General features: G+C 36.6%; 3 protein-coding genes and 1 non-coding gene across 5 annotated transcripts; 3 read left to right on the forward strand and 1 right to left on the reverse strand.

Annotated features, from left to right (window-relative positions):
• Positions 1–14,136: 14,136 nt before the first annotated feature.
• On the reverse strand, positions 14,137–20,202 carry Bap60 (Brahma-associated protein 60). The gene is made up of 5 exons (XM_085205424.1): positions 19,822–20,202; positions 18,035–18,476; positions 16,476–16,558; positions 16,015–16,164; positions 14,137–15,531 (listed from the first exon to the last, which is right to left on the reverse strand). Exons 1-5 carry the CDS (start codon positions 19,966–19,968, stop codon positions 14,737–14,739), a joined length of 1,617 nt encoding a protein of 538 aa, XP_085061550.1. The 5' UTR covers positions 19,969–20,202; the 3' UTR covers positions 14,137–14,736.
• Positions 20,203–29,623: 9,421 nt separating this feature from the next.
• On the forward strand, positions 29,624–37,017 carry LOC146527414 (uncharacterized). The gene is made up of 2 exons (XM_085204891.1): positions 29,624–30,046; positions 32,975–37,017. Exons 1-2 carry the CDS (start codon positions 29,964–29,966, stop codon positions 33,207–33,209), a joined length of 318 nt encoding a protein of 105 aa, XP_085061017.1. The 5' UTR covers positions 29,624–29,963; the 3' UTR covers positions 33,210–37,017.
• Positions 37,018–95,633: 58,616 nt separating this feature from the next.
• AstC-R2 (Allatostatin C receptor 2) lies at positions 95,634–168,318 on the forward strand. 2 transcript variants are annotated; one of them, XM_085204886.1, is made up of 5 exons: positions 95,634–95,888; positions 124,379–124,445; positions 163,618–163,679; positions 165,680–165,734; positions 166,540–168,318. In XM_085204886.1, the coding sequence occupies exon 5, from the start codon at positions 166,604–166,606 to the stop codon at positions 167,852–167,854; it is 1,251 nt and encodes a 416-aa protein (XP_085061012.1). In that variant the 5' UTR covers positions 95,634–95,888; positions 124,379–124,445; positions 163,618–163,679; positions 165,680–165,734; positions 166,540–166,603; the 3' UTR covers positions 167,855–168,318. The 2 variants fall into 2 exon arrangements, with proteins under 2 accessions (XP_085061012.1, XP_085061013.1); XM_085204887.1 differs by lacking the exon at positions 124,379–124,445.
• Positions 168,319–186,011: 17,693 nt separating this feature from the next.
• On the forward strand, positions 186,012–186,082 carry TRNAG-GCC (transfer RNA glycine (anticodon GCC)). Its single transcript has one exon. It is a non-coding gene; the product is annotated as a tRNA-Gly (tRNA).
• The last annotated feature ends 27,431 nt before the right edge of the window (positions 186,083–213,513 follow it).

A 213,513-nucleotide genomic window follows, 5' to 3' on the forward strand; every position in this document is an offset into this window, starting at 1 on the left:
AAATCCCCCCTAAACTATTAGCCTTCGCAATTTCCAATGACATATAAAAATTGAAGATCTGGAAGATCTGATGAACAACCATAAAAGTTCAGTTAAACTATAAATTGTCGCTTTAATCAATCAAAAATACTTTTTTGCACAAAGATAATTAAACATGATTGGTATTACAGATGAATATGGCGCGAGGGCGGCCTTACTCTTATAGACAACCTTTTATTCACATAAAACTAATAATAGGAAACCATAGTTGGCGGGTAACGGTGCACAAACATGTTTGTAACAAGGGTTGTTAAACATTTTTCCAATCTATACAGATATATGAAATCGAAAGGCCACTCACTCATTCACTTATCACGAAATCAAACCTTTTACAGATAATTGGATCCAAATCGATTGAAACGGCTCTAAGTGAAACGCGAACAAGTGGCTCCAAATTATACTGAGGTCCATAGTGCATAGTGCATAGTGCATAGTGCAGAATAAAGATGAGAGAACACTACTCCATGTGAGGCCGATCTTGGGTTCTTTACGATGCGTGTTAGATTTTCACAATTTTGTAAACTGTACTGAAGTTTTTTGCTAAATAAATAAATAATAAAATATATATATTTATTAATTGTTATATATTTTTTTGCTGATGCTATTTGATGCTGTAACGTTAACTGATGACAAGAGTTATTGCAATTACACTTATTTGTATGTGTTGTTAGCAAGTTCAGTTAAGAGTAGAATACTTCTACTAGCATTTATGAATTAAAACAATATTGTTATTGTAAAATATTTATTAATAAGTCTAAAATAGTTCTTATTTTAGACTTTTGCAATGATCTAATAATATTTATTGTTATTGCAAGACTTTATTGTTAACCACATTGATGAATATTTGCATTACAATATAATATAGCTCGTAAGTAACAACCAATTAGAAAATATACCAATTAGAAATAATAAGTGAAAGTAGTAGACTTTAAAATTAATATTTTTAAATTTTTTATTTATAATACACGAAACGGTAGCCGCCATATGACGTCATAGAATGGTGTAAACGAAGTGTCAATTGATTTACGCCAACTTTGCATAACTTTGCATTTAAAAAATACTTAATAATTTATAAAAATGTTAAATTTATATATCTAGTAATAGTATATTAGTTAAGCCCTTAAAGTCCTCTTTGATTTTCCCGCCATAGCGTACGTCCGCTGCAGCTGCTGGGAGGCGTGCGGGGAGGCGGTCGGGGTGGTGGAGGCGGCGGAGAGCGCGGGCGCGGGAGGGGGTGCACGCCACACGCCCGTGTACACGGCGGTAGCAGCGCTCGCGCCGCACAGCGGACCCACCCAGTACACCTGCAATAAGTAACAGAGACGTCACCGGGTGAGGAGCTCCACCTGTCCTACTTACTATTTTAATAAATATATTTTACCGCAATAAGTACTTCTGATGCATTAGGTTTGGTCACAACAAGCGAGTAGCTAGTTCCAGCTTACACAATTTATACCTATGTTTATATTTTTTTACTATATACAGATGAAAGCGTTAGCGCTCCTTATACGGGAACAGCCTATAGGGTAAAATATTTCAAACCCATACCTAAAAAAATAATCACGATTCAACAGTTTAGACGTAGGATTATTACGTGTGATGCAGTTACGAATAGATACCAACCAACCCACTACTACAAAAATACTGCATTTAAAGTGGTGATGACAATAACACTGTATATTGTTAACTTGCTGTATTTCCCGATGATAATAATAATCTGTAGTATGCTATAGCCTATAGCTGGCACGCTAGCTGCTACGGCGACACTGATCTGTGGTAGGCCGCCATGTTGTTAAGAAATGTGTAAAACCGTACAATACAATACAATATGTTAGTTTCTTCAGATAAGGAGAAGTAGAAGGTTTAAACAACACGGAATAGAGAAGAAGTGTATGAGAGTATTCCTGCGAAGGCGGATAGGGGGTCCCTATCTTGAGCTTATCTCGAAATTCAGAAATATGATCATATTTATGTACCAAATATGAACGTAATGAAAAGGTTTTGAAGTAAACAGACAGGTAAATATTTAAAAAATTATAGATTCATGTTCAATTAGCTAATTTTAAACTTGATGGTTAAAAGTAGTAAAGAAGAATTTTATGAAATAAATATAAAAACAACAGTTAGCCAACTCGGCTCGCTTTCTCTGTGGACGTAATACTCGTATAGTTAGAGTATAATATTACCCAGAGAGCTTCAAAGTCGCCGCTGAGCAGGGCGGGCGCGAAGCTGCGCATCGGGTTCATGCTGGCGCCCGTCAGCTCCCCCTGCAACCGGACGGACAGAAGACATTACTCACACTTAAATTAAACTTTAACAGAAATAGTTGGTTATTATAGTTACTGTTATACACTTCATAAATCATAATTTAAATCTTTTCGTATTGTATTAGAAAATTTTTAATTATTTCATATCTGTATAATTCCCTATTCTAAGGGAATTACAGGGTAAAAAGTATATGTTGCTCCAAAACCTCACAGTGTATTGCGCAGTGAAAGTCTTATAAAAATCGGTTTATCTTTTCCAGAGATTCCGGACAAAAAAAATCGGAGATGCACGAGTCGTGCTCTCCCACCGCCAGCCATACCTTTTTTTAAGCAAATGTAGAAATACGTTTTTTTTTTCAGAAAATCATGGGACCGTAGATGTTTTTAAATACAAGCTTAGCTTAGTCAGAGCCCTTTCATCTGATGCCTCACTTCACTTAAACTAGCAGCTTTAATACCAAATTCACCTTTTAAGAATATATATTTTAGGATTTGTGGAAATATATATTCAGATTGTTTCCTGAACTAGTACTACCTGTAGATGCTTATGCCAAATTATATAGTTCTAGATCAACCGGAAGTACACTATTGTTTTCACTTCCCTTATAGTGTCGAAATACGCGTTTCTTGCGCCGTGTATTATTTTTAAGTAAATGTAGAAAAACAAATATTTTCAGAAAATCATCGGGCCGTAGATCCAATGGAATGGAATTTCAACTCTATCTTCAAGCATTCTTGAGATAAGTGCTCTTGACAGACAGACAGACCTCTGGGATCCATTTAGATAGCAATATCCTTCAGATACACTGACGAAGCAAACAGTTAATGGCCTTTTACAGATCTAAAAACGCCAAATGCAGAGCTCTCCTTTTTTTCTCTGTATGTTTCCTTCCAAGTTTGAAAGGCAAAATTAGCGTTCATAGTATCTAAGGTATCCATCTTGGCTGAAATCTATATTGAGATTCAGAGATAGTACACTCTCCGCGGAGGTTGAGGTCAACCATGCGCTCGAAGAGCTTTATAATATGACTCGAGCTTAATGCCCCTACAACTATCACAATTTTGAATACTGCTCCTTCCCTTGTAAAATTTTGTCGCGTCTGGTGCGGCATCTTTCCAGTGCTCATGGTAGGGCATTTTTTACCCAATAAGCATGACTATAATAAGAGAACCCAACAATTACCAGGCTTGGAAATCACGATCGAAATATCGTTAGGTCCCAGCGCTTTTCCGTTCTTCAAAAAAAAAATTCAAAATATTCTTTATTCAAATAAACTTATAATAAGCACTTTTGAATCGTCGAATGAACATATGAACAAAAAGCTACCACCGGTTCGGAAGGCAGTTCTGCTGAGAAGAGCCGGCAAGAAACTCAACAGTTGCTCTTTTCAAAATCAATGGTACAATCACAATCTGTTACATTAGTTGGCAGCTATCCTGCATTACATTCAATAGACATTAATTCCATACATGTTTGTCCTCTAAGTATTCTTGAACAGTGTAATAAGCTTTACTCGTCAGAATTTTTTTTACTGATATTTTAAATTTTGGAAGTGGCAAATCTAGAATACACTGCGGAATTTTATTATATACACGTATGCTCAGACCCATAAAAGATTTATTAACTTTTTGGAGGCGAAAACATAGAGTAACAATCTTATCTTTATTTCTCGTTCCTATCGTATGATTGTCACTATGTTTACTATGACAATGTATATTTTGTCGGACAAAGAGAATATTATAGTATATAAATTGGGAAGCAACTGTAAGAATACCTGCATCTTTGAAAACATCTCGCAGACAATCTCGCGCTCTTAGTTTATAAATATATCTCACGGCTCTTTTTTGGAGAATAAATATTGAATTTATGTCCGAAGCACTGCCCCATAGCAGCATTCCATAAGATAAAATACTATGGAAATAGCTATAGTAGACTAGTCGGGCAGTGTCAACGTCCGTCATTTGTCTTACTTTTTTAATTGCGAACGCGGCAGAGCTGAGTTTATCCGCAAGTGCTTCTAGATGAGCGTTCCACTGGAGTTTGGAATCTATAGTTACACCTAAGAAAATAGCTGATTCCGACAAATTGAGAGTTTCTCCTTTAATTAGTAGACTAAAATTATGTTTTTTAACATTTTGTAAAGCAAACTCAATACATTTAGTTTTTTTAGCATTTAACATTAGATTATTAACATCAAACCAACGGAGAATATGCGATAATGCGCTATTCACATCGTCATAGTTTATTTTATTTCTGTCAACCTTAAATATTAAAGAGGTATCATCCGCGAAAAGTACAATATCACATAGGTTCTTCACATAAAAAGGTAGATCGTTAATATAAAGAAGAAATAAAAGAGGACCAGATGGAGGAGGGATGGATCCTTGTGGAACGCCCATCTTTAGAGGAGATCCAGATGATTTTACATTATTTATACTAACCTTCTGGATTCTTTGGTTTATATATGAGGCAATAAGCTCAAGGGCAGTATCCTGTATACCATAATGTTTTAGTTTCAACAACAGAGTTACATGGTCTACGCAATCAAAGGCTTTGGATAAGTCACAAAACACTCCAATTGCATTTTGTGACCTCTCCCATGCGTCATAAATGTGCTTTAGGAGTGCGGCACCCACATCCGTAGTGGACTTGCCTTTAGTGAAACCATATTGCTCACTATGGAAACAATTGTTAATATTTAAGAAAACTGTGAGCTGGTTGAACATTATTTTTTCAAATACTTTACTTAAGGATGGCAAAACAGAAATCGGTCTGTAATTTCCAGGCTCAGATCTATCTCCACTTTTGTAAAGCGGCACTATTTTGCTATATTTCATTAAATCAGGAAAAGTACCGGATTCTACACAATTGTTAAAAATTAAAGCAAGGTAAGGAGCAATATTAGGTATAATTGAATTAAAAACTTTAACAGACATGCCCCATAAGTCACCAGTTTTCTTTAAATTAAGGCTTTTAAAAGTTTTGACAATTTCATCTGGTGACACATTTTTAAACACAAAATTTTGTCTACAACTATTTACATGGGTTTTTAGTATTGATTCTGCTTCCGAAGGAGATGATGGCAGTGAACGTGTTACTTCAGTTGATATATCAGAAAAAAATTTTTGAAAAGTATTTGCCACTTCTAAATCTGAATTTAAGATTATATTATTAACTTTTAATTTAATAGGTTCACTGACAGCTCTAGATCTTCCAGTTACAGTAGTAATAGCATCCCATGTAGCTTTAATTTTATTATTAGAGTTCAAAATTTTTGCTCTTATATGCATAGACTTAGCCTGGACACATACCTTTTTAAATATTTTTGAATAATTTCTAACTTTTAACAAGAACTCCGGATCTTGTCTCCATTGCCTCATATTATATAATTCATATAGTTTGTTTCTGCTTCGGTATATACCAACAGTTGCCCAGTCGCTAAAAGTTAACTTCGAGTTTTTATATATTTGTTTAACTTTAAATGTCATGTAACTTCATGTGTCGAAGTCAATAACGAGTTTTGTCAAGGGTATTGGTGCAATAAGTCCGCAGTTGGGCGATGCGTCGTGACTCGTGAGGAAGACATATGTCCGGTGCTGAGTGTTGAGCAGCTCTTGGAAATAGCTTCTTCATCTCTCCTTCACAAAGGCATGACTACAGAGCAGCTTGTCCTGGTAATCTCTGACTAGCTACAGCTCTTTTATTGGCACGTTTCCCTACTATGTACTGCGGTCTATCTTCAGGACAGTGGCTTTGCTGAAATTCCTTAAATGTAGTCTTCATGCCGACTAAGCTCGATCCCAAACATCCTGAGCAGTCTTAAGGCTAGTGAAAACATTTAGACTTTTCACCTATGCCAAGGAAGGTATTCGGTCTACATCGGTCCATTCAGCAACCACCATTTTACCTGAGACCTACATTTATCGGCGACTTTCTTCTTCAGAATGACGTTAAAGTCTATAACAAGAAGATGATGTTGGGCCGTCAGGCTTTCAGACTCAGAAATACACATGACGGTACTATTCTTTCGATATAAACACAACAATTAGGAACGGCGGTTGAAAAGCCAATGCATAATGAAAGTATGTTTTATCCATATCTGTTGAAGTACTTTTAGTTTAAGCTAGATAAGTTTTATTTAAGCAACAGTAGTAATTCAATGAATTGCTATTTCTCTCATACAGGTGTTTTATATTGACATGTGTGTCATATGTGTACCGACGGCAACTGTTATATTAATTCAAATGTAATATACCTATAGTCGTAGGCACGCTGTAGTCGAGGGACTGCTGTTTGTTTGTTTGTATAATAAAAATAGAAATGGCTTGAGCTTTGTCTTCCTAAGATCATTTGTTACCTGTATTATTAAACTGTTCTATCATGCTTAGAAATTTTATTATTTAGTAAATAATAAATTACTATTTCACTGAAAATACCCATATAACGTTACTCTACAAATAAGAAGAGGCTTACTAATTACTAATTTTGTCAAATGTCGAAAATATCAAATAACCGGGATCCCAGATTTTTTCTTAAAATCCCGTTTTTGCTTGAATGGTCCGATATTGCGACCCCTAGTGTACAGACAGACATACAGACCGACATTTTTTTATATCGAGATGACCGACATTATATTTATTAAATATATATTTTTTTTTTAGATTCATGCTTTAAAGGCCAGTCGTGGTGCAGGGACAGAAGGTGTGACTGTCAAACCGACTGGTTGTGGGTTCGATCCCCACTCGAGGAGATGAAATATTTATTTAAATTTATATATTTCCATTTCTTCCCTCTGGTGGAGGCAAAGCGTGACACCAGAAACGTCACCTGTTGGGTGGCAGAACTCAAAACTTTAGTTCGGCCACTCAACACGCAATGCCCCCAGAATGCGGCCGAAAATGGGAACGGAGTGTCTACATTACACTAGTTTCCCTCTGCCTACTGGAGCTGATGTTATAATAGTTAAACACATTTTATTATTTTTTATTATAGTACCTACCTATTGGTTTATATTTGTAACATATTTTAAATTTTCATTAGGTACCTAAGTAGGTATATATTATATTTGTCGGAGACTAAGATGATTGGGACCGGAGCTTGTTCCGATCCCACTTCTGATTAATTAGACGTGGGTATTCGGGCGTGGTAATTATAAGAAATGTTATCTTACTCTTGACGTGAAGCTTGGAGCAGTGCCGTGGACTTGTGACCACAATTGTAGGCTTAAGGGTCCCTTTACAGTACTAACACTCGCCTTTCACTGCTCCAGCCCAGTATAATTGCAAATAGGTCTTAACCACATTTGTAATTGAAGTAGTCGAGGTTGGCCAGCGGTGGAGCACGAGTAGTGCACCGAGCCGTGGTAGAGCCTCGACTGAGCGTACGTCCGTGCGGTTGGTTTTATGTGACTGTCATCGATCGGTGTCACGTCAGAGTGACAGGCAACGCCATCTGGTTTTGACAACTGGCAACTTAAATAATTCGCTTCCCTGATATATTATTTGAACGAACGAATGACTGAATGAATCATTCAATTGGTCATTTCATGAAATGCTACTATTTTATAATATGCTTGAAGATTTCATGAAATTGGCAATTTTACGATATGGCCGCGACATACTAGTATACCTATCTAGATGTTCTTGAATAATATAACAAAAAACGAGATTATCATGACGATAACACACAGTATACTTACAGCGACAAGAGACAATGCGACGACAGTGAACCCGATGCGCAGCGGCCACGAGTCCCTCAGGTGGTGGTTGCGCACGTCCCACGCCGACAGGTTGGCGAGCACCAGGCAGCCGGCCAGCAGCGCCTCCACGGCCAGCGCCTGGCACTGCGACAGCGAGGCGGCCGGCCGCGTCACGCAGCGCGCCGCCGCGCCCTGTGCCAGTAGCGCCAGCAGCGCCGCGCCCGCCAGCCCGCCGCCCAGCTGCGCCGCACACAGCGCGCCCGCCCGCACCGCGCCCACGCGCCCCGCTAGCGCCGCCGCCAGCGTCACCGCCGGGTTCATGTGCGCGCCCGACACGTGGTCGAAGCACTGCACCAGCGTCGCCACCACCAGCCCGCCCGCCAGCGCGCGCGCCCCGCCGTCGCGCTCGCCGCCCGCGCCCGTCACGCATCCCGGAAGGCACGTCAGAGCCACCAGCAGCGCCGACGCTGCGGCCTCGGCGGCGGCCACGCGCCACAGCGGGCCCAGCGCGGGCGGTGCGGGGAGCGCGCGCGGCGGCGCCGGACGCCGCTTGTCGCCGCCGAGGGGCCGCACCTCGACGTCGCCTGCGGGCGGCGCTCCACACGTGTCATACGTGTTATCACAATGTCTACATATGCCGTGCGTTTTCCGTCTCCCAAAAAGGCATGGATAATTGTTTTCGTAAACAAGCGAGCTACCGCACGGTTGTTTTATTTTTAAATATTAAAAGAGCGTAAAAGATAAAAACTGATTTCCGTACTTAAAAGTAGTTGCTGAGACTTAAAGATATTACATGAGATTTGAAGACTGTTTACTCTAACGAGAGTGATAACACACTTAGGACATGGATGTATTAAGTGTATTGCATAGAATATGCAATATTTGCTAATGAATAGTGAATATGTAGTATATATAATGACACCATCATGGTGTACTTGGATGGTGTTTAATAATACACGCAGATTGTATATTGGAACCGAATTTGGAAAAATATACAGATAAACGAACAGGTGCGAGTCGGACTCGCCCGCCGAAGGTTCCGTACCACTTTCAGGATTACAGGTCACCCACAAGAAACTTATAAAAGTTGAAAAATTTAAATTTGCGACCGTATGCTATATATTTTATATAAAACTAGCGGCCCGCTCGCGGTTTCACCCGCGTGAACTATGTTATTACTAATTTCTGTCTCCATGACTACGTCCTAGTGACGTCTATGCAAAATTTGAGACTCCTAGCATTTGTAGTAACGAAGTTTCATACAAACTTTCGACCCCAAAAACGACCCCTTAGAAATCGAATTTTGCAAATTCCCGTCTTAGTGAGCACCTACGTCCTATAAGTGACTCCTATGCAAAATTTGAGATTCCTAGCACTTGTAGTTTCTGAGATTTCGTGATGAGTGAGTGACCTTTCGATTTTATATATATAGATGAACTACAGATATAAGTTTATAACGATTTTTTAATGTAGATATATTTAGCTAAAATAAATCAGCTTCGCGCTGTATTCCACACACAACAGGGAGACACTCCGTTCTCCACTTTCCGCTGAATTATGAAGGCATTGCCTGTTGAGCGGTGGAACTCACCGCCACGCTTTGCCTCGACGCCAGAGGGTAGAAATGAAAATATACATTTTAATATATATTTCATTTCTTCTAGTGGGGATCAAGTTAACAACCAGTCGATTTTGCAACCACACTTTGTGATCCTGCGCCACGACTGGCATCTATATATTTACCTATTGTTACTTTTTGCATTTTTTTCTTTAATTGTAATGTAAGTTCCCAAATCTTGCTAAATTTCATAACTGAGGTAACATAACTCAGCTAACATAAGGTAAATAAATCCCGTGGACCTCCATGGGATTTATTTACCTTATGTTTTAATTATGCGGCGAATTTCATATAAAATGTACCAAAATACGATGCTGAAATGCTTTATCTTTTGGACAACACAATATCGTCATTTCAGTAATTTTTAGGCACTTGAATAACACTTACATATTACAATACATTCATGGTTTAATCAAAAACATTGGACTTGAAAATATAATATTTGAATAAATAACTAATTTGGACAGACAATTAAAATAGGGCTCACAATTTAAGGTAATTTATTTCTTGGTTTAATCGATTCATATTCAATGGATAAATCTCCATAGAAATTTGTGTAAGCACCTACACACACTGCTAACGATTCTGAAATATGTTCCACTAACGATGTCTTAGCTAACTAATATATAATTAAACTATACTAGTTTGGTAGGTACACTCGCGGGAATATTTGATTTGATAGATTTCAGTGCAGTTTCCATATGTTCATCTTGCTAGACCCTTTTATTAGACTCTATGTACTTAATGCAGATTTGCTCTTACAATAAATAAAAAACAAATGAAACTTACGTTCCGTAATAACTGAGTGTGGTTCTTCTGAGAACACCATGACGTCGACGCGGAGCGCTGGAGCCACAAGATTGAATGGATTAATACTTTTTCTTGATTTGTCTTCTTTCACCGACAACGTGGCTTAATAATGCTTTTCGACTCTCATTTTTAGAATTGTTTTTGGTCACATTCAATGGTATCTGTTTAAAGCCTGTTAACAGGAGAGTGGGTGCGAGCGATGTGTTCGGCCGGTAGCGAAGGTGTCGCTATATATATAAGGTGTAATCACTATCGTGTAAATTACAACTTGATTATATTTGTTCAGGCACGGGCGCACGGGGCGCGCGGGGCGGCGCGGCGAGGCGAGGGCGCTTATCTAGCTCCGTGCAGAACGTAAGGTCTAATATTTGTCGAGTCTATTGTCTACTTCAACGCGCGACGGCACTCACTTGTTTGCTAATTTTCAAAGCAACTCTTATATGGTTCGCTCTGTCCGAACAAAACAATGAATCATGCCGATGTGTTTAAAACATCCGTGATGATGCATATAAAATCATTTTTAGCGTTCTGTACCTCAAAAAACCCTTATAGGATCACTTTGTTCCGTCGATCAAGACGCGTGGGGATATCAAGCTGAAATTAATATCAAGTGTGTAGGCTTGGGTGTTGGAAGGGGAGGGGCCGGGTGAGCCGTGCCCATCCCACAGTGGTCGGGTGCCCACCCCAGAATTTACAATAGAATTTTTATTGATAAAAAATTAAGATTGACGAAAAATCTCCGATAGAATACTTTCCTTTCATTCACGTTGGTCGTGGCAAGCGAAATATACATACATACATAACTTCACGCTTTATCCCTACCGGGAAAAGAACGGAGCGCCAAACTCTACGGTCTATGCATACCTCTTTCGCCTCGTCCACTGTCATCAACCTCTTCTTATAGGCCCTCCGGGGGGTCCTCATGCTTTTTACGTGACCTTCCTCCAGTATCTTTGATACTGTGTTTTCGATGGTCAACCATCATAAATCTACGATGTAATCTAACATACGATGGCATTCCTTTATTATTATATCGTTATTTAAGATTAACTAAGAGTTAAACCGTAATGTTATATTATAACCTATAGTAGTTCCATCGTCAAAACAAACTCTTCCGCTTTATTTTACCTATGTACCAGTATTAGTATAGATACCACGCCTTGGGATGAAATGCTCGTTCCAGTCTGTTTCAAAGGTTTCATTATCACAAATAAAAAAATATGTATTTGTAATATAATTGATTTAAAAAAAAGTCCAGCTCAGTTTCTTACGGTTTTTCTCAGGTCTGAGGCATTAACTTAGTGAACTGCTGGTAAATGATTCGACGTTCAAAAAATGAAGCATGCAACTTATTACTTTTTGAATAAAATTATTGGACTTTGAAAAAAAGCTGGTTTATAATGAGTAATTCATAAGTGTTAACTATAGACACTGTGTGATACGGTACATATAGTTAGCAAGTATTAGCTATTCAAATACGGACGATTAAAACAAGTCGTTTTCGATATAAGTAATAAGTAGATAGGTACCTGCAACGTCGCCCGACGACAGTACGAGGCTCGACAGCTGGTATTTAGTATACTGAGAATAATGTCAGTTAGGTATCTAAAGTAACTTCTCTTCATGAAGATTAAAGAGAGGCGACAGATCTTCAACTTCGTTTGTTTTTAGACAAATTTCCCATATCTGTTAGGCGCATTGTATCCGCTCGTAACTACATAAGAGTATAGATCGCGGTTTTGTTTATTAAACCTGAGAGAAAGGAGCGTCAAACGCTATTGATCACCTCGTCCACTATCATCAACCTTTTCATATGTCCTCCGGGGATCCTCATGCTTTTTACGTGACATATTTGTCGGGATTGGATGGGATTCGGTCAGCTAAACGGATTCCGAATATCCTACACAGAACTCATCTCCACAGCATTCATCTTTCTTTCATTTTTATTCTCGGTTTCGGGGCCAAACATGCAGCTGTTTCAGTGTGTTGATGTCATCAGCACCTAAGCAACCGTCAACTCCGTTACTGGTAGCAATAGCTACGCCTTTCCACATCCATTTAGTATCTTTCGTTTCTACTTAACATCCTTACCACTTCATTAACTTCCTGGTCAGCAAATCTTCATAAGTGAAGTCAAATAAAAAACTTCTTATAGGAGTCTTCATATGAACGCTTATACATATCATTTGAAGAGCTTAGAACTCACAAATGGAATTCAAGTTTTCAACATCTGTCTTCTATATTTTCCCGACAGTTTCTATAAACATTGCAGTTTATGAGTTCTATAGACATTACAAATTATCTTTCGCGGCTTCGCTCGCTTCTTTTTTATTTGTTATTATTTTTAAGTAGGTATATTTAAGAAAACATGGTTTTTTTTAAATTAATTCTTGCTTACACTACAAACTTATGGGCCGTTCCTTTTGTCACCTTATACATTTTTTTTTTCTTTAGATATTACTTAGAAGTAGACTGAGTAGTTCTATATATTATATACAATATCTCCTTAAGAGAGTCCAGTTATTAATTTCAATTGCCACTTTCTAACTTACTATAATCTAAATCAGGGGTTCCGAACCTTTTCTTGCTCAAGGACCACTGACTTTCATATCAATATTGCTAGCAGGGACCACTCTGTAGGTATAATCAATATAAATTGTGATAACGAAACAAATTTTAATTTAGGGCCGTCGTGACGAAATGGCACATGCGTGTTTTTTTTTTAATGGAAAAAGAACAAGGCAAACAAGCGTTCGGGTCATCTGGTCGCCGCCTCCGATCCCGAGCAACACCAGAGGAGCTACAGGTGCGTTGCCGGCCTTTGAGGTGGAGATAGACGCGCTTTTTGAAGGTACCCATATCGCACCGACCTGGAAACACTGCCGCGGGTAGGCCATTCAGTTCACAGTTCGGTGGCGCGTGGAAGGAAATTTCTACGAAACCGTACAGTAGTGGAGTGCCACGTATCCAGGTGGTGTGGATGATATTTAAGTTTGTGACGTACTGTGCGGTTAGAAAATTCGGCGGCAAGTAACAGGTCAAACGGTTATTTTGTAATCATAGACAAACATCTATTCAATTTTATTTAAAATAGACGGTTAAATATCGCCTTGTCATTTTCAAAAACAATTTCAAAATATCTTGTTGTGACTTATTTATAGATTTATATTGCGTGTACAAACAAACAGACAAAAATTTTTGAAATTATATATTCATGTTCTATTATATTTATAACCACCTTCAGGGGTAACTTTACTTTTTGGTAAATATGTTCAATATACAGACACAATTTTTTTACTGTGTTATTGTAGTATAGATAATAATTTTCCTTATATTTTCATTTTTTTATTTTTTATGCATTGATTGACGCGCAAAAGTTTTTATTTCCACTTTCCGGCGAATTCTGCATTGCGTGTTGAGTAGCGGAACTCAACATCGTGTATTACCTTGTTACCAGAGCCGACCGTACGGATCACCTGATAGTAAGTGATCACCGCTACAGAGGAGCTACAGGTGCGTTGCGGCCGCCGACGTGGAGATAGACGCGCTGTTTGACACAGTTGCGTGGCGCATGAAAGGAAGTCCGTACGAAACCCCACAGTAGTGGATTGCCATGTTTCCAGATGGTGTAGGTGAAATTAATTTTCAAATTTAAGTTATTTTTAAGGTTGTGGGTATATCACTTATTTAAATAAAACAATGATTTAAAAGTAATATAGAATTATATTGATACAAATACAGTACACGTTTGCATGACATTCCTTGACAGACTGTCAAGGACTGCGCTCGCTATTGCTCACTAACGTATCGTTTGACGGACAGGCTCACCACTTATCAGGTGAATCCGGGAGTCTCCTAAATCTGAAGATTAAAAATAAAATCTCCCTGAAACTGGTAGGATTTCAAAATATCTAATCGAAGTTATTCCTGTCAAAGAACAGTGAAATGACGGTCACGCTGGGGTCTGGTCGAATAAGCGAAAAACCAGACCTAATTTTGAACTGGAACAAAAAGTGTTTTTCTAGACCAGATATTTTATAATCTGTATGAAACGAAAACAAGTTGAAAATAAAATGAAACGTTAAGTTTATGAATATGTTTTGTGAAGTGTTAACCAGGGGTCTTTTACTTATCACTAAGAGTCAGTTTCTTAAGAAATACACTTGCGTAACAACTAGGGATCTTGCTGAGCTTCAGTAGCTTCCTGATAGGGGAGTATCCAGCCGTCTACAGGCGGCGGCGAGCAGGTAGCGCTACAAGCCTCACCCGCCCGCGCAGTTCCCCTCGGTGTGCCCCTGTCCCCCTAGAGGCGGTGTAAGTGCGGCGCGTGGGGTGCGTGCGGCTGCAGCGCTAGGTCGAGGTCGCGTCGTCTGGCGGCAAGGCGCGCGTGTAGATAGCGCGACACACCCTCGCCCGCCCATGCCTGCGAGTAGAACTGAGCGCGCCGCTCCTCCTCGGGGTTGCCACTGCCACCCCCGCCCGCGCCTGCACCACCCGCACCGCTCGCACCCATCGTCTTCAGGTCGCGCGACTGGCTCACGAGCCACTTCTGCACGAACTGCTGCGGGTCCTTGCTGAAGCTCAGGAAGAACTCGCGGTTGGTCTTGAGCTGGTTGATGGTGTCCACGGTCTCGTGTATTTTGGCGTCGAGCCCCTGGATCTCCTGCTGGTTTGCGGTGCTGAGCAGGAAGCTGTTCATCTGCGCCTTGAGCGTGTCGTCCACTTCCACGTCGATATCGTAGCAGGCGGTCTGCTTAGCGTCGTGCGGCGGCTCCACACTGATGAGATGGTTGATGACGATGGGGTCGGGCGCGTGCAGCAGCGCGCCCAGCCGGGCCGGCACTTCGGCCAGTTTCATGCGCGCGGTGCCGAATATCTGCTCCAGGTACTTGTCGCAGGCCACCAGCTCGCGCTCGTGCGCATCCTGCAGACGATGCGTCTTCACGTACTGCCAAAGCGCGTTGACGATGACGGGGCGCGCCTGCGTGTGCACACCCAGCAGGCGCGCCAGGCGCGCATCCAGCTTGAACTGCAGTGGCTGGTAGTCCAGCAGCAGGAGGATGGTGCAGCGCACGTTCTTGTAGCCGGGCCGCTTCACCTGCACGCCACCCATGTTACAAACATTGTGTGTTGAGTGGGGGACAACAATGCCACACTTTGTTTTCTTACCAGAATGAATAAATGAAAACAATTCATTTCCCCCAAGAGAAAATAAAACCCACAACCATCGCATTTATAGTTAATTGTATGCCATTACTTCACAACATCCTCTTATAGTTGCTTTTGAATTTACTTATATATAATATATTACATAATTATAATTCTATATTACTACTAATCTGCATTATTTTCCTTTTCTAATAATAATATCATTTAAAAACAATATCTATACCTATATTGAAAAGTAAAGTTTTAGGTAATTCAATTAATTATGTTATTTTGTGCCGTTTCTGAGATCAGTGTAAACAAATGCAAAACACACAGATAAAATTTTTAAGTTATGGTTTTGGGTTCTATTTCATCAATATTATTATATTAATAAATACCCCCAATAACATATATACATGCTCTGCTGTCCTACCTGGAAGCCGTCTGTCTCCTGCGTGGTGTGCGTGCGGTGCCACTCTACCAGGTGGTTGTCGGGCCCGTACAGCTCCTTGTCTAGCTCTATTACCAGGGACTTGAAGAACGACGAGAATTTGCGCTTCACCTGTGCCGGGCCTGCGCCCACCTTGTTATCATAAATGCAAGTGTTTCAACGTGTGTTCATTGTTATTTAGTACAAATCTGAATAAATTACTCAAAGTACAAGTATTGCTTACCTTTGCTAACTAAACTTTTAATTTTGTATTTCTTATGTGTTTTTATGTGCAATAAAGAATATATAATAAGTATTTTATTAATAGTAAAGAATAAAGTAAAATAAACGCAAATTATTTTGTGTCCGTTATTGTATTATATCGATACCAAATATAATTAAATACCTTTGTTTATTAAAGTACTACAGTATTATGGGATGATAAAATATAAATGCACATTTACCTTGTTCGGATCACTTTTGGCGTCGTCCAGCAGACGCCCCTCGACGCGCAGCTCCCATGAGGCCACAGCGTTCTCCCCCTGTCCTGGAATAACCAAATAACAAACAACAATTAACTAATTAAGAAGTACAAGTAGAACTAAAAAGAAACCAGGAAGACAGGCACGAAGAAGTACGCCCCTTACCAACAGTTCGGGCTGAATTGACTGAGGGTTAGAATGTGGTTGGCCTTAAACTGAATGCTTTTGTAGTACATCTAGTTACATATATGTAAGCTTTGTATACTGCATGTTGTGTTCGTGGACTAATGTACGAGTATGTGTGCGCTGCCTAACATGTATGATGTGGCACTTAAAGAACGACAATGGCAGCGCCTGCTTGTCAAGTAATTTAATTCTTATTTCTCATTGTCTGAACCTACAAAATATTGGAAGTAAAAAGTCGATTTTTCTATTTTAGTAGATAACAATTAATGATATGTAAATATTTGATCTTATTCTTAGTTAATTCACAGTGTTTTTTTTAAATCACTAATCTTTGCTATTTTAGATAAATACAATTGTGTGTTATTTACTCCAATATATTACACATATTTAACTATTTCTGCAACGCACACGGCTAAAGTAATACGAAGGCGTTCCTATTTATTGTTATTTAATTATTTAAGGCTAACTTACATATAAACCGTAATGTTATATAGCCTATAGCACTCCTGAATAATGCAGATTTCAAACAAAACAAACAAAAAGTAAATCCAACCAGTAGTTCCAGAGATTTTACCATTATAAGACGTAAACAAGCAAACAAACAAACTCTTCGGCTTTATTATATCAGTATAGATTTTGATCTGTTGGTGTGACTCAATCAGTAACGGTAAATTCTTCAAATAACTGCTCTGGAACATATTAGCAGGCGTGTTCTGGTGTTTTGTCAATATAAAACACCATATACTTGATTTATTTATGGGATAAGAAAAGGCAAACGGGCGTACAGGTCACCTGACGGTAAGCGATCGACCTGGAAACACTGCCATAGGTAGGTCATTCCTCAGTTGTGTGGCACGAGGAAGGAAGCTCCGGTTCTAATGCCAGCAAGCAAGAAAAGTATGAAATTGGCCTCGTGTTTCTGGTGCAACTACGTGAATATAACATTTTGTTGAAAGTACCAACACCACTAAGTCGCCTGTACATAACGCCTGACAAGTATCTAGTTTTGGCAAGGCCGAAATCGAATCTTCGTTAGGTCACTAAAAAATAGCAATCCAGACATCTAATGTTTAGAATACTAGAGATGATTATATCTTCGTTTGTTCTACTTAAGTAAAAAAAACTAAAAAATATTTTTTACAATAAAAATCGACTTCAAAAATAAACTAAGTAAAAAATAAATTTACGTAAAATAAAGTAAAAGGTACTTTCATTTTGTTAAACAAAAATAATTAAAGAATGTTTTTATAATTTTGAAGTTGGTGTAGCTAATGCTACGACAACCTTACTACAATATCAAATTACGAAGCTTGTTTGTTTTGCTTAGTGGTGTGGTAAGTAGTTAAAATAATAACCTGGGTAAAAAGTGTTGGAGATGAATATCCTTAGCTTGCGTTTCTGCTTCATGGGTCGCTTGAGGGCCTCCTGTATATCTAGACGCTTGCGCATGATGGTGGCGTCCAACTTGCGCTCAAAGGCCAGCAGGTCCATGTAGGCCTGCGACTCCGGCACCAGGTCACGCACCTTCTGGGGCAGGATCTTGTCTGCGAGGCGCTTCTTGCGCTTGCTACCTCCGCCATACGCCTCATTGGCGTATTGCGGCCCCTTGTGCTGTGGCGGTAGAGGAGCGCGCGTGTCTGCGGGTCGCTTGGGGGCGCCGGCGGCGGGTGGAGGTCGCGGCCCCGGAGCGCCCGGAGCGCCCGCCGCGCCCCCGCCCACGTAAGGCGCTGGACCCGGCCGGGGACCACCGGGCGGGCCGCCCACACCGGCTGGGGGCGGCGTGAACCCACTGCGAGGCTGAAAATAGAACAAAAAAATATATTTTTATCTTTTCTAGTCAAAAATTTATTCTGACTATGTGTTATTCTAGTGAACAAACTATATTACTGTAAAGTATCAAGTAAATCCGTTCAGTAGTTTTTATACGCCAGCGGAACTCCATTCATCTTAACAAACAGATTTATAATGTTACTAGTGGGCCAGGAGCAATAGCGAAAATGTGATAGAATTTAACGATGCATGTGATGATGATGAAAATGAATTTTAAATACAGTGACATTTTCTTAGAGACACAATGCACAGTTATCACTTACAGTGTTATAAAAGTTTCATTGTCCTAAAACAGAAGAATCTTTTAATTATTTTCAAGTGTTAAGTATACTGTAATGTTTAATATTATATATTTTTCTCTACATAAATAACTTTTAATTGATAATTGTTGCAGTGAGTTACCTCAGTTTTGATTACACTAAGTCAGGGACGTTAAGAGTGATAGTGCTTTATTATAAATATTAGAATAATTCTTTCAGACATAAAGGCCTTAAAAAGTATCAACATAGATGGAAAAGTTCTTGCTAGCATACTTCTTTTTTGTTTTTTTTAATAGTTTTTATTTGTTGAATAATTTTTATTCACTTTGCAATAAAGGAGATATCCATACCAAAAATATAAGCACTATTGTTCTTTCTATGTACCATCTCCCTAGGAACAATTATTAACAAGTACAGATAGTTATTTTTCTTTGATGTTTTTCTACCTCATTGTGACTATTATTTATATATTCATACATCTTATGAAGTAAGTGGTTCTGTTCAAGAGGTCAAGTAAAGTAGGATTTACTCAAAACTACTACTCGTCATGTTCACAAAAGCATGTTTTCTCATTAGGTGGGCATCAATCAAAACATTTTATTTATTATAGCCAATTCAATTATGTTCTTAATTCTTATTGAAATTTGCACTTGGTTATTACAATCCTTCTTAACTACAATTTGTTAATAAACCATAAGCATACCAACATAATTATGTACTTGATAATGTTGCATATACTTAATGTGTGACTGACTGACACAACAGTTGTGGGTTTAATTTTTACTCTATCTAGAAATATTTCACAGCTAGACTAGATCTTTCATAAAGTTTCAAAATATTATCTCTCTATTGTCATACTAACTTTTATTTGATTAGAGTAAGGTTAATGATATTATAATTATTAAATACAGGGGGATATCTGAGATATCTAAACTGAAAGCATGTTTGTAATCTAATATCAACACACAACAATTACAGACTCCACACACAAAACTGTACGTCATAAATTATATGATCCTAAATATGTATGTATATCTATCTATAAAGCATACCGGAAAGTTAGGTCCAGCATAGGGCCGTGGAGGCATCGGTGAACCTGGCGCTTGTGCTGGCCCTGGATAGCGTTGCTGTTGAGGTATTCCGGCAGTGGGAGGCGCGGGGCTCGGCCCCGGCCCTCCGGTGGGAAAGCGTTGGGCCATACTCACAATACTGCACTTTCTTGGATCATTTACCTTATAATATTATCGTTAAACTTCAATGGAAAATCAAAGTGTATTTATTTTGGATATGTTGTATATATTCATTCAAAATTAATAAAATTGTTACTCTAAATCTCAATGAGAAAGTAGCACTTATTCTAGTTTTAACGTCTACTCTACGATATGAACGCAGTCGACGGGGACGCCATCATAATTCATATATTGTTAAAGCGATTTTGACATTTGAACGAGTTAGAAATGCAGATAAAATAAACTTACTAGCACAGACTATAATTACTATATCTTAGATTGATCATTAGCTGTTACAGTACTGTAAAAAAATATGCATTGTTAGTGTAACGTAACAAATATTTTTCTAGTCCTTAAAAGGTCACTCACTCATTCGCTCATCTTGAAATTTCAAAAACTACAAGTGGTAGGATTCTGAAAATTTGTATGGACGTTATTAATCGAACGTCGGTACTACTACTTTCAATGAAATAAGTAATGGCTTGCCGCACACACGTAATTTTATTGTCAATATTCCGTCGTTACATCTATTTATAAATAGTAAAGAAGAAGATTTCATTCAAATTCAAATTCAAAATATTCTTTATTCAAATAAACTATAAAAGCACTTTTGAATCGTCGAATGTACATGTCAATAAAAAGCTACCACCGGTTCGTAAGGCAGTTTTGCTGAGAAGAGCCGGCAAGAAACTCAACAGTTGCTCTTTTCAAAGTCAATGGTATATTTTACTATTACATTAGCTGGCAGCTATCCTGCCTGACATTCAATAGACATTAATTCCATACATGTTTATCCTCTAAATATTCTTGAACAGTGTAATAAACTTTACGTGTTAGAATTTTTTTTACAGATATTTTAAATTTTGGTAGTAACAAACTAAGAATACACTGCGGAATTTTATTATATACACGTATACTCAGCCCCATAAAAGATTTATTAACTTTTTACATAAAAGATTTATTATCTATTGTCACATGAAGATGAGGATATGAAATGTTTTTATTAGGTACTTATCTCTTTTCTTTTAGAGGCCAATCATGGCACGCCAAACCGAGGGTGGGTGCAGTGTGCCCCATTGGGCATACATTTATCAGTGCCCAATTTATCTCCCATGGACACTTTGTATTTAGTCAGTATTGACGACGACAATGAATATGTAAGATTTGTCTGAAAAAAATTACATTTTAGGCTGCATTAAACTATAAACGTATATAAGCGTGATCGTCTTTCTTTTTCTTTCTGTTTTACTCCTAAGGGACAGCTATCCAAATACTTCTTCCTACTCCGCTACAGGGGAAAGCGTGAAACTGAATATTATTTATGGTAAAATATTTACTTTAATACACTGTGATATGTGCGATGCAGGAATAGTACAAACTCGCTGGTTAGTGTCTATTCTAGATCTTTCTTTACCATCGTCATTATAATATTCCATAGGTATGTACCTACCTACAATAAAATTAAAGCTTAGGTATATAAAACATTGAGATTGGTTTACCTACATAGGGTGGAGGGGGGCTAGGTACATGTCATTGTTTGTTCCGGGAATGACTTAATTGATTTTTAAATTCATTTAGATATGTTTAATAGGTCATTAGATTTGTTTATTTGAGCTGTTATTAAGAAAATAATATTAATAGGCATATTCATACACAATTAATACCATTTTTATAACTGACTAGCGGCCCCCCGCGGCTTCGCCCGCTTGAACCACATGATTATTCATTTAATAAACAGAATTGACAGTCAAATGTGTTGATATCAATGTATAATTTAATTTACTCGTTCAGACACAGCCTTAAATGTAAAATTATTGATTTGGGTAAGGACTTATAATATTATTTGTAAAATAACTATAATGATTGCATATTACAAAAATCGAATCGAATAATCCAATATCAAAATCGAATTAAAAAAAAATAATCGTATAAATGAATCGACCATCGAATCGAAAATATTTAATTGAGAACCCCTCCTTGTTTTGAAAGTCGGTTAAAAATACAGATTTATTATAAATATAGGGATAGATATAGATTGCTATATGTATATTTACAGGCAAACTCATGCCTTGAGTTCATTCAAATTACTATAACTTTTTTTAATGAACTGATTTTGATGAAACATGAACTTTAGATGTTAGGTTGAGTTAAAACAAAGAAATTGGTGAAAGTTTTACGTAAATCGGTTCAGTATTTTCAGAGATTAGCTTGACCATACCTACATGCAGGCAAACAGACAGATAGACAAGAAATTTGAAAACAATATTTTTGCTTTCTATTATTCTTTTTAAGTGCCCCTCTATCCATTTCAGTCAAAAATACTAAATGTACAGACAAAATATTTTTACTATTTTGTTATACAGAGTGGAAAAGGCAGCGCTTCTTTTACTGAAACTGCATATAGGGTAAAATATTTCAAACCCAGAGTTAAAAAAAATAATCAAGGTACCTCAACAGTTTTGACGTAGGATTTTTTTTTCTATCTGTATATCGTGTGACGCACACATAAGTGTACGACATTGCCGATTTGACAGGTAAATGTGTGCGTGCTTATGTTGTACTTTACAAATGGCGTTTTATTTTAAAACGATAATTTTATTGTTTATTTCGTTTGAAAAAATAACTTTTTCATTTTTGGGAATTATTTTTTTTCTGAATTATATTAGGCTTTTAAAGAGTAGTTAAAACTGTGGGTTCATTTAAAGTGGTGCTGACAATTCCACCCTGTATATAGAGATAGAGTCTAGTGTTGGCGTTTGGCGTACCTATCTAGAGATAATTATATTATAATACTTAATTTCGAAACTGACGTGAGAATATATACCCACCTACCTACTTGGAAGAGTATTATATGTATAGATATATTTTCTTCGGAGTCTAGACTTGAGAACAGATGGAACCATCTAAAAAATACCATTTAATTATTGGATTTTGATTATACATTACCTACCTACATTAGAATACATTTTCTATGAAAAACTTCCAATTGTATGAAAAATATAGAGAATCAATAATGGACACTCCAAGAACCTTTGCAAAGGTCTTAAATTTTCATTTAAGTTACATAATAAGTTCGTTTTGAATAAATTTAATTAATTAGGTGATTAGCTATATCTTATACGTAACACGTAGGTCACAATGTACTTCCAATTGATCTCAGAAGATTCGTGTTATTAATAAATAATTAGAGAAAAAGTCAAACTTACAATAATATTTATTATTTTTATATTAAGGTCGTGAGCATATTTAGTGATAACTACCTATATAGGTACATATTTATAGTTATAATAATAATTTTTAACAAGGAAACCCGACTTCCACCGGATCCCATAATCGAAACTTCAATTTAAAAATACCGGACAAGCGCTAGTCAGGCTCGCCCACCGAGGGTCCCGTACAAAAATTGGAGGTCTCGAGCTTTTTCTGAATTTCAGGCTTAGCTTAGCCAGAGCTGATGCAAGGTCATCTGATATTTCAGTTGAACTAGTGGCTTTAATACCAAATTAAATATTTTTTTAAGATTTAACTACAAATGTATAGTTTTCAAATTGTTTTCTGAACAAGTACCTACTAAGTACTTGTAGATGCTAGCTGCTAAATTTTATAATTCTAGGTTAACCAGAAGTACCCTATTAATTTTGATTTCTTTTATAGTGTCTTTTGTTTCTTAAGGCTCTTCATTTTTAGGATTTAACCACGAATATATAGTTTTCAGATTTTATCCTAAACTAAGTTGTAGGTACTATCCGTAGATGCTAGTCGCCAAATTTCATAATTGTAGGTCTACCGAAAGCACCCTATGAATTTTGATTCGCTTCACTGTGTCGAAATACGCATTTTTTGTGATAAAAACGACCATTTTTTTTTTCTAAGTAATATGTTTTTAACAGGAAATCATGGGGTCGTAGATCTGTTATGTTTGTATATTGTTTGAATTTCAACCCGATATCTCCAAGCGTTCCTGAGATAAAGGGTCTTGACCGACAGACAGATGGACAGTTCTGAGGTAATAAACTGTAAACCGGACTGGCTACAACCGGATCCCACAAACCAAACCCCAAACTATCTTCAAACTACCCCTGTCCTTTCCAATAAAAAAATAATAATTGAAATCGGTATGCGTGATAAATAGTTATTTGTCGGCGATTCTCTCAATGATTAACATTGTCAAAAATGGATCAAATTTAAATTTAAATGGGACCATACGAGAAGCACCGGCGTTCAAGTGGTAAAAGAACCATCAATATAGATTCACCCAGTCAAAAGTTCTGAGGTAACAAGCATAAAAATTCTAGGATAGGCACGGACAGACATAAAATCTCCTCCTTTTACAGATGTCGGTTAAAAATAAAAACGTTTCATATGTTTTATATACCGAAGTGGTAAGTCATAATGTAATCGTAATGACAACGGTCTCCCGGTCGTGCGACTGATACAGCAATACTACAGAGCTATCTATGACCGCCTCAATCATTTAGGAATGGAAAAGAAAACAAAAGGTGCAAGTTTCTAAGTCATTTTGAATTTATGTGATTATGGTATCTAGTGCTAGTATCGACTCGACTCACGACCAATGGTCGGTAATCAGGGGTCGTGCTCATGGTCACTGAGTGGGCTAGGTCATATTAGTGTCCTTTCGAAGTCTTCACCGAGGAGAGGACACTGGACAGCGGCACCGGGGCGCGGGCGAGGGCGCCGGGGGCGTGGGGCGTGCGCGGCCGGCCCCGCCCACACCGCGCGCCGCCGCCGCTGCCGCCCGCCGCCCGCCGCCGGCCCGCAGTCCGCGCCGCGCGCCGCCGCCGCGAGCACGCTTATCCGACAGTTCTACCGCACGCGCACCCGACAGCATACACTACTCGGAGTGGCGGTTCGCATCTTACCGGGCAGCATTAGAGTCTTACCGTTATTTTCTAATACTGTCAGGTAAAGATGTCGTCCGCGCTCCACGCTCTGCTCGACGGTCGACGAGCCACGCTGGAGTCTGAACCTTGGCCTCAGGAACCGGTCCCACGGTCACGTCGAATGCAGAAGAGAGTGAAGTTTCTTGGCGTGCGAGCCCGGGGGGTCTCGCCGCCCGTGCTGGGAGGCCACGTCACGTGGTCGAGCCGCTTTCCACTTTCGTAACGAGAGTTCGACCACTTTCCTTCTCCGTCGTCAGGGTGTCCACCTACTTCGCTACAGGTTGTATCTATTCATTTCACTACCATAAGAGTTAAGACAACATTAAAAGATATTTTTTACATAAATCCACACACGCACGTATTCATCGCATAACTAATTATACAATCTCGTTTATTTCGTTAAGTAATTAAATGAAAGCCCAACTTGTTATGCAACGCCTAAATGTATTTTTCTTAGTTTTCGAGTGCTGCGCTTGCAAGCACGTGGGGCGTCGCGTCACCACGACGCTCGTTCCACAACGCCGTTCATATTCATGATGAGCGTGGTTTGAGCTGTTTCTTGTGAATTAAAAACATTCGCATCCCAATAAAGTAATTCTGTATGTAAGTATCTGTTGCAGTCCCCACAGAGCGTCTTACCTCGCGCACGTTAGTGTACCTACATTCATGTTCGCGGCGCTGCTCACTTGGACGGAGAGGTGGTGCATTATTCATTGGTGGGTGGAAAGTTTTGGCTTTCCGAATATAAAGATGTGGGTCAAGGCCCGAAACGTCACCGCCGCGCTCCACTTCACATTCACATGCTCATTTAGATGCAACCTCCTTTTAAAGTTTCTTAATTACATGTATATCAAAACTTCCGTCTGCCACGAGCCCACGGCCCGCACCCAACGTACCTACTGGAAACTAAGATTTGATGCCATACTATCAATGACTCGCCTCGCAAAATGCAATTATATATTACAGTTCAATCGTTAATAAACTAAAATAAAATAATATTATTTACTTATTTTCTGCACCTATTATATTATTATTTTATTTTAGTAATAAATAAAATAATAATATAATAGGTGCAGAAGTGATGGATAAAAATAAGAATAAACGAGGAGATAATACAGAAATGGGAGACGCGATATCGGTCGGTGCCAAAGGTCAGGAGATATCACATTGTTTTTGGTCCGAAGAGGTCAGCTGATATGTCGCCGGTTATCGGAGCACTGAGCGGAGCCGACACGCGCCCGCGACGTGCGCGCTCGTCACCGCCGAGGTAGACCTGCACTCGGACCAGTTAAACCTCGAAGCTGGAGAAAGCTGCAGAAAACTAATCGTTCAGGTGGATTGGTGGCGGAGTGCGCGGCGGCGTGGATGCAGGACCGGTTCTTGATTGCCTGTGGGTGCGCATGTTGTGCATCTATTTCGGGAGTCGTTGACCGCCGGTTTGGCACTGGCCGCTGTCGCTGCGGTCGGAGCCGGTTTCATCGTGCGTGTTGGAGTTCCGCGCCGCGCTGACGCAACCGGGACGCACCCCGGGCAGGTCTCCAACCCTGGCTCTGGGCGTCACGAACATGATATCCCACGTGGCGGCGCGTCGCTCCGAGCATTGTTGTGGGCTATTTTTACCGAACGCTAAAATGAGCCGCAGATCGATCGCTCGACGCGGTCGGTCGAGACGAGCGCGAGTAGGCGACCCTGTGTCGCCACGAACTACTCCTCAATATAGCTCAAAGATTACATTTGTAAATGAGAATATAATAAATTCAATTATTATTATCAATGTAGGCGAAGTGCACAATCAGATACGCGAGTGGTACGAGACGACCCTAATGACGGGTCAAGGAGGAGTGATAACATATTTAGGTACATAATACGATCTAATAATGTTTGTCCTCTTCACGAGTCCAAGTTAAAACTTCCACACGCCCGCGCCGGGTGGTAGCGGTTAGCGGCGTTATCTGCGGCGCGGGGGCGCGGGACGCCGGTTGGGGGGGGGGGGTCTTATCGGCCGACCCGTCAGCTCTGGCGGCAAAAACAAGTCAATCCATGGAGTGGAGCCCGTGACCTGGTCTCGACAGCACCAACAGGTTTCATCGACGACCAACTTTCTACCGCCACCCGCCATTCACCTGCTACTCAAATTTGTGCTTAATTTGCGTAAATTACTTATTAAGATTCTCTTCTAACGGGATTTGTCCATACGTCATGAACGTCACAAGAACTTTTTAAAATTCTTATATCATAGCATCCACAAAGAGAAATAATTATAAAATGTATATTTTTTAATTAAATAATCCAATCAAATCTATTAATGATCAGTAAGTGTGTACTGTAGGGCGCTCAGACCTCTCGACACCTCTCCGTACTTGTTGCACGCGACGACGTAATGTTCTACGAATATATAATCGATATAAAAGTATAGCTAAGGCACATTCTGATATCAAAACTGTATAAATAATCTAACTCACAAGCAGAAGTACTATCAGTTAAATATCCTGTTGATCAAATTTTGAGGCACTCACGAAAAAATATCAGAAAAGTGATAAATAAAAAAATGTAGGAAGGTCGACTTATGTTTATTTAGATAAGCAGGTAATCGAGGTCGATACAGAAATCATTTAGTAGTGCGATAAGGATCGATAAGTGTCGTCGACTCCACCACGGGCGAGCTGGTCTGCGCTGAACGACGTGCCTGTGATGGTGACGGTCCGTTCTTCAATCTTTATTGATATAAGGCATCACATTATTGCTATAATGCAATAAGGTAACGATAGAGAGCAATACAAATCGTCAAATCATTGGTTATATGACCCAATACCACACACACGCGATAATCACCGCCGCCACGCCGCCACGCCACCACGCCACCACGCCACCACGCCACCACGCCACCACTACAAAACTACACCACTACACCACTACCAACACTGTTATTTGGACTTTGTATGGTTCGCTTAAGTCAATCACAGTGTGTATACTGTTATTTTTTATTTTTTTAGATTACAGTATATGGAATTCTTCTTAATGATTATGCAAGACTACATTCGACCTTTCCTTTGAGAAACCAACCTCACTATCTATATGTTCGGTAGTTGTAATTCTCTCGTATTATAAAGATAAATAATTTATAATTAATGATTTTTTTGTCTTATTAGATGTATTAATTGATAGTCATCATAATTAAAGTAATCAATTAGTGTTAATGGTCCGAGAGGGACGAGGGTGCACCCTGGGTCCCAGGGTCTATGTTCGTGTTAGGTAGTTGAGGAATACTCGTCCGCGTGCGTATAACGTATAACGTGTTTGAGGTGAGTGGCTAGTGGCTGGTGGCACACATTTACAGTTATCTCCGCGCGCTTCATAATCCTATGCTAATGCGGACTGTTTTATTTAAATTTCTATCATAAAATATAACTCCTACATTACATTCAGTTCGTTAACCTTAAAATTAGGAATAAAATACGGTAGTGTTTTAATTGACAGAATAGTAGCCCGCCGTGCCCGCCATGCCCCCTCCCACGGCGCGTTACGACTCAATACGCATCGCTAGTGTGTTATTTCCTTTTTTCTGCGTACTTTTGTTTCCACATTTTCCTTTAATCACGCGATTAAATGCTAATTGATAGTTGCGTTTTTATTTAAAAAAGTGGCTCTCTGCTCGCCGCGTCGTTCCGTCTGCCGCCTACATTACTATCCTACTGCCGCCTCTGCCTAACTTCATATAACACAAAAACAAATGTTTATAGATATCTTAATGCTAACATTTTTTTATAGTCTAAAAGCCTATAGGCCAACCGTATAGAATAATGGCGGTATATATAAATAAATCTTTCGAAAGGTGTTGCTCTTTCTAGTGTGGTAGTGGATCCAGTTAATTATCTGAAACTCAACGTGTAACGTAAGGTTGATTCTTCCAAAAGACTTCAACGGGCGGCGCGACTGGCGTGACTGGCGTGACTACGCGAGACCACTGTTTCAAGATTGACATCAAATAAGGGTATAAGGGAGGAGTATAAAGACAACACTGCACTCTGCAGCGCGGAGTCGCGGACTGCAGCGACCTGTTCGAGCGCGCCGCAGCCCAATAATAACTTTAATATGAATACATTTTGTAAGAGGTACCTACCTACCTACCTACTTGTATAGTAGGTAGGCAATGCAATTATACAAGGATTGTTTGGTATACATTTACAGTTATAAATGAATATCGGAACATAAGAGATGGCAGTGGGCACTGTGCAGGTGACGCCGTCGGTCGGTCGTCGGACCGGTCTCGTAGGTCGATATTCACGTGCAAAGCGAAGCAAGTATTTCGATAAGACATTCATAGAAGTAAAAACGCGCTTAGTAGAAGTTATTTAATTAATAATTATGCGACCTTCGCTACCCACCCTGACCCGGTCCCCGGTCCCCCGTCCCCGGTCCCCGGTCCCCGACTGGGTGCTAGTTAATTAACAATACTTGGAATTGGTTAATTCATTAAGTACGTGCGTGTATATATGTGTATGTGTGTGTGTGTATGTGCGGTAGTGTGTGGGGGAGCGAGGGGGAGGGGAGGGAGGCCGATGGCACTCATTCGGATGCCTTTTATGAAAATTAATAAGTTGAATGCGATGTAATCGCATGTTTACGAGCAGTGAGCGGCGCGTCCGCGGCGTGCGGGTCGGGGCGGCGGCGGGGGGACGAGCAGGGGCCGCTCGGGGGAGAGGGGGGACGGGGACGGGTGTGGCGCTACTGAAAACTATTATTAGATACATTTGCAATTTAATTAGCGCCGTCGCTATAATGCCGTGTTGGCTACATCGCGTGCTGACTCGGCGCGCGCCGACACGTCCACAGGCGTAGCCGACGCACGTGGACGCGGAGCACGCTGTAGGACGCAGTATGAAATGATAATAACAAATCAGTATTGAAAAGTAACTAGGATGATTACTGTCCTAAAATCTTTTGCAGAAGTTATTACCTACATACGAGTATGTAGCGTCGACTTCTTTCGATCGTGTTTAAACAAGCTTCGCGAGTTGTATTTAAACAAATGTAACAAGTTGACACAGTCTTGAAGTGACATCGATGACAAGTGACACGTCAGTGGTAGCGAGGGCGGGACCGCGGGACACAGCGCGCCGTGTCACGTTGCCGCCGACAGCTGGCAGGTTTGAGGCACTTCGATCATCTTCATATAAAATCATATCTATACTAATATAATAAAGCTGAAGAGTTTGTTTGTTTGTTTGTTTGTTTGTTTGTTTGTTTGTTTGTTTGAACGCTAAGATCTCTGGATCTACTGGTCCGATTTTCATTGTTTTTGTTTTGTATGAAAGCTGCATTCTTCAGAAGTGCTATAGGCTATATAACATTACATTACACATATATAGTAATATATTTTAAAGTACATTTTAATTTGACATGCAATTTATTCTGCCATGTTAATAACAACCGTCGTTGCTACGCGACCGCTACCGCGACGTTTTGATATTCATCCTTATGAACATAAATATAATAGTCCCTTTTAGCATTTTATCTAGATTGAAATTATAGTTTACTGTATAACATTCTAATAAATAATTAAGGAGATGTCACTGATTCCAAATGACTTAGCCACCTAGCGGGCGGCATAGTATGACCGACGCGAACGGGCAGATGACGTTGACGGTTTTATCAATTTTCATACATTTTCGAACTTTATTTGTTGTTTATAATTAATTTAAAATACACTTTGATTCTCTTCTTATTTTATTTGATATTGCCCGCTAAAATTATCCTACTTAATAGAGAGAAATGTTTAGTTATTTCGTAGAGTCGATATCTATGTACGCACGCACGGAAAACTTTAGGTACTTTTTCTAATATTAAGAATACCTATCCTTTAGTTACTTTTAATCCTTTTGTTAGTTCATTTCAATAACTCAGATAATTTTTTCTAATAATGTGTATCTACTTATTATTCTTTTTGATTATTTGAGCTTATATTTTCTTACTAATTCTATTGAGAATTGAAAATAATTTCATGAATATATTTAATAAATATTCTTATAGTTGAAGCAGGTGTAGCCGCGTCCGGGTCCACTAGTAAAATATAAATGTGACGTCGTGAATTAGTTATTGCTTAAGAAAGATTATAAGTAACTCGCAGTTCACGATATAAGCGGGTATCTGACGACGTGTATACGCGTGACGGCGCGCGACCGCGTGCTGCTCGAGACCACGCGCAGCGTGACACCGCTACCTGAACTACTCTGTCTAATACACTATTGTCAGAGTCGTTTCCCAGTTTGGCTCAAGCAGGAATGTCGAGGGCAACAGTCAGAGCGCTGGCAACGTGCGTGGGAACCTACCAATAAAAATATTGCGATACTAAATGAATATTAATTTACTGGTATTTTTCAATATCCACAAATCGTACGTATTGGTTGATGTGTTACCTACCTAAACCGCCACCTACTCTAAATTTCAATATTCCCCAAATGAATTCACAGATAGAACATTTAAATATCTAGAGTGTGTTTACTCAGAAGAGAGAGTGAGATCAGAAGAATAATCCGCCACGTGGACGTGTCACGTAGAGAACAGGTCGCTCCAGGCCACGTCGTCCTCAATATAACACTAATGATTGTTTCTGCGCCGCAACCCCCGCCCCCAAGTGTTCAAACATTTGCTAACATTTCACTTGTGCCAACAAACAGGTTGCCACAATTGTACAATTTGGCTTTGTCTTTGTATGCCATTGGATGGTATTTGTCGTAGTTAAGCTGATGACCTCACTGGCAACACAACGGTCGTAGGCTCGATTCTCACTCAGGGGAATTAATTATTCTATATTTAAATTTCCTCACTCTGGTAATAAAACAAAGCGTGAATACCGTCATTCAACACGCAATGCCTCGAGAATTCGGTGGAGAGTGGGGAACTGAGCGTCTTAAAACTAAAACTAGGTTTGATTTGCCTACCCTAAACTAAAGTTGAAAAATTGTCCATAAGCTTTAAATTTAAACTCTAAAAGTTAATTTATATGTTAGTTTTAGGTCTGTATCATAAATGGAAAACAAAGTGTACATATATATGTAAGTGTTCATAAACAAATAAACAAATCAGCATCTCACAGCTCTTGCCAACTATTTATTACACAAACTGTCTGTTATCCGAGTCGGTGTGGATTGCGGAGGTCACGTCGAGTCGGGAACCGAACGCGCTCTCACCAAATATTATATTTATTTAATGAAACTATCAATGACATTAGGGGTCGAGGGTGACAACTGTTGATTCAGCGACGCCGCCCCCCCTGCCCCCCGTCCGCCGGGCCCGGTAACGATGCTCGTGTTGACAGCCAACAGACGGGGGTGGGGACGCCAAACGTACTATGTTGAAACTAATTAATGTACAATTTATTGCGTGACTTTTATCGGCTGTCATTATGTCTTGTAGATACAAAGTATCTGTTTCATTTGGTGTCACAATAAGTCTTCCGGGTTCAATATTGTAATTGTATAAATGAGGACAATGCAGCTTAAGAGACTGGTCATCCTGCCAGCGCATCCTCGAAGCTCATCAGTAGGGCCCACGTCACCACGTCACCACGTCACCACGTCTCGACAAGTTCCCTGTAAGTTGTTGGTTACGTGTGTTCTAGATAAGTGCGCTTCTAAATGATGCTCATTGCTGATGCTACTCGCGAGCGGCCCCGGGACTACTTACTTTGTTTATAGCAGAAGATAAACCGCCATAGCAGCTGTTGAAACTTTATCTTACTTATATATTAAATATATTTAGGCGGAAAAAGTAATGTAAGTGGATTATTTTTAATGCAATGGAAAAAATAGACTATCCACTGCCAATGCGAATGCCTGTTTTTTATTTCCCTCTCAAGTTAAAGTTACGTAAAATTTGTTACTCTTACTCTCAGAAAAACTGATGTAAATCCAACGAATGCATGAACCAAGATACAGTATAATTACGCTTTGATGAAGTTAATAGTTTACATCCTTATAATTCAATACTTACATCCTTATAATACAAACCCTCAGCCTGATTTAATAACATTACAAAACCTATAAATATAAAGATAATACATTTGTTTTAAACAGGTATCATTTATACAGTGGAATTACCAAAGACGTCAACCAAAGAAAATGTGGTCGAACATGGGTGTACGGTCGTAGTTCCTTACATAGCTGCAGGCTGCAGGGTGTGTCGGCCGGCCCAAGGTCTTGTGCGCAAAGGTCGCGCGACCAGCTGCCGGCGCTACTCGCCGCCTCGCTATGTCTATTGGTTTGTTCAAGTCTTTTCAAATTGCACTTGCTAGAATTACAAAGAAAATAAAATGTAATCGTTCATTCATGGCTCCCACAGGCCGTTTGATGTAATAATTACAGTTTTAACAAATAAATTTTAACTAAAAGAATGTCAAGGAGGATACTATTGAGGAGTTGTGATATGATCAATGTTTTTGATAAAAGCAATACGAATTAGTAGCCGGTCGGCGATAGGTATCGGCGAGCAGGAGGCAGGCGGGGCACAGCGCCGCGGGCTCGTATAGCTATCAATAAGCTATCAATGATAAGTAATCGTTCTGTTATCGAGCGATAACAGTTTTTGGATGAGTGCCACTATGTTGGACGTTGACACTGCTGCACACTGTTTAACGAAGACGTTCATATGTGGACGCTTATTACTTGATTCTTACTGACGATTATAATTTAATTTTACTTTCTTAGTAAGTGTATCAAATTGTACCTTGTAAATGTATTGTAAACTAGCGGCCCGCCTGCGGCTTCGCCCGCTTGAACTATATATACTGTGATATGAAGTAGTATGTTACCAGATACTTCATATCGTGAAGATAACGATTTGGATGATAATGAGGTATAATTGAAATCAAATAATATTTCGACGATATCTGAGGCAGCAGCCATTTACCCTCAATTGATAAATGTAACGTAGGGCAGGAGAAGGGTTTCGTCGCTCTTCAAAGTTGAACTTTTTGACAGGAAAGGTTCTCCTCGTTTGGTCAGTAGTGTACTAGTTCTATTATTTAGCGAAGAGACTACTCGCTTAGTAGGACTTGTGTAACATGTAATAATCTAATAAATGTAAGTACATAAAATGTTATATTATACGGAGCTCTTTTAGTTAAATTACAAAATATATGTGATGATCCTACATTACGCTTGCCGAGGCGTGGTCTCCACTCTAGAACGCGCTTACCCCAACGGTCATCGGTTCTGCGTAGGACGTCCTCCAGCTAGATGGGGTGACGATATTCGCAAAGTGGCGGGCAGCGGCTGGATGCGAAGTGCTGAAGATCGAGCTCAGTGGCGTGCCATTGGAGAGGCCTATGTCCAACAGTGGACGAGGACAGGCTGATAATGATGATGATGATGATTGATGATCGCTTACACCAACTAAGAAATAAAATCATTGAGTAGGATCCGAACTGGATTATTGAAAATATAAGGATTAGATTAGGATTATAATATGTTCGCGTATTGGTTAATATTATATTAACAAGAAGTACATTCGATAAAGAAAGATAAACCCACCGAATAACCCAATTATTATTCATACTGTATTTAATATTTAGATACGCACGATAATTGCGCGCGCCCTCTGTCCGTCGTGGTGCAGCAGCACAAGGGTGAGACTGTAACGCGACGGTTGTGAGTTCGATCCCCACTCACGGAAGTGAAATATTTATTTACGTTTATATTTCCATTTCTTCGCTCTCTAGAATTCGGCAGAAAGTGTGGAACGGAGTGTCTGCTCCTCTCTTGTGTGTGAGGGGCACAGCGTGAAGCTGAAAAAGAGAGAAGTACTTGAATTACATAATGTGTAAGTAAATTAACTATCAATATGATTACTGAAGCAACACATGCAGTATATAGAGGCCGAGTAGCGCGGAGGACGGAGAGCGGAGAGCCGAGCGGCCCACGTCGACGTCCACTTACAATGTATAAAAACTTGTCGGACTTCGGAGCTACAACTGCGCTGTGAGGAGTGGTCCGCTGATACACCTAGCATTACCCAGGCACACGTTAGGTACGTGTGGCACCAGGCACCTACTGGTGTACCTACAGCGCGCGCGGTCCCGTTAGCGGTCCTCGCTCAGAACCTGCTCCGCAGTCCGCCGGCGCGACGCCGCAGCGCTGTCAATTTTGAAATTACCAATAATTTATTTTGTTATTCTCGAAATCCAGTTCGTGAAATTACCACCTTTCTCTTTTTTATACGTTATTTAAAATGTGCAGAAATTTGTACAGCCTTTTTAAATTAATAGTTTAATTTAAAATTAGCTTCATGTCTTTGTTAATTTACTTCGCTTAGAGTAATAGAATATGGAATTTATAAAGGTGTTGTTTGAAAATAACCTATACCTATGTATGATACGAGTGCCTACACATATAACGGCGACAGGTGCACGCGACTGTCTGCACCGACAAAGGAGGCGCGCGAGGCCGCGAGGCCGCTACCGTGCAGTGTCCCTAATGCAACTTTATGAGTCATGCGACCTTTACACTTGAGAACACGAGCGCAGGCGTACGCTAGGGAGCAGCACGCCTGCACGTTACCTGCACGTCGCGGCGCGTCTCGTACTTGGGCCGCGCTGCGCTGGGCGACCTGCAACACTCACTGCTTACTGCTGTCTGCTTCCCACAGTGCTGTATTCGAGATACATTAGGAAGAGACTTATACCGGCACACCTCACGACGAAGTAACGGCGAGGCGTTGCGCGTACGTCACTCACACTAGTTGGTCTCAGTGATTAAATTGACAGTTCAAAGAAGTTCGTAAAAACGAAGACAAGTTTTCTGTTGCAAATATAATCATTGTCATATTAGCCGCTACTGCGGGTGTACACTGTCACTGTGCGCTCGCATTCTGCGCCGTCATCGCTGTGTAAGGACTTATTTAACCCCGACATAACAACGCGGCGTGAACTGTACGTACCTACTAGAATATGCGAGTACAAACTCACTTAATGAATCAGGTACAAGTTCAGCTACAACTGTTAATATCTCAGATTTAGAGGACCACTCCCCCCACTCCCCCCCACTCCCCCGGCCACGTGCTATTGAAAAGTGACAGCTTCTACTTGGGGCTGTATTGACTATTGAGTTTATCTTAAATATCATAACAACATAGTATATCTACTTATAGTTAGTACTATATCGCTTTGATATGTATATATGATGTGTAACGTGTACCTACTACACGTACTGTGTGTAGTCGGACTTTATTAAATGTTGTATTTAGATTTCTTTAATTACTATATTTATTATTTAGTAACCGCATTATTGTAAATGACGACACAAGGAACTGTAAGGTCGGCATGTCACCGTGTCACCGTGTCACCGTGTCAAAGAATGCGCAGGCATATTTTAAGTGTATGAATGTTAATATAATAGTAAAACTTACGAAACAAATAATAATAATGTTATTGAATGTCGTTCTTATCATTATAATTGATAATCGCATTTATTCGTAATGCTCATTTATATTTATACATATTCGTAATCACAGCAGGGTAGGCCGAGAGAACCTAATGTTAAGACACTCCGTTCCCCACTTTCTGGAGGTACTGCGTGTTGAGTAGCGGAACTCAACGCCGCTCTTTGCCTCGACACCAGAGCGAGGAAATGAAAATATAAATGTCAATAAATATTTTATTTCCTCGAGTGGGGATCCTCTTGTGCCGCTTCAACTGCCAATTACATTGTAATAATTGTTTTTATTACTTGCTTTACCTATCAAATAGATTGTAAACGGAACTCGAACGCCGTTAATTTGTCTTTAAAAATATCCATTTCTTTGTTTTTGTTTGTGTAACGTGTGTTTAAGTGCGTATTTGATTGTTTTATATAAGTAATTAATAAAAGTTCTCTTCCTAACGAAAGGTTCATCAGTAAATATGGATGAACTTTGAATGTCCATTTTATGAGCTGTCCTCAATGTAAAAAAAGTTGAAAATATTTCGAGGTAGGTAAATATTTGCATGTTTGATAGAACTAATTGTCACAAGCCACTGGGAGCTCCCAACACCGTAACAACAGTTATTCGAGTATTAATATACGTAAATGTTATAATGCTACATTAGGCATACATTCATCAATAAATGAATTTTAAAAATGTATGTTTTTGTTTTTATTTAACAACATGTCCTGTCCCTCGCTGTCGCTGTTGTGGGCTGTACCCGCTATGTACCCGCAGCGTACATAGAACAGTACCAGTAGTATCAAAACACTCCGTTTTCCACTTTCCGCTCACTTTGGTGACATTGCATGTTGCAATGAGTTGCAGAACTCAACGCCGCGCATTGTCTATCAGATCTAGGAAATGAAAACAATTGTAATGAGAAATTTATACAATCATATCATCATTAGGACTATGGACTTGGAGAGGATTTATTTATAGTTTTATTATTTTCAAACTATTATCAGATTCGAATTCTAATATTTACTTATATTTAAAATACATCAGTGATTAAAAATTTTAAACTAAATATTTCTTTTGTAATTTAGTGTCTTTAAAATTAATCTATTAGTTTTCTTATGTAGCTAAGTACCTGTGTGTAAACTAAAGACACGGACCACGGTAGCGGGTAGCGGGTAGCGGGCAGCGGGTAGAGCCAATGTGTTCATATACCCACTAATGTATATGTAGTACCTACCAAGTAGTCTAGCCTAGTCCTTAAACCTTACTTGTCAGTTTTTTAAATTAAACGTATATATGTACATACATAGTTAAACATTACATAACACCTAAACAGAAAATAATAACAATAACTTATGAAGAACACGGCACGAGGAAAACAGTCGGTACATCCTGCAGGACTCTCCGCCGCGCCCCGACGCCCCGGGGGGTGCCGGGGGGTGCCGGGGGGTGACCTTGTACGTCCGTCCGTTACACGAACTAGCCAATTATAGCCATTACTATTCACGCCGTCAACCTCTAAGCGGCTGCTTGAATTAGTAATAAGCATGTACATATTGTGTGTTGGGAAAAGTATTTAATTGTTGCAACTTGTATATGTTATATGCTCGCCGTAATGGCGCTAATGGCGTACAGCGTCAATTGTTTTTACTTTCAATTTTAATTTTTTCTTAAATAGTTTTGTATTGAGTTGAAAAGCAAGAATGGAAAGTCAACAATATTATATAAGTACTTGCAGTATATTTGTATTGATATTTGTACCCCAAATACCAATCCCACAACAATTCAAATAGAGATTTGGGGGAACACATCTCTCCCAAATGTGATGTACTTACTCGATATAGTCTTAGAAATGTTTACCTACTGCTATTCTACTTATATAAGTTTGTGGTGATCTTTTTCTATCATATCCATCCATCCATCAGCCTTTTAAAGTCCACTGCTGGACATAGGCCTCCCCCAATGCTCGCCACTCTGTCCGGTCCTCCGCCCTTTAAATCCAGCGGGTTCCCGCTATCTTCTTGAGGTCGCCAGTCCACCTGGTCCTAGTCTTGGTCCTGGTCTATCATATACCTATCAATAAATTTGCATTTTTTAGTAATTTCTTTATATTGTAAGAGCTGCTTATTGCTTCTTGCCAAATTTCATAATTGTTGGTCGACGGGAACTCCTTCCTACTCGGGTTTTTTTAATTTTTAAATGACATAATGCATAAAGCTTTAGAGCGATCACTCCCACTCCCATGTCACGTCGTCGTTCACTTATTTTCATAGACCTAAGTTTGTATCGGTAGGTTGTGTAAGTAGGGCAGCAGGCATTATAAATAATTACTGATTTTTTTATTTATTTTTGTTATATATTTATATAAATATTTATTATATACATACATATATATCTATTATAAATTTCATTTTGTTATTTGTGGTATTAAACAAAATTCTTATTAAATATATGATACCTTATAACAAACTTAAGTGATATGTACAATTTACAAGGACTATTTTATCTATGTAAATCCTATCCTATATCTTATAAAACAAAGTCGCTTTTCGTGTCTGTCTGTTGTTTCTAACTCTTCTTCTTCTAAACCACCCAACGGATTTTGATGCGGTCTTCACCATTAAGTCGAGTGTTTTTCGTAGAAGGTTTATATATAGTTTATTATTTGTACATTCTTATGTAAATTAACATAAATACGATAAATGTGTATAAAGTCCTACCCGTTGAGACACTTTCGCGCATGCGCTGCTTTAATGGTAAGAACTACATGAAAAAAATGTACTGGAGTATTGTTCCTCTTAATAAGATCTACAAAAAAGTCCGCGAGAGCATATTCGTATCTTTTAAGAATAACGTGTAGTGATCATTTTCTGTCTAAAAATAATAATTTCAATATATTTTTTATTGTGAGGGATATTTTTCTATAATGGTATTATTCCTTATCCTTTAAAATACTTTATTAATTTTCTACGTTAAACGAAGATAAAATTTGCTTTTTACAATATTTCGAAATTGCGAATAGTTTTACAGAAAAACGCATTTAATTGTTGACACATCCCGCCGTTGACACATCAGCTGTATGTTACTCAAGTTTCACTTATCATTTACTCTCAGCATATAAATAAGTATATCAGTTACGTTGGCCATTTAATGTAGACCAAAACTGTCTTTTACTGTTTTTCATTTTAATAAGTACTTTAGAAGTTGTTACAATATCAAAATAAAAAAGTATAAAAAAATTTTTAAGTTAAACGGTTTTATATTGCAGATAAATGTACTAAAAGCTAAAAAATAATTTCATAGAGATTATGATTACTAAAATTTAATCGTGGGGCACGTCCAATATCTACAATTGAAAGACATAGCGTGAGACTTCACCCACCTAGTGGTAAGTAGCAAGTGTCCCCACGATTTTATTTTAGTAATCATAATTTCTATGAAATTATTTTTTAGCTTTTAGTACATTTATCTGCAATATAAAACCGTTTAACTTAAATTTTTTTTTATACTTTTTTATTTTTAAGTTTTTAGTTTTTATTTCTCATGCTATTCAATTCGTTGAAATGAGGCTCGATGTCTCATTATTGCAAGGTTAATGGAGAATGTTACGAACGACCCCCCCAGAGGTCCAATAGAGGGACAAGGCTATGTACAACAAGATGTGCCTGAATCTTGAGGGGAAAACGCTAACGACATATCATTTTTATCCACCTAGTGCCATACAGTTCTCGGCGCGCTTTTACCTTTTACCTTGGGTGGTACCCCTAGCGACGTATCATTTTTAGGCACCCTATAGCCACACAGTCCTCGACAGGATACCAGATCTTGACTTAGGTGGGAGATTCATATTGTAATTGTGTATAGTATACTGTATTATACTTACCAAGCCCTTTATTTTGATACCCATATTGATGGGATTGAAAACTACATTATCCGCCATTTTGTAGCAGTGGCCATCTTTGATTTTGATTTTGTATAGTGCACTGAATTCTACTTGACAAGCCCTTTCATTTGATACCCATATTGATGGGATCGAAAAAACTAACTTGTCCGCCATCGTGTAGCGGCGGCCATCTTGGATTTTGATTTTATATAGTCCACTGAATTCTGCTTGACAAGCCCTTTCATTTGATACCCGTATTGATAGGATTGAAAAAAACTAACTTGTCCGCCATCTTATAGTGGCGGCCATCTTGGATTTTGATTTTGTATAGTCCACTGAATTCTACTTGACAAGCTCTTTCATTTGATATCCATATTGATGGGATTGAAAAAAACTAAGTTGTCCGCCATCTTGTAGCGGCGGCCATCTTGGATTCACAATAATATTGAATATGGATAATTGTATTGTCACCAGAATCAAAGGCGTATACCAAATTTCAGATCAATCGGTTAACGGGAAGAGGGTTAAATTTCAATTACTAAATTTGACCCAAACAAACAAACGGGGTGAGCTAAATAAAACCGTTTAAAAATCCTTGCTGCGAAACGGCTCGCCACTCGCCATGCGTCCGCCGTGCCCGCTTGCCTTACACGCATCGGTGGTTCAGTGGTAGAATGCTCGCCTGCCACGCGGGCGGCCCGGGTTCGATTCCCGGCCCATGCATTCTATTTAATTTTCCTCACAGGCAGCCACGTCGTGCTTGCTTTTCATCAGGGACAGAATACCCCCTTCAGTATTAACCACAAGCTCGAGAAAAAAAACCCGGCTGCCTCTATAGCAACGAAGATTTAGAAGCGTTTGCGTATATTGGATAATTGGAGTTGAATGTATTATTTAAGCGCGATATATTTGGTTTCACATTTTTTGTAGTAGTTAGTAGTAGGTAGGTTTTTGTTTATAATTTCTTCCGTTTAAAAATAGTCATTTAACTATCTAAAAATAGTAATTTAAATATATTTTAATAAGTACTTGAAAAGATTAGTAGCACAGATTTAAAATTACGGTACCTACTAAAAAATCCTTGCTGTGGAAAATCCCTATTGAAACTACAAAAATGCGGGTTGCATTAGGGTTTAATTAATTTTCACATTATCTTAAGTGCTTTGCAAACATACATTACATGAATAATCCAGTAGTTAAAGCGGGCGAAGCCGCAAGAGGGTCGCTAGTATATAAAAAAACATTAAAGGTCAATAAAATAATTATGATGCCGTCGTGGCGCAGCGGCACAAGGGTGTAACTGTAACGCGACGGTTGTGGGTTCGATCCCCACTCGAGGAAGTCAAATATTTATTTACGTTTATATTTCCATTTTTTCGCTCTGGTGTCGAGGCAAAGCGCGTTGAGTTTTGCCACTCAACATGCAATGCCTCCAGAATTCGGCAGAAAGTGGGGAACGGGAATGTCTTAACTCTAGGTTCCCTTTGCCTACCCCACTGTGTGCGGGATACAGCGTGTGCCTGTATATAAGAAGTCTCAATAAGTATTTATAAGCGGAGCATTGGCAGTTGGCAGTCAGCACATCTAAGGTAAAGCATTAGTTATCAGTATCGTCATTCGTCACGTATCACAACATAGCTTTGATTTTAAAGGAGGATGCGATTTTGACCTCGTCGACGAATATAAACAACGCCGGCCGCCAGCGACAGCGTCAGCGGGCGCCGGGCGCGGATGAGGCGACCCGGTCAGTGGGATCACATACATTATAATATTTAAAAAATATACCTACTGACACCCATTTACTGTGTTTTAGTTTTTTATTTATTTAAAATTAAAACAAACTTTTACATATTAAAATTATCTTATTATGCTATACATATCTTTAAGATAATAATACACAAATATGAAATACAATCCATTTGTTATTTAAATAATATTTGTTTAATTTCTTTCCTTAATGGGATATCGTAGGTTAATTATAATTAATTAGAAAGGCAAACCGCCGCGTTGAATTCTGCAAATCAACACGCAATGCCTCGCGAATTCGACAGAAAGTGGGAAACAGGAGTATCCGAATGGCAACGGAGCATCTTAACGCTAGGTTCCCTTTGCCTACCCTGCCATGTGCGTGATACACGTTGTATATACGAGTATACTCCCGCTTACATAACGTGCACGCAGGTATCAGCTGTCCACATAACTTGCAACAAATAGAATGTAAGAATGTACAGTACAGTACAGTATAGCCGCTATGTGTTGTGTATGTGTATAGTATGTGTTCCAACATATTATAAATACTTGTCGTGAGTCACCCGAGCAGTGCCGCGTGTGGCGGGCACCGGTGCTGGAGACACTTGTTGCAGGTAGCGCTAGCAGAGTACAAGTGACGTGCAAAACAGATAATTAATAAATATATGTATTATGTATATTAGAGTTTTCCTCGTGTTATTTGTTGATACCCTGTAGTGTTGTAGGTACCAACATGATGTAATATTAATAACCTAACAGGATAACTAATGTCTGAGCAATAAGTAATAGTTGATTGAGCCGCAGTCATCGCCATTTTGTCAAGGTGTTGCAGTTTAAATAAAATTATGTTCTTATGTTTCTTTTCTTTTCCAGCTTCAAGCTGTATGCCGCACGTATCAGAGTAAGCAGAAGGAACCTGGAAACCTAGTCTTAAGACACTTTGTTCCTATTAAAACACTTCCGGTCCCCACTTTCCGCCGAACTATGGAGGCATTGCGTGTTGATGTACAGGAACTCAAGGCCACGCTCTTCCGTACCAGTGCGGGGAAATGAAAATAAATAATTTTCTAAATGAGGATCGAATCCACATAAATCTAATTTACCCCCTTAGCTTAACAGGATCGGCTCATATAATCTAGTGTTCAAACACTTCTTAATCCTCTCAATTCAATTCCGAAAATTTGGAATGTAATCCAATATTCCATTAAATTTTAAAGGAATCCTTTAATAACTTTTCCTAGTGCTAGTGTCTTAACATTAAGACACAACTTTTTTCCATTTTCCATGGAATTTCCTAGACATTGCGTAGTTATTAGACATCAGAACTTAACGTTCCGCTCGGGCTCTTGTACCTAATTATTATCGGTAGCCTTTAAAAAGCAACAAGAATAAATGATAAAAGTTTCAGTACAAAGCTGACAGCGGCTGAGTAAGACAGTGGCCAAACAAGTTTGCAGAGGCCGTAGCGATTGGAGGCTGGCTGATACCAATATTATAAAGTTGAAGCTTGTGTAGTTGGTCGCGCTAACCTCATCAACTACTTACTGGCTCGAATTGTAAATACTTTTTGTGCTGGTCGCTAAGCTAAGTCGCAGGATCGATGTCTGCTCAGGTGCTCAGGATCAATCGTTGTAATCAATATTAATATTGTAAATGAAGAAATAGTTTGGTTTAACGCTCTAATCTCAGAATTTAGAATAGAAAAATATTTTATGATAAATTATAAACTTATCCAATTTATTTTTTGCTTATGAAAACTTAATTGGTTAAAGAAAAGACCCCTCCTTATAAATCTCCAGTCCGCTCGAGGGCCGCAAATCTAGGTTCGAGTCCCCCAGGGGGCGCCCTCACAGGCAGCCACTTAGTGCTTGCATTTTTTGAGGGACAGAGTACCCTCTTCCCTCTATGTATACTAACAGTAGGCTATACTGCTACTACCATCGCGTAATTAAAGCACGTAAAAATAGTAATAGAACACGGAACTATATATTGTTTGTTTTCACCGTCATCATCGGAACTATTGGACGGATGTCATTTAATTTTTTTTGTGTTGTATACAATTGTATAGTTGTGTTTCATATAACAGTCGTGGACATTATTTAGGCTATAATTAACGTTGGGACTGCCCCATGTCATGAAGAATGAGATATTCAGGTTAACTTTAAGAAATAATGTGAAAAGAAATGCTGCGTTAGCAAAAGAATGCTTTTGACACATAAAAAATAAGGAAATGGCACACTTGATCACTAATACCGATTTCCATTTGAAGAACGATTCTATTCCAGTTGTTTGTTTCTGTCACTTTGTCCCGTTTACCAATATAGCGCGGTATAAAGTTCCGCTACTAAACATATTACAACATAAGTATACTTGTAGCAAATAGAAGTGCTATAGAAATTGGCAAGACGTCTAGGGGGCTCCTGGTGTTAAACCCTCTACTACCATCACTGAGTCAGGGATCTGTGCGGTTCCGCATACCTGCAACAAAGCGGCACGGGCCGCGTCAGCTCGCTCGCTATAATTAGTCGACAGTGTCTCGCGTCCCCCGCGACCGCCGCGTCTGTTTGTAGACGCTCGTATGAGCATGAGTATATGAGTATATCTACGTAAATGAGCTTTGATTGGTGTTTCACACTACACACTAATAGTAACAAGAACAAATTGTTATAATTATTATAAAAACTGTTTCTGAATCAACTTTAGTCATCTCATAATTAATGTACAGTAAATACATAATATATATCAATTGTGCTGAGATATTTTCTTAAAATTATATAATTGCAATAGTAGGTATGTCAATGTAATGACTCGGTTAAAAATGCAACGATTCATTTACAGAAACATAAACTCTGACTGAAAAATAACGTTGAAAAAAGTTTAAGAATAAAAAACATTTAATATGCATGTAGAGACCAGTCGTTGCGCAAACGCGACGGGCCGGATCCCCACTCGAGGAAGTGCAATGTAACGAGGTGAAGCACGGTGTTGAATTCCGCCGATCAAAACACCACGCCTCGAGAAATCTGGAGAAAGTGGGGAACGGAGTGTCTTAACCTATGGCTACCCTGCTGTGTGCGGGATAGGTAGGGTAGGGTAGGTACAGGGACAGTTCGGACACATACTCGTACACACGAATCTGGAACAAAAGCACCTACCATGTGGAAATGAAAACTCTTTGTACTTATATATTTTTTTATTGTATCATTATTTTAAACATAATTAACTTTAAGTTGTAATTGTTAAATTTATAAGAAATTATCTCGTAATTGAATATATTATTTTTTAAAATCTAGTCTTTTTCTTTAAGTAATTTCATAAAAATACATTTTGGTGTAAAGCGGTAGACTCTTGTCAAGCGAGGTAGGCGCTCAGACGAGGGCAGGCACTTCCTGCTCCGTAAACACGAGGACAAGGACGAGATGACAAATAATGGTTTAAGTATTCTATAAATATATTCTAAGTATAATTATATAAATACTGGTACATGTCGGCAGTAGGTCGGCCGACCTCGCGCCGCGCCGCCCTGCTGTATTATTTACGTAATTGTATTGTTTCTTATTTCACAATTAATACACTATTTTTTACGTGTGTTTTTTATTGCATCGCGTGAATTCAAGAGCTAAAAGAGAAGAAGGTGCTTATCCGATGTCAAACATAACGCTTTATTCACAAAATGTTGTATGTTACAATAAGAAAAATAACTATATCTTAATATCCTAGTAATTAATCCGAGTAAATCCTTACTCCTTACGCATATGACGGTAGGCAGAGAAAAAAATAGTGTTAAGCCATTTTATTTCCCACTTTCTGTCTAGTTTTCGTAACATTGCGTGTTAAGTGGCTGGGCAATATTGGGATATTATATTGGGACTGTGTGAAGTAAAAAGAGCATAAATGCAATAAATTTTCTTCTATCAGCTTCACGCTCTAACTCGCACACAGCAGGTTAGGCATAGGGAACCTAGTATTAAGACACTCCGCTCCCCATTGTGTGTTGAGAGGCGGAACTCAACGCCGTGCTATACCCCTACACCACAGCTAAGAATGAAAATATAAAATATTTTTTATGTAAAAATTTCATATTCAAAATTTAATTTAAATAAAAAAATAACTGGTCAAGTCTATAAACTCACCCATCGAGGGTTCCGTTCCAATTTTAGGCTTGTAGGTCAAAAGGTAGTTGGTATGTACAATTTACAAAAGTTGACAAACTTAAATTTGCGGACGTAAGTATTGCACTCATTTTGCTTGCAATGAAATTTCTGGGCTTTTTCTTTATTTATATTGTAATAGGCGAATTTCCTACTTGTTCTGATGGCATTGGATTTAGAAGTTAGATTTTTTCTTTGCTCCACGGGACCGTAAACCTGAATATTTGATATTAACTTCAGCTTGATACCACCCTATCATGATACACTATCACTGGTCTTGATAGAAGGACAACAAAGAGATCCTTTTAGGGTTCCGTGTCCTTTTAAGATACTGAACTCTAAGAAACGAATAAAAACACTACACTGTAGCCAGTTAACCCAGTGTCACTTATAGTTGGTATTGAGAGAGGAGACCGCGCGACGGGATCTCCCGACGTTAATGAATGAGAATTATGTTCCCTACAAGTTGTTGCGATGTTTTTTATTGTTTACAAACAGAGATTAAAAAATTAAAAGGAAGTATGATAATGTATTCATACATTTCTTGGAAGCTTAACTTATCCTTGTTTCAATGGACGTGTACATATACAAATTGCCAGCGTTACCAACCGCATTTATCAAGGGGAGTGTTCTAAGGAACTGTTTGACCTGGTAGTCCTGGTACCTGCCGCCGAATGTTCAAATATCATGGCTCGTTGGCCTTTTACATAAAAAATACATTCTGTTAGTAAGCCTACCTTCAATTTATACATCTATTTAATAATAAAAATTATATTAAATACAATCTACATTCCTTTGATAACATTAGCGTTTAGTTACTTAATCACCGTGGTCATTGCGCGCATGTTGCATGAGGAAGTGCATACAGTAAAGGAAAACCTACCATACAACACGCAATGCAATGGAAACTACGAAATTATAATAAACCGTAAGTTTCTGTGGTCAAACTCAAGTCATTTTTAATACCAACAATTATGTGTAATTATGGAACTGTGGTATTCAAGCAACACCGCATGGAATATAAAAAGGAATCAAAGCTTCGTTCGTTCGTTTTCGTTTTTCCATAAAGTTAAATATAGCAATCGATGCCCACAGAACCGCGGTGCTGGTGTTGCGCTGGTCTCCGACAAGTGGAATTACAGTTATAGATGCGATTGCCTTAAGCGGACACCTAGTTGTTGAGGCCATTCCATACGTACGTGGCATTCCATGAAGATATTAAAGATCATTTAAACCTCTAAAAGTAAGTTTAATACATTTGTGGGTAAGTGGGATAAAGAAAGTAGTTATTTCCATGTTGGCCTTATTGCCGCGTTCCAGCTCACGAGAGTCTCTAAAGTGAATTATAATTAAGCATCAGTTGGTCACCTACTGTTATTATTATATGTCAATCTTTAAAAAACCGGACATGCGCGAGTCGGGATCGCTCACAGGGGCTTCGTACAAAAATTGGAGGTCTCGGGCTATTTCTGATATTCCAGCTTAGCTTAGCCAGAGGCCTAGGCCTTTCATCTAATACCTCACTTGAACTAACAGTTTTAATACTAAACTTTTAATGTTATTTTTTTAAGATTTGACCACAAATGTATAGTTTTTAGATTTGTTCCTAAACTTGTCTACCTGTAGATACTAGCTGTCAAATTTTATAATTTTAGGTCAATCGGAAGTACCCTATTAATTTTGATTCCCTATATAATTCGCTTTCCCAAAACCCGCGTTTTTGCCATTCGTGGCCATGTTTTTTAAGTATATGTTGAAAAAAATATTATTCAGAAAATCATGGGACCGTAGATCTGAGTATATTGTTTAAATTTCAACTCGATATCTCCAAACGTTCCAGAGGTAAAGACTCTGGATAGACAGACAGAAGGACGGACAACAAAGTCATCTTATAAGGTTTTTTCCTTAAAAGGTACCCTAAAAAACCTCAGTGTCAAAAAAATTGTATTAATTTTATATGTAACTAGTGGACCCGGACGCGGCTACGCCTACTTGAACTATAAGAATATTTTCGCGTCGGTCATACTCATACTATGCCGCTCGAAGGCTAGGTCATTTCGAATCAGTGGCATCTCCTTAATTATTTATTAGAATGTTATACAGTAAATTATAATTTCAATCTAGATAAAATTCTAAAAGTGACTATTATATCTATTTTCATAAGGATAAATATCAAATGTCGCGGTAACGGTCGCGTAGCGACGCGACGGTTGTTATTAACATGTAAGAATAAATTGCATGTCAAATTAGAAAGTACTTTAAAATATATTAGTTTATATGTGTAATGTAATGTTATATAGCCTATAGCACTTCTGAAGAATGCAGCTTTCATACAAAACAAAAACAAAGTAAATCGGACCAGTAGATCCAGAGATCTTAGCGTTCAAACAAACAAACAAACAAACAAAGAAATTCTTCCGCTTTATTATATTAGTATAGATGTATGTATTTTATATGTAAAAATATGTATGATTTTAGTTAGTTTGTTTCCTTTACGTTGAATTAAGCATTTATTGTTTTTCTTGACTTATCAATTACAGATTTTGCAGAATTTAGTTTTTCGTGGAACCCTTGTTTTAGGGATAGATGCCATCCTATGTGGATAGTTGCCCTATTGTAAAAATATTTAATAAAAATATACGTGTATATAATAAAATTCCGCAGTGTATTCTTAGTTTGCCACTTCCAAAATTTAAAATATCAGTAAAAAAAAATTCTGACAAGTAAAGCTTATTACACTGTTCAAGAATATTTAGAAAACAAATATGTATGGAATTAATGTCTATTGAATGTAATGCAGGATAGCTGCCGACTAATGTAATAGATTGTACCATTGATTTTGAAAAGAGCAACTGTTGAGTTTCTTGCCGGCTCTTCTCAGCAGAACTGCCTTCCGAACTGGTGGTAACTTTTTGTTTATATGTTCATTCGACAATTCAAAAGTGCTTATTATAATTGTCTATTTGAATAAAGAATATTTTCAATTGAATTGAAAAAAAAAACAAAAGGAAGGCCTTTATATAAACGTAAAATCCAACCAAACTTAATAGGGTCTATTGTCTCATAGTAACTTAGATGGAATTATTAAAATTTCATTTTGTCTTTTTTGTATCACATAAATCATATAGGGCTCCGTCGGCAATTTTACTAAAATAATATCCTGCATGATGTTTAATAGTTATTAATTCCATATACCTAGGTATCGTCAATACCGTCAATATTCTCGAACAGTTTAATATGCTTTACTTGTTAGTATAATTTTTACAGATATTTTAAGTTGTTGTAGTGCCAAACTTAGAACACATTGCGGAATTAACCGGAACCCATAGAGGATTTGGACATCTATCCCGGTTTTACCTATTGGTAGTTAGGGACTTAAGTCAGTGAGGCCACGGCCTAAGAAGTTACAGTTTCCTTTAAAACGTCGTTAAACTCACGAGAGTCCAGTTTGAAACACATTCTACAGAAAGATGTTTATCTTGAGTGAGAGAGATTAAGATATCAGCTGCAATAATGATTGATGTGGTGTGTTGCAACCATCGAGTATGAAAGGCGGTTGGTGCTCCCTTTTCTTATATATATCAATTAATTTATTTAAGCATCAGCAAGCACATATGCACTCGTATCGTATGAAATAAGTTTGTAATTATTATATGAAATATCTACAAATTTATAGTTTTCAGAGTGTGTTCTTCACACTCTGAAAACTATATATATATTGGTTCCTCACTTCGTGCTGAACAAAAGTCCACGAGAAGTACCCTATAGATTTTGATTACGAGGCGAATTTCATATAAAATGCATACAAAATTGATGTACAAATGTTCATATCTTTTGACTGCGTTGACTTAGAGGCTTGATATTTTTCTGTGCTTCAGACGGCAAACGGCCAACACAGTGATCATAACGAACCCTTATGGGTTCGGTATTTTGCCTTTTGAAATACCACCAGGGTAAAGCAGTATATATTAATCATGTGTTAACAGAAACAACATTTTATTCTAATTTAATTATAATCGAACAACATGATATGTACCTACTTAAGTATCTCTCCCTCCCGTCCTCCCACCCCTGTCCACCCTGTTTCCAACATTTAAACATCCTAAATTGGCGAAAAGCGAACTGAAGAATCATATACAAAGACCAGCTACAAAAGTAAAAGTAAACTTGTATTTACAAGTAATATATATATATATATATATATATATATATATATATATATATATATATAATATATATATATATATATAATATATATATATATATAATATAATATTATATATATATATATATATATATATATGACAATATTTTCTTTTTTATTTTATACAACTGTTTTACTGAATTGACTGAATCTTTACTTTTCAATTTCAATTTTTATATACGAAGAAATGTTCAGAAATGTAGAGTAATTTATCAACTTACTATGTAAATAAAATGACTTGACGTCCTTTACCGCATAGCAGGACAGACAGAGTGAGGGACCTTAGCAGAAACCCATTTAACATGCAAGAAGTAGTCATCGCCGAAATCGGTGTGGATAGATATATCCATACCTATATTATAAATTCGAAAGTAACTCTGTCTGTCTGTCTGTCTGTCTGTCTTTTACGCAATCAGGGCCAAACCGCTAATTTAATTGTGATAAAATACTCATATAGAGATACTTGAGGGTCCCGGGATGAACATAGAATACTTTTTTTTCTCATATTTGTAATATTTTCTATAGGGTAAAACCCGGATAGTTGCCTCGGACGGATACTTGCCTCAGTTTCAAATGCTCTATGTTAGACGTGTTGACAGTGTTTCTTTTTGATCATAATAAGAAGCGTCCCCCGCGTAGACCTCGGTGCCGCATCAGCTGTCGAAGTAGGTGCATGAGTTTTGTCCGTGTGAGTAAAAATCTTCCGCGATGATACTTTGACGAGCGTCAGAATTATATTGGCAAGTAATCTCCGTTAAATATAATTATAACTAATTGCGGTTTCAGTAAAATAATTATTTCTTTGATTGCATTAGAGTTTAAATTGCACTGTAATAAACGTTTTCTTGTTAAATATGTTTTATTTATTTTGTAAATAAAAAGGGCAAGTATCCGTATCAAAAAGGATAGTTGCCTTACTGTCTTTTGCGGATTGTTGCCCTGGGGCAACTATCCGTAACTACACTTTTTTTCTTAGTTATTTTTTTCATTTGGTTTTACCTTTTTTTCTTGGTGATATTTTTATTGGGCTTTACTATAGTTTATCTTAAATAAAATAAATTCTCAACAGCAAAATGCCTCGCAAGTATAAACGAAAGCCAGGTGTGGTGCCGCGCCACATCAGCTGGACAGAAGATAGCTTAGCACTTGCGTTCGAAGATCTAAATAAAAAACAAAAAAGTATCAACGAAATATCCCGGATTTATGGCATATCCTCTCTAACCTTAAGAAATTCAAAATAGCAATATCAATTAGCAAATTCAAAAAAATGAAATTCCAACAAAGAAGTTAAAGTTGATAATTATTGTGTAAAATGTTTTGAAAATTATAATTTAACTAAATCAAAATCAGATTGGATACAATGTGAGATGTGTCGAATGTGGTTGCATGAAACTTGTACAACATTCAAAAACCATTGCATTCATGCAATGGTTTTTGAATGTTGTACAAGTTGCCACATTTCAATGTGGCAAATTGAAAACCTTGGCTTCTGGTAATAATCAATACTAATGCCAAAGTTATTCCCATAATTATTTTTAATATTTAAGATAAATACTAATATTTAATTATTTTTTTAAATTAAAAAATTACATGTTCAAATTTAAAATTTTAAAACCTTAGTACTTTTAAGTGTTGTTTAGGTAATCATTATAAAGGATCTCAGTAAGTAATTAGAACTGAATACTTATTTAATAGATGCTATGCCAAAGTTAATTCTTATTTTTATTGTTGTTCTACCTTTAAAATAAATAGTAATATTTAATTATTATTTTGGATACTTAATTACCATTTTGGAGTCTATTTTGTCGTAATTTTATAATTATATTGACTTTGATTAATACTTAATGAAAGATTGTGTTCAATAACAAAAAATGATTACTTAAATTAATATAAGTTCGTTTTTATTTGAAAAAAAATAGACAGGCAAGTATCCCCCGAACCATTTTTAACGTTAGGCTAGTATCCGCCATAGTAGGCAACTATCCCCTTTTTTAGAGGCCACGTAAAACAGGCTGTACTCAAAATTAATAATATTTATATTTGAAAAAATTGGCTAAGTTAGAAGATTAATATACTATGTATAAGAACACACATTGAATAGGTAATGTAGTGGTATACATTTCTAACAAAAGAGCTTTTTCAAAAAGTGGGGCAACTATCCGGGTTTTACCCTATACCAATATAGTATAATCTAATAATAAATCTCCACTTATTATTATTATTTTTTAACTTATTTTAATTGTTTAGGCTTATATTTTCGCGGGCGTAGCCGCGTCCGGGCCCACTAGTATATATATATATATACTAGTGGAGATTTATTATTAGAAAAAATATCTGAGTAACCGAAATGAACAAACAAAAGAAGTAAAAGTAACTAAAGGAAATTCCTAATATTAAAAAAAATACCTAAATTTGCCGTGCGCGCGTACTAAACATTTTTCTATATTAAATTATTATTAATTTTTGCGAACAATATTAAATAAAATCCCAAATGATTAAAATTACGATATTTTAAGTGTATAACATCGGTAAAGACAACTCAACTGAGATAAATTAATTATAAGCAGCAAATAATTTATATATATATATATATATATATATATATATATATATATATATATATATATATATATATATGTGTATGTATGTATGGGTGTATATTATGTATGTATTATATATGTATCTATATGTATATATAGTCGATTTAATAGTAAATATAATGATATATTTATAACTTGTGTATGTATATATATATATTGTAGCATGTATTATGTATATTATGTGTTAGTTAATATATATATTTTTCTGATATTTGATTTTTTTTAATTCCTTATTATTATTTGTTGTTATTCCGTTGTTTGGCACTCCATAGGTCGATGGACCAGATTTCTTTCAGAAATAAGCCCGCCATTGTAAACGTAACTTTTTAACTGTTTTCTTACTATTTTCTTACATGCGCAATAAAGAATATATAATTTATATTGAAATGAAAGAACAATTTATCCTTATGACACGTCGTAAGCAACAGTGCTGCAGTTGACTCACAGTTGGCGTGTGTCGGCGCGTCCCGTCCGGTCCCAGGGGACGAGAGTCAACAGACGGGTACACCTACCGTGACCAGACCTCCCGTCTTCGCTTGTTGTCCCGAAACATCCCGCGTTCATTCGAGTTACGTTTCACTCGCGGTACGCCATCGTCAATAACACCTACAATCTGCTTTGCTGATATTGTTTCTCCGTTTCCAATGTCGCTCGTAATGGTACTAACGCACTACTCTAGTTAATAGGAAAAAGTATTTCGTACAAACAAGAATGGAACCATCCAAAGCCGTCACATTAAATATAGTTTTTATACAGTACATACTCCTGGTGGCTGTCCCCCTGGGCCCCCCGCGGCGCTGCGGTCTGCCGTCCGGCGTCCGGCGCGTTATCAGTTATCACTTATCACTCGCTGTCCCGACCAGCTCATTGTTCTTCGACACACAAATGATAGTCCAGGGTCTCCGGACATGGCTGGCTGAGCACATGTTGCTGGATCTGTAGAATAGGTACCACTGTTATTTATTTACAAGAAAAACTTACGAATATTTGTTTAAATATGCTAGGAATTTCAACTTAAAAAATTGTCACTTATTATTAATTATAAAAGATAAATGGTGACTGCCATGGTGTGCCAGACTAATCGGCGAATAGAACCTGATGAGCAACTTCCTTTCCGCACTTTCCACCGAATTCTGGAGGCATTGCATGTTAAGTGGCGGAACTCAACGCCGCGCTTTGCCTCGGAATCAGAGCGAAGCAATGAAAATATACACCTTTAATAAATATTTCCTATGTTGTGGTGGGGACCGAACCGCAATAATATAAGGAGGATTATCATTTAACACAAACAGATTTCGGTAGTTTTATGAACTGTGTAAGTGCGGTCGAATGAAGCCTCCGGACAGTAATGACGTCACGGAACACTTGTATAAATAAAACGCACTTACGCAGCTATCCATACATCGACATACAATCACATACATTACGATTCTCAATTCAAAAGGTTAATCTTTTAGACATTATTAAAGAGCGAAGTCACAAGACTTCAGCATAAATCATTTAATATCTAGTCTAGTAGTCTTTCGATACATTAGTTACAAGAAACATATTACCCCAAAGCGAGTTAATAAAAACATAAGCCACTTTATAGTCACCGAGGACGTACCGACATTAACCAAATTATAACAGTGTTAACGACTTTAATATGTTTATCGAGAGTTGGTCGACGACGGGTGACGGGTGACGGGTGACGGGCGACGGGCGATGGACGACGGGCGACGGTCGACGGGCGACGGGCGACAGGCGACGGAGTTATAAATAGATAGAGTTCATTAAATACATTAGATGAATATTGTGGTGATTCTCTTCAAGGGTAAGCAAATAACTTAACTCTATTAGGTATATGAATTATGTTTTTTTTTTTTTTTTTTATGGAAAAAGGACAAGGCAAACGAGCGTTCGGGTCACCTGATGATGATCACCGCCGCCCACGACCCCGTGCAGCACCAGAGGAGCTACAGGTGCGTTGCCGGCCTTTGAGGTGGAGATAGACGCGCTTTTTGAAGGTACCCATATCGTACCGACCTGGAAACGCTGCCGCGGGTAGGCTATTCCACAGTTCGGTGGCGCGTGGAAGGAAATTCCTACGAAACCGCACAGTAGTGGAGCGCCACGCATCCAGATGGTGTGGATGATATTTAAGTTTGTGACGTGCCGTGCGGTTAGAAAATTCGGCGGCAGGTAACAGGTCAAACAGTTCTTCAGAACACTCACCATGATAAATGCGATAGAGAACGCACAGCGAGGAGACGTCTCTACGCAGAGCCAAAGTGTCAAGCCTTTCACAGCTTACTGGGTCCTTAATGATTCGGACAGCTCTTCGTTGTATGCGATCAAATGGGTCAAGCTGATACTGGGGTGCACCAGCCCAGAGATGAGAACAGTACTCCATGTGTGGCCGAACCTGGGCCCTATATAGAGCCAATCGGTGTTTTGGCGTGAAGTACCGTCTCGCTCTATTGATGACCCCCAGTTTCTTCGAGGCCAACTTGGCCTTGCTTTCCAGATGATCGCGATACTGGCAGTCACTCGAAACATTAAGGCCCAATATGCTGATACTCGGCGCGGCTGAAAGGGGAGTGTTCTGAAAGACTGGCGATACGATAAATGGGGTTTTTTTTGTGGTTTTGTTTTGTTTTGTTTCTGTTAGAGAGTGATGAGACGTCGGTTGACCTTCGAGAAAAGAGTGAAAATGATACCGGAGGAAAGTTGCGTAAAAAGCATAACGGCTCGCAGGAGGGCATGTATGGACAGGCTGATGACTGTGGATGCGGCGATAGAGGTATGGGTTAATGCATCATGATAAAAACATAAACTAGGAAGATGTTGTTTATAGAGTTCCGTATCTTAAAAAGAAAAAACGGTACCCTTGAAGGATTACTTTGTCGTCCGCCTGTCCATATGTCAATACCATGCATCTCCATCTGTCCTTACATACATAGAATTTCCAATCATTCTAACATTTTTCATATTCATTAATGTAGAGCAGCATAAGTAAAATTGTAAGTGTAACTTTGGTTTTTTGCATTGTAAAATTTATAATAGTATCGAAGTTGTAGAGCTTAGTACAGAACTACTAATTAAGAAGTATTTCCAAAAGTACTGTAAAAATATGAAATATTTCATATTTTTATTTGTTCGCTCTGTTGTCGAGAGTAAGCATGGCGTTGAGTTCTGCCATGTAACACACAATGCCTCCAAAATTCGGTGGATAGGGGGGAGCGGAGTGTCTTGCCTTGCTTGTGAACAGGTTGCCGCTGCCTACCCTGCTAAACTAGCTACGTACTATAGCAACGTGTAATTTACTACGAAAATACAAAAGAGTATATATTGTCACTGTATGGTAGTGTGCGCAATACTTATTTTATTAATTTTATGTATCTTTTATGCATTGTTAAAAAAATATTAGCACTCCGTCTTTCTTCTCTGTACAAACTATAACTTTGTCAAATTTCTAATTTCTACTTCCTCCGTGGTTCAAAGGGCTACAAAGATGTTGCTTCTCGTATTTAATATATAGATTAAGTTATTCTCACCCATGACTTGAGCTTAAGTCAGAACTCGCTGTCATTGCGCTCTCTCAAGGCGAAGTGATCGAGTTTGGAGTCAATGATCCTTGTTTTGGGCTTCAATTTAGCAAACCGGTCCTCTCGTTAGGGAGAGCTCGATAGGACCAGGGCGACAACTGACGTAGTGTAGCGTTGGCCTCTGGTACCCGCTGATCAATGTCTCGAACTTGGAAGAACTGTGGAACAACACGTTTGCAAGATGCGCTAGAACGAAACACAACACAAAGTTAAAACACAAGTATTGGTACAGGCGTACATACTTGACGCTATTTTTATGTCTTTCATTTTATTTAGTAATGTTCTGTATAATAATTAATCAGCGTTTAAGAATAATAGGAATATTATACAATCTACAACTAGAATAGCCAAAAATCAGTAAATGGCCTGCGAGGAGGTACGGGAGTGGCCGGAGGGGTGCCTGGGAGGGGGCCCGGTGCCTGCTACTCCGCTAATTAACTGGTCGGGCGCGGCGCACTCCATTACCGACTGTTTATTGTGACAATTATTCGCCACTTCCCCTTCCTAGCAGCACGGCGGCCTGCCCCGGGGGGCCCAGGGGGGCCCGTCCAGGACTCGCTTTTCCGACTACTTTACCGACTGGTCTCCTTGGTGTATTATTAATTTTTATCATAGGAATAAAACAATTCATCTCTCTATACTTACTTAAATAATATACGACAATGAGATATCCTTAATTTTCACGTATCTCCCATCTCTTATCTTTTTGTAAGGATTCCTTTTCTGCTTTGTATTCCTTTTAGAATAATATTAAATTAACATCACTCTATTTCCCGCACATAGGGTATGCAGAGCGAATCTAGTGTTAAGACACTCTGTTCTCTCTACTTTCCGCCGAATTCGGGAGCTTTGCCTCGACACCAGAGCTAAGAAATCGAAATATCAATTTTAATAAATATTTCTTTTCGTAGAGTCGATTCCCACAATCGAACCCACAACCAGTCGCGATTGCAATCACACTTTGTGCCACTGCGCCACGACTTGTCTCTAGAATAATATTAGTTACATATATGAAAATATTTTATTTTTGGCATGAATACTTCTCGGAGCACGTGTACGAACTGTTCGGGCAGAGGCCGACACGTGGGCCGCAGCGCGTGGCGTTGAACTCGGTGTTTGGAGAAGTCGTTATCACCGCTCCGACGGCAGTCAGAGCCTCCCGCCGCCGCTGCCGTCCGCTTGTATTCAATATGTAAGTAACAATTCATTTACAGTTGTTTTAAGAATATTATATATTTTTTTTCGCATTCTTTTCATTTAAGAGAGGATCACTTATTAAAAGTCGAACTTGAAACCAAGTTAGTGAACAACTTGAAGAAATCGAAATACCAATTATTTTATCCCCCGCTCATTGCAGGTGTTAGAATAGAGCCCTCGCCTCTGACCATTAAGCTATAGATACGGTCGAGTCAGAAGTGAGCGGTTCCAACAGCGCTTGGAGCGTCCACATTGCGTTATGAATGTAATATGATATTTAATATCCGCAACTCGCAGCCCGCAACCCGCGAGGTGGCGGCCGAGTCAGCAGTAACGTGAACCTATCGCAACGCGGTCGTCATTATACACAAATAGCTAACGGAGTGTTTTATGTTCTCATCGTATTTCATTTTCACTATTTTATATATTTAGCAGCAGAAAGCGGCGTCTGGAAGAAACCGGCCCAAACGAAATTCCACAAATAAAGTTATTTCTGTCGTAAAATTAAGAAAACCACCCAATTTTAGTTTTCGATTGCATCGCCATACTGAATAGCTTATTAGAATATGGTCGTATAAATGACGGTACTTTCACCTGTCGCATTCTATCACCTCGTTTGCATGCGGCCGCGCCGGCACCAGTACGCAACTACGCGTTACTTACTAACGTTGTTTACCTCGTAAGTGTTTTACGAGTATATGAACTGATGTTAGGTGCCGTGCCGCAGGGGCGCTGCTCTGGTCGTGGTTTCGATTCTCACTATAAAGAGTACATAATATTTAAATAAAACTCTTATTTTATTTAGTTGCTAGAATTTCTCGCGATGATGTCGCGTCGACGTTATCTTCTATTATTACAATAATAATGTTCAGTTATTTTGAACGTCTTCATGCTCGTGTTATGCGCGGTACGCAGCTAAAGATATATAATTATTTAAAATTCCAGTTTTAAGAATGTTGTTTTTCTTTGTAATATGTAATAGGCACACATAAGGTGGTGGGGCTGGTGGGTCCGCGGCGCTGGTGGACGGTTATTGTACCTACGAGCGACCACTTTTATAACGCTACACATAAAGTGGAAAAAAATCGTCTCATTTGCAAGTTAATGTCGTTCTCGTTCAAGCGGAAGTTGAATGTCTTAGCTTCGGTTGGTATCGCGCCGATAGTCACCCACTAATATACTAAATACATCATTTATTCATTTATTTTCAATCAATGAATTACATTTTTTTTCGAATTTACGAAGAAATTACATAGTGAATACATTAAGGAATATAGGGTATATTACAGAAAAAACCAGCTGTTTGCCAATTTAAAAAGTACTTTCCGTTGACCTTCAGTCATGAAATGATAACCTTCTGGTGATTTGTTAATTTAATTTCTTATATTGTTTGTCTTTAAGGCCGCATTTGCTGTAACTAGATGGCATACAAGTAAAGCTCCTCCAGTTCGTTTTTGAACTTATCGAAAGCTTTATTTAGTATCGTTAGTTGTCAAATAGTTAACAAAGGGTACAAAACGAGTTCGATAAGCAGTGTGTCGGTTCACACAGTTCCTTGCTCTAATTACGGCGGCGACACACGCGACCCATTTCGGACGCGACGTGGCACATGTGTGGGGGACCGCCCGACACTGTCCCTGCGCGTGTGTGCGTGAGTGATAAGAGGTCGCGCGATAACCCGGCCGAGGCCACAGAGCACTTGGAAACTTGTATTGAACACCGTGAGACTGTCGTCAAGTGCGTGTCATTTCTGCCGGTAACTACTGCCTTGACTCTCGTCGTCACTCGTCTGTTCGTGACATAACGTAAAGCTATAAAAAATCTTTAAATGAGAATCGAACCTACACACAACCATCTCGTTCTATTTAGACGCTGTACTACTGCGCCCCGTACTGTAACATGGCCGCTAACGAGAGTGCGCGAGCCGGCAGTGAGCACGTGGAGCGTCCGCGCCATTTACTATGATTGCTCGTTATCACCCAACAAAAGGAAACTATATATAGAGCATGTACTCGTGTGTATGACTGTGTGTACGTGTCCGTGACACCCAGCAGGAAAACAGTTAAGTTCATGAATGAAACACGTCGTTGTTGAGCTGGAGTCCCGCGACGTGCTCCTTGCCGGTGGTCGACGCCGCCTGTATTTGTAATCGTTGTGTCTCAATTATCTTATTATCCTATCCTATCCTATCCTATTCCTATCCTATATTTTGTAAAACAAAGTCGCTTTTCGTGTCTGTCTGTTGTTTCTAACTCTTCTTCTAAACCACGCAACGGATTTTGATGCGGTTTTCACCATTAGGTCGAGTATTTTTCGTAGAAGGTTTATATATAGGTTTATATATTATTTGTACATTCTTATGTAAGTTAACATAAATACGATAAATAAGTATAACCGTTATACCCGTTGAGACACTTTCGCGCATGCGCTGCTTTAATGGTAAGTACTACATGAAAAAAATGTACTGGAGTATTGTTCCTCTTAATAAGATCTACAAAAAAGTCCGCGACGGCATATTCATATCTTTTAAGAATAACATGTAGTGATCATTTTTCTGTTTAAAAATAATAATTTCAATATATTTTTTATTATGAGGGATTTTTTCCATAATGGTATTAATCCTTATCCTTTAAAATACTTTATTAATTTTCTACGTTAAACGAAGATAAAATTTGCGTTTTACACAATTTCGAAATTGCGAATAGTTTTGCATTAACCACAAGCTCAAAAAAAACCCGCCTGCCTTTATAGCAACGAAGATTTAGGTAGATACGTTTGCACGTATTGGATAATTGGAGTTGAATGTATTATTTCAGCGCGATATATTTGGTTTCATATTTTTTGTAGTAGTTATTAGTAGATGGGTTTTTGTTTATAATTTCTTCCGTTTAAAAATAGCCATTTAACTAACTAAAAATAGTCATTTAAATATATTTTAATAAGTACTTGAAAAGATTAGTAGCACAGATTTAAAATTACGGTACCTACTAAAAAATCCTTGCTGTGTAAAACAATTGAAAAATAATCCTTATTGAAACTACGAAAATGCGGGTTGCATTAGGGTTTAATTAATTTTCACATTATCTTAAGTGCTTTGCAAACATACATTATATGAATAATCCAGTAGTTAAAGCGGGCGACGCCGCAAGAGGGTCGCTAGTACTTCTATAAATGCAGAAGTTAAATAAAAAAAATAAAAGTACTTTGTACCTTCTGCCCAATTTTCGAGATATTGTGTATTCAATGGCGGAACTTAACATCACGCTTATCTACCAAAGCGGGCACTAAGACGTCCGCCAGGTGTATATTTGTACTCTTTCCTAGCGCAACTCATTATTATCAAGTGAGGGTTAGTATTTCCATTGGGGTGAACCAGAAAGGGCAGTTTAAGGTTTTTTACTGATAATAGGATTAATCATTACGTGGACACAGTCAAACTATCGTTAAGACACTCCACATTCATCACTTCCCGCCTAATGTTCGGGACACTGGAAACCTGAACCGAGCCGCTTCGTCTTGTTATCAGAGCGAGATAATACAAATTACTAAGCTTAGTTTCATCTTTACTCAAACCTGAAAATGACAAGTTTTATAATTTATAAAATATATTATTTAAGTTGTGTATACATGTGTGTATATTAAATCTATAGGTAATACACCATAATCCATACATATTATGAGCTACAGTTGTGAAATATGGCACAAGTTGCAACTGACATTAGATATACGGGGAACAATCTAAAGGACCGACTTCAAACCATGAACTAAAAAGTAAAAAGTTCATAATTTTGAAGTCGATGCAAACTAATGCTAGAACAACCTTACTACAATATCTAATTACATAGCCTGTTTGTTTTACTTGGTAAGGTAACCCATGGTGGGATAGTACGACTCGCACTTGACCGATTTTTTAACTTCTTTGATGTTGTTGAAGGCGATTTTTCACTATCATTACAGTAATGTAATTTATTAATTTTGGTACGGTCGCGGTCTTTACAAAGTTTCATCTGATTGTAAGTGGACGGTTGGTTGGGTTCAATTTTAACTCTAAAAATGTAATTATTTTTATTTTCTTGTAAGTTTTGCTATTCAACATGTATAATCTCCTCTCCCTCTGCCCATCCTGTGTATGCGGGATACAGCGTGAAGCTAATAAAAATATAGCAATGTGTATGCAGCAGGTACCTGTAAAAGTATCAAAATGGGCTCTCCGTCTCTGGGCATACTGATACATGAAGCGGGTACTGGTTAGTGCCGACTGGGAGCGCCTCGCCTAACTGTCACGCCTTGTGTAGACGATAGACTCATCGGTAATATACTTGTAATAATTATGTAGTTCAAGCAGGCGACGCCGCGAGCGGGCATTAGTATATTACTTGTTACTTTGGTGGTTGTGGGTTCGAAACTTCTCTTCAACGTATTCCCTCACTTGATTGCATGAGGTATGATACTTAAGTTAATTAGATTAGAAGTAGAAAGATAAAAACTAATAAAAGCGAGTTTTGTTAAGAGTTATATTTTTAAGTTAATTTCCTATGTAGGAGAAGAACAACTTTAACTAGGGTTATTGTTATACAGATAACAGCAACAACTGTGTTCTAATACAGCCAGCGAGGCGCGCAGGGAACCCAGTGGCGAGATTGCGTGTTGAATGGCGGAACCCATGAAATGAAAGAAAAATTTATGAAACATATTCCTCCGAGAGATAATTGAACCTTTCACTTTAATATCTAATAGACGTGATGAGCAATGATATGAAACACCAAGTGAGCAGGGATCGTTTAAATTATAATTATCTAGTTAGTTGCTTAGGGGTGGTTCGTTAACTATGACAAATGTGGGGCGCGGGCGGCCGGTGGTGGTGCGCGTGGTGCGCGTGGTGCTGTGTGGGACACGTGACCGTGATGTACGACGCTATTCGTCAAGGGGCGCAGAGCCGCGCCCGGACAGTCTATGTTCCTAATAATGAAAGTTTCGATATTTCCGCTCGTTATGTTTTTGTAGTGAAATGTTAATTTCTATAAGGCTATAGGCTAAAGTGTTTTTTAATATATCCCGCAACAAGTAGAATGGGCTCGTCTAGTTTTAAGACATTAATTTCCTTTCATCAATTCAGAAACATTTGTAATATTAAAGTTGTAAAAATTGAAATCTGTAGCGCGTTGAGTCCCTAATCTAGAAGTCTCGAATTTTATATTTGTAGCAGGTACCTATAGCCATCACATGGATGACAAATATATGGGGGTTACCAATTCGTTACTTAAGATTATCTTGGGAAGTAACAATTCAGATATTAAAAGTGGGAAATTGAATGCACTAAAAACTATAAATATAACTTGCGTTAAAAGAAAAGAATGAAACTCCAGCCCAACTACGGCTGAACCCTTGACCTTTAGAATGTGCTGCAAAGATAAGGAATTAATGTTATTTTGTTTCTAAGAGACGGTCACACGTAATGCTTATCTAAATATTTCAATAATACAATATACCACCTACTACTGCATTGTGTTGAAGTGTGTTGTGCTCCTGCGCCACTGCGCCTGTGGGTTCGATTCCCACTGGAGGAAATTAAATATTTAATATGTTCATTTCTTTGCTCTGGTGTCGAGGTAAAGCCCGTCGTTAACTACACTACTAGGTACACGGAGACGGCCCCGCAGCACCTGCGGGTGCGGCCAGTGTAGTTCTAGAACTAAGTAAATATGGCGGCCAATACTGTAGCCCCGACAAGCGACTCGTGCGGATGTTTGCCGAGGAAGTCTGCAGCAAGCAGCAGCAGCCAAGCAGTTACGTGACGAAGTAGTAACAAGTAAATACGAGTACTCAATAAGGAAACACCTTTAATTTTAAATACAATAGTCGATGCAAGAAATTGGAATTGTAGTAGTAAGGTCTTAACGAAAGGAAAAAAATCCTTTTGTTGTATGTATTTTTCAACAATATTGGAACGTTAAAATTTGAAAAAGAGTTATATTACGTAACGTATTATGAGCGTCATGTGAACATTACACCTGCTGCTGCTGAGCAGAGGCAGAGGAGGCCGCGCCTTGCTTACCATTCCTTGATTACAGTGAGACGCCACCGCCTCATAGAGTCACGGCTATACGTACATATGCCCAACTAACAGTATCTAATAATTAGAAAATTGGACAATGAGTTAAACAAACTTCTAAATGATGTCATTACATTAGGTTGACAATACATTCCGGTTAAACGGGGATTATTCCGATTGCATATTGCTTCGAATGTTTTAGTAATTTGATGAGAACATTTCTTACTGAATTTTAATATGAAAATATATTGTCTTAGTAAGGTGGAGAAGTAAAAAGTAAATTGGAAATTACATTTATTTATTCCCTGATGTGAACCCAGTAACTTAGGATCAAGAACAATCTTGCGTAGAGTCTCACACGGTGCCACTCCTCAACTACAGCCTCTGAGATCTCCTTTCCTTAAAATAATAATATACTATAATGTGAGACACCAATATCTTTATTGGGGGGGGGGGGGGGTCTGTTATGATTTGCTCTGGGCCTACAATATTCTTTTTTTAAATATTTATTTCAACTAAACACTACAGACATGTGGTACGATATAGTGGTGACGATAGTGTCTGTATTATAGAATTTAAGCGGTTTTACCGCCTCCGGGAACCCCATTTACCCACTGCATCCCACGTACCTCCCATGACGCTGATGTTGTGTCTTCTAGAGTATTTCTCACCAACAAAATTCAGACACAATTGTGATTCAGACAATATAAAAAAAAATATATTTATTTAAATTAATATTTTCATTTGTTCGCTCTGGTATCGAGACAAAGTGCGGCGTTGAGTTTCACCACTCATGCTTGCGGGGTACAGTGTGAAGCTGAAGAAGGAGAATACAAAGTGTTTGGCGGAAATCCTCCAGGAAAACGAAACTACAGGGAATGAACTGGTTTTTGGTCTTAAGATAATGTGCGCGATGTCTTAAAAATTGGGCGGAAAACGGGGAAATGTCTTAAGAGTAGGTTCCTTTATCCTACCTTGTTATATACGCGATACAGTGTGAAGCTAAAAATATGTAATGTTATATTTGCAGATGACTCTTGACGATATAATGTATCTGTTATTACAACTATTATCTATTTTATCACTATCCTTTAAGATTCTATAGACAGGGTAACCCTAGTTGACCTTCCTAAGCCGGTAGCTGGTGGCAACAGAGCGGGCGCGCCACAGGTCGCGCCCTGCAACACCCCTCACCGCGCCTCTTCGTACACACCCTTCACGCTTGTTACGTTACACTTTAAAGGAACATTTAATTCTAATATGATACATATTAAAAAAATGATGAACAATGACAATGATGAATGACAAAAGTAAATTCAATCATTAAAATGTTTCTATCTATCGGGTTTGTGTTGCTTATGCGAATGATCTAAGGACATTTGGCTTTTTGAGACAAAGACAACAGCTTAGAAGATCCGACAAACTACCTTGAAGTCGGGTAACCTGCTTGTACTTTGTACAAAGAGTTTATAAGCGGTGGTGGTGGTGGTGGTGGTGGTAATAATAATATGATAGCTATTATGAAGGTATGTTATTTATTAGGTTTGTTTTAAACATCGTAGAAATCTCAAAGAAAAAGAAACTAGACTCAGGAGGTCTCGAGCTTTTTCTGAAATCCAAGCTTAGCTTAGCGAGAGCCCTCTGATGTGACACTCACTTGAACTAGCGGCTTTAAGACCAAATATTGCCCCTCTTTTTAGGGTATTATTTTTTAGAAGTAGACCGCAAATGTATAGGTTTCAGATTGTTCCCTGACCTGTAGATACTGGTTGCTTAATCTAATCAAAGTTCTTAATAAGCACATTGACTTGTTGTTGCCGTGTAACACCAGTATCAAGTACATTTCAAACAATTAGCTGATCGCAACAATAGTATTTGCTAGTTTAATAGGTGTCACTGTCGCACTCAGAGACATCAATTATTCTAATATAAGTATTCTACTACTAAACAATTACACAAATTAAATATATTTTAGTTATTTTATACGTGTTTGTGTATAATACAAGTCGGAGGTCGCCGTCGCACAGGTCGCGGTCGTCGTCGAATGTAAATTGTAGAACAAACTTTGGTCCGTGATTTTTTAGTTTGATATCAACAGGTTTACGTCGTTAATAAGTTTTTTGTACGCAAATTAGGTAGTTATTATAATGAACGTACAGTCCGCCGCGACGACGAGCGCTCGCCCCGTGCCCGGCGCCCGGCGCTGACGGCCGACCTGTGCGCCCGCCTGTACGCATTACCATAAAGCGAAGGCCGGGACGAGCCTCTACAAGAATAATAAACGTTAATTCCGACTCCTCTATAACTATTTATATTAGTATAGACGAGGTAGAGGCGGCGCAGGGCGCAATGCTGGCGAGATGCGAGCTGCAGGTTATGCAGCAGGAGAGGGCGGAGAGCGGGACCCTCGCGGGAACTTTCCTTTGCAGCACGAGCACGTTATTGGGGCGACGTCGAACTGTAGCTGTGACAGTTTTATACGAATATTATAAAGCTGTAGAGTTTGTTTGGTTACGCTTATCTCAGGAACTACTGGTGTCAATTTTTTTTTAAATATGTTTGTGTTAATTTATTAAGTTCACTTCAGTTCAATTCGTTAATCAAGGTCACTTCTACGTGACCACGCGACGTGCAAGCCGACGGGACGGGAGTACTAGTTGCATAAAGATGATCTCAAGTTTTCTGATATTGTAAATGGATTTTGTTCTACAATACATTACATGGTAATAGGAAGTCCGCGGCGGCGGCGAGGGCGACCTCTACACTCGTCTACTAACAGGAATTGTAAATTCAAAACAGAGTTTACATATTTAAAATTTGGACAATAATAATTTTTCTATATTTTATTCATATATTCGCATCGTATAGTTATTTTTTGTTCGATTCCTCCGAAGCCCTGGCAACAGGCGCTCAGACACCTCGCCGGGGACTCGCGGTCCCGCGGTAGGACTGGTGCCGGTGTTATTTAGCATTGAACTTGAAGCAGAGTGTTAGTTTATTTGAAATTCAATCGGTGATTTCGGATTCAGTGAGGTGCGACCCGCGCTGACGTCCGCCCGGAGCCCCGCCGCCGCCGACACCTACCGCCGGACTCGCGACGGTTTTAAATAATAAAAACTATATTATAATTTATAATACTTCTCAATTTTACCTCGCTAAAGTGTTTAAGTCAATATTAAATAAAAAATATTGACATACATTAATAAGTAATCGAATTGTGAGTATAAGGCATTAGTATTGTTATTGTTGCTTTAAAGTTATAAAACTTAACCGATGCCGTCACGGCTCAGTGGGTTCGATCCTCAACGGGGAGAATGATTATTTTTAATTTAAACTGATTCACATTGAATCCCTGCTGTGTGCGGGATACAGCGTGAAGTCAGCTTCATTCAATCCTCAGTGTGGAAGACAAGACGCAACGTCTGTACGTACCGACTCCAAACTATCAATTCAAATTTGTGACCTCAGAACTTTTGACTGGGAGAACCAATTTTGATGATTCTCTTTTATTTGAAAATTGGTGTTTCCCATATGATCCCATTTCAGACAATAGTATCCATGAGAAAGTCATCGACGAATAACTCAATATCCCACCAACAGATTTCGATTATTCTTTCTTTATTGCAAGTGTATCCTCACTTTAAAGGCAGTTTGATGAGAGTTTGGTTAGGTTCTAATTATGGGATGGTGGAAGTCGGTTTTTTTTAACCCGTTGTTTTGAAACTCAGATAAAAATACATATAAAATAAATAACTACAACTAAAAATTAAATAATTTTGGTTTCAACGAAATTTCTCACTATAATATATACAACAGAATCTCTATAATGAATGAAATTATGCCAATAGCGACACACACACACACACACACAGGTAGAGCAGGTTGAAACAGGTCTTACAATTTAATTTAGATAAAACGATATCTTGCTGGAACCTGCAGCACTACATGTCTTAGACCCACTCTGGCCACCTCGCCAGTGGGTTCCCGCAGTATCCCGCCCATGCTAGGGTAGTCTCCACGCCTGGCTTTATCTCCGTACTAGAATTTCCGGTACCAAAACCTTAGTAACAAGGTTGAAGATCTGCGGATATTATTGTTTTCTATTAAAAAAAATAGGTTTCTTACGTTCTTCTATAACCTATTAATATGTTAATGACATATTGTAAAACCTGTTTCTTTCTGTTTATCATAAAAATTTAAAGTAATATTCAATTTTTTTCTTCCGTTGGTGTAGAGGTGGCGATAGTTGGCAGCACCTGCAGCACCGTTTTACGTAGAAACACAAAGTTGTTCGTCCGTTCTGGCCTTTTCGCGAGACCAGTTTCATATCTGAACAATAATATTTTTATACAGGACAGTCAGCAACAGACACCGGCCAGTGACTACCTGTGGTGGGATTACAAGACGCAACACGAGGTGTCATGTCACGAATAAAATGAAACAAACTAAGATAGCAAATTTCAACATTGTTTATTCAAGTGCAGGACACGGTCTCCCTACCTCTCTCCCTCCAGTTGGCACACTTTACCGCATTAGGCGATTGAGTTCTACAAAGGTGTGTTGATATGACACACATTTGTCAACTTCATTCGGCGTCCGGCGCGTTGCCACCTGCCCTGAGGACATGACCTGGGCGGGACAGACACTGTAGGCGACAGTTGTGGGCTCGACTCCGACTCGGGGGAATCAATTACAAGAGTGTCTTCTTACTTGCACTTTATCTCTTACTTATGTTTCTATGTTTTTATATAATTGGTAGGGCAGGCAGAGCAGACCTAGTGTTGGTAACACTCACTGAATGGAGCTCGATGATCAATCGCACTGTGTATTGACGAAACGCGTTGTGAAGGGTCTTGTTACCCCCTCGTATGAGTGTACTTTTTTTTCTTTATTATTTGTTTGTCCTATTGAATCATGTTTACAAATGTTGTTTGGTTTTATTTTTAAGTTCAAATTCCAAGGTTTTTTTAAGCAACACTTGATAATTTTACATTAGAATTATTTATATCTTACATTTTTACTGTTCTGGGTTCGATTCCCGAAGAAAAATTGACTTCATTTTCTCTGCTTTGTTAGCAAGACAAAGTTCGGTGTTGTGTTCCGCCACTTAAAAATTAGGCTAAAAATATGCCATATGTGGGTTACAAAGTGAAGCTGTACTAATCAGTATTCGTGGAATGCACACTGCGGTCAGAGCTCACCGCGGCTAATGTCACTACTTACGTATTTCTAACGACATGATACCATTCAATTAGTTAGTACCTACAGTGTAATTGGTTTATTATCAAAATAAAGTACCATTTACATGTGTTCAACCACTTGTTATTCCGGAACTATGAAATAATGAATGCAGACGATCAGAAAAACGTAATTATCATTTGTCGAGATGCGTTTCTAGTATGTGGTCAGCTATACCTCTACAGGTCAAAGTAGGTTCAATTACCATTCAGAATCACAACAGTACCTACCTACGAGTATGTGATGTATTTTTGCCAAAAGTGAGGTTAATGCTGTGAAGCCCTAGGTGGTAACTCTATCCAGGAGAACCTGAGGATCAACTACGTGGCTGCTTGAGAGAACCTCCTCTTCGTCGGCGGCAAGGGCGTCGCCTGCGCGAGTCGACCGGGCTGAAGTGAAATACTTGTGAAACAAGTATTTCTATCCATTTGAACCCCAATTTATGTGAAGGCCTATTTAGGCAAAGTCTGATTGTAAACGCGCTAGTATTGAGTTCGAGTTCGCTTGGAAGAATAAATTATTTTCCGCCACTCATCACGTGTTTCTGGTAGCTACTCGCATTCTGGTCCAACGTGTAGAACGGAGTGTCTTGACATTAGTTTACTTGGCTATCATAGAGGATATAGTGGAGAATATAGTTCATGTTAATTGGCCTACAACAGCACCGTTTTGGCTTTTTTTTATTTTGAAATGTCGTTAAATATTAATATTTATTTATTATTAATATTATATTTCTATATGCTGTCATTTTTAGTAATATTTTTTTATAATGTTATGAAACCTTAATACTTAATTCTGATGAATCTGATAAAGAATTCTTGAAGCAATGTAAGGGCAATGTTTTAAGAGAATGTTAAAATAAAATGTAGCTTACAGTGTGTGGCGTGAATCCTAACACCGTTGCAGCGCGACGTCGCGCGTCGGACGCACACGTTGCATTAGCTTGTACTTGAGAGTAAGCACTCCTTTATTTAATGTATTGACTTAATATTATAATATATACGCTTAGTTGAACACACCAACCTCAGAAACTAATGGTTCATATTGGCTATTTGATAGACTACGAGTATACGACATCACGTTAGTCGCTTAGACGTCACCCATTCCATCACAATCATAAAGATTACGTCGGTATTTGCAGTTTCCTAACAAACATTATTTCTAGAAACAAAGTAAAAACCCAAGTTAAAAAGATAAGTAACCAGCCTGCAGTAGGTGCTGTACTGTGACCTTTACTATATACGTACCTAATACAATTATGTATATGTATAACATAAAATCAGCACAAACAATACAATTAAATGTCGATATCTGTCCGTTGCGACAGTCGAGGACGCGCGATAACGCGGAGGAGCGGGGTGGGGGTCAGAGGACAGCTCTTATCGACTTCACTAGCTCCCTCCCTCCCTGATAAAAACTAACCTTTCTCAGTTTAGCTTTATGGCTCACTTCGCCGTGTTAAACAAGTTGGGACATAAAATTGAGAGTCGCGGTGTTATCAGTGCTGCTCAGTTATTTTCCGATCAGTGATTATGTATCGGTATATTTGAGTCGCCGGCGGGCGAGGGCGGTGAGGGCGGCGAGGGCGGAGAGGGCGGAGAGAGCGGAGAGGGCGGTGAGGGTGACTGATAAGGACGGAGCGTGTTGTAGAAGCTTCGATATGACAGCCTGACCCTCGTAAATGATAAGAGGGTTCATAGAGATCTACTTGGTATGCTCTGATTAATTGTTATATAATAAATTTATTTAATGTGTCTTAAAATTGTAACCTAATAAAAATTAATTCTGATTTTTAGTTATTTTTGACAAAAAAAAAAAATAAATTAAATTAGCAGGGTACGCAGAGGGAACCTAGTGTTAACACTTCGTTCCCCACTTTCTGTAGAATTTTGAAGGCATTGCGTGTTGAGTTTCAGAAGTCAACCCCGCGCTTTGCCTCGACACCAGAGCGAAGAAATGGAAATATAAACGTAAATAAATATTTCACTTCCTCGAGTGGGGATCGAACCCACAACCGTCGCGTTACAGTTACACCCTTGTGCCGCTGCGTCACGACGATCTCAATTTCAGACAAAATTAGCAAAATAAAACATATAATAAATACTTGATATTTTCTGCCAATTTTGACTTTTGTGACATACAAATATAAAAAGAAATAGCCCTTGTAATTGCGAATTATTTCAATCAAATATCACTAAACTGTTATTTCTTTTGAATTAATAATTGATAGTTAAATATGTTGTCCAAATCCTACTTTACGTTTGCCATTTTATATAAAAAAGAAAACATTGTATTATAATTGAGACGCCGACGGTGCATCCTGCTGTCTGAGAGAAAGCTGTCATTACACGGCGAGTTCCCAGGACTGACCTCCTCCTCGTGAACACGGCACATCGGCACAGGCATGAGCTCGCGATGCGCTCGGAATAGTGATAGCGACGTACAGATGTCGAACATTGATTACAACGAAATAGGGTATCTGATAATTGTAGAGAGTCGACATTCTCATCCACACATATTAACATTTTTATACTTGTTTTTTTTTATATACACTTTTTTCCTGGCTGTATAACAAGTATCCTTAGCGGAGTAGTCAAGGAGAATGGAGCACCTAATGCTACGGCCTCTTACGCCTCGCCTATAGTCATCAACTTTTCATAGTCGCTGTCCGTGTGACATCTGCCGTTATGTGCGGCGGTGTACCTCTTCGTTGCGGATTCGGTTAGGATTGCTCTACAAAATAATTATTAATTAAAAGGATAACAAAATATCCGACATAACCAAATAATTGTATAATAACATAACATTTTCATTTCAATTATAATATACCGTCACGTCAGTCACGCAACGACTGTGACTGTGAAGTGGAGGACGAGGTCCACCTAACGGAGTGTATTCTATAATTAAAGTATGTTTAATGGACGAAGAACAATTAGGCTATTTACTTATTTGTAGGAATAATCATTTAAATAGTTAATTACGAGTTCATATTTAATTTCCAATATATTACACCTACAATCAACAGTTGATAAGAAGAGAGATTTTTAGAAGGAGGACCACCGAGCAGTGTTATATCTTACACCAGGGGACCCGCTGAACCCGGAGTAACATGAGTCTCGTCAGTCGTCATGACTGTCGTCGACGTGCAATGACCGTCATTGCAATGCTGCGGCATTTAGACGCACGAATGTAGTTGTTGGCTTGGGGGGTGGGGGGGTGGATGGTGGTGATAGTGTTATCGACATGATTCGTTCATTGTTTATAAACAAAACTATGATCCATCGCCTTATCGTCTATCTCAATCGAACTATCAATTTGAAGTTTCACTGAAAAAGCATTTTGTGAATATCTGCAAACACAGCCACACCAGCACCAGCACACCAAGTGATGTAGGTACTCTATGATGACGTTGAGCTAAACCAAGGCGAATTGAGGCGAATTGTTTGCAGCAACTACTTACTGTATAAAACAGTCTTTATTATATTTTATATCAATTCGAAACCACAACCGTCAAGTTACAGTCACACGAAAATAATATTATGTTGCTTATATGCAATATCCTACTAGCTCTCACCCGCGGCCTCGCCCGCCTGGCTGCAGGGATGTCCGAGGTGACACCGCGACAATGCAGTGAGCTATCACTACCACTTCCATTGACAAACAGACTACAGTCTACACAGCGCAAAAAGATATTTCTATTAGAATATGTAGTTTTTCAGATAAGTGCACTCAACCAAACCAAATTTTAAGTTTTATAATATTAAGTGGGTAGAGGTAGAGGTCGAGCGAGGTAACGTCGTTATAAGAATGTGGTTTCGTTACAACTGTTCCGGTTCCGGTTGGATACTTATGAACTTCTTGGTAGTAAAATAAAAACGAACTTTCGTCTAAAATATTTGTAATTGTTTATAATTTTTAGTTAATATAAACGCGCGTCGCAGTTCGGCATACAGACTATCAGATTAAATCCAGTCCGGTGAACTTTTGTAAATGTTAGAAATGTTAGCAGCTTCGTAGCTATTCCCGCAGTTAGATATTTTTCGAACAAATTTTTATAATATAAATATTGCAAGACAATTAACAAGGCTCCGTTCGACGACGTTCGACTTTAGGTTTAATTGTTATTGTAGGTGCTAGTTTAGATAATACTATTAATACAACGCCATCTACCGAATAACTTGATAACGACAAAGAGAGCGCTGCGGTCACTGAGTTGTCGTGAGCTGTTGTACTGCATACTTATATATTTTACCGCTAGATGGCTCTAATTTTATTTAACCGACTTCTGTAAGAAAAGGAGGTTATCAATTCGACTGTATTTTTTTTTTATTTTTTTTTTTTTTTTTTTTTATGTTTGTTACCTCATAACTTTTAACTGGGTGGACCGATTTTGATAATTTTTTTTTTATTTGAAAGGTATAGCTTCCCGAATGGTCCCATTTTTTTTTGGTCCATGTCTGACAATGGTATCCATGAGAAAATCACATAAGTCTTAAATTTGCATTATGCATGTGCGCAACTAATAGCCGAATAACTCAATGTCGCGCCAACCGATTTTGATGATTCTTTTTTTATTTGAAAGGATACACTTCAAGGATAATTTGGTGAAAGTTTGGTTAGGTTTCGATTATGGAATCCGGAGAAAATTGAGAAAGTTTGTTTTTTTTGGTCAAAAATTAATTATACTGTAATAGTTACAAGCAAAAACTTTTTAAATTGATGTCAGAAGTGAGATTCCTGATCGTTGCATTTCTTTTCAACCAATCTCAAAAAAGAGGTTGTTTTCATTTTCAACCAACTTCAAAAAAGGGAGATTCCGAATTCACCCGAATACTTTTTATGTTTGTTCTTGTCAATATACCAAAATGTAACTTTGCACAAAAATAATGGCTAATTAAATGAAGTTTTACATAGAACAATCACAACCACTCGTTGACAACCACTACCACCACCATCACCACTCGTTCAAGAAGCATCATTTTAAGATCTACCCATCACTAAAAATCGTAAAATAAATTAATTTTTAACAAAAACAAAAACTGACTTCTAACAACGAACTAAAAAGTGAAAAATAATTATATAAAGATTTTATAATTTTGAAGTCGGTGCAAAGTAAAACAAACAGGCTTAGTAATTAGATATTGTAGTAAAGGTGTTGTAGCGTTAGTTTGACACCGACTTCAAAATTATAAAATCTTTATATAATTATTTTTCACTTTTTAGTTCGTTGTTAGAAGTCGGTTTTTGTTTTTGTTAAAAATTAATAAAATAACATTTAGTAAAATATGGTATAGCGCGCATTAGTGATTTTTGTCACCGTGACTGTTGCGTGACTGTCACCGTGTACATTACACTTAATGAAGGTGCGCGCATTTGGATACGTGACATTTGGGTGACTTTTTGTCCGCGGAGGCCGGCAACACGACGGTGACGCAACTGTCACCGCGTCCATAGATTTGTATGCCCGTGCGCGCATTAGCAACTAAATGTCACCTCCCCCTTGCGGTTTCCATACTAGTCGTCTTCCGCATAAACATGAAACAGCAGCGTGTTGCATTGCAGCACCGAATTTTTATTTCAAGAATGGCGTCAAGTTCATCAACAAGGCAAAACGTGTGTTTTCATGAAGATGAAATAGACAATGACAATACTGATTGACGAAATTGAGTTGAGGCTATTGCTCTAAGACAAATGAAAAGTTGAAAGTCAATATTTTCTACGTTTGCTTTTTTTTTCTATTTCTTAATATAAGTGCACAGACAACCATCTCTTCGAAATTCATTTTATCAAATGTAAAAAATTTCGTCACTGTCATCGCAAGTGCGCGCAGTCGCGAAAAGTATGGTGACATGTCAGTGACAAAAAATTTATTGTCACCGTGACAAAAGTCACCAGTGCGCGCTAAGGTATAGCGCGCACTAGTGATTTTTGTCACCGTGACTGTTGCGTGACTGTCACCGTGTACATTACACTTAATGAAGGTGCGCGCATTTGGATACGTGACAATTGGGTGACTTTTTGTCCGCGGAGGACGGCAACACGCCGGTGACGCAACTGTCACCGCGTCCATAGATTTGTATGCCCGTGCGCGCATTAGCAACTAAATGTCACCTCCCCCTTGCGGTTTCCATACTAGTCGTCTTCCGCATAAACATGAAACAGCAGCGTGTTGCATTGCAGCACCGAATTTTTATTTCAAGAATGGCGTCAAGTTCATCAACAAGGCAAAACGTGTGTTTTCATGAAGATGAAATAGACAATGACAATACTGATTGACGAAATTGAGTTGAGGCTATTGCTCTATGACAAATAAAAAGTTGAAAGCCAATATTTTCTACGTTTGCTTTTTTTTCTATTTCTTAATATAAGTGCACAGACAACCATCTCTTCGAAATTCATTTTATCAAATGTAAAAAATTTCGTCACTGTCATCGCAAGTGCGCGCAGTCGCGAAAAGTATGGTCACATGTCAGTGACAAAAAATTTATTGTCACCGTGACAAAAGTCACCAGTGCGCGCTAAGGGTAAGGGTAAATCTGTATTATTTTTTTAACTAATTAAATATACTTTGTATTTAACGTTTATTATCAACAGATCTCAGCACATTTAAATATTTTATTTAAAGCCATTATGTGAGATGGTCGTTGTGTAGAGGCACAGGCGCACAGCGTATGGACAAATACACAAATTTATTAATATAATTTTGGATTATATCAGCAAGTAATTGAGTTAAGTAACTGAAGTTAGCAATTTAAACAAACAGACCGAGGCTATTTGTGGGCCAAACTAATGGTCCGTACTTTTTGTTATTGTATATTTTTTCTCATTTATTTTGATTTTAAGATATTATATTTTAAAATAAGTATTTAAAAATCATACTCAGCTTTTTAAAATATAAATAAATATTAATGTAATAAATATTAATAGAAGGTATTTACTATAATTGCAAGGTCGCAGCGATACCAGTGTTACCAGATTTTATCTTGGGGACAAGCAGGATTTTTAAATGTTTTAACTATAAAAGCGGGAACCTTTCACCAAAAGCAGGTCATAAAAAGTAGTTTTTATTACTTATCAATTTATTGTATGATAGATAGCAACATAAGGTGTATTTGTATATTGTTTGTGCAAATTGTATGTTCAGTGGCGGAAATCAACGCCGCGCTTGCTCTTATTACCAGAGAGAGGAAACGAAGATAACTAATATATATACCAGTGGCGGACTAAGGGGGGGGCGGCGGGGGCGGTCCGCCCCGGGCCTCGGGTCCTGGGGGGCCTCCAAATCGTGCAAATTCCCTTGATGAAATCCTAAATAATCCCTTGAAAAAACGCATAGTATCTACTTAAGAGGAAGTTTGAGGTAGGAAGGGGCCTCCAATAAAGAAATAAGTACAAGGATTAGTGTAGCCTGTACCGGTAGTTTAAAAGATACTTTTATCTTTCTAATGTCCATTTAGGTTGCATGTAGTTCCAGTTCCCTAGTTTTTTACTTCAAGTTCCTAGGGCCTCCAGACCGACGTCATTTTATAAAAGTTTGAGTAGGTACTCACTAACCTGAAAGTGGGGCCCTTTCAGAAGTAGCGCAAAAGAAAGGTACATCTCTATCTGGGAGGATGATTGAGCCATCAGATCGGTTTGGGTGCTTATAAGGGGTCTTAAAATAGTCCATAAATAATATATGTAAAATTATAGCGTAATATTTCAAAGTGATTTTGGAAGTCAAATGCTCCATTTAAAAACGCCATCCGCCGCTAATATGGAACGCAACAAAGTGTCAAGTACGAACACCTCTTAAAACGCTAGTACCCAGACAGAACCGCTTGTCCGCTTTGCAACGTGGAATATTGGCTCTCTAACCGGACGATGCCGAGAACTCGCAGATGTACTTATAAGACTTCAGGTCCAGAGTGCTTTCCTCCAGGAAGCTTGCTGGAAGGGCAATAAGCCTCGCAATAACGGACAAGGTTACCGCCTTATATACACCGGGTCACCCTCAGGTAAAAACGGTGTGGCAGTAGTTCTTTCTGAAGAGCTTCACAACTGGCTTCTTGAAGCTGATGGTCGCTACAATAGCTTGACGTGTATAAGGGTGCTGATTGAAGGCGTAACTACAAACTAAATTAGTGCCTATGGGCCGGCTGTAGCGTGTCCAAAAAAGAGCCATTCTGAAAGCAGAATGAAGAGGTTCTACTTGCTATACCGTCTACCGAAATGGTTGTTTGTTGTTGGGGAAGACTTGAACGTTCACGTCAGTAAGGCTGCAGAGCCGTATGAACGTGTTTACGGGGGTTTTAGATACGAACTTCGTAATACAGAGGGAGAAAATATTCTGAGAACCTATATTGCGTCTGATCTGGCCATCGCGAATACGTTCTTCCAAAACAACCCTCAGCACCTTATTACGTATAAATTGGGTCCCACTCAACTCAAATTCAGTACTTATTGACCAGACGGTGTCATATGGGCAGATTAACTAACTGTAAAGTAATTCCAGGCGAAAGCCTGACGGCCAGACATCGTCTTCTTCTGGACTTTAACATCACCCCGAAGAAAAAAGTAGCCGAGGAACATAAGCCTCGGATCAAGTGGTGGTGGCCAAATGAACCGATGCAGACTGACTTCATAACAGAGGTGACGGCTGATATACAAGACCATACCTGTTATTTTATACAGTAGAGAATGCTGGCCAGCACTATCTACTACACTATCACGTTACGGAAATGAAGATGCTATAGATGGTGGATGTACGGCGTAACACGGTATGACCGTAATCGTAACACATTCATTCGAGGTAGTCTTGGAGTCCGTGTCGTAGCGGATAAACTCCAACAGCATCGCCTGAGACGGTTTGGCCACGTTACGCGGATGCAAGTGCCATGCCATCTCAGCCCCTGGAGTGAGACCTATCGAATGCCGAAGGAAGCGCTGGTTTGATGTTGTGATGCAGGACATGAGAGCCAATGGACTCATCACCGATGCACTTAAGACCGTGCAAAATGGAGTAGGTTGAGTAGGAAGGCAGACCCTGGAAATAGCCGGGATTAATGCCAAGTATACGTATTTTGTCCCAATATTAAACAATCTTTAGGACGTCTGGCAAGAGTAAAGCCTACGTACAGGGTTTGGTTATAATATTTTTTTTTTACATTTTTCTCAAAAACATATTTAAATACGGGCGTTTTTACTTTAACGTGTGAGCGTGTACCTTAAATTGGTGCTATCTTTGAAAGGGCCTCACTTTCAAGTTAGTAAGTACGCGTACACTCTTACCTACCTATTAGACTATTAATTTTCAAAATTTCAGCTTTACTAAAATGACGTAGGTCTACTAGGGTCTTGGAATCTCAGTCTATTTTATTTTATACGTGGAACTAATATTACTATAGCGTGTGAACTAGCTCATGATGATATATTATTATTTATATTGGAACTAAGCTTATGATGGAAGCTTCAGATGACGCTCTGGCTGTAGTACTAGATAATCTGGTAGAAATTTACAATTAATTTGAGAATGATCAGGTTTTACATCTAGAGCAGATGATCTGCCTCCATCTGTACCTCTGTATCAAATGGTAGTAATAGGGAATATCAGTTTTCGTACCATTCTTATTTCGATTTTGATAGAAATTCCTCTTTTCTTCCAAACGTTATTTAGACGGATCATAGCGTCTTTTATCGTCCCAATTCGTCTTTTTATCTCGTTATTTAGTATTTTATTTATCTATGTTTATGCAAATTAATTTAAAAGTTAATACAAAGATGTAAAACAAATAAACATACACACTAATTTGTATATGAAAAAAAAAATGAAATGTAAAGCTTCGGGGGGGAGGGGGTGTTCTGGTCTGGGGGGGCCTCATTCGGCTACACCGCCCCGGGCCTCCGACGGGGTTAGTCCGCCACTGATATATACTACTATAAACTAATTCTCCCGAGAGGGATCATATCATTTTTACTTTACATACATACCTATACGTATGTATGTGTGGATGAGAAGTATTCCAATACCGCGTTATAGAGTGGCTCCACTCTACACACACACACTCCACAACGTGTTACAGACAGCATATAGTGTTGCCAAACTTTATTATTTTCTAACTGAAACTCTAAGTACTACGTGAGAGATGTTTCTTTGAAAAGTATAATAAGTAACACATACCTAGGTTTATAGTTTTTTCTGGGAATTGTTCGTTAACATACAGTGTCGGTGACATTTGCACGACCCGCCATGTATGAAGAACAAATAATTTACAGTTAAAATATGTATACAAAGAAAAAATAATGAGAAATATCGTGCTTTTTATTTTCATTACGTTCATATCGGGGCAACGAAAATGAAAGTTAAGTGAAGTTAAGTGAATGTAAGTTAAGTTATGGTCTTATGGTAAAATGACATCCAGTTAAAAATAGACCCATAAACAATAAAATAAAATCAATATATATTTACAATCACAACATAGAGCACAGAGGGCGAGTCATGGCAAATTAAGATGTTACATTATAATAGATTTTTGTTGTATCTAATATATTTACATGGACGACTAAACATAAGCATTAACACACATTGAACGTTAAGTTCCCCGCACCGGGATCTGGGGACTCCTCCTCCTCCTGGGAGGTCCACGCCACATTCACACACTGAGTTTTTAAAATAAGTTGAATATTATGTCAATGTATGCAGTAAGACTAATTGCGGATTTTGTTTGCGTCTACCTGAATATGTCAAACAATGCAAACATGTCCTCGTCGCACTAAATGAGTTAGGTAGGTAATGTTCTTGTTTATAGTTTTGAAATAGATTTTTTTATATTTTACCATTATAATATTTATTTGTCATTAATTATTAAACGTATCAGAGTCACTCTCGGGAGTCCTTTTGAGGAGCCTTTCAAAGGTCAAGGTTCACCCTCTATCTTTCTCTTTACTTTTTTTTTCATCTGAAAAATCCTAAACAAGATAACAATACCGCAATTCAATAGTCAAGTGTACCACTTGTCAAGATAGCTCACTGTAAGTGGATGTAATATTTTTTGCTCATAGAAGTAACGAGCATCGCGGAACCCTCACAGCGAGATACAAGGGTTATAAATTGTCTGTTTAGGACCAGTACAAGATACTGGTTACATAGGGGTTCCGTATTTAAGCAACTTTCTTCTAGTATGTCTAGTTGTATAGACTTAGCCTATAGTTTGCTTGTTTGTTTGTTTGTTTGTTTGTTTGTTGCAGGTATAGTTTGAATTATAAAGAAAAATTATGCATTTGCCTAATGATTAGTTAAAGTAACCACACGTACTCGCACCTATATGGGCAAAGCTTTGTAAAAACTTAATAGAGTATGTCGAGTTATAACTTCTAAGTACATAAGAATATTGCGGGTGTGAGACAGCAGACGTGGCTGCGATTACACCGGGAAATAGAGAATCATAAACATTATGTAACATTTGGATTTTTTCCTTTAAATAAATCCGTCAATGGTGCAAGTTGATTGTTCTTAAAAGACTGTTAAGAGATGTCAAGTAGGTACCTACGTACGAATGTACTCGAGTCAATGACCTTACTTAATGCTACTACGACCATATTTGATAGTATGTTCAAATCCTCATACACGTGGTACAGAATCTCTGTTGGTATAATGTCGACACTATCTTGACTTATTTTTGGGATGAGCTAGAAATTTCATCGTCTGTTATATTTTATACACGTATTCATTGTACCTTGATACATCTCGCTATTAAATCAAATGAGGCATGTGAAACTATGTTCTGTACATTTTATACTTTTTTATTTTCATTAATTGTAATTGTAGAGAACAGGCGTGGCGCAAGGGCACAAGCGTACGACTGTACACGCGCGGTAGTGGGTTTGATTCTCACTCGAGAAAATGAAATATTTAATATTTTCATTTCTTCGCTCTAATAACGAAGCAAAGCGCGGCGTCGAGTTTCGCCACTCAACACGAAATGCCTTTAGAATTTGGTATCAACGAAGTGTCTTGACATTAGATTCCTTCTCCTACACACTATGTGTGCGGGGACAGCGTGAAATAAAAAAAAAAGTTGTGATTGTGAATGTTATTACAAAATTGTATGTTGTTCTACGTTTTGTTTTGTCTTAGTCGCAATATTTTTAATGATTATGTTTAAGTAACTTGAGAATTTTGCAAGGAAGGCAGAAACAACAGGGATAAGTAGTGACTTGAATCTCTGATTTCCAGTGATTCAGTGCTATAAGGAGGAAGTAAATACTACAGTATTTTTACAACAACGCAAGACATGGGCTTATACTTAGTTATGTTGCCTCATGGTGTGAGAACGGTACCGGTAAACGCCTAATCAGCGTCGTCAACCCCTCATGCCATGGGAAACAAACGTAGTGTTTTAGTTTTAATTATTATATATTTTATTCTTTAGTCGATTAGAGCATGCACTTCTGCTCGGTCGATTCAGTAGTTAAGTTAATTTTAAGTTAGTTATAAGAACATAAACCTCTGTTCTTATTTTAATTAAAGTAAATTTAAATTTAACTTTCTTAGTTATTTTTAAAAGCCCACTCGCGCTCCCGTAAACATGTCTACTTACACTTTCCACCGAATTTGTCGAGGTATTGCGTGTTGATGCCAAAGCAAATAAATTAGAATATTAATGAATAATAAAAATTTCTCGAGCCGCCACTCTTATATCCTCATCCAGTCCGTAAGAATGGTGTCCTCCCCCCCCCCTCTCCTCCTCCTTTCTCCAGTTCCCTCCTTTACCTATCCTACCCCCCTCTATTTTCCTCTCCCCTCGGTTTTTCCCCACAAAGGGGTTTTTGGAGGTCAGACGGCAGTCGTTCCAGGAAAACCACAAACAGCCACAATATGGAACGAACCAACAACAGACTAGGTACGGCTAGGGCGTCGCCGCAAAACGACGCGCAGGCACATCGCCCTACACCTGCGACAAGTGGGCAAGGGCTACCGTGTCAAGTACGGGCACGGTTAAAGACGCAAGTACCCAGACGAAACTCCGCTTTGCAACGTGGAATATTGGCTCTCTAACCGGACGATGCAGGGAACTCGCAGATGTACTCATGAGACGTCGGGTCCAGTGTGCTTTCCTCCAGGAAACTCGCTGGAAGGGCAATAAGTCCCGTAACATCGGACAGGGTTACCGGCTTATATACACTGGGTCACCTTCGGGTAGAAACGGTGTAGCGGTAGTGCTTTCTGAAGAGCTTCGGAATGGGCTCCTTGAAGTTGACCGTCGCTCCGACCGCTTGATGCGAGTGAGGGTACTGATTGAGGGCGTTATCACAAACTTAATCAGTGCCTATGCTCCCCAGGCGGGATGTAGCGCGGCCGAAAAGGAGACATTCTGGGAGCAGTATGAAGGGGTGCTACTTGCTGTGCCGTCTACCGAAGTGGTCTCAGTTGGGGGGGACTTGAACGGGCACGTCGGTAAGGCTGCTGAGCCGTATGAACGTGTTCACGGGGGTTTTGGGCACGGTCTTCGCAATGCAGAGGGAGAAAACATTCTGAGAACCTGTATTGCGTCTGATCTGGCCGTCGTGAATACGTTCTTCCAAAAGAATTCTCAGCACCTTATCACGTATAAGAGCGGGTCCCACTCAACTCAAATAGACTATTTATTGACCAGACGGTGTCATATGGGCAGGGTAACTAACTGTAAGGTCATTCCAGGCGAAAGCCTTACGGCCCAACATCGTCTTCTTGTCATGGACTTTAACGTCACTCCGAAGAAGAAAGTAGCCGAGAAACGTAGGCCTCGGATCAAGTGGTGGTTGCTGAATGGACCGATGCGGACCGACTTCCTGGCAGAGGTGAAAAGTCACGATATTTCGACTAACACCGAGACTGCTCAGGATGCTTGGGATCGGGCTCAGTCAGCAATCATTGCGGCGGGCAGGCGAGTTCTTGGCCTTTCTAGGGGAGGACGTGTCATCGACAAGGAGACATGGTGGTGGAATGACGAGGTGCAGGAGGTGACTCGTGAAAAGAAGGCTGCCTTTAAGAAGTGGCAGGAATCCAACTCTCCTGAAGACAGACTGGAGTACACAGTAGCTAAACGTGCCTGTAAAAGAGCTGTAGCCAGAGCCCGCAGTGAGAGTTTGTCACCATTGCATGATAAACTTGAAACTGTGGAGGGGCAGAAGCTTATTTACAAACTGGCACGTTCCCGGGATAATACACGGGTGTAACCGCCGTGAGCTATCGTCTGTCAGTGTGCTAACGGAATGACTTTTAAAATTTCTAAAACCCGGGGAGTATTACTTTCTTCATTTTTTATATTCCCATACATATCTTACTACACAAAACTCATTTTTATAGTGAGCTACGTCCCTTCTCACATTTTGGCACCGTTATTGTCTCACTTTGCTTGACAAGTTGGAAGCTTAGCTGTAGACATACATATTTGCCTCAGACAAATACACCAATACAAAAACTATACAGTACTCAATTATATATACACATTACTATAAGTTTATATAAATTTTAAATAATATTAAATTATAATTAACATGTAAATTGGCATCAAAATTTTACTGTATTAATTTATTATTTGCCTACCTACCAGTAATATAATAATTTCTAAAGTTGGCTAATAATTGCTCCCATTGTTAATATTTACTATTTTTATTTTTTCTAACTATTTTCTTTTTTTAAAAAAGTATTTTATTTATATCAATTTATTTATTTTCTTTTTACTTCTTATATATATAATAATAAATTTCCTCTTCTTTATTTCCTCATAGCCTATTGCTTTCCATTTTTCAGCATATTAATAATGGATAAGCAAATCATGACCCGCAAAGCCTCTCCAAAGAACCTAGAAGGCAAACTGAAGCAAGCCTTACAAGAACTTAAATCTTCCCAAGACCTCTGTAAACAGCTTCTTCAGGAACGTGAGGACAGTGAGGAGGAAATTGCCATTATTATAAAAAGAAATAAAGACTTGAAAAATGAACTCGCTGAATTGCATGCAAAAAATTTAGAAGTAGTGGCACAGCGATATAAACTACACAGTATCTTGGGTACATTTGACCAGTGCAGTAGTGAACATGAGAGGGCTCTGGACAGAATTACAGAGCTGGAAATTCAATTAGGGAAGGCCAATGACTCAATTCTTAAATTTAAAAGTCATGAGGCAAAAAAAGATTTTGAAAATACCTCATGTTTATATGATGAGCTGGTGGAATGTAACCCACAATTGAGTTCCTGCTTAAAACCAGTTTTGATTGATTTAACAAAGGATGATTCACATGTTGAGCAAAATATTAAGTTTTCATCAAAAAATAAATTAAAGAAATATATTAAATTAAATAAATTTATTAAAAAAACTAATAAACTTCTGAAATTAAAATTTCCAGCTAGGCAAATAAACATATTAAATAACAGTAAATTAAAATTAATAAATAAACTTAAATGTTATAATAATAGATTGATTCAAAGCAGGTTTATGTATGACCGAGACACCTTCCAGCTGCAAGATGAAATAAATAACCTAAATAGCTCCCTCAGAGCACTAAGTGAGAAATATGAATCCTCACAAAACCAAATTAAAGAACATATTTTAGCTGCAGGCGATTTGGTTGACCTTTGCAATTACAACATGGAAAGATTTGAATCACTAACAAATAAACATAGTTGTGGTTGTTCAGTTGTAGGTTCGACTGAATCAATTCCCTCGCAAAAGATAAACAATTCAGAGGTTGTGAGTGACTCGGCCATGCATAATTTACTCAATAAAAATAAGAAAAATAATTTACATATTGTCAATTCCTCCCACTCCTCATCAAATAATATTATTGTTGTATCTGATAAATTAGGTCAAGGCTTTGGGTCCCTACTTAGTCATCACTTTTCAAATGTATTTAATGCATGTTCGCCTGGAGCCAGTTACCAGTTTAATATTAAGAAAATTATGACTATGAATGTAAATGAGCATAGTACTATTGTACTATTACATGGAAATAGTTTGTCAGTGAGGAAACAAGATGTTATAAAGAGTATAGAAAACTTGCTTGACTTACATAGTAAAACTAAATGTAAATTTATTATATGCTCTTTTCCATATTCTTCTTCCCTCACAGAAAAACAAAATAAATATATATACAACCTGAACTTGACATTATATAATACGACAGAACGTCATAGCGACGCATTATTTTATTTAGATTTAAATAAATTTATTTTTAATAACTGTAAGTTGACATAAGATACATTGTATCTACCTCTATATTTTAAGAAACAAATTGCTACTTTAGTAGCATATAATATACAAAACCCCGTTGTACATGGTATAACGAAGGAAATTAAATGTACTAATAATAATTCTATAAAGTATAATGATGTAAGTTCCAATTTAAACTAGACAATAAGACAACACCTAGGTCATTTAAATTTAACATTGTACATCAGAATATGCAAGGCCTAGGAGGCAAAGAACTGGAACTAGAATTATTTCTAAAAAAAATTAATATACATATAATGTGTATAACTGAGCACTGGATCTCGAGATGTAACAATACAGTAAATATAGAAAACTATACATTGTCAAGTTCGTTCGTTAGAGAGAAGGCCATCCGCGGCGGTTCGCTTATATTAGTGAGAAATGATATACGTTGTAAATCGCGACCAGATATAGTAGCTCTCTCCGACGAACGCTCCATTGAATTGTCCTGCGTTGAATTTAATAGACATATTATAGTATGCGTGTATCGACCCCCCTCAGGTAGTTTTGAAGTATTTGAAGAAAAAATGGAGGATGTTTTGAATAATTTGAGTTCGAATAGTAAATCTTTAATCGTTTGCGGAGACTTTAATATAGATATACTACAGGTGACATCATTAAGCCTTCGTCTTTTGAACTTATTTAAATCTTTTAATTTGTTTAATATTTTCTCTGAACCAACTCGTATAACGAATACGTCCGCTACTTGTATAGATAATGTTTTTTGTCATTGTGAGACTGTAGAAAAACAAATTATTACTAATCTTAGCTCGGATCATTGTGGTCAAATGTTTTCGGTAATAGATAAAACAGTCGCAGAACGTAAACAAATATCAATTAGACCAATTATTGAAAATAAAATTAATCTTTTTAATAATAAAGTGAGTGAAAAAATTGCAAACTTAGAAATAACCGGATTAAATCCGAATCAGCTATATTGTAAAGTTTTTAATTTACTCACTACAGAGTTTGATAACATTTTTAAAGTTAAACAGATATATAAAAACTCGAAGTTAACTTTTAGCGACTGGGCAACTGTTGGTATATACCGAAGCAGAAATAAACTATATGAATTATATAATATGAGGCAATGGAAACAAGATCCGGCGTTCTTGTTAAAAGTTAGAAATTATTCAAAAATATTTAAAAAGGTATGTGTCCAGGCTAAGTCTATGCATATAAGAGCAAAAATTTTGAACTCTAATAATAAAATTAAAGCTACATGGGATGCTATCACTACTGTAACTGGGAGATTTAGAGCTGTCAGTGAACCTATTAAATTAAAAGTTAATAATATAATCTGAAATTCAGATTTAGAAGTGGCAAATACTTTTCAAAAATTTTTTTCTGATATATCTACTGAAGTAACACGTTCACTGCCATCATCTCCTTCGGAAGCAGAATTAATACTAAAAACCAATGTAAATAGTTGTAGACAAAATTTTGTGTTTAAGAATGTGTCACCAGATTAAATTGTCAAAACTTTTAAAAGCCTTAATTTAAAGAAAACTGGTGACTTATGGGGCATGTCTGTTAAAGTTTTTAATTCAATTATACCTAATATTGCTCCTTATCTTGCTTTAATTTTTAACAATTGTGTAGAATCCGGTACTTTTCCTGATTTAATGAAATATAGCAAAATAGTGCCGCTTTACAAAAGTGGAGATAGATCTGAGCCTGGAAATTACAGACTGATTTCTGTTTTGCCATCCTTAAGTAAAATATTTGAAAAAATAATGTTCAACCAGCTCACAATTTTCTTAAATATTAACAATTGTTTCCATAGTGAGCAATATGGTTTCACCAAAGGTAGGTCCACTACGGATGCGGGTGCCGCACTCCTAAAGCACATTTATGACGCATGGGAGAGGTCACAAAATGCAATTGGAGTGTTTTGTGACTTATCCAAAGCCTTTGATTGCGTAGACCATGTAACTCTGTTGTTAAAACTAAAACATTATGGTATACAGGATACTGCCCTTGACCTTATTGCCTCATATCTAAACCAAAGAATCCAGACGGTTAGTATAAATAATGTAAAATCATCTGGATCTCCTCTAAAGATGGGCGTTCCACAAGGATCTATACTTGGTCCTCTTTTATTTCTTCTTTATATTAACGATCTGCCTTTTTATGTGAAGAACCTATGTGATATTGTACTTTTCGCGGATGATACCTCTTTAATATTTAAGGTTGACAGAAATATAATAAACTATGACGAAGTGAATAGTGCATTATCGCATATTCTTCGTTGGTTTGATGTTAATAATCTAATGTTAAATGCTAAAAAAACGAAATGCATCGAGTTTGCCTTACCAAATGTTAAAAAACATCATTTTAATGTAATAATTAAAGGAGAACCTCTTAATGTGTCGGAATCAGCTATTTTCTTAGGTGTTACTATAGATTCCAAAGTCCAGTGGAACGCTCATCTGGAAGCACTTGCAGATAAACTCAGCTCTGCCGCGTTCGCAATTAAGAAAGTAAGACAAATGACGGACGTTGAAACTGCCCGACTAGTCTACTTTAGCTATTTCCATAGTATTTTATCTTATGGAATGCTGTTATGGGGCAGTGCTTCAGATATCAATTCAATATTTATTCTCCAAAAAAGAGCCGTAAAATATATTTATAATCTAAGAGCTCGAGATTCTCTGCGAGATGTTTACAAAGATGCAGGTATTATTACAGTTGCTTCCCAATTTCTATACTATAATATTCTCTTTGTCCGACAAAATATACATTATCATAGAAAAAATAGCGACAGTCATACGATAGAAACGAGAAATAAAGATGAGCTTGTTACACCAAGTTTTCGCCTCCAAAAAGTTAATAAATCCTTTATGGGTCTGAGTATACGTGTATATAATAAAATTCCGCAGTGTATTCTTAGTTTGCCACTTCCAAAATTTAAAATATCTGTAAAAAAAATTCTAACAAGTAAAGCTTATTACACTGTTCAAGAATATTTAGAGGATAAGCATGTATGGAATTAATGTCTATTGAATGTCAGGCAGGACAGCTGCCAGCTAATGTAATAGTAAAATACGAGTATACCATTGACTTTAAAAAGAGCAACTGTTGAGTTTCTTGCCGGCTCTTCTCAGCAGAACTGCCTTCCGAACCGGTGGTAGCTTTTTGTTGACATGTACATTCGACGATTCAAAAGTGCTTATAAAGTTTATTTGAATAAAGAATATTTTGAATTTGAATTTGAATAAAGTGACGCAAGATATTGCAAAATGCACGCTGCTCTGTAGTCATGCCTCTGTGAAGGAGAGGTGGAGAAGCTACTTCCAGGAGTTGCTGAATACTCAGCACCCATGCAGTCTTCATCACGACCCACTGCCTAACCTCGGACTTATTGCCCCAATAACCCTTGACGAAACACGTAATTGCCTTCGACGCATGAAGAACGGAAAAGCGGTGGGACCTGACGACATTCCGATCGAAGCGTGGAAATCGTTGGGCTCTCTTGGTGTGCTCATGCTTACTGACCTTTTTAACCATATCTTGAACACTGGTAAGATGCCGCATCAGTGGCGGCTTAGCTTCATTACCCCTATTTACAAAGGAAAGGGCAGTGTTCAAGATTGTGGTAGTTATAGGGGCATTAAGCTTATGAGTCATACCATGAAGCTCTTCGAGCGCATGATCGACCTCAGGCTCCGCCGAGAGTGTACTATCTCTGAGTCTCAATATGGATTTCAGCCAGGATCGGGCACCATGGACGCCACTTTCGCCCTCAGAACTTTGATGGAGGCATACAGGGAAAAATGGAGAGCTCTGCATCTGGCCTTTTTAGATCTGCAGAAGGCCTTTGACTGTGTGCCTCGTCAGTGTATCTGGTGGGCATTGCGATCCAAAGGGATCTCTGAGGCCTATATTGAGATTATCAGGGGCATGTACCACGATCCCGCTTCTATGGTTAGGACTGCTGTTGGCGACACTAGACCCTTCCCGATTACAGTGGGGGTTCACCAGGGCTCGGCTCTTAGTCCGTTCTTATTCAATGTAGTGCTCGATACTGTCTCGGCTCACATCCAGGACCAGCCTCCATGGCTGATGATGTATGCCGACGACATAGCACTCGTTGCAGAGAACCGATTGACGCTGGAGCGTAAAGTGAACCTCTGGAAGGGTACTCTTGAGAACGGCGGTCTTAAACTAAATGTGTCGAAGACAGACAGAGTACAGGGCCTGCGGGAGCCGGGACTCGAGCACCATCCTTATAGGTCCTGAGCCAGCCGTTAAGTCGGAGAAGTTCAGGTACCTTGGATCCGTTATGCACGAGTCTGGAGGCATCGATCACGATGTCCAAGGGCGGATAAGCGCTGCCTGGGCCAAATGGCGGGAGGTCACTGGTGTGATCTGCGACCGCAGAATACCGCCCAAGCTCAAGGGGCTGATATACAAGAGCATCGTCCGACCAGTTCTTTTATACGGCAGCGAATGTTGGCCGGCACTATCTCGGCACACTCAGGAGCTTCACGTCACGGAAATGAAGATGCTGAGGTGGATGTGCGGCGTAACGCGGTTTGACCGCATACGCAACACATTCATTCGAGGTAGTCTTAGGGTCCGTGACGTAGCGGATAAGCTCCAAGTGCGTCGCCTGAGATGGTTTGGCCACGTTACGCGCCGGCCTAAGAACTATGTCGGATGCAAGTGCCTTGCTATATCAGTTCCTGGAGTGAGACCTCCTGGACGCCCAAGGAAGCGCTGGCTGGATGTCGTGATGCAGGACATGAGAGCCAATGGTCTAACCACCGAGGACGCAAAAAACCGTGCAAAGTGGAGTGGGTTGAGTAGGAGGGCAGACCCTGGCAATAGCCGGGATTAATGCCAGGAGGAAGGAAGGAAGGATTAATGAATAATAAAAAATTCCATCAAGTGGAGGCTGATATATATATTATATATAATAAAATAAATAAATAAATAATTTTCGTAGACAATTTTCAATCCGTTCTCGGCTGTCAGCTCGCCACGGCTCTCGCTCAACCCTTATCTTGGCAGGTGGCGTTTCAGCTAAACTACGATATTTCATCCAAAGCCATGTTGGCCATTTTCTTATTTAGTTGGTTTAAGCGATATCTGATGTAATGACTTTGAAGACAAAACATCCTCAATCGTATGCGTTTCGAAAAAATACACAAAAAAGACATCTTGTACCTCTTCGACCAATAGATAGTCAAAACCATACGATGACGTACAAACTGGTTCAACACGAAAGTGCTTTGTTCCCTGCGTGGCCACACAACACTATGAGTGTGTATGATGCAGAAGGGTTGTCCTGTGAGGACACAGTATCTATGATATTGGAGGGAGGGCGGTGGACAAGGCGATTTAGGTATAGAGAAAAAAATGTTGGTTGCCTCGGTTTTGACCACGCGGACGAAGTCGAGGCAACCACTAGTATAATACAAAATACAATCTTAATTTAATCCATCAACATTCATCTCTAATGCGCTATCTTAAGCCTCATCTTGCACATTGACAGCTTCAAATGTACTGCGGTCGGAGAGCCCGGCCGCGCTGCCTCACCCCGGACCCACAGTCCACTCTAAATGAATAATTATAAGATTCATTGATATTTATTGCTTTGTTTGCCTTTATATAAAGGAATATTGTTACTAAATACAATTTAATATATGAACTAACATAATTATGAGGCCGTCGTGACGCAGCGGTACAACGTCTGCCACTAAACGCGACTGTTGTGGGTTCGATTCCCACCTGGGGAAATGGATTCTCATTTCTCTGTTTTAATAATACAACCCCGCCTCAAGATTCCGCGTGTCCTTTAGTTCAACACAACAGTTACGAATTAGCATTTTAGCGAATTACTAGGATGCAATATTGCTGCAACATTAGTAGATTGACTTTAGCGACCATGTTCTCCATTTTGCGTTAAAAGACGCCTTTGTCTCCAGCATCCAGAGCTCCAAGCGCATTTCCTTTACTTATTCAGGCGCTATTATTACATACTAATGCTGTAATACACAATTACATCACAACTTCAATAGCAACGGACAGTTGTTTTGACCAAAGTTTATGAGTGTATGCAAGTGTGTCACCGGCCACCAGTCACCACTCAACAGAGGTCACGGACAGACGGACGGACGGACGGACGACGGCGCGTCCAGTGAATATATACGAGAGTGTTAACTCGCATTGAATTTCAATTGCAATATCTACATATTATAGTTGTATGTAGGTACATGTGTCTCTACATAAGTGCAGGCCTGCAGAGAGCTGAGCGCGCTGCAACATGAAGCGTCTTCAGATCGCGTGTTCAGTGGCAGAACTCGCGTTGTGTCTTGTTGCCAGAGCGAGGAAATGAAAATACGTCATTCCCCTGAATAAGAATCAAACCTGTCAGCAATCAGCATTGGGTACTTAATAGTGACATACATACCTGTACCTGTTGGGATATGGTTTACTTTGTGCCAATATAGTTATTGTTTTTATTTTGATATATTTATAGTAGCTATGTGCAAGATAACATATTTACGGGAGCGCGAGTGGGCTTTTTAAAATAACTAAGAAAGTTATATTTAAATTTACTTTAATTAAAATAAGAACAAAGATGTATATTATTATAACTAACTTAAAATTAACTTAACTAGTGAATCGACCGAGCAGAAGTGCATGCTCTAATCGACTAAAGAATAAAATATAGAATAATTAATACTAAAACACTACGTTTGTTTCCCATGGCATGAGGGGATTCGCGTTACATACGCCGAACGCTGATTAGGCGCCTACCGGTACCGTTCTCACGCCATGAGGCAACATAACTAGGTATACGTTAGTTGTGATTCCAAGTGTTGTAATGATATCTAAAATAAAAAGAAAAATAAATAAACAAGTGACTGTTTATTAGCTGTCATTGAAAAGAGACGTTGTTTTATTATACCAAGTAGCATGCGAAAAATGCAGAAAATTATATAAACACTAGTGGACCCGGACGCGGCTACGCCTGCTTCAACTATAAGAATATTTATTAAATATATTCATGAAATTATTTTCAATTCTCAATAGAATTAGTAAGAAAATATAAGCTCAAATAATCAAAAAGAATAATAAGTAGATACACATTATTAGAAAAAAATATCTGAGTTATTGAAATGAACTAACAAAAGGATTAAAAGTAACTAAAGGATAGGTATTCTTAATATTAGAAAAAGTACCTAAAGTTTTCCGTACGTGCGTACATAGATATCAACTCTACGAAATAACTAAACATTTCTCTCTATTAAGTAGGATAATTTTAGCGGGCAATATCAAATAAAATAAGAAGAGAATCAAAGTGTATTTTAAATTAATTATAAACAACAAATAAAGTTCGAAAATGTATGAAAATTTATAAAACCGTCAACGTCATCTGCCCGTTCGCGTCGGTCATACTGTGCCGCCCGCTAGGTGGCTAGGTCATTTGGAATCAGTGACATCTCCTTAATTACTTATTAGTATGTTATACAGTAAACTATAATTTCAATCTAGATAAAATGCTAAAAGTGACTATTATATTTATTTTCATAAGGATATAAGGATGAATATCAAAACGTCGCGGTAGCGGTCGCGTAGCAACGACGGTTGTTATTAATATGGCAGAATAAATTGCATGTCAAATTAGAATGTACTTTAAAATATATTAGTATATATGTGTAATGTAATGTTATATAGCCTATAGCACTTCTGAAGAATGCAGCTTTCATACAAAACAAAAACAATGAAAATCGGACCAGTAGATCCAGAGATCTTAGCGTTCAAACAAACAAACAAACAAACAAACAAACAAACTCTTCCGCTTTATTATATTAGTATAGATAAATATTCATGTTTGTGTTCTCATTACGTTATAAATCTTGAAAGAGAATCAAAAATTACTAACTTTTTATTACTTTTAAACGCAGTTACTCAGCTAGCTTAAAGATAAAAAATAAAATAAATGAACTAAAAAAAAGACAAAGTAAAGTTTCATAATCACTGAGTTATGCTAATTTACTACGACTTTTTCGTCTTAACGAGGATACCTACAGTCTATTAAATGCTAGATCATACGACACGAGACCGCCGCAACAAACGGCGTTCTGAGACATTAAGTACACAAAAAATTGTCTTTACAATGTCTATTAGCTGTTTAGCAACAGTGGTATTTACATGAAGGCGTTATGAGCGGTAATGGCGTGTCGCTGAAAGACACTTGAGATTCTATGAGTAACTTAGATAGTACCTACTTACTTACCTTTTAAGAGAAATTTGAAAATTCAATTTAGATAAATGATTAACAACAAATGCTGAACACAAACTTGGAATCGATTTATTTCAAATAAGTTCAGCTCTCACTGTGTCCATATATCAGGGTAGGAAGAAGGATTGTGCTTAGATTTCTTTCCCCACGTACCGTCAAATTTTTGAGAAATTGCTTGGTGGAACTCAACGCCACGCCAGAGCTAGAAAATAAAAATAAGTAATTACGGAGAGTGGGCATCAAACCCACGACCGGCGCTTTCATTCAGACCGCCTCTAGTCTATAACATAATTATTTGTCACAATTAACCACTAATAACCACTTAACGTATATATTTCTAAGATACACAACAAGGTAATAATGTAAATAACATTTTTTTATAGAATAAAAACTCATAAAAATATTATCAAGAGTTGTATTAGCCGTGCGTCGGTCGAAGTGTTGACGACATTACGCCTTTATGACTTTGTGTAGCGGATTCATTTTAATAAATTTGCTTCACTCGTAAGTATCTCCTAACTTCTTATTGCGGTTTAGTGTCATCTAACTGCTAGAGGGCGTTATCATCATTTTCAAAATTACATAATGATTCTGATTCTACTTACAATGGTTGTGGGTTCGACCCCGATTAAGGTATGTAGGATCGTTTTGCTTGATGGGCAAGCGAGCTGATCCAAAAAGGCACGGGTTTGAATACCACTTATTTTGATCTTTTAAGTGTGTTATTATAACACCTAAAAATATGTTTCAAGTGTGTTCGCAGTTAGTAATATCTATAACTAAACAATTTGAACGGACCAATCTCAGGATCGATAAAAATATTAAAAACTTTTTTCGGAGCAATGCTACAGGCTATATAACATCACGTTAAACATTTCAACGTATGAAGCGAAACGAACCCACACTACCTGAGCTGCGGTCAGTCGCCTCGGGTAGCAACAACGTGGCATGTGTCATACACAACCGTTGGTTACCTCCATTTGAACACGCGGGCGAAGCTGAAGGTAAAACCTAGTATTGTTATAATATATATTTTAATAAACATTGTTATTGTTTAAGAGTAACTGAAAGTGACATTTCACAATATTCATAAAAACATATACAAATAAAATATAATGAAAAGAATGAAGTTGAATGTAAAATGTCGGGCGCGTGTTGTGAATACAAAAATAAACAGAATTAGCATAGATTGAAGAAAGAAACGAGACTTGCATTGTGCGATCGGCGCTCACGTACCTTTTACATGTTATTATGTTTTATCTGGAACTCCTTTCAAATAGCTTTATTTCATATGATAATAGTGAATTGTTATGGATTATTCTTTTAGTTTAACGAGGTATTCTGCAGACAGCCGGCTGAGAGCAGGATAATCAGAGGAAACATGGTGTTAATAGACTTCGTTCTTCAACCACCGCCCAATGTTGGAGACATTGCGTTGTCTTATTGCTCTCGACGAGTCGAGAGTGAATGGAACCCATAACCATCGCGTTTACTGTAAGACGCTGTGCCGCTGCACCACGACGGTCTCATATTGTTTAATATTTCATATAACTATTGTATATTTAACTTTAATAGAAATATTGTTCCAAATGAAACATGTATTTAGAAGATTATTTTTATAGCAGTCGTGTAGTGAAGGTACAGCACACGGTTATCGAGAATTCATTGAAATAATCTTTTTCTTTATAAATGCTGTTGTTTTCTTTTCTACAATAACTAAGCAATTTTCTATTAAATATCTACTATTTTATTATAAAATCAAATTAAATCCAAAAAAGTATGAATTACGATTTATTAACTGTATAAACAGTATAGCCCCCCAAATACACTTAAATAATATTAAATATGTAAATATTCGTATAGATCAAGCGGATGAAGTCGCGCGCCGGACTTGTAGTGTTTAATAATATAATGGATCAGTTTTTGACTAGTATTCAAAGTTCTTAAATTACTAAAATGGTTATTAAAAATATGGGTCGGTGGCAGAAACTTGAAAATTAAGGACTTACTACTGATTACTGATGATGAATACTGATTACTACTGATAGAGGCAGACCTACCGAATATACTCGTCTCTCGTCGTGTCTGAGGAGTATGGCAACTAACACCGAGTGCTACGGGACGCTACGACACGTCGCTGCGAGACCTCTACGAACTTTGCGTCTACATTCCACAATCAGTTCGCGCGTCGCGCTTGCACAGTGTAGACGCGTGGTTCGTTGTACCTCCAGTGTAGAAACTTTATTCGATTTGGACTTCTGTAGCCAATATAATAGATAAGATAATGATTTTTTAAATCGTGTTTAAATCCTAGATTTTAAATATTTAGATAATGATTATTATAAACTAAAAGTTTAAAATGTTTAGTGATAGTGATTTGTCTTAACTTTTGTATCTTGTACTATTGGAAAGCTGGATAATACTGTAAGTAATTTTTCTTTTTACATTGGTTTCTTTAAAAGGAGGTTTAGTAAAGGAAAAATATTTATGTTTATATTGTTAGTCCATTTAAATATCACTCGCTACTAAGTTTTTGCTTGACTTGCCATATTACTTGTTCAAATAGTGCAAAAATAATATATTTGTATATACCAATATAAAAAAAATCACCAATATAAAAAATAATTTGAAGGCCAATCATGACCCAGAGGCACAAGCGTGTGACTGTAAACGCGACAGGTAGTGGGTTTGATTCCTACACGAGGAAATGAAATATTTGAGATTTTTATTTTTTGGTGTTGAGGCGAAGCGCGGCGCTGAGATCCGTCACTCAACACGCAATGCCTTCAGAATTTGACGAAAAAGAAGAAGCGGAGTATCTAAACATTACCCTGCTACATGCAGGATACAACGAGAAACTGAAATCATCTGTAATGTTTAGCGTGAACTTTGATCGCAAGTGCAGTAGGCTGCTCTCTCTCTATCCATCACAAAAAGTGAGTTTAAATTCCAATCAGTCGTTTTGGAGATTATCGCATTCAACCGAACAAAATCTTCTTTGTAAGATTAATATATAAAATAAATATTTGTTTACACAACTAAGAGGTAAGGCTAGTTCCGAAAAAAAAGTTTTAAGACTTAAATATAATTTCTAATTCTACTTGATCTGTTTCATATTTCAATAGTAAACACGTGATCTCGCATTCTTACCAATATTTGAAGAAACCGATAGTACAATGATAATGTTATCTTAAAAAATCAATATTAATCTGTATGAGCTTGTCTGTAATTAACGATTATTCTGGAGTATAGTAATATTCCATAATATTTTTTGATGTTCATGAATTAATCAAAAATTTAATTATCTGCATAAGAGACCATGGCACTGGGTCACAAAGTGTGACTGTAAAAGCGACTAGTTGGTTTCGATCTTCACTCGAGGAAAATGAAATATTTATTTAAATTTATATTCTCTTATATTCTCTTCGCTTCGGTGTCGAGGCAAAGCGCAGCGTTCTGCCATTCAACACGGAACGCCTCCAAATATGGCGGAAAAATGGGAACGAAGTATCTTAACACTAGGTTCCTTCTGCCTACCCTGCTATGCCTAAAGTGGCAATAAGAGAGCAGATGGTCATTCTACAAAAATCTACCTAAACATAGTAATATTTACTCAATACAGAATTATTTGTTTTAAGTAGGAATTAAACCTACGACCTCCTACTAACGAGATTCACTAATGTACATAACTTACAGAGCAGGCGCGTCAAATCGATTTAGTCGACATAAACGTGAATTGTAAACGTATGTATCGGCCCCGAGCTTAATTTACCGCACTTATTACTTCCTCGACCCTAAATTTTCATACTAAGCGATTGAGCAAAATTACTATCATTTACCAGCAAATTAGGGATACAAAGTTGCCAGCGTAGTGAGAACGATTGTCTAATTGAACACGCGATAGCACTGGGTTCGAATCCCGTTTTATATAATTTTCATAATATTTTAAATATTTTATTCCCTTATATTTAATATCTCTTTCACTTGGTCTTTGAAAACGACAAAAACGAAAACTGGAGTGACTTTCTTTGGGTACCCTTTATTTATTTAATTATTTTTAAAAGTAGGTACATATACATTTTAAGCGGAGGCCATCCGGGCGCAGCGGCACAGCATGTGGCTGTAAACTCATTCGTCATGGTTTCGACTCACACTCAAGGGAATGAATTATTTTAATTTCCTGATTCTTTTAAGAAAAAGAAAAAATACAATGTTTCGCCACTCAACAGCCAATGTCTCAAAAATGAGGGCGGTGCGCGGAGAACGGAGTGTCTTAACTATGCTCCCTCTGTCTACCCTGTACGTACGAGTATAGGTACTGTACGCAGGATACAGCATGAACATAAAACACAATATCGCTTAAAACCTGCTTTTATACTTTTTTTTTAATATATAGTACAAAAATGATAAATGGCAAAGAAAAACCTTGAAGATAACAAAAAAAAACAAAATTGTATACAGCTTATTATTATAGAGCACTTCGTCTCCTCTTATGTGTATAATATAAATAAAATTTGTTTACTTGAATCTCGAATGAGACATCAAATACTCTAGAGTCGTAAACACGACAAAATAACACTCAATTCTATTCAATTCATAATATTTTTATTCCAAATAAAAAGTTACATGCTTCATTTTTTGATCGTCAAATAATTTACCACCAGATCACTAAAGTTAGTGCCTCAGACCTGAGAAGAACCCGCGCAAGAAACTCAACGGGATTTTATATATTTTAAACCTAAATGACTATTTTACTGATATAAGTATAAAGTAAAGACAAAATAATAGTTTCACGCTGTATCCCGCACAACGCACGCACCGCCCAATTTTGATTGATTGATTGCCCAATGAGATTAGCGGTGAGATAATGAGAACTCATTACCTCAAGTGGGAATCGAATCCACAACCGTCGTATTTGCGTTAAATACTTATTGGCTTTTTCAAATGATTAAAGATTATAATATAAATAATTTCATAAATAAATCTCCACACCATCACAAAACATTAATCCGTTAAAAGTAATTGTATGTATTAAGTGCCATCTTTTTTAACACCAAGGTCAAGAACCAACGGGTGCTGTTCTCTTCTATAGTCTACGAATAATAGTCCGTTGAAAACCATTTCATTAGTGAGTAGTCAGTAGAGGGGCGCGCGCACGTCATGTACGCGTACACAAATACTAAGTGATTTATTACGGCTTTTACATATTAAAATATTGCTTCTAACACCATTATTCTTATACGATTTTTGTTTTGTGTTACAATTTGTTGGTAGCACGAGGCGTTACGTCAACTTGTATGGGGACGTGAGCATGTAGGCATGTGGGCATGGGACGTGCGAGGCCAGATTGCGCTATCTTGGAATAACCGCGAATAAACAATTGGTTTAGTAGCAAGGCAGGCACGAAGTCGCGGGCTACGACTAGTTCTAGTTAGTCTGAAAGAAAGTTTTGATTTGTACACGTGTTGTTATTTAAAATAACAAAGAGAAAACCGTTTCTTGGTATTAAAGGAAAAAAGAAAATAATTTGAAATCTCTGAGGCTTTTTTTGCCTACTTTTTGTCCGTTAAAATATTATATATCCTATCTATATATATATTAAAGGACTTGTCCTCACTGACTGAGGTAAGACGCACGCACAGCCGTAACCACTGATGGTAGAAACGATAAATTTGGACAAAAGTTTACTTTCGTAAACTGGACATCCACTAAGAAGGAATTTTGAATAATTTTAACCCCAAAGGGGTGAAATAGGGGTTTAAAGTTTGTATGGAAAAAAAATTAAATCGGCACTGACTTTAATAAAATTTTAAATTTTGATTTTTAATAGTATTTAATTGAACACGTCTTCCACCGTTTTCTAGAATTCTCCCCCTAAGGGTGCAAATAAGGGGTTAAAAGTTTGTATAGGTTTTTTTTAAATCGTCACCAATTTATATAAAATTTGAAATCCAGACTCTTAAACGTATATAATTAAACACATGTTTCATGGTTTTCAAGAATTTACCCCCTAAGGGTGCCAATAAGGGGTTGAAAGTTTGTATGGAAAAATATTTAAATCGCCACCGATTTTTATAAAATTTGAAATTTAGACTTAAAAATATTTTATTGAACACATGTTTCATGGGTTATTAGAATTAAACCCTTAAATAGGCAAGCGAAGCTGCGCGCGTCCGCTAGTATCTTATAAAACAAAGTCGCTTTTCGTGTCTGTCTGAACTTTCTAACTCTTCTTCTTCTTCTAACCACCCAACGGATTTTTATGCGGTTTTCACCATTAGGTCGAGTATTTTTCAGGGAGGGTTTATATATAGTTTATTATTTGTACATTCTTATGTAAATTAACATAAATACGATAAATGTGTCTAAAGTCCTACCCGTTGAGACACTTTCGCGCATGCGCTGCTTTAGTGGTAAGTACTACATGAAAAAAATGTACTGGAGTATTGTTCCTCTTGATAAGATCTACAAAAAAGTCCGCGAGAGCATATTTTTATCTTTTAAGGTTATTTTTAAACAGAAATATGATCACTACACGTTTGTAGTGATCATATTTCTGTTTAAAAATAGTAATTTCAATATATTTTTTATTGTGAGGGATATTTTTCCATAATGGTATTAATCCTTATCCTTTAAAACACTTTATTAATTTTCTACGTTAAACGAAGATAAAATTTGCTTTTTACACAATTTCGAAATTGCGAATAGTTTTAGAGAAAAACGCATTTAATTGTTGACACATCACGCCGTTGACTCATCAGCTGTGCCGACTCAAGTTTTACTTATCCCTTACTCTCAGCATATAAATAAGTATATTAGTTACGTTGGCGATTTAATGTAGATGAACTGTCTTTTACTGTTTTTTCATTTTAATAAGTACTTTAGAAGTTGTTAAAATACTAAAACATCCTTGCTGCGAAACGCGCCTCGCGACGCTTATTTATACAAGCGCGTCATGAGCAGTCATCGGTGGTTCAGTGGTAGAATGCTCGCCTGCCACGCGGGCGGCCCGAGTTCGATTCCCGGCCGATGCATTCTATTTAATTTTCCTCACAGGCAGCCACGTAGTGCCTACCCAACCGGTGTCGCTGTTTTAACAGCATTAACCACAAGCTCGAAAAAAAACCCGCCTGTCTCTATAGCAACGAAGATTTAGATGCGTTTGCACGTATTGGATAATTGGAGTTGAATGTATTATTTCAGCGCGATATATTTGGTTTCACATTTTTTATAGTAGTTATTAGTAGGTAGGTTTTTGTTTATAATTTCTTCCGTTTAAAAATAGTCATTTAACTATCTAAAAATAGTCATTTAAATATATTTTAATAAGTACTTAAAGAGATTAGTAGCACAGATTTAAAATTACAGTACTAAAAAATCCTTGCGGATTAACGGTTCGCCGCCCACCACGTGTCCGTCGTGCCTCGCAACATTTTGCTTATAATAGTGGATCCGCCGCACCCGCCTGGCTTCTTTCCCCCGGGCATCGAAGGAAGGCCTGCTCATTATGCTGCTGAGGGATACCGATCTATAATCCTTCTTAGTACAGTCGCCAAGCTGTTCGAGAAGTTACTCCTCTCACTTCTTCAGTGACACCCACACCCACAAAGCGAGCAGTTTGGCGAACGGGTATACCATTCTGGGTAAACTACGCAACAGTGATCAACCGAGAGAGAGTGTGAGTGTGCAATAGCAGTCTTCCTTGACGTAGCACGCGTATTCAACCGCGTCTGGCACCCGGGCTTACTTCATAAAGTGCTCAGAGCGAGCACCCCCCAGCACGTCGCGCATGTCTTTGCCGCTCTGCTTTGAAAGTGACAGGACATTTTGCGTGAGAGTTGAGTGCTAGCAGCGACCCGATCGCTGCCGTTGTCCCAGTCAGAATTTTGTCACCTGCTCTCTACGCACTATACATTGATGACATCACAATGCCCTAGCGAGTATTACTCAACGAGAAATCCTGTAGGTCGCACGGAACCTCACCCTCCGGCGAGTGACGCAGGCACCATACTGCATGAACACCACGCGCCACTTACCGCAACCTAAAAATAGAAATCCTAGAGGTACACATTGGTCGCCTCGTGTCCAACGTATTCCATTGCGCCGGTGTATCGGCTCACCTGCACCTAAGGAGCAGCACTCCGCATACCCGACCGCCCGAGGTCAGACGTCTTCATCCGAGGGACTTTCTATCCTCCTCCAAATCCGACGCATGAGCAGTCATCTTGGTCGTTTAATCTAGGCCTTCCTCAAGAAACCGAGTGTTCAATTCCAATTCCTTTCATGTGTCTGCTCTAAAGCAGGTTTTCGCCTGGGACCACGGTCGGACCAACGCAACGCTCTGATGTCGTTCTGAGCTACTACGGAGATGGCCGAGAGAATGCTTCAATTCTGCGCCTGGCAAAGTAAATTTAGAAGTGATTACACGTATTTTGGAGTTATCCAATAATTATAATGTATTTCCACGCGACATAGTTGGTTACATCTTTCGTTTAAGTATTTTTGGGTAAGAGAATAGTAGGTAGTCTGTTGTTTATAATTTCTTTCGTTTAAGTTTTCTGTTTTTTGTGTTATTTATTTGTGTTTATTTTAAAACAATGGGAAAATCCTTATTGGAATTACGAAAATGCGGGTTGCATTAGGGTTTAATTAATTTTCACGTTATCTTAAGTGCTTTGCAAACATACATTATATGAATAATTCAGTAGTTAAGGCGGGCGAAGCCGCGAGTGGTTCGCTAGTAAATTTATAAATAACAATAGTTGATTCTTTCAAGTGAGAATCGAACTCACAGAAGTCGCTTTTACAGACAATTGAGACATTTCGTTTCCAGTCAACGAATGTCACTATCACTATTATATAAGAAACTAGTGCACGCGCGCAGCTTCGCCTGATTATTTGCACTCTTAGGAGTGAATTGTAATAAATCATGAAACACGTGTTTAATGAAATATTTTTAAGAGTCAAGTCATTTCAAATTTTATAAAAATCTGTGGCGATCTACATTTATGACACTTCATTCAATTCCTTGCGCGTTGAGTGGTGCAACTCAATGCGCCGCTTACACTACCTAAGCGGAGAAACGAAAATAATGTCATACGTAAACCATATTCATATTACATATTTATTTGAAATAATATACGAGAGACTCTCAAAGTAAAAGAAAAAATATGACTACTTAATTCGTCAATATCACTTTATTCTAATACAGTGTGATGAGCCAAATTGTTCTGTCAGTTCAGGAAACAGTTACCGACGTCTGGAAGTTCAGTTTGTTGTTCCTTTTCACATTGTACCTGCCTGGGATTATTTTTGTTTTAAAGGCAATATATCAGAAAGTATTTTCAAACCTGTTATTGTAACATATGTACATTTACATATTTGAGTATGATGAATAGTGTGTTGTTTAGAATACCAACACCTTACTTTATTAGCACCCGCATAGGCGGGTGTAGGCAGGGTGTCTACAGTCATTGTGCCGCTGCGCCCCGACGCGACGGTGTCATAACTCACCACCTGTGTCAATAAATTATGGTCATTCCTTAGCCTGATGTATAAAGTTTTAAATATAAATAATTCTTTTCCATCGAATCTTAATAAAATTGTAGAATAAGAGGAGAACTGAGTGTCTTAACGCTAGGTTTCCTTCTGCTTACCCTGCTGTGTGCGGGATACAGCGCGAAGCTGTAATTTTGTAAAATTCTCTCTTAGCGCTCCCACATCCTTTAACTTACCTTCACGCCTATTTTCAATTTTCTATGTCCAGTACTCTCGTCTGTGCGTTGTTTGTGCGGGAGGCGCGAGGCGGTGCGGGGCGGCGCGGGGCGGTGCGGGGCGGCGCCGGCGGTCCGTCTGTCACTAATTGTTCGTTTGAAACTCACTCGAAGGCTTCGTGCTTCGTGGAATATTTTCATGGAGCAGTCGTATTTTTCATAGATAGTTAAACACTATGTATATATGTTTTATAGGTTCTCGGTGGTTTCCGCAAGCAGGTTATGTTAAGAGACTCCGTTCTCCCACTTTCCGAAAAATTTTAGAGATATTATATGTTCAGTTTTGTTTTATTACGGAGCAAGTCATGAGGTATGGAGAGCTCACGAAGCAGGCTATACGGTAGGACAGAGATGACGTCGCACAGCAGGAGAGTGCACGTCTATCAGAGATACAGTTATCGAATAATTCAATATTAGCTTGTATGCCAATAGCTCGACAGTGGCCGAGTATCGAAGGGTATATAATATATTGTTTAGATGAAGTGGAAGGTCAACAGTCACCATTGACGTGAGGGGGTGATTCTCGTTGTGTTGTTTTAGGAGTTGTTTGTTACAAGCGTGTTCTATAATGTATGAGCAAAAAGGGGAAGGTTTAGTTTTGTGACCATATTTGTACGACTTTTTTTATCCCCTTTTTTTAAAACCTGTTCTAACGTCGTGTTATCACTAAGACTGACAGCAGTTATTTATTATTTACAATTTTTTTAACTGAACGATATATATATTTGGGTGGGTTTTATACTGTATTGTGCATGGTTAGACCGGCAGTTAGTGCACGTTGACTTTATTAATTTAATGCAAAAAATTTAAAAACTTACAATATCAAAATAATTATATATACAGTAGTTTTATGATAATCATAACAAGTTTGTAAAGCTGCCAACTATACAAACATATCGTTATTTATTACTGTATTTTTAATAAAAAATACAAACATGGATTATTTTTTTAGATAAGTGTAATATTTTTATAATTTTTAAAGTGTTATACCACACTTAGGAAAGAGAAACAGCGCGCGCGCCTCTTGGAAATCATCCAAGAGGCGCGGATTCCCGCTACCTAAAAAAATTATACGTTTTCTAAATACTTAGTAAGCGCCATATTGTTTAATATTTTCTTATCTATCTTTGACGCCGGAGCTGCTTATCATCTGTCTGTAAACAAGATGGTAGTGCATTTGATTTTCACTCACGCAGTTTATTAGTTTAAATATCCTCGCTCTGGTGATTTGTCACTAGGTCGTCGTTCGTCACTATGGAATACAACTGCGTTCCTCCTCCGTACTGCCAATCTATAATTAATGCCTTGAAAGTTCGGCAGAATGTGGAGAATCAAGTTTTTAAGTACTATGTTCTCTCTGCCCGCCCTGGTATATGCGGAGTAGTGTGCACCTGCAAAACAATATTACAAAAATATCTAATAGACGGCTTTTTAATAAAAAAAGTCTACCATTTAAGTCACTATTCGAGTAGATATTGAAAAGACATCTTTTACCCTTTTCACCCTCGAGAACATCTTACATGATTTATGGATCAACCGCTTCTCACGCTGCTGTTCATGTTGTTGTACTTGACTGTCGCGTCTGTGCGTGCCACTACGTACGAGTATAGCGGAGGGCGTATTTGTTTTGGAAAATCTAATTTTCTTATATCATTTATTATCATAACATTACACATTCTGGGTCTCTTTTTAAAATGATAAAGTCATGAATATTGTGTTATTGACAAGAGAACCAGTTTTTATTGTGAAGCCAATTTTCTATTTGTAAAAACATTATTTGTGTAGCTTCACCTGGGGAGACCGGCCTCTACCGGCCTCTATCTGCTGTACCAGCTGAAATGGAGTGTCTTATTATTATATTCCCTCTAGAACCTAGTGGCGGTAGTCAATGCCAGGCTTTGTACCGTTACCAGAAAGTTTTATATCAATAAGTATGTAAGTAAGTAACTTACTATTACAAGTAAAATTACAACGTAAAACTGTCATTTCATTCCGCCAAGAAGGAATCAAACCACAGACGTCGCGTTTCCATTCAGACGCAGACAGCCTCAATCTTAATTTATAAAGCTATATTAAAGAAACTTGTTACTTAGTTGTACGGCTTCATAAATCTGTAACCAAATCTCAACGTTAATATTGTCTTTTATATTTTGCTTCGTCGGCGTCGCTCCGTTCCGTTCCGTTCCGTTCTCTTCGTTAAATTTTCAGTTTCGGAGCATAATAGTCGTGAACGGAATAATAGTTGGTAACTTCATATTAAATGTAGGTAGGAGTATGATGGGGTATTATTATTAACACAAATGTTATAAAATGTCCTCTGAACTCTAAATTATATGACTTTAAAGTCGAGTGGCTTACTGGTAACCCTTGAAGAGTTTCACTTTTTAAGTCCAGGCTTAGGTGAAAAGAAAGAAACCGTTTATAGCAGCATATAAAATCTAGTGCTAAGACACTCGTTCCCCGCGCACCGCCGTTGATTGCTTGGGGACTTCAACGCCGCGCTTTGTCGTATAGTAAATAATTCTTTCTCCGGGTTGCTTCCCGAAAGTTTCGGAAAAAAACGGAAGGACGTTTCCAGCAAAAGATATGCTTTAAATTACGACCGACCGACGCACTTGCATTTATAATTCTAGTTATTATATAATTGAAGTGGGACTGCATTAAGGCAATTACGTTGTTCAATAAAAGCGAGTGGAATTGAAGTTAATGAAACAAAAAGCATTGTTATAACAACTCCGCGTCAGCGACGTGACTCGATTAGGGGGGATTAGGGGGGGTGTTCATCGTCAATTATACAACAATTAGTATCGCGTTTGATTTATTCCAGAATATACGGCTCGTGGTGCAGCGGCGGCCTCTGACTGTAACTTAATGAATTATTTTCATTTCCTCGAGGCGTAGTGTTGTGTTCCGCCACTCATCGTGTAATGTCTCAAATACTTCAAATTAGGTGATGTGTGGGGAATACAAAAATAATATTACATATTTAAAACGTTTACTTTTAAAAATAAAATAAAAGATATTAAATTCCCGCTTGGACAATTGTTTGTAACGATCCAAGTTTTTTCATTGTATGTTATCCGTACTCATTGTACGAACGCGACTTCTGTAAAGGAGGAGAAGGAGGAGGTTATCTATTCGAATGTACTTTGACTCAGGAGTGTGGTGCTTCCTGTGTGCTCCCATTTTAATTAGTTGGTCTATTTCTAACAATGTTCCCCAGGGAAAATCATATTAGTCTTAAATTTGCTTTAAGTATGTGTGTGACAAATGGACGACTAATTCAATATCCCGCCAACCAACTTCGATAATTCTTTTTTTTATCGGAAAGGGTACTTCACATCGAGGGTAGTTTGGTGAAATTTTGGTTAGGTTAACATTCGTTTCTGAAATTCATGAACTCGTTTTTTCTTCTTAAATATATAATAAACTACTATTATTATACAACATAAATTCCTAAAATAATATATTCTATTTTCGTATGAAATGAATAATTTCATATTCAAATCTGCACTATCTTTTTGACACTTGTGACACTCAGTTTTGGTTCTAAAAGTATAATAGTTTAAATGTGTTTTCGTGAAAGTTGGGTAACTGAGGTTCAACATTTAATTACTCTATCTACTTTATTATTCTACTAACAATTGTGTATGACACTTGACATATACTAAGCGCCCGAGGTGACATGAGTATATAGAGAGAGTTGACGATGCCACTATACAGAAGTGGGATGGTTGCAGCGTTAAGTTCCGCCACTCAACACGCAATGCCTCCAGAATTCGGCAGAAAGTAGGAAACTGAGTGTCTGTCGTGTGCGGGATACAGCGTGAAGCTGATTTATTTATAAAAAATATACTACCACCACTCTAGTGTGGGGAAAATAGTAAGGATAATAAACGTTTTAAAGGAACTACAAAGTTCGGAAATTCATATGTTCCCGCTCCCCGCTCCCCGCTCTGGCAAATGAATGAAGCGAAACACGACGCTAAGTTAAGCCTGAGCCGTGCTGAATTTGAGAAAAAAATATATTAAAAATATTTAATTCATTTTAGTTTAAACATTACTTTAAATACACTTTAAACACTACACTAAATAAAGTAAACATGAAATGAATCTAAAATGCAATAAGCAATAACAGTAAACAGCAGTTTCTCAATCTTCACATTCGTCTGCATTCATGAGGTGCGTTACGGAGGCGTTACGGAGGTGTATCATTTGCACGTACGTATTCATGCTATTTGAAACTATGGTTATATTTCAGAATGTCTCAACTCAGTTTAAGTTTGATTGACTCAGCCATGTCAATATTGTAATATTAAATTTTGTATTTACGTTGCGAGCGGACGGTCTGTGTGTCTCCCTTTAGTACCCCTTACGATATAGGGTAGACTTGTTTAAACAACTATGCATATATAATATTGTACTTTTCAATATTTACTCGCTGAGTTTAATTCACATATATACCTTACTAATAAGAAAAAAAATACACAAATCTGTGCCTTACAATACCAGGAAAACAAACATATTACAAATACATATGTACTATATATATATATATATATATATAGGCAGAGGAAGGCCTCGGTTGGTCTTCTAGGAAATAGGACCTGAAGGACCCCCGAAGGACACGTTTGAAGAGGTTAATGACAGTGGACAGAGCGAAAGAGACATGTACAGAGTGTAGCGTTTGACGCTCCTTTCTCTTTGGTTACGCGTGTACTGTATCGCGTCTCTCAAATATATGTTTGTTTGTAGTATAATCTGAAACCCCAAACAAAGTCAAGTTAATTTCAACGTTCGTGAACAGCTAATGCATTTCACAAAAACCTCCTTCCATCAGTCATATAAAAGTAACGTAAAGGCAAATAACTCAGGAAAGCTCTGAAGCAATTATAACGACATACGAATGTACGAGCTTCCCTTTGAGCTTTTAGGTTTAAAACCTCGAGTTATAACATAACATGAGGAAAGACATCTGCGCTAATGTAAGAGAGTCACGAGTGTATGTACACTATATACATGTAGCATAAATGTTGGCAATGACGGACTTCATCTTGTTAGTATTGTTTTTAAATTTAAACAAAACAATTTTTTGTATTTTATGTCCTCAGTGAGAAAATCATTATATTTGAATTATTTTCATACCCTCGCCTTAGTAGTCAAACTTAAACATTAGACGCTCATTTTTGAACTAACCTAAAAATGAACTGCTTAAAAATGTGTTAATCTTATTCCATGTATGTATGTAGGTGCAAGCAACATATATAAGAATGCAAGCAGCCGAACTACCGCTATCAACGTCTGACAGCGCAGCGGCCTTGTCAGCATACTTAGTAGTCGCGACGCGAGTTCAAATCTGCCCTTGAGCGTATCTAATTTACTTAATATTCATATTATTTTTTAGTTATATAATTTAATTCGGAAATCAGCGGAATCGGACTTCAACGCCGCGCTGTGCCTCGATACTAGAGCACTACCTAAGAGCCCACAACAAGCCGCGCTATCTTATCACGCCATTACACGATTATCCCTCATTACACACTTGTGTACCACTCCACAGAGTTGTACAACTAAAAATAACAATTTTTATAAAAAGATTAATAAGTTACTTCACGTTTTTCCCTTATATAGTAGGGTAGGCAGAGGGAACCCGGGGAATCTAGTGTAAAGGCACTCCGTTTGCTATTAATATTAATTTACATTTTGTTTTAAAAAATAAGCTTTTAGTTGCACATAGAACTAGTACGACAAGTACAGTTCTGTCAAACCACATGCAATGTTTTGAAAAATAAGGCGGAAAGAAGTGAAAAACGAGTGTCATAACATAAGGACCACAATGATACCAATGGACCCATATAAGAAATGCAGATAGAGTTTATTAGAGAGATAAAGTTTATTAGCCTCGAATAGCATATTACAAAGACACTATTTTTGTCACTGTGAAAAACATCTTTCGTAGTTATAATTAATAACTTAGGAAAATTGTAAGTGTTGCTCATATTTCATACTAACGAGAAGACGATTTGTAAACATCTTCATTAATAACGTGCAGAAGAACATCCCTGAAGTGCTGATTCCAGCTTTTGGAGGAGACATTTGTTATCTTACTATTTATTATTGAGACTTCGTGGTGCTTCGGCCGCTCCGTCGTGTGAGGCACAGAGGCAGTGTCTCCTTACTCGAGTGTCCATGCTCTCCGTCGGACTGTCGATATATAGTTTTTTATATGTGTATGCAAATAGGCATATATGAATGTCATAAATATTTATCTCATATAATTAAACACAGTTTTACTTGCGTGTTTGCTTGTGTGGTCTCGAAAAAAACTGCCTTCCGCATACGATTCTTCTACGACAGCTAAGCGATAACCTCTTAAGATGTTGGTCGAGGCTTTTCGCTATTAGACCGTTAACCGAAACCACTATCGGCACAATGATAGTCGCATTGGCATCCCACATGGCGGTCATCTCATGGGCTACGTTCAAATATTTAGATAATTTTTCTTTTTCGGCCTCCATGAGATTGTCATCATGTTGGATCCCTGCGCGGCGCGCCACAAGTAAATATTATTAACATTTTTATTTATATAGCAATAATCCGAACTTGGCGCATCTGGCATCTGGCAGTAGCAGCTTGGCGAGCTGTACGCCTTTCAAGCAATTTCAGCTTCAGTCCTCAAATACTGGGATATCGAAAATATTGAAAGTTTATTGAAACTTTTATATAATTTTAAAATTACTTTTCTATGGAGTTTATTAAGAAATAGAGTTTCTTGCTAGAATGGCAGTGCTATAGCTGCTTGAAAAATCCGGTTTCATTTTTAACTTTATTTTCTTGGTCATTGGTTGATCATTATCATTAACATAATGATTAATTTATCAAATTCTTAACATTCTTAATACTAAATGCCATAACGTTTTGTCTATATCTTAGTTAATTAATATTCTTTTTTTTAGTTTCACGCTATATCTCGCATATAATAAGGTAGTCGACATTACAAGCAGACGGGAACCCAAAAATTTTGTGTTTAGACACGCCTTTCTCTCTAAGACCGTTCCTCACTTTAATATCCTCCTCGCCTCTAGAGTGGCGGAACTGAACGATGCGTACCACCCGAAGCGACCAGAGCGAGAAAATGATAAATATAAATATTTCCCCGAATTCTGATCACGATATCTCCTTTGAAGGTACGGATCACTAAAAATCTATTCATTTTATACAAACAGAACTCTACACCATTACCTATGTAAGAGAACCGATAGGAAGTGCAAAGTTGGCTACAATTCAAGCATTTACATTCTGACTTAAGAAGATTCAAAACAGATTTTCCGATCACCAGAGTTAAGACGGTCGGAGCTGAATTTGTACTGTATTTGTTTCCACGAACGAGGAAATACTTATGCACTTTGAATGTATAAACAAACACGTGTATAAAGGACGCCAGCCGAGGCCACAGGGGCACAGAGTGCGACTGACTGCATATGCGGCTGGTTGTGGACTCGATCTCCACTCGACGAATGGAAATATTCATTTCTTCGCTCTGATCAACACGCAATGCTTCCAGTATTCAGCAGGAAGTGGGGAACGGAGTGTTTTGACACTGGATTTCTAATGCGTACCCTGCTGTGTGCGGGATACAGCGTGAAGCTGATTTTATATGTACCCGGAGTAAGTATAGACTTTCGTTACGAAGAAACTATTGGACTTAAGAAGAAGAATTTTGGCATGGTTAGGATATTTCAATTTCGCTACGTTCATACGACACGAGTAATAAATAACACTGTTTAAGTACAAATACTGTATATTTTAATTTATATTCATTACAATTTATAGTGTTACATCAATTCATAACTTATAACACTTCATCGTCCATCTTCTAGAAATGCAATGCTAACAAAACTCGTTCTAAATTCAAATGTCTCTCTCATCCTGCTATTCATATTAACACGTGAACGTGAAGAAAAATATCATTTTTTTGAAACATTACGCATAGTAATTAATATATCTTAAGACATCAGGATACAGCCAGAGGGAACCTCGTTGTGTGTGACGCACCACCTACTTCCTAGACGCAATGTCGCGCTTTGTCTTGTGACCGGAGCGAGGAAATAAAAATAATTTATTTAACTGAGCGGGAATCGAAGCCACAACCATCACGTTGGCAGTCAGAGTCCGCCGCTGCGCCAGGAAGGCCTCTAATATTCATTGTTTAATATTACCATATTGTAGAGTTCCGAAACTGCATCAATTTGTACTATAATTAATTCTAACTGTTGAAACTTAATGAATAAATTACGTCTCAACTGTTTCTGACACCCGGAGTAAGTAACTACTATTGAATAGACTGTCGGAGCGGAGCGTTCATCGACGATAATGCAATAAAGTTAACTTCTTGGATTATTTGTAAGAAGATTGACCAAAAAAAGAATGCATCCACATTCAATATACATACATACATAGCTTCACGCTTTATCCCTACCAGGGTAGCCAGAGAGAACGGAGCGCCAAACGCTACGGTCTCTACATACTTCTCTTGACTCCGCATATCCTATTAAGAGATCGCATCTCCACGGCATTCATCTTTCTTACATTCTTCTTCTGTAATACCCACATTTCGCCGCGGTATAACAACGTCGGTACCAACACTGCATTGTGTACGGCCAAACGCGCAGCTGTGCTGACGTTTCGCCGTCTCATCAATGCAGCTAAGGCTCCGTTAACTCTGTTACCGGCAGCAACACGCCTTTCCACATCCATCTCGTATCTTCCATCTCTACTGAATATACTTCCCAAGTATACCACCTCAACCACTTGACATTGCATTCCGTCTTTTCTTCGTTTCTTTCGAGTACCAGAACCTTTGTCTTACTCGCCTCCAGGCTTAGAGTATTATTTTCACACCTTTCTTTCAGAGTGGTGACTAATGCCTGCAACTCGCAATCTGATGATGCAATGAGCACTGCATCATCTGCATAAAGTAGGCAATTCACATTCAAGTCACCTACTTTCACTCCCATATCACTTTGTTTCACATTCAAAATGTAAAAATAATATAATTGTTTCTATTTTTCTAGCTTCACGCTGTATCTTGCATATTGCAGGGTAAACAGAGGAAAGATAAAGAGGAGAATGTTAAGACACTCCCCGCGCACCTTGTAACCCCACGCCAGACGCAGTGCCGGTACTTCTTAATGTCCATGAAGATATCAGTCATTACGTATTTCGGCAATTTTATACTTAAGGCAGCTCTACATTTTAATAGATAAAGCGCGGCGCTGAGTTCCGCCACGAGTCTAACACTCAAAGTCTTTAAAATTGGGTAGAAAGTGGAGAACGGAATGACTTAACACTAGGTTCTCTCTGCCTACAATCAATCTAACAATCAAAGATACATTAATTTAAACTATACAGATGTACTAGCGACCCGCTCGCGGCTTCGCCCGCCTTTACTGAATTATTCATAATGAATGTATGTTTGCAAAGCATTTAAGATAATGTGAAAATTAATTAAACCCTAATGCAACCCGCATTTTCGTAATTCCAATAAGGATTTTTCAATTGTTTTAAAATAAACACAAATAACAGAAAACTTAAACGAAAGAAATTATAAACAACAGACTACCTACTATTCTCTTACCCAAAAATACTTAAACGAAAGATGTAACCAACTATGTCGCGTGGAAATACATTATAATTATTGGATAACTCCAAAATACGTGCAATCACTTCTAAATTTACTTTGCCAGGCGCAGAATTGAAGCATTCTCTCGGCCATCTCCGTAGTAGCTCAGAACGTCATCAGAGCGTTGGTCCGACCGTGGTCCCAGGCGAAAACTTGCTTTAGAGCAGACACATGGAAGGGGAGGGGATTGGAATTGAACACTCGGTTTCTTGAGGAAGGCCTAGATTAAATGACCGAGATAACTGCTCATGAGTCGGATTTGGAGGAGGATAGAAAGTCCCTCGGAAGAAGAAGTCTGACCTCGGCGGCCGGGTATGCGGAGTGCTGCTCCTTAGGTGCAGGTGACCGGTTACACCGGCGCAACGGAATACGTTGGACGCGAGGCGACCAATGTGTACCTCTAGGGTTTCTATTTTTAGGTTGCGGTGAGTGGCGCATGGTGTTCACATAGTATGGTGCCTGCCTGCGTCACTCGCCGGAGGGTGAGGTTCCGTACAACCTACAGGATTCCTCGTTGAGTAATACTCGCTAGGGCATTGTGATGTCATCAATGTATAGTGCGTAGAGAGCAGGTGACAAAATTCTGATTGGACAACGGCAACGATCGGGTCGCTGCTAGCACTCTCAACTCTCACGCAAAATGTCCTGTCACTTACAAAGCAGAGCGGCAAAGACTTGCGCGACGTGCTGGGGGGTGCCCGCTCTGAGCACTTTATGGAGTAAGCCCGGGTGCCAGACTCGGTTGAATACGCGTGCTACGTCAAGGAAGACTGCTATTGCACACTCACACTCTCTCTCGGTTGATCACTGTTGCGTAGTTTACCCAGAATGGTATACCCGTTCGCCAAACTGCTCGCTTTGTGGGTGTGGGTGTCACTGAAGAAGTGAGAGGAGTAACTTCTCGAACAGCTTGGCGACCGTACTAAGAATGATTATAGATCGGTATCCCTTAGCAGCATAATGAGCAGGCCTTCCTTCCATGCCCGGGGGAAAGAAGCCAGGCGGGTGCGGCGGATCCACTATTATAAGCAAAATGTTGCGGGGCACGACGGACGCGTGGTGGGCGGCGAACCGTTAATCAGCAAGTATTTTTTAGTACTTTAATTTTAAATCTGTGCTACTAATCTTTTCAAGTACTTATTAAAATATATTTAAATAACTATTTTTAAACGGAAGAAATTATAAACAAAAACCTACCTACTAATAACTAATACAAAAAAATATGAAACCAATATCGCGCTGAAATAATACATTTAACTGAAATTATCCAATATGTGAAACGCATCTAAATCTTCTTTGCTATAGAGGCAGGCGGGTTTTTTTTCGAGCTTGTGGTTAATGCTGTTAAAACAGCGACACCGGTTGGGTAGACACTAGGTGGCTGCCTGTGAGGAAAATTAAATAGAATGCATCGGCCGGGAATCGAACCCGGGCCGCCCGCGTGGCAGGCGAGCATGCTACCACTGAACCACCGATGACTGCTCATGACGCGCTTGTATAAATAAGCAAAACGTCGCGAGGCGCGTTTCGCAGCAAGGATGTTTTAGTATTTTAATAACTTCTAAAGTACTTATTAAAATGAAAAAACAGTAAAAGACAGTTCATCTACATTAAATGGCCAACGTAACTAACATACTTATTTATATGCTGAGAGTAAGGGATAAGTGAAACTTGAGTAACGTACAGCTGATGTGTCAACGGCGGGATGTGTCAACAATTAAATGCGTTTTTCTCTAAAATTATTCGCAATTTCGAAATAGTGTAAAAAGCAAATTTTATCTTCGTTTAACGTAGAAAATTAATAAAGTATTTTAAAGGATTAGGATTAATACAATTATGGAAAAATATCCCTCACAATAAAAAATATATTGAAATTACTATTTTTAGACAGAAATATGATCACTACACGTTATCCTTAAAAGATAAAAATATGCTCTCGCGGACTTTTTTGTAGATCTTATTAAGAGGAACAATACTTCTGTACATTTTTTTCATGTAGTACTTACCATTAAAACAGCGCATGCGCGAAAGTGTCTCAACGGGTAGGACTTTAGACACATTTATCGTATTTATGTTAATTTACATACGAATGTACAATAGTAAACTATATATAAACCTTCTCTGAAAAATACTCGACCTAATGGTGAAAACCGCATAAAAATCCATTGGGTGGTTTAGAAGAAGAGTTAGAAAGTTCAGACAGACACGAAAAGCGACTTTGTTTTATAAGATATAGGATAACAATATGTTATTATAGAATTATGGAATAATACATCAAATAGTGGAAATTAATATTGTTATCAACTATAGGTATATTTGTCCCCCCTCCCCCCGCCGCCGGCACACACGTGCGTTAGCGAAATCAAATGTTGACTCGCTTTATGGTTTAACTACATACGAGTAATACCATCGATATGAGCGTCTGTTGTGGTTATACGAGTATTATACTGATGAAATAGTAGACAGGGTGTAGGTTCGATTCCCACTTGAGGAAATTAAATATTTAATATTTTTATTTCTTCGCTCATATCCTCCAGAATTCGACGGTGAGTGAGAAGCGAAGTATCTTAACATGAGGCTCCCTCTGCCTTCTCTGCTATATGCGGCATACAGCGTGACGAAAAAAGGAAAGGAAATGTAGACGTAATAATGTCTCAATCAATTACCCACACTTGCAAAAAAACGGAAAAAATATACACAAAAACGTTAAATAATATCTAATCTCTTCTCTATATATAATGAAACAGTAAAAATATTTTGTCTGTACATTTAGTATTTTTGACTGAAATGGATAGAGGGCCACTTAAGAAGAATAATAGAAAGAAAAAATATATTTTTTTAATTTCTTCTCTGTCTGTCTGTATGTATGGGCCGCTAGTCTATTATATAATTCCTAAGTGGAATCTTCTGTTTACGTTTATGCACTTTAATATAAAATTACCAAAGCCACAAACAAACACGTTGAGCTTCAAAGGAAATCAAATTAATTACTTTTGTTCTCGACCACCAGCTCTAGCAATTACTATAACTCGGTACTTATCGGGTATCACTATACTATAGTGGTGTTGTCGAGTATTGTCGCAGCGGTGCGTCGTTGCTTGCGCGCTCGCTAAGTAAATTAGCTAAAGGCTCTTTGGAGTTTATTCAATTATCTCATGGAACAATAGTTACACTTTTTGTGATATATGTTAGAAATTGGAGTTAATGTATCTATAATCATTTTAGAGCAGCTTGGCAACACATGCGATTGTTGTAGGTTCGATTCTCAGTTGGAGGAATGATTTGGTGTATTTAATTGTTTTAATTTGTAGTTCTCCGTTCCAGGGACATGACGTGTGGTGTTGAACTGCCGTTGAGTACCTATCTTGTTAGAGAGTAGAGAGGGTCAGGAACACCTGAAGCTCACTAAAGTGGGTGTAAGCTTAAATCTTGGTCGTCTCCGCCTCGTCTAATAATGCTCGTTTTTTAGTAATCGCCTACACTCTTCAAGGATTCTACGCTGCGTAGTGGCTGTGCGTGGTCTGCCAGTCACTCGGTAACGAAACGTATTAAGTTATAAATAGATTTACACGCTTTCCTCTTATCATACTTTATCGACATGACATTTACCGTGAACACCATGTTTTTGACAGATATCAAGTGCACTAGAAGGTGATTGTACTCCCAGCTACAAACATATCGTGACTTCAAAACCAACTTTAAATATGCTAATGGAGTTTAGTCTACAGTTATTATTGGCAGTCACCCACTTGTCGGTTTAATTGAGACAACACAGTCAATATTGTAAATTCAATTTTGTCAATATAACGAATAAACCAAGACGTGGCACTCGCTTCAATATATACATTTTTATTTGACAACGAGCTCAACTAATTGACATTGCGGAACCACCTATGAACCATACTTCATGACCTACTTTAGAATACAGAATCATGAAAACCATCCGTAATTGGAGGAGTAATCACGTAACAAACATACAAGAGACAGCTTCTGAGGGCATCATTGGACAACATATCTTTCTGAACGACGAAATTTTAAAATTCTTTTTAAAGCAACAAAGAGGATTAAATAAAATATGTATATACCTATTTGAGTATTCTGTGAGATGAGAGCTTAGATAAAACGAAATCTGAAGATAAACTTCCTTATAGAAATTAATTATTCATATTAAGACGATCATTTTTAGGGAGTTACAGCAGATATCTTAGAAGCTTCCCTGTTCACAACCTATTGGCGCTCGTATGTTCTAATCTTATATCTTAAAAAAAATACTTTGTAGCTATAATTAGATAGAGCGGGCGGTGGTAAAGTAACAAAATATGAGATCCAAATAACAAACATTTGGATATTAGAGAATGAATTATAGGTTAATATTATAAATAAAGATATATACTTTTAATTATATTTTAGTTTCACCCTTTTCCTTGCATAGTAGGGAACCCAGTTTATTTCCAATTTTCGAGATATTACGTATCTGCTGTTATGAATGGCGGAGTTTGACGTCACGCTTTGTCAACAAGCAGGGAATTAAAACATAATCAATCCCCATGATGAGAATAGAACCCACAACCATCGTCGGCCTCAATTAAAATTATTCCCTATATATATATAAAGTACACGTATATTTGTACTCAACTAATTCTATCCAATATAAAAACATATCAATATAATATAATATATGTAAAAAGTTGAAATAAGATGAAATATTTTCCTGGATATCATCAATTTGTTTGAAGTGGAACACTTAGGTCCTGGACAAGTTTCCGAATCCCATTCCAACTGTCAAACGTATAATTATGACAGCATTAGACGTATATAAGAGTGGTTTGGAGAATAACATTTAAAGTAAATTCTTTATGAAGTGCAATTTGTCTTGAACTTTTTAAAATAGTGAAATGAAATTTATTTATGAAGTTACGAAGAGAACGCAATCTTTCTCTTTATTTATGGCTGTTTTTGTTTTGAACTCTACAATTGTCACAGGTCGTAGGCTTAGGGTTTTTTTATATGTGCAAACTTGTTTTTTTTATAACCTGTTACTTATTACTCGCAACTTTGTTAACATGAAATTAAAGATAAAAAAAACACTTTCTTGTTCCCGTAGGAACTTCTCATAGTAGTCCCGTACATTTACTAACATACCTTACCAATAGCTTGTACCTGCTTCGTCCATCACTCACTCACTATTGTAAAACTGATAACTCTACAGACATCTCTGTATCCTGTATTCTCTATAACATGATTATTATTATTTTAATTTCTAATATTTTAAATGATGTCAATCCAACCTTTTCATTTGCTCGAATGGGATTCAAACCCATGACCCTTTTAATAACTGCAAAACAGTATATTAATAGTAATTTGTCGTTTTCATTTGTAATATTCCTCGTGCCTATTCGTTCGAGATAATTGCTGAATAAATTCGTATCGAAAGACTTTTATCGCCTCTCGCAGCTCCTCTGCTGCCATTGAGAATATCGATAATATATTGAACAAATTACCGCATTCGTATATAATTAATTTTAATGTCCTTCTCTTATTGCTTATTCTTTATATTTATATATTTACTTACATTGTGTTAATATACGTTGACAATATTTTGCTTGTTTAACAATATTAAAAAGGAATGGTTTACACTTTGCGATGCTTATCTTAGACCAATCGTGGCACAGGTGCACAAGGAAGGTATGACTGCTAAAAACTGGTTGTGAGCTTGAGAGCGTTGAGTCCCGCCATTCACCACGCAATGCCTCCAGAATTCGCCAGAAAGTTAGAAGAAAGGAAACGGAGTGTCTTATCACAAGGTTTCCTCTGCCTACTCTGCTTTGTGCGGGATACAGTGTGAACCTCATTTTATTTTTATGTTTATCTTTATACTAGCGACTGAAGCGCGGCTTCACCCGCTTATTAGACTTACTGTCATACAGTAGAAAAATTATACAAAATCTTTACATAAATTGTAGCCTCTATATTGATCTGATATATGACCTATATTAGTGTAAAGTTTTTGGAACGAAGTTCCTTACGGCAGGCTTGGAAGGGATAGGGATTTCGCTGCGTGACCGAACTGAAAAAAATGTGCTAGTAAAACCGTAAGGAAAATGCGTGGAATAAAACCGTTAAATGAGACGTGCGCAGGCGCGACAGTCGCATACACAGACGAGTAGTGTATAATACCTTTCTCTTTCTCCCTCTTTCTTTTCGTTCTCTCATCCCTAATTGAGCACGACTTTTTTTGCAATTTGTGTCGATTCTACATTAGCCGTAGGAACTTCGTTCCTACCTGGTGACCCACGACACCTTTTTAATTTTTTTTTTATAAAGTTCCATCAAAACCAGTTCAAAAGTTTTTGCGTGAAAGTCGAATTTGCATCTATCTTCACAAACTTTCATATTTATATGCTAGTAGGATTTTTCTCAAATAAAGCGTTCATTGTACGTTATTGTTGTCCAGTTTCAAGCAATGCCTTAGAAGAAAATATAGATATTGAGTCGTAAATGGCTGAAATAAAATTCCGACTTAAAAAACTACCCCATTTGTTGCTGTTACACAGCCTCTACTATATTCAGTGAAAGTCCTATTAAAAAAAGTTTATTTGTAGGCTAATCTAGCCTTTACAAATAGATACGCAGACTAACAGGCAACGACATAAACATATGTATGTTAAAAATACAATAATTTTGAAATCACAGATCGACATTTCAATTTTATACGTAATCTATTGTACATGCAAATCACATGAAACACTAAAGCAAGCTTAACTCTCAAACTAAATTCCACAAATGTGCACGACGCGACGCCTCTGGAATCCATTCAATTATAACCAGGATACTCTCTGAAGTGCAGGTAAAACCCTATTAAATTCGCACGGCAAATTACGCGGCTTGTGTGGCGTCCTCGCTCAGGTCTACAGCATTAGTGTGGAAGTGCCGTCAGCTAACAAGTAATTAGAAAGTATCTAGTAATTAGAAATACGTCGTAGGCGTGTGATGTTTGTGTGTATTCTCACTTTTTAACTGACTTCTGTAAGAAAAGGAGGTTATCAATTCGACTGTATTTTTGTTTTTTTTTTTTATTTATTTTTTATGTTTGTTACCTCATAACTTTTAACTGGGTGAACCGATTTTGATATTTTTTTTTTTATTTGAAAGGTATAGCTTCCCGAATGGTCCCATTTTTTTTTGGTCCATGTCTGACAATGGTATCCATGAGAAAATCACATAAGTCTTAAATTTGCATTAGGCATGTGCGCGACTAATAGCCGAATAACTCAATGTCGCGCCAACCGATTTTGATGATTTTTTTTTTATTTAAAAGGATACACTTCAAGGATAATTTGGTGAAAGTTTGGTTAGGTTTCGATTATGGAATCCGGAGAAAATTGAGAAAGTTTGTTTTTTTTGGTAAAAAATTGATTATACTGTAATAGTTACAAGCAAAAACTTTTTAAATTGATGTCAGAAGTGAGATTCCTGATCGTTGCATTTCTTTTCAACCAACCTCAAAAAAGAGGTTGTTCTCATTTTCAACCAACTTCAAAAAAGGGAGATTCCCAATTCGCCCGAATACTTTTTATGTGTGTTCTTGTCAATATACCAAAATGTAAGTTTGCACAAAAATAATACCTAATTAAATGAAGTTTTACATGGGACAACCACAACTACTCGTTGACAACCACTACCACCACTATCACCACTCGTTTAAGAAGCATCATTTTAAGATCTACCCATCACTTAAAATCGTAAAATAAATAAATTTTTAACAAAAACAAAAACCGACTTCTAACAATGAACTAAAAAGTGAAAAATAATTTTACAAAGATTTTATAATTTTGAAGTCGGTGTCAATCTAATGCTACAACACCTTTACTACAATATCTATTTACTAAGCCTGTTTGTTTTACTTGACACCGACTTCAAAATTATAAAATCTTTGTAAAATTATTTTTCACTTTTTAGTTCATTGTTAGAAGTCGGTTTTTGTTTTTGTTAAAAATTAATTTATTCATTTAACGAGTTCTCTCGACGAATCGTTTTTTTTAAACATATGAGTTGGTATGCGGCACGAGTTTTGCCGTCGCCACAAAACGTCTCTTTTCTCAATAAATTTATTGTTTTTGTAAAGTGAAAATTGATCGGCCTATCAGTAAAGTTGACTTAACATCGACGTATTGCTATCAGAACGAACCTAGTGATAAAACACTGGGACGGAGTATCCTAATACCTACTTGGTTGCCTCTGCCTATTAGACTGGGATCCGGCCGTTGAATCCTGCATATACGAGTTTTCTTAATTAAACCTATATTAATGAATAATACATGATTAGTAGAACAGATTACACCTGGGTTGCCTGGAAGAATCCTGCCGCAATCACCTTTAATTACATTTTTTCGTAACTAGTTTTTGGAGAAAATTGCACCCATACGTTTTTTATATGAATCGCACATCATTTGAAAGATAATCGCATAAGGAATTGGAAAATTAAGGGTTGCCAGCTCTCAGTCTGCCGCAAGTCTAGGGTTGCCTGGTTTAAAGATGTCACTAAATGTTAATAATTTGCACTCATGTGTTTTTTTTAATGAATTATATATCAAATTAAAGCTTATTTTTTCCTGAACACTATAAAACAGGGTTGCCTGGAAAATTCCTGCCGCAAACAGGGGTTGCCAGCGTTTGAAATATTTTATTCCGGTTCCGTTTGACTATGAGAATAGACGATGAAATGGGCGGTCTGCCTTATGTTTTAAAGTAAAATATTATATGATAGAAGGTCAATCTTAAAATCAATGTTTATTCTAATTGTTCACCTGTTAAATGATGATTTTAATCATATTAAGTACACGCAGAAAACTATTTATAGATCATAGGGCAGAAGAAATCATCCTTATTTTTCAAGTAAAATAATGAATCTATAATATTGAGTCTTTGCAAAATCTATTTTCTAAATACTAATATTTATTTATTAATTTAAATAACCCTTTTAAAACAACTAAATTATCTAATTAAATAAATGTTTACAAATATCGATCTTCTATAAACTATTAATATACATACATATACATCATGTTCCCTTAATATAATGAAGGGTGACCATTATTGCGGATATTTTTTTAATTAATTATATTGAAAAATACATTTCAATGAACTCTCTCTCTCTCTATCTTCGTCCTCTACTTGTTTGATTTGATTTGATTTGATTTTTTCTCACGCAATTTTTAATAATTTGCATAGGAAAGAAATATATATAATAGAATTATAATAAACAAAACTAAGTTAGCAAAATAAAAACGAAGAAAATCCGACAGTAATGCCGACTAATAAACGCTATTTACGGTTTATGACCAAGAGTCGGCAAATATCAATTAGTTGGCTATTTTTTACTATAGATAAACATTTAGCGGCGCGATACAAAGCAAACCAAATGCAATAAAATTATTTTCGAAGATGTATTGTTTCTAAATGCAATAAAAGTGCAGATGGCCAAATGAGTTGTTTTTGAGCATATTACTTAGTTACTTACCTTTCGTTTTGGAGTTAAGATGTTTTTACTTGACAAAAATGAAGATGTGAAAATGTGATAGAATTTAACAAGGAATCTCTCCAAAAGTGTAAAATTATGTTATTGTTTCGCCAAAAAATGAATTTTAAATACAGTGACATTTTTTTAAATAGTGACACAATGCACGGTTATCATTTACAGTGTTACAAAAAGTTCATTGTTTAAAAACAAAAATATAAAGAAGTATTTTTTAATTATTTTCTAATGCAAAACGTAAGTATACTTTAATGTTTAATACTATATAGTTTAATAAAATGTGACAATTGTGGCCGTGGGAATTGCCTCAGTTTTGATTACACTAAGTTAGGGACGTGAGTGAGTGATTACGCTTTATTATAATTATAAGAACAATTCTTTCAGACCTAAATGCCTTAAAAACTATCAGCATAGACGGACAAGTTCTTGCTAGCGACATTTTTTTATCTATATTTTTTAATAGTTTTTATTAGTTGAATAGTTTTCATTTACTTTACAAAAACGTAAATATTCGTACCAAAAAGATGGGCGCCATAGTTCTTTCTACGGATACGGACGGCGTTGTCAAATCAAACAAGCAGAGGGCGAAGAGAGAGAGAGAGATTGTTTATTGAAATGTAATTTTCCACATTTTCTTAATTAATAAAAAAATATCCGCAATAATTGTCACCTCTCATTATATTAAGGAAACATGTTGTAATTAATACCTTATAGTAGATCGATATTTGTAAACATTTACTTAATTAGATAATTTAGTTGTTTTAAAAGGGTTATTTAAATTAATAAATAAATATTAGTATTTAGAAAATAGATTTTGCAAAGACTCAATATTATAGATTCATTATTTTACTTGAAAAATAAGGATGATTTCTTCTGCCCTATGATCTATAAATAGTTTTCTGCGTGTACTTAATATGATTAAAATCATCATTTAACAGGTGAACAATTAGAATAAACATTGATTTTAAGATTGACCTTCTATCATATAATATTTTACTTTAAAACATAAGGCAGACCGCCCATTTCATCGTCTATTCTCATAGTCAAACGGAACCGGAATAAAATATTTCAAACGCTGGCAACCCCTGTTTGCGGCAGGAATTTTCCAGGCAACCCTGTTTTATAGTGTTCAGGAAAAAATAAGCTTTAATTTGATATATAATTCATTAAAAAAACACATGAGTGCAAATTATTAACATTTAGTGACATCTTTAAACCAGGCAACCCTAGACTTGCGGCAGACTGAGAGCTGGCAACCCTTAATTTTCCAATTCCTTATGCGATAATCTTTCAAATGATGTGCGATTCATATAAAAAACGTATGGGTGCAATTTTTTCCAAAAACGAGTTACGAAAAAATGTAATTAAAGGTGATTGCGGCAGGATTCTTCCAGGCAACCCAGGTGTAATCTGTTCTACTAATCATGTATTATTCATTAATATAGGTTTAATTAAGAAAACTCGTATATGCAGGATTCAACGGCCGGATCTCAGGGTATATTGTGCTATACGCGAGATTGCCTCACAGAAAGGAGATAAAAAAAATGTAAAGTACGTAGCATAATGCATATGCCATTTCTAACAAAACATATTGATCTTAGTGACCTCTGTTGAGTTCCGTACGCTGTACTCGGTAGGAATCCATTGCTAGTAACTTGGAAAATTATATTACAATTTTCACTTAGTGTCTGTTCACATTTCAATATATAAAGTTAGAGGGTACTTAATATAGTTGAGGTGTGACAGGCGCGTGACTACACACGAAGGTCGTGGGTTTGATTCTAACTCAGGGGAATGATTATGTTTCAATGACGTCCGTTTCTCCGCACTGCTATATAGAGCGCGTCGTCGTGTGTCGCTCGAAGTACAACATACTGTATATCACATTATATATATTTGTAACCAGTGTTTTTTTGTATTTCAGTATACGTTGGATGGACTGGTTCCAAATTTTAAGGAATTTCGAACTACAAGACCCGAAAGATATCTAGGTAAGAATATTTGTATAATTTTTCCACTTATGAAACCTAGTGTTACATTCCCACTTTTTGCCTAATTTTCGAGACATTGCATGTTGAATTAACGCCGCAGTATTATAAGCACAAAATTAGACAGAGGTTCCAGAATCCAGGTTATAAGGTTTCATTGAAAACAAACTTAGACTTATTTTAAAAATATCAATATTTGTTCGATAAAGCAAGACCATATCCTACATACGAATACGAGAATAGCTTCTTCGGCTTTATTGTATTGGTAATGATATCAAAATATTGTAAACGTTGTAGTCAATATGCACTTTAAATAATAAAATGTTTCTTACATTATAAAACTGTGGAGTTTGTTTAGTTGATCACGCTAATCTCAGGAACTACTGTTTCGGATTAAATAAAAAATATATAAGATAGGACGATTTCCTGATATTAAATACACAGACAGATATAATATAATACGGGGTCAATACGAACCAATTACACCGAGCAGAAACACGAGTCGATGAGTGTGAATGGTCACGTGGCCTGACAACACTGACAGGTGTTGCCATGACGACGAGGTCAAAATATTATATTAAATATCTTTAGGAATATCTTATTAAAGCGAAAATTATGTAATTAATTTTTATTGTTGCTAGTGATGTTCTTTTTGTAATTAAGTTTTTGTCACCATATTAAAATATAAAGCGAGTCTTGACAATGGGGCGCAAGTAGTGAACGCAGTGTCTTAACACTAGGTTCTCTCTAATATCAAAGTACTAGCGGGCGCGCGCAGCTTTGCTTGCTTATTTAGGGGTGAATTCTAACAAACCATGAAACATGTGTTCAATGAAATATTTTTAAGAGTCTAAAATTAAATATAAGAATAGTTAATAAACGCTGCACTTTGTCTTGTTACGAGAGCGAAGAAAAGAAAATATTTAATTTCGCCGAGTGGGAATTAACTGTTGTCTGTAACCTTAACACCTAACATTCTCTTTACTGTATTTTTATTTAAATGGATTATTATAATTTTATTCCACATAAATGATGCTTAACTCCATACAGACAATACAGTTTGTTTAAATCCTGACTATTTATCAATACTATTATTATAATGATATATATTTTAATTGCAATAAACATGTACATTACGTGTAATTTTCCATTCGCAAACGCAATTTCCTGAAGCCCGCTGAGCCCGCTGAGCCCGCCGATGTATTCTCGTTATGTTATAGTTAAACGGAACTTTGTTTTGCGATCGCTTAATCGTATTGTATGAAATTAACTTTGTATTTTAAACATTTGTTTATTATATTTGATGGCATCGTGGTGTAGGTCGTAAGTTTATTGAACGCGATGGACGTGGGTTTGACTATTGATCTTACCGTAGTATGTCAGACCTATATATAATGCATATCTCAAATATATGATATCTATCGCTCACACTATAACCTCATATTGGTTATCTCCACGCGTTAAGCATTTCATAGAAGTAGGAGCAATACCTCGGAGGCAAAACAAACATAAACTCTACAACTTGCTAATGATCGCAAATGTAATATCAACGCTTTGGAGGGAAAAGAGTTAACACACATATTACAAATTTCAAGACAATGAACAACTAGCGACCTAAATGCGGTTTCACCCGCTTATGCTTATTATTTTATTAAAACCAAATTATACATGAAAATGCATATTAAATTGTAGCCTACATGTGCCATTGTAACTGATGTATTACTTATATAACTATAAAGTTCTATTAAAATTTGTTCAGCTGTATTTAGTGTGAAAGTGAAACAAATATCCAGATAAACGTGGAACGTTGAAATAAAACATTTTTTTTCATGTTCTTTGTATCCCGTACCCAGCACAGAGGGAATTTAGCGTTGTGATATTCCGTTCACCACTTTTCGCTTAATTTTCGAGACATTTACGTTGACTACCGGAATACAGCTCTGCAGTTTGTCTTATTTCTAGAGCGAAGATTTAGAAAATAATTAATTCCGAGTGAAAATGAAACCCTAAGTGCTTAAAGTCAGACGCTATGTCGTTGCGCCACGAGAGCCTCCTACAGTATATAATTTGAACTCTTTTTCAATGACTTATAGTTTAGAATTTATACATTATAATAATGCGGGTTGGCCCTCTTTACCATCAAAGCGACTACGTACAGTACTATCGACTCTATGATAATCAAAGATCTATGTTGACTTATATTTAATTATCTTACTATTAAATATTTATAAATCTATATGTGAGTATGAAGATAGGAAAAATATTAAAATGTTTTAAATATATCATTATCTTATTCCAAAATTGAACCTACAACAATTGCCTCAGCAAACAGGGTGTTCGAATAAAGTAATCAACAATGCAAATGTAGTTTGCTATTCAGATCTGAAGCGGAAGCGCGTGATGTTTGCCAATCATAAATATTAAATGAGCCTTTACGGTTTTAGCGATGTTTTCAGCAATACTCAGTCAGATTATTTTTTCTTCAGCTTCCCGCTGTATCCCATATACGAGTATAGTAGTTGGCAGAGATGAGCTAATAACGAGACACTTCGGTCTCCGCTTTCCTTCCAATTTGGAGACAATGCGTGTTCAGTGGCGGAAGTCAACGTCGCGTTTTGTTTTTCTATTTATATATTTAAACTAGCGACCCTCTTGCGGCTTCGCCCGCTTTAACTTCTGGATTATTCATATAATGTATGCTTGCAAAGCACTTAAGATAATGTGAAAATTAATTAAAATTAAACCCTAATGCAACCCGCATTTTCGTAGTTTCAATAAGGATTTTCCAATTGTTTTACACAGCAAGGATTTGTTAGTAGGTACCGTAATTTTAAATCTGTGCTACTAATCTTTTCAAGTACTTATTAAAATATATTTAAATGACAATTTTTAGATAGTTAAATGACATTAAATAATACTTTCAACTCGAATTATCCAATATGTGCAAACGCATCTACATCTTCGTTGCTATAAAGGCAGGCGGGTTTTTTTTTCGAGCTTGTGGTTAATGCTGAAGAGGGTATTCTGTCCCTGGTGAAAAGCACGCACTACGTGGCTGCCTGTGACGAAAATGAAATAGAATGCATCGGCCGGGAATTGAACCCGGGCTGCCCGCGTGGCAGGCGAGCATTCTACCACTGAACCACCGATGCGTGTAAGGCAGGCGGGCGCGGCGGACTCGCTTGTATAAGCATAATGTCGCGAGGCGCGTTTCGCAGTAAGGATTTTTTGATATTGTAACAACTTCTAAATGAAAATTCTTCTCTTATTAAAGTGAAAAACAGAAAAGACAGTTTTGATCTACATTAAATGGCCAACGTAACTAATATACTTATTTATATACTGAGAGTAAGGGATAAGTGAAACTTGAGTAACGTACAGCTGATGTGTCAACGGCGGGATGTGTCAACAATTAAATGCATTTTTCTCTAAAACTATTCGCAATTTCGAAATAGTTCAAAAAGCAAATTTTATCTTCGTTTAACGTAGAAATTTAATAAAGTATTTTAAAGGATAAGGATTAATACCATTATGGAAAAATATCCCTCACAATAAAAAATATATTGAAATTACTATTTTTAGACAGAAATATGATCACTACACGTTATTCTTAAAAGATACGAATATGCCATCGCGGACTTTTTTGTAGATCTTATTAAGAGGAACAATACTCCAGTACATTTTTTTCATATAGTATTTACCATTAAAGCAGCGCATGCGCCAAAGTGTCTCAGCGGGTAGGACTTTATACACATTTATCGTATTTATGTATATACTAATTTACATAAGAATGTACAAATAATAAACTATATATAAACCTTCCCTGAGAAATACTCGACCTAATGGTGAAAACCACATCCAAATCCGTTGGGTGGTTTAGAAGAAGAAGAGTTAGAAAGTTCAGACAGACACAAAAGGCGACTTTGTTTTATAAGATATAGGATATTTGTTCTTTTCAACTTTACGCTGTATCCCGCAGTAGGCAAAGGGAATCTTGTGTCAAGACACTCCTCACTATCCGCCGAAGTCTGAAGGCATTGCGAAAAAAAAATTGTCACTATAGCGTCAAAGGTTGAAGTTCATTTTTTTTAATTCATAGGTTTTTACACATAGATAAAAAATGGAGAATTAAGTCTTACTATACTTTTTTTTAAGTGTCTACGTCTGGATGAGACAATGCATGGCGAGTGGCGAAACTTTGTCAGCCAAAGGGGGGAAATGATATTTTATTCCCCTTCGTAAGGATAGAACCCACAACCATAGCGATTACAGTCAGGTGCCACACCGGCCTCAAAAACTAAACTACAATATTTTACATTAAGTCAACAATACAAATAACATAGGTTCACAGCTCAAGTGCGTGCCAGTTTAATCGCTTTAAAACAATTAAAAAGAAAATATTATTAATATTTTCAATTTTCCGTGAAATTCTATATTTTATTATTAACTAATTCTGTGAATGCTAATTGTTATTTTTCACGCTAAAGTTTATTTGGAAATGGAGCAATATAATTCTGGCTCTAAAATCAAAATGAGATTGAGGCCGTCGTGGCGCAGTAGATCTGACTGCAAAAATTACAGATGTGGGTTTGGGTTTCATCCGTAGAATATTTTCATCTTTTCACTCTGATAATAAGGCAAAGCGCGGCGTTAAGTTTCGCCACTCAACACGCATTGTCCCGAAAATTGGACAGAATGTGATGCGGTGACAAGCGTGGCAAACGTCGAAAAGGCACCAAATATATGAATGTGTGCACCCGGCAGAGCGCTCCGTAAGCTGCGACGATCATTAGAGAACTCGAAGTGTCACATAAAGTAGCGGGAGCGTCGAGCTTCTGTAGCATAAGTATAAAGTTTTAAGAGATACATAAATAACGTGCGCTATAGGTGCTGTAGGTGCTGTAGGTGGAGGGGCGAAACTTATTTTCCGGATCTATGTAGTTTGTGATGAAACTTTGTATCAAATAATCTATATAATACTTATTTAGAACAGATGTAGCAGGTTGTGAACCCGCCTTGTCTGCGTTCTCATGAAACTAAGTTGAAATTAAAACATAACGAAATATAATATATGTACATAGATACATTATTGATACATTTACGCACGTTTGAACGTTTGTAGCAACATAAGTAAGTTGTTATAAAAAATAGACATCAAAATATTTTTATATATTTTTTGTGTAATATTTAAAAAAATGTTCAAATGAGCATTTCGCTGTAAAGCGTGAAACGTGACGGTGTAAGCGGTTTGCGATCACTTTTTAATTACAAGCCCAATGTTGTATATGTAAAAATAAAATACAACAGGTTCCATGACCACTCGGATATGGAATGTACTTTTTTAATTCAGGCTCTGTTGAAAAAAGTGTGATAAAGAAAGCGACTGATCCGATCAAAGAGTTTTCAATTAAAACACATATTAGGTAAACAAATTGAAAGAAAAATAAAAAAGCCAGCATCATTTAAAACGTAGACAGAGCAAACAGCGCACGTAAACAGAGCCGTGTCGTGTCACTGGCGGCGGTGGTGGTGGTGGTGACGTCACCGGTGTCAACATTTGATCTAACTAATCAATGCAATCTTGTCACAATATTTACAGCTGGCCTTTGCGTGTACTCTGTGCACACATTGTTAGCTTCTACAAACAATGGAGTCATGGAAAAATGTTACTTTTGTATATAATTATCATATCAATACTAATATTACTATTATAAAACTGAACTGTTTGTTTGGTTGAACGCTCAAATCTCATTATGCACTGCTTCAAATTTAAAACATCTTTTTTGTCGAAGAGTCCATTCACCGAGGCAGGCTGCAGCCTACAGGCTATATTGTATTATAGCGTTAATCGTTCCGATGTAACCGACAGTAACTCAGTAACTCAGGCATACGCAACATTTAGTTAATTTCAATCCAACACGGGGTGAAGATGTGTAATGTCACATATGCGTATTATCATTCGTTTGCATAAATATAACTGAAGCCATAGTGACGTCACACAGAAAAATGACACAATGAATGATATGATGGATGGATGATGTTTTTTTCAGCTTTATGATTTATCCCTCATATAACAGAATTTATAGACACCACCTCACGCTTTTTTCAAATAACGTCGTGGACAGACACACAATGCTACTATTTAAATTACTTATAGTTTAGTTATTTGTTATAGTTTGTCTACTTTGTTCGCTACGTTATCAAGGCCTATAGAATATTTCCCGAAGATGTACTTATTGAAAAAGGCAACAAATAAGAGCTTGCAGTACAAAATAAAGAAGAAAATACTAAAATTGGAAATTTATATTATAGATAAAAACTGTTTAGTTCATTTCATACAAAATGAGTACATATTCATTTCAGACAAACTTCAAACTTTAGTTTGTCAACTTTTAATTTACAGCATTACATTTTTATTAATTGTATTTCCCTACATATATGTACGTGTTCCCATCTGAACAATGGACGTGTATCCGCTAATGACGTACACGGTTGTTGCCTTCATGTATTTGTTGACGAAATAAAAAATACATTTTATAAGGGAGGAATTCTGTTTTTTTTTAATTTCAAATATAAGAAATCGTCTTAAGGAAGTATTTTTTTATATTTTTTTAGGTTCCGTACCTCAAAAGGTAAAAACGGAACCCTTGTATCACTCTGATATCCGCCTATCAATTATTTATCTGTAGATCGCGTGGAGGTATAAAATGAATGTCTATGGTTTAGCACTGCACTGCACTTTATAATTTAGGAAGACATTCTGATTTGTACTCTCCGGCTATTTCAGAGACATTACCTACAGTGGTGGAGATTAACGCCGTGTATTGTCTAACTACACGGGGTAAGCAATAATATTTTTAAATATAATAATAATTTCTCAAAATAAGGATCAGCCGTTCATTTCTCAATCAGCGCCAGGAAAATGTATAAAATAAAATATTCAATAATAATTTTATTTCAATACGCCAGAGGCTTAAATCTATATTTGGTTGTAGAAATTAAGACCGACGTAAATTCTTTTCACAAATTTGCTTTTCACTTTTCCAATTTTTAATGTTCGATATCTCAAAAGGATTGGATTTCCTTCCACTCGAGGAGGGTCTAAGTTTTGTTCACTTGCTCGGTCTGGTAATAAAATAAAACGTGGCGTTGAGCGCTGCCATTTAACACGCAATGTCTCAAAAATGGGCAGTGCACGGGGAACGAAATATCTTAAAACTACCTACGTTACCTCTGCTTACTTAACTATATGCGAATACAGAAATTAGTAAAACGCTACAAATATTCAGAAACGAGTTGCATCATTTACTTTCATCAATATCTTCTATTTCTGAACGCCAGCTGTCAGTAAAGCTTCGTCCACAAAACGAAATAAGCTGGTGCGACAATCGTTTGACTTTTTAGTAGAAATATTTAAAAATTCTCCACTCTTCGCCTAATGTAGTGGCCGTGATGGCGCAGGCGCGGCACTGTGTGTGAACGTGACGTTTATTCGTTCAATTCCCACTCGAGGAAATAAATTATTTAATACTTTAATTTTCAGTAACCAGACAAATCGAACGACGACAGATGAAATTGGGGAACGGAGTGCCCGTTACGTGCGAAACACAACAGGAAGCATCAGCTTTCATCATTTTATTTTCATTCATTTTATTTAAAAAAAATCTTAACGATGTTTTTAGTCGGTGTGAGTGTGGTCGTCTAAGCTGTTGATTTACGACGTCTGAGCGACGAGTCAGGCCGCTCTCCATCATTTTGACGGATGGTCCGCGTTACTGTCTTATTTATATTAACACCGCTTATTGTGAAAACGCTTTTAAAACAAACATCGATTAGCTTTGAGCCTTATCTTGTTTTCCTACACTCATTATGTAGGTAATAAATTAATATTCCGCTTAGTGTTAGTACACTCTGTTTCCCACTCTCCGAAGATGTTTTAAGATATTGCTTGTCGAGTGGTAGAACCCAACGTCCTTTATAAAGAGCGAGAAAATGAAAAAAAAATATTCTCCCGTGAATGGGAATCGAACTATAAAAGTTACGTTATAGACGTTGACGGCTTCTGTTGTAAAAATATTTATTGTAAAATAATTAAAGGACACGTATAATACAAATGTTAGTTTTTTTGGTGTACACATGTGAAAATATTACGTTGTCTAATAGATGATATGAAACGACGTGTCTTGTTGTACCAAATCATTAAATTAAAAAAAAATAGCTTAAGCTCGTAGAGCGAGGAAATAAAAATTCTTTGGAGCGGGAAGCGAGTCCACTACCGTCACGTTTACAGTGAGACGACCTCAATGTTTTATTTACATACAGACAGTTTTAAGAATTCAGCCAACTCGCAGGCAGTAAGTGGGGGGCTGTAGGGGCTGTAGGGGCTGTAGGGGCTGTCACTATATTTATTCTCTTTAAACTCTGTAGAAACACGATAGGCTTTATGAATATGTAAAAAAATATTAATTTACCCGAGCAAGGAGTTTACTTTTAAAGGAAATATTAAAATCTGGATTAATTTTGTCTTTTATGAAAGCTGAAAGAACGCTAATTAAAATTTATATTCGTCTATGAAACTATAATTTTCGGAAAATATAGTGCATTTTTTTACTTTATTAAAATGATATTGTAACTGACGGGCGCAGTGGTTACGTATCTGACCAATTAATGGGTTCATTTCTAGTTTCAGATTTTTCAGAAATGGATTAAATATTATTCGAATATATAATGTCGACTTCTCACATGATATGTAAACGTTAAATAAAAAAAATATGTTTTCAAAAAAACATTATGAATACCGTTTTGCAACGAAACTCATCACGACCGATACGTGCAGCCGAAACTACGCGGCGTTGATCGCTGAAATTTGGCTTGTAAGTTTTTTGAGATGTTTGGGGGGGGGGAGGGGTACTAAGAGAAGATATCACAAATATTCCCACGCAAGTTAAGTTGCAGGCCACGACTAGCCTTTTATATATATTTTGTACACCTGCTATATGAAAAGAGATTAATATCGTAATTCCGGAAACAACGCGATGATTATCTGTAGTACATTTTCATTTTTAAATATAATCTTTTATAGATTGTGGGAGCTGTTTTCCCTAATATTTGATAATTAATCAATATTGTAAGTGCGTTGGATCTGTCCCTAAACACGCTGTATCGAACATTGGGCGGAAAGTGGCGAGCGAAGACTCTTAGCACTAGGTGGAAAAAACGCAAGGAGCTTATTGACAACAATATGTCCATATTTCAGTGAAGTTTTTAAATTCAAATTCAATTCAAAATATTCTTTATTCAAATAAACTTATAATAAGCACTTTTGAATCGTCGAATGAACATATGAACAAAAAGCTACCACCAGTTCGGAAGGCAGTTCTGCTGAGAAGAGCCGGCAAGAAACTCAACAGTTGCTCTTTTCAAAATCAATGGTACAATCTATTACATTAGTCGGCAGCTATCCTGGATTACATTCAATAGACATTAATTCCATACATGTACATGTTTTACAATAATTTATGACATTTTCAATTATACATCGCATTTGAGATGGCTCTAAATGCTGCGTGCTTAAATATAATTAGTTTCAATAGACAAAACAACGTCTTAATTTTTTTGTTAAAATTGTTATTTTGGCTAAACGCAACGGACTAAATCACGTAAAAAATAAAATTCCGTTTTTTTCTGATCCCGTAGGGATTTTGGTAAAATCTCTTTTAGTGCTGCTCTGAACTCCTCAAGAAATTACTGCTAATTTCGCTAGTCAACACACAACGCCTCTAGATTTCGGCGAAAAAGTGTCAAAAGTCAAATTGTCTTAATGAGAACGGAGTATTAACACAAAACTCAAAGATTGCCTCTGCCCACCGTGCTACGTGCGGGATGCAGCGTGCAACATTAGCTCATTTAAAAAAATACAGTTATTGAAATTGGAAACTCTCTTTACTTGTCTAAAATCGGTGGCCCTTGTTTTATATTCAGTTATATAGAATCTATACACATACATTCTACATCGTAGTTACGTCCTTACTACCGTATAAACTAAAGCTGAAAGCCCGCAACAAGCCGCGGACGGAGTTACACGAGGTATTGAATATCCAACTTGAAGACGTCGGTGAACACTAAACCTATTATCGAGTTATATCGAGCTGTAATATCATATTTTACATAGAAACTTGAACTTTTCAAAGGAAGCTGGTGCTTTTTTCTTGTAAATATACAAAATACGAGTATATAGTTTTTTTCATTGCTTCACTGTGTATCCCGCATGTAGCAGGTTAGGCAGATGGGACCTAGTTTTACACTCCGCTCCCGACTTTCCACCAAAATTTTTTGGAGTGGCAGAACGCAACGCCGCGCTTTGCCTTAGACCGAAGAAATGACAATATTAATAAATAAATATTTATCCCCCGGGTGGGAATCGAACCCATAAACGTCGCGTTCACAGTCACATGACGTCCTCAATCTTCTTTTCATATAAATATTAAGTTATAACACAATAATTAAAATGTTTTCACGAACTTTGGCAACAACAACTCAAGGGCACCGCTTATCACCAGATAACGCCGCCCACTCGACGTTTCTAATTAAAAATATATCTTATCACCTAAACTTACCCACGTGGATGATTGTCACAACTACCGTCAGTGGTTTTTGCAGGATGCCTGTGGAATGGACCACTTTGTGTATTGAAATGAAGATGCACTTTAAAGATTATATTTTCCATAAATAGCGGCTGTGCCCTCATGGATATAACATTTGGCACATTATAAGAGGCCATGGTGATTCCAAACCCGGGTGATCCACTGTGGATTATATCGTCACACGAGTATAGTGTTACTTATAGCTTATCTCAATAAATGGACTGTTCGATATAAAAATAATTTTAGAATTAACTTAATGATTCGATTAAGTTCCTGAGATTAGCGCGTTCAACCAAACGAAATCTTCAGTTTTATAATATTAGTATAGACTAGCGGACCCGGCGAACTTCGTACCGCCTAACAGTCATTCTTTATTTATTGTTTTTTAATACTTATTCTGCTATTCGGGACACCGGGGCGAGTATATAATAATAATAATACTTTATTGCACTTAAAAACTAAGAAACAATACAGTAACAATATTTACAAAAAAACAATAAAAAAGTGCAATGTCGGGCCTTATCACTAAAAGCGCTTTCCTACATGCAACCATTTAAAAGAACTTATAATAAATATGATTTTATTAAATATAAATAAGATATTAACATTTAAACATACATACACTGATAAAAATGACATGCTGGAGGATTCTAGCATTCACTGCTATGAAGATGATAGTACGGTGGACGCTGTTTACTCCGGCCGCGCAAGTCTTTCTCGGGAAAACGTTGAACAGTGCCGAAATAAACTTGTGTCTTCTGTTGAGGCATCTCTCGAGAATGTCTCCTCATGGGGTAAAAGAATTTGGTTCAATTTAACCCCCTGAAGACACAGGTTTGCGCGTTAACCACAAAAAAAACCCATTTATCGTATCGCCAGTCTTTCACAACACTCCCCCTACAGCCGCGCCGAGTATCAGCATATTGGGCCTTAATGTTTCGAGTGACTGCCAGTATCGCTATCATCTGGAAAGCAAGGCCAATTTGGCCTCGAAGAAACTGGGGGTCATCAATAGAGCGAGACGGTACTTCACGCCAAAACACCGATTGGCCCTATATAAGGCCCAGGTTCGGCCTCATATGGAGTACTGTTCTCATCTCTGGGCTGGTGCAACCCAGTATCAGCTTGACCCATTTGATCGCATACAACATAGAGTCGTTCGAATCATTAAGAACCCAATGAGCTGTGAAAGGTTTGACACTTTGAGTCTGCGTAGAGACGTCTCCTCGCTGTGCGTTCTCTATCGCATTTATCATGGTGAGTGTTCTGAGGAACTGTTCGACCTGTTACCTGCCACCGAATTTTCCAACCGCACAGTACGTCACAAACTTAAATACCGTCCACACCACCTGGATACGTGGCATTCCACTACTGTGCAGTTTTGTAGAAATTTCCTTCCACGCGCCACCAAACTGTGGAATGGCCTACCCGCGGCAGTGTTTCCAGGTCGGTACGATATGGGTACCTTCAAAAAGCGCGTCTATCTCCACCTCAAAGGCCGGCAACGCACCTGTAGTGCTGGTACTCTGGTGCTGCACGGGGTCGGGGGCGGTGGTGATCATCATCAAGTGACCCGAACGCTCGTTTGCCTTGTCCTTTTTCCATTAAAAAAAACACAACATACATACAAATACATATATACATACATGCATACTATATATGTTTTGATAGAGTAAATTGATTGCAATTAAACAAACTAAACTAAAAGAAGTAAATACTACCCTAAATTACGCACTATTTTTATGTGTAAACTTATGTAGGTACATTAGTTTTGTACTTTTTACACAATAATTGATTGTGTAAATAGAAAAACGGATAATAATTTTAAAATTAGATTACATAGATTTAACTATTACTATTCTTTTCCGATGTAATTATTTTTTTAAAAAATAATAATTAATAACGCAACAATATGTTTAAAATTCTGTTTCTATTTTCTCAAATATAAATTTCTTGATATATTTAAATACATGTTATGATAGAGTGTGGTGTTATCATTCATTTTTAATTTTCATTAATTTTTTATCAATAGTGATTCCAATCGAGAGGTTTCAAGCTTCATTCTTTCGCCAAGAATTGCAGCGCGATTCAGAATCTATTGAGTCATCTATTAATGTTAAACTGATAAAACGTACCGTTTTTATGTTAAATTTCTCTTAACATAAAATAACATTAAACATAAACGAAGTTTTGCTTTTTTTGATGTATTAAAATTAATAATATTCATTCCGACGTAAATGTTTAGCAAATAATAACGCAACAATATGTTTTACCCGTTATCAACATTCATCATAGTACGTCTATGTAGTCAATAGATATCGTTACGTATGTTTCTCCTTTCTCAAACATAAACTTGAAAACTTTGAGTACATAATGTTTTAATAGTGTACCTTTTACAGACTATTTAATTTTCTTTATATTTTATTCAGTAGTTAAGCTTAATATATATATATATATATATATATATATATATATATATATATATATATATATATATATATATTATATATATATATATATTATATATATATATATATATATATATATATATATATATATATATATATATATATATATATATATATATATATATATATATATATATATATATATATATATATATATATATATATATATATATATATATATATATATATTATCAGCAGCCATGTAATTAAAACATTGCCAAATTCTTTTCTTCCAGAGCGTTTTCTCAGTATAAATAATCAAAAACGATATTTTGCTAAAGTTTTAAAATAATAATATTTCTCTCGAAGTAATTAATGCTTAACAAATAATAACATGTTGAGATATGTTTTATTCGTTATCAAGATTCGTTAGTACTTACTATTTGTTGTCAATAGATCTCCAATATTAACTTCTTGAAAACATTAAATACTTATATCTTTTAATAGAGTGAAGCAATTACAATGAAATAAAAACTAAAACCTACTCTGATTTATTTGTAATTTTTGTATATAAAAGTTGCTTAAATGTGTTGTGTACTTTTTACGTGATACGTGATCATATAAACAGACAAACAGACAAACAGACAAACAGACAAACAGATAAACAGACAAACAGACAAACAGACAAAAATTCCAAAAATGCTGCACCCTAGCAATTTTTTTTTTAAATATTTTCAATGTACAGAAATGACTTTTCTACAGATTTATTATAAGTATAGATATGAAACACACGAGAGCGGTTGCTACAATAGTATTGTATTTGGTATCAGCGTTTGATAACAAAGTGAATCTCTGCCACACGTGGTTTGTGCACGTGTTGCAGATTAGGACCTTATTACATACTAGTTCTGAGGCCGCCCGCGTCGCCTCGTGATTGAAACTGCGGCTGTAAACGTAATGGCTGTGTGTTCGAATCCTATTGCAGATAATAAAATATTTTCATTTCCTCACTTTAGTAAGAAGACAATACGCGGTGTTTAGTTCCACCACTTAACATTGTATCTAAAATTGGGCGGAATATGGAAACTATATAGCTATATGGACTGATATAGCAAATGAATTGCATCCGACATAGTTCTTAGGCCAGCGCGTAACGTGGCCAAACCACCTCAGGCGACGCTCTTGGAGCTAATCCGCTACGTCACGGACTCCAAGACTATCACGTTACGCCACCTCAGCATCTTCATATCGGTGACGTGAACCTGAGTATGCCGAGATAGTGCTGACCAGCATTCGCTGCTGCAGGTATAACAGAACCAGTCGGATGATGCTCTTGTATATTAGCCCCTTAGTTTGGGCGGTATCCTGCGATCGCGGACCACACCAATGACCTCTCGCCATTTGGCATTCAATTTCAAATTGATAGAAAACAATAATAAAATCCGAAATTCAAACTCACAACTATCTTATATAATGTCTGCAGTTTTAAACAACTACAATGAAGTTGTCACTTACTCGTGGGACATACAAACATGTTACTCTCACATGTGGAAAACAATTTGGGTTTAAACGAATGTCATGAGAGCGTTAACGCTGTAATGGTCCGCCCACTTCCTCACTCCACTTATACACGCTGTTGTTTCGCTAATAATGACATTTGGCCGTTTTTTTCCTTTATGAACGCACTAATATTTGAAATCTTAATACTTTTGTCAGCTTATTATATTTTTTTAACTATATATCAGAGGGAACCTAGTGTTAAGATACATCTTTCCTCATTTTCCGTTCAATTTTGGAAACATTGCGATTTGAGTGGTGTAACTCAACGCCGCGATGGTGCTTGACTTCTAATATATAACACATTCTGTATAATATATCTGAAATTGGAACATGGCCTATGTTGTGTGTGTGTTCCAGAAATTCGTCCAAGCACTTTAGCCAATTAAGTTATTATTTATGAGCTTCTTTCCCCGCGATATCGACATTCCTTCCTATACACATATTATACTGAAAGTCAGTGTATATGTTTGAATGAATTTCATTTAAATTCTTATTATTTTTAAAGGTTTTATTTAGTAAGTAATATTTGTGTTTCATTTCGTTCAAACCTTCTAAGCTTTCCCTTATAAGTTATTATAAAAAAATGCTTTTTAAATCATTTCTGTAACTGTGACGTGTATTTTCAATCATAAATAGCACAAACATGTAACTTTAATATATCTATATAAGAATATGAATCTTTTTTAAGATCCACAGGGCCCCGCAGCCCAAGCAGTGGGCTGACTGTGTAAGAATATTATTTGAATTAAACTTTGACTTTAAATATAAATGCTGTCCTTAAAGATTTTGTGGTCATTGTAGAAAAAATATATATTAACTGAGAGCTATTTATTCGAAATAGATGTTAACTTTTATAAACTTTTTAAAAAATAATTAATTTTGTTCACTCCATTCTGAATCTTTTCGCAAAGTTCCCTTTCAAAGTAAAAGTTAGAGTCGAGACAGTTCATTTCGTAGAAAAGTTTTTGAAAAATTTTCACTTTTCCATTGTTACACGTTGAAATATTTTTACACTTTTAATTAATGTCGTTATTTATTACTTTAGAAAGATTAAAATTTAAGCGAGTGAGGTGTTATGACGGTGAAGCTTATTTTACGTCATCGTTTACTGGAAATATGGAATATGTAACATTATAACACACAATGCTTATGAATAAAATATTTATAAATAATAATAATTCATTTCCTCGAGTGGGGATCGAATCCACAACCGTCGATCACCTTTACACCGTCGCATGGGCATGCGCCACGACGACAACAAAAATATAATGTGATTTCTATATAAAATATATTTACTTATTTTAATATATATAAATACTAACAGTGTCTGTACTCTATAGTATCTAATGACCATTTGCGTGATGTTCAATGTCTATCAACCTCACGGAACAGCTGTATCGCCAAATGGGTATTTGATACGATTATCTATACGTGATTAATTGTTGTTATACGTCAGGCTAGCTGCATATTGTCATAAGTCAAAGGTAACAGGTTCAATTCCCGTCTATTATTACTTCTTTTTACAAAATCATGACATTCTTTAGAATATGTAAGTAATAAGAATAATTTTCTATTGCTAGACTAGAGATGATATCTTTTAGATAGTATAAGCTACCCTTGTCTTTTAATATGGCTAAGAAGAATCGCTAACGTCGCTACCGTCGTTTCCGTCTGCCTATCACTCTATATAGAGTTTGTCAGCTATATAGATAGACTAGCGGACGCGCGCAGCTTCGCTTACGTATTTAGGGGTGAATTCTAATTAACCATGAAACACGTGTTCAATGAAATATTTTTAAGTCTAAATTTCAAATTTTATAAAAATCGGTGGCGATTTAAAGATTTTTCCATATAAACTATCAACCCCTTATTTGCACCCCTAGGGGGTGAATTCTAGAAAGCCATGAAACACATGTTCAATTAAATATTTTTAAGAGTCTAAATTTCAAATTTTATAATAATCGGTGGCGTTTTAAATATTTTTCCATACAAACTTTCAACCCCTTATTTGCACCCTTAGAGGGAGAATTCTAGAAATCAATGAAACACGTGTTCAATTAAATACTTTTAAAAATCTAAATTTCAAATTTTATGAAAATCGGTGCCGATTTAATTTTTTTCACATACAAACTTTCAAACCCTATTTCACCCCTTTAGGGTTAAAATTTTTCAAAATCCCTTCTTAGTGGATGTCCAGATTACGAAAGTAAACATCTGTCCAAATTTCACGTTTCTACGATCAGCGGTTATGGCTGTGCGTGCGTCTTACCTCAGTCAGTGAGGACAAGTCCTTTTATATATATAGAAGATAGGCAGACGTAACCTAAAATACTCCGTTCTCTAATTCCCGCTTCAATTTCAAACTGTGCGTTGACTGATGGAACTCTACGTCACATTTTACATAATCGCAAAGTAGTTTGAATCGACGACAATCGCATTTAGCCAGCCACTGTCCCACTGTACCACGACGACCTTATTTATTGATAAATATTGTTGCGATATAATTTAATTTCCCTATTTACGTATCCCACATTCAATTTCCCTATATCTATTTCCCCATTTAATAGCAGTGCCAAGTCCATATAAGTGTCAACGCTCAAATGGTCCTACGGGACATAAATCAAATAAATACGCAATAACGTGATACTCGCACCATATCTCGAACTAGCTGTTCCGGTCCACATCGTATTTAAGTGGCAGAATATTTATTGGTTGTTACTTATTCTTTATACGTTCTTTTTTTATTTCTCAGACGCGTTTTTTTTGTGGGTAAGGGGAATTTAATATTGAGAACGACGGTTGCGGGTGCAATTCCCAAGGGGGGATGTGCATATCCACATAGATAAATATGTAGGATAGATAAATCTACATAATTATGTATAAATGAAGAAGCACGCTGTTATATACACCAATAATATAAAACTGATTGTTGGTAGTGGTGGTGGTGTAATGACCTGAGCTCAAGAACTCGAGAAGTTGGATTGAAACAATATTTTGTATCGATAGTCAATTTACTCTATAACATCGCGTTAATCATCTCTATATAACCCACTGGACCATGATCGATTCGAGACATTGTGTGTTGAGTGGCAGAACTAAACGTCGCGCTTTGTCCCACTACCGGAGCGAGGAAATGGAAATAATTCATTGCCCTGAGTAGGGTAATTTCTTTAGTGCTAAGTACAAATAACTTTTTCATAACACTCCGTTAATACATAGTGCGGCGTTGAGTTCCGTCACTCAACAAGGCGGATGTCGAAGATCTACTATTTACCCCTTTCCCTGATATCAAATATAAATGAATCGTACAAGCTCAAAACAGGCCATGTTACACTGACAGGCTATTGCCTTTTTAGTGTTTCACGAAAATGAGATCAGTTTTTATAGCATCTTTATAGCACTATATACCTTTAATTGTGAACAGTGGCCTTAATGTATTGGATTTTGTTTAATGAATACGTCTTGTGTTATATGTTGTATTATTCTTTTGTTTGTTTTTTTTCTATTTTAGGTTCCCGCTTATTTTGTTCGGAACTTGAGGCATTGCATAATGAGTGGCAGAGCTTAATGCCTCGTTTTGCCTTGTTACTAACGTGACTAAATGAAAACATTAAATATTATATTCCACCGAGTGGGAATCGAACTCACAGCCGTCGCAGTTTCAGTCGCACGCATTTGCCCCTGCGCTACAATGGCGTATAAAATAATATGAATGTATTTTATTCAAAATGTTACCTACAAATTGTGGTAAATTCGGCTTATCTCTAAACGCCTACTCTTTCCGCGCGTGACGGACGTGTCTCATAATAATAATTATTATTAAGTAATCTAATTTGTTATTTTTATTATTATCCTTTGAGGCACAGCGCCTGTAAATGTGATGGCTGTGGATTCGGTCTCTACCTGGGGGAATGAATTACTGTCGTTCCATCGTGGGGAACGAAGTGTTTTAACACTACTTAAGGGGGTTAAGTGTTTTAGCACAAATGCCAGTCAAAAGTTTTGAGATAATAAATATAAAAAAAGTACACACATAGTCGAATTGATAACCTCCCCTTTAACAGAATTCGGTTAAAAACAGTATAAAAGTTAATAGTTTAAAAATTAAAAACAACTTTTTTTATTGCAATATGAAATTGCAAGAAGACGTTATATCTAAAACTACTTTAGTTCAATCTCCTATAACAGTCCCGATACCATCACCTTAAGTTTCAAATGAATGAAATATTTTTATATTTTATGTGCAAAGTTGGCGTCCCTTTGAAAACCTATTAAGTACGTGGCTAGTGGCTGGTGGCTGGCGGCTGGCGACTGTGCTCGGCGAGTTGATCCAACGAAATGAGATTCTCTTGATAAAAGTTTAGTGCCCGTAAAATTTGTTTGAAGTGACTTTTTAAGATGCTACGCTAGCAATTCCTCCTGGCTTTACTTGATAGATATGTAATAAGTAACCCAACTTCAGTGATAATTTATCGTTATACTCAAATAGATATACTTAATATATGGAGGGAACCTAATGACACAGAGACACTCCTTCCCCCACATTCCGCCTTAAACTCGAGACTTCTTGTTACTAGAGCCAGGAATGACGACTAGGAATCGACCCCAAAATCGTCGCACTTATTATTTCATTTACTTTGATATTGATATCTTTTTGTACAATTGTTCGATAAAAGTTCGATATATATAAAAGAACATGTTCCCACTGACTGAGGTAAGACGTTCGTATTCTGGACCTACTAAGAAGGGATTTTGAAAAATTGAAACCCTAAAGGGATGAAAAATAGGGGTTAAAAGTTTGTATGGATTTTTTTTATTTTGGCACCGGTTTTTATAAAATTTTAAATTCAGATTCATAAAAATATTTAATAAATATTCCCATAGTTCAAGCGGGCGAAGCCACCCAGGTCGGCTAGTATACAACATTGATAAATATTGTACCTTTCTTACTTAAATAACAAAATAAAATAGTAATATTTCTATTTTGTACATGTTTCTTTGAGATAATAATGAAGGGTGGATTTTATTTACTAAATATAATTTCAATCATTTCATTTCTTGTTCATTTGACAACAATAATACTAATATAATAATATTTGTGAAATTGTAATAACTTCAATTTTCATAGTGTTATTTATAAATTTACTTTGACAGAGGAATGTTTAGTGTCTTATATTAATTACATATTTTTTTAGCTTCACGCTGTATCTCGCACGCAGCAGGGTAGGCAAAGGGTACCTGAGAATCTAGTGTTAAGACACTTTGTTACCCATTTTCCACCTCCGCCTTAATTCTGAAGGCATCGCGTGTTGCAACGTCGCAACGAGGTAAACCTCGTTACCAGAGCGAATCAATGAAAATATTAAATATTTAATTTCGTCGAGTTCACCCTTGAATCTTGAAACACACACAACCTGTCGCAAGAGTGAGCAACATTTAGACACTGCTCCACTTCGCCACCAAAGTGTTTACAATATTTCCTTCATCAGTTCACTAACTTACAATTTTGTTGACTGGAAATTATTCAGTATTTTATCTCGATGTCTTACTATTTGAGCGCGGCCTCTCTCAAGGTAGGGGCAAAATGCTCAATGTTATCAAACCAACAGATCCGACTGACATCTGCAGATGTACTTACAGAGATTCTCTTACGATTGTATTACAATACTTACATATTTATAAGTTTAGATAAAGAAAATTGTCTATTGATGAGTGAGCCTAGAGGTATTCTGATGTGCTGGCTGCAATAGTACAAGTTTCACGTGTTATTCTGGATTTCTTTTAGGATATGTTTAGTTCATCGAAATGTAGTGTTAGAGTCTTTGAATTGATTTGGTCTAGCGAGCTATACCTATTTACTAGGCAGGAAAGCCGCCGGTAAGAACTAATTTCTAGTATGAGCGAAAAAAACAAATTCTAAGCTATATACAATATACTTACACGAGTATACCATACATACCTATCACTGTAAATGTAATGGTTATTTCAGTTGTCAACGTTGTTTCAGGCAGAAACGACTTAGTTATAAGGAATAAATGATTGACTGTTAATGGTGGCTTAAAATACGTAACACCGGGACTCAAACCCGCGCTAAACATCGCACACCAGTAAGCGTTCTAGTTAATTAATCCAGGTTCTTATCGGTTCAAGTCCTATCACGTTACCATTTTTACAAGTTACATAAAATATTTATCATTCCTCTGTGTTTCAAATGTTTAAATATCGATAGTACAGCGTACAGCGTGGTGTAACGGTAGTTAGGAGCTTAAATTTTGCGATTTGGCAGAAATACACCGCGCGCGATTTGGATATTGGCCAATATTGCATAGTTGTTGTTAGAATAAGGCTTTAAATGTACCCATTTGTTGCGAGGAAACTCACACACTGTATGCGGAGAACATTCTATTTGTGAGAAAGCTTACAAATTAAAAGGATGCCTGTACATTTTTATTCTGAACCACCGCTTCACAATTTTTCCGTATGGAGATATAAAGGCGGTTAGTCTAGCACAACGAGAGAGTCGAGCCCGCCGTGGCACAGTGGAACGACTGTTATATTTTTTTCTTATTAAATTATTAAACACTTTTTAAGCCCACGAAAAAAAAAGAGCTTAAACTCAATATCTTTGCCTGAGTAGTTTGATTTTAATAATTGTTTAAAAAACATCGAACTTGTATCTATCGGCAAGCGTAGTACTTGTGCATATGTGTGGGCAAATAAGCTTTAGTATGATATTTCCAGCTCAGTAATTTCGCAGACACGAATAGCTCTCTTGAGACCAATTCACGTACGGAAAGTGTCGATACCTGAGGCTAAGGACGATATATTACTTAACTACAGTACAGTATTGGAGTACATTTATATTTCCCTCACGTATCCTCCTTTGTCGGCGTTGAGTTCCACCAGTCACGGCACAATCTCTTGAAAATTGGGCGGTGCGTGGAGAACGTAGTGTCCTAGCCCTAAGCTCCATTTTACCCTGTATGAAGGAAGAAGCGAGAGTACTACCGACAATAAGGCGCAAATATCTAAATGTTTCCATATATTAATTAGCATTATGACTTCAACTGTAGATACGTAAATCCGATTGTTCCATACGAGTGACTTTTTGTTTTCGCATAATTTTAAAATGGAACGTCAAGTATTTTCGGATTTAAAATCAGTTTAAAATATCCTTAAAAAAGCTTTCATTCGTGGAAAAATATATGTAAAGAAGTTCTTTTACTCTTCATTCAATTTTGCTCTGTAAAGAGAAACACCAACAGTTTTTGTTTCTACACAACAAAAGGTAGTGGAAAGTAGGAAACGGTAGTGTTTTAAAGGAAACGGAGTGTCTCAACACTAGGTTCTTAGGTTCCCCCTGTCTATCCTATTGCCATGTACGAGATGCAGCTTGAACCTAAAAGAAAAGTAATAGTACTTACTGATAGACAGATCTAGTGCGGGAATACCGCTAATACCCTTGTGTGTGTGGTGTAATCCTTTTTTATACGTGCTCGTGTTAAGTCCAGACAGTTTAGGGCTCTTCTTAGAAGAGGTTTCCATAATAGATTTTTCACATAATTCATTTCCTGTATGTAAAGAGATTTTTCATAATTGTGTCCCGTCAATCCACACCCAATGTCTCGAATCCGGGCGGAGCGTGTCTCTACTTATGCGGGATACAGCGTGAGGCTGAAAAGAAGAAAATACTAATATTAATATTTTAAATCATATCCAATAAGTACAGAACCCTGTACAATATCAACGATTGTAATAACAATTTATTTTCATTACTCTATGAGATTCACTTTGGGTTCATAAAGCAGTGTACGTAGACTAGACATATTTGTCTGCTTGTGAGCTTATTGCTTCGTACTTCCCCACTTTAGTTGCCAAACAAAAAATATATAAAATAAACTAGCCTATGTCTTGTTAGTTCAAAATATATTTATCTCAAGTTATTCTAATCAAGTACGACAGCCGCTTGGACCGAAAGTGAAAAATAGAGCTACGATAAAAAATAGAAAAATAGAAACAATAAATACTGTAAACGCAATAGATTGTGGATTCGATTCTCATTCGAGGAAATTAAAGATTTGATTTATTCTTCTCCATGATAACGAAGCAAAGCACGCCGTTAAATTCTACCACTCAACACGCATTGCCTCGAGGAAATGGAAAACGGAAGTTTCTTAATATTCGGTTCCCTCTGCCTATCTTGCTATATGCGGGAAACGGCGTGAAGCTAAAAAAATACTATAGATATTTAAATTTATTTTTCACAAAGATGATCCAACTGATTTAACTAATTGCTGCTACTTTAGTTGAAACAATTAAAGTGTTATGCCATTAGTACAGAGTATTACGGCGTTGTGAGAACAAAGCTATAAAATGGTTATAGGATCCAGGAGGTAGGAGGGAGTAGTGTACGTGCGTACAAACAACAATCGTAAAGTTTCTTCTCACAATAGTCTATATATAGTCTAGATCAGTGGCTCTCAACTGTTGGCGCGATGAACTAAGTGTATTGACAATGCACAGCCAGAACTGTGTAACGTAGAATACTGAAATTTGTCACTTGATCCTTGGTAGTTGGTAGTGTATCCCATTATTTCTTGCTTAATGTAGCCCATATTAAGAAAGAATTTCTCGAAATTCCGACAAGACCAGAAAAATACAGAAAATCACGCATTTTTAACCAGTTTTTACGTGCGGTTTCACTTGCATAGTATGGATATAATAACGAATAAATTATATAATATAAATATTTGTTAAATGCGAACTAGTAGTTAGCTTTATAATGTTAGCATAGATATTGATTTGTCTTTATCCGATTTCACATTGATGTTTTAAAACGATTTGTCTTTGTCTTTGTATACCGAAAAGGAAACGAAAAGTTTGAGAGCTTCTGGTCTGGATAGATCAGGCTAAGTGTTGACAAACAAACTAAAGTATACAAATAAAATAATTCAAACTAAATATAAACCACTCTCGGTACTACAATATAACGTTCCTGTGCAAGTTAGTGCTAAACAAAGACATTTGATAGCCTATTATTTAGATTTTATATACACCTTAAGATGCTTTGAACTAAAATAAAGAGTAATAGTTAATGTAAATAAATCAACATATCTTAATTAATATCAAGATCTACGAATTTCTATGGATACCAAACTAGACTTTATTCGTAATAGGTATGAGGCACATTACATTAAATTACAATTAATTGTGAGCCGTAAAGAGGTTAACTTAACAAAAGGTTTTAAAAGTTAAAAACTTAACACTCTTCTGGTTATAGATGTCAGGAATTTAAACGAATCACTTCCTCGAGCAATTCGAGATCTTCACTGCACACAGATAGTAAACCGTATTAAATACGGAGCCGAATACAAAATGTACAATTATTGTTCCCGTAGGAATTTTGGTAAAGATTTTTATAAAGTTAGTGCTCCCCTACACTTCTAAGAAACCTGTATACCAAATTTCAGCGTTGTACACCGCGTAGTACCAGCTGCACATTGTCTGTCCGTCCCTCAGCGACGGACCAGTTTTATATGCTATTAGATAAATTAAACTCATGACACAGTACATATACGAGTATAACATTTATTTTATTTATCAAAATAGATTTAAATATTTTATTCAAAACGCTTATATAGCTGACGTTATCGGCCATTGCATGCGCTCAACCACGTCGTGGCGTAGATTTATCACCGTGACGTGCTAGCATTTGACATTCGCAGGACAGAGGTTGTGGAAATTGTATAAATATTTTTATATTATTGCTCTTTTAGATCTAACTACGAAAATTAATAATGTGTGTAATGTGCCTCAAAGAGACCGTCAGCAACTTCTTATTGACAACCGCCGACAGACACGCCGCCCGCGCCGCCAACGCCAATGTTATGTGTTATTAGATCAATCTGAGCAAAACATGGAGAAAGTAGTGTCTCGATACCTAGTTCTTTCTGCCTTCTTACTCAATGTCCCATTGTATTTACTTGACAGCGAGGAAAATGTTTTTTTTTTAGCTTCACACTGTATCCCGAACATAGCGGGGACTAGCGGGGGTAGAGCATCTTGTTCCCCCCATTCGGTCGAATTCTGGAGGCATTGCGTGTTAAGTGGCAGTACTCAGCACATCGATGTGCCTCGACTGCCTCGTCACCAGGGTGAAGAAATAAAATATTAATTATATAATTTCCCCGAGTGCGAATCGAACTCACAACTGTCGGGTTTGTAGTCGTTGTAGCTTAGAAACATACGCGTACACGTACGTAGGTCATCTTTTGTTCTTTCTTATCACATTAGGTCTCAATCCGTGCGGTCAATAGCGGCCAGTGTTTAAAAACAATCGATCATTTTGACGTTCCATTACGCAAAATGAAGGGCTATGAATGTACGTTTATCTTTGTAACGACGTCAGCGGGGCCGTGCTATTTGTAATATTGTTTTTATTGCAGTTTCATTGTTTACTTTATTTTAAGAAAAAACGGAAGAAAAAAAGAGAAATTGCCCCAAGACGGCCTCAACAGACCGTGAACAGACATGACAACACTTTAAATGTTTACAGTGTCCCAGAGTGTGTACGTCTGGTCACTACACAGTCTGGTGCTACAAAGTAAACAGTGCTACATCAAACTACAACATTTTAAACAATTCATGCAATTTTATTACAAACATAGAGATAGTTACTGCTTTATGGACGAGGATCGACGTTTAGTGCGCTTTTATTAGAGACGCCTAATGTCTGACCGTCGCGGCTGACTGGAAACGCAACGGCTATGGGTTCTAATTTCGCTCTAGGGAATTAATTACTTCCATTTACTCGCTCTGGTAAAAAGACATAGTGCGGCGTTGAGTTCCTCCGAGCTAATATATAAATCGCAGTGAGAAACCTTAGAATTGGCTTGGCTTGAGATTTAGACCTAGATAATTCATTAATTTTTAGCAAGCTGTTCGGGTTCTTCATCAGATACTCCAGACCTTCAATTTTCGTATTTTAGTTTACATATAATGTGTTATTTAAATTAAATCAGCTTCACGCTGTATCCCGCACACAGCAGGCTAGGCAGAGGGAACCTAGTGTTTAGACATGTTATTTGAGTCTACGTATAATTATCAGTAACTGAAAATAACCGAAGTAACCGAGAATTTAAGTTTATTTATTAAATAAACTCTCCCTAAGAAGAAGCTGTTATGATAAAAATTTAAAAGCTCGCTGATATTTGCTTTAAGCGAAGCTGGAGGTGATTTTGTTCATGCAACTGGAGCATGAGGTCTCATTTAAAATTTAAATTTTTAGTTTCTTTTCCAAAGAAAATTTATACAAGATTTTACTAGAAATACGGAATATTTACTCCTAAATATAAACTAAAATACTAAAAACAATTTAATTAATTCATTACTTGGAAACAAATTATTTTACAAGAAAAAAATACAGTATTGAATCCTTTTTGTTACAGTAAAGAAACTTTTAAATTGAACATTTTACAGATATTTTTTGCTTTGTTCTGTTCAGAGATTCTACTAGCTACTATCAAGAATATTATTTTTTATGTATTTAAAGTGCTATTCTACATTTAGGAAAGGAAAATACAGATTTAGAAATCGTAATACCTCTTGGTACCGGCGCTACGTTTCAAATCCGCTACGTGTAAACTTTGACACATTTTCTAAATAAGTAAGAATATTGCTGTCACACACTGCGCCACGACGCGACAACATAATATTATACCTGTTGACCTCACATATAAATGGGGTACGGAGGATCTTAGCACTGGGTTCCTCCCGCTGGCCCTCCTATGTGACATACAACTGTTCACTCATTTGCTTGAGACGAGTGTTGCGTGTTGTTGTAGTAGTTTAAGCCGCAACAACAAATAGAGGCATCCCGTCGGACGATGTACGGCAACTCCCGGTATTATTAGAACATAAAATATTCATGAGGGAAATGTTTATATTTGCGGATCGCGGCGGCTTGCGAAACATCAACACTGTAATAACTAACGATTATATTAAAAAACCTCCTATGGCCCAAATATTAAATGAAAACGAATTGGGGAGATTCATTTCTGTTTGATTTTTAACTGATCTTTGATGTGAGTGCAAGAAAGCCAGTGCAGGAAGGGGGAAGTGGAGAATAAAGTTTTTCAATTATAGGTCTCCTATGCCAACCCTATTATATGAAGAACTAAAAATAAATTAAACCTTTAAAGCTAAGAAAAAATATTATATAAACGAACATTTTGCTTTTATAAAACCCTATTTTTATAAAATAGAGCGAAAGGTCTCTAGTGTACATCACAAGCGCTTTCTATTAAAAGCTCGAATATTGACGTTCAATATATTCATTTGCAACATGTTACACTTCACTTTGTCCATTTGTATATGGAGTTATTTTTACTTACAGAGTATACAAATAAATACTAAGAAAGAAGTAAAAATTATAAGGCCATATTTTTTTTTATCTCCAAGTAATCTGTTTTATTGTATATTTTTTAGCTTCACGCTGTATCCCCCGATAGTAGCAGGATAGGCAGAGGCAACTTGGGAACCTAGTGCTAGGACACTACCTTTCTATAGAGACACTACCGTTCCCTACATTCCGCCATATTCTGGAGACGAGCAAATGAAAATATTAAATATTAATTTCTTCAGTTGGAAATCAAACCCACAACCTGTCGCATTTACAATCGCACGCTAGTGCACCAGCGCAGCGCAACGACAGACCTCATAATGATAATGGACGTACGAACAGCAAAACTCCGAATATTTATAAAGTTTGTCCTTAATGAAAAACTTTTTACATCATTGTTTGAATTAACTTAAAACCAAGGTAAATTGACTGTTTAAATTTATACAAAAAATAAATTCACCAGACTTATTAATACGTTTATTTAGTGTATTTTTTTAAGATTTATACAGGAAGAGGGAAATTATTGTTAAATTTATTGTTATCGTACGTGTAACCTGCTTCTTATACTGAGACTAAAATGCGAATAAAAATGCAAACAATCTGCATGCATTTTAAATCATCTTTACATAACATCCTGAATTAATTGTGAATACAATACTAAGTTGGGAAATATTTCACACACTCGCACAAAATTAACGTAAATAGGGCAAACAAACGTAAAGCGCTAATGTGTGTGGGTTCCGTATTAATATACCCTATGCCGTTTCTTTACATTCGCGCTGTATTATATGTATATATAACTTAGCTTTAAGATGGGTAAAGGACTACTCTACCCACTTTCTACCCATTTTTTAAAGACACTACGTTTCCTCTGCCTACTCAGTTGTTATAAATGAAACACAGCGAGAAGCTGGAAAGAAAAGAAAATAATTACGATGTCTATTAAAATCGATAGATAAACAATTCATAGGTTTCTTGACTTTCGACATATCTTTATTCTCTACAGAAATGTATATTATATACGCTGGACCTACGTCCAACAAGTCCACTGCGGTTCTGGGCTCCCTCTCTAGTGCTCCCTAGTGCCGGGAAATAACTACATTTTAAATATATTAATTTGCTTGTGAGATGCGTTTGTTAGACGCGGCGTTGGGTTCTGAGGTTTCGTCGTCTTCAAGATAAATATAAGTAGAACAAGAAACAAAAATATAATTATGCTCGATCAGTACTGTATGTTATGTATATAACGGACGACGTGTGCAGAATGAATGAAATGAAATAAACTCAATATTATAATCCCTTCAGGGACTTCCCCGGTCACGTTCATATTATTTTTTATTCTCATATGAATAAGGTTATCATCGTCATGAGACGGTGTTTTCTTTTTTATTTGTATTTATTGAGTATTGTTTTAGCACCACACCTGGCATGGGGGGGGGGGGGGGTCAATAGAACGGAGTGCACTTACGCCTCGTTCAATGTCATCAACTTCTTCATTCATGTTCTCCGGTATCTCATATCATCCATATCAGCGATCTTTCAATTAAGAATCCAGTAGTTTCAATAATAGGCATTATGGATAAATTAAGCTGGTAAGACTAAATGTAAGATAATATTTTGTTTTGTTCGAAATTGGGAACACAGTGTCTCAACACAAGGTTCACTCTGCTGACCTGCATAAGGGATACAGTGGAACTGCTACTAAATTATTTGACCAGATTTACATTTTTGACCGTATTTTTATTATTATAAATAATAAAGTTCTATTCCCCGTTGATTTTTTTTTTAATAATAAAGTTTTCAAAGGTGTTTAGAACTCATGATTACTACAAATCAAATCTTCTTAACTATACAAAAAGTCAAAGTACGTGCTATGTTATATAATTTATTTCATACTTGTTTTTTTCTGCAAGTCACCCGCGTGGTCATATGGAAATAGCTAACAGTTTTGTATAACATAAGATACTTTCGAATTGTTCGAGTTACCTCTGCCCGCAAGTCAATGACAGTGATATGGTCTTTAGCCGTCCTCAGTAAATTGACTATGCAACACAGACACAAAAAAAATTTAACCAGTAGTTTCTGATAATAGCTCGATCAAACAAACAAACTCTTCAGCTTTATAATAGAATAGAGAGATTCAAACGGAACTCTAAAACTATTTTTGCTCGGTCCTCATATTACAGTAGGTACAAACTCAGCTACTTTTCATCTTTTTTGTGAGACTTTAATTTTAGATTATCCAAAGTAATGGCGTTTGTTTTAATATTTTCGCTGAACACCGTACAGTGTGGACCAGTATGTATATTATTTAAGAATATACGAGCCGTAGTAGTTGACTTTATTACACACACTTTGCAATTTAATGGAATACCTCTTCACGAGAAGTTTTTAACTGTTTATTTATGCTTTACTATGTCGGGACGGTTGTTATTGTGTAGTATATTACCGAGACCGTCGTGGCGCAGAGCGACAGCGTCTGACTGTACGCGCAACGGTTATGGATTCGTTCGGGTAACGAGACAAAGCGCGGCGTTGAAATCCGCCAATCAAATCGTAGTGTAAAAATAAGGTAACAGAGTGTTCTATTACTATGTTTCCTCTGATTACTATAACAAATATGCGGGGTATACGATAAAAGTTTAAAAAAAAACTATTAGAATTTATATTATACGCAGGTACTCGCGGTAGGTTTGTATACTCTGTGTTGTATACAACTCAATATTTTGTATACAAATTGACAAAATTGTAAAAGGTTTCAAATATGTTCATTTTAAGCATTCGAGCTTTTAATAGGAAGCGCTTGATTTACACTAGAGACCTCTCGTTTGATGATAGAGTTTTATAAAAAGTAAAATATTCGTTCGTATATTATATATATTTTATAGCTCTTTTTTCCGCATAGCAGGGTGGACAGGAGGAACCTAATATTAGAACACTCTGGTCCTCCACTCTCCACACGCCTCAGTTTTCCTGACATAGAGTGGTGAAACTCAACGCCGCGCCTTATCTAGAAAAGCGATGGAATGGGGCACACAAAACAATTGGGATCCGAACCTTCAATCATGCGTTACGCCGTCCTCATTACTCATATTTTATTTTAATGTATTAAAATTTACAAAACCTTATCGACATATAGAAAATATTTTGCCTTTCAAATATAACACATAGGCCTTAGGCTTGTTGGTAGGTAAATAATAACTGGTAAATAATAAGCGATAGTCGTGGGTTCGATTTCCACTCGATGGAATACATTATGAACATTTTCACTTCTCTGTTCTGTTAAGTTAATCCCCTTCGTTGAGTTCCGACTCTCAACACCACGTACACATTATACAATATCACATTACTTTGATAGATGTAGGTACCAAAACAAAATAATAATACATTTTTAAATACAATTATAATTATAGCACCTCTTTTCCATAATAAATTGAAATAAGCTTTAAGCTCAATAGGTGCGGCGAAGTGCAACTCCTCACCAGCTAATTGACCATCGGTCGTTTAATTACCTGTCTAGACGGGCGGTAATTAATTGCAAATTGTATTAACGCCTATCATATTATATAGAAAATCTTGTTATTATTTTAAAATAATGACGAAGTGAGGCTGAGATTGGCCGTACAAACGAAGGTTGTGAATTCGATCCCCAGTCAGGGGAATTAATTTATTTGAATTGTTTTCTTATCTCCGTTTCGGCGCGGCGTTGAATTCTGACATTAGAAGTCAGTACGGTATCGATGATACTTAAAAAAGGTCACGGAATGTGCATGACAACATTTAAATTTTCAAATTAAATTTAATAAAAGTAATTAAAACAATTATTCTGCAAAAAAAATGAAAAAGCGAAAAATTAAATTTTATAATAGATTTAATTTTGAATATCAAAATAACAACGAGCAGATATTGTAAACAGAGCCGCTTCAGCGATTAATGAAATTTCGATACTCTTTATGTTTACAGCGCGAACATCTAGACACACTTTGTTTGAACTGTTTTATTTCAAATATTTGCGAGCTTACTCTATTTGGGATAACTGCTAGGAACTACTACTAAGGAACTGGCGCCCGTGGTGCAGCAGGAGAGTTTGTGAGTGTGAAGGTAGTGGGGGTGGCGTCCTTGATAAAGTCACCTTTCATAAATTATATGGACATTATACTATTGTAATCAAATTGTGGCGAGAATTGGGGAAGGCCCGTAGGCGTATCCAGCGGTAGACAAAACATGGCTGTCGATGATGACGATCATAAATCAAATTGTGAAAACTGCAAATGTTTGCAGGAAATGTTATGTCTAAAAGAATAATTCAAGGTTAGTTTTTTTCCGTAACGCGTTTTAACAGATTTACGAAACGGAATTTTTTTTAATAAAAATATTAAATGAGGAAAATAAAAACATTTTGTTCTCACCCTCACGATGTCCCCCGCATACAGCAGTGCTACAGTTTCCCGCGCACCGAGTTCAGCGGCGGGACTCCAAGCTGCGCCTGTGCTTGTTGCCAGAACGAGGCAATGAAAACAAAATGCATTTCCGCATAAGAAAATTCCAAAACTCACAACCGCTACGTTTGTGAGTTTTGGAATTTGTACTACTGCGCCTCGACGACCTCATATTGTTTAAACGAATATATATTATATCCTTACTAAACCTGTACAAAACTTTTTTATTTTTAATGTTACACTAGAGTTGTAGACGAATATCTCAGCTGCAAGATTTTCATCTCTCGCTTAATATTTCACGAATAGAAAGCAAAACTTGAAAGTTTTATAGTCAGCTAAATCTACGTTCGAGCGCTCTTGATACCTTTAAGTGAACTTATTGCTGCCTGGGTTCATCTGAGATGTCATACATATTCATTTTGTTTAAGGTATTTAAGTTTGTGAAATATTTTACAGTGACTCATATATTTTTGTGCATATATGACATTTAAAGCAGAAGTATATAAAACTTTTCAACTACTAAGTGGTACAAATTAACTATTTGTCATAAGTTAAAATTCAGATGGATTATATAATTATAGAGAAAGAAGATATGCAGTTAGAAGCTACAAGAAGAAACTTAGTATATAACTAATAGCAGTAACATAAATTGTGGCCCACGACCCATTTTGGACGAGACAAAGGAGAACAAACATCCATCCTCACAAGCTTTTATATTTATGATAATTATAATAATATTATAAATATCATAAGGGTAATTTTGTAATTAAAAAATAAGAAAATAGGGGCCACTGGACACGAAATGTCACGAAAATAGGAGGGAAAGTGATGAAAGGAAAGAGTCCCTCTGTCTACTTATAGCTTGAAGCTAAGAAAGTCATATATTTATTTATTCACTCATCTCCGACAACAATAGCACTGCGTCCTCGCAGCATCAGCGGTATACAAATTTTCCGTCTGCGATAGACAGTTAATTAAAACCCACGCTAGTTATTTCATCAAACACATTCTAATACTATAATTAATGTTTCGTCTGTACGTGACAGATTTGCTTCATTCCATTCACAGCCACGTAATACAGCTGAACTGTACAAAATGGCTATTCCCGGCGCGCGGCGGGCTGCTGGAGACAACGTGAGCTGTGACAATTGTGTGGAAATGTTCCTTGTGGTAGAAAGTCGAGGAGAGCGGCTTGTAATCCTGCTACGTTTTTTTTAATTCACGTTAATTTTGTTATGGAATTTCAAAATAATAATAAATAAAAAAAAAAAAATTAAAAACTTTGGAGGCTTAAATAACACTATAGATTATTTCGATATAAAAACTTAGGGTAATCGTTGCGCAGCGGCCCAACGTTTGACTGTGAACGCGACGTTTATGGGGTCTATTCCCTCGATGTATTGAATTTATTTACATTTGACAGAAAGTGTGGTAATGAGTGTGTTAACAGTAGGTGTCCTTGCGTATCTCTCTCTATATATGCAGGATACAGCGCAAAGCTAAAAAAATAATAGCTTAGCTTCACCTTCATCCCTAGCAGGGTAGTCAGAGAGAAAAAATAGAAATAAAATAAAATATAAAAAAAAATCATCTCTTGTTCTTTCTGTCTACAATGCTATTATGTAAAGCGTGTTATAAAATATGTTTCTAAGTGTGCTCTAGATATACATATATCTACAAATATTTCTATTAACCCCCTTAATCCGACCGTTCTGGGTGAGACCCACGAGTCGTCAGAGTTAGTTTCGAGTTCGGTAAGTTGCATAGCGAGCTCAGCGAGTTGTCTAATGTGTTTCTTGTGTTCGTCATATCTATTAGGCGTACGTGTTATGTATGTGCTGGGGCTCTTTACGGATTTGGAGAGATTTGCTTTCATTGAAAAAATATGCTCGTTTTCGTAAAAAATATACATTTTTAGAGACGTTTTTGAGAAAAAAGTATTAGAAAATGTACAAAAATTTGACACATCAAGACTTCCCGACATTCCCGCGACTTATGGATACTTATACTTTTTTCTTACTTATACTTATTGACTTATACGTACTTTTTTATTAATCTACGTCGAAATTTTTATACGCTTGTTTCAATTTATTTGTGTCGTTAGCATCTCTTTAGGGAGTTTTTCACAAATTTCCGCTACCCAAAGATAATTATTTAGAATGATCGTTTTGCCAGAGGGAGTAAGTACTGTTTATTAACTACTAGCGACCAAAATACGGCTCCGCCCGCTTAAACATAGCGTTATATGATAGTCAAGTTGGATCTTATCCATGTCATCCATCTTCGCAAACTATCATAATTATAATAAAAGTAGGAATTTTAACATTTTTAAAATCTATAATACCAAGAAAAGAAAATATTTGATAACAATATAAACGTAGCGTGACTCGAACCCGCTGTACGTTTCTCTGTCCTTAATGTGAAATTATACTTTCAAAATATTAAAAATGTCTTGGGGATGCTATTTAAGTTGTAAAATATTTTATTGTTATGTTTTATTTTGTTAATTCGTATTGCAGGTGACAACTACGTATCACCGTGTAGCCGCTCAAAGTATTCGATTTGTTCTTCGTTCTCTGTTCCCTGGTTTACACCTAATTTTAGAGACATTCGGTTTTATCTTATATCAGAGCGAGGAAATGAAAATATTAAATGAGTCAAACAAAACAGTCGGGATGTGAAAATTATTTATTACTACCAAGTGGGAACCAAACCTACAACTATCGCGTTTACTATCAGAAGTACAAACACATAATAAAACACGCTCTAACGTAACTGTACTTCGTGTACTTTATCAAAATTTTCGTTCACTATCATAATTGTGCTTTATTCTAATCGTCTTTGAGGCTCTATACTAACGGCACGTCAAGTTATACAAGTAAGTAGTAAGTATAAGTTTCCTGTTATACAATACCTTTAGCCCCAACGCCACAAAGCCTCTATTGAACGCTCATTATCCCGTGTATATAATAGTCTATACTCGTATAGAATAGAAAATAAATAACACAGTAAACACTATATTATGTATAGGGCTATAAATGTCAGGAAAACACTTTAAGTCGTCGTGCCGCAGAGGTTTGACTGTAGTCGCGAAGGTTGTGGGTTCGAGTTCGTCATCGCAATGGTAATAGGATAGAGCACAGCGTTGATTTCCGCCACTTAACATAATCAATCGAAACTTGGGCAATGGAGTGTCTTAATATTAAGTATCTTAAACGCTGTCTATATTTTTTTAATTATTCATAATTTAATTCGAACTCATTACCATCACATTAAATTTTACACATTAAGTTTGTCTTAAAAAAATATATACCTCGCTTATAGCACGTAAATTGTAGGCAATGGGAACCTAGTGTTAAGGCGTTTCGTCCCCAACTTTCCATCTAATTTTAGACATTGCGTGTTCAGTGACGGACTCACCATCGCAATATGTCTACTAGAGCAATAAAAATTCAAATAATTCATCCCCCGAGTGGAAATTAAAACTCCCACCCGACGCGTTCACCAATAATTTACATATTATATAAATGTTAATAATATATTAATTATATATAATAATTTGTCAATATTATACAAATGCAAATTTTAATGGAGCAAATAAAATTATTAATACTTTAAATGTAATTAAGTCGCTAACGCCGCGCTCCACCGGCGCCACTTCCGGGAAACACTTTGATCTTCGAACTAATCATGTATACAGTGGGCTATATACGTTTAATTATATATTCATAGTACTCGTTAATACGATCTATATGCATATATTTTTTTAAAGGTTACCGTCTTGCAGCGGAACGTTGTTTTATTATTGGCAAGATGATTGTGAGTTCGATACTCATTCAAGGGAACGAGTTAGTTTTAATAGCTTTTTAGAAAATGTATTAAATTTGAACATAGCGGAGTTGGAAACCGTGCTAGCGTACCGTGTGGCGTACTGACGTAGTTTGGGTTCAATTCTCGTTCAGGGAAATAAACGCTTACCCGGTACTGGCGTAAAAGGGAAATAGCGTGACGCTAAAAACAACAATAAAATGATTCGAATATATCCGTTTCTGTTACTCCTGAAGTCCTATTGTTACACGAAATGTAAACGGGACACAAATTATTCTACAAACTATCTGCAGAATAACTTACCAAGTAAGTTTGATGGAAATAAAAGCTCCTTTGTTACTCTCTCCGTAAACTTTCCACGGCTCAGTGACGAAGGGAGCATTTACTTACACGAACATTTGCAAGCTTACAACCTAAGCTTATGTAAGACATGAGAAGAGATAACGTACCTATACGTAGGCATATTAATAATACAATCAGCTTCACCCTGTATCCCGCATATAGCAGCCTAGTGTTAAGACACTCCGACCTCCACTTTCCACCAAATTTTTCAAGGCGAGTGAGTGGCGCAACTCAACATCGGGCTTTTAAGTATATTTGGTTTTGTAATGATTCCAAGTATTTCTCGCTTTGGAAATAATGTAATTTATATTTTATACTAAAATTATAAAGGGTTTGTTTGCGCTAACTTTCAGTCTAAGTAACTACTGGTTCAAACTTTTGTGCTGAATAGTCAATTTATCGAGAACCGCTTTATTATACATCAAGTTGAGCTTTGATAAAAATAAGATGTTGCACCAAGTGTAAGTTTGAACCCAATCATTGTGTTTAAAATTAAACGTTGTCCCGCTGTGCCGTCAGGTATTACGGCCTCTAATCGTATAATATGGGACAATTCACTTAAACTTACAAAATTTCATAGTATATTAAATTCTTACCCGAAAAATAGAATTTGCACATATCCTGTAAAAGCTGTGAGTAAAAGCTGGTGTATAAAATGAACCGTTCCGTCTCACATCGTGGAAGTCAAATCGCTTTGCAAATAATATAATATTTCTTCGTAGAATTCGAAGCGAGTGATTTTTCAATTGAAAAGTAAATTTTATATCATTTGTCTCTGCGCTCTCGGAGTTCTTACATCGACATCCTTCCTTGCGAGTTGCGTTTCCAATAAGACCTTATATTTGATACATATTTTTATTTCAAGATGTTATAAACATTAGGTATACCTATATTAAACATTATATGTATATGTAAAACAGTAACAACTTAACAAAATGGTTATTTTACAGTACGATTTCTTTAGACATAGCTTCACGCTTTATCCCTAGCGGGGTACGGTCTCTACATACCTCTTTCGTCTCGTCCATACGATTTCTTTTTTTTTTTTAATTTGATTAATAAAACTTTTTGTATTTTTTGCCTTGTTGTATTCGTTGCGTGTTGAGTGGTCAACGTTGTGAGTGAGAATCGAGAACAGAACCTGTCGCGTCTCTCCTCCTCCTGGCTCCTGCATCACGTCTGTACTCAGTTACCACTCTTATTTCATAAATTAACTTTAAACAAGCAGTTACACTTTTAGTAAGAAAATTCATAGACATTTAATATCGAAACTGCAGTATAAAGTAGATTACACGCAATAAACAAAGAGGTCTGGCTGTAAGTGCACCCGCGGGGTCGCCTCTAACCGCTGTGTTGGTACACTAATAAAAAAGGTTTATATCCTAATTTGTTAGGTGGAAACGAAACTAATTACTTTTGTTTTGTAATGTCTGCTAATTTGCATGTAGACCGAGTACTGTTTTCTTATGGTTCACGCTGTATCCTTCATGCAGGCGGAGGAGGAGGGAACCTAGTGTTAAGCCACTCCATTCGTCACGCACCACCCGATTTTCAAGACATTGCCGTTTAGTAGTGGAAGTCGCTCTTTATATCGCTGCCAGAGTGAAGAAATAAAAACAATTAATCCGCCATGGTGGAAATCGAACCCACAACTATCGCACTTACAGTTGGACGCTGTGTTAAATCTATTTTCTTTACAAAACCTAATTTTGCCAACAAGATGAGTAATCCTTAGGAATATGACTATTTACATAATAATAAAATACTAACTAAGCATATCTGTATATTTCTACATGAGTATCTCCTTAGAAACCAACCTTTGATGCCTCTCGAATGTCTTATGAGCCAAGACCGTAAAAATACGAGACAAAAATAATAAAATCTTCTTAACATTCATATATCACGATGCTTTAATAATATTTTGGGTCACATTCACAGTTATTTAGACAGTCGTTTTTACTACACTAGTAACTTCATCTGACTTCATCTGATTTTTTTTGGTATAAGAAAAAATAAAAAGGTTTTGAACGTCTCAAATGTCCATTGCAATTGCTCAATTGCGTGTTACATCAAAATCTGTCCAGTAGTTTTTTAAAAGCGAACAACTAACAATCAAATACTATACTAATGTAGGCTCCTTTTACTTGTATAAAGACCCCGAGATTTTTTATATTTTATATTTGTTGTACAGAATTGAATTCATTATATTAAAATATACTAATGTAGAATCGCTACCACCCTGTTAGCGGTGGCGTGCCGTGACGTGCGAGATCAGCTGTGAGCATCTGCATCACCTGCATTTTCGACGAGGGCCCAATCCACCCAGCGTCGTGGGTAAATAATAATCTCTTTATTAAAATTTTTGGTCCATATAACTTTTCTTAGTAGGTAGGTAGGTACATTTTTGATTAACTTATGTTAGTAACATTTATTTTTTAATTAAATTTGCAACATCACAAGCTGCAAGTGTAAAAAGATACACTTCATGCTCCGATACTCCAAATCGCGGAACTCAACGCCGCCCTTTGTAACCAGTAAGCCCGAGCGATTTAATTTCGTCGAAAGAGGATGGTACCTACAAACTTAACCTTTACAGTTAGATACTGTGCCTTACGCCGCGACTGCCTTCTTTTTTCTTTCATACATATTAGTACTAACTCTTGCCGCAAAATTAGTATTTAAATTATAAAAGAAAAAAGGCTATATTACTATCACGGGAATTACATAGTCATAAAAACGTAGCCTTTACAGATTTTCAGGCTGCCTTACTCGGCCTAGTGAATATCTAAAGCGATTTCGTAAATCCGAATCAGTATTGGGGCGTCTTTTATTATCTTATATTCTGTGATTGTTTCCCGAAAATGAAATAAAGATAGAATTATCTGTAGTTTCGCTACTCTTTGTAAGAAAATTAGAAGTTATAAATTTGTAGAGTTGTAAACGCGATTGTACGCGGCGCTAAATGCAGCGTTAAACTCTGCTACTCAATCTGATAAGTTCGACCACTCACCACGCAGAGCTTCAAATATTCAACAGTAAGTAGGGAACGGCGTGTTCCCTCCGCCTACCCTGCTGTGCGGGATACAGCCTGAAGCTGTATTATAAACGCTTTAAAACGTAATTGTTATAAAACAACAGTTGTATTGCAGGTTCTCACTTCGTGCCGAATTTCGTGCCTGTAAGTACACGGGAATAACCCTATAGGTTTTGACAATGCAGTGAATTGCATACAGTATGCAACAAAATCAATGCATAAAAGCTCGTATCCTTTGATTGCGTCAGCTCAGAAGCTTCATTTTTTCACCATGAACCTAAATATTTGACATTAATTTCAGCTTGATAGCTCCACGCGATCTTGATATAAACAGTATTGACAGACGGACAGACGAACAACAAAGTGATCCTGTAAGGGTTCCATTTTTACGTTTGGAGGTACGGAACTCTTAAAATCAATTGACTCTGAAATTAAATTAATCGTACAAACCGTTTTAATTAAAGGCTATAAATTAAGTTCTTGTTGTTGAAAAGGAAATTAATTATTTTGTTTTGTTTCAGATCTGACGAGCTGAGGAGGCAGGGGTGAGGGGCTAGGGGCGCGGGGTGCGGCCTCTTTAGAGGTGGGATTATTTGTTTTTCATTAAAAGTTTAGTTGATTCTTGGCTGGTGTGTCTTGGTGCTTCCAGCATTGATAAATAATTTGAAATGTGAATAAATAATTATATAATATTAACGGTATATAGCAGAAAGATGAGTTAATTAATGCCGTTGCCTAGCTCCAGAAAAACTGAAAATGGTTTTTAAGAGTTTTTAAGTAAACCTCCTACTGAACGGGAATTGAACCCGCATTGCGTGCACATCGGGTACGTCGGGTACCCTAATGACGTCAATCTTAACGTAGCTTCTTTGTAGTGTATTTCTACAACAGTTTACGTTTTCGTCTCGCCACCTTATGTGTTTACATAAAGAATGTTAACACAACTTCAAAAATAGTATCATAGTTCTTACAACTATAAATAATATGTTGTTTTCCAATACGTTATTTTAAGCGTATTATAAATATAATCAGTAAACGGCTGGGAGCTAGACATTACTCATTTTCCACATTTGCTACACCAATAGGTACAATGACTCAAAATGATCGAAAAGTAGAGGATGTCAGTTTTCTTATTTAATTACGAATAATACGAAAAATTGGATTTTTGAAATCTTAGACTGTATCCCATATACAGTTGGGTGGACAGACGCAAGCTAGAGTTAAGATACTCCGTTCTCTTTTTCTTTCAATTTTAGAGACATAGGGTTGGTCCTTAAGAGGCGGAGCTAAACTCCGCTCATCGTTACCAGAGCGGGGAAATGAAAATAGTTCATTCACCCGAGTGGAAATCAAAACCACAACCGCCGTGTTCACAATCAGACGGCTATCAGAAAAACAGCACCAACTAATTTATATGTATAGATGTTAAACAGACGGAGGCGTGGAGGCGTCAACAGAAATAATTAGTAAGTTGAAATATTTAATGGCAGCGGTAAGTACTTCCTAGCGCCGTAACGCGGTGCGATGATCGTTTAATGGGTAACCCGTCAATATTTATAAGCGTTTGACCCTTTCAAATTATACTAAAAAAATATAATATACATTTTGAGGACTTTTGTAAATGGATAACTCAGGTATAAAGTTCAGAAAATATTTAATTTAATTTTCTGAGGCCTGTGGAGCAGGGCCACAAGCGTGTGACTGTAAGCGCGATTGATTGTGGGTTCTATTCCCACTCCAGGACATTTTCCATTTCATTAAATATGAGCACGTTCTGTAGTACTTGTAGCGTTTATAGAAAATCTGTTTTAGGAAAGTAATTGAAGACAAAAAAAATAAATTTATATTCAAATCATGATACTATTTTCAAATATAAAGAGTAAGTTTCATAAAGTTGGTCAATCGAAGCACAATTTTGATCTTTTATTTATTGATAGATAATATAGAATAGTGTAATTTATGAGCCACCTACCTACACCACAAACCTTGCTAATTGCGTGAAGATGAGATATGAGGAAGGACGCGGTGTTGAGAACTGCGCAATGTTATCCGAAACAATAACCAATGTGACGTCCGATTACAAACATTCTATTTCTGTGTCCACAGATCATCTCTGTATAAACATGGCCATTGCCAACTGTTAGCAATTACATTTACGCAATGACAGCCCCGTTTTAAACAAATACTAATAAATAAACTTTGAAATTGCATAATATTATTATTTTGACAAATAAATATTATGCTTGCTTAAAAAGGTATACTTACATTTTTGTAAATAACCGATAGCTTCAGGCAGACGTGTTGGGTAGGGGAACTCCACACTGCAGTGTCGAATTCGCACCCAACACGTCTATACGTCTAGCAATGTTTGGAAAATTGGACAGATTATGAAATGAAGTATCTTAATATTGGGTTCTATATAATAAAAAAATCAGCTTCATGCTGTATCCCGCACACAACAGGGCAGGTAGAGGGAACCTATTGTAAAGACACTCTGGCTCACTCCGATTGACTTCCACCACTCAACAGGCAATGTGCAGGATTAATAATTAATTATTATTTATTTGTTTTTTTTTGTTTCAGATACATTATGCTGAAATACAGCGAAAACTTTTGGCGATAATTGTTTCCAAAATATGTAAGTCTAAAGTTTCGTGAATGACTACTGCGTAAGAGGCAGTACAGAAATAGCCATTCTATTAATGATAATATTATAAAGAGGCCGTCGTGGTCATTGTGGTCATTCTCCCACTCGGGGGACTTAAGAGCGCGGAGTTGAGTTACGTCACTCAATATATAATGTCACGAATATTGGACGATGCGTAGGAAACGGACTGTTTTAGTAATGAGTTCCCCATTGCTAGTCCGTTTCACATCTTACTTCCAATGTGAAAGATACAGGATGAAACTTCACTCTGTGAAATCCATAATTTCCTTTAATTAAAGAAAATGATAATTTATGGGAGCGAGTAGGAATCAAACTTACACTCGTCGCCTTTACCATCAGACACTGTGTCACCGTCACACCACGCCGGCATGACTTCATTTTTCTAGGAATATGAAATTTTACGAAAACGCTTCTAGTAATCAGTTTCAGTCCATTTGTTTAATAATTCTGAGAAAGATATAATCAGTGCTTCAATTGAAGTCTGTGAAAATAGTAGAGTAATAATTTTATGTAGAGGTATAGAATATTTCTCGCAATTCATTTTATTATGTTGCTAGCCTGTCACACGTGTCATATAATTATAATTTTAATATAATTTTCATAGAACTACTAATAAATAGTAGTAATATATTATATAAAAAAAAATACTAAGTATTGATAAATGTGAAAAATGGAGAACGAACTGTCTTAGCACTAGGTTCCCTCTGCATTCCCTTCTATATGCGGGATTAAGCGTGATCAAAAATAAATTAAACGTATTTTTTTTCATTTCCAGGTAAATATCTCTACAAAGTAATAACTAAGCAAATAAAAATTAATTTAAATAGTAAAAATACAAAATGGAGCTGGAAGATGTTGAAATGTATGGAAACGACAATTACTCCTTTGATGACAACGGAACATTTAACGGGACTTACGAGAACTGCCCTAACGTCAACTTGCCCATAGTGTATGTGATTACTCAGATCCTGTATGCCCTGGTGTGTGTCGTCGGACTCCTGGGAAACACGCTGGTTATATACGTCGTTCTGAGATATTCAAAAATGCAAACAGTGACCAATATGTATATAGTGAACCTGGCCATCGCTGATGAATGTTTTCTTATAGGAATACCGTTTTTAATTGTAACTATGTCGCTACGCTCGTGGCCGTTTGGAAGATTTATGTGCAAAGCTTATATGATATCCACTGGAATAAATCAGTTCACTAGTAGTATTTTTCTCTGCATCATGAGCGCTGATAGGTACATAGCTGTTTGCCACCCGATAGCCGCGCCTAGACTGAGGACGCCGTTCGTATCCCGTATCGTATCAGCCGCTGCCTGGACAGCGTCAGCTCTAGTCATGACACCAATCTTCATGTACACCACACTAATAGAAAACGAAAATAGTCTATCGTGCAACATAGTGTGGCCAGAGCGCGAATTTAACAAGGGACAAACCTCGTTCACTCTTTATTCTTTTGCCTTAGGTTTCGCGGCGCCACTAACTCTTATTTTTGTTTTTTACTGCCTTGTCATAAGAAAATTGAAAACTGTTGGCCCAAAAAATAAATCTAAGGAGAAGAAACGCTCCCATAGAAAAGTGACCAAGCTAGTTCTGACTGTAATAGCTGTGTACGTCCTTTGCTGGTTACCGTATTGGGCCTTTCAGGTGGCATTGATATATTCACCGCCGACAGAGTGCGCCAGTCGTATCACTATCACCGTGTTCCTCGTCGCAGCCTGCTTCAGCTACAGTAACTCAGCAATGAATCCTATACTTTATGCATTTCTATCAGATAACTTTAAGAAGAGTTTCTTAAAGGCTTGTACATGTGCAGCTGGGAAGGATGTAAATGCGACATTACATGTGGAGAATAGCGTAATACCGAGGAAGAAAGGTGGAAGTGCAGTGCGGGCGCAGTCACGCGCCTTGGCTGAAGTTCGAGGGTTGAAAAGTCCAAGAGATGGTGCTTGCGGCTCTAGGTCAGAAGCCTCCACAGCTCTCACATCTCGTTCCGTGGCAGTAAGCGAGGCCCTGCACATGGACTCCCGTCCAGGTCTCACGCCACTCATAGCCCCAAACGGTCTCTCACATTCGCGCCTCTGAGTGAGGGCCTCGCGCCGCAGCCGCGACTCTACTGCCATATTTGAAGAGGACACTATGATTATTTCTATTGATTAATTTAATTAAGACTGGTTTAATTGCGTGACCACCGACAGCTGAGAGACACGAGCCCTGTCTCCTCATTTGTCGGCCCTAAAAAATAAGTTGCTGTAATATTTATGAATATCAAAATAGTATGTACTGTGTGGAGCCGAGTATACGAGTACGAGTTCCTGGTAGGACTTTGTTCATTGATCCATACATTATTGTGGTGTTCGAAAGAGACGTTGTTGGCCTAGGGTTGTAACGATGAATTTATTAATATTTAGGTAGTGTATCGCCTGGCGAATAGTTTATACATAATATTATATTATAATTATGATTATTATTGTAAAAATGTACATATCCTGTAAATATTTAATTGTCATAAAATTTTATTTGTGATCAATAAACTTACTTATTTGAAATCCTTGGTTTTATTGTCCCCAGTTATAGAACGGCCTGGTCAGGAAATATTGGTTTTCATAGAGAGTATCAATCAAGTGAGATGACAGTGGCCGGGCGAGGCGAGGGGGCTCCGGGCGGGGTGAGGGGCGGAGAGGGCGGGGAGGGCGGGGTGACATGGACATATACGCAAATACATCGACGTAAGCTGAATAAAGTCTCGGGTTGGGCCGAAGCTGAATAGCCGCTAAGCCGTAAGAATACAATTCCATCAGGATATTACGGTGGCGAGCCGCTGTTATATTAAAAGTATACGACAGTATATTTTCAGGGAATAGCCAAGTTTACTGCTTTATAAATTTTATCATAATTAACTTTATTACTAAGAAAATATATATTTTTCTAATTAAAGATTACAATTGTAAAGGCTCTAAAGCTAAACCTTATTTTAACATTATTTAACTTAAAGAAATTAGTATAAACATTTAAATTAATAAATTTGCCACTTTACATCTTTAAGTCCACGCGAACAATACTGCGGGTTACGACTAGTTATGTTAAAATACAAACTTTCATTATTTAAACTTGAAATTCTTGTTTAAGAGGAATATTTATTTAACTTGAAAAATAAACGAAATGTAAATAAAAAATATTAAGCCAAAAAATTAATTCGTTTATTTTTCAAGCTTAAGATTTTTTTTATTTTAATAAATGATAGACTCTCATAGACATCGCTGTACAAATAATAACCTTTATGTACTTTTATAATATTTGTCAAAGAGTAATCTGACTGGGCTTCATTTTATTAAAATTTATCCAGACGAAACCCATTTTAGACTTAGCGAAGCTGATATAAACTTTTAGTAAGGTTTCGCTTGTTTCTTTTATATTTTTGATAAGTCATAGTTTCTAGCTAAGGTTATCTATCCCGCAGGAAGCAATATTGTTTCTAACACGCTGCCACAACCGAGATACAGCGTGAAGCTACGCGGCACTTTATTTAACGGATTAGAATTTCTCTGCAGTCCCCGTACCCCCACTATGGAAGCGTAAAACTGAAAGAAAATAATATCGTAATTGTGGCTGCATAAGCAGCGGTAGTGAGTTTGATTTTCAATTGGTGGTTGGAGTGAGTGATTTCATTGGAATAGAGTAACAATAACATCTCTCTGCCTAGCATGATGACCGGAAATAAAAATATTAATAAAAACTAATAATGAAGGTAGTCGGCACGACATTATTTTAATTTTTTTGCTCTAGTAACAAAACAAAGGCGTAGAGTTCCGCCGATTAACACGAAAATTTGCCCGAAGTTGGGGCACAGTGTCTTACGTGCCTTCTTCTCGTCCCTAGTATACGCAAGATATAACCGGAATCTTAAAAAACTAATTGCGACCTAATCTGATTATCTTACAAATGTATATTAAATGTTTCAATTTCGCAACCAGTGTTTTATTTGTATAGTTTTCCAAAAAATAAATTGTCTTATTTAATGATTATTATAGTTTTATTAAATCACTTATTGTATGTACATATTATAATATACTTTCGTATTAATTTGCTTTTCCCTTTTTTTTTATTAAATAAAAAATAAGATTTATAGGCAGACATAAGATAGACAATTTCTCAAAATGGCAGATTATTAGACAATCTTTCCTTATGAAATCATTATTCAGATATTTAGATTGCCCTAATATCTATTAAATGGATGTGATTAATATTCATCCTGCCACGTGAGGGTGAGGGGAGAGTAAGGCACCGTCAAGTGATCCTCACAAAGCTAACTCGAGTCGCAATTTGTCCGACCAGAAATATCTGTAGCAATTTCTGTCGTGAAATCTTCAAGCATTATTCATTTTAATTGAACTTACTCGTAGATTGTAGGACGCTTGTGTTATGTTTAATGTTTTTGAACAATTTATGGCATATTTTAATTTCAATGTATCAATATAAAAATAAAAGAATTTAAAATGTCAGGTTAAAAATTATACTTCAATTACTAAATTATACAAAGAAAAATCGTTTATGGGTCATAATCAGAAAAAGTGTACATTTTGTGTCTTTTCTTGTCCCGCTACTTTGAATGCGTTTTAAAAATACAATTTTAAAGATAATTTAAATATTTTGCCATTTAAGAAAAATTTACTTATTAACTTAAAGATTTTTTTAATATTTTAAATGTATTATGGCAAATAATAGTATTTTTTGTTAGTTGCAAAAAACTTTTCAAAATGCTTCCATACAATTTTTCGTGTCCCATTCACCACTTTACTTTTTAAAAATTGATTTGTTACGAATATTTATGGTTTTATTTGATTTCAGATATGTTTATATTACTTTACTTTATGCATAATATTAAATAGAACTACTTTTATTGATACATTATTTAATAAACAATATATATTAGTTAAGTAAATTTGTCCCAAAATATTGTCTTTTTGTTACTCAGGGCTAGTAACGTACAATTAAAATATGAACGCAATTATTTTGGATAGTGTTTAATATAATTTTTTGTTGTGGCACCATAATTGTAAAAGTCAATGCTGTCGTAGTTACAACAAGTAGTGTTCTCGCAGCAGTTGAGGGGTTCAAATGTTTTAGAGGGAATGCGTGAAATTACATCTCAGGGTTATAAACGGCTTTTATTTTGGTAAGTATTCTATAATTTCGTTTTCTTGTTTATATTATTTGCTTCTTTTTACAAAATCTCAAAAAAGAACTTCAGTGCTTGCACATGCAACACGTGGCTTATGAGCAAATATTTAAAAAGGTTAGAATTTCTCAGATTTCATTCTCAATTTCGTTATTTTTCGTTACGTAACGAAATTGAGAAAATATGAAGCCTAGTTCACAATTACGTTACCATCGGAAGATATGTGTATAAAAAAAATTGCTGGAATATGAAAAAAACAATTGGTGACTTTTGATAACGTAAAGTAACCAAAAATAATGATTTTTAAGTTTTTTGCCTGTTTGCTTGTTTGTCTTTGTGTTTGTGCACGCTTAGCTCAGAAACGGCTTAACCGATTTAGTTAAAAACATTTTTTTATTCTTCCTGAAATTAGTTGTGATTTTGTACTTACTATTTTTTTTCTCTGGAGATAGTCAATTAATAAATATGTAGCTCAAGCGGGTGAGGCTTTAATTTAAAAACAAATACGTTCTGTACTAGCGCTGTTAAAGTTAAAGTGATCTAAACAATAAACATAAAATGTTATTAAATACCTATCCATACCTATATTATAAATTCGAAAGTAACTCTGTCTGTCTGTCTGTCTGTCTGTCTGTCTGTCTGTCTGTCTTTTACGCAATCAGGCCCAAACCGCTAATTTAATTGTGATAAAATACTCATATAGAGATACTTGCGGGTCCCGGGATGAACATAGGATACTTTTTTTTTCTCATATTTGTAATATTTTCGATATATACCAATATATAAAAATAATTAATTTGACATGCAATTTATTTCGCCATGTTAATAACAATCGTCGCTACGCGTTGCTAAGCAACGGCTTGCAAAGTTTATTGTTTTAAGAAAACGTCACCCAAAGTGAGGTTGCTTAATGCATACATGGCGCGCGCCGATATAGATTTGTATACATTAACAAAAATTAGATGATTTCTATAATTTGATATTCATCCTTATGAAAATAAATATAATAGTCACTTTTAGCATATCATCTAGATTGAAATTATAGTTTACTGTATAACATTCTAATAAATAATTAAGGAGATGTCACTGATTCCAAATGACCTAGCCTTCGGGCGGCATAGTATGATCGACGCGAACGGGCAGATGACTGATGATTTTGTAAATTTTTATATATTTTCGAATTACTATTATTTTTTATGTAATTATTTGTTGCTTATAATTAATTTATCTCAGTTCGGTTATCTATACCGATGTTATACACTTAAAATATCGTAATTTTAATCATTTGGGATTTTATTTAATATTGTTCGCAAAAATTAATAATTATATATGAAAATGTTTAGTACGCGCGCACGGCAAACTTTAGGTACTTTTTCTAATATTAAGAATTTCCTTTAGTTACTTTTACTTCTTTTGTTTGTTCATATCGGTTACTCAGATATTTTTTCTAATAATAAATCTCCACTTATTATTATTTTTTAACTTAATTTAATTATTTAGGCTTATATTTTCGCGGGCGTAGCCGCGTCCGGGCCCACTAGTTGATACATATTTTTTTATTTTCAGTAACCGTCATGGCTCCTATGTCAAATGCTGAAAGACAATAAAGATATAGAGAACGTCTTAAACAGACCAATCCTATTAAATATGAAGATATGCGGAATAAACACTTACAAAGAATTACACTTAATTCCCGTGATAACGACTCGAATTTTGGTATATTTTAAAGTGGATTTAATTTTATCATTAACTTTGTGATCTCTAACTAGAAATATAAGTTTATTACGTTACGAACTATCATTATTATATCGTTAATAGTCTCACTTTGTTATGTTTTCTTACATTTATAATCTGTTAATTCAACGATTGAATCTTTAAAATTTTAATCTTGTCTCGAATTTTATTCATATAATATTCTTATTTTGTTGTGTATAATGCCTTATGTCATCAGTTTCGTAACAAACATTATCAGTGTTGTTACTTATCAGTTACGTTACGAATTCGAATCATAATTATGTAGTATTTCATAATTATTAAGTGATTAATTCATAAACACTAAGTGCATTAAATATTCATAATGAAACAGAATTCTCTCTTATTAAATGTTTATTCTTAGAATCTTAGTACCTACATACCTTTGAGTAATAAAGCTTTGTGAAAAACTTATAGAGACAACGATAAAAATAACTAAAACTTTAGAGCCAATTGTAATAAGCAATATATAGCATAAACAAAACAAAAGAGAAGCTGCTCAATTTCATTAAAGATAAAAATATGTAATTGGACAAAGAAAATCATATTTCCCATAAGTAGGTACTGTAGATATCAAAATAAATTGATATGACAGTTGCAATAATGCGAGCTGGACGTACTGAAGGTATCGGTGCACGTGACCCCTATGGCTTACAATTTCACTAGATAGACTACTTTTGTTGACAAATTTTCGAGTCCGCAATCGGTTACACTATTCCTCATGATATAAATAATTCTCTGAATTAGTAGTGTTTACCACTTATTTTGTAAACTATATAGTAGTTGCGATAACGAGACCAGGTGTGGCTCTGAGCACTGCAAGTTGGAACCGGAGTGTCTTCTCACTCCTCTCCCAAAACTGCTATGCGGGATATTGTTTATAAATATTAAACAATATTTAACTAATGAATTAAATGTACAAAATAAAGCAATAATTCCACAGATGCTTTGAATACAATAAGAAACACTGAAGAAGAAGCGACATCCGGTCCCCTTCAATACAAATTAACGTTATAAATTGAAAATCACCCACGAATTAGGAGATAACTTGATTAACGTCGTGAATAATTAATTACGAATGAAATCTTAAGACAAAAGTAGGAAGGAAACGAATTGAATTAAACGAAACTGTAATGTATTTATTATTGAATGTAAGATTTTCAGCGTTACATAGCCATGCCATTCGTTCTTCGTTTTCCATAACAATTGGACATTGTGTGTTGGCTAAGAGGTTGGTAAAATGAAGATAATTCATTCACTCGAATATAGATTTAACAAGGAATGTTTCGGAACCTCCGATTGTCCGATTGAGATAACACCTTATCTTCAGTTCCGATGCTATTCATCCGGCAGAGGTTACTCTGTCATTTGATATCTATAATCGATATATATAAAATCGAAAGGTCACTCACTCATCACGAAATCTCAGAAACTACATGTGCTAGGAATCTCAAATTTTGCATAGGAGTTATTTACAGGACGTAGGTGCTCGCTAAGACGGAAATTTATAATATTCCACTTCTAAGGGGTTGTTTTTGGGGTCGAAAGTTTGTATGAAACTTCGTTACTACAAATGCTAGGAGTCTCAAATTTTGCATAACGTCACTAGGACGTAGTCATGGAGACAGAAATTAATAAGAACATAGTTCACGCGGGTGAAACCGCGAGCGGGCCGCTAGTTAGTTATATTTTGAACGGCCTTTTAAATTAAAATAAGTCAATCAGCAAATAAGTTTTCTAAATTATTATTTTGTTTTAATACTTGTTATCCATACCTATATTATAAATTCGAAAGTAACTCTGTCTGTCTGTCTGTCTGTCTGTCTGTCTGTCTGTCTGTCTTTTACGCAATCAGGCCTAAACCGCTAATTTAATTGTGATAAAATACTCATATAGACATACTTGAGGGTCCCGGGATGAACATAGGATACTTTTTTTTCTCATATTTGTAATATTTTCGTTATATACCAATATATTAAAATAATTAATTTGACAATGAATTTATTCCGCCATGTTAATAACAATCGTCGCTATGCGTTGCTAAGCAACGGCTTGCAAAGTTTGCTGTTTTAAGAAAACGTCACCCAAAGTGAGCTTGCTTAATGCATACATGGCGCGCGCCGATATAGATTTGTATACATTAACAAAAATTAGATGATTGCTATAATTTGATATTCATCTTTATGAAAATAAATATAATAGTCACTTTTAGCATTTCATCCAGATGGAAATTATAGTTTACTGTATAACATTCTAATAAATAATTAAGATGTGACTGATTCCAAATGACCTAGCCTTCGGGCGGCATAATATGAGTATGACCGACGCGAACGGGCAGATGACTTTGATGATTTTGTAAATTTTTATAGATTTTCGAATTACTATTATTTTTTATGTAATTATTTGCTGCTTATAATTAATTTATCTCAGTTCGGTTATCTATACCGATGTTATACACTTAAAATATCGTAATTTTAATCATTTGAGATTTTATTTAATATTGTTTGCAAAAAATAATTATTATTTAATATAGAAAAATGTTTAGTACGCGCGCACAGCAAACGTTAGGTTTTTTTTTCTAATATTAAGAATTTCCTTTAGTTACTTTTACTTCTTTTGTTTGTTCATTTCGGTTACTCAGATATTTTTTCTAATAATAAATCTCCACTTATTATTATTTTTTAACTTATTTTAATGATTTAGGCTTATATTTTCGCGGGCGTAGCCGCGTCCGGGCCCACTAGTATCTATATATATAAAAGGACTTGTCCTCACTGACTGAGGTAAGACGCACGCACAGCCGTAACCGCTGATGGTAGAAACGTGGAATTTGGACAGATGATTACTTTCGTAATCTGGACATCCACTAAGAAGGGATTTTGAAAAATTCTAATTCTAAAGGGGTGAAATAGGGGTTGAAAGTTTGTATGGAAAAAACATTAAATCGCCACCGATTTTTATAAAATTTGAAATTTAGACTCTTAAAAATATTTCATTGAACACATGTTTCGTGGTTTATTAGAATTCACCCCTATTACGCAAGCGAAGCTGCGCGCGTCCGCTAGTTAGCTATATTAGAATAAGCTTAAACTGCACTGGCTTCTAATGGATTGTTTTAATATTTCACTAGAAGAAGAATACTAATAATAAAAAAAGGTGTAATCAATATATTTAGTGACGAGATATATTTTTACGTTGACTTCGGTTCTGGCTCCGATTTTGATTCCGATAAATCAAATTTAAAAACTCTGACGGCTTTGGTTCTGTTAAATCACTTCCTTTTTTTAATCAAACCACAAACTGTAGGTAAATATGAAATTTAAATATCATACTTTAATATTTTGTTATAAAATGAAAGCTAACAAGATTCATTACATTGTATTTTCGCATTATAATTCCCATTAGCAATAGTTCTGTCTTCACGCAATACTCATACAATCGTTATAAACTAAAGCTAGCATCGTACATGTGTCATTACACGTGGGGTGGTCCGGGCGGTCCGGGCGGTGGAGGTCGAAATGATATTTAACTATTTATACTTTAAATTCAAATTCAATTTCTAAATATGTTTTATTCAAGTAGACTATTATATTTCCGCTTTCCCACTTTCCGCACATTGCGTGTTGAGTAGCAGAACTCAACCTCACGTTTTGTCGTTTTGTTTAATTCTGAAATTTCTGAAGAATCTGTGAAATTCTAGATGATTTGAAAATTAACTTTACCGCTGAGTGGGGATAACCGTCACTGCGCTACGACTACCTTGATATTTATATCATGACATAATATACGAAATTCCAAGAATAATTGAATAACTTTTAATTGGTGCGCTTCTTTTTCAAAAGCCCAATTGCATATTGCTAGGGTTATTGCGATGAAACTCACGTACTTCATAATGAATACATGTTTCGAAAACGTTAAATTTGCGTTGTTACGGTTGAGAATATATAAAATAATTAAATATAACATATTATATTATATTTTGCATAGTCATATTTTGATGTCATGTATTATTATTAACTGGAGCTTTTGACTGGTTGTCAGCGTCGTAGGTTCAAATAAAACAAAGAATTTAAGAATATTTTAATTTTTTGGCGATCTCTTTTTGCCATGCATACGCTGCGTGTAGAACGAGCGCAGAGTGTTGTCTCACTTCACGCGTATCCTCTAAGTGAAGGTAAACGATACAAGTACTCTTCCTGTATAGCGTCGCTAGATTAACATTACTAAAAGGAACAGCATCCCTTTTAAATTATTTTCTGCGAGGTTTTTTAACTGAATTTATTGTGATGAAACTCACGTATTTGATAATTAATATTGAAATGTACGTGACAGTTACGTTGTTACGATTAAGAGTAGACGAGGAAGTAAAAAACCACATTGAATATAAAAAAGGAACATTATTATTTATTTTTATACTTAGTAAAGCTGAAACGTTGTCTCGCATATAGCAAGGTATACTCTGTTATGCACGAAGACATATTAAGATGTAAAAAATAATTATCATATTTAATATTGTGAGTGTAACAGTTTGCGAAAATTAGTTTCACAATATACGTAAAAAAAATGTATAATTTGTTTTTAATATAACTATAAACTTAAGAGTGGGTATACTCGTATATGGAATATACATGTAGGTATGAAAAAGCTAGTAAATAAATTTCCAGAAAAAAAACCGCTAATGAATTCTGTCCATCAATAAGTTGGAAACGACCTAACTTGTGAGTGATGTAAAGCATCGATAACTTGAAATTAAAGTTTGTTAGCGACAGCTCGAACATCTCAACTCACTGAGAGATCGATTAGTCTTCATTTCATACAAACTAATAAGTTATTAGGGAAAACACGGCAACAAAAAAGGCATGGACGACCGAAATCTGTTGTGAAAAACAAAAATATCTCAATTTGAGCTGGAATGCTCGAACTCAAAATTGAATATCTATCACAAGTTCTAAATTTGGCAAAAACTTGTAAATTAATTACCAATACTTTTAAGATTTGTATGAAACTCTAAAAAAATTTAAAAAGAGAAATGTAAACAGTTATAGGAGCACTTGTCGTCCGCCTGTTTGTCTATATATCTGTCCGTCCATGAAGACCATTTTCCTCAAGAACGCGTAGAGATAACATGCTGAAATTAATATCAAATAACCAGGTCTGCATCTTCGACTTTGCAGAAGGAAAAAGTAATGTTGAGTCACTCGAGTGTCCATTTTCTCACCACTTTATATTTTTTTAAATGTATAATACTCTTTTCAAACTAGCAACTTCTACTTACTAATGTGTGAATCAAACATTCAATTGCTGTACTTGTCTCCGTGTTACATGACACAATTGCTTGTAACACGACCGGACAATTGTTATCTTTAATTAATTATTCTTGACTGACATTTCTAATTATTCTATTTACAGAACCTGACATTTACTAAGTATTTAATACCGCAAGAAACCTTAATTTTAGGCAGTAAAAAGTAACACAAAAAAGTTGTTCATCCGACGTCCATCAAAGAGAGTTTAATGATAACTGCGACGGTATTTTGTCATGTGGAGGACATGTTTTTTGCTTTAATCTGGGATTTTATTTTAAACTAATCATCGCGCGCAACTTTATGTGCCTTTATTATAGACTTGTTAAGACACAGATTGTACCAAATACTATTATATGAAAACTCGTCGTAGCGCAGTGGGACGGCGTCGACGTTGTTCGATGTGGTTCGATTCCCACTCGGGGAATAAATTATAGAGATATACAGAGACAAAGCGTGGCGTTGAATGTCTCGAAAATTAGAAATATGAGACACGGAGTGTCATAGCAGTTTTGGGTCCCTTTGTCTATCCCGCTTTACCTATTCACCTATATCAAACACTAGTGGACCCGGACGCGGCTACGCCTGCTTGAACTATAAGAATATTTATTAAATATATTTATGAAATTATTTTCAGTTTTCAATAGCATAAGTAAGAATATATAAGCCTAAATAATCAAAAACGAATAATAAGTAGAGACATATTATTAGAAAAAATATCTGAGTTATTGAAATGAGCCAACAAAAGAAGTAAAAGTAACTAAAGAATATTCTTACTATTAGAAAAAGTACCTAAAGTTTTCCGTGCGTGCGTACGTAGATATCGACTCTATGAAATAATTAATCATTTTTCTATATTAAATACTTCAGTTGCGAGCAATATCAAATAAAATAAGAAGAGAACCAAAGTTTAGTTTAAATTAATTATAAATAACAAATAATTACATAAAAATTAACAATAGTTCGAAAATGTGTGAAAATTATTAATAAAACCGTCAACGTCATCTGCCCGTTCGCGTCGGTCATACTCATACTGTGCCGCCCGAAGGCTAGGTCATTCCGAATCAGTGACATCTCCTTAATTATTTATTAGTATGTTAAGTAGTAAACTATAATTTCAATCTAGATAAAATGCCAAATGTGACTTTTATATTTATTTTCATAAGGATGAATATCAACAAACAAACTTTGCAATCCGTTGCTTATCAACGACGGTTGTTATTAACATGGCAGAATAAATTGCATGTCAAATTAGAAAGTATTTTAATTTATTAGTTTATATGTGTAATGTAATGTTATATAGCCTATAGCACTTCTGAAGAATGCAGCTTTCGTACAAAACAAAAACAAAGTAAATCGGACCAGTAGATCCAGAGATCTTAGCGTTCAAACAAACAAACTCTTCCGCTTTATTATATTAGTATAGATTCTATTATTGCTTTATACATAATGTAGATATTTAGTAGAATGACTCGCTGGAAGCTTAGCAGCAACTAAACGATATATGTACTTAATAAACATAAGTTTATGAGTTCTGTTTTACAAAGTGATTTGAAGAGATCCCTAACATTGCGAGCGAGGACTCTTCAATTTCAAGTAGGGTAAAGGCAGAGGAATTTATTAAAATTAAAGCAATTAATTAAAACTCTCCATTTCTCCAATCTCCACCCAATTATAGTAATATACCGCGTTAAGCGGCAGAAATCAACGCCGCGCTTTATTTAGTTACCAGAGTGAGAAAATGAAAGTATTAAATATTACAATTCCTCGCGGCGATCGACAAGACCACAAGAAAATCGACAAGATTTAATACTCTAATTCTAAAGATATCTATGTATATAAACATTTTTTTCATGAATAACAATCGCCATTGCTAAAGTACACAGTAATAATTTTCAATTTACTCCGCCTATATCACATTACCCAATTTGTTAGGCCTGAGGCGTAGAGATTTGAGATTAGACACTCACCGATCGGGCGACGTGGCGTAAAATAACTATTTATCTATTTATATTATCGAAATATTTGAGGGCAGTCGGGGCGCAGGGGCTCAAACGTGCCACTGTAAACGCGACCAGTTGGAGGATCGATTTCCACTCGAGCAAATTAAATATATAATATTTTAATTTCTTCGTTTAGGTAACAAATGTAAAGTGCGGCGTTTAGTTCCGCCACTCAACTCGAAATGCCTCCAGAATCCGGCGGAAAATGGGAAATGGAAGTGTTTTAAGTGGGGACGAAGTATCTTAATATTAAGTTTCCAGTCTTTCTACTCTGCTATATGCGGATACAGAATGAAGGTACAGAGAAGCATTAATATTAGTAGTATTTAATATAATGACAGGTCTACATAAAGTATGTTTGAAAAAGCGTTTTCATAATTCCAACTGATTTGTGTAGTTTATAATTTGTTGAATTCAAAACTGAACTCCGCTGTACCGTGGAACTTCACGTTGTTCACAAATTGAAACATACGGCAACCACTAGTAAGTGGCGCAGCGACAGGAGAGTGTAGAGTGCAAGTGTAAACGCAACAGTTGTAGGGGGGCCTATTGCGGAGAATTTATTTTTATTTCCTCAACTTAACGTACAGTGTTTCAGAACTCAGGCGGAAACGGAAAGAATAAGTGTCTTGTCACTATCCCTCTAGTTTAAAAATTGCTCGAATCTAAAAAAAGCGACATATAATTTTAATATCACATACATATGTGCTATATTCATAAGATGTTGTTTAACAATGTAAACAAAACTACAAATGACTACATTCGAGGGTAACCGGAACAATGAAGTTTGTTTAGCGTTCATAATATCCTCTAAGTCGTGCAAGGGACGGGGGTTTGGTTACGGACGATGTAACTTTACAGCCCTTCGGGATGTATGCACAAATACCTTGATATTACGTTAAATACATATTACGTTGAGTACAAATGTACTGTCGATAATATTTATTTCATATTACGAGATGGTTGTGGGTTCAATCTTCTTTTGGAGGAATCCATAAGCCTTGAACAACCGTTTTAACAAATTATGAAGAATCCTATTTTTAACAAATCGAATTACTCTCCGGTCGATCTCCGGTTTATGTACCATGGCACGTGTAAAGCAAAAACCTAATTCAAAATGATACCTTCTAAATTCTAATAAAATTATATACGAATTTCCCTTCTTCACGATAAATCTTACTAAGAATGTGTCTCCAAATAACAAAATTATTATTTTTTATTGAAACTATAATACATTGAGTAACCTCAACTAAGAATTATTAAGAGTTCCTGTTAAAAGCAGCAATGACCAAGAAAGTTATAATGATTATCATATTATAATGTTTACCGCCCACGCACATAGTACGAACCTTTACTATTTTCCTTCGACATTTGGCCACCAATTATATTTTTCTTTACTTTGTTTTACGACTTCTCTCACTGAACGAAATTTTGAGAAACGAGCGTGGGCAGACTTTTCATTCATGAATTTGAGCCCACGCAAAATATGGATTGCTAGAGGATACGTTACGAGTATGTACCTACTACTGTTTGGATGCCCACGCTTTTTTGCGTTTTACGTAAGTAGGTATATATTATCCCAAAATTATGATTTTCTAAAGAAAAGTAAAAATATCTCAAGTTTTGACATGTAATTATAAAATATACAGTACAGTGTATATCTAGGAGTCAAGATAAATTTAACTATTGTATTAATAAAATATCTTAAAATAAGCTGTGGATATATTGTAAGGATTTGATTTACTTACAGAGACGTAACAGTTTTTTAAACTAAAAAAAATATATATTCAACAATTAAGGAAATTTTTTTGAATTTTATTTGTATCTCAAACGAAATATTAAACATATCCTCTTAATAATAATGCAAGTCTAGACGTAACGTAAACAAATAAAAAGTAATGTATTTTACCTTAGTCAAATTATTTTATTTAAAAGTATTTAACGTAAAGTCGCACAAGACAGAGTATTTACTTAAGCTAAAAATATTATATGCTCGTACATATAAGAGTTCCATTAAAAGCCACCCTCAATTTAGGGCTGACCATCTGGTCTGGTTTCTGCAGGTCCTACATCAATTTATCACGTGTGATATCTTTTCATGTACACTTAACTACCATACATTCTACCTTTTGAGTACGGTCAAGTATACTATCGCATATAAAAGATAAAGAAACCAGAGCGCAACTAAGCATTTCACTTTATTCCGATTCAGTTAGTTCACTGAGTATTTTCATAACACTGATCTTATGGGATAACATGAGAGTATAAGAACACACTCCGTTCACGACTCTCCACTCTTCTCCAATTATCGAGACATTACGTGTTAAATGGCAGACCTAACGCCGCGGTCCGTCTACCAGAGCGGAGAAATAAATTAAAAAAATATATTATTCCTCGAGTTGGGATCGAATCCACAACCGCCGTGTTAGCAATTAAACGCTGTCGCGCTGTTGCGCCGAGACAGAATAAAATAGGTAGAGTATAATAATTCCTACGAGTGGCTATCCAAACCTACGACCATGTCTATTATGTCATATTTCAGACGTTATGTGGCGAGAGGAGTAAGAACAACGGGTTTGAACGTTGATACGCAGTCAGCTGTGCCACTGTGCCACGGCAGCCTCAGCAAACTTTTCTTTCGAAAATATTATTATTTTAATCTTTAAGTATTTGACATCAACACACACAGCCTTGTGATCCGTGTCGGGCCCATTCAGGTGTCCTTCCCAAAGAGTGCATACCTCCAGGCCATCACTTGCAGTGGCTAACTCGGAAGTCGTTAAATCCGTCGATTTGACGACTATTAAGTCTTAATACGTCTATTAAGTAGTTAAAAGTTGGCCGATGGAAAGAAAATCACGTAAAATGGGTATACGCAGAACATGTGAGTGCGGCTCACAAATAAACCGTCTGGGTGCTCGTCTGTCTATCTGACTATGGTAAAGGATAATGCAGTCGGCGTGGCTAAATATTGAGAAACCTCAATTTGAGCAACCCCATTATATGACACGAAGAAAAAGAAAAGTATTTTCTTAAAATATCATCATATATTTGACGGAATATTTTTTACTAGCTACTTTCATTATTTTATTGTACATTTGTTCAGTCGACGAAATAGAGACATTGTAAGATGTCTGCAAGACATACATGTTTTTGATGTATATTTTTTGACATGACGCCGCCGGCCGTAATACAAGATGAATAGCAATGGTTGTTGTATTACGTTATATCAATGAACTTGGAAATAATCTTATGTAACAATATTTTTATGTACTAAGAATGTAGCCCAAATAAACCAAAATTGTATATTATATTCGGCGTTGAATTCTGCCATTCAATACGTAAAGTCTCGAAAATTGTAGGGTTTGTCCTTCCTTTGCGTAACCAGCTATATGAAATTTGAAAATAACATTTTTATAATTCGTAACGTCACTTGCTTATATTTAATAAATCACTCAAGCAAACGAACCAAAACGGTGTTATTCTGTTCCATTTCCATCTCTTTTACTATAAACGGTGCGCCACTGCGCCACAACGGCCTCTTCTTAATACTTATTTTTAATATAATTGCACCTCGCGAGAGGCGGAACGTGACAGAGAGCTTTTTCGGCATTATGACATCAAAAAAATATATTGACACAAATATAATTTTTCTACATATATTTAAATTCATCGTATTAAGTTTAACACGCTCCAACTATGCTGCGAAGCCTTAAAATACACTAAATATCCCATATTATGCACATGTATATTTCTAGCTTCACATTGTAGCCCGCATGTGGCAGGTAGGCTAACCCGTAGTTACAACCCCTTAAACACATACATATTATAACATACCACTATCCCAACATCAAAGTGGTTAACGACACATGTACTGTCAGATACTCGTACTTGAGCCTGTGGAGGAAACTTTTAATAGCTTGTTGGATCACACAACTCAGCAATTGTTACATATTGAATATTCATCACGTGAATGTTGGGGCTACTTTTGACCCGGAATTAGGGTATCTAAGGAGGTATAAATAGAAATGGTAAAGTTCTTGATTTGTTATAATTATACATAGAATATGTTGTTTATATTTATTTTAAGTAAAACAAGATTCTTGATAAATATTGATGATGCAATGGAATCGTCGAGGGTCTCCTGCAGTCACGCTAGCGACCGTGTTCCCAGTACTGGTTTGCTGATATTGCTGTTTTACATGAGAAATTTAAATTTGTTCTTATAGTAAAAGCTTATCATCCATATTGTCCTAAAAATGTATTGTGAAACAAAAAAATATAGAAATCGATTCATTAAGTAATTTCGTTCCCCTCTTAATATCACTTTTTTTACAAAATTTCTAAATGCTTTTCTCCACAAGAAATAATAGCACGTCCAGAGAATGTGAGAATGTTCCGTTTTCGAAAGCTATTAGTCTGCGTTGTCTCGCGAAACAATGACATTGGTTAATCTTAGGTGGAACCAACAAGAAAATCTAATATACAGACATAAGGAGATGAAAATGTCATATGTACGGACTTGCTCGATTTAATTAGTTAATTTATCATACCAGACGGCACCTTGGATCAGTTAGTAAAAGTTACGACGGTCTCTTCTGGTTATGCAAAGGCACAGTGTTAAGCTCCGCTCAGCCAACAAGCAAATTGTATTTTTTTTTTAATTTGGAAGAATTACTCAGTAAATTTCGTTAGGTATAGCTTTAAGTTGTACTTCCCATATAGCAGGGTAGACAATGGAACCTAGTGTTAAGACTCCGTTGAGAAATTAATTTTTGAGACATTGCATATTGAGCGACGAAACTCATCGACGTGCTTTGTCTTGTTACCAGGACAAGGAAATTAACATATTTTATTATCCTGAGTGGAAATCAACACAACCATCGCAACTACAATCATTTAATTTCTTATGGTAATGTAATAAAGTGGATTCGGTTAATCTTAGAAAAAAACTAAAAAGAGGCCTAATATAAACATATGTAAATTTATTTAGTTAATATTCAAAAGCCTTAGCAAAACTTTTGCTGGGAGATGAATTTAGGATACTAAACAAACACCTCAGACCGTGTGACAAAGCGTGATGGTCGTACGTTTTTATATGATACACTCTGGTACTTCTCTGGTCTTCGTTTTCCACTCAGCACACAGAAAGTTGACAACGTAGTGTCTTAACACTGGCTCCTCTGTGCCTACCCTGCGGGATTAAAGCATATCCTATATCTTATAAAACAAAGTCGCTTTTTGTGTCTGTCTGAACTTTCTAACTCTTCTTCTTCTAAACCACCCAACGGATTTGTATGCGGTTTTCACCATTAGGTCGAGTATTTCTCAGGGAAGGTTTATATATAGTTTATTATTTGTACATTCTTATGTAAATTAACATAAATACGATAAATGTGTATAAAGTCCTACCCGCTGAGACACTTTGGCGCATGCGCTGCTTTAATGGTAAATACTACATGAAAAAAATGTACTGGAGTATTGTTCATCTTAATAAGATCTACAAAAAAGTCCGCGATGGCATATTCGTATCTTTTAAGAATAACGCGTAGTGATCATATTTCTGTCTAAAAATAATAATTTCAATATATTTTTTATTGTGAGGGATATTTTTCCATAATTGTATTAATCCTTATCCTTTAAAATACCTCATTAAATTTCTACGTTAAACGAAGATAAAATTTGCTTTTTAAACTATTTCGAAATTGCGAATAGTTTTAGAGAAAAACGCATTTAATTGTTGACACATCCCGCCGTTGACACAACAGCTGTATGTTACTCAAGTTTCACTTATCCCTTACTCTCAGCATATAAATAAGTACATTAGTTACGTTGGCCATTTAATGTAGATCAAAACTGTCTTTTACTGTTTTACATTTTAATAAGTACTTTAGAAGTTGTTACAATATCAAATAATCCTTGCTGCGAAACGGTTCGCCACCCGCCATGCGTCCCGCGACGTTTTGCTTATACAAGCGAGCCCGCCGCGCCCGCCTGCCTTACACGCATCGGTGGTTCAGTGGTAGAATGCCCGCCTGCCACGCGGGCGGCCCGGGTTCGATTCCCGGCCGATGCATTCTATTTAATTTTCCTCACAGGCAGCCACGTCGTGCTTGCTTTTCATAAGGGACAGCATAACCTCTTCAGCATTAACCACAAGCTCGAAAAAAAAACCCGCCTGCCTCTATAGCAACGAAGATTTAGATGCGTTTGCACGTATTACGTATAATTGGAGTTGAATGTATTATTTCAGCGCGATATATTTGGTTTCATATTTTTTGTAGTAGTTATTAGTAGGTAGGTTTTTGTTTATAATTTCTTCCGTTTAAAAATAATCTATAAAAATAGTATATAATAATTAAAAATAGTAATCTAAAAATAGTCATTTAAATATATTTTAATAAGTACTTGAATAGATTAGTAGCACAGATTTAAAATTACGGTACCTACTAAAAAAATCCTGCTGTGTAAAACAAATGGAATATCCTTATTGAAACTACGAAACGGGTTGCATTAGGATTTAATTAATTTTCACATTATCTTAAGTGCTTTGCAAACATACATTACATGAATAATCCAGTAGTAAAAGCGGGCGAAGCCGCAAGGGGGTCGCTAGTAGTTGATAAAAATAAATAAATAATAAGAATATTTTTCGCTACGTCGTTTAAAATTTGTATAGTTACTTATTCAATATCGTCGCTGGCAAGTAGTTTGATGGAACTTCAACTTGTTTAAACAGATTTAAGTACGAAAACTTTATCTATTCTGCCTTTAAAATGGCAATATCTGCTTATTCAAACTTAAACTTCAAGTTTTTCGCTGAAAAGCTCTATCGAGTTGAAAGATATTTTCCTCTGTTGAATTTATTTATGGGCAAATAATAAATACACGCTTAAGTTATAAATTAAGATTTTTTTTTTATTTTCACTTCATGTACAATAAGATCAATTATTATCATATATACGTATATATTTATTTGGATTTCCAGTCGAGTGAGAAAATTTTCATTTCCTTTCTCTGGTAAGACGTCGTGGCGCAGTGGAACTGCGGCATTTCTGCATTCGATTCCCGCTCGTGGGAATGTTTTAATTCTGTCTGTCTGTCTGTCTGTCTTTTACGCAATCAGGCCCAAACCGCTAATTTAATTGTGATAAAATACTCATATAGAGATACTTGAGGGCCTTTCTCATATTTGTAATATTTTCGATATATACCAATGTATTAAAATACTTATTAATTAGACATGCAATTTATTCCGCCATGTTAATAACATCCGTCGCTAAGCGACCGTTGCTAATCAACGATTTGCAAAGTTTGTTGTTAGAAAACGTCACCCAAAATGAGCTTGCTTAACGCATCTCTCTATTGAAAACTGAAAATAATTTTGTATTGTTCAAGCGGGTGTAGCCGCGTTCGGGTCCACTAGTATATAATATATATTTCAATCAAAATGAGAGAAACAAGTGCGGAAAAAAAATTATATTATCAAAAATACTTACAAATATATACTTAAATACAAGCGATCATCATTTTTTAATTTGAATTAACAATTTGTAAGCGATGAGGAAGCCTTAGGGGATGAATATCCGTTTAATTATGAAATATCCAATTAGTACAGAAATCTTGGTGAAGTTCTAAGAATTCATTTGAACGGCAGAGAATTAAGATTAGGTACGTACTAATTGAATTTGATTTTAGGGATCAAATTATAAATTTGTACTTTGTTTTCAATCAATGTTCAATCGGTGATCGATAACGAACTAAGAAAGAAATTTAATTTAAATACTACAAATATTTATTAAAGTGACGCTTTTAAGTCTTTCCACGCACGTGCTCAAGCATTCCACAGTCGTCCTTAAAGTACCAGTAAGTTTGCTTACTGGACTTGCCGATTTTTTTGTTTTTTTTTATGAGTCCTACTCTATAGTGGGTTATTGTTTGAAAGCGGTCTCAGTCACACGCTCCCAAAATCTGCAAGGCCCTCCTGGCGCTCTGGTCGTACGGATCGTTGAGTTTCGCCATTTAACACGCAATGTCTCCAAAATTAGGCAAGTGAACTGGGTATGTTAATTCTAGGTGCACGCAGCTCCCTGCTATATGCGGGATTTAGCGTGAAGCTTACAAAATAGGCAAAACATTTAAAAACCTTAATGAAATTTCTGAAGCGTAGTGACATATCACTGGGTCTTACGTTTATTCTCTTGAATTGAATCCACAACTGTCGCATTACAAACGTTATGTCATTACGCCATAAGGATCCTTACATGCGGTGACAATTACATACCGACATGATAATTCTCAAATTCAATTTACTCGGTTCCGTGAGAAATATTATGATTAAAAAACTGCGGCTTTAAAGCTTACGACTGTAGTCTTCTGCGGATTCAATGCAGGTTTTAATCAAACAGTGGGACAACTATACTTAAGATATAATAATAGGTAATGAACAAAGAGCTTCTTTGAAATAGATTTTTATTGTATCGCGCATATAACAGAGGAGGCAAATTCTGTTGTAATGCTATTTTCCAATATTTAATAATATTAACATAAGTAAATAGTTATACACGTATACACTTAAGTATTCTATATTAAACTGTACTGTAGTGAATCACAACCATCGATCTTTATCTATAATATATATCCTAATTCTTAGATAAGTAAATATGTTAGAGCTTAATCGACGTTTGCAGTTACCTAGATCAGTGTGCACATACGGCACAGGCGGCACAGGCTGGGACTCATTCGGAAGTGAACCCCCACTTACTTATTTTTACTGTCTCTCAATAATGTATTGTCCAGTACCGTCATTGAACTACCCACTAAATCATATGAGACATGACTAATTTTACTCATTATTCTCTAACAAATATTTATTTAGCTTTTTTATTAAAACAATTTTATTTTTTTGGTTGCTTAAAAACAAAACATTCACAACAAGTGAAAAATAAACAAATTCCGTACTTTAACAGATCTACGATCTCGATACTCGGCAACGGCGAGCTGCGGCTTGCGCGACTCGTCCGACATCATTAATTAGCAAGTTAAGTACTATTTATTATGTTTATCTCGTAAAGCTTTGTATAATGGTTGTAAAAATGAAAGTTCTTGTTGATTTTGATATTAATATAAGTCGATTACAAAAGTCAACGTTGCGCCTTGTCTATCAAAACGGGCAAATGAAAATAATCTAAACTTATGAATTGAACTCCCAACTGTCACGTCTACATTACGTTACAAACAAACAAACAAACATAAAACATTTTTTTTACATAAATTATGATTGAGCAGGGCGCGGGTGGAAATACGTTTTAAATATTTTTTTTCTTACTTTGATTAAGCTGATCTAAAAAAGTGGCTGAAGTAAAAAAAAAATGGAGTAAAACGTGTTCAAACATGTCAAGTATTTCCGTGAAGGATGTATAAGTTTTAATTGAATAAGTTTGCAGCATCGGGTGTGTCTCGCAGCAACAGCTCCTGCATCTCGTGGTCGTCGGCGCCAACTATTCTTATTGACTTCAAACTAACCCTTTGCAGTGTTCTGTTTGAGTAGTAAAGGCATTCCGTCCCGGCACAGCCGTGTGTTTGTAAGTGAACATAATTGTTCACACAACACTGAAACACAGAAAAGATTAAAAAAATCCAAATAATAAGAAAAGAAGTCGGTCACCCTTGTCACTTAAAGGTATAAAAATATGACCGATTCTCAGTGTTACCGAATATATCTAGTCTAGCCAGGAATATGGCAATTCATACTAGGGCACCGGAAGTACGCCCGGTAGCCTATCAAAATAAACCTCCAAACCTTTCCAAGAAAAATATTTTACTATGAATAATATATTCGAGGTCATCGTGGCGCAGCGGCACAGCATCTAACTGTAAACCCTACGGTTGTAGGTTCGGTTGCCATTCAGGACAATTAATACATTCCCTTTATTTTCTCTTATTCTTGTAACAAAACAAGTAACGGCATCAAGTTCCGCCATTTAGCACGAATTGTGGGTCGGTAAGTGGGGCAATGAAGGTCTTAATTCTAGGTTTTCTTTGCCTACCCTGCTGTATGCGGGATACAGCGTGAAACTAAAAATAAATCTAAATTACAGTAGGTACCAATATTTGTTGTGCTCACCGCTCTATGCATTAGTCCCAACGAAACTAAAGTTTCATTAATTTCACTAAGTCCCATCGATGGCGGTCTGAAACTATCTAGACGTGCACGGATAGCAATTTCAATGACCTTTTAAAATTAAATCAAGGCATTAGGGGATTGTTCACGAAATTATGCATCAGAAAGTAGTCATTATTCGACTTTATGTAGCAAACGAAGGTTTTAAATAGTGCCTGTGCTATCTTAGGCTATCGGTGCGATGTGCTTTACTAAATTCTGATGAATGTGGGTTCGATACAGCGTAAACCTAAAAAATCTTACGAAATCCTAAGTCCTGTAAAAAATAATATGTGTACCTATGTGTAAAAAAATATTGAATTAAACTGCAGTTTATAAAACATTGTTCATTTGAATGTTGGTGGGAAAAGTATTCAAATTATAATTGAAATTTGATTTTGCTTTGTGGATTTGTGACTCGTGTATTAGGTTTGTGGTTTGTGCGCTCGCCATACGCGACTTGCAATTATACATAAATTAGTGTATATAAAATTAATAAAATCATAGAATGTGTACAATACAGAAACAGACACCTTCGATTGATTTGACGAGCCAGTCAGCCTCGTGAGATTTCTACGTCTGTGCCGCCACCCCCCCACCGCAGAGCCACATTTTGAAACAATTACGATCGCGCGCGTAATAGTGTAGGTTTCTTGCTTATACTGCGTCGTAGATTCGACGAAGGTTAGTGAATTGTTATACTACAATCAATATTTTCATAACTGAGATTTAAATCTACATTTTCATGATTTAACGATTTTTTTTATGACTTAGAAAAATTTATCGAGTTATAAAGTAAATTGTAAAGCAGGCGCCGCGTCGGTTCACTGAATTTCATGATCATGTCACATTACTAGCATTGCCCAATGAAAAATCAATCTCGTCTATTTAGAAACGCAGCGGACCGGAAGGTGGAGATAACGGGTGTTACCTGCTATGCCTCATTCGTTACTTAAAATCGTCTCATATTTCTTTTTGAGGCAGTCATGATGCAGTATGACAGCGCCTCACTGTAAATGCGGCAGATGTGGTTTCTGTTCCATCTCAGAGGAATATCAGTTTAAACTAAAGTATAATTAATAGATTTTTGGAATGTGGGGTACCTATCCCACTAGAGCCTCATCTGATCGTTCTGTATCCTGGTTTTACCCTACATTGACGGAAAGCGACTTTGTTTTTATATGTAAATTGTTTAGTAAGTTGTAACAAGCATGTAAGATTTTCTAATTTCGACGTAGTTTGCTAGGAATATATGGCTTAAAAGTTGGGGGCTTGGGCTTGGACAGTTCCCAAGAGATGTGGGTTCAATTTCTGTCCTTCAGTCCCAATGCCTTTAAAAAGCAAATTACACGACAACGTAAAGTTTGTGGCGCTGTGGAGACGATTTCCTTGCTTTAATTGAAATTTCAAAACAAATTAACTGTAATTGAAATCAACGATGAAGATGTACAAATGTGAGCAGGAATTCTTTAGATGTTGGGATGTCAGGATTCTCAATATTATGAGCTTCTCCTGTGTAAAGTCTTGATATAAATTTATCTTGTCTTCATTATTTTTTAATTATATTCATTGTTTCCATTTCACTAAGTTGAAGGTAAAAATTTGTATTTACATTATTAAAATCCTGAGACTGCGATTTTTAAATATTGCGCATTTACAGTGTGCAATTGATATCTTGTAGTTGCGATCTTCCTGTCAGGAAGCACTGTGTCTATAACATAATATGCTTATCTAAAAATACTAAAAGAAATATGAAGAAACAACAAAATAATAAATTTAACAACAATCAATACATGTATCGTTGTTCCTTAGGAACGTACAGACTCAATAACTGTTTGTTACAACGAATGGCAGTAGTTTTATGATAAATGATAATCGTTTACACATCCTATCCTATATCTTATAAAACAAAGTCGCTTTTCGTGTCTGTCTGTTGTTTCTAACTCTTCTTCTTCTAAACCACCCAACGGATTTTGATGCGGTCTTCACCATTAAGTCGAGTGTTTTTCGTAGAAGGTTTATATATAGTTTATTATTTGTACATTCTTATGTTAATTAACATAAATACGATAAATGTGTATAAAGTCCTACCCGTTGACACTTTCGCGCATGCGCTGCTCTAATGGTAAGTACTACATGAAAAAAATGTACTGGAGTATTGTTCCTCTTAATAAGATCTACAAAAAAGTCCCCGAGAGCATATTCGTATCTTTTAAAAATAACGTGTAGTGATCATTTTTCTGTCTAAAAATAATAATTTCAATATATTTTTTATTGTGAGGGATATTTTTCCATAATGGTATTAATCCTTATCCTTTAAAATAGTTTATTAATTTTCTACGTTAAACGAAGATAAAATTTGCTTTTTACAATATTTCGAAATTGCGAATAGTTTTACAGAAAAACGCATTTAATTGTTGACACATCCCGCCGTTGACACATCAGCTGTATGTTACTCAAGTTTCACTTATTCCTTCACTCTCAGCATAAAAATAAGTATATTAGTTACGTTGGCCATTTAATGTAGACCAAAACTGTCTTTTACTGTTTTTCATTTTAATAAGTACTTTAGAAGTTGTTACAATATGAAAAAAATCCTTGCTGCGAAACGGCTCGCCACTCGCCATGCGTCCGCCGTGCCCGCTTGCCTTACGCGCATCGGTGGTTCAGTAGTAGAATGCTCGCCTGCCACGCGGGCAGCCCGGGTTCGATTCCCGGCCGATGCGTTCTATTTAATTTTCCTCACAGGCAGCCACGTAGTGCTTGCTTTTCATCAGGGACAGAATACCCTCTTCAGCATTAACCACAAGCTCGAAAAAAAAAAAAAACGCCTGCCTTTATAACAACGAAGATTTAAATGCGTTTGCACGTATTGGATAATTCGAGTTGAATGTATTATTTAATGCAATTTAACTTTATAAAAATAGTAATTTAAAAATATTTTAATAAGTACTTGAAAAGATTAGTATCACAGATATAAAATTACGGTACCTACTAAAAAATCCTTGCTGTGTAAAAACATTGGAAAAACCTTATTGAAACTACGAAAATGCAGGTTGCATTTTCGTAGTTTCAATAAGTTCGGTTTAATTAATTTTCACATTATCTTAAGTGATTTGCAAACATACATTATATGAATAATCCAGTAGTGAAAGCGGGCGAAGCCGCAATAGGGTCGCTAGTATCTTATAAAACAAAGTCGCTTTTCGTGTATGTCTGTTGTTTCTAACTCTTCTTCTTCTAAACCACCCAACGGATTTTGATGCGGATTTCACCATTAGGTCGGGTATTTTTCGTAGAAGGTTTATATATAGTTTATTATTTGTACATTCTTATGTAAATTAATATAAATACGATAAATGTGCATAAAGTCCTACCCGTTGAGACACTTTCGCGCATGCGCTGCTTTAATGGTAAGTACTACATGAAAATAATGTACTGGAGTATTGTTCCTCTTAACCCATTTAGACCCATAGCCAAACTAGCAGTAAATCAAAGGTTTTTTCGGTAATAATTGATAGATATCGATGTAAGAAAATAAAAAACGTAAAAAAAATTTTTTTTTTTTTTTATTTAAATATAAAAAAAATGTCGTCCTTAAATGGGGCCAATGGGCACATATAGTATCTAAATTTTCGAAACTATTTTTGCGACACGAAATATTTTATAACACTTTTTACACTATCAACGCGTTTTTTTTATGGCACATTGCACGTCTCAGTTGCTAGCAAAATTTTTGGGAGTAGTGGTCTACCCCGTGGTGCTGCAGACTTGGTACTGCAGAAGCTGCTGGTCGCATAAATACGTTGATGTTTTCGTCTCTTTAATCGTGGCGAGCGATGTAACGAAAAAATCAAGCTAATCTATCCTGTTTATATTAGTTAACAAGTGCAGGTGCCGCGAATTTGCAACAGCAAGATCCTATGTATGTGTGGATAAAACCCACTACCATTTTTTGCCACGTACAGCATTGCTATATAGGTAAAAAGATTGATCAGCCTGATCAACCCCTCCCATACCACACTGTAAAACCTTCGCACTAATAAAATTCAGTTAACTTGGTAAAAGTAGTAATCAAAATCGGCTCGGTTTTTCTTTTCATATCCTTTACTGCCGAGTTTCATCTTTTAACAATTCTTAAATTTCTCAAGACGACCTTGTATATTAGTCGTAGTTGGATCACTTTTACACCAACGGGGTTGCTCAAGATTACGGTTCCTCTACGTCTCTTAGCAAAAGGTTGATAAATGCTTCTATTAGTAAGCAGGCAGATTAGCAGTGCTTTGTATATCTACATCTTCTTCTTCGTCGATTACCACACCTGGTTTTAGAGGCAGCGCAACTAAATATACCTCTCCGAAGTCTTTTTCTTCAATAATTACAACTGCAATTGCTTCTTGAAGATCCTTATATTCATTGTGACCGCTAAATATCCTAAGAGTCATTATGAACTTTGGATGGACATGCATATAAAAACATAAAAATTGACCTCTGATGTGCCCATTGGCCACAATTGGGGACAGCATCGTAAAAGTTGAATTTGTCCTATTACGACTCTTCTTTTCTAATCAAATGTAATTATATAATATAGAATACTAAGTACTTAAATATGTTTTGTACCAAAACAAATACCTTTAGAAGAAAAATTTAAAAATAAATATACTTACATTTTGCCTTCACGGATTTCGTGAAACAACTTTACAAAAGGCACGAAATGAACGATTGTAAAAAAAATTTTATTGGATTTCACGCCTACAACATAAGGATATACTACTTATCTTTACAATTCTAGACATAAACTGCATAAAAATAAAAATATAAAAAAAACAAGGGTACTATTGTAGGTGTACCCATTTGGGCACGGCGGGTCTATATGGGTTAATAAGATCTACAAAAAAGTCCGCGACGACATATTCATATCTTTTAAGAATAACGTGTAGTGATCATATTTCTGTCTAAAAATTGTAATTTCAATATATTTTTTATTGTGAGGGATATTTTTCCATAATAGTATTAATCCTTATCCTTTAAAATACTTTATTAATTTTCTACGTTAAACGAAGATAAAATTGCTTTTTACAATGTTTCGAAATTGTGAATAGTTTTAGAGAAAAACGCATTTAATTGTTGACACATCACGCCGTTCACACATCAGCTGTATCGAGTCCTGTTTTAATTATCCCCTACTCTCAGCATATAAATAAGTATATTAGTTACGTTGGCCATTTAATGTAGATCAAAACTGTCTTATATTGTTTTTCATTTTAATAAGTACTTTAGAAGTTGTTACAATATCAAAAAATCCTTGCTGCGAAACGGCTCGCCACTCGCCATGCGTCCGCCGTGCCCGCTTGCCTTACACGCATCGGTGGTTCAGTGGTAGAATACTCGCCTGCCAGGCGGGCGGCCCGGGTTCGATTCCCGGCCGATGCATTCTATTTAAAACTTCTCACAGGCAGCCATGTAGTGCTTGCTTTTCATTAGGGACAGAATACCCTCTTCAGCATTAACCACAAGCTCGAAAAAAAAACCCGGCTGCCTCTATAGCAACGAAGATTTAGATGCGTTTGCACATATTGGATAATCGGAGTTGAATGTATTATTTCAGCGCGATATATTTGGTTTCATATTTTTTGTAGTAGTTATTAGTGGGTAGGTGTTTGTTTATAATTTCTTCCGTTTAAAAATAGTCATTTAACTATCTAAAAATAGTCATTTAAATATATTTTAATAAGTACTTGAAAAGATTATTAGCACAGATTTAAAATTACGGTACCTACTAAAATATCCTTGCTGTGTAAAACAATTGGAAAATCCTTATTTAAACTACAAAAATGTGGGTTGAATTAGGGTTAAATTAATTTTCACATTATCTTTAGTGCAAAAATACATTATATGAATAATCCAGTAGTTAAAGCGGGCGAAGCCGCAAGAGGGTCGCTAGTTTACAATAAAGTTTACTTTATTGTAAATGTGTACCGCTGACTTGTATAAGTTGCGGTTGTCTCATATTTGTGGATATTGAAGAATGCTGAGCATTTCTATATTACACTTTGAATAATATATGCATATACCGTACTTCGTCTCGATACCAGAGTGAGGAAATGAAAATAATATTATATACAAGATTACGTAGATTATATAAAATAAAAATAATTAATTCCTCTGAGCAGGAACTGACTCCATAACTATCACTTGCACAGTGAGACGTTACGACAGTCCTACTCAATCACGATACCCTCATTCACCCAGTCCGCTCGGCGAAGCCATAGTCAAAAGTTAGTTAGAAAGTTTTTAATCAAATCTTCATCAATCAATCACTTAATCTAACTAATCTGTGGTATCGATAACATATAAATATTTTTCGGAAGCCAAAGAGCTCTCGCCGTCTGTAATAGTCTGTAAATATAAGATTTGATAGAACCCTCGTCGAAGAAACGAAGACCAATCTAACTTGTTGGCAACTCCATGAATCTCTTTAGTAAAAGTTATGGGGAATATCTTATTAATGAAAAGACTGAGAATATAATATATTGTTATTTGAAAATTATTTATCAGCACAAGCTTTTGCCTGCGGCTTCGCCGGCGTGGTCTAAAAAACTATCGTAAGCATTTATAAGCTTTCTCTGAAAGAAAAATCATGGAAACAAAAACATCTTCACTGCTATAGTTGAGAGTTGAAGAAAATAAACATAAAATAAACACTTATCTGCGCTTCGTAGTGTTCGCGTTCACTTAACTACATTTGAGAGCTTGTGCTTTCTGAATTTTTAACGTCTTCTAGTTAACATATTATACGAACTTTTTCTAGAAGTGAGCATTGAATAAATGCATTCATTATATTTTTATTTAAGGATCGTTCCAAGATAGTATAATCAAATTACTTCTTTGTTGTATTTCTCTCTATATAGCTGAAGTTATTTTAGGGTGAAAGGGTTGTATTCACACTCATTTCCGCGCCCTGATATGAAGAACAAACGCGACGTAGAGTTTTACCACTTGACACAGAATATCTCCAAATGAAACAAAGGGTTATAGGCACTAGGTTTTCTCTAGCTAACCTGCTAAATATAACTAAGGCTGTAAAAAAAAAATTTTTTTTTACAATAAATATTTTGAATGCAGGCAAAGCAGCGATGTTACAGCTGAGACATGTAAAGAGCACAAGATAACAATATACATATGTAGTGTATACTGTACATTTGTACAGGCGCTAACGTTACTTCCGCACTACCGCGCCGAGGTAACGAGCTCATACTCTGCCACTGGCCAGTTTGTTTAAATTTATATCTCGTCAGGTTTTCAACGCGAAATTCATTAAAATTGATATCTTGGTTTATATTTGGTTTTTTGTTGCTAGCAAAACGAGACATGTAGAGTAAAGTGAGATTTGTATATAATACAATCCCTTACGTGTATTAGTCAAAAAGCTCATCTCTTTTCGAGATGTCGCGACTAAATCCAAATAATAATTTATATCTTATGTGTTTGTGCCCATAGGTAATGATTTTCATGTTACAATGGGAAATCAAGACTAATACGTATAAAAATCACTATCGTATCATCAAAAAAAAAATTAAAAAAATTACCGTTGCCCTTTAAGCAGTTTTAATATTTTAACATTACAACGCATGAAGTGATATACATGTTTGTTTATTTTTGTAATCTTTTACGACAATCTTAAAAGACTTGTTGCCCAGTGCCATAGTGACTAACTGTAAACGTGACAGTTATGGGTTCGACTCTCAGGAAATCGAATAAAATACTCTGTTTTATCCAGAATATAGTCTGAAGCTAAAAAATATATGAATAATAGAGCAATGAACAAATATAACTTTTGTACGTTATACCACACTGAGATAGATCGTGAAACAGAATTATCGTTTTGTGCCTTTAACAAAATCTTATTCAATTTAATAAAGTTAACAGCAATTAAAAATAACGTAAAATATTTCACACAAGTTCTATTTACTTTTGAGTTAGCTGTAGTCAAGTAACAACTGTAGAAGTCAGAATGATACGCATCTCGTTAATAAGTCATTTAAATGAGTATTGACTTTCATGAAGTTTTCAGACATATTCACGAGCGAGTTCCTTTGTTTTCGTCTTTAAATAGGTTTTTAGAATAAAATTATATTACTTACGTACAATAATATGATCTTTTTATGGGTCGAGTACGGAGTTACAGTTTTAACTTTGAATATGCCCAATATTCATAATTTAGCTATTGTAAATAGATATTTAAAATCATCCATTATTATAAAGCACGTCGGTTTTATCAGTCTCACGAAGATACCCACCATCTCCGGTAGCAGTAATGCTAAAAACCGCCATGTCCTATTCAGTTCTTGAAAGTCTCGATAGCCTCCCGAATTTTGAGGATGACTTAAAATTTACATCTATAAGTTCAATTTATAAGTTTAGTAAAGTTTCTACTTTTACATCCTACTACAAACTCGAAAAATAATTTATATTTTTATTTCTTCGTTCTGATAACAATTGAACGCGCAGCATTGAGTTCAAACACTTCTCTTACCACTTAGTTCCCTCTGTCTACCCTGCTATATACAGCGTGTAAAAATAAACAAAAATCTAGAATAAGCCTCTATAAAAAGCAACAAAGTAATGTAAAGATATAAACCACTTATATCCATTGTACAAGAGTGGGTCCGGCGGTAGAGTATTAGCGTGTACGCGCTCAGATGAATTCCGGAAATTGTACGGTAGACAATTTGCATGGGGAAATTCTGTTCCTTATCATATAATATGTGATATCCTACTGCATGTGGATGAAAATGAACCTTTATTAATAGCTAAAAATATTTTGTCCTTTTTTTCTATTATCCTTACACTCCTAATCTTATCTCTGAAAATAAAAAAATAACTGACACGAGTACTTTCAACAAACAATTTTTTTTGTCTATAATGACACTAAACTTAAATATCAAAAAATAAAATGACTATATCACTCCAAAGTGTAACAAAAAGTGAAATAAATAGCAAATCTCAAACATACTATATGAAGCTTACAATATAAGAGCAAAAGTCGTAAACATGTCCAAATCAAGGCTGTACATACTCAACCGGTTGTAAGTACATTAGAACAATACATTCAATTTTATAGCGCCCTGAGTTAAACGACGTGAGAGTTACAGTCCTGTGTCAGATACGTTTTAGATGGCAGTTCTGCGAGCTCCACGGCACTCCTCCACTCCTCACGACTCTATGTTTTGAATGGACTCATTAATTTTTTATTTTATCAGATTAAATGCTAGTTTTGGAGCTTTTATAGTGGGATTGTTTTTTTGATTTCCCATCGGGCTGACATTACAGAGTTTTTATAGTACAAATCAATGTGTACTCAGAACATTTTTAATGGCATGGTTGGTCTGATTTTTCTAGTTTTACGCGGCATTGCGGCGTATCCCGCTCAGAATTACACTGTAAATTGAGGGAACTTAGTGTTAAGGCACTCCGTTCCAACCAATTTTGGAGACAAGACGCAGAGCGTTGTTTTTTTAACCAGAGCGAGTAAAGTACCAGTATTTATAATATGTATGTAAAAGTGATTACAATAATCTATTTGAAAAAAGAATAATATATTAACATTTAAAATTTATAATAGCTTACATTTTCTAAAATGGTACGTTAAAATATATCTTGGTAAAAATTTGCAAATAAATTATATAAAGCTCTATTTCGATTTACGAAGAAAAATTGTGCTATGACACTCTATTCTTCATTTTCTGCTGAATTTCACGTTGTAATAATGCTATCCTCAAAGAGGAAGATGCAACCTCCGCGTGCACAGTGCGCCCTGCTCCACTGAACCAGGATCGCCTCAAGCTACGTAGTTAAAAACATTGAATATGTAATACTTATATTATATTTGACATGAGTCATAAGCACATTTAGAATCTTGCTACTTCTGCACTATATCCTCATATTATATGAATATTTTCATAAATTTCATTTGAAACTGTTATTTCACTTTTCCCGGTGAATATTTTTCTCTTGGGAAGAATGTCTGCTTTCTAAACTTAGTTTTAATGTGTCGTAAAGTGCGACCACATACTTGTGTGCTATGAATTCACGATTTATTATACTTACTTTGTTTTTTTACCAGCATTTTATGTTCCTAATGTAAAAATAGTGAAAATAGCGTAAATCACTAAGGTCGCGCTGTAAAAACATTTATCTTTCAACATGGTTATAAATAAATTCGAATTTTACTTACTGTTAATGTCAACTAAACTCTATAAATTAAAAAAAAATTGTGAATTAAATTATTTGAACAATATTACTGATAACATTTTCAAGCGTAATTCCAACGTTTAATATCTTCTGAAATAGAGTTATTGTCAATTTCAATAAGACAATCTATTGGTTCTAGAAATTCATTAAGTTGAATATTGTAGAGTAAATACGCAATGTCTTTATATTTTGTATCAATTTATTTTAAGACTAGCTATGCTCGTGATTTTGTCTGCGTAGGACAGTTAATTGGTCAGTAAAATTATGATTTGTCTTGTCACTATTAGTAAGCTACTAAGGATTTGAAATTTGACAAAACACCGCCCGCGCATGGCTTACTTCTTATGTTTACATTAAAAACGAAAGTTGCAGCCAATTCAATGATACAGTTATATTATAGCAATTAAAATAATAATAAAACTTAAATTGAATGTTAAAAGAAGTTTACCAACATAATTATAATAGTGAAATCGGTAGAGCCGTTCTTGAGATTAGTATGCACAAATGGAAAAATCGAAAAGATTTTTCACTTATCTCCCATGTACAGACAGCGATCAGTCCGTCAAGTTACTGAAAAAGACTCTATATTTAAATTAGTAACGATGAAAACCTTCGCCAAAAGCCAAGAAAACACTCGTAAATTTTGAAAAGTATCATTAATATGGAAAAAATGCTTAAATGGTGCACGCTTGGCATCATTCGAGTTGGAAATGTAGGGTAGGCTGTGGTGATTTACAGTGACTTTATTGGTTGTATAATTTACGAGTATATGAGTCTGTTCGTGCAATTAATATAAAAATAGCAGTTTAAGTAATACTAAATAACCTGGTATCGAGACACTCTGTTCCAATACGAGACATTATGTGTCGTGGCAGAACTTAACGCCGCGCTAAGAACTAGATTCAATTGCATATTAATTGTAACAATTAATATGCAATTGAATCTAGTTCTTTACTAGATACAAGCAATTTACAACAGAAAAAAACTGAAAAAGTTTCGATTTGTGAAGCAGTTACTTTTTCAATTTACGTACTTTTAGTACATGCTTGAAAAATATATTATATTTTTATCATAGATATTTTATAAAGAAATTGCCTTTTTTAAATGAAACACAAATGCTAAAACTTAATTTTATATATGTTGAAAATTTTTACTATACAGTGTATACGAGTATTTTTTATTATCCAGTACTTTAAATAAAACGTTATTGCGATAGTGCTAAGAAGACTCAAACTTAATATTGATATTGAACAACTCGTATACGGTTAAATTGAAATTGAATTCAAAATGTGGGACTTAATGCCACGCTTTTTTTTACTATTCCTTTACCTTCTTTTTAAACGGTTTTATTATTAAACGGTTTTATTTAACTCACCCCGTTTGTTTATTTATTTGTTTGTTTGGGTCAAATTTAGTAATTGAAATTTAACCCTCTTCCCGTTAACCGATTGATCTGAAATTTGGTATACGCCTTTGATTCTGGTGACAATACAATTATCCATATTCAATATTATTGTGAATCCAAGATGGCCGCCGCTACAAGATGGCGGACAACTTAGTTTTTTTCAATCCCATCAATATGGATATCAAATGAAAGGGCTTGTCAAGTAGAATTCAGTGGACTATACAAAATCAAAATCCAAGATGGCCGCCGCTACAAGATGGCGGACAAGTTAGTTTTTTCGATCCCATCAATATGGGTATCAAATGAAAGGGCTTGTCAAGTAGAATTCAGTGCACTATACAAAATCAAAATCAAAGATGGCCACTGCTACAAAATGGCGGATAATGTAGTTTTCAATCCCATCAATATGGGTATCAAAATAAAGGGCTTGGTAAGTATAATACAGTATACTATACACAATTACAATATGAATCTCCCACCTAAGTCAAGATCTGGTATCCTGTCGAGGACTGTGTGGCTATAGGGTGCCTAAAAATGAGACGTCGCTAGGGGTACACCACCCAAGGTAAAAGGTAAAAGCGCGCCGAGAACTGTATGGCACTAGGTGGATAAAAATGATATGTCGTTAGCGTTTTCCCCTCAAGATTCAGGCACATCTTGTTGTACATAGCCTTGCTCCTCTATTGGACCTCTGGGGGGTCGATCGTAACATTCTCCATTAACCTTGCAATAATGAGGCACTCAACGAATTGAATAGTAGGAGAAATAAAAACTAAAAACTTAAAAATAAAAAAGTAAAAAAAAAATTTTAAGTTAAACGGTTTTATATTGCAGATAAATGTACTAAAAAATGAAAAATAATTTCATGGAAATTATGATTACTAAAATAAAATCGTGGGGACACTTTCTACTTACCACTAGGTGAGTGAAGTCTCATGCCATGTCTTTCGATTGTAGATATTCGACGTGCCCCACGATTTTATTTTAGTAATCATAATTTCCATGAAATTATTTTTCATTTTTTAGTACATTTATCTGCAATATAAAACCGTTTAACTTAAAATTTTTTTTTTACTTTTTTATTTTACATGAACTGAATGTGGATCGAATCCACAATCATTGCCTTTACATTCGGATTCTGTCCTAGTGCCCCTATTAATATATTTTTTTCCTTTTGTTTTCTTTGTTTTTAGCTTCACTTTGTATGCAGAGTAGGCAGAAGGAACCTAAACACATTATAAATTTACAAATACATAATACATTACAAACAACATCATAGATATTTGCTTAGTAAATTAGTATCAACGCAATAATGAATTGCCGAATCACATTTGATACAGTAATTAATATTCAAATATGGCTATGTGGATTACAATGCTAATTAGGAATAATATATTAACATTTATTGACATTCACTTCAATTAAAAAATATGTTTTTTCTATATCTATCTATAATACTAATCTATTCTAATATTATGAAGCAGTAGAATTTTTTTGGTTGAAATACAGGATGAAAATTATTTTTTTCGTGTTAGATCGTCTATTTATCGCAAAGGGCTATAGTCCATTATATCACGTTAATAGTTTCGATATTACACATTATGTACACGTTTTATTTAAATTACGTATTTTAATATTTAATAACTTAACTAATATTTAACGTTTATAAATATCTATCTCCACATCAAATTCGTAGGAATGAAGCACATTATAGAGCATCGTAGTTGTTATATTATGAACGTGATATTTGTTAACAAGTTACCACTAACAAGTCTGTATAAGCGAGCTACTCGCGCAATCTATAACTTAGGCCCTAAAGATACCTTAAGACTAAAATTTTAAGAAATTGTTATACTAAAAGTTGCCTCTCAATATATTTGAAAATTTAATGTATGTTAAGTAAAATATTGATTGTAGTAAGTGGGAATCGAATCAACGGTCGTGTTTAAAGTCAGAGGCTGTCCCGCTGCGCCACGTAGTCCTCTCTAATAGATTAATTTAATAAACGAAAATCTCTTGTATTTTTATTATTCATTATTTATATTAAATTTCAATTAAGAATCCTATTCTTTAATTCTATTGTATGAATTGTATTATTGTTTGCTCAAGTCCAATAGCAAATATCAAATAGCACGTAAGACACTAAACAGTCTAGGTTTGTTTTTGCTGATGTTTAAAATGCTTTGATTAAATTTCTTAAACTCCATTTTAAATAAATCTTTACGTTTACATAAGTCCATTGAATTCACAATTGAACTTCAGTCTCTCTAGTTATATATTAACAGAACGGAGTGTTTTAACATATTTTTTTTACCTTGTATGGCGAAAGTCAACGATGCGGAATGCCAAATGCTACGGTTATTTTTGAGTACAATTATATAACATTTCCACGAGTGGGAAATCTCGAGTGCGGATCGAACCCACAAAAACTCCTGTTTACAGTTACACTTTGTGCCCCTGCAATATTATATTATATTTTACATTTCTTTCATCGGAGTACATAAGAAAATTGACTCAAAAGGCCTGTTAACACTAGAAGCGCCGCCGTCCCATGATAAGAGTATATGGATATCAACTATATGACGATCTACAGTCCCTTGATTTCCTGAAAAAGCACCCTTAAAAAATGATATATATCGTAAAAAACGTGTCGACACTATAAAGGTAATCAAATTAATAAGATACTTTCAGTTAACTTAGAATTATGAAATTTGGCAGTTAGCATCTACATGTAGTACTAGTACAGAAAAAAATCTGAAATATATACATTTATGCATAAATCTTAAAAAATAATAGCCTGAAAAGTGGGGTAAAATTGGTGTCAATACTAAATTTTGCCGCTAGTTCAAGTGAGGTATCAGATGAAAGGATGACTAAGCTAGGCTTGAATTATAGAAAAATACTCGATACCAAATGTGGGCAATTGTAGGGTAGGTGGAGGGAACCTTGGAACCTAGTACTATGCACTCCGCTGGCATTTTCCGCCGAATTCTGGAGCCATTACTATGCAATGTTATAAATCATCTCTGATGTTTCACTGATGAAGAATATATTAATGCATTACTTGGCCTAATAATAATATGAACTAATTTCAATAACTTATAATTTTGTAAGAGTTATTCAGTTAGTTGTCACGACCTTAGAACGTATTTGAAATGTTTGATTCTTTCTTTGTGTTTGGTTTTTTTTTACTTTTATGTGTGTTAAAGAACAAAAATTGATTATTAAAGATGATCTACATATTTTACGAATTATTTTAATAATATTTTTTTGTATTATATCAAAAATCAACATAATAAGTAGAATGGGACAAATTTGTCACGACGGCGGTTCAAGGGGGGTCTCAATCTTCGGCTCTTCTAGTGTTAACATAACGTAAAACAAACAATTTTAAATACTACCAACACATTTAATACAAAAAAAATATTATTTTTCATTTAAACATTCAAACAATAGAAATCTAATAAAAATTCCTTTGACGCTCCGTTAGTTGCGGATAATTCAGGCATCTTCGAGGAATCCCACTGCTTGTCATTTTTCTCCTTCAAATAACAATAAGAGCTGAAAGCGTCTAGAGTGAATGAAAACCTCGCCTTTGTGAAGGAAAGTGAAATGCATTATTTATAAAGTATTGCGTATTTTTGATGGACTAGAAATATATATTGACAGGACTTGAGAACTTATTAGAACGACCTTATCTCAATTACAGGTAAACGGAGTACACATGAACGCTGGTTTGCGTTTAAACTTGGTAAAAGTGTGAAACTGCAAAAAATATATGATACATTTTACAGTCTCTAAGTTTTCCGTGCGTTGTTTGCCAGACCGGGGGAGTGAATAATAAATTAAATATAATATTATTGGGAGAAAAATGGGGATGGAAAATCGCAACGTCTCAAACATTGGACGATACGTGAAGAGCAGAGTGTCTTAACACTAGGTTCCCACTAACTTCCACCCTTCTACATACCCGTATGGAAGTAAGATAATATTATTTTATTACAAATAAAATTCAGGATTCGGATAAAGAGTGCAGTTTATATGTAGCTCTAAACCTTAGCGTGGGGTGACGTTTATCAAACGATCATAAAATAGATAGATAATAGTTTATGTAAGTATGTATGTACCTCTACGTCTCATATACGGCACTAAATTTAGAATGTGATAAAAATTATTAGCTTTTAAAAATGTTTATTGTATGTAGACTAGCGCCCGCTCGCGGCTTCACCTGCGTCAACCACACAATTATATGTTTACTAATATGAATTTCCTTTGTCTTCTAATAATTTCATAATTTTAACGACAACATCTATATTCTATAATCTATATTATATTAGTTTCCAATGAAACTGAAATTTCAGCCGATTCAGAAATCAATTATTTTGTAGCAATTTTGTCGATCATAACAGTGTAAATTGCTATATTTTTTTATTTATACAAACACCGCATGTTAGGGGAAATTAACCAAAAAATAATAGTGAAAATTGCACCAAAATTGGTTAAGCCGTTTTTGAGATTGGCCACAAACGCACAGACAAATAGATAAATAGACAAACCTTCAAAATGACAAAAAATAAAAAAAAATCATTGTTTTGAGTTCTATTACATTACACCAATACACACCAATACATAGGTGGAACTCAACGCCGCGTCTTCTCTGTCCGAAACGGGAGAAAGAAAATAATTTACTCTCCCGAGTGGAGGTAGAACCCATAACACTGTTTAATTATACGCCTATGACTCTATTTATATACTCTTAATTATCTCTTACTGTTGACCTATTTTTAACTTCCTCATACAAGAGTATATTAATAAAATTCTTGATTACCCGAACCCTGAGAAGAGTCAACAAAACAATTACGAGTTTCATTTCGTTTTAATTTTTGAACAATTTTCTTAATAATTTGGAAATTCAATTAGCGATTATTACACCAATTAAGTGAGAATACAATATCGGATAATTTTTCAATAATAATTAAGTTTTTTTAATTATGTGAAACATAATTTTAAAAAAACCTTGCCGCCGTGGCGAAGTGACAGCGGCTGACTAGGAACGTGCACCCGCTACCACGTCAATATATTGAAAATACTCAATACCTCTCTACATCGGCTTATCCTCTTAACGCAAATCAAGCAAACGTAATTGATTTTAACAGTTTATTGTAACAAATAACAAGCTTAAAAATATCTCGAAATCACTTGAATTCGGGCAAATAACTGGAGGCCGTCCTAAAGCTTCTCGCTGGGATTAACGACTTTCATTTTAGTAATTAATTTTAAATCAAGTACTTTATACAAAGTCGTCTCGGGCTCGCCGGCGCGATCGACTGAACAAATAAGTGAGACAAGAAAGAGGGAATCTGTATTGGAACAAATGCTCTTATTTGTTTGTTATACATATGTTTTAGCAGACAGGGGGTCGCGCGTCGCGGTGCAGCGGCAGATCGATTGACTCATCGTATAAATTATACATTTTATTTCTGCGCGCTATATCCCGCCATTTACAAGGTCAAATTCAAATTCAAATTCAAATTCAAAATATTCTTTATTCAAATAAACTTATTACAAGCACTTTTGAATCGTCGAATGAACATATGAACAAAAAGCTACCAAGGTCATCTAAACGAATCAGGTGTTAAGTTACTTCCCTACTTGTAGTCTAATTTTCGTGAGACTACATATGTAGTCTCTCCTCTCATACTTCTTCTTCTTCTTCCTGGCATTAATCCCGGCTATTACCAGGGTCTGTCTTCCTACTTAACCTACTCCACTTTGCACGATCTTTTGCGTCCTCGGTGGTTAGACCATTGGCTCTCATGTCCTGCATCACGACATCCAACCAGCGCTTCCTTGGGCGTCCGGGAGGTCGCGCCCCAGGGACTGCTATAGCAAGGCACTTGCGTCCGACATAGTTCTTAGGCCGGCGCGCAACGTGGCCAAACCATCTCAAGCGACGCTCTTGGAGCTTATCCGCTACGTCACGGACCCCAAGACTACCTCGAATGAATGTGTTGCGTATGCGGTCAGACCGCATTACGCCGCACATCCACCTCAGCATCTTCATTTCCGTGACGTGAAGCTCCTGAGTGTGCCGAGATAGTGCTGGCCAACATTCGCTGCCGTATAAAAGAACCGGTCGGACGATGCTCTTGTATATCAGCCCCTTGAGCTTGGGCGGTATTCTGCGGTCGCAGACCACACCAGTGACCTCCCGCCATTTGGTCCAGGCAGCGCTTATCCGGCCATGGACATCGTGGTCGATGCCTCCAGACTCGTGCATGACAGATCCAAGGTACCTGAACTTCTCCGACTTAACGGCTGGCTCAGGACCTATAAGGATGGTGCTCGAGTCCCGGCTCCCGCAGACCATGTACTCTGTCTTCGACACATTTAGTTTAAGACCGCCGTTCTCAAGCGTACCCTTCCAGAGGTTCACTTTACGCTCCAGCGTCAGTCGGTTCTCGGCAATGAGTGCTATATCGTCGGCATACATCATCAGCCATGGAGGCTGGTCCTGGATGTGAGCCGAGACAGTATCGAGCACTACATTGAATAAGAACGGACTAAGAGCCGAGCCCTGGTGAACCCCCACTGTAATCGGGAAGGGTCTAGTGTCGCCAACAGCAGTCCTAACCATAGAAGCGGAATCGTGGTACATGCCCCTGATAATCTCAATATAGGCCTGAGGGATCCCTTTGGATCGCAATGCCCACCAGATACACTGACGAGGCACACAGTCAAAGGCCTTCTGCAGATCTAAAAAGGCCACGTGCAGAGCTCTCCTTTTTTCCCTGTATGCCTCCATCAAAGTTCTGAGGGCGAAAATGGCGTCCATGGTGCCCGATCCTGGCTGAAATCCATATTGAGACTCAGAGACAGTACACTCTTGGCGGAGCCTGAGGTCGATCATGCGCTCGAAGAGCTTCATGGTATGACTCATAAGCTTAATGCCCCTATAACTACCACAATCTTGAACACTGCCCCTTCCCTTGTAAATAGGGGTAATAAAGCTAAGCCGCCACTGATGCGGCATCTTACCAGTGTTCAAGATATGGTTAAAAAGGTCAGTAAGCATGAGCACACCAAGAGAGCCCAACGATTTCCACGCTTCGATCGGAATGTCGTCAGGTCCCACCGCTTTTCCGTTCTTCATGCGTCGAAGGCAATTACGTGTTTCGTCAAGGGTTATTGGGGCAATAAGTCCGAGGTTAGGCGGTGGGTCGTGATGAAGACTGCATGGGTGCTGAGTATTCAGCAACTCCTGGAAGTAGCTTCGCCACCTCTCCTTCACAGAGTCATCACAGTTTCAAGTTTATCATACAATGGTGACAAACTCTCACTGCGGGCTCTGGCTACAGCTCTTTTACTGGCACGTTTAGCTACTGTGTACTCCAGTCTGTCTTCAGGAGAGTTGGATTCCTGCCACTTCTTAAAGGCAGCCTTCTTTTCACGAGTCACCTCCTGGACCTCGTCATTCCACCACCATGTCTCCTTGTCGATGACACGTCCTCCCCTAGAAACGCCAAGAACTCGCCTGCCTGCCGCAATGATTGCCGACTGAGCCCGATCCCAAGCATCCTGAGCAGTCTCGGTGTTAGTCGAAAGATTATGACTTTTCACCTCTGCCAGGAAGTCGGTCTGCATCGGTCCATTCAGCAACCACCACTTGACCCGAGGCCTACGTTTCTCGGCTACTTTCTTCTTCGGAGTGACGTTAAAGTCCATGACAAGAAGACGATGTTGGGCCGTTAGGCTTTCGCCTGGAATGACCTTACAGTTAGTTACCCTGCCCATATGACACCGTCTGGTCAATAAGTAGTCTATTTGAGTTGAGTGGGACCCGCACTTATACGTGATAAGGTGCTGAGAATTCTTTTGGAAGAACGTATTCACGACGGCCAGATCAGACGCAATACAGGTTCTCAGAATGTTTTCTCCCTCTGCATTGCGAAGACCGTGCCCAAAACCCCCGTGAACACGTTCATACGGCTCAGCAGCCCTACCGACGTGCCCGTTCAAGTCCCCCCCAACTAAGACCACTTCGGTACACGGCACAGCAAGTAGCACCCCTTCATACTGCTCCTAGAATGTCTCCTTTTCGGCCGCGCTACATCCCGCCTGGGGAGCATAGGCACTGATTAAGTTTGTGATAACGCCCTCAATCAGTACCCTCACTCGCATCAAGCGGTCGGAGCGACGGTCAACTTCAAGGAGCCCATTCTGAAGCTCTTCAGAAAGCACTACCGCTACACCGTTTCTACCCGAAGGTGACCCAGTGTATATAAGCCGGTAACCCTGTCCGATGTTACGGGACTTATTGCCCTTCCAGCGTGTTTCCTGGAGGAAGGCACACTGGACCCGACGTCTCATGAGTACATCTGCGAGTTCCCTGCATCGTCCGGTCAGAGAGCCAATATTCCACGTTGCAAAGCGGAGTTTCCTTCTGGGTACTAGCGTCTTAAGCCGTGTCCGTACATGACACGGTAGCCCTTGCCCACTTGTCGCAGGTGTAGGGCGATGTGCCTGCGCGTCGTTTTGCGGCGACGCCCTAGCCGTACCCAGTCTTTTGTTTCGTTGTCGGTCCATTTAAGTGGCGGTTGGCGGTTTTTAAATGGAGCGACTGCCGTCTGACCTCCAAAACCCCTTTGTGGGGAAAAACCGAGGGGAGAGGAAAATAGAAGGGGTAGGCTAGGTAAAAGGAGGGAGCTAAGGAAAAGAGGAGAGGAAGGGGGGGAGTTAGGACACCATTCTTACGGACTGGATGAGGATGTAAGAGTGGCGGCTCGAGGATCCGGGGTCGCGTACCCGTATGCCCACAAACGAATATCGGACAGATATTAGTCAGGACATCCTCTGGATAGTCTCTCCTCTCATACATTCTAAAATTATAAATATATTTCTATACTTTATATGTCGCAGTAACACTAAAGCTATTTCCTTATAAAAACATTTCTTAAATAAAAAAAGGTATAGTGATAACCCTTTTTCCCCTCTATATTTCTTCTTTATCAGGAAATTACACGATCCAGGTAAACAATGACACCCAGCGACGCATTTTATCTTAATCTGACTGAAAAATAAAACATTCCTATATATAATACAAGGCTTAATGTAAAAATATATTTATATCGGTTACGAACATAACTATATGTTTAAAAGGAAAACAATATGTTTTCTTTGCAGAGAACAGGGAACAGTGAAGGAACAGCATCTACACGTATTATAATAAAATTGCAACTGATCGCTGTCTGACATACCCAAAACATTGATTTTAAATTTTTATAGAAGAATATACAAGAAAGAGAGAAATATAATAAAAAAACATACAGGATGGAAGTGGCTCCTCGGGAGTGTGCTCCTTACGGGAGCAGCATATAGGGAAAAATATTTCAAACCCATAACATAAAAAAAAATTTAGAGACGTCCACAGTTTAGCGTAGGATGTTTTTTTCATTTGACGATGTTAATCCATTCTGTATTTCGTGTGACACAGTTACGAATAGATACCAACAACGTAAACACTTACTACTATAAAACTATTTAAGATTAAACATTTTTGAACTTTGCCCCCAATATCTATGACTCGATTTCGTGAATGAGGCATTGATAACAACTTTGTTATCTAAATCTACTTAAGCTTAAAGTTCCAATCTTATCGTCGAGCGCAGGTAGCCCTGGCGCAGTACTGGCGGAGTCCCAAATGACCTGTACAAATGTGAGCTTTGTGCTGTAACACCTTGTCTTGATCTGAATGTCTGTGAAATGTTAAATGACTAAGGCGATATAATGTTATGCTTAAATAGATACCCTCTGCCTACCCTGCTATGCTGCTTTTATAAAGCTACTTTTTTTTACTTTCTTTGTTTTGTTTAATTTTATTTGATTTTTTTAGGGTCGTTGATAGAAATAGCGTAGTGTTAAGACACTTTATTATCCACCTAGCATTGTGTGTGCAAGTGCAAGTTCCCTCGGGTAGGAATCGAACTGACAGTCTTTTAAACTTACAGTCTATTTCACATAGATATCTTATCTATATTTCTTTTAGAGCTTAAACCTTGAATCCAGTCGAGGAACTCTCACTCGAACAACTTCTGTCAAATACTGAACACACACGCTTGACTTGCCAAAGGCTTTGAGCAGCTTTGTGGCGGAGAGGTGAAGTTCTTTAAAAGAAATCATTATTTTTATTACGATTCATCTATAAATCTATGTACTAAAGTTTCAATGTTTTATATATATTTTTAATGTTTAATAGCTGATTCTTAAACATATTGTATAAGAGTACTTTATATATTGAGAATATTAATCCTTAGAACGTACTCGTATCTCACTATCCATCTGGTAAAACAATTATGTATCAACAGAAATAAAACGAGCCAGAGAATTAGTCTGTAGGCCTGACGCTGACACTGTAAGTCTGTCCGTATGTCTGTCATCTATAGGTATACATCTGTCTGACTGATTGTTCGTCTGTGAAAACTATTTTCTTAATATCTATAATGTATAGAAAAGGATTTACCTACTTTAAAGTTAGTTTTCACAATAAACAGAGTTTATTTTTTATAATTTTAATACTTCACGATGTATGACCACATATAGCAAGCAGGTTAGATATTCCATTACCCATTTTTCGTTATTTGTTTTTCGAAACATTGTTTGTCCATTCCATCCATTATCAATAGTACTTAAGTTATATATTACTGGGCTCTTTTAATATTTGTAAATAGCTGTATCTCAACAAAGGGTAGGCCGAGGCCGTAGTTGCTCAGCGGCCCACCTTTTTACAAAAACAAGAAGTTTTTGCAAAAAAAGCCATCATCTCATATAACAAACAACTTGTCGCTTAAATAATACCCAATGTGCCAATGTTGCTTACATCAGTGCTCCATACGTGCATGTTAACGGCTGTTACTAATTTCGAAGATGCTTAAATTACTTTTGTTATTCAATAAAATGTCGCGCCTCTTAGTCTGCTTGTTTATTAGTCACAATAGTTTGTTTTCTTCAATTTCGCGAACTGGTACGTGGGGGAGAGTTCGTAAAAACTTTAGTTATTGTTTACCTTTACATAGTTTCAGCAGTTTAGTATTGTGGCGCAACTCTATGCTGCTTTATTGTTATCAGAACGATGAAATGAAAATAACTTATTCATTTCCAGTGAGACGCTGCTCCGCTGCCCCGCGGCACCTTCTCTTGGATTTCTATACAAAAATGAAACTAAAAAATAAATAAAATTTACACTCAATTTAACAATTGATTCCATAAAATAAAAAAAGTTCACTGCATTTATTTTTGCAGCTTTTGAGCTTTAAATTTTTTCTACGTTCTCGAAATGTCTGCTTCTTTAGTTAAGTAGTGTAGTAATCGCTTAGGTCTTATAAGAGTTCTAACTGGCATATTTCCAAACGGCTCCAGGCTGCGGTGCCGGAAGGTTGTTGTAGATGAATAGTAATAGTGGAGTGTGGTTTTAGTTTGGTATTAGAATGAAATTAATGTTAATGCAATTTGTATATATTAATTGACTTCTGGAAAATTTGGGTAATATGATAAGGAATTTGTAATAGACCATAACTAAAGGTCTATACCAAATTTCAAAACATTCGGTGAACAGGAAGCTAATGGTTGTACCATTTAAAAAAAAATCTTACGATACGGGGAAACCAAGAGTTAATGTTTAATGGTCGCC

The sequence above is a fragment of the Heliconius melpomene genome, chromosome 20, assembly GCF_056956725.1.
Source record: "Heliconius melpomene rosina isolate 202511_hmr_F chromosome 20, ASM5695672v1, whole genome shotgun sequence".
In the NCBI taxonomy this organism is placed as follows: Eukaryota; Metazoa; Arthropoda; class Insecta; order Lepidoptera; family Nymphalidae; genus Heliconius; species Heliconius melpomene.

Bases quoted from the DNA above. Each gene is read 5' to 3' on its own strand.
- Bap60 (XM_085205424.1), bottom strand. From the start codon at position 19,968: ATGGCCCAACGCTTTCCCACCGGAGGGCCGGGGCCGAGCCCCGCGCCT. The intron at 18,477-19,821 runs GTATGCTTTATA...TTCTATTTTCAG, and splicing joins ATGCTGGACCTAACTTTCCG to CCTCGCAGTGGGTTCACGCC. The intron at 15,532-16,014 runs GTAGGACAGCAG...GGTGGCGTGCAG, and splicing joins AGGAGACAGACGGCTTCCAG to GTGAAGCGGCCCGGCTACAA.
- AstC-R2 (XM_085204886.1), top strand. From the start codon at position 166,604: ATGGAGCTGGAAGATGTTGAAATGTATGGAAACGACAATTACTCCTTT.
- LOC146527414 (XM_085204891.1), top strand. From the start codon at position 29,964: ATGACAAGTGACACGTCAGTGGTAGCGAGGGCGGGACCGCGGGACACA. The intron at 30,047-32,974 runs GTTTGAGGCACT...TGTTTTAAACAG, and splicing joins TTGCCGCCGACAGCTGGCAG to GTATCATTTATACAGTGGAA.